This window comes from Myotis myotis, unplaced genomic scaffold, assembly GCF_014108235.1.
Source record: "Myotis myotis isolate mMyoMyo1 unplaced genomic scaffold, mMyoMyo1.p scaffold_m19_p_20, whole genome shotgun sequence".
Classification (NCBI taxonomy): Eukaryota; Metazoa; Chordata; class Mammalia; order Chiroptera; family Vespertilionidae; genus Myotis; species Myotis myotis.
The window spans coordinates 4,974,398-5,202,692 of NW_023416325.1; the positions used below are offsets into that span (position 1 = coordinate 4,974,398).

A 228,295-nucleotide genomic window follows, 5' to 3' on the forward strand; every position below is an offset into this window, starting at 1 on the left:
AACTACTGGTATGCATGGTGCCTGGTGGGTACTAGACTTACCAGGGGGAATCATGTTATAAATCATATAAATGTCTAACCACTGTGCTGTACACCTGAAACTAATATACAATAATATCGTCTGTCAAAAAACAAACAAACATTTAATATCACTAATAAAAAAAAATGGAGAGAAGACAGACATCGCTGATGAAATCTTATCATTCTCAATCCCATCCCACTATTAACTTATTTTGTTCTTCAACCTTCGCTAAGATTCTAACCAGAAAATAGGTGGGATTGGCCAGAACTACTCTAGCAACCATGTCCTATTTCCTCAAGCCTTTTTTAAAAGTTATTTTTTGCAGAGTACGGACATAATTGGACTCCTAACAATATATATTAGATAATACCCTAAGAACCATTATGCCACTTATATATCTAACTAGAGGCCCGATGCACGAAATTTGTGCAAGGGGCACTCGGCCCTCACAGCCCCACCTTCATCCAGAAGGTCGTCCGGAAGGACGTCCGATCTAATTAGCATATTATGCTTTTATTATTATAGATGTTCGTTATGGTTGGCTCTTCACGGTTGGTACGACTTTGAATGGCCCGTTTTTCCTCTCAGAGCCTCTTCTTCCTTATTTGTTCAATGAAGGGCCTTATTCCCATGCACCACATCATAGGACTGGTGAGAGAATTAATCGCTGAGAGAATATATGTATAAGAAACAAGTCACAATGCCTGACATATAAGCGATCAGAAACATGTTGTCTGCTGGTGGGGTTGGGGGTGGGGTTCTATTTTTCAAGCCAACGCAGACTTTTCTCAGTTGCCTCTGAAGGAGAGAGTTGGTCCTCTCTCCTCCGGGTACCAGCGAGCTTGTTTTCATAATAGCGATAGCAAAATGCCTTTAGTAGCAAAATACTTGTATTAACCTCGTCGGTCAGGCGCCGGTCTGAGTGGTGTATGTGGATTGACGAATTTATCCTCACAGCAGCCCCACGAGGTAAATTACACGCTAATCCCCCCTTTGGGATGAGGACACACTCAGAAGAGAAGGAAGGCTGCCTTGGTCACGGGGCTTTGGCTGAGAGCTGGACTGAATCCCGGCCCTTGGTTCCAGGATCTACCCTCTCAACTATCACTGCCGGCTTCTGATAATGACTACCACACATGTGCCAACTCCCCAGCAATGGCCTGTGTAATCCCCAGAGATGATTCAGAATGTTGGCGAGTGGCCCTAGCTGGCTTGGCTCAGTGGCTAGAGTGTCGGCCTACGGAATGAAGGGTCCCTGGTTCGATTCCAGTCAGAGGCACACACCCAGGTTGCAGGCTCAATCCCCAGTAGGGGGCATGCAGGAGGCCACTGATCAATGATTTTCTTTCATCATTGATGTTTCTCTCTCTTCCTCTCTGAGGTCAATAAAAACACATTTTTAAAAAATGAATGTTGGCAAATGCGGCCCCTTCTTCAGAGGTGTCATACTCTCAGAGGCCCTCCGTCACCCCCTTGACACCCCTCTGCGGGTCTGTCCCTGTCTTTCCTGTCACTGCATCCTCTTTGTCTGCTTCAAGCACTTGTCAGAGAGTGAGTGTTTTACTTCTTGCGTATCTGTCAGCTCCACTAGAACACAAGCTCCCTGGGGTAGGACAGGCAATTTTTGTTCACCAGGGCACCGCCAGGCCTAGCCACGTCCCCATCCAGACCATGTGTTGAATGGACGGTTGTGGTTGAATGAGCTGATAGACTAGCAGGGAAGTATGTGAATGACCCACGACCCGGGGCACCTCTCCTTGGTCCAAACACTGAGAAACACTTACCGTCCGCATCTTTAACCATGTGTTTACCTCCCCACGTGTCGAACCAGCCGACCCAGTATTCCATAATCATAATGGGCTTATCTCTCTAGAAACAAACCAAATGACACACGCAGTCAGACAAAAAGAAAAAAAAAGTCGGAAACACTGAATACAACGGATGAGAGTTGGAGGAACTTGGGCTTCTCACTTTTTTCCAAGTCAGCCCGTTACACCTCTTGCTTCTCCGTTTCCCTAGACATCACGATCACCTTCTATCATTCCAACCTTGTCATTCGCAAAGCTGGTGTGGAAAGAATCAGCTTTGGAATCACAAAGACCTGACTGCAAGTCCTCACGTGGAAACTGAAGCTCAAGGGTCACATGCTGGTAAGATCAGAGACACAACCCAAGTCCAGGGCTGAGCCAAACTAGCAGCCATGGAATTATATTGTCGATTAAGGACATCATTCGGAGGAATCCAAGATGGCGCATAAGAGGGAGTTCCACTCACCCCCTCCCTGGACCACATCAGAATCACAACTAAATTGTAGAAAAATCAACCTGGAGAACCATCTGAAGACTAGCCGAATAGAAGTCTTATAACTTAGAGATGCAGAAGAAACCATGTTGAGACTGGTAGGAGGGGCAGAGGTGCAAAACAGGGCTGGCCTTGCACCCACGTGTGGTGACTGAGACTCTGGAGGGATATCTCAGCAGCAGAGGTTCCCCCTGAGGAGCGAGGGGTCTCAACCCCACGCTGAGCTCCCCAGCCTGGAGCCCAGTACCGGGAAGAGGAGCCCATATAACATGGGCTGTGAAAATCAGCAGGGATTCCGTCTGCCCAGATGAGATGGGCGTCTGCTAGAAACCCAGGTGCTCTCCTAAAGGACCAGCACACAAAATCTCATTCACGGCCACGCACCCTGGGCTTCAGCAGAGGGACAGCAGCTCTGAGGGGACCTGAGTCATCAAGGGAGAGACTGGGTTGTGTGGCTTTCGGGAGAGGGCTGGAGGGACAGCCGCCAATGTTCCCGTGCTGAGTCCCTCTTCCAACACTGTATTCCTCTCCACAGAGCATTAGCCTGGCGAGCTACGCTAGTCCCACCCTGCCAAACTCCCATAAGGCTCTGGGATCTGCTGCCCGCAGCCAGCCTAGGCCTGCAGAGCAGTCTCCTCCATCGGCAATGCACATGGCTCATTTCTGAGCTCTGTTCTCTCGGAGAAAAGAGAGCATCCTCTCCTTCTGATTGACCTCACATAACCCCTGCCCCTTCCTCTGGTCATCTCCATTAGGTGCTCCACGAACAGAGGGGAAGAGGCAGAATTTCCTCCTTATTCCCCCTGATGAAACAGATAAACTTCCCAAAACACTTTGAAATCTAGGTGAGGCCTCAGGGGAAAAGCTGTATAGTCTTTGTCAAGCCTCCTATCCTCATTGAACACCAGCTGTACAGGTTGGGGCCAGGGGAGACGGGGTGGTCATGGCAAGTGAAGGGGCTACGACTTTTCCTCTCTAAGACATCCTTACCTGCACTCTCTGAAGGTGCTCGAAAGTATTCTTCTGAAATGAGTTTATATTGATGGTGGCCAGCACTGTAGAAACAAGAGAGAGATGCTGCATGAGGCCCTGGGGCAAGTGCTGCCAGGGGAGGGACAGAGGCCCATGCCTTGCACACGGAAGGAAGTGTGCTGAGTAGTGAGGTAATGAGATACTACTTGTATCCCGTGTTGCAACGTGCAAAGGGCTATCACTGGGCATTTGCAAGGACAATGCTACGGAAGAAGGGCAGTTAAAATTAACCATATTTTGTGCAGAGAAATGGAACAGGCCAAGTCACACAAATTGATTAGACCTAGGAATTAGACCTGGGGGTAAGTGGAGGTGGGCAAAGGGGGAAAATGGGGGCAGAAAGAGACGAGACTTTGCCTGGGGTGATGGGCGCACGATGCAGCATGCAGATGATGTTTTGTTGAGTTGTATACCTGAAACCTGTATGGTTTTGCAAACCAACGTCACCCCAATAAATTTAAGTAAAAAAATAAATAAGTAAGTAAGTAAAGGTGGAAAGGTGAGCTGTGGACAGAAGAGCTCCCTGGCAGCTGTTGTTGAAGGAAAGTAGGATCGAGGGAAATGATGGCGTTGCTATGGGAACTCTTCGCTTTGACCTTGGGTTCTCATAGCAATACCACCTTGCCAGGGTCCACCTCAATGTGCATGGCAAAGAGAGGCCTCAGAGCTATTCTTGGTTCTTTCTGACGCTTGTTCAAAACTCAAACCAGCTGGTGAAGAGCTTCCGTGCTCCCTGAAAATACGCCTCAGTGCGTACCTCCTTTTATGCTGCCTTGGAGCACTTCTTTCTCCGCGTCAGAGGTCAAGAGCAGCTCCACAATCCCTCTGTTCAGCAGGGCCTGTTGAGAAAACTGGACAGAGTGAACCCCCTCTCCTTTCACCCGTGGGAAGAAGGAAATTAGCCAATAAATACACTGGGCCAAGAGGGACAGTGTGTGAGCTGGAGAAGAAGGTCTGGGTTGAGAGTCCGACCATCCACAGCGCTCTCTCTCTCTCTCTCTCTCTCTTTCTCTCTCTCAAGCTGGTGTTTCTCCCAGGGATGCAAAAGCCGCTGAGTCTGGGCTCTGACCCCCATCACAGCCTCAAGGGGAAGTGCAGAGGGAGGACCTGAACTTGAGAGAAAGAAGACTCTGGAAACTGGGCTTGAAGGGGAGAGGCGGGTGCTATGGGGCCTGGGGAAGATCAGAGAGAAACTTCACAGACGTGGGTCCTACCTGGACACTCTGAGGAAGCAAGGAAGCCCACCATGGCTTTGGGGACGCGGGGACCTCATTAAAAACTCATATTTGCTAAGGGCCTCAGAAGCAGGCGGGTGACCAGAGGGCCAGAGGACCTTATGTTTGCCTTGCATGGGCACCGAGCCACAGCTGGGACTGGGAGCGGAGCTGAGTAGCAAATTTTTGTAATCAAGGAAAAATAATACTCGCTGAATGAGATTGATTTGAGGGGTCTGATGTGACGCCCCTGAGAAACGTTAGGGAGGGGATTTCTCACAGCCCTCGAAGCTGCAGAAGCCTGTGGAGCCCAGCCCTGCCTCCTCCCTCTCTCCTCACCTGATCGCTCTGCCCTGCACAGCTGGCAACTGCCCGCCTGCCAGGCCATGCCACCCTGAGGTTCCCATGGGGACAGAGCTCACCCTGCCTCAGGCTTAGCAACCCGGGGGAGGGATCCCATTGACAAGGGAGCCAATGAGGCTCCTGAATGTGGGACATCAGGGACAGGGAGGAGCTGACCCTCCCACAAGGACACGGGCAGGATGGCAGTTATGCCCTGGCCTGAGACATCCCCCCAGGAAGAGAGACTATTGGTGCTACAGGTCAGAGAGCTGCCAGGTGACAGTCATTATCATCCTCAAGTTCACGAAGCATTATTTCCTTACTGCTCGCCAACCCCCAGCTCTCATGAAACTTGTGGGTCGTGGAGATCTTTTAACATCATATTTTATCTCATAATAAAGTCATTCAAGTGCATCTTAGTCGCCCTGACCATCCTGTAGAGTCAGAGAAATGGAACTCGGTCCCTGCATAACCCACAGAGCCTACCAGAGCCCGCAGCAGACTCAGAGGCAGACGAGGAAGGAAGCATGAACACACGGAGACCAACCAGGGTTTCTCACCTTGTGAAGATGCTGCATGTACGCTCTATCCTTAGCGAACGCACCATACTCATTCTCCACCTGCATGGCGATGATGGGGCCTCCCTGGCGGTACTGAGGGGGCAGAGAAAGGGGAAGTGGGGTCTCGGGGGGCTGGGAACCCTGAGCCAGCTGGTGTGGGCACTTTGCTCCTAGCTGTTTCCTGACCTGGAGGCACACTCTCTCCTCTCTCGTCTGATGGGCAGCCACCTGCAGGTCCTTCGGCACAAGGAGTCACAGTGCCCTAGTCCAGTGGTCGGCAAACTCATTAGTCAACAGAGCCAAGTATCAACAGTACAACGATTGAAATTTCTTTTGAGAGCCAAATTTTTTAAACTTAAACTATATAGGTAGGTACATTGTTATTAACTTGATTAGGGTACTCCTAAGGCTTAGGAAGAGCCACACTCAAGGGGCCAAAGAGCCGCATGTGGCTCGAGAGCCGCAGTTTGCCGACCACGGCCCCAGTCTTTGTAACCACACCCACTGTTTCTGCTCCTTCTCATACTAATTGGCTACTTCAGTAGGAGAGCTCATACCCACAAACTCACCTGCTAACACACCCACCCCATCCACTCACCCTTCCTCTCTAAAATCAATTAAAAAAATATATATATATATCTATACATATATATATATATGAATGGCAGGTTTAAATACATATATTCAAGTAACAAAAGGAAAATGTCCAGTGAGAATTGTAAATTTTCGTATAAGAAAGTATACAGTGGATAGAGCGTTGACCTGCAGACTGAAGGGTCCCGGGTTTGATTCCAGCCAAGGGCACATGCCCGGGTTGTGGGCTCCATCCCCAGTAGGGGGTGTGCAGGAGGCACCCAATCAAAGATTCTCTCTCATCATTGATGTTTCTATCTCTCTCTCTCTCCCCCTCTCCTTTCCTCTCTGAAATCAATAAAAATATATATTTTTTAAAAAGAATACATACGCATGTGTAAGTGTGCGCATAGATAATATGCCTCCATGTGTGTAGGAAATCTATGGAAAGACACACAAAACTCTGGTGAAATTGGTTGTCTGTCTCCGGAAAAGGTAACAATCGCTTTGGGAAAGGTGACGAGGGGAGACTTGTATTTACCATAATCTCCTTTGTACTCTTTGAGCCTTTTCGTCATGTGTGTGTAGTGACTGTTGAAAACAGCCAAGATCACTCAGGAGTAGAAATAAGCAGTAGAAAGGGCAGTGAGCCTAGAGAACATCAAGTACATTCAAAGCCACCATCATACACCCATGCTCTCTGTTTTCTGTCAGTCCTGGCCGGGGTGATGCGCGTGCTCCCAGAAGCCCTGGGGCGAAGGCTGAACTTAAGGTGAGGGTCTAGAGTTCAAGACCAAAGGCAAGGGTGTCAGCTTCAGCTCTCAGAGCCGGGGCCCGGCCTGCTATATGGATATGTAGAACCAGCTGTTTCCCTGAAGCAAATGTAAGAAGGAAGGAAAGGACAGCGATTTTACCTGGAGAGGAACCACTCTGGCCATCAGATGGTCAAAATATCGATCCACCGCTTGGACAAAGCCCTTGTCGGTTGTCCTCAGCCTCAGCTCCGGGTCCTGCAGTAACCAGCTGGGGGCGAAAGGAGACAAGCTCAGTGCTTGAGACGGGAAGGCAGGAGGCGGGAGGGGGCAGGCCGGGCCCGGCAGGTCCGCCAGTTCCTTCCGGAGCTCTCTCCAGCCCAGCTTTATGTCTTCTGCTCTCCTGCAGCCCTCAAGGGACCTGGAAGATGCTCTCTGGACCGTCCTACTGAGCTGTCCGACCGACAAGTGTCGGGGTGACAGTTCCCAGCTTAGGAGGGGCGGCAGCTCAGTCACAGCCTGCACACCCACATCCTAGTGAGGGGCTCTTTAACCTTTCATTGACTGCTCGCCTCCATTCCTTTTCAGTTCATTCAAAACCTTTGTCTGGTCCTAGCTGGTTTGGCTCAGTGGTTAGGGTGTTGGCCCATGGACTGAAGGGTCGAGGGTTCCATTCCGGTCATGGGCACATATCTCAGTTGCAGGCTTGATCCCCGGCCCTGGTCAGGGTATGTGCAGAAGGCAACCAATCCATGTGTCTCTCTCATATCCATGTTTCTCTCACATCCATGCTTCTCTCTCTCTGTCTCTACCCCTCTTTTCCACTCTCTCTAAAAAGCAATGGAAAAAATATCCTCAGGTGAGGATTAACCAAAAAAACCCCACAGCTTTTTCTTGAGCCCTGGCCGGTGGCTCAGTTGGTTGGAGCATCACCCTGCACACCAAAAGGTTGTGGGTTCGATCCCCGGGTGGGGCACCTACAGTCAGGGCACTGGGGCACATATGAGGGCACATATCAGGGCACATATGATGTTTCTTTCACATCGATGTTTCTTTCTCTCTGTCTCTCTCTCTCTCTCCCTTCCTTTCTCTTTCTCTCTGTCTCTTTCTTCCCCTTCCTCTCTCTTTCTCTCTCTAAAAATCAATAAAAACATACTTTCAGGTGAGGATTAAAAAACAATAAAAATAAAACACCTTTTCCTGGAGCCCAGTGTATGTACCTTAGGCACAGGGTTCCATCTCTTCTGAGACCTGAGCCTCCAAGCGCCGAGGACGCCTCCCCAGTACCCAGGTCACCTGTGCGGGGCGGGGCCTGCAGCTGAGCGGCCCGGGGCATCCCTGCTCTGCTAAAATATCCCTTCCTTCACGGCCAGGCCTCTGCTGCTCCTGAGCTGGATGGGAGAACACGCTCATCCCGGAGGAGACAGAGCTTTCACTGAGCACCGGGAGGAAAGTGCCCACCGGGAGCCGAGCCGTGGGCTGCACACACCTGGCAGCTGTGGAGTCAACAGGAGCAGCGAGCGGCTGGGTGCTCACCCTGCACTCAGCTGTCTGCACTAAAGGCCGGCAGCACAGAGGAGAGAAGGCAAAGGAAAATGAGGGGGAGTAGAGGGGAGCTGAGCTCAGTGGAGAACATGGTCTTCCATTAACAAAATAAGGGAAAAGCCGGGGGGTAGGGGGTCCTCAGAGCAAGTCCAGAGGTTGTCAGAACCCCCTTCCGCTCTGGAAAGCTTCCCACCCCGGACAGAGACCGGAGACGGAACAGGAAGAAAGAGATGTGGCCTCCCGATGCTGCCTGTCCTGCCCAGGTGCCCACAGCACGAGGACCAGCTCTCAGGCCCCACATCTGTGATGGGACAAGGATTACAGTGGCGCCCATAACTCACGGGGCCACTGCAGGCCTTCCCCGAGAACACGGGCTCTGGGCTGTCAGATTCCAGCTCTACTTTTAGTAAAACAAACCATCACAGCCCTCCCCCCACAGCCCGCTCACCTGGGCAGGCCGCCGAGGTCGATCTCGCTGCAGATGTAGGGGCCTGGACGCAGGATCACCCACAGCCCGACCTCCGCGGCCATCCACACAAAGGCCCTGGGAAGGTCAATGGTGGCCACTCTGAGGACATTCAAGCCGGGGGGTGGGGACGAGCCAGCACACGCCACAGGCGGCAGAGCTGCCCGGATCCTCTGCTGGCCCGCCCTCCTCTCAACCAGAGACAGACAGAGTGAAGGGAAGGCCGAGCCCCCATCCCTGCAGCTGGCTTCTCACCAGCTCCCAGCCCAGGACCATCTGCACAGCCCACCGGGTCATGAGGGGGGAGGTGTCAGACAGGGGACGGGGTCCTCACATGAGCCTGACCCCGACCACCTTGCTGCCTCCAGGGGCAGCCCACTCCCAGCAGGGGGGAGGGACCCCACTGCAGAGCAGGGCTGACAGGGGACCAGGCTCCTCTGGGCTGCAGTGAGGAGGGTGGGCTCAGGGGAGGCCTGGGACCTGGGAGTAGCAGGTTCCCAGCTGGAGAGCACCTGGCCCTGGTGCAGAGCTGGCACAGGGCCGAGAACAGCTTCCAAGCAGAGCTGAGAGGCCACGATGGTCCCTCATCAACCCCCAGCCCCTCCCTGCCCCCAGGCCCAGGCCCAGTCACAGGAGCAGCAGCAGCACGTACTCCAGATCCAGGTTCCCGGAGAAGTCAAATATGCCTCTCTGTGGCTCGTGGAGGTTCCAGGGGACGTAGCTGTGATAGCAGAGAGGGAAGTACAATAAGTGTCTTATTTCTTTCCTATCGAGTCCTAGGTCAGCCCCAAACCCATGCCAAAACCTAGGGTACTATGTTGGAGCAAGTTGAAGTTTCCCATGGCAGTTACACCTGTATGACATAAACAATGATTATTTTCAATGGTTCCTTTCTCTGCCACCCAGTCGTGATCTAAGCTGTCAATAATCCTGATTCTAGATTCCTGGGATGGATGCACTCATTATCCCACTCACCACCCATTCTTTGTAATACCCATTCAAAATGTGAAGAGAAGGGAAAAACACAAATGTCTACATATGCCCAATAAGGCATTGCTAGGAATTAATCAAAACAAGAATAGAGAACTCAGCAGCCAACTGATGGAGCATCGACATCCTCAACAAACACATGCACCATTTATAAAATACAGCTGGAACAGGTGCCCGCCCCGAGCAGGCCGACCCTCCAGGCCTCAGCCTCTTTCCCACGGAGCGGTATCCAACTGTCCATCTCCCAGGGCACTCAGGAGGAGGAAGCGATTTTGCGAAATTGCTTAGGAAATGCCCAGCCACCAGTAAACCCCAAGTACACGTTACCGTTGGTCACCAGGCCATAATCGTGTTCAATGGCGCGCTAAATGTGCGCTGTTACATTTACAGTGCATCCTGTCGAGCTTCTACTTAAATTCTTCTGCGGGACTCAGCTGGCCTTACCTGTCTTGTTGCCACCATCACTGAAGTACACGTATGTGCCCTCGTTGGGAGGGGCATTTTTCATAGAAATAAGATAAAGGTTTTATCCCATGGAATCATCGGCACAAGCCAACGAGGGACTGCTACTCTGCCTTAGCAGAGGAGACAGCAGGGCCTGCGCTGGGATGGCCGGAGGCAGGGCTGGGACTGAGTCCAGGTCTGTCCCATCACTAAGCCGCAGGACTCACTCCCTTTACTCCCTTCACCTTCACTTCAGTGGCCCCAGTGTTTCCTTAGATGCTCATACTCTCCTTCCTCCACATGCGCATGTCCGTGTGCACACATGACAACAGTGGTAGGAAGTCTGAGAGGTAGGGGGCCCTCATCATAAAAGGCTCCTGCTGCACAGGGCTCATCGGAAGGTCGCTCGGCCAGGCTCCGACCCAGCTCAGAGCCAGAGACAGACACCCTATCCCGGTGAGCAGCGAGGACCCGGAGGGCGGGACTCACGTGGTGACAGTGTTGAAGCCGCAGGCCTGCAGCTTCAGGAGGCGGTCTCGCCAGGACCCCCTGGGCACCCGGAAGTAGTGGATGGAGCCCCCGAAGATGAGGAACTTGTGCCCCTCCAGTGTGAAGTGCGGGTTACTCTCAGGCGTGCTTTGCGTCTGGAGTCCCACCATGCGGTCCTTCAGCTCCAGAGGGGTCAGATGGGACCAATTAAACCTGGAGAGAGAGAGGGAGAGAGAGAGAGGAGATGAAGAGAGGAAGAGAGGAAGAGAGAGAGAGAGAGAGAGAGAGAGAGAGAGAGAGAGAGAGAGAGAGAGAGATGGGCAGAGAGACAGAGATGAAGAGAGAGGAGAGACGGCTGAAGCCCAGCAGAAGACACTCTTGCTAGCAGGACACACTAGCTCTGTCCACGCTTCTGATACTCTTTTCTCCAGAAAAGGAGAGTCCCCGCCCCACCTCCCCTCCTCCCAGTACCCCTCCCCCCACCTTCCCCCACAGACCTGCTCTGGTGGGGCTGCGGCCCAGCTTCCCCCAGCCCAGCTTCCCCGACAGGAAGGTTCTCTTTCCCTTTATTTTTTGCCCGAGGAGCAAAGCCTGATGAGATCAGTGGCAGGAAAAAGACACTCATGATTCTTTTCCATGAGAGACGTGGGCTGGAAAGAGGAGAAATAACAGTGAGGGGACGGCAGTGGCCTCATCCGATTCTATGGCCCAGAACGCTGCCCTCCAGGCAGGCAAGCGACCAGGGCACTGGCTGGGCACACACAGGGCTCCCGGCCAGCCCAGGTCCCTTTCCCCCCTCCCACACCCCCCCACACACACACCCCGCCCCCTGCAACCCCTCTTCCCACCCTCCGCTCAGTCAGGACGGAAAGCTGGGGAGAGACCTTCAGTCCTAGGAGCCCCCTCGGGAGCCAGACTGGGCTGGGCACTGGGCAGGGTCTGGAGAGGGCTCAGGGCTCAGTGACCGGTGGCGGCCCCTCGGGCACCAGGCTCAGGAAGGACAGGGTGTCCTGCCACTTGGCAGGGGAACCAACGCTCCTTGGCGCGGGCATCACTAAGGTGCCGGTGGAAGAAAGCTGGAGGGGAAGAGCTTGTAAGGGGGGGCTGATGCATCTCAGGCAGATCTGAGGGTCCAGGAGGGCGGCCAGACCAAAGGGGCCCTTGCCCCAGGTAGGCGCGACGAGTCACCTGAGGCGCCTCTGGGAACTCATAGCCGGAGGCCAGGGCGCTGAGGTCCCGCTCTGCTCCCGCCGCCTCCCCGCAGGGGGACCGGGTTCAGGTGCGCTGACGCTGGGAACTTCGAGCCACCGCGGCCCCGCAGGGAGTCCGGGGAGTCCGGGGGCTGCTGGGCAGGGAGGGCCGAGCAACAGGCTACACTCTGGGCAGCGAGGACAGCGCTCTGTGCCCACGGGGCGTGGGGCCGCCTGCGCGCAGGGAAGTGAGTGGGAGGGTCCCTCCTTAAACTGGGTGTCACCAACTGATTGAGACGGAAACGCAGACCCGAGTGGGAGGGAAGGAGGACAACTTGGGCCACACCATGTACCGGAGAGCAGGGGAGTTCCGTTCAGCAACTTGATAGCAAGGGCCCTGATTTTGCTTTGACATAAATCAAAAGGTGAAATGCGATGCGTGCCACCAGACGCATACTAGTATGTCAACATTGTTTTATTCGTTTCAATTACATGTTCTTTTGCCTTTTGTAATTGGAAGTAGCAAGCCTCAAGGCAACTGATTATTTTAACTAAAGCTGTTACTCGAAAAATGTGAGTAGGAGATGCTTATGAAAAAAAAAAAGTACAGAGAAGTAGACATTAGTTGCTCTGATAAGATAATGTTCAAAAAAGTAGCCCCCCCCCCCCCAAAAAAAAAGTAGCCCAAAGTGAGGGTGGACGGGAAATTCACCGAGGCGTGCACTATCCGCCAGGTGGCCCTTTATTTACAATGGGAGATGCCTGTGGCCTCCAGGGCAAAAGTCTAGCTCTGACTCCGTGAATTTTATCATATGCGCATTGATGGACAGGGAACTCAATTCTTCAGCCCCAGAGAGGAAGATCTGCCTGCTGATCAAGGACAGTCTGTCCCTCCTGCTGAATCTTGTACAGAACAAACTCTCTGACCTCAGTTCTGTGGGTAGAAAATACAATCCATTTAAGTCATTCGCAAACTTGAACAGCAACCTTCAAGGTTTCAAACTTCATACAGCAGAGGTTGGGTTGAAGTCAGAAAGTATCATTTCAGTCGTCCCAGAAACTAGCATTTTGCTGTGTCTTAAAATGGCTTTGGAGAAAGAGTGAGATTGTAATCTGGTCAAGTCAGTTGTTCAAAACAGATGGGCTTCTGTCTTCGTCCCAGCCTGTTCCATTCCTTGCTACTCACGATGTGGAAACGTTAAGTGCGACCACCAAAATGTGTCTGTCCTGTGCAACTCTGCTTCGTGAAGGAGACTCGGAGTATGTCTGGCTGTAAGGGGGGTGGTAGGGCAGAGAAAGATAAACACACCAAAATTCTTTAGTCTCCACGTTAAGTTAAATTTAGTTAAATTAACTTTCCTTGGCCGGGTATGTCAGTTTAGGAGCAGTTCCACTGTAGTGCTTGCATTGGTTTAGAATATAAGATTTAAGCTCCTCAAACATTGTACTAAAACATTTCAATAAAATCATGCCATCCACCACTTCCTTTCACAAAAAAAAAAAGTACTCAATTCCCACAAATCTAGTCTCTGTAGGACAAAGTGTCTAGTTCACTATTGGATCCTTGTACCCGAAAACCCGCATGGCATATAGCAAGCCCTCAGCAAGGGCCTGTGCACCATGTGAGTGGTTTCGGCAGCTTCAGGACAGAGTGGAGTCCTTCTTACACAAAAGAATGACAGCCTGGCCCTAACCGGTTTGGCTCAGTGGATAGAGCGTCGGCCTGCTGACTGAAAGATGCCAGGTTCAATTCCAGTCAATGGCATGTACCTTGGTTACAGGCACATCCCCAGAAGGAGATGAGCAGAAGGCAGCTGATCGATGTTTCTCTCTCATCGATGTTTCTAACTCTCTATCCCTCTCCCTTCCTCTCTGTAAAAAATCAATAAAATATATTAAAAAAAAGAAGAAGAAAAGAATGACAGCCTGAGATGGGAAGCACAGGGCTCGGGCTGGGGGAAGGCTCTGGAGTCTTGGGAAATCAGTTTGGGCGACAGGAAACAGAGGAGACAGAACTGGCTGTTCTTTGAGATAAAAAGCTTAAAAGTCATTGGTCTAGCCCTAGCGGGTTTGGCTCAGTGGATAGAGTGTTGACCTGTGGACGGAAGGGTCCCCGGTTCAATTTCAGTCAAGGGCATGTACCTCGATTGCAGGCTCCTCCCCAGCCTGGTCAGGGTTCCTGCAGGAGGCAACCAATTGATGTGTTTCTCTCACATCCATATTTCTCTCTGTCTTTCCCTCTCTCTTCCATGCTCTCAAAAATGGAAAAATATCCTCAGGTGAGGATTTAAAAAAAAGTCGTTGATCTTTGTGAGACTACTGTTATCAGATGAAGTGGGGGTTCTTTGCCCCAGTGGCTGCTGGGAGTGGAATCTTTGGGAATAAGAATTGTTTGAGACTCGCATGGGAGAATGGATGTGTGCTTTATTTGTCTCAACTTGAAATTCTCACGATTGACTGTATTTTGAGGGCAGGTCATTTTTTAATCCATCCTGTCCTCAAAGACCGCGAGGAATGATGGGTGCCTCTGGCCTTCAGTACGTGGAACACCGGCTCTGAACCGCAGCAGTTGGGCCCACAGGTGCACTGTGACGTCACGCTGGAGGCCCTGGGACGCTCTGTCACAATGGTCCTGGGTGACATCCAGCTGGTGCCTGGTCCTGACTGCCACTCTCTGTGCTGAGGGTTCAGCAGGAGAAGGTGCTAGTTGTGTGGCCACAAATCTTGGGATGGGGACCCTCGCCTCGTGTTGCGGAGGTATGTCCATGGGGCCCAGGGAATGCTGTCCCTTCCAACGGGCGAGGCGACACTTCTCTCCACGTCTTCTCAGCATGCTCATTCCGTTCGTTCCAGTTGTCATGTAGAGTTGTACATATCTAGTGTCCTGCGATGTTCGGCACCTCAGCTCTTAGAAAAATACTCATGGGGAAAATATGAAGTGTACATTTTTACTTTCTCAAAAATGTATTAAAATCATGAATTACAGAAGTCCCAAGTGAATCCAGAACTGTAGAGATGTGTAGGTAAGCACTTCACACAGTAAAGGGAAATTAGCATTGTGTTTAGCCCACCTTATCTCTGTTTTATCCTGAAATGTTTATTGTTTTCAGGATAATTGGGGCATGTTGCTTCCATGGCTGTGATCATTTTCCATTCATGTCGTTAGAATGTGTGCCTAGGTGTCATCGGTGACATGGAACGCATTTCCTTTTCTACCTTCCATGTTGTCAAAAATTCTTCTTTTACAGAGATATCTTTATCTTATCATTCCACTTATTCACTTATTGTGAAAATGTGGTGTTTGTTTTTACTTAATCACCAACCAATAGCCAGTGTTTTAAACAAGCAATGATAGGCTTATGAAATGACGGGGACAGACAGAACATCAAGTACATAGAGGGTTAGATACATATAGAGAAAAGTAGGTAAGGTTCACAGGTGAGGAGGGAAATGAAACCACATGTAAACAGAAAATTATCTACTTTTTATATACATTTATAGCTTTAAGAAATAGAGGGTCTCCCTTAAGGATACTTTAAAGTAACCCAGATGATAGCTATAGAGTGAATAGAACCTGAATTTTTCAAAATTCAGAGTCCTGCTACCTACCACCCAAGCAATGGACATTACAGGGCAAAGTAACATGTAGGTGTCGAATCTGAAATTAACCACTGAGCACTCGGGATCTGAGCAGTGTTGGGAGAGAAAGCAAGATTGCCCGGTGGCGTTTCCACTGTGTGTATGCGGAGAGCGAGAGCGCAGCTGGCTGCTCCAGTGTTGCCTGGGAGAGTGTGGAGAATCAGTCTTGCCCTCTGGCTAATGGCACAGGCACTTGAGAGCAGAGGGGAGGAGACTCTGGATTCTCTGGGAGAGAACTGGGGTGGGGTCATGGGTTTGGGCTGCTGAGGGGTCCTTCCAAGAGGAGAGAGGACTCTGATTCTTGACCCCACAGAGTTCAGAGAAGAATGAGAAGTCCATGGACTAGAAACTAAACTTTGTTGAGCCTGGGATGAGCGGAAGAAGCACACATTCAAGCCAAGTGCATCCGCTGGGCATGTGCTGCCGGCTAACTCCAGGCAGAACAGGGAATGGCTCAGACCAGCAGTGAGGGAGACATTAACCCCCCAAAGTAACAGCCCGCATGGTAACGCCCTCAGCTCTTTTCAATTAACGTCTTACTGTCAGTTGTCTGAGGGCAGATGCTATCCGTTAGAGGGGAATTGCTAACGGAATTGCTTTTTGCACAGCCATCACGGGGGCCTTTGCTTGAGTGTTCTGAGCTCTGGTCGCCCTGGGAAACAAGAAGAGCCCTGGTCCCCAGGAGCGGTCACTAGTCTTCATAAGCAGCAGGAGGCAGCGGGTAGTGTCAGGAGAGGAGAGAAAAAAGACGACGTGTGCCCTCCCCAAGGTCACTCACTCACGGGGCTTCCACGGGAGCAGAGGCGTTTATTCAGGCGGCTTTTCCAGGGCTTCCCATTCTTTCATCTAGAACCTGAGGTGAGAGAATATGGAAAACTGCTCAGTAGTTTTTCAGGGGTCTCCGTCTCCAGATAACAAAAAATCCCCTTGCGGATCAATCCCAAATTAGTATTGTACGTCTGAGAAAGTCACTCACTCAACCGCTACAAAAACCTCAAGAATAATGTTAGGGCTACGGACCCTACTTCTCCCACCACACGGGCTGCTGTGGGATCAGAGGAGATGATTCCAGATCATCTCCACAAGCTGTGACACTTCCCATCCCTGTGAAAAATGAAGAGAAATGTCCACCCCCCACCGTCCTAGAGTCAGCCACGCGTCTGTGCAAATTCAACCAACACCAAGTGTCTAACTTATTTTTTTCAGATATGACCTAATTCAACACATATAGATCACGTATGAAGTACTAGTTCTCTATGCCGAATAGTTACCTATATTTAATCATTTTAGCCTCATAACGAACTACTGTAAGTCAGCTTTATTAAAATTGTAATGAGTCCGGCAGGTGTGGCTCAGTTGTTGAGAACTGACCTAGGAACCAGGCCATCACAGTTTCATTACCAATCAGGACTGTGTTGCAGGCTCGATCCCCAGTAGGGAGCGTGCAGGAGGCAGCCAATCAATTATTCTCTCTCATCAATATTTCTCTCTCTAGCTCCCTCTCCCTTTCTCTCTGAAATCAATATAAATATAATTTTTAAAAATTGTAATGACAGTAAAGAAAACAGAGCACAACGCGCCAACACGGCTTTCCCCGGTTCTTGCGGTTTCTGTGTGGGATTTGAACCCAGGTCCTGAGACACCAGCACCCAGTCTATGTTATTATGCTCTGCTGCCTTCTAGATGGTCTCATCTAAATGAAATGTTTATCCCACACTCACTCTGATAGGCGTTCTAATTGCACACAAAACTCCGGGATATTTCTGAAGTCCAACTTTGACTCAGAGGGCACTTCTGGGAACCTCTTAAGCAACGGGTACTAAATACTGAACTGACAATGATTCCTAATTTCTCTCTGGTCTTGGACCAGCAGGGTGTCCATAGCTCTGTGTGGCGTGAGTGCCTTTCTCACCATCTCTCCTGATGGATTTTTCCAATAGGAGGATCTCCAAAAGTCCGCGAAATCCAGGCTGTTCAGCAGGACTTCTACTGGCGAACAATCCAGGTCTACCCTCTGGATAAATCCATAGAAGGTACTGTGGGAATTCCATCATTAACTGGATGCACTTTTAATCATTGCCACATATTCCATTTCCCATGTGTAAGAAAAACACCTATAAAAAGACTTTTCAGCTCAGCCAGCATGGCTCAGTGGTTGAGCATTGACCTGTGAACCAGGAGGTCAGGGTTCAATTCCCAGTCAGGGCACATGCCCTGGTGGCAGGCTCCATCCCCAGTGGGGGGCGTGCAGGAGGCAGCCAATCAATGATTCTCTCTTATCATTGATGTTTCTCTCTCTCTTCCTCTCTGAAATCAATAAAAATACATTAAAAAAATTTTTTTCCAACTCATACCATTACTTCTCTTCTTCCTTGCCATCTTTTCCACCAAGTACGATGACCCAGCTAGCCAGCCACCTCCCTACACCATGGCCCCTTGTCCACATCAGGCAGAGCTCCCTAGGAAACTCCTGGTGAGCAGCCACCAATGTACTGACCGTTGTTTTGTGTTCCCTTAGCCCCACCCGAGACCTTCTCGGAGGCGCCTACTCAAGGAAAAAGAGCTGGTGTTCTGGTAAGGCCCCCTTCTTCCTGTTCTACTGAAATGTTGCTCTCATAGTGTCTCCCTTGTAAGTCCACTTCCAATATAAGAACCTGACAAGGTGAGGGTACAAGACATGCACACTGCCCTTGGTTCTGTGAGTGAGCGATGATTGGAAGTCTTCCACGGGCTCATAACCGATAGAAGGAGACATCTTAAAGTGACAGCACCCAGGACGTAAAGCACAGCCTAGGGCAGTGATGGCGAACCTTTTGAGCTCGGCGTGTCAGCATTTTGAAAAATCCTAACTTAACTCTGGTGCCGTGTCACATATAGAAATTTTTTGATCTTTGCAACCATAGTGAAACAAAGACTTATATTTTTGGTATTTATTTTCTATATTTAAATGCCATTTAACAAAGAAAAATCAACCAAAAAAATGAGTTCGCGTGTCACCTCTGACACACGTGTCATAGGTTCGCCATCACTGGCCTAGGGAATGTAGTCAATTACGTTGTAAAACTGTGCATGCTGACCGGAGGGTACTGGTCGTATTGGAGCGATTGCTTGTATGTTACATACGTGTCTAATCACTATGCTGTAACCTGGAGCTAGTCCAATATTTTTTTAAGTATAAGTTTGATTTGGGGGCAAGGAGACTTGTCATGTACGACCTTCAGTTCTGTTAGGTTTTACACTGCTCACTCTACTTACATTAGCATCTTATAAGCAGGAGTTTTCTCTTAATCAACACTATTGTCCAATGAGAAAACAGAGGCTCATACATGCTATGATTTGGATAATGATACTAATATAGGAATGCAGAGGGTCCGTTTGGGACGGTGAAAAAGTGCTGGAGATGAAGGGTTGTGATGGTCACACAACAACGTGAATGTCCTTAAGGCCACTAAACTGTACACTTTAAAATGAGCCCGATGGTGTGGCTCAGTGGTTGAGCATCGACTTATGAACCCAGAGGTTACGTTTCGATTCCTGGCATGGGCACATGCCCGGGTTACAGGCTCAATCCCCAGGGGGCCCTGAGGACATGGAGTAGAAGGGAACAGAGACAAAGGACAGAATGCCCTGGCTGGGTGGCTCAGTGGGTTGGAGAGTCATACCCTACACCAAACGGGTGTGGGTTTGATTCTAGGTCAGGCACATACCTAGGATGCAGGTGTGATCCCCGGTGGGGAGGTGTGTATGGGAGGCAACCAATTTCAGCCCAGCCGGCGTGGCTCAGTGGTTTGTCTCCCCTCACCCCCAACCTCTCTCTCTCTCTTCTGCTTTCTCTCTGTAAACATATCCTCCAGCAGGGATTAAAAACTAAATAAATAAGAACAAAAACACCCCTCTCCTTTGGTTTTAATGTGGTTTATTTTCAGTATCAAGTTAGTAAACTGTCAGGTGCTATGAGCAGAAGATAAACCCGTCCTAGTTCTTTTTCCCTTGAGAGCTGAACGCTTTTGTGTCTGTTTAAAAACTATATGAGATATCCAACTTTTCAAATAGAACCTTCCTGAAGGTTTTCACTGACAACCTTCCTGATGAGGGGACACAAGACGCTTGGATTTATTTGTGCAAAAAGCACAGCACAGACTGGGGCTCAGCAAGGGGAATGGGCCATGATTGCCTGGACTTGGAGACCCTCTCATGTTTCACATTTCAGCAGTTTTCCCAGCTCCTTCAACCTGCCAGAACCCGCCGTAACCATATGTGCAAATCAGTATTGTCTGCGCATCCCCTCAGCATTCTAGTACAAGGCTGTTTTAATAGTAAGAATAGAAAACTGGCAAAGTACAGTAATGTAAGGCTTTCTGTATGATACAAATTAAAACAAAGAGTGTGACATTGATTTCTAATTCATATTTGATGTATATGGCATCAAATAACAGTTAAACCGCTTACACTGAAATTATCTTTAAAAAGTTGTATTTGACCACATAGATAACATGTTCTGGTAGATGATAGACAAAGAGTTGATTATGGGTATTTTCTTAACTTAATGACTGATAGTCATTAAGCATTGGCACAGGTAAGGCCAAAAAGATGGATTTAGTTTGGGGAAACCAATGAGTGGCCCCGGAAAATGAATGGAACAACTACCCTAAAATGGGGAGTCTAATTTAAAATATATATACTTACAGGGTTATGTTTTCCTCACAGGAAATTTATCCTCCTCCGAACTACCTCTCCACCGAGGAGGCCATCATCATCATAAAAGCAAGACATAAAAATGGTCTCTGGTCAACTTGCGGGTGCTTCTCCCCATCCCACCTTTTTGTGAGGAGGCATTGAGGAGGTCAGTGCGGATTAGCAAGCATTTCCCTGCCCGAGTGAGGACGATGTCAATGTGGATTTTCCTAGGAGAGCCACCGCATCCTTGTTTACTCAAAGAACAAACAGTCCGTCCCCATTCTAGTCACGGTCAGCCTCAGTCCTGCTCCTGTGTGAAGTGGGCAGAGATAAAGTGGGCACTCGTGGGATGTCTGTATTTGTGATGTTTACACATGGACGATGCTGAAGAACACAGGGTTTGGGTCAGGCTGCCGGGATCCAATCCTGGCTCTGTGACTTAATCGCATCGTGACCATAAGCTTTTTTCTTGACTGTCTATAAAATGACGATGAACTGTGCACCTGTTTTATGAGGTTATTATAAGGTCAAATCACATAAAATAAGGGGAGTCATTTTGAAGAAGTCCTAGCACCCTAAGTATTCCAGGTATGTTCATTACGATTGTGCTTAACGCACGGTACAAGGATTACTGTGGACCGTGTGCTTTTTAGGGAGAGTGGAAGAGAGAGGGGAAAGACAGAGAGAACTAGCCATGTGTGAGAAACACATCGATTGGTTGCCTCCTGCACGAGCCCTGACCAGGGTCCAGGCTGGGGAGGAGCCTGCAACCAAGGTGCGTGCCCTTGACCGGAATCGAACCCTGTAGGCCAGTGGCAGGGGAGTTCTAAATTGGATAGGAGACACTTGGTGGGTCACGTTCTGGGCACTGAGGCAACGGATCCTTGCTGGGAACACTCAGCACGGATTATTCAAGGTTGGGTCTCAAAGGCAGAGAAAACTGTTTTTGTCTTTTCTGAACCTTCACCTTGCAACTGTGCCCAACGGCTATGCGTAGTGCCTGCCTGGGCTCCGCTCACTGAGCAAGGCTGTCTGAATCCCTCCTCAGAGAACGTGGCCTTTGGCGTACACCTTATGAAGCCGGGCACCCTGTGGCAGGGAAACGGCTGCACTTACTGTGTCTGCCCAGGGCTGCTGCTGGAACGGAGGCCCGATGGTAAGAAAGCATCGATGCTGGGACGGCCTCGGAGGCCTGGCTTCCGTTGGGCCCTGAGGAAGGTCGGAAGGTCGGAAGGTCATGGGATGACCATCCTCACCAGTGCTGGCACCTCTTCTGGCTCCAGGATGCCAGTCCTGACGCTGTCACTCAGGTTGGTGGCTGTCATGAGCTCTTGGATCTCCGTCTTCAACAGCACCTGGACCTCCTGGCAATGGACCCCCACACCAAGGTGAGCCAGCAGACATCACTGAGGCGGGGAGAGAGCTCTTTACCGCTGGGTGGGGAGAGAATCCCGGTGTCTACCTGGACTTTCTCTGGACAAGGGCAAATGAAGAAGCGAATTAGAGCATCGTTTCCATGGGAGACTGAGAAGCTAGCTCTAGAGTGGGGAGAGGGACATGAGAGGGCATCAGTTCTTTATCCAGATCCCAAAACAGGGATGTGTTTAAATGTGCTTTTAATACTTTCAAATGCCTCTGATTACCTCTCGTTTTGTCTTTTCCTCACACTTCCCCTACATCAGTGGCTCCCAACCTTGTTTTGGCCACGCCCCACCTAAGCATCTCTAAAATCCTGATGCCCATCCTATGTAATCACTTCCCCAGCTCACTCTCTTCTGTAGCCCTACCATTTCCTTGTACGACAGCTAGTAAACAAGGCCTTTGGAGGCAGAAATTATTTAAAGTTTGCAGCACACCCATACCCTGTCCCCCTGCAGTGCCAAGCACAGCTCCTTACAGAGAATACGCAATCAAAAGAGAAAATATTTGTCATAGCTAAAGGTGTATATTTTGGTCTCTCTAGACCCTGACTTGTAGTTAACAAAATATCTGGGATATTTTTTCTATAGAGATGAGGGGATAGAATCGAACCTGCAACCTTTGGTATATGAAACGATATTCCAACCAACTGAGCCACACTGGCCGGGTCCAGGGAACTATTTTTTAAAAGCTAATTAGGTAGATTTTTAAAAAAAATTATTACTCCAAAATCTAGTTAAGTGTTTAAATATTTTTAAATACATTTTTAAAAATAGTTCTAAAGGCTTAGACAGACAGAATAAAAAACCCACTTCAGTGGAGCTTGAGATGGTACAGAAAGGGGTAAATTTTATTTATCAATCAAAGACCTTTAAAAAGAGCAGCTTCATAAAAGAAAACAAAAACGTAGATAGAAAAGATATACTCCAAGTGCTTCCTAGAAAGGGTTCTATAAACTGTGAACACTATTCCTAGATGCTTCTTAAAAAGAACACAAATATTCCGAGTTCCAGGTTGCCTCAGGCCTTGATATTCAGGTGTTCCAGACATCCAGGCACCCAAAGTCACCGCTCAGGGCCAAGTTCCCCTGAGGCGCGTTTATCCTGATTGACTCCGAGGTGTGCTAGGAGGAAGTGCGCCCACAGAAACCTGTGTCTCCAGCTGAGGTGCAGGGGACAGAAAAGACAGGCCACTTTTCTCCATTTCCCCTTCCCCACGCCTTTGCCTCATCAATAGAAACACCCTGCACGGAGCACCCAGCTTCCTGGAGGAGGATCCGGTGAACCAGCACACGCAGGCAGATCGAGACCATGTGGCTGCAGAGAGGACTACGGTCGCTGATGCGTCATCATCAGGCACTTGTGCTTCAGGAAACACGGCAGTGGCCTCGCGACACCCCACCAAGGCTGCTCTGCCAGGCCTCCGACGAGGCTGCGCCAGCCCCACAGCGCTCATGCCGACACTGAGGCAGGTCCTCTTCGGAGGGCTCGGGCCTATGACCTTATTCATGATTCATATGTAACAGAACCGTCCATCAGGGGCCACTCAACACTAGTTCAAGTGCACATTCCACACAGTGGCAGAGCACCGCATCCAGCGCTACTGCTGAAGCAGGCTTCGCGAGATCAGCATCCTCATCACTTCGTTGCTGCCTGGAAGAGGGAGGAGTAAGAATGAAGCAGTGAGTAGCAGCCAAGTGTGCCTGAGAACTCGGCAGCGTCTGACCAGGGTGTGCACGCCTCGCTCAGGGTAGGCATGATGCAAATGACGATGCTTGCTTTTATCCCGGCAGGGGACCAAATTGCCACAGACTTCTCTCCAAAGTACAGAGAAAGGTCAGAAAGTGAGGAATAAATTTACTTTTATAAAGACCTCTCCTGCCCTGGCCGGTGGGGCTCGGTTGGGCATCATCCCGTGAACTGAAGGGGTTGCTGGTGTGATTCCAGGTCAGGGACGTGCCCAGGCTGTGGGCTCTGTCCCCAGTAGGGGGCATGCAGGAGGCGGCTGATGAATGTTCTCTCTCCCTCTCCCTTCCTCTCTCTATAAAAATCAATAAACTATTCTTTAAATAAATAAACCTCTCCTGATGGTAAAGTGCTTATATTAGGTAAAAGAAGAAGAAATGGTGTATATGTAGTATAATTCTATTTTTTTTTAATGTACCTAAAGAAGCATAGAAAAAGACCAAAGGAGATATTTTTTGGACTTACACACGAAAGGAGTCCAAATTATTAATTCTGGATGTGGAAACATAAGTGATTTTTTTTTACTTATATTTTATAAATTTTCAACAATAAATACACAAATTTATTTGGTAATCAGAACACTCAATTTTAAAAGAACAAACATTTTCCCTGACACGGGAGGGGTGTGTGTGTGTGTGTGTGTGTGTGTGGCAATGGCTTGCTTCATTTTTACAATGGCTTCTAATGCAAAGAGAAATAGGAACCTCTATGAGGGATGAGATCATACATCTCAAATAAAATCAAGTCTAAAATTCCTGATTTATCCAATAACAAAGTCCACGATAGACAAAGGGATAAGGATCAGCGCCGGGTTTTCCCTGAGTGGATGACGTGCAGCCTGATACAGAAGTGCCTGGCTTTTCCCACTCACTCTGAGGGGTGAAGGCTGGGTGAAATCGAGGTAGTTTCCTACACTCACAACGCTGGGTGAGAAAGTGACGGCGGGAGTAGAGGAGGAGACCGACTCGTGTGAGCACTAGAATGGAGCGCACACACACTAGTATTTGGGGATGAGGTGTGCGAGTGTGGCTCTCAGAAAAGCAGCAGCAGCCCCACTTGGAAACTTGCTACAGATGCAAACTGTCTGGCCACCCAAGACCCTGAGACAGGAACTCGGTGGGGCCCAGCCACCTGTCCTCACAAGCCCTCCAGGCGACTCTCAGGCGTGCTCAGGTCTGAGAAGGCGGCTTGGCGGGGCAGGAGAGCCCGTGCTCAGAGGCCCATGAAAGCAGCCCCACATTGTTCCACTGAAAGTCGCTTAGATAAGCCGCTGCCCGTCGGCTGTCCCTGCCGTGTAACAACCCCGGACACCTGTACCAGCTGGAGCAACAGAGAAGGGATTTCAAGGCGTGTGCACTGGTGTGGAGAGTGACGGCCAACAGCTTACAGTGTAAGCCAGGGGTCCTCAAACTTCTTAAACAGGGCGCCAGTTCACTGTCCCTCAGACCGTTGGAGGGCCAGACTATAGTTAAAAAAAAAAACCTATGAACAAATTCCTATGCACACTGCACATATCTTATTTTGAAGTAAAAAAACAAAACGGGAACAAATACAATATTTGTATTTGCATGTGGCTCGCGGGCCGTAGTTTGAGGACCCCTGGTGTAAGCCTTACACAATTCCCACCCAAACGTGTGATTTCCAAGAAGCTGCCCATACACTCATGACTATTTCACTGGAAAGTGCAGTAGCAATATTGACAGAAATGTCCTTTAGACCATCTGGCTGATCACCAGTTGGAAAGGCAGTGGGTGATCACTGGCTCCCATTTGACCTTTCAATCACTGTACAGAAGTCTAGGGATTCCTGAGGACCAAGTACTTCCTTTACCACAGTCAAGAATAGTCGCTGCTAGAGTTTTCAAAATGTTTTCTCATGTATCACCTCAGGTTAAGCCTTCTCTAAAATTTACAAAGAAAAAGACGAGAAGAGAAGCGACTCCCAGGCTGGAGCCCTCTGGGGGCAGCACAGGTCCTCCTGGAGCAGGGCAGGAGGCGGCAGGCAGGAAGATGCCGCCGACGGGGCCTGGCTGGTGATCCTGTGAGTGCCCTGGAGGGAGAAAACCGCCGCTAGGGGCTTTACCTTCCAGGATCTGATGGACCCTGCAGTCCCGCATGTACTGCTGGACGGCATAGTCCTTCAGGTAGCCGTAGCCTCCGTGCATCTGCAAGGCCTGGTTGCAGATCTGCAGGGGGACACAGATTAGGCATCTTTACTTCAGGAAGCCGGAACCAGTGGCTTCTCTCTCCACCCTCACCCGCAATCTGCTGCGAACTAATGTTACAAAGAACCACCTCCGGATAACCAGCCACGCAGGAAAGGGGCTGCAGCTCTGTGGTCAGAGACAAGGGACGTCCACCTGCTGAGTGGGTCAGTCCCCACCCGACAGGCAGAGCAGAGCCCCAGCTTCCGGGCTCGCAGGGAGGAGCCATCTGCAACCACCACGGCTGGGATTCTATGAAGCTAAGGTGCCATCTAGTGGCAACAACACAGCCTCAGTGTGGGATGGCTTTGCCCCTGACATTGTACACACAGCACATTGGAGCAGGAGGCACTGGGCTGCTCTGCACCTTCTTCCGAAGACAGGTCTCATCCAGCACACAACCGAAGGGCAGTGACCGAGTAACCTGTGTGGCGGCCTGGAGCAGGTGAAAAGCCAGCTGGGGCGCCCCTGGCAGGCCGTCCAGAGTTAACTTACATCCTTAAGCCCCAAGGCCCCCTGCAGCATCCCAGGAGCGGACCTAGCAGATGCCCCTGGTTCACAGGAGAGCCAGAGTGCACCATCACTTACAGCGAAACATTCGTCTGTAGCGAAGAGCTTGGCCATGGCGCACAGGGCCACCGCATCTTCCCGCTCCTCCTGCAGGGCCACCGCCGCGCTGCGGACCATCAGCCGCGAGGCCACCAGCCTTGTGGCCATATCAGCCAGCTTGAACTGCAGGTACTAGGGCAAGAGGGGAGACGAGAACCAGTCGAGCAGGCGGCTTCCAGCAGCACCTGATCTGGGGCCTCTGTGGGATCTCCAACGAGGCACCCTCCTGAGTGACTCGCAGTCTCAAGCCTCCTGCCTCTTGCAGAGGAAATGTACTGCCTGGAGTCCAGTCCACTGCACTGGCCCTGCACGGACATTACTGCCTCTGGAAAACACTACTGATAGACAGAGAGTAGAGGCTCCAGCTAAGACCAGGCAGAATTCCACTCTCTGCCAGAGAACGTGGGCCACAGACCAGGTCTCGGGCTGGAACCGGGCAGTTACCTGGTTACTCGCCAGGAGCGCTCCGAACTGCTTCCGGACATTGAGGTGGTCTCGGGTGAGGACGACTGAAGCATGAGCAGCCCCAACAGAGCAAGAAGCTAGGAAGGAAAGTGCAGACACTTCGACTCAGCCAGGAGGACAGTGCTGCCCGCCCCAGCCCGCTGCCCTCCCTGCCCTCTCCCTTCGAGGTCTCACCAACATTGATCCTTCCTCCATTCAGGCCTTTCATGGCGATAAGGAAGCCTTGCCCCTCGTTCCCAATTCTGTTGGCCACAGGGACAGCACAGTCTTCAAAGATGACGGCACGGGTTGGCTGCGAGTTCCACCCCACCTGGCAACGCACAGTTGCTGGTATAAAGCTCTTAGCTCAGCGGTTCTCAACCTGTGGGTCGCGACCCCTTTGGCGGTCGAACGACCCTTTCACAGGGATCACCTAAGACCATCCTGCATATCAGAGATTTACATGGCGATTCATAACAGTAGCAACATTACAGTTATGAAGTAGCAACGAAAATAATTTTATGGTTGGGTGACAACATGAGGAACTGTATTTAAAGGGCCAGAAGGTTGAGAACCACTGTCTTAGCTGCACAATGTTTTAAATATGCCAAGTCCAAGCACATGCTGGCAGGACAGAGGGCCACGGAGCGGGGGGGGTTGGGGGGGGGAAGGTCAGTGGCTCGGGTCCCCAGAAGTCTATTTAGGGGCTATCTCATTACCTGACTTCTCCCCAAAGGTCCTACTAACCGTAACAGTACATATCGCAGGTACATGACTGTGCCAGTCATCTGGCCTAACAAATCTGAATGGGCCTCACCCTAATTACCAGCCACAGTTACATAATTACAGCTACACTATTCATGGCGTGGCGATGAGCTTTCTTAACCCTAGCAATGTCTTCTCAAAGCACCATGGGAATACTCTCTCTGTGAGCATGGCTGAAACATCCACAGTCATCTCTAATGAGTTAGGCTTCATTTTTACGTGAAGAAGAAAAGTGACCCATCTACATCATTCCCGAGACTTCTAGTCAACTCCAGGTCTTCCATATGTATATATTCTTGGGATAACAGAAGCCGGATAAGAAATACAGGCCACAATGGCAAGAGGAGAGATGACAGGGAAATCACTCACATTGAAGCAACAGGCAGCTGTGGACTGACGGGCAAACTGCCACTTTCACCAGTGGCCTAGAGTTTTGTTGACGGTGCCTTATTCTATTTTATATGTCCCCGTCAAAACCCTACTAGAGGCAACTGCCTCCAAGGCAAGCTGGAAAGCATGAGAAGCTACTTCGTCAAACAGGGCGGAGCGTGCTCTGGCAGGGGCGTCTCAGAGCTTGACTCGCTTCTTGTCAACAGGCACTTACTTACCTTCTTTTCCTTCTTGCCGAAGCTGAGGCCAGGGGTCCCCTTCTCAACCACTATGCACGAGATGCCTTTGGGGCCTGGTCCTCCCGTTCGGCACATGACCACATAGATGTCCGACTCCCCTCCACCACTGATGAAGGCCTGTGGGGTGGCAGGGGGTGTGCACAGGGATCAAGGACGCCTGGGTTCTCAGAGCCCGCCATCCGGGAAAACACCTGGGGGCCTCCCGACCACAGGACACTAAGACAAGCATGTCAAACTCGTGGCTAGTGGGCCGCAGGCCTCGTTTAATGCGGCCCGCCGGCCGCGAGTTTGACATACTTGCGCTAAGAGGTACAATGGCACAGATATAAGAAGGGGCAGAAAAGACACTGCACTGACTGGGAAAGCAGGGATCCAGCTGATGAGGCTGTAAGAAGCACAGACAAAAATGAACGAAATGACCTGGAACCAGACCAGAAGAGACAGAAACGGGAAGGCGAATAAAGGGAAGCGGGTCAGAGGCTCTCTTCCCAACATGTGAAAATCCTACGGGATATCAACTGGCAGACAGCAAGGATCCAGGCGCTGTCAGCAAGAAGACGGGAACAATCTCAAGTGGTTCTGGGAGGAGAGCATGCTGGTACCTTGGAGCCATTGAGGACGTAATGATCTCCTTGCCGTTTAGCTGAGGTCAAAAGGGAGGCAGCATCGCTCCCACTTCCTACGGCAGGGACCGGAGAGAAAGCAGAGGGTGGCGCGGAGAAAGTCAGTGAAGGGAAGGGAGCTCCAGCCTGTTTCCATCTCCTAGGAAACCTTCCCATATAAACAAACTTAGAGTTTGGTCCTTTAAAATCCAGAGGGCCGAAGGAACTCTCTGTGCTGGGTAAAAACTGCATATACAATCAGACTGTGTCCATCCTCATCTCACTAGCTTACAGTGAGCCTCCTAGAACAGCGGTCGCCAACCTTTCAGACCTCACGGACCACCAGTGGTCCTCGGACCACCGGTTGGCGACCGCCGTCCTAGAAGGAGCCTGGAGAAACTGTGCCCTCGAGGCTTCTTAGTCTGTAACTAAGTCATGACAGTCTGTTCCTCTTAGCAAATACCGGGTTCTGTGTAGCAATGGGCTAAGGCAGTGGTCGGCAAACTCATTAGTCAACAGAGCCAAATATCAACAGTACGACGATTGAAATTTCTTTTGAGAGCCAAATTTTTTAAACTTAAACTATATAGGTAGGTACATTTTTATTAACTTTACTCCTAAGGCTTAGGAAGAGCCACACTCAAGGGGCCAAAGAGCCGCATGTGGCTCGCGAGCCGCAGTTTGCCGACCACGGGGAGTGCTCAGTGACCGTACTTGAGTGCCATCTCACCTGTAGACCGGCAAACCCACCTGGCTCAGTGAGGCAGTAGGAAGCAAACTTCTCCATGGTGCAGAGTGGTGGGCAAAACCGGTGCCTCTGTTCCTCACTGCCAAAGGTATCGATCATCCAGACACACATGCTGACAGGCACAGCGAGAAGGGAAGACATTCACAGACATAAAGATGAAAAAGGAAATGGGAGAGGGCAGGGGAGGGGGAAAGGGAACAAAGGCAGGAAGGGAGACAGAAGCAGAAGAGAGAGTGAGAAGGGAAAAGTCACAATTGAGGCAATTCGACTTTAATGGAAAGGCCTGGATTAGGAACCTATTCCTGGAACTCGCCTCGCCCAGAGACAACCAAGGCTAAGTATTTCTCACTTGGATGTTCACGCTGCTTCTAATTAGGCTAACGGAGCTCCCTAGACTTCAGAGCTTTCTGTACTTTCCCAGAGTCCTGGAGGTTTCCTCTGGGGGCTGAAGAACAGGGGAGCAGGGCCCTGATGGGTGTGTGGCCCCTCTCCACTTAGGCTGTGGGGGAAGGCAGGAGGCCCGACTCTCTGAGAACATACAAGGTAACAGACGAGAGGCCAGCAGGCAGCAGAAGACCTCCTGCGAAAGAAGAACTTTCACAGTCTGGTTCTGAAAAGATAAACCTTTTCCCTGTTTATCGGAAACTTCCTAGTCAACCCAGGTGAGACCTCACTGTGCTTTTCAGGGGCGGCACTCACTTGTGGATGCTGATGTAGGCGGTGGTGCTGGTGCAGCCCGTCGCCAAGGCTTCAAAGATGACAGAGGCATCGAGCCGGGACAGTCCTGACCCACCGACGTCCGTGCGTACGTAGACCCCACCAAAGCCTAGCTGGGCTGCCTTCCGCATCATGTCCACGGGGAACAGTTCCTGTGTACGAGAGAGAGGGGGTCCGCAGGGAGTGAGCCACGGGTGGACTTTTCTTTAGAGGGCTCGCTGAGGGGTTAAGATGTTTGAGTCTGGGGGATTCTCTCCACTTAGTATGCCCATCTGTCATCTCCGCAGGGGAATCAGCTAAAATGCCTTCTGGGAGAACCGGTTTCCCGGCATTAACGTTTCTTTCATTATCTACAGCTGCCTTGGTTTTAGAAGTGGTCTGAATCTTTGCACAGTGTAAACTGAACAAAACAAAACCGGTATCCGCAAGAGGAGGAGGGTGCCTCGAGGAAAGGAATCAAATCGATACCAGCACTCACACGCATAGGTGGAGATTAAACACCTAACGCTTAGGACTACAAGCAGAGGAAGAAAAGGCAATTGTTGGAACATCGGGCCACAAGGAAAACTCCTACCTTCTGGTCCCACTCTGCCATATGGGGAGCCATCTCCCGGGCTGCAAAGTCAAAGGCCACTTTCTGATATCCTTTCTGTTCTTCATTTAGTCCGATGGAAGCTGTGGGCAAGATTGCACGCATGCAGTTCCAGAACAGGGGTCCAGGAAAAGGACTGCTAACAAGGGTCACCAGGAAGGTGGGACGGTGGACTTGCTACAGCATTTCCCATACACAGTTCTTCCCTTAACACCCAAAGACAGACCTCACCCACCATCAACCAGTTCTGTTGGTGTAGTGTCACCTTTCTCTTTCTTCCTTTACTCCCAAGTGGATCAGCTGACTTTATTTACCTACCAGTTTATTCTTTCAATACTCTTATCTCTTCCTCCTCATAAATTCCACATCCTATATAATAAAAAGCTAATATGCAAATTGACTGAATGGCGGAATGACCAGTTGCTATGATGCGCACTGATCACCAGGGGGCAGACGCTCAATGTAGGAGCTGCCCCCTGGTGGTCAGTGTGCTCCCACAGGGGGCGTGCTGCTCAGCCAGAAGCCAGGCTCACAGTTGGTGAGCTCGGCAGTGGTGGTGGGAGCCTCTCCCATCTCCGAGGGCTCCTGGACTGCGAGAGGGTGCAGGCCAAGCTGAGGGACCCCCGTGAGTGCACAAATTTTGTGCACCAGGCCTCAAGTTGAAATAATAATAAACACACACTGACCCTCAAATCACGGCAAACATATTTTTCCTTTAGGATGTCCTCCTACCTGTTCTGTGTTAGTGTCCTGGGAAAGCCCTGCCCTATCTATGTATGCTGGTACCTGTCCACAGCTGTCCATCTGTACCAACATTCACTTTGAAAGATCAATTGGGAAAGAAAAAGCTGTATACTTTGGCTAACGTTGCAAATTAGGACAAGGTCGCTCACTGAGAAGTGTTGATGGAAGCGTTTCAGTGCTGAAAGCATGGCTAAGGCCTTACTAAATCTGTGTTCACCCATGGACTGGGGATTCTCAGAACACTCTCTATCCTAACAGTGCTGTGACTGAGTAACTCCTTCACTTCTAGCTCTAAGATACTTAGAAGCTAAGGACAATGAATAACTGAGCAGCACCAACGGGAGAAGTTTCTGAAGAGCTTAAACACTGCGTGGAAGGCTGCACCCCGTGTAGTTCATCAGGGGTGGTGCCCTCCGGGAGGAAGATAGCTGCGTCTGCCTGCTTAAAACAGGGACTATTCCATTTACAATATCATTACAAGTTTTTCTTAGCCCGTCAGTTCCCCTCATGACATGAACATTAAGCATTTTTCACAACTTGTTAGAAAACTGCACCGAGAGAAAGAGAGAGAGAGAGAGAGAGAGAGAGAGAGAGAGAGAGAGAGAGAGGAGTGACTTGGAAAGCAGAGCTTGCAAGTCAACCAGCTAGTGAAGTAAGATCTAAAATACGTTTCCTGTTTGGCAAGGTAGTGCAGACTTTAAAATTAAACTGACTTCAGCGCCGCCCTAGCCGGTTTGACTCAGTGGACAGAGCGTCAGCCTGCGGACGGAAGGGCTCCAGGTTGGATTCCGGTCAAGGACATGTACCTAGGTTGCAGGCTCCTGGTAGGGGCCGGTGCAGGAGGCAACCAGTCGATGTGTTTCAAACACATCGATGTTTCTCTCTGTCTTTCCCACTCTCCCTAAAAACCAATGGAAAAATAACCTCAGGTGAGGATTAACAAAAACAACCAAACAAAATAAATACTTCAGTGCCTAACACCAACGCACAGCCCTTCTGGCAGGGAGCATGTGCTGGTGGCAGAGTTCCTCTGGGGCAGTGCTGGGCACCTCCCGTGTGCGGCAGGCGGAAGCCGTCTGTCTGTCCCACGACTCTCGTTAAAAGGGAAACTCAGAAATGAGTCACTGTGAGGATTAGGGATTCGGCAGCCTTGAGAAGCCGGGAGCAGAAACCTTATGGTAGGTGTTTCCCGCAGGAACAGCCTTAGGGATAAAATCATGAATTCCCAACTGGGAGTCGGGCCACTTATGTGCACAGTTCTGCAGAAATGCCCTGAAGGTATCGCTCAAAGACCATTCCCCAAAGAGGATTTGCGGACTGTCTACTGGGGACAGTGCTGGGGTCACCAAGGTGAATATGGGCCGCTCACACATAAATGGTAGCAGTGCAAGCATCTCACTAGGTAAGAGACGTGCTACGGAATTTCGGTCCCAGCAAGGGCTCCATAAACGTTTACAGTCATTATTATTTGACAGAGTAAAACAAGTAGTTCGAGGAAAAACTAGATTTAAATGACAAGCTAAGTAAAAAATAGGGAACAGGTGTATGCAAGTTGTATGTATAAGTAAATACAACATAGTCACATTTTTTAAGATGACCAAACAGTCAATGTTAGCTAAAGGAATGCTAACGAAAGGAGAGCATTACTTGAAGGGGGGAAAAAAGTGGAAGAAGTCAATTAAAAAGCCAATTACACACACGAAAGCATAGTTACTAGTGAAAAATACCTACGGTCCCAGAAAACACACCATAAAAACAAAGCAAACACCTCGTGATGTTGGCTGGAGTTACTGGCAGAGTTCAAGAAACCAGCACACACACACACACACACACACACACACACGCACACGCACACGCACACATACACACACATGCTAAAATGGTAAAGCCAACTGGAAAAAGAGTCCAATTGAGACAAGGAAAGCCTTCACTGTACAGCAACTGAAGTACAATAAGTAAGGGGTGAAAACACACAAAGAAAAGCTCCCAATAATATGAATCTTTAAATGCACCCACAGTACAGAACCAATATCCTATTCGAGAATCTTGGTGTCCAGGGAATCTTGCCGTGGGAAGGTCCAGCGCCGGACAAGGAATGGGTCATGTGCGCTCTGGTTCTGAAATGATTAACCCTGCAACGTCCGTAAGTCCGGTGCAGCTCAAAGCTCAGTTATCACAGTGCAAAACAAGGGGCTCCACTAGACACGAAATAAATTTCCTCGTGTGTAAAATGATAGTATCTGCCAAAGGAGGGCACTTTAGATAAAGGCATAATATATACTGAAACATCATAAAACCAGCTTTCTTAAAAATCATTTTTCACATTAAAATATGCAATGAAACAATGAGAAACGTTTGTTGATCGCTTCCATGAATTTGATATTTTAACATGCAGGACGACCTATGGAAGGGGCAACGTCCTCTTCTTATTTTACCATTTAAAAAAGACAATTTCCTTTAAGAATGTGGAAAAGCGCCTCATTGGCTAAAGTTATTCCACAAGATTCTAGAAATCCCCAGAACTGATATTTAAACAAATATTTACCTACTTGTTGACAGAACTACTCCCTATCCCCTCTGGCAAGGAGTTAATCCTGTTTAACAGTGGTTCTCAACCTTGGCTGCACATTAGAATCACCTGGGAATCTTTTTTAAAAAAAATATATTTTATTGATTTTTTACAGAGAGGAAGGGAGAGGAATGGTTAGAAACATTGATGAGAGAGAAACATCGATCAGCTGCCTCCTGCGCACTCCCCACTGGGGATGTGCCCGCAACCAAGGTACCTGCCCTTGACCGGAATCGAACCTGGGACCCTTGAGTCCCCACTATCCACTGAGCCAAACCAGTTAGGGCTCACCTGGGAATCTTTTTAAAATCCTGATTTCTGGGCCTCATCCTCCGGAAATTCTGTTTCTTGGTTACTAATGTTGTGGCCCCACCCCATAACAAAGAAACAGAATTTCCGGAGGATGAGGCCCAGAAATCAGGATTTTAAAAAGATTCCCAGGTGACTCTAATGTACAGCCAAGGTTGAGAACCACTGCTGTTTAACAAGTTCTAGTGCTAACCAGGGCAGCACCTTGTGAAGGTGGTTTAGGACATTGAGAGGTAAACAGTCTCCTAGTCCTTAGTGCAGCGGTTCTCAACCTGTGGGTCGCGACCCCTTTGGGGGTCGAACGACCCTTTCACAGGGGTTGCCTAAGACCATCGGAAAACACATATATAATTACATATTGTTTTTGTGATGAATCACTGTGCTTTAATTAGGTTCCATTTGTAACAATGAAATTGGGGGTCACCACAACATGAGGAACTGTATTAAGGGGTCGCGGCATTAGGAAGGTTGAGAACCACTGGTCTAAGGGATTCGCAGACTCTCCTGCTGTAAAGAAAAGCGTCATTTATTTTAAAACATGTGTTTCAGAGGGAAAAAAGTGGTGCTGGGTGCTGCTGCCAGCCTGGCTCCTCGCCCTCCTGTTATTCACACCTACGCTACCTGCCTGACCCCTAAAGACACTCAGCTCTGTAAGCTCTGGTGGTTTCCCACTTGCAAAGTATTCCCTTTTCTTTTAGGAATGTCGACAGTAAAAGTGTTTGCTAGCTACCGATGTCAAGGTATAAAGTCTGATTAGCAAATCTTGCATTACCTAGAGCTCTTGTCCCTCTACTGCCACCAGCACCAGGCTTTTTACATTCTTACTGCCTTTATGACCTGTTGTTACGATTTAAAAACAAAAACCACCACCACCACCAGTCACGGGTTGCGGCACCTGTCTAAGCACCCACTCCTTACCTAAACGCAGGGCTGGTAACAGAGCTGTGAGGGTAAATGTAAGGCCCTGAGCTATTGTACTTATTTCCTAAGTCAACTTACAAAACATATCAAGGGGCTGATGATAGACACCAAGTTTAAGGAAGGTCTGCGCAACCAAGGAACGGCGTTAGCAGCGCGGAGTGAGCTGTATTCGCTACAAAGTACAGTGGGGCCTTGACTTACGAGTGTCCCGACTAACGAGTTTTTTGGGTTGATAGAGTAATTGGAGTTAACCAATTAAACTCGTAAGTCAAGACCCCACTGTCCTTTCATAGCTCCATCTAGCGTCAGAGGACCCCGCGTGGTAGGAAGACACTGTCAGCCAAGAATCTGCAAGTGCCTCCAGAGCAGAGCAGCGATTTTCAACCTTTTTCATCTCATGGCACATAAACTAATTGCTAAAACTCTGCCGCACTCCATATATATATATGTATAATCTCAAAAAAAAAGGTATAGTTTGGATCCATTCACACCGTCGGCTATTGCTGTGTCGGCTGTTACCACTTCTTTATCTGCAATCTAAGGAGAAAGAGGTCAATGTCCGTGACTAAGCAGTCCGGGTCCTGCATGTTTTACACATTCCGGTGGGAAATCGCTGCTCCGGGCGGTGGGGAGGGCGGCGGAAAGGACGGGGCTCAGGAGCCGTGAGGCCTGGACCACATGGTTCAGAGCCGGCTCCGCCACCATGTCTGCCCGAGGGGGTGCGGGGGTGCGGGGGTGCGGGAGAGGTAGCAGGCGAGGCCGAGGGGCGCAACAGGCTGGCGGAGGTCCGAGAGCGCAAAGTCCGCTCGGGGGCCACCCAGGTGGATCGGACAGGGTGACCGCCATGGGTGACAGGCGGCAGGCGGCGCCGACCTCCCGGGGCAACAGCGCGCTCCGCGGGCGCGGAGACCACGGCCCCAGCCCGGGCCCCGGGCCACCTGTTCCCCAGGGGGAGCCTTACGGTCGATGCAGGAGACCAGGCTCCGGTGGCCGCGCTCGGCGGGAGCCCGGGCGCCGCCGCGAGGGCAGCAGAGCCGCGCTCCGAGTCTCAGGCCGCTGCTCCGCCACATCGCTCCGCTCCCAGCTCCCGCCAGGGCCCGAGAGCTCCTGACCTAGGCCGGCCCCCGCGGCCCAACCCCGCGGCGGCAGCCCCATTCCCGGCTACGGCCCTGCCCCGCACGCTGGGGGCCGTGGTGCACTCTGGGAGTTGTAGTGCACTCTGGGAGCAGCCGCTCTCCCGGCGGCCCCATGCGATCTGGGTTCAGGTGGGTCTGCGTCAGGAGCAGGAACTACAACTCCCAGAGATCCCTGCGGCCTGGGGGTCGGAAGGATGCGCGTTGAAAGGCTTGTCTGCGGAGTAGCGTGTTGGGTTCTAGAGAGTGGCGAACGAATGAGCAAGTTGTCCGAGGAAAGTCGGAGAAAGTTTAGGGGTTAGGTTAAGCGAGATGGAAAATGGGGGTGTAGATAATTGGAGAAGGATTTGAGGGGTGGGAACCCAGTCTGTGTTCTTGGATAAAGAGCCTCAGGGCTGAAACCCCCTTTCAGTCTCGTTGTCTCCATCTGGCTTGGCGCACGTCTCTGGGGGCAAGTGCTGAGCTGCCTCTTGTGTCTCGTAGATTCCAGAATCTTCCGCTCTTGAGCCCGGTGCAGGGAGACCATGCCGAGACCCAGGAAGAGGCTGCATGGGACTGCTGGGCAAGGTGAGCTTGCACCCGGGCTGCAAAAAGGCAGCCTCCCAGAGAACGTTTCTAGGGTGTTGAATACTGTTCACTTCCACTTCCTGCTTGTGGGGAGAGTCCTCTGTGGTCCTCCGCCTTCTCTACTCCCTGCCAGGCTGATACCCAGAGCCCCTCTGCTTGTTTGTTCATTCAAGCAGTAGCTGTTTGGTAAGCACACAAAATATCTGTGATACAGAGTGGCATGTACCGAGGTCAGTAATGTAGTTCCTGCCCTGGCCAGTGTGGCTCAGTTGGTTGGAGCATCACCCCGTACACTGCAAGGTCGCAGGTTTGATTGAGTCTTGGCAGTAACCAGTCTGGGGTGGGGGGTGGGGTTGGGGATGACAGGTGAGGTGGGTGGTGGGGATGGAATGCCTGTGGGAGGCAACCCATGGATGTTTCCCTCCCTCCCTTCCTCTCTCTAAAAATCAATGAAAAGATAACCTCCGTGAGAGTTTAAAGAAAAAAAAGAATATAGTTCCTGCTCTCAGAGAATGCGGACAAGTGAAAGGGTCCAGGAGACTGTATTGCTAGGTGTGAGAGCAGGGAGGAATCACCGGGAAGTCCTTGAGAAGAAAGTGGAATTTGAGACTAGCCTTAAAGCATGGGAAGGCTTTCCACAGGCGGAGAAAACAAGGTGTCCTTTTTATATTCGCAAGGATAAGTGGCATTCTGAGTAGATGACTAGCAGGAACAGAACAAGGTAGAGAAGGTACCTCTGTGGGGAATGGCAGCGTTATTTACCAACACATGGGTGTTTAGTGTGCCCCTTAAAGGGACCACTAGGAACCCGGCTAGGAATGCTCAGGGCATTAGATATCCATAAGTGGTATTTTGTGATGACTGACAGGAGGAGCTTTGACTTGAACCAGAGGCTGTGAATTGAGTGTCATAAAGTGGATTCAGAAAGCCCAGAGTGATTACTGGTTATGTAATCTGGGCTATATTTTCCAGATGCATAAATCATCCCATAGAATATATAGATTAACTGAATTACAATTAGGGTAACAGAGCTCAGAGTCTGTCATGTAGTAAGAATGTCACAACTGCTAGCTACTGAGGGCCTACTATGTTCCAGGCACATTTTCTCTAATTCTCTTAGGATGAAATCCAGTCTTTATCACGTCTACAAAGTCCTGAATGAGTTGTTTCCTCCAACTTCTATTGACACCTTCAGGGAGCAAAAAAGATCAGGCCACAAAAGCACACTGATGGAGCAGGAAAGAAGTATGAGATGATGATAATTATTGCTAATGTTTATTATAATGCCAGGCACTAAGGCCATTGTTTCTATTATTTTTCAAAACAAGTCCATGGAGTAGGGGCTTACTTTTCCTCATTGGAGAGGATAGCTTCAGCAAAGACAGAGTGAGGAAGGGAAGGAAAAACACTGATTTACAAGGGGTGGGGAACCTTTTTCTGTCAAGGGCCATTTGGATATTTAGAACATCATTCGCAGGCCATACAAAATTACCAACTTGAAAATCAGCCTCCTATGTTTGTTCAAACATTGAATTAACTCACCCCTAATGCCTTGGCAGGGCCAGACCAAATGATTTCTCAGGCCTTATGTGGCCCAAAGGCCGGATGTTCCCCACCCCTGACTTAATTAATGTATGCCCAAGTACTCTGCTAGGACCCTTCATTTTAAACCACAACCATGGAAGGTATTCTTACCCCCATTGAATGGATGTTCCAAAGATATCCTGTGAGGTAGGCATTCTTCTTCCATGTTTGTAGATAAGAAATACGTTCAGTAGCTGAGCTGCCACTGCTGCTAACTGAGAGATCCAGGATTTGAATCCGGTCTGACTCCAAAGTCTGTGCTTTCGCCACAATGGAAGCTTACCTCTCAGCAATCATAACAGCTCTCATCTTGCTTCTCCTCTGGCAGACAAGGAGGGACCAGCAGGAAAGCGTACCAAGGCTAAGAACCCTGGTGAGGCACCAGCTACGATGGAGAAATCCAGCCCTCGGGAGACTTCAGCCCTTAAAAAGTGTGGGAACAATGTGAGCAGCTACTGGCTGATGAAGTCAGAGCCAGAAAGCCGCCTGGAGAAAGGTGTGGATGTGAAGGTGAGACCATGTCCCTGGCTCCAATCCCATCAAGCTATTTATTTGGTTTTGCTTTTTTTAAAATAAGAAGTGAACATGGGACACCACAGGGTTCCACTACCAACTTCCTATTTTTGAGGGGTAGGGAACTGGTAGCAAGGAATAAAATCAGCAGGACTGACTACCATCCACTGTCTTTTTTGTGAATCCTCTGTCTAGGACAGGGATGGCAAACTTTTTCTGTCAAGGGCCAGACAGCAAATACCTTAGGCGCTCTGGTCTTATAGCTGCTGTTGCAACTCCGCTGTCGCAAGAACGTGGCATAGACAGGAAGGTAAACAGATGGTGTGGCTGTGTTCCAGTGAAACTGTACTTACAGAACCGGGCTTAGAGCTAGATCTGGCCTGAAGGCTGTAGTTTGCCAACTCAGTTGCCTTTCTCTTGCTACCTGTCAAGCATTATCTCACACTGATCCAGGGAATGAATGTAAAGCAATTTCAAAATAGCCCAGAGGAAACAGATATAGATAACATTTTAATATGTCCAATACAAATAACCAGCAGATTACTTTATGCTCTGGATTATCCATTTAACTAATCCTCTTAGTTAGCAAAGTTAGGTAACACAAAGCTCACTTAATATTTCGCCCCATACAGGTGCCTGTCTAGAGCTATTTCCCGGTAAACTGCGTATTCCCACTGTAGCTGGAGCAACCGCAATGTTTGGGAGGGAATGGTCAGCTTCCCTGTGTTCGTACCAATGGGCCCAGGATTATTTAACGAATGCCTTTCTTTTCCTGTCGCCTAGTTCAGCATTGAGGATCTCCAAGCCGAGCCCAAGCAGATGACATGCTGGGATGGTGTTCGCAACTATCAGGTAAGCTGAGACCTGGAGCGGGAGGAGCGCCTGCCTCCTTCTTAGGCCTTATGCAGAAGCAAAATCTCAGCCAAGGTTGCTTTTCCCCAGAACCCAAACCTAAGAATGTCCTCAAAAATAATCACTCAGATTGCATGCACCTTACAAATGGTGTGTGTTTTAGCCAGCGTCCCAATACAAGTCTGGGTATCTTGGCAAAGGCAAGAACTGAACTGGGGGGATGCACAGACTGGGTGGTTCAGTTGGTTGGAATGTCACCCCGCACACCAAAAGGTGGATTCGATTCCCAATCGGGGCACATACCTAGGTTGTGGGTAGGATCGCCAGTCAGGGCGTGTACAGGAGGCAACCGATTGATGTTTCTCTCTTTGTCTCTCCCTCTCTAAGCATACCCTCTGGGGAGGATTCAGAAAAAATTGAATTTAGGGAAACCACGGTAAAGGAAAACTCACCTAATAAAAGCAGACGAGTTCTGCTAACACTAGCATTTTCCAGCGGGTGGGGAACATAGTTCTTGTTTCTGCTTCCCTGGGGCAGGCCCGGAACTTCCTGAGAGCCATGAAGCTGGGGCAAGAAGCCTTCTTCTACCACAGTAACTGCAAAGAGCCAGGCATCGCAGGACTTGTGAAGGTGAATTGTACAGGCTTGGGTCTGCATCCCCCCCCTTCAGGAGCACTTATTCAGGTAGATAGAGTCAAAGGGTGAACGCTTCAGTAGGTAGCCAAAAAAGTGTCCTCCTCCCATCGCTGCCCTCACAGGAACATGGGAAATGCCCTAGCCCTGTCATGTGACCAGGACTATGACAAGACAGGCCTTCATCTCAGGTCCCAGACATCTCTCCATTGCTATACCTTCTCTTTTCACTCAAAAACAAGCCTGATGGTAGCTCTTCCGAGGCAGGTGTTATCAGGATATTTTTATTAACCAACAATAACCTTTAATATTTGGTTTTAGAATATACTTTTAATATTTCTGTTAAGATGGGGCTGACATCCCGTTTGCCTTAGATCGTGTATAATTTCCAGACTAGAGGCCCAGTGCACAAAATTCATGCACGGGTAGGGTCCCTAGGCCTGGCCGGCCATCAGGGCCTATCGGGGCCTTCCAGCTGCTGGCCGGGGCCTTCCTTCGTTCTGCGCCACACCCTGGTGGTCAGCGTATGTCATAGCGAGTGATTGAATTCCCAGTTGAACTCTCAAGGGGACACTTTGCATATTAGCCTTTTATATATATAGATATCTGAGCCCCCATTGGCTCTAAAGCAAGGCAGATGGGGTAAGAATGTGCAGGGCCAGAAGTGACAGTTGGACTTGGATGAAAGAATTGCCATGGAGCTGACTACACAGGCAAGTGATTGAAGACTTGGTTTTGGTTTCAGATTGTGAAGGAGGCTTACCCAGACCACACACAGTTTGAGAAAAGCAACCCCCATTATGATCCATCCAGCAAAAAAGACAACCCCAAATGGTCCATGGTAAAGATGATTTTTCCTACTTCACGAGGGGAAGGATGGACAGAGAGGGAAAGAGGAGGCTGGGGGAGGTGTGTGTGTGACAGGTCACAGAGCTCAGCTCTGACTCGGACGGGGCTACCCCGACTTTGGAGAACAGAACACCTACAAGCAGCTAACATAGCGGACAGAGTCCAGCGGCACGTCCTTCTGTCCCACACACTTGTCATGCAGGTGGATGTCCAGTTCGTTCGGATGATGAAGCGTTTCATTCCCCTGGCTGAGCTCAGGACCCATCACCAAGCTCACAAAGCCACCGGTGGGCCTTTACAGAACATGGCGCTCTTCACGCTCCAGAGGCTCTCGGTTCAGCCCCTGACCCGAGGTAAGACAGGCCCTGTCCTCGGTCACCCGCATGCCAGAGTGACGCTGGCAACTCACCTTTGCTAACTGCCCAGCCCTGGGCACAGTACTTACCCTGCGTCTGTCTCCTCACCTGTATTGTCCCTGCGGGAGGAGGCATGTCCTGAGTCACCCATCGCTGTGTATGCAGTGCCCAGCAGTGCATGCGTGGCACATAGTAACGCACTCCATAAGTGGGTTTTGAATAACACGAGCGATGCTTAGCTTAGCTTAGCTTCCCCGTTCAAGAGGAGACACAAGACCTAATTCTTCCTTTCTTTTCCCCCCTTTTTTGGTAGAGGAGTTCGATTTTATTTTGAGCCTGGAGGAAAAGGAACCAAGTTAGCCGAGATACTTGCTGGAATGGGCAAGACGTTACTCCAAAGACAACAGGGTGTGCGGAGGCTTGCTTGTTAGGTTCATCTGAGGTTGTGTCCATAGGTGGGTTTTCTGTACTTTTCTCAATAAAACACTAATATCAGAGCTGGCAAGTGTTTCTTCTCCAGCAGCACTGGGTGGTGTGATACTCCCCTGCAGGTCTTTAACCTGCGGGCTGGCTGTTTACCCCGTGGCAAATGCAGGGCTACCTCTGTCATCTTCCTTCACAAGCAAATACCAGGGTATGGGGCTCTGCCTGTTAATACCCACTGAAATGAACTTTTGTCTTTTTAATTTATTTATTTTTTTGTATATTTTTATTGATTTGAGAGGGAGGGAGGGAGGGAGGGAGAGGGAGAGATAGAAACATCTATCAGCTGTCTCCTACATGCCTCCCCCCGCCTCCCCCGCCCACTGGGGATCGAGTCTGCAACCCAGGCATGTACCCTGACAGGGAATCGGACCTGCAACCTCTTGGGGCATGGGAAGCCTCTGAGCCACACCAGCCGGGTGAACTCTTTGTCGTCTTACACTAGCCTTCCTCACCAGCCCTGGAGTCACCTGGGCTTCACAGGGGTTTAAACCATCAGCAGTTGCACAAGTTGCGAGATAGAAGTAAACAGGGCTTCCTTTCTCAGTCACGTGCTGGTCTGGAACAGGTGTTAGGAAAGCGCCCATCACTATTCACAGAGCCACAGAGAGGGCAGGCGTCTTGCTGGCACCGTGGAACCTGTCTTCCCTTGTGTGTGAGGTGCGACAGCGTAAGGCAGAAGAGGCCACAGAACCCAGTGGACCGTGGGCACGATGCCTCTGAGCACAGGGCTGCCTTTAATCAGAGAGACAACTGAAACAAGCGCTCTTTTTTTTAAAATACAGCCATTGAAAAGACGATACATTAAGAAACATGTAAACACCGCAGCTGCTTAATGACAAGTTGCACTGCTTGGTTTAGTACCTATGCACTCCTAGGTGTAGAGACCTGGAACGGGGACAGGAGCCTCCCCTCACTCCCACAGTTGGGCAAATTAGTGGGGAATGAGGGCAGAGTAAGAGGAAATGTAAGGTCTAGCTTGTGCACAGGTCCTGAGAGAATAAAAGCAAATTCTATCTTCTAGTTCTCCCAGAAGAAAGATTTAAGATGTTACAAAAGTCGGAGGATGGATTTGTGTTGTCTGGGGACGTAGAGGAATTGTCAGGTGCTTTCCAGCTAGAACACCATCTACCGGGAGGCCCACCAGAGCCGTCTCAGGCTCTGCGGAAGGCAAGGAGCACAGAGCCCGCCTCCCCCATGCACTTTCGTCCCAGCCTTGAAAATCCAGGGACAGCTGGACGAGTGGCCCTGTCCCCATGGGGATTGTCCGTTGTACTAAACTCGGGGCCCAGCCTGGGAAAACCAGCTCACCTTGGTGCTGCTGCCCCCAGTCAACCTCAAGTGTTAGCCCAAATGCCTTTCTAGTCGCAGTCCTGATCCCCGGGCCCTGCCCAAAGGCCCATGATTGTACTAAAATTTGAAGACGAGTCATCCCTATATCCCACACTAACTGGAAAATGACACAGGAACCAACCAACCCCTCTGCTTGCCAAATCACAGAGACCTGAGACCACCCGAATATTGCCCTTATTGGCCAGTGGGGTCTGCTTGTCTTCCAAGAAGGGGCGGGAGGCCAACAGAGTAATTCCTGGTCATTTCCAGGTGAAGCAGAAAAGGATGTCAACACTGTTACTGCAACTGGCCCAAGTGCAGCACAGCAGAGGGGACCCCCTCTAGTGGAACAAGAACACCCACGAGAGTGTCTGTAATGTGTTTTCAAAGAAAAACGGCAACGGTCCTCAACGCTGGCCAGTCACCTGGCGGAGACATGATTTGGCAAGCAGTTCTGAGGCTGTGGCAGGTCCTGCTGAGTCCTCATCGCCCTCCTGAGGGTGAAGGGGAGTGGGCAATAGTAAGAACAAAATGTCAAGTGTCTGAAACCCAGCCCCAATGCTCAAATTAAATGGAGAGCAAGGCGTGACAAGGATCCACTCTTAGGGAAGCAAGGGATCAAGGCCCCTTCCTGGGATCTGTTCTTAAAGGAAACATGTCCCTGTTTAGGCTTGTGGGCTGGGCACACAAAACAATACCCCAGAACTACACAGCCCTTAGAGCTGATGGGAGGGAATGGAAGGCAGACAGCTCCATGCAGCGTTCACTGATGCCATCCATACATGACACTGACCCCAGGGCGTCTCTTAGCCACGATTTTTCATGGGTGAAGGGACAGTCAGCCAAAGGCCCTTCCACAGGCTCTGTCCCAGGATGTTACTGACAAGAGTCCATAGAACATGGAGAAGGGAGTTGCCTGGGTCCCGGCAGGGAGGGAAAGGCCAGAAAGGAGGTGGCTTGTGGAAACTTCAAAGCACCACGTCCAAGACTCCCAAAGAGGTAGCTTCCTAATCTCGAGTCTCACCCTGGCCACTGGGGATGGGGCAGCCCAACTCCGCCCCTCCCTCAGGGACCTGAGGGGAGGACAAGAGGTGACCACCCGGGGCCCGTTGGCAGCTCAGACTCCCAGGGACATGGTCAGAGCCTGCATCAGGGGCCAGAGGCTGGGGCCGAGGATGCTGGCACTGTCTGCCCGTGCAGCGTGAGGCAGCCCCCGTGCATGAGAGGCCCTTTCCCCAGAGGGACGCTCGCTTCAGGATGCTACCTCTCTCCCCGCCAGCTGCAGAGCCCTCAGGACAGTGCCTCCTGGCCGGAGCCCCCAGGGGTCTTCAGAAAAAGAATTTAAGTCAAAAACATGATTTGTTTTCAGGGTGCAAGTAACGGGTCAGCTGAGCTCACACCATCCTCCCCGCCCCCAGCCGCTGGTGTCTGGTAGATGGGGTGCTGGGTGGGAGCCCAGCAGCTCCTTGGCCCTGGGGGCCTACTGCCTGCAGTTGTTGTCAGACAGCTGGCTGGGGGTCCGCACTTCACCCAGGGAGGTCGTGCCCTCGAAGCGCTGTGAGGCGATGGCTGCCTGGTGGGACATGCTCTTCCGTACGATGTCACCCTTCCGCCACAACACCACTTCCTGCAAAATTGGGAGAGGGGCAACATGACGGCGCGAGAGAAAGGCATGGGGTTAGGTTTCCCGGAGGCTCCAACTTCCTCTCGGGGAATCTTAGGCAAAATCCCCATCTGCTTATCTCCCAGCAAAGACAGCAGCTGTCCCACCGCCGTCCCAGGGAACTCTGGATGTTGCGGGCTGGAAGGCAGAGTGGTTGTGGAGTTGGGCCAAGGGGGCAGACTCTAGGTATCTGTGGGAACCCTCATTCTCGCTATGGGGCTCTAGGTGACCCGTTTCCGCCTCTCGCACACGAACAGTGGCATGGAGACTTGCGCCTTACTGCTTAACCTGCCAGACGGGAGCCTGCTCTTTGCAGAACGACGCCCTCCTGTTCTGTCACTAGGCCCCCAGGGGTCGGGCGGAGGTGCCAGGCTTCACCTGCTGTTTGAAGTAGCGCCGTTCCTCCTCGTCTATCAGCACCAGGTTGAGATAGTAGCGCACGGAGAACTTCTTGTTGATGTCCCGCATGGTGGGGGTGAGCTCGTAGCCCGCCAAGAAGAGCCGGATCGGGATAGACTCTCCTGTAAGGGCAAGGCAGGAATCAGAGCGAGGGACAGAGTGGCCACTCAACCTTACACGAGTCACTCTGGCCAGGGTAGGGAGAGTGGGCATCTGAGCATGGCATGGAACGCAGGACATTGCTTCTGCCTTTGGGAAGCTGCCTTCTGCTGCCCAGTGATGTGCTGAAGCAAAAAGGTGACTGCAATTCCCTTCTAGTCCAGCTGTGCTTCTGAATGACCTCCCACTATCCCCACACAGGACTATGAGTGGCAGTGGGGATGGACAGCCACTGTCAAACATCTTTTGATCACATGGAATGTGTCTACTTGTTGGGTTTCCAAGAGCCAACTGTCAAACTCTAGCAAACTCATATCACCCAGCAATTTTGATGGCACTTTCTTCCATCCTAATTAGGGCATGCCTCCCGAAATACATCACTACTTTGATGGACTGGCGGATGGTATGGTGTCTGGGACACAACATCTTCATTCTGGTCCCAGTTCTCCATTAACCAGTAACTCTGTTGCTTTCCTTGGACCTTATTTTCTCATGTGGAAAATTATGGAAACAAACTAGACTATTTTAGATCCCCGCCAGCTCTAACATCATGCCTTTCCCAGCATAAGTGGAACAAAGTTAGGGCAGTTGTTGTACTGAGAAAGGCCAAGCCTATAATGCAGTGTAAAGCTAAATATAAATCATCTTTCAATTATTCGCTGTTTTGTATGCTTCTCTGCCCCGTTTCATTTGTACAAGGACAAGGACAATTGGCTCTGCTTGCACAGCTGGTGGAAAACTGGAACGCAGAGAGTCTGGAGAGCTCAGCCCTCCCTCCCCAAGGACCTGGCACGGTGCTACTCAAGGAGAAGCTGTCATTGTCCCCAGTGTTCCCGGCTGCTAAGCTACGACACTCCTCCTGCCTGGATTAGACCTTGGCATCACCAAGCACTTCTCAGTGAAAGAATACACTCTTCATCGTCAGCTGCAGCAGAGCCAGTGAAGAACATCCGTGAGGGCGTCTCCCAATAATCACACAGATTCCCCAAACACAGCTCTCAGCCCCACCCGACCCAGCGCTCCGAGGCGGGTGGCAGGAGACTAGTTTCTGTCCAGTTCCCAGTGCTGACTGCAGCCTCTGGCAGTGCTGGCCAGAGTATTTCTACTTGGTGAATGAATGCAGAGAATGAATCGTTTTACCAGAGCCAGAACTAAGTGACAGAAATGATTATTCTGTATTAATCTCTTGCCCCTTAACAGCAACGAATGTCAGAATGTCAACAGGCAAAAGTTACAAAATGTTCAAACTGTGTCTGTTAACCAATTTGCAAGCTTTTTTTTTTTTTTTAAAAAAAAAAAACAAACAAACAGGGATAACTTGAGATTCAATCTCCAGTCCAAGCTCATGATGTAGAGGCGGCGGAAGCGGAGCTCCGCTGAGGGAAGGCGGGTAGCAGTCTGCAGCGTCACAGGCTCAGCCCTCCTTTCCTGCTGGTGGAGACCCAGGTGTACAGTTAGAGCTTAAGCAGTTGCAGGTTCACGGAAATCTCACTAACAGTACAGTCGCTCACGCCCCTCCACAGTTGTGTGCAGGGCCTGGAGACAAGGCGTGGCGGGGGGCCAGGGGCCACGAGGCCTACCTCTCACTGGTGCTCCATCCATGATCTCGTACTTGGCTATCGTGTCGTTCTCATGGTACACGTTGGGGCCTGTGCCCGTCGTTTCCCGCTTGATGATGTCGATCTCCATGTGCTTGATTTTGATTCGCACCAGCAGGAAGTATATCTTCCCCACAATGACATCTTTCAAGTGGTATCTGGGGAAGAGAAAGTAAAGAAAATAAGGTGTGTGTACAGCAACCAACCCTTTGTGTACTTCCCGGCCTTTCTGGTCTCAGGAGAGGGCGCTCTGCCCTGCATGCTGGCTAAAGGTGGGGTCAGAGTGCACACTCACCCACATCCCACCACGCTGCATGGCAGCCTGATTTCCCAACATGTACTTTACGTGAATCAAAGTAACTTCTGTCCCTCCCATTCTCCCAGTTACAGCTCAAAGGATGCTCCTCTAGCATGTTATGGCACCCATTCATGCTTGCTGATTTCATCTATCTGCTCAGTACTATAACTTCTTTTATACATTCGATATGTTTTGTTTTTTAATTTAATTTATTTTTTTTTCTTTTCAATATGTTTTTATTGATTTTTTAGAGAGAAAGGAAGGGAGAGGGGTAGAGATAGAGAAACATCACTGATAGGCTGTCTCCTGCACACCCCCTCCCCACTACTGGGGATGGAGCCCGCAACCTGGGCATGTGCCCTGACCTGGTATCAAACTGGTGACCTCTTGGTTCATGGGTCAACACTCAAGCACTGAGCCCCACCAGCTGGGCATGTTTCCTATTTGTGTATGTTTTTTAGATATCCTAGTGTGTGAGGCCAGTCCCACAAATGCAGAAGCCAGGTCTTGCTCTTCCTCTCTAAGCCCCATAAAATGTCTGTAGGGAACTGGGCCTTGATGGCCTGCAGCAAAGTTCTGTGTGCTCTGGACCCGACAGGCCAGGCAGGAGCAGCAGAGCAAGATGCCATGTCCTGTCCCATCCACCTTCTCCCTGGGCTCTGCTTACAAGGCCCGTGCTCTGAGCTGTCGAACCTGGCCACGAGGCACAGTGCTGTTCACAGTCACAGCTGTTCCGGGGGCCGGTACATGCACAGCCCTGTGTCAGGAACAGCAGGCAGAGAGCAACATCGCCAAACCTGAAGATCAGAGTCATAGGATGTGAGTGTTGGCAGGGACTTCAGAATTTAACCTCCTTATATTCTAGGTTAAGAAAAGGAAGTTTGAAGACGGTAAGTAATTTAACCAGGATTTGAGGAGGGGACAGACTCAGGATGTGAACCAAAATCCTTAATTCCTAAGCTTGTGTTCTCTCCATTCTTTCTTTCTTTCTTTTTTAATGTTTGTATTGATTTGAAAGAGAAACGGAGAGGGAGAGAGAAACATCAACTGGCTGCCTCATGCACGCCTCCTACTGGGGATCGAGCCTAGAACCCTGGCATGTGTCCTAATTGGGAATTGAACCCAGTGATCTCTCAGTGCATGGGACAATGCTCAACCGACCGAGCCACACCAGCCTGGGCCTTCCATTACTCCACATCACGTAGGCTAATGGTTAGGCTAATTGGGAAGGCTGCAGACATTCTAAGTAGAGAACCTAAGAACAGTTATGAAAGCAGAATGTAGGCCACTGAGCATTTTGGAAAGAATGCTTAGAGAACATAGATTCTAGGGGTTTTCCAACTTTCATAAGCTGAACATTCCTTTATTCTAAAAAAAATCTCATAAGAAGCATTAATATATAAGCTGCTCTGTGGAGGCTGGGCCTCGAGCCCTGGCTCCCCTCTCCTCTTTCACTCACCCTTTCTGTGTGTGCTCGAGACCACTAGCCTGATGCAAGCCCTTCATTTTTCAGGAACCAGAAGTACAAACATTTTTAGAACCTGCTAACCTTAGCCCACGTTCTTAGTGGCAGAACAGAAGCTGGCTCACAGCGCGGCCCTTTCAGTTACGTCATTAAGACCTGCACTCATAGTGTGGCTGTCTGCGAGGGCAGGGCCAGATTCTGGAAGCGTCCAGTCCTCAATGTCACGCCACTGACTCTGAGTGCCTTTCACATACCAAGTGTGGTCCTGAACTTACTGCTGACTGGCTATTCTGAGCCCCTGCTAGTGCCACTGCCTGCCAGCCACCCCCTTTGTCTGTGGCCAGGGCATTGGTGGGCATGCACTTTGGTGGCTCCTTTTCAGGAAGGCACGCAGAGCCCCAAGACTGTCAGGAGAAAGGGGAAGAAGTCTGTTCCCTTACGTGTGCCTTAGATCAACCTTCGTTTCCTGTCGCCCTGCCCACTTGGTAGCTGGAGCCCAGGCCACGCAGGCCCGCTCTGGGACATGGTGATCATTTTACTGACACCCCACTTGGTTCCAGGCCACAGGGCGGGGGAAAAAACACACCTTTCCCTCACCCTGTGCTAAGAAGCACATATATTCTGGCTTAAAAAGCCCCCGTTCCTTGCCCCTTCGCAGGTGAGCCTCTGGCTCAGCTCCCTCTCCCGAGTTGGCTGGCCGTGGGGCTGTGGTAAGGGCGGCTCTGTGACTAGAATACACTCTTCCTTCTGCACATTTGATCTTCAAACATGTTCAAGAATGCACTATGTTGAAGAGAGGCTGGGGTGCATTTCTGAACTGTACACGGGATTTACAAGCCCTTAAGTATTTTCGTGTTCTAACAGTAAACACGGTTTAACACAGAGGTGGCTTCCCAACTCGCCAGCTAACGTTATTTCAAGGCCTTCATGAAAAGGCAGCAGGTCCTCTTTGCTACAATTCCTTTCAGTTCAGAGAGGAAGCAGCGGCCTGAGGCGGTGTCTGGTTTCCTCATTTGCCTTCTAAGGGCATCCTGGTCACAGGAGACAGATGACAATGGACCAGTACTGAGATGATTCTCAGCAGTGGAAGGAAACAGCTGTCCTTTGAATCCAAAACCATGAGTCTTAAGGCTAGTTTAGCTTGACTCTGAAAGACATCACAGGCTGTTTGATTTAAAGGTGCCGTCTTAATTTAGTCAAGTTTAGTTTAAGTCAAATGAGGTTTGATTTCCTGGTCGGCCTACCTTTAGCCACATGTATTCCCTGCTTATTTCTGTGCTCGCTCCCACAGCATGAGCCAGCCCAGGCAAGGGGCTTCCATCACTTTTGTTCTGATCAGCTTCTATCTTAACCCCCGGAAATAGTTGCTCCACAACCCGGGGCGCCCGGCACTTACTTGGACTTGTTGTACTCGAACTCAATGTGCAGACAGTCCTCGATCCCAACCTCCATCTTGATGGAGGAGTTCAGCTCTGGGTATGTGCTGAGCGTGTGAACGACAATGTCCATCTCTTTGACAACATCATTGAGGCGGCGGCTGATGGTGGCGCGGAGGAAATACCTGGAGAATATGGACGTGGGGTGAAGGAACACTCCCGTTTCCAGAGCTACCTAGGTTAATGTGCCAAACTGACCCACTTGAGAGAACACCCTTCAGCGGTCTTTATTCCTTAGAGAATTTATCTCTGTGGACCCTCCTCCCAGAAAAAATGCCCAGATGCACTTACATACAACATTTTGCAGTTAGAATTCCAGGGGGTGCAGAGCCCCTTCCCCGAACCCCATTTTGAGCTCATGCTCTGGGTGGAGAATGCTCTAAGTCAGTGATTCCTCCGCTCCGTATTCCGGGTGCATGTCACTCCTCTGCCTTTCGTGGCCCTCGCCACTCTCTACCATGTATTTGTGCACAGGTTTTATGTCCTCAAGTAGCTTCTGGCTCTTTGGGCACAAGAATCTGTCTTATACTCTTCAATTTGCACACCCGTTTGTTTAACGATATTCAATCAAGAAGGATTTTTCAAGTCCCTCACAGTTAAATTGAGGAATAAGGAACGGAGAAACGAAGTCAGCTATTCATTCAGCAAACGTTCATTGCTAGGCATGGGGTGAACAAGAGACACCATCTCAAGGGAAGCTCACAGACCACTGTGGGAGGGGGCAAAGAAATAGAAAAATCAGAACCAAGTGCTAACTTGGATACAGGAATGTAGGCCTGGGGGAGAGAGAAAAGGGCATTCGGGAGAGCAAACCTAAGTAAAACAGCAGAGGAGGGAGAGAACCTGGTGTGCCCCGACAAAGAAAACCTCCGGTGAACTAGGATCCTCAGGAAGGGACAAGTCGGGGAGTATCAGAAAGTATGCCAAGCCTGACTTCTACAGCAGCCACTTAGGGTGGCCTTCCACATCACGCCTGTCCCCTTGACTTAACTCTCATACCCGGGGAGGGAAGAAACACCCCTTCAATTATATTTTCTTCTAAATGAAACTGTCTTTCAAGCCTTCCTGCTAACCAGATCAACCACACACCAGGCCACTCTGTTCTGGGTGGCACGAACTGCTGCTTGGCAGTCTTTTTATTCATCTCAGCAACTTCCGTCACACTCCCCAAGACATTTGTTCCCAACTCTTTTCTAACTGCTCAGGCTCCCAGCCTCCCCCTCCCCCTCTCAGGGGAAGACACTGCTTTTACTATGCTAAGATGCAGGCCTTCCAAGTCAAGATTTACAATTTTCTCCCTTCTCTGCTTTGAGCTGCTCCCAGGGCCTAAAGTGTGTGCATATCTGCCCATCCTTTCCTCCTTCCCGCCTCCTCCCTCTGGCGGCGTGACTCTCCATCTATCTGGGTGCACGTCAGAACCACTGGGGGAGGGGCTTTATAAATGCCGATGCCCAGGCACACCTCACATCCTTCAACTTTTCCAATTTTCTTACCAATTGGATATGTCCAATCTCTCTCCAGCTAAAGGCTTCTTCCTTTGAGTTTATAAAAAAAAAAAAGTCCCCAAATCATCAACCTCCCCCCCCCCACCACCACCACCACCAAACATGGTCCAGGCCTCACATTCCTGACCTTCCTTCAGAGACAGCTGTCACAGAGGGACCCACCCCTGTGCCTCACCCCTGGCTTCTGTTGCCACCACCCAACAGAAACTGCCCTCCTGAAGTGACCACCCAGCCTCCCACTTGCCAAATCCAGGGGCGTGTTTTTCAGCATCAGGTCTGTGCTAGTGTACAACACGTCCTCCTCTATGAAATGCTCTTCCCAGGGTTTCCCAGGAGCCCATTACCCGGCTTCAGCTCCTACTATCCCCCCGTCCACAGGTCCTGAGCTCCCCTCCTGGAAGAGCGGATCAGCTGTGGGCTGAGCAGATGTTTCCAACAGTACATCCCGAGGGCCAGGCCTGCATTTCCAATCGCCTCGTGAACTCTCACACCTCTCCCTCTGCCAGTGCTCCAAATGTGAAAGCTCGATGCATCATCTTACCTACGAGCCATCTCTTCCTCCCAGCAGCCCCCTCTGCAGCTCCACTCACTAGGAAACTCCGTGGATGTCCATTACATTCCTGGTTTTCTGCCTGTTCCCATCGTGTCTCCTAAAGAAAAACTCTTAGGCCCTCATTCCAGCCTTCTAACAGTTCTGTGTCCACATTCTACCCACCCACTAAATATCACATATTGACTTTAAATTCTTCCGAAAGAACCACTCCCCTGCTCACCAAGGAAAGAGGGCCCCAAACCATCCTGTCACGTTTCCCCTCTGCCTGTGGAATAAGGTCCAAGCCCTGATGCGGGATTTACATCTTCTACACACTGCCCTTAGCTGATGTTCCCTCCTGGGCCTCCTCTTTCTCAACATGAATCCAAAATCTTTATCTAATTTGTACAGCAACACCTTCCTTTATTTGCTTTTTTATTGTGGTAGAATGAAGAAGGGGGTTTGGAGTATGCCACCCCCAAATAAGCCACTCTGGTTCATCCAGAGCTGAAAGGAAATGAGAAGAAGCCGACACAAGGAAAACTCCTGCCCTGCCCCTCCTTCCCAGGACAGCAGGACATTTTTTCTTCTTCTTTTTTTAAATATGGAACACTTCACAATTTGCATGTCATCTTGCAATGGCAGGGGCCATGCTAATCTTCTCCAACCATTTGCAACCGCATGGATGGAACTGGAGAGCATTATGCTAAGCGAAATAAGCCAGTTGGAGACACATGATCTCACTCATATGTGGGATATAATGATCAACATCATTTGATGAACAAAAATAGATCCAGAGACAAATGGCAGGGGAGGGGGGTTAGAGAGCAACCGAAGGACTTGTATGCATGCATATTAGCATAACCAATGGACACAGACACTGGGCGGTGGGGGCTTGCCGGGAGTGGGAATGGCTGCGGGGCGGGGGGGGGGGGGGGGGGGTCCAATTGGGGAAAAAGGAGACATATGTAAAACTTTAGACCAACGGTTCTCAACCTGTGGGACGCGACCCCTTTGGGAGTTGAACAATCCTTTTACAGGGGTAGCCTAAGACCATCGGAAAACACATATATAATTACATATTGTTTTTGTGATTAATCACTATGCTTTAATTATGTTCAATTTGTAACAATGAAATTGTGGGTCACCATAACATGAGGCATTGTATTAAAGGGTCGCGGCATTAGGAAGGTTGAGAACCACTGCTTTAGACAATAATACAAAAACATAAATAAAATAAAAGCCAGTGCCCAGATTGCCTCCTTCTCTGTTATCGCTCCAGTTCTACATGTGCTGCCGAAGCGAGCAGGATGGTCTTAATCACCACAGACAACTCTAGACTCTCAGCAGCCCAGAGACTGCGCAGAGAAACCTATAACCAGCCTTGATAAAACCGCCCTTACCTTTCCCGTTTCCCCATGTTTACCTCCCACAATTTGAGTTACTCCTCACAGTCCCACGTGTATGCACAATGCACATGTGAACAAACTTGTTTTTCTCTTGCTAATCTGCCTTTTGTCAGTCTAACTTGCAGGGCCCAGTCAATGAACCTAAGATGGGTAGGGAAAAAAAGGTGTTGTTTTTTTTTTGTCCTCTACAATATACAGGGATGGGCAAAAGTAAGTTTGCAATTGTTGTACAGAAAATAATACAATAATTAATAACTAATAATATAAGAATAAACTGTTTCATGTATTCATAACTATAACCCTACTTTTGTCCACCCTGTATATAACATTAAATTTACCATTTTAGCCATTTGTCACTTTAAGTGTACATTAAGTTCATTCGCATTGTCATCATCATCCATCTCCACCACCATCATCATCCATCTCCAGAACTTTTTTAACTTCCCCAACTGAAACTGTTCCCATTAAACACCAACTCTCCATTCCCCCTCCCCTCAGCCCCTGGCAACCATCGCTCTACTTTCTGTCTCTATAATTTTGACTCCTCTAAGTTCCTCCTATAAGTGAGATCATACAGGATCTGTCTTACAACTGGCTTATTTCACTCAGCATAGTTTTCAAGACTCATCCATGTTGTAGCAAAGAACAGGATTTCTTTCCTTTTCAAGGTTAAATAACATTTCATTGTATGTTTTGTTTTATCCACATTTTCTTTATCCAGTCATCTGCCGATGGGCATTCAGGGGGCGTCCACATTTTGGCTCCTGTGAATATGCTGTTATGAGTGTGGATATACATACGTCTATCTCTTTGGGGTCCCTGCTTTCACAGACCAAACTGATGATTGTCAGATGGGAAGGGAATTGTGGGAGGGTGGAAAGGGGGCAGGGATTAAAAGTACAAACTGCAGGGATGTGAAGTCAATAATAAGGGGTACAGTCAATAGTATTCTAATAACTATGTATGGTACCGGTGGTTATTAGACTTATTAGGGTGATCACTTCGTAAGTTATATAAATGTCTAATCACTTATAATAATGTGTGTCAACAGTAACTGAAAAATAAAAGTAAAGGATGAAATAAAAGGAAAATAAAAAGTCTGCAGCATCCTAAACCCAGGCCTTCAGGTGAGGAGAACAAGCTGATCTTACAAGATAGTGCCAAGACCTGGGACCAGGTGTCCAGAGCGAAGGAGGAAGCCTGCTTCATCCCAGTGACATCACATAATCCTGGGTTCCATCCAACAGGCTAGAGCTGCTCTGGATTTTTTTTTTTTTTTAACCCCAGAGGCCCTGGGACCAGTCCCTATCCTCAGAGTTCCCAAGACTGGAACAATAAAAGCAATCCCATGTCCTCAAATTGTGTTCATTAATCTTTGAAGAACTTGGTACATGCTTACATTTTATTCTCTCATCACCCCCCAAAAGATGGAGCAGGCAGATCCAACATTAGAAACAAACCTATTACCCACTTTCTAGTGAGAAAGCTGAGTGACAGAGCTCAGGATCACACTGCTGTCCTGAGAACTGGATCAAGGGCCGGTATGTCCTGATGAACGTCGACTGTTGACTTTTCAGGAATTTTATGAAGCAGTGATTAAACACAGCAATTATTTGCAATTATATAAACTTACAATGAGTTATATTAAAAACAAAGGTAATACATACCAAAAAAAATGCCTTGCTTCCTAATTATGTTGCTACAATTCTCTGCTCTTGGGGAATTTATATTTAGTGTCTCCGTATGTCGGTAATGTTTGCTAAATGTGGTTACTGTACATCTCTCTCCAACTGTGCATTCGGGCTGTCAGACTGGTAGCTTGAAATTGGCCATGGTGGGAAGATCTACACTCCAGCAATTAACAAATGCTAAAGCAGGGGTTTTTCCTCCCAGAGAGCCTGCTCTAACCATTTACCAGCAGACCACTGCTCTCTGCATTCTTCCTTCCCGATACCTTTATAGACTCTTGAAAACGTGGACAGCTTCAGGTCCTGCTCCACAGGGGGCAGTTTCTGGGGCGAGGGGGGCACAACTTACCGGAGCTTCACATTCTGCCCCGTGTAGGACTCATACGGCTTCTCCACGTGGGTGAATTCAAAGTCGAAGGCCTGTGACTGGGTGATTTCTCCAGGCCGGGCCAAGTCCTTCACCAGCGACACAAACTCATGGTGGTTCCCGCGGTCATAGTAGAGTTCTGCGGAGAGAGCATCGGCCTCCTCTATCAGACCCCGAGCTACCCAGGGCCTGGCAGGGGGCTTCATCCCGGCTGTGGGCACCTGTGTCCTAAAAGACCCCCACCAACAGACCAGTGTTATTCCTGACCCGCTCCTTCACTGCATTCCTCATATACTGATCTCCCTCCACCTCCCCCTTTCCAAACAATTCCATTTTATATAGAGAAATCCCGTGGCACAGTAAAAACCCCATATAATCCTGCTCAGGACAGCAGGGCAGGCCATAGTAAGGGACACATCAGGGGAACCACTATCAAAAACACATTTTTAAAAGCACATTAAAAAAAATATTTATAACTTTTAAAGCATATTCATGGGCATTTATCACCAATTTAAAAGATAAGGGAACTGAGTCACAGTGCGGTTAAATAACTGGCTTAGAGTCTAGGGTTGGCTGCTATGGGACTGAGTCTATTTCTACGACCTAGTACAATGGGAGTAAGACAACTCACTTCATAAGGTTTTGTGAGAATTAAAGGAGGCAATGAAGGGACAGGATTTAGAATAGTACCTAATAGATAGCAAACACTCAAAATATTAGCTGCTAGGCCCTAGCCAGCTTGGCTCAGTGGATAGAGCATCGGCCTGCGGACCGAAGGGTCCTGGGTTAGGTTCTGGTCAAGGGCACGTACCTTGGCTGCAGTCTCCTCCACAGCCCAAGCCCTGGTTGGGACACCTGCAGGAGGCAACCAATCGATGTGTTTCTCTCACACAGATATTTCTTTCTCTTTCCTTCTCTCTTCCACTCTCTCTAAAAAAATCAATGACAAAACATCCTCTGGTGAGATTAACATATATATATTAGCTGCTAGCTGATCCATGTGGCCAATCTGACATACAAGTTTTAATGTTATTACCTCCATTTAAAACAGTGGCTCCAAGACTGCAATGGGCATCAGAATCACTTAGAGCAGTGGTCGGCAAACGCATTAGTAAACAGAGGCAAATATCAACAGTCCAACGATTGAAATTTCTTTTGAGAGCCAAATTTTTTAAACTTAACTATATAGGTAGGTACATTGTTATTAACTTAATTAGGGTACTCCTAAGGCTTAGGAAGAGCCACACTCAAGGGGCCAAAGAGCCGCATGTGACTCGCGAGCCAGTTTGCCGACCACGGACTTAGAGGGCTTATGAAAACACAGATTGCTGGGCCCCACTCCTAGTCTGATTCAAGGGGTCTAGGGGAGGGGGCTGATCCCGCTGGTCCTGGGACCCCACTTTGAGAAGCAATGCTCTTAAGTTCAACCTCCCCTGGAAATAGTTTTGGTATATTTCGCTGATATAAGCTCATGCCACCCACTTATCCTATATTATTCTTAGCCTCTTTGTACTCTGCTATTAAACTATTAACTTCTGCTAGTATTCTACACATGGTGATTAGAGGTAAGGCCTATATGCCCAGATTCCCAGCATCCTCCCCAACCCACCTGGCTGCATGGCGGACATTTAATACTGTGACTACACATGGCCAAGGTGCAGTCAAGGTCCAGCCCTGGGGCAGGTATTTCTGAGCTTCAAGCCAATGCTAGGCTGCACCCTGAAGTAGGATAGACCAAATGGGGAAATGGTGCAGGCAGAGCACACCGCCACCCACTTCTGCTGTTGGCTGCTTGGGGATAGAGAGAACCCCCACAGGCCTGGTCCTGGATCTTCAGAACACAGCAGGCGATCTCTCTCAGGGATGCCTCAGCATCAGGGGACGTGGGGCAGAGGTACATGTGCTCTGGGTCCACCCTGGACAGTGCAAGGTCTGGGTCCTCATAACGATCAAGGCCATCCTGGGTCAAAGTACCCACTCTCTTGCCTCCCCAGAGGTGGCGGTGGCGTGGTTACATACAGTGCTGCTACACCTGTGTGAATGTACATTGTATTCTGTGATTACAGTTGTTGCTGATTTCCTATGTAGTTACACTGTGATCCATCTTATATTACAAACAACCCACCTTCTCTCCCAAACACTAAATGGAACCAGCAGTGGGCGGCATTCCGGGTAGTGAGTGATCATCCACAAAGTTGCTAGATGGGAGACGACAGTTGCAAATGATGGGGGAAAAGGTGAGCAACCAATAATAGTTCTAAAATCAGGAACTGTGCTCCTCAGTAAAACGATGTGCAGTGACTGGGCAGGGGCAGAGCCACTGGCCAGCCCACGTCAAGGGCTCCTCCACTTCTGCTGGTCCAGGGACACATGAGTCCTAGTGGATGATCCTGGCTCTTATGTGGGCTCTGACCCCTTGACTGGGGAACCTGTTGCCTCAATTCCCAATCACTGGATTCTAGCCATAGTTTCAGGGGACAAAAGCAGGCAGAGCAAGGCCCCAACATCCACGATCTTTAATGGGAGATCCCAGAGCCAAGAGAAAGATGGGAAAAGGAGGATGGAAAAACACACAAACGTGACTACACAGCTCAACGGCACCATGAGAAACAAACAGAGGCGGCCTGTGAGCCCTCAGAGAGCAGTCAGGCTGCCAGCATCCGAGGATCCTAGCAACGGGCTGCCTGACCCAGCAGGGGAACCTGGCTGTGGCCAGGACCTCTGGCGGAAGAGGGCCTTCCCTGCATAGCATCATGCTCTGCTTCAGTTTTTTCCTCCGGGACACACGTTACTACAAGCTCTTATACCAAATGTCATGGAAGAGTGACCGGTGTCTGAGTGGGGCTGGACTGGACTTTCTCGTTTGTAATTTCAAAGCTGTTTGCAGTGCTTTTGCAAACACTGTTAAGGCAAAGGGGCAGAAATAGCACCATATTCTGTCGCTTGCCAGGAAGTTTGGTTTCCTCTGACAGGATTTAAATAAAACAATCCAAGGCTGTTCTAGTGAGAGGTTTGGATCCTAAAGAGGCAGTCAACTGCCTCTATTTTTCCCCAAAGATGCAGGCACAAGTCATGCCTAGCTCTTCCAGGCCCCCCAAACCCTCGGGGACTAGCCATTTCAAGTTAAAAGTCGGAATTGACCAAGTGGTTTCGTTAAGGTAACTTCTGTCTCCAGCCTCCCAGGAGGAAATGAGTTTTGCAGAAGGATGCTTTCATGGTGAAACTTGCCACCAACGGCTGAGGAGCGAACCTGCCACTTTGGGAGGAAATGGAGCCGGCTGGGCAGCACAGGGTCATCCCCTGAAAGAAGCTGAGAATTGCTGCTGGGCCCGGACCATGTGTGGTCCAGGCTCCATGGTGGGCTTGGGAGAAGCGAAGTTAGCAAAGGCAAAAAGACCTGCAGCGAGCTTCCTCTCACCCTGCTTTCCCCACGCACTACTTGCTAACTGGCAACCCAGCTACGACTAGTGCTGGCCACTCTGCTCGGATCTCTTGGACCCCAGGAAACCTGTCGGGCAGTCATACCCGAGCTGCCCGTAGCCGGCCAGGCGCAGCTCTGCTCCACGCCCTGCCACAACTTATTAACGGGCTAGAATCAATCGATTTCATCTCAATGTGCCTTTTACTTAGCATTTCCTGGGTGAGTAAATTAAAATAGAGAAATTCTCTGGAGTTTTTAAAGTACAGGCTTGATTGGTCATGATGAGCTCAGATACATCCAAAGGCAGGGGCCAGCTCAGAACAGAGTTGCACATACTTCCCCCTTTACCCACTAGGGAATCGATGAGAAGAATTTTAAGGAGAGGCCTGACAATGTTAGAATTGCCTTTTAGACAGTTTACTGTTATAGGCGGTGAATTGAAAGAAGAGGAAAACAAAGGCAGGAAAGCCAGTTAGGAGACTACTTGCTACAAACAGAAAGAATAAATGCATTAAGAATGGAGAGGAAGCCCTGGCCGGTGTGGCTCGGTTGGTAGGGTGTCATCCTGTGCACCCAAAGATTGCCCCTTCGATTCCCAGTCAGGGCACATGCCTGGGTTGCAGGCTGGATCCCCCGGTAGGGGGTGTGCAGGACGTAGCCTATCGATGTTTGCTCTCACATCGATCTTTCTCTTTCTCTCCCTCTCTCTAAAAAAGAAAAAGAAAAAGAAAAAAGAAGCCAATTAGTTGTATGGGGGGAGGAATGAAGCGTCTCAGATGACTCCCAAATTTCTGAGGCTGAATGGATGCAGGTGCCAGAAGCCAAAATGGAAAAAACACACACAAACAAACAAAACCCACAGAGCGGCAGGGCTGGCAGAGAAAGGGTTTCTGTTTTGGATGCCTCTTTGAGGGACCTGGGGTTGGGGTATCCAGGTGGAGATATTTAGCAGGCAGTGAGAAACACAGGCATGGAACTCAGAAGAGAGGACAGGTCAGAACAAAGAAGGAATTTGGGAGTCATGTGAATATAAGAAGCCACTGAAGTCATGGGTGCAGATGAGATTACGAGAGCAAGTTATGGAGTGAGAAGGGACCAGGAACAAAAACTATCTCTAAATCATCATCAAGATAGGAGCGTTGTCCGGTGGACCAAAGGGTCCCGGGTTGGATTCCAGTCAAGGGCACGTACCTTGGTTGCAGGCTCCTCCCCGGCCTGGGCCCTGGTCAGGGCTGGTGCAGGAGGCAACCAATCAATGTGTTTCTCTCATATCGATGTTTCTTTCTGTCTTTCCCTCTCCCTAAAAATCAATGGAAAAATATTCGGGCGAGGATTAACAACAGCAAAAGAGACAGGGGCTTTTCTGAGCAGGGCCTGGGCCACTAGGAGAATGGGGCACAAAGGGGTCCGAGTAGCTATTTCTGCAAGGACCCTGTGCAGAGTCCCTTCCATGAAGTTTTGTGTGGGCTACTGTACGTTCCAGGAGAAGACACTGGGAAGGCACTGGGTCCAGGCAGACGAAAGGGGAGGCTAACCTGCTTCGAACATTCCCCATGGAGAGAGAGTCTGCATAGGAATCAGGGGTAACTACAGGTGAAATGTTTTAAATGCCTAGCCCCTGGGAGCTTCTTGATGGTCCAGCTTAACACGGAAAGAGAAAAGGACAATGATCATCTTAACTCCTTTTTACTGAGCACATACTACATGTGCCAAGCCTTGCACTTCATGTATATTATCTCTAGTCCTTACAAGACTTGACCTGAGCAAAATCTGTATTATTATAAACTGAGCCTTTTCTAATTTACATAACCAGCTGAGTTGCCCCCTGCATATGCCAGGCTGTCCCTCTAATGAATACACAGGTGGGACAAATATACTTTCTTTTTTTTTTTTTTAATAATTCTTTATTGTTGAAAGTATTACCTATGCCCCCCCCCCCATTGACCCCCTCCAGCCAGTGACAAATACACTTTCATCAGGAGGAAAAATAAATTAGTCATAAGGATAAGATTAATTACATAAACCACTTCATTTTCAAGATACAGAACTAACTCTTCTGAGGGAGGAAGGCAGGAAAGAAGGAAGGAAGGGAAAGGAGAGAGAGAGAGAGAGAGAGAGAGAGAGAGAGAAGAACCAAATCAAAGAGACTACTGTTTATAAGAAAAAATTTGAGTTAAAATGGAAATCAATGAGGAAGGGGACAGAGCACAATGATATCAATCAACTTTCTTACCATACAGCCAGATCTCAGAAAGAATCTGACCAAGTTCCACCCACTTCATACATAGCCAAAGAGTGCAATGAAGGAGAAAACCACAAGACCACAACTTCAACAAAATTACTCACTGGCTTCGCTCTGGTGCCCTGAGGTCGGCCGGCACGCTGCCTTAGGTATATGGCACAGATACGCCAGGCGCTGCATGGAGCACAACCCTCTGACCTCACAGCATTCTCACGGGCTGATTTTTGTTGTCCTTGTCTTACAGGGAAGAAAGCAGCCCAGAGAAGGGCACAGCATCCCCAAAGTCACAAGGTCAAGTCAGCCCAGAGTGAGTGCTCAGGGGCCCAGGAAGAGTCATCAATGGAAGCAATAAAACAAAACATTCTGAGAAAACTCAGCAGGGATGCTATTCTGGGATCCAAGGAGTTAGACAAGAAATCAGTCAGGGCAGGTGCAGCAAGAAGCCTCTTCGTTTAGACTAGAACAGCGGCTCTCAACCTGTGGGTTGCGACCCCTTTGGGGGTCGAACGACCCTTTCACAGGAGTTGCCTAAGACCATCGGAAAACACATATATAATTACATATTGTTTTTGTGATTAATCGCTATGCTTTCATTATGTTCAGTTTGTAACAATGAAATTGGGGGTCACCACAACATGAGAAACTGTATTAAAGGGTCGCGGCATTAGGAAGGTTGAGAACCACTGGACTAGAAGGTCTTGACACCATTCTGCGCCCCTCACCCCCGTCAATCCTGCTGGAGCTGCAGACATTGTGGTTATCTTTCTGTATTGACAAGGTATGGCCACCTGGAACGGTGGTTCAGACACAGGCTAACCGTGCCTGTCTACACTGGCATGACAGAGCCAAAGAATCCATGCAACAGTGTTAAAGCTGCTACTTGAAGATCCTAATGCGAAGCAGGCAAGGACTTCACTACCTCACATGTTACACTCAGCTGAAAATATTTTGGACTCATCCTATCTACTCAGTGGCTCTTTATTAGGCAGATTTTTACCCTTTAGTGTACGTAAGGCAGTATCTCAAGACATTTTTGAGGTTACAGCTGGGGGGTACTTCTGGTATGGGGTGGGTAGAAACGGCGTGGGGGGGGGGGGCATTGCTAAACATTCTACACCAAAAAGGAATGACCAGGCCCCAAATGTCAATAGCATGCTGTTGAGAAATCCTATCTAAGCTAGAAGCCGGAGAGCAGCGGGTATGAAGCTCATTCTTTAGACCTATTTCTGATACACAAAAGGCCACACTCATTCTGGATTTGACGTAAGGACAGAGGTTCCTGCGGGATCAGCTGGTCTTCCACCTGATTTCATTCTCTGAAATGCCAGAGGTAAACAGTTCAGGCTGAGCACTGCCTGCAGAGACCTGTGCAGAACTCCCCTTCCCCAGGCCCCTCCTACCCGGGGCCAGTGCTTCTGGCCTTTGTAAAAGAGGAAAACAGATTTCTTCGCTGTACTCTGAGGACCTGAGAGAGCATCTAACAAGCTTTCCCAGGAAGTGCCTAAAAACAGAGTTAAACATGCAGCATGTGGCATAGGGCATGAATTCTCTGCCAGAGGTTTCCAACCCACACGGGGGGGTGTTCACTGTGACAAAAAACACAGTTTACTTCCAGAAGTGCATGGGAGTTTTCATAAACAAGAAAACTCCAAAGAGCCTTAGCCCTGGAGACAATTGCATCTTGACTGGCAGCTTCCAAAACCTTCTGGCAGTGGTTAACTGCCTTTTATGGTCCAAAGCCAGTTATTAATTATCATGATTAAAGACTGTGGGAGCACTGAGCGATTTTGACCACTTCACTTTTAGTCTTTGGAGCATCATTTCTTTGTCTTTAAAGAGAAAACGAGTCGCCGGGAAACGAATGCTCTAATCGAGAAGGCTTAGAAATACAGGCTTAGGTGGACAGAAACGCTGGATCAGAAGGCTGCAGGGCTTTTCCCTCAAAACGTGTACAAGACAGGAAGTTCAGAGATAAGGTGAGAGAGGAAGCCCTGGTGAGCCATGTCGCCCACATCACACCTAGAAGTGACAAGGGGGCGGGTGAGACTGCAACTGAGCCACAGACCAGCCAAATTCGGGGTCGGGAGGAAGGCAAGGCTCCCGCTAACAAGCCCACCTGCAGGCTAAAGGCTGGGCCTCTCGCTCCGAAATCCCGAAATCCCAGAGGGGTTCTGTTGAGGTTTTGGTGGGTCTGTGTCATCTGAGCGGCATGGGGATGGGACACCTGGGCATTCTGCCCCGGGGTGCCCGCCACCGAGGGGCACAGCGGGGTCGCGCCCGGGGCCCTGGGCACCGCCACGCCTCGTGGCGCGCTGTCCCTTTGGGCAGGGAAAACGGTAACGCGGCGGCGGCCACGGGCGGGCGGGTCTCAGACCGCAGGGGGACGCGTGGGGACCGCAGGCCTCGCCGGAGCGGCCCGGGGTCCCGCCCCGAGTGGGCGCCCGGCGCGGCGCGAGGACGTGGGGGTGGGGGAGGGAGGCCCCGGGCGCCGACTCACCGATCTGCCCGATGAACTCGATCTTGATGCCCTGGTGCTCCAGCCGCTTGTTGGGGTGCTTGAGCGCGAGGCTCACCTTCCCGGAGACCGTCTCGCCGTCGTAGAAAAGGAAATATTTCTCCTTCTTCCCGTCCTCCGTCTTGTGCTCGGCCCGCTTCCTACTCTCCGCATCGTTGAGCACGATCTCCACCTCCACGCTCTGCCCGAAGCCGAAGAAGCTCATCTCGCCGCCGGCCGGGCGCGCCGGGCTCTCCGGGGCCGGGCTGCCCTAAGGGAAGGCCAGCGGGCTAGACGCGCGCGGCCGGGCGGGGGGCGCGGCACGATGGCCAGCTACAGCCGGAGGGCAGGGCAGGGCCGGCTGCGCGCCCAGAGCGCAGATGCGCCGCGGCCCGCCAGTCCCCGAGCGGGCGCGGGCGACGGAGATGGCGAGGGGCGAGGGCGGCCACGCCACTCTACGGGGGACGGTGCAGAGCCCCGGGGCTACCGGCCGCTGCCGCCCACCCGGTGCCCTGCGGCTCGGGGCTCGGGGCGGCGGAGCGAACCTCCAGCTCCTGCGCTGCGATGCCCGAACAGCTCCGGAGATCGCGGCGGAGGGCGGGGAGGAGGAGGCGGCCTTCAGCGGGAGGCTCCGGAGACGCCGCGCGCAGGCGCACGCCTCTGCCTCCGTAGCCCTTGCCACCCGGCAGCCGGGCAGGGTGCTCACTGCGCCTGCGCAGTGGGCGAAGGCGCCGGCCTTTCCCTTAGTTGACATGGTGGCTACGGCCTCTTTCCAGAATTCGGGCCCGCACATCCCGTGAAATTAAGAGACCTGCAGATGTCCTCTAGCAAGGCTTCATTTCCCTGCTTTTCCTCTACTATTTTCGTTCGGTAAACGTTAGTCTGCCGTCCACATCTGGATACGTAACAACGTTCGACTGCTGTTTGACGGGGTAAAGGAAGCCCTTTGACACTCACGCGAAATGTCACTTGACAGGGGGCAAAGGTGACAATCACTGTAGGAAGTCTCTTGTCTCAAATCCCCTTTAAAGTTCCCTCCCATTGAAGGAAAACGAGGCGGGAATGGCGCTATACGAATTTAACTTATTTCTTAACCCCTAACTTTAAAGGAAAAAACGAAAAAAAATCCCTTCGCGGAACCTCGGCTTGGTCTCCTTCCTCGGTCCGCCCCTTCCGCTGCGCACGCGGCAGAATGCCCTGCTGATTGGCTAGTGTCATGAGCCCGACGGGGCGCGATGATTGGTCGGTGGGAAGTTCTACGTGTTGTGACTGGTCCGCGGCGGCGGCTCGGGGCGCGCGCGGGAGCGAGCTTTGAAAGTTGACCACGGCTCCCGCGAGCGGGTTTCCGGATGATCATGGTGGCGCTGCCGGGCCTCGGGAGCGGCCTGCAGCCCTGGTGCCCGCTGGATCTCAGCCTAGGTGAGGAGACGAAGCCTCGAGAATCGGGGAGGCAGGGCGGTGGTGTTCGGCGCCCGTGATGCTCTCCAGCCTAGGCCTGGGGTGGCCTGGGGTGGAGGTGGGGCGTTTGGCTCTGCAAGGTCTGGGCCCTGCAGATCTGCACTCTTGGCGAGCCGGGTTTAGAACAGAGCTAAAATAGGATTACGCATTTTTAAAAAAAGTAATAATAAAGAGATTGTGTTGCCGGATATCGTTTAGTTCTTTTGCATCTGTTTTCTCGGCCTTCCCCTTCTTATTCTGCAAATGTGCACGCTAGGATCCCCTTGGAAGACTCAAAGGTGACCTGGCAGGTCTTTCAACCTTTCATGTTTCCCCTGGTTTCCTTAATAAATGACCGAATCCCGGGCCTGCCATAGGAGAGCCTTCACTCTTCACCGCAGTCTTTCCCAATCATGTCATCTTTGGAGTCAGAGGTAACTGGGCTTGGTCTCTTGGCTCCACTGCTTAGCATCCGCCCAGCAGGTTGCTTAACCTTGCTGAGCCGTGGTTTCCCCATCTGTCAAATGGGGACGTCATCTCTACCTCCTAGGGGTTTGTGAAGGTTAGTACCTCGTTCTGCTCAAAAACAAAAACAAAAAACAACAACTAATAACCCTCACCCTTCACATTTCATCTCTGCGCCGGAGCTGTTTTGTTCATTTTCAATCAGGTTCTACTTTCTTCCCCTGTGTGCTGTTCTGCAGTTCTCTCTCTGCTTTTCTTTTCCTGGTAAACGTCCATGTTTAGGTCCAAATAAAGAAGAATCATCCTTCCCACCTCTTCCCCCCCGCCCCCCCCCCATTTCTCAGGAATAGTTTCTGTTGTGCTTTCTAGTATTTTACATGTCTGTTCCTGTTTTAACACTCATCCATTGTAAAACATAAACTAAAATAAAATAGTAATAACTATTGTTCCTGTCACCAGGTCTTTTCTAATGGGGACTTGGTAGCTACTCATCCAGAAATGAGGTCAGAAATACAGGTGTGCATCTATATATATAAAAGCCTGAGATACCAAACCACTGGTCGACTGGTTGCTATGACGTGCACTGACCACCAGGGGGCAGACACTCAACACAGGAGCTGCCCCCTGGTGGTCAGTGTGCTCCCACAGCCAACCTCCCTCTGTCCCTCCCCCTGGCGGGCTGGGCCCCTGACTCCCGCCTCCCCATCAGCCCAATCGCTGGCCAGGCGGAGGGACCCCACCTCTGTCAGTGTGTTTTGAAATCACTGAATATTTCTCTGAGTGTGGATCTCGCCTCCTCTCATTTACACTTCTTGGGGAAATTGTATCTTTTTTTTTTTTTAACATGCTAATTACCCTCCAAGGGCCCAATAAAGAATTTTATTTGGGCTTATTAACATAGTTATAAGGTTTTCACAAAGGGGCATCTGGAGCCCTCTTTGATTAACTTCTTTCTTCTCCAGGTTGAATGTGTGGGAAAGCTGGATCTTGAAGTGTTTTGAAGTTTCATTCCCCCTGACCGTTTTATGTAAAAAGCATTTTTCTCCTTGATATTTTTAGAAGATAACCAACCTAATAACCAGATGTCAGTTATAATTAAAAAAAAAAAAGATTTTCTTCACTTTTTCTGCTCTCCTTTAACTATGCTTATATGATTGTATAATTAAAGGTGAGTTGTGTCTAATAAACTTTTCTCTTCTTGAATCTCGCTAGAGTCCAAAATTGATAGGTTTCTTACTTGCTGTAGAGCACTAACTGGTTTAATTGCATTTTCCTACCAGAATGGGTGGAAACAGTGTGGGAACTGGACTTCACGGAGACTGAGCCTTTGGATCCCAGCATAGAAGCAGAAATCATTGAGACTGGATTGGATGCATTCACAAAACTCCACGAAAGTCTTTTACGCTTTGCTACAGAAGAACATGGATCTACAGAGGTAAAAATTTTAAAAAAAGGAAAGAAAGGAAAATCAAGCTAGCCACCTTTAGGTATTAGAAGTAGACTGTTAAAAGTCATTATTATCATCTTTTTAGTGAACAGTTCATAAGGAATATCAGAGGAGTAGCATAAAGAATGTGAATCATTTACTGAACTATCCTAATAGCTTTTTTCCAGAAGGTTCAGGTATTAATCTGTGATATTTTTTTAAGTCATGACTTTAAACAAATTTTTTCCCTTTTTATTTACTGATTTTTAGAGAGAAAGGAAGTGGTGGAGAGAGAGAGAGGAGAGAGACATTGATTTGTTGGTCCACTTATGTATACATTCATTGGTTGATTCTTGAGTGGAGATTGAACACAACCTTGGCGTACCATGACGATGCTCTAATCAGCTGAGCTATCCGGCCAGGACTTCAAGTCGTGACTTTTTCTAACAACAAATTAGAGGAAAAGAACATAGGCCAAAACAAGGGGGGGAGGGGGAGGACAGACTAAACCAAATATAAAACGAAGGCCAAGGAAAATGCAATAACAATTTCAGTATGCCTTCACTTTAAGAAAATCTGATATTATAAATGGAGTAGTTAATTTTATTCAATTGGAAAGGAGAGTTCCCTTATTTTTATTTTATTTTTTCTGAGAGTTCCTTTAAATATTGAGTTCTACCTAGTGTGTTTATTAGTATTTAGCTCATTGATTGCTTTTCAGAAGACTGAAGGGCTAGGTGCCAGAACAAAATGTACCCAATTCTATTTCCTAGCTGAGGAAATCAGAGCAATTTATTTCAATTTAAATGTACATTGATGAATTAGAATGATGAATTTGGGTACAAGGGGTAAGTTGTCTGAGTAATCACTACTATAGGTTGTCTGAAAAGTCTTAGTTTTTAACTGTAATAATTTTAGAAATTTATATGCTTCAAACCTAGCAAAAAAATTTTTTCAGTTTAATTATTTAAATCTGCCGAAACCGGTTTGGCTCAGTGGATAGAGCGTTGGCCTGCGGACTGAAAGGTCCCAGGTTCGATTCCGGTCAAGGGCATGTACCTGGGTTGTGGGCACTTCCCCAGTGGGGGATGTGCAGGAGGCAGCTGATTGATGTTTCTCTCTCACCGATGTTTCTAACTCTCCATCTCTCTCCTTTCCTCTCTGTAAAAAATCAATAAAATATATTTAAAAAAAAAAAAATTATTTAAATCTCATATACTTATTTATCTTTGTAATTTTCAATAATGCATTTTTAATTTTTTGTTTTAGTCCTTTGAAGATGGCACATGTTTGTAATTAGGAGCCAGACTGGTCTGTTCCCCTCCATTAAGGCACTAAGTAGTTATTAAAATCAAATAATAGGAGATTTTTACATTTCTGTAATTATTGGCTTTTGTGATTTACTCCTCCCCCCAGATCTTCTGGACCTTCTTCGCTGAGAACAACATTTCTCACCGTGCGCTGGTGGCTTTATTCTATCACTTTGTTCAAACAGTCCATAAGAAAAACGTCGGTGTGCAGTATCGAGAGTATGGCCTTCATGCCGCTGGTCTTTACTTTCTGCTACTGGAAGTACCAGGTAATGTAATTTGACATGATAGGACATACCTTTTGTCATTTAAAGTTTTTCTACATTGTTTTGAGCTCTTAAAAAAAAATTTTTTTAACCCACACATGAGGATATGTATTTATTTATTTGAGACAGAGAGGAAGGGAGAGGAAAATATTGATGTGAGAAAGAAACATCGATTGATTGCCTCTTGTACCTGCCCCAACCGGGGATCAAACCCACAAGCTGGGCATGTGCCCTGACTGGGAATCGAACCTGCCACTTTTGGGTGTGATGGACGATGCTCTGACCAATATTATGCTGTGTCGATAACCTGGTAGGAATAATCCGAGAAGGCCAAGGCTGGAGGGGGAATGTTTCCAGGCTACAGAGCCTCCACTCCACCCAGCCCCACCTCGTATAAAATTCTGTTATTTCCCCCGACTCCCTGTCCACACTGAGAAAAACTGCTGCGGGCATCTTTGTGTTGTATCTCACCTATGTGCTGTGGAAAAGCAGGTTTAAACCATTCTAAGAAAGCATGAGAAGACCAGCTAGTCATGCTTGAGGAGGAAAGCCCAGGAAAGGACTCTCATTATGAGCTTGTTCCGCTTCCTTTATTGTCAGAACACTGAGATGGCTGTTCCTCCTCCCTATCGTAACTCAGAGCAAAAGGGCTGAACGTAGAGGGGGTGTAGCCGGAGAACGCAACGGTGATATAATGAAGAACATCACAGCATTGGTCAGCTTTACCCCTCGTCATTGTTTACATAAGTGCATTTGCAATAAATGTTAAGGATTTATTCTCTGATTTGAAAAATTGATTAAAGGATACATAAAGCCTTGAATGTTAATTTGAATTGTGTGTTTTTTTTATTTTTTTGTTTGTGTGTTTTTTCATTTTTTTAAGTTTTATTGCTTTGTGACAGACTAGCACAAAATGAGCCATTTGGCATACATAACTTTATTATTTCAGTTTCTGAGGTCAGAAGTCCAGGCACAATGCGACTGGATTCTCTGCTGGGGTCACACCAGCTGATAGCGAGGTGTCAGCCCCAGCAGGTGCTCCTCTGGGGCTCCGTGTCTTCTTCTGAACTCAGTTGTTGGGAGAACTTGTTTCTTTGTGGTTGTAGGACCGAGGGCCCCTTTCTTGCTGCCTGTTAGCCAGGGAGCTCTCGGCTCCTGGGGGACACCCACTCTTCTTGCCACGTGGCCCCTCCAGCAATGGAGACTCTACCCGGGTTGAATCCTCCTCTCATTTTGATTTCCAGTCCTGTCTCTGACTTCCACACTCAGGTTTAAAGAGCTCAATGGATTAGATCGGGCCTATCAGGAGGGTTTTCCTCTCTTAAGGTCTGTGATTTGGGACTTAAATTACATCTGCAAAACCCCTGCAGAGTAGGACTTAAATTAGTGTGCGATTGGATAATAGTATTTAAGTATGTTTTAATATCAGTTATTGGTGGACTCACTTGATCCTTTTGCAACTTGCTTTAGTGCAGATTTTAAAGTAGCTTTTACTCTAGAGCTGATGTAGCCTTGTTTTTAGGTGTGTGGCTTTCCAAGGTCTCTATTGGGATTAACAAGGTGTCTCGATTGCGCTGGCCAGGCTCAAAGGTGTATCAGCCCTGTGTGAGCTCTGAAAATTATTGCTCTTCTGACTTCCTTGGAAATTGTTGTTTGCTCACTATTTACAGTTTACCCCTGCATGCACAGCTTGTAATCAGCCCTATGCAGATTGCTGGAGCTCTTTTTCTATGTAGCTTCCTCTTCTCCATTATTCTGTCCCATAAATTCCAGCTGCCTCTGCCTTTCTGACTTGATTTCTGTAGTCTCACTTAGTGAGACCATAATAATGTGCCCGGGTTCGCCATTTTTCTGCTGCTGTCCAGAAATTGCCTCAAAATACAAAAACGGGGGCAATTGTAGGGTCTACTTCATTTGTTTCCCTTATCTCAGGAATTTTATTTCTATGCTGTGTCTTGCTCCATGTCTTAAAATGATTATTTTAACATTTTTTGGTCTAGTTTTATAGTTCACAGTTAGGAAGACAGGAATAAAACCAGTTACTCCCTCATGGCTAAATACAGATAGAAATCTTGTTATTTATTTCTGATCAGCACTTTTGCTAACTTATGGCTAAAGGTGAATGGCACTTTTTTGCAGAAGTGTCATTGTTATTCAAAGTTAGTGCTAATCCCATTTTTGCTTTTGATATTTTTATCTGTTGTTACAGACATATTTGAAGACAATTAAATCTAACCTGCTTACTCTTTATTCTTTATGAATAGGCAGTGTGGCCAATCAAATATTCCACCCAGTGATGTTTGACAAATGTATACAGATTGTAAAGAAGAGTTGGCCTCAGGAATCTAACTTGAGTCGGAAAAGAAGGAAAGAACATCCGAAGAACTCTCAGACTAATCCAAGAGGGCATAGAAAGAGAGGAAAGCCACCCAGGAAAGAGGATATTGAGGTAAGAAGAGGAATAATAAAGCATATCTTCATCAACACACGATTTAAGAATTAACTTTATATTAACATATGGTTTCAGGCATAATGATTATAATCAAATGGTCTTAAAGTATCATTAGCTCTCCAATAGGACCAAGTTGCATTTCTATTTGGCCAGCTTTCCAACCTCCCTATCATCTTTCCTCAGCCTTGTACCCAGCTGTGCATGAGAACTTGCTAACAGGTATATTTGCCACATTATGTCATTGTCATTAGAGAGGGTGGTGAAGGATCCTGAGGACACAGATCCATAAGAATATAGAAGAATAGCATTAATTCCAGATTCTTGCATGACTAGGTAGAATGATAAAGGTTCATTGATGTGAAAATGAAAACTTTTAAGACACAGAATCCTCATTGACACAAAACTATAGAGCTAGGAAGTATTGTCACAGTCATCTAATCCAGTGATGTGCCATTGTGAGCCTGGAGACCTAGAGCATTCAGGGGACCTGGTCATTCAGCAACCCCCTGGCGTTTCACTGGATTTGATTTGAGTAAATTGAAAACCAGGGGGAAAGTGTTAGGCCATATTTTACAGTCAGCTGTATATTTCTTCATAATCTAGATGGATGAAATTGTAGAAGAACAAGAAGATGAAGAAGACATCAGTTTTTCTGCCTGGGACCTTTGTCAAATTCGAAGAGCCATCTTTCATCTTTTAAAGAATTTTTTAAGGCTTCTGTCCAAGTTTTCCCTGAAAGAAAAGCCACAGTGTGTACAGAATTGTATCGAGGTCAGTGAAAACTCCAAGAAACTTGGGGCAACCTCAGAGGGCGCCGATGAGGGTAATACTTAATGAGTAAGAAAAATCAGGCTGCCTCTTGGTATCTGTTTTCTAGGTCTTTGTGGCATTAACTAATTTTGAGCCAGTTCTTCATGAATTTCATGTTACACAAGCCAGGTGAGCCATTCAATCTCCCAGCGTTAAAGTTTAAACAGTATGATAACTTTTGCTCTAGGTGAAGTATGAATGTCGTTTTATTCTAGGTGGCACGTAGGTAAAATTTATTCATTTAAATATGGCTTATTAAATAAGGCAATCTTTTAAGTAAAATCATATCCATTAACTAATTTTTGCCCTTTTTTCTTTAGCAACCTTGACCAAGCGAAGTACATACCAGAACTGGCCTATCATGGATTGTATTTGCTATGCTCCCCCGTTCATGGAGGAGACAAGGTAAAAGAGACAAGGATCTAAGTTAGCTATTGGTTAAATTGAAGCATGCAAATCATGTAACGGAAAAACATTAGAAGCAGTTGATGTAATGGCATTTCAACTTACCGGTTATTTCCATGACCTTGCTATATTATATATCTCCTGTATAATGGGAAGTATAACCATTTCTATTGTTGTCTACTCTTCGTAACAAACCTTATATTCCAAATACTTGGTGGCCAAGCAAATTATTATCTGGTTTCATACATAAAAATGGTTCCAGTGTGAATTAGGTAAGAAGAACAGATAAGCTGCCAAAGAGAACATTACTTTTCTAGAAATATTCACCAAACTGTTCTAAAGAAAAGAATAGACAGTCAGCATTTTGTAGTTTCCCTTGGCAATTCATGTGTGCTTCGGTAATTGTATTAATATTTGTATTACTCTAGTTGGTAATTTTACGGAAATATTACTGGTTTTCATTCCTGTTAGCATTATGAATGTGGATTTTGCTTTCTCCACCCCCACCCCCAAGTCACCCTAACAGTATCACTACTCTAAACATTTGAGTTGGGGTCAATCAAGAGGATGGTGGAATCCAGGTATAGATGTCATTAATAAAATAAGGTTTTGTAAAAAATGTGATAGGCCAAGGTCATGTGGCTTTTGGTGGCTGTGATTCACTTAATAATTTCCAGGGGCAGTAACGTGATGGTTAAGGAGGTTTGGGGTAATGCGCATCTGTGTTCAGGTTCTGGCTCCACCACTTACTGTTTGTTTTTGTGTAAGCTCCTCAGCCTTGTGAAAGCCTCAGTTTCCTCATCTGGACCAAAAAGGAATAAAAGGCTTACCTGCCTCACAGATTTGTCAGGGGGGTTAAATGAAAGAATGCCTGTCAAATGCTGACCACAGTGCCTATTGTTTAAAAAGCATTCCATATTTTATAATTTGTTTTATTATTATTTCTATGTGCTTGAAATATGGCCGTATAGAATTCACAGTAATACTTTTAATTTCCATGCCCCTTTTAACATTTAAAAAATAGAATGGATGGAAAAAATCTATCCTTTTAGGTCCACGGTGTCTCTAAAGATGCAGGGATTTTTAACTGTGGCAGAACTTACATGATGTTGGACAACTTTGGTTTTAGCCAGGCCTTTGATTACTTGACTTTGGACAGCTTGCCTTTGGAGTCTGTTTTATTATTATAGACTAGAAACAATAATATTATATATAAAATGGGAATGCCTTGCTTACCTCATGGAGTTGTTGTGAGGTTTAAGATTAAATGTGGTAAAATCTAGTAATATACATGAATGTGCTGAATGCCATACCCAGTACATGTTTGGTTTTTAGTAAATGTTTTATTTACTGGAGGAATGAATGAATTATCTGAGTAAATTATATGAGATGATACATGAGAAGGTCCTTTGTAAACTTCAGGTAAAACACAAGTGTGAATTTTTCCTTTCTCCCCTTGCTATAACGGGATTAGCAGCAGCATCCTTTGCCTTCTAGAAAGAGAGCATGCAGAGAGAAAGTAGATGATATTCCTATCATTATCTGCAAGCAGTGTTCTCACACTGTTTCCATTGGTAATTATTTAAGAAATACATTCCTAATGGTCAGCCCAAAACTATGTCTCAAGTTGACTGATCTTTAGATGCTGCAAATTGTTGTCTGTGATCTTCAGGGATTCTCTGTTATGCCTTAAATTGAACTTTCTTTTCTCTTCTAGGTCATCGGTTGTGTTTTCCATCAAATGCTAAATGTGATATTAATGTTAGAAGTGGGTGAAGGGTCCCATCATGCCCCCCTTGCTATAACGTCATCAGTCATCAGCAGCAGAAACCAGGCAGTCCAGTTTATCAGGTGACGCACGCAGCTTGGGTTATTACTCTCTCCTCTTTATCACTTTCCCTTCATCTTCTGGGGCCTGTACTAACCAAGATTTCTGACACCCGTGGGAACCAATACATTTCTGGCCTGTTTGTGGTTTGGGGGGCCAAAATAAAGCACCTTGTAGCTCACCTGGTTCATGTGGTCGGGGTCACTGTGGTAACCCCTGCCTTCGGGCCTTGTTGAAGGGAGAAGGAATCCAGTTCACCAGCCAGCACCAGCCTCCAGCTGGCTTGTCCCAGCTGTGAGGTCAGCCTCTGGGTGATGACAGTGGCTTCTCCTCTGCTCTCCATCGTCTGCTTCCGTATGGACCACGCCTGCAAGTCTGCCGCCTCCTGTTCCTTTTCTGTTTCTCACTTCTCCAGGCCTCTTCCCGTTTGTTCCTTGCCACTTTCCCCGTTTCTTTTCACTTTTCTACTCCCTTCCCCTACAGAAAATACTTTCTTGATTAAACGAGTTGGATGGTTTTTCCTTCTTTAGCAATAATCGATAGACTCATTTTTCCCTCACGAGACACTTAGCTTCACCCAAAAAGTTTTTTTGTTTTAGCATTATTGGGAAAGACCTATTTGCTGTCATTGGCTTTTTAACCCCCTCCCATACTGAATATTTGGTGGTGGGAAAAAAGTGGTCAGTATGCACCTGAGAGTGTGTACATTCACGATACATAATGTACTTGACGATTTGAGGACGGTGGAATATATAGACTGTCATTAAATAAATAAGACGTTGTAAGTGGAAACCCTCACTTTGGCTTTTCCGTCAGAGCTCATGATGCAGAACTTGCCACTAAAAATGGGTCCACCCTGGGCATTATGGTCATTTCTTCTTGGGTGAAAGTTTGGACAGGTACTATTACAAAGGCATTGAAGTAGCATTTCAATGAGCTACCACGAGGTGGTACTGTGTCTTAGTCTGTTTATCCCAAAATCATGTCTTTTAGAATCTTAATAGGAAATGTACTAAGTAGTGCCATTAGTCCTAAGGAGAGTGCACGTTTGCTCCTCCCTGACTGCCGCTGTCTACTTGGCAGCCACTCTACAACCAGGCCTGAGAGTAGGCGATGGGTTTCTGCTGTGGCACTTGATGTCTTTACTCTTTATTCACCGAAACAAACAGATTGTTTTTACTATTGAGGATTTCTAACACGTAGGATTAGTGGGTTTTGGGAGAGTCAAGGAAAATGACTGTTTCGTTGTAATTATAGGTATGTTATAAACAGAGGCTGTGCTTTTTTTTCATAGCTCACTTGTGGATGAACTAAAGGAAAGTATATTCCCAGTTCTTCGTATCTTACTCCAGCACATCTGTGCCAAGGTACCAGTTGCTTTCGTAACAATAAGAATACTTTTTAAATATTTAATGTGTATGAAGTTAAACGTGTGTGTTGTGTGTTTTTGTGCTTGGTAATGAGTCTGTGTCATTACTAAACATAGTTTTATTTAATATATTCACTAGCTGTTCTCCTAGACAGTGTCCTTTTGGGAATAAAAAAACCTTTTAATTTTGGAAGTTTTCAATATATAAAGAAATGAAGAGACTAGGATGAAGAGCACCTATCTTCAACAATTTTGTGTCACTTGTACCCCAAAAAGATATTACTCCTGCACACTGGATTTTTTAAAACAAATTCCATCATATGCTTTTATATATAAATATTTCTGTGTATCTCTAAAGAATAAGCATTCTTTAAGAACATAATCATAAAATACACAGTAATACTTTAAAGCCACCAAATATCCAGTTAACGTTCACATTTCTGTGATTATCTCGTAAGTTATTATAACTGTGCGGAGAAACGATTCTTAACTCAAACTTGATGGATTCTAGGGGTTTATAAACTCCCTACAATCATGTGTTAAATTTGTATTTCTGAGGATAAGACCAACAGATTTCTTACAGGTTAGTTTTTAAAAGGGTCTGAAACCACCCTAACCGGTGTGGCTCAGTAGATGGGGCATCGGCTTGTGGACCGAAAGGTCCCAGGTTCGATTCCGGTCAGGGGCACATTCCCAGTGGGGGGTGTGCAGGAGGCAGCTGATCGATGTTACTCTCTCATCGATGTTTCTAACTCTCTATCCCTCTCCCTTCCTCTCTGTAAGAAAATCAATAAAATATATTTTTACAAAAGGGGGGGATCTGAAATCTAAAATGTGTTGGTCATTTCTATAATACTTAAAGATCACCGAACTAGTCACAGTTACATCCACTAACTTCTCACTTGTACCACAACATGTCTCAGTTGTCAGGTGAGCAGCTTGTCAACATTTGTGTTCCAGGTGGTAGATAAATCGGAGTATCGGACCTACGCGGCTCAGTCCCTGGTACAGCTGCTCAGCAAACTTCCTTGCGGGGAGTATGCTACATTTATCGCCTGGCTTTACAGATACTCGCGAAGCTCCAAGGTAAGAGAATACATCTGCAGTGAAATCTTGGTTTCTGGTTGTGCAGCCTTCTAATGCAGCCAGATCTGAATGCATACGGGATCCTTCGGTTTTCATGACTATGTGATGGGGACTCTTACGATTTTGCTCTACCAGATCCCACACCGGGTTTTCACTCTTGACGTTGCCTTGGCTCTGTTGGAACTGCCGGAAAGAGAGGCGGATCACGCACTGTCCTCGGAGCATCAGAAGTTCTTAAATCATAAGTTCTTGGTGCAGGAAATAATGTTTGACCGCTGTTTAGACAAGGCACCGACTGTCCGCAGCAAGGCATTGTCCAGTTTCGCACACTGCCTGGAGTTGTCCGCTAACAGCACATCGGAGAGCATTCTGGAATTTCTGATTAACAGTAAGTGACATGGAATTGGCCTTACGCTTGTCAAAAAATTAGACTTCAACCAAAGGACTTGTATGCATGCATATAAGCCTAACCAATGGACACAGACACGGGGGGAGGTGGGGGGTGAGGGTCTGGGGTGGGGGGGTGGGGGGGCAAAAGGGGGATAAGGACACGTGTAATACCTTAATCAATAAAGAAAAAAAAATTGGACTTCAGGGGAATCATTTTTTGTTGTGGCAAAAACTGTTGATATAGTATGATATACTTTCATTCTTATAAACATATTTCAGTATATTGTATTGTTGAATAACTTTTTAGACAGGCCTGAGGCATTTGAAAGGCGTTTTTTAGAGGTGAGACTGGTGGTTGCCTTTACTACTGCTGTGCATTTTTGGGTATGGCTGTATGGGGCCTAATATCCATTTCAAATGCGTTCCCAAGGAGAACGTTATTAATTGTTAGCAGTTTAGAATCGGCCTTCTGTTCAGGCCTAATTATTTTTATTTTGATTCCTCTGTGAATATTTACTTAGGGTTTATGATATTCTGGCTTTTTTCCTCTTGTCTCTCTGCTTATTTTTAGGTCCTACCATTTTAGGAATAGAGAGCCATCCTGGTACTTTCCTCAGAAATTCATCAGGTAATGGGTCAATATATTTCCAAATATTGAATAACTGCCTTTTTATTTAAAGGCCTAGCTGGATTTTTGAAATGTGTTTTGTGTGGGGTTTTTTTTCTAGCTCTATATTTTTCTATTTTCGTATTGCACTTTTTTCCTTCATCAAAGAAATTGAGATTCACTTCAATAATGATGTGGTAGCTTAAATGTGTAATATGCCATGCTTGCATTATTAAAAGTGTAATAAATTTTTACCTTAATGACAGCCCTTTTTCTAATTTATTCTTTTTAAGCTTTTTCCTGTCAGAAGCAGACACTGAACCCGGGAGACTCGGGGGTGATCAATACAGACAGCAGTGGTGAAACAATTGGATCTAGGGGTATGTCAGATTTTATCACAACCAAATGCGTAATAACCATAATAGAGTCTAAAAACCTTGGATTTTTTCTGATTAATTCACCTTAAGAATCGGAGCATCTCTTTTCCTTAAAAGTGGAGCAATTTCTATTTTATTATATCTTTACTTGATGTCCTTGCACTAGACTGTATTTAATTCTAAGATAAAGAATAAGCTACATTCCACCTACATGTACTGAACACCAATACCAATCTTTCTTTAACACTTAAGAGAATATTAGCAGGTATTTTCTTTTCTTATTTAAATCAACTGTTGTGAACTGTTGGAATTACTGACCAAAAAGAGGACCAGTTACTAGGGAAAGTGCAGTAGATATTAAATGTGTGTTTGGAGAAAAGTCGTCACAAAAAAGGGGAATAGATGAATAATACTGTGGGACCGAGTCTTGTTCCCATTTTTCATTCCTTGTTACTTTGTTTACCATGCCTTCTTGACTCAGCCATCCCAGAGGTTACTTTTAATACATGGTAGGGAACTGTGATCCCAGCTTCCACTGAAAAAGGCAGTTTGGAATTTAGATTATAATTTCCCTTCACCAACAGAAGGAGCCATTTTTCAGTGGGTCGTACATATCGTACGGAGTGATTATGGGTTCCTCCGCGGACTCCAGCACAAGATTCTGAACATAAGTGGTGCCTGATCACTTTCCCTGACGTATTGAATCTGGGATGGTGGAAGTCTCAGTGTGATTCAGGGAAAAAACAAACCTGTACTAGGCAGTGGGTAGACCTGGAGCCTACTCAGATTCTGTTTCTGTCTGGCTGTAAGGTCTTGGCGCCTTTTTCATCTGTAACATGACATCATAAAATAGTGGAGAAAACACTAAACACTATAAGAAATGAGACGCCGTCTGAATTCTTGTACAGTTTGTTACTAAATAGCTGCATGACCTAAGACATGGAAGTCAACACAACTCCTGTCACACACGTTCTGATCCTAACCCTTCCCTACCTTTCACAGGGGACTGTTGTCAGAGTCTATAGAAATAAGGTTTAGAGAAGTGGTTTTAAAAGATGGATAAATAGATGAGAGAGAAAAGAAAGGGAATGTGTGTAAAGGATTAATTATATAATTAGATTTATTTGTTTATTTTTAAAGCTTTTATATGGTCCCTTCTGTCTGTGCTAGGCATTGTAGATACAGACTTTAAGAAAATAAAGTTTCATTTCTTAAGGAGCAATGGGAGAGGCAGATATGTGTGCATATAAATTGGTGTTAATTTTTTTTTCACATTTGGTAGGATTCTTCAGTAATGCCTGGACTTTTATGCACATGTGGGAAGCTTTTTTATTAATTCAATATCTGTACTTGTTATGGGTGTATTCAGACTATTTCTTCTTGAGTCAGTTTCCATACTTTATATCATTGTAGAAATTTGTCCATTTCACCTGGGTCACTTAATTTGTTAACATAAAATTGTACATAGTATTCTTTTACAATTTTTGTATTATTGTAAGGTAGGTAATAATGTTATTCATTCCTGATTTTAGCTATTTGAATTTTCTCTGATATTTTCTTAGTCTATCTAAAAGTTTGTTAATCTTGTAACCTTTTTCAAGGAACTTTTTAATTTCATGTATTTCCTCTATTGTTTTCCATTCTCTAGTTCATTTTTTATTTGTTTTCTTGGGGATCAGCAGTTCTCAAAATGTGTTTGAGTCTCTCAGTCTGCTTCAACACATCCTTGAAGTTAATACTGTTTTCATAGTATCAAGACATCGCTCGCCTCTGTGCTCTGATTCTCCCACAAGTATAAGTTGAGGTTTTTCCACAGATGCCATGACATGAACGTGACAGGTCGCAGGCAGGAGCGATGAGAATCAGCTCTCTTCTTTTTTTTTTTTTTTTTTTAAATATATTTTATTGATTTTTTACAGAGAGGAAGGGAGAGAGATAGAGAGTCAGAAACATCGATGAGAGAGAAACATCGATCAGCTGCCTCCTGCACATCTCCTACTGGGGATGTGCCCGCAACCCAGGTATATGCCCTTGACCGGAATCGAACCTGGGACCTTTCAGTCTGCAGGCTGACGCTCTATCCAGTGAGCCAAACCGGTTTCGGCAGCTCTCTTCTTATTAAGCCAGACATTAAAAGAATTTGCAAAAACAGTGCCATTTTTTTCAGTATCTTTTTTTTTTTTTTTTTTTGCAGTATAGTCATTTTTTATTTTAAATATATACTCTTCAGAGTATCATGTCTAATTTAGATTGAACATGTAATTCACATTTAAAAAAGCTCTTAGGAATCTTTACTAATTTTTAATAGTGCAAAGGGGCCTGGGATTGAAAAGTTTTAAAGCTGCAGGTATTTAGTAATATTATTTTATTTAGGCTTTTAAAAACTCATGGTTTAGATCAGCCGTGGGCAAACTACGGCCCGCGGGCCGGATGAATAAATGAATAAAACTAAAAAAAAAAAAAAAGACCGTACCCTTTTATGTAATGATGTTTACTTTGAATTTATATTAGTTCACACAAACACTCCATCCATGCTTTTGTTCCGGCCCTCCTGTCCAGTTTAAGAACCCATTGTGGCCCTCGAGTCAAAAAGTTTGCCCACCCCTGGTTTAGATACTTCTACCTGTAGTTAAACCCAATAGAAGATCTAGATAATTTATTTAAAATTTTAGGCATAGGAGCCAGGATTTAAAACTGATTTTTTAATATTCCAGAATTTTTGCCCTTTTTTTTTTTTACATGAACTTTGCCTTTTTCATTATTGGGAATAGCTAATTATTTGAGATGTTTTTATTTCTACCTCATTTCATACTCTGATTTGAAACAAGCGAATTAGTCAGTTTTTTCAGATTTTGTCGGTACTGCGTGTGAGGTGTCAGACCTGTGTAGTCTTTCTCAGACTCTAATGGCGGGCGTATCCTCAGCAGAAAGGTGTGTCATGGCCATGCTGAGAAAGAGGATCCGGGACGAGAAGATCAACGTGAGGAAGTCGGCGCTCCAGGTGTGTTTCTCCCGACATTCTTTAATGCGCGCTCTTTTTAAAAAAATAAATAAATTTTTATTAATTTCAGGGCGGAAGGGAGAGGGAGAGAGAGATTGAAGCATCAACGATAAGAGAGAATCATTGATCGGCTGCCTCCTGCATGCCCCCCACTGGGGATGGAGCCCGTAACCCTGGCATGCGCCCCTGACTGGAATGGAACCTGGGACCCTTCAGTCTGCAGTCCGATGCTCTATGCACTGAGCCAAACCAGCAAGGGCATTGCGCTCTCTTTTTAAGCACTCAGAAATGCAGGAGAATATTTTAAAGGTCCCTCTGCCATATTTGTTATTTAATTTGCTTTTCATTTAACATTAGTTCATCTTGATCCTGTTATGTCTAAATTATATAGATGAACTAAGGATTATTTGATTTGAAGCTTTCCTACTGGGTTGCTGGCTTTTTAAGAATCATGAATTTATACCCTTAATGTCATTTTTTAGAGTAGGGGTTCTTAGCTTAGGGACATGGACAGATTTTGATAGGGTTTGTAAAACCACTGAAATTGTTTGAAAATACTTATGTGTATAAAATGTATGTCAGATTTTCTCTGGAGAGAGAGACCTTAGCTTTCACCAGATTCTAAAAGGTGGGATGCTACTGGAGGGATGGATCTTTGACCTTAACGATGTAAAGAACCAAGAACTTGAAGGAAGTATTTTTGTGTGTATTTGCCTGTTTGCACATATGCTATGCATGCATCATCACTTCACGTGTGTGTGTGCACTTCCTAGGTATTGGTGAGTATTTTGAAGCACTGCAGCGTCTCAGGCATGAAGGAGGAGCTTTCAATTCTTCAGGAGCAGTGCCGGGACCCTGCTGTATCTGTCCGGAAGCAGGCCTTGCAGTCTCTTACTGAACTTCTTATGGTGAGGGGCTTCTTCTTATGTGTCTAATGCATGGTGTTTACATTAAAAAACAATTCAGCCTAATAACTGCTTGTTGCTAAATATTAAGTTGACCAGTAGAAACTCTACCAAGTCTAATATACAGTGTAAGAGAAAGGAAAAGGTATCTTTTACTTACATATGATAGACTGCATTTCATATTAAATGTAATTATGAACTAATGCTAGAGAATGCTACTGGTTAGCCTTTCTTGTCTTAAGCTCATATCTCACATAGAAATATGAATTTTAAAATTAATTTGGTTAGGCCAGAGGCCTACTTTAATTTTTGTTCATTATAACCTATATAAATGATATTGCTAAAAGAGCAGAACCAGCGATCCTAGATATAATTTACTTCTGCCAAGTAATTCGCTCTTAAAGAATTTTAAGAGCATGGTTTTCTCTTGTTTCGTAATAGAAGGCATTAAGCAATATGTATTTTTACTTTATCTGGTAGCACTTACTCTAATTACTTCTTGGGATAAATATTTATTATTTGATCTTGAATTATCAAAAAATGCTGATTTATTACTAATAACAAAATAATGACTTTGTAAGTTTAAAATTTCAGTATGGACTGATTTGCAATAACTGCACATTGAACTTTGTTTTTACATATCGTTTGAATATTGTGGGTTTTGGGAGGTTTTTTGTTTGTTTTATTAAAGGGAGAGGGAGAGAGAGATAGGAACATCAATGATGAGAGAAAGTCATTGATTGGTTGTGTCCTGACAACCCACACTGCGGATCAAGCCCGCAACCCGGGCATGTGCCCTGACCAGGAATCGAACCGTGACCTTCTAGGTTGATGCTCAACCACTGAGCATTGCTGGCTGGGCTGTAGGTTTGCTTTTGTTTGTTTTTTCTCTTATGATCTATTTGTAGTTGTGTGTGCAACTACTTTTAACATGTCTCAAAATATTGATCACAACTTCACTGATTTGTAGTTACACTTCCAATAGCATCAGACTCTTTGTGACTTCCCAATTTTAACTCCTAAAGGCCCACCCTAGATGTGCCCAGATCCAGAAAGCCTGGCTGATGGGGATCACCCCCGTTGTGATGGACTCGGAGAGCACCGTGCAGGAAAAGGCCCTGGAATGCCTGGACCAGGTCCTGCTGCAGAACATTAAGCACTTCAATAAGTTTCACGGTGGAGATGACAGCCAGGTGCTGGCTTGGGCACTGCTTTCTCTCCTTAGTACCGAAAGCCAGGAGCTGAGGTATGTGAGTTATGCTTTACTTTCCTTAGAGAAGGCTCTAAGGGCTTTTCAGAAGAAAGTTCTGTATTGATCTTGGACAGCTAGCTTTCTAAATGCCTGGGTAGATTTGAAGCCTCAATTTTGGTCTCTTTTTCTTTTTCTTTTCTTTCTTTTTTTTTTTCACTGTATTCCCCCATTCAATCTTGGCTGCCACAATCAGACAGACAGAAAGCGCGAGGACCCTTTTTTCTTGCATGTGCACTGGAACTGGTCTCTTTTTCTTGACCTAATTCAAATCTCAGCATTTTTGTGGTGACTGTTTTTTGTGAAGCCTTTGATCCCTTTCTTTGCTTTTCTCTGAGTGTCCTCCACTTTTAACTTGGTATCTTAATACGTATGTAATAGAAAACACTGCGGATATGGTAGATTAATAACTAACTCAATACCAGTTATTTTGAAAGATAACCTCCCAGCCTTTACAAGTTAGACTTTTTCTGACATTTTATCGGACTGGTTGACTTAATGACACTGCAGTATTTTTTCCACTTAGCATGTGTTGAACGCCCAGTGCACAGTGAGCACTGCCGGGAGGGGGTAGCGCCTGAGTGATAAACTTTAATCTGTTCTGCAGGAGTCCTAGAGTTAGTGTGTGCGTGTGCTACCTTGACTGCTTTTCCTTTCCTTTCTTTAAAAATTGTACCAGAAACACTTCCCTATTTGTTTGCATGTAGTTATGAAGGAGTTATACAATAAGAATAATAGATTTAGTGTCATAAAACACTGTTGTGGCCCTGGCAGATCACCCTAGTATTCTGGGTCTTCATTTCCTAATTTGTAAGAACAGCCAGTTGGGTTACGTGATCTCTTAAAGTCATGCAAGCTTGGTATTAAAACTCTAACTGAAAATCGCCCTACCTGGTTTGGCTCAGTGGATAGAGCGCAGCCCGTGGAATGAAGCGTCCTGGGTTTGATTCTGGCCAAGGGCACATACCTCAGTTGCACATAATGGGGAGTTATGTTTAATGGCTACAAAGTTTCATGGGATTCAAAAAAAAGTTCTAGAAATGGATGATTGCACAACAGTGTGAATGTATTTAAGGCATGTATTTAAGTGTAATTCAGTATTGGGCATACTGAATTACACTGAAAATGGTTAAGATGATAAATTTTGTGTTATGTAATTTTGCTATCATTGAGGGGAATTTTTTTTTTTTGCCCAAATTTTGGAAAGTGTGGGTAGAATTAGGGGCTTAAGTATAAGAAGTTTTGGAATAGCCATTGTAGGAAATGAATGAGGTCATCAGTTCTCAAAGTGATGAATTCATGAGCTCAGACTGTGTTTATCCTAATATTAAGATGTTCTGTGCATTTTCCACATTTATTCTTCCAAAGTAGAGTTTTCTAGAAGCCATACAGTGGTGTTGGGACAGATTGAGTGCAGAGGCAGAAATGAGAGTCCACCTGTCTCCTGTTTCAGCCAGACTGCAAAGAGATTTACAAAAGTGTAAAACAATACCATTCTCCTGACCAAGTTATTTTGTTTAAAACAGATAGTTGTTTTTGTAAAACAATGCATTATTTATGTTAACATAAAATTAATTGGCTTATTCTTATTTTAAATGAATTGATAAATATTTTTAAATTTCTTATTCTTAATTCCTAGCATGGCAAATGTTGATATAACAAACAAAAGCATTTCAAGGCGGACAGTAATTTTTAGGAATTTAAAAGGGCCCTGAGCCCTAACCGGTTTGGCTCAGTGGATAGAGCGTCAGCCTGCGGAGTGAAAGGTCCCAGGTTCGATTCCGGCCAAGGGCATGTACCTTGGTTGCGGGCACATCCCCAGTAGGAGGTGTGCAAGAGGCAGCTGATTGATGTTTCTCTCTCATCAATGTTTCTAACTCTCTATCCCTATCCCTCTCACTTCCTGTCTGTAAAAAATCAATAAAATATATTTAAAAAGTAAAATAAATAAAAGGGCCCTGAGATGAAAAAGTGGGAGTGCCACTGACCTAGGAAATCAATGACAAAAATAGAATTATTGAGAACCAACCGTAGGGCTAGTTCAATAGAGTTCTGTTAACTTTTATAAACAAAATCTTATGAAATGTTATTATTTGCTTTAAAAATAAATACTTTATGAGGGCAGGAATAAATGTACCTTATTGTGTATAATAAAAATTAAAGAGATACCTAGTTTGGTATCAAATGTGCCAGAGGAATCCCGGAGCAGCAGCAGCTGATATCCTTTTACTGAATGAGCTGATCTCAACAGTTTTATATATTTATAGTTACCATTCTGCTCTCCCATCTTTTTTTCCAGCCGCTATTTAAATAAGGCTTTTTATATCTGGTCCACGAAAGATAAATTCTCATCTGCTTTTATAAACAACATGCTATCCCACACTGGCACGGAACATTCTGCACCAGCCTGGATGCTGCTCTCCAAGATTGCTTGCTCATCACCCAAGCTCGACTACACCAGAGTAATAGAGTCCTGGGAGGAAATCAGCAGGTGGGCATGCTTATAACTGAGCCACGGATGGGTACACGGAAGATTCTTGTAGATAAAGCTCATGCCTTAAGGAAACGGGCTATCTTATAGCTGTTCATATACACAGATCTTTTCTTTAAATTCAGGCTTAAAAACAAACATGAACGTAAGAATCACTTTTAAGCTTTCAGTTTAGTCTTTGTCCAAGTATCTAAGGGCCTTAATGCTCTTACAACTTGAATCCAAAACCATGCTACCCTGGTATTCATAATCCAGAAGGAAAGTACTTTGTTGGCAGCAGTGTTCACTTTGGCTCTGTATTGATGTTTCTTCTGTCCTTTTCTTAGTCAACAGAACCCCAATTCAAACACCTTGGGCCACATCCTGTGTGTTATTGGGCATATTGCAAAGCATCTCCCAAAGAGCACCCGAGACAAGGTGACCGGTGAGTGTCCGTCGGAGAATCTCGGAAAGGCATTGCCTCTCACTTCATATGTGTGTGCTTTAAGCAGTTAAACTTCAAGGGTCTGACTTCCCTTTTAGATGTCGTCAAGTGTAAGCTGAGTGGATTCCACTGGTCTCTAGAGCTGATCAGCTCCGCTGTCGATACGTTGCAAAGACTCTGCAGAGCATCTGCGGAGACAGCTGTGGAGGAGCGGGTAGGCTGCACTCTCCTGGATGCGTTTGTCATTTATTTGTACTCCGTAGGCAGGTCACTCCTTTTTGAAGTTTGAGAAGTGTTCTCTTTAGAGAACCTGTATGGACGGGTAGTCCCAGTAGCCGTGACCACAACAGAAGGAAACACTTGGTGTGACAGGCAGTCGACATTTCCCAAGAAGGTCTTGGCTGCTAAAGACACCCAGTTCTCTCAGGAAGTCAGCACCTTGGCGGAGACCTTGCAAGGCTATCTTTTCATAAGCTGTAGGCTGGATGCTTGGGATAGCTTTGTATATCCTCCTTCACCGCCACCCTCATTTCAGGAATGCTTCATATGATTTCCCACTGGTCGGGGGGGTTCCTTCCAGGCCAGAAGGTTTCTGATCATCGTTAAGTCATAATCCTAGAAAACTATCCAGTTCCTATAAGGCTGTATTACCCGAACATCTCATTGTATCATGTCCACAAAGCTGCCCGGAGCCTACAGCCAATGGGTTGGTTGTAGGGTGGGATCAAACTCCCTCCCCAGCTAGTGTAGTTAGCTGTGTGGGCCAGAGGTGGTGCCTCTTCGAAGTTATTTTAACTAATAAGAGACACTGGAAAAAGTCTCGGACGAATACATTTCAGGAGAATAACAACTACTTGTTTTTATTATGCCTGTTTATTACAGTGTTAATTCACCATCTACGTGTCAGAAGAATTGCAGTATTTTTATTTTTATTTTTTTATTTTTTTTTTTTAATATATTTTATTGATTTTTTACAGAGAGGAAGGGAGAGAGATAGTTAGAAACATCGATGGGAGAGAAACATCGATCAGCTGCCTCCTGCACACCTCCCACTGGGGATATGCCCGCAACCCAGGTACATGCCCTTGACTGGAATCGAACCCGGGACCTTTCAGTCCGCAGGCCGACGCTCTATCCACCGAGCCAAACCGGTTTCGATCAGTATTTTTATTATTGAAGGAACACTGCTGTTATAGATCTCTCTTAATTAGTGCCCTAGATCTTCCCAAACACATGCTCTTGGCTCTTAGAGGGCAAATGTTGAAAGAAAAATTATATATATAACAGACATATGTAACTGGCTTATACATTTGAAGCTCATAAAGTTTCCCGAGAAAACTGTGTTTCCTGAATAGTCTGATGTAGATGTATAGACCCTTCAGAAATGACCTTTGACTCGCCTTAGGAGTTACTGAATCAGGTGTGCGGGGATGTCCTCTCCACCTGCGTGCACTGCCTCTCCAACATCGTTCTGAAGGAAGGTGGAGCTGGGAATATGGATGAGGACCTGCTGGTAAGTAACTACTTTTCTCAACCATTGGATTTCTTTATATCATTTGAGGGTTTTTAAAGGTGTCTTTGTAATGTGCATTTCTGTTACTATTAGCAAGAAAAGGATATTCCTAGCATAGAACTTACTCTTTTCTTAGAAGAATTTTTATTGATGACCTATTCATTTTCTTTTCTCGTACTTGTTATCTGGGGAAAACTTGATGGTATATGCTTCCTCCAGTTAGAACCTATGAGATCCCTTCCTCTCTCTAAGCATGTCCTTGGGTGAGGATTTTTTTTTTTTAAATCATCTGAAATAGCTATGAAAAAAATAGTTCTTTTAAATGTGAGGGACAAAAATAGTACTCCACCGACATGTCCTTAATCTATAGGTAGGGTAAATTTTTTATTTTTGCTTTATTTTTATGCAAAACCAATTTTCTTCGCAGGTGAAGTATATTTTTACCTTAGGAGATATAGCCCAACTCTGTCCAGCCAGAGTGGAGAAGCGAGCCTTCCTTCTGATTCAGTCCATTGTAGCTTCTTCTGCGGATGCGGATCACCGTAAGGCACTTAAAGTTACCCTTTGCGGGTGCTGTCTGAAGCCTGGGCCAGCCCCTGGAGTGTTGTAAATAAGCTCCCTTTTCCTTCCCTTGCAGTAGCATCCTCTCAAGGTAGCAGTGACGCCCCAGCCTCCCAACCACTCGCCCCGGTCAGAGGCTCCTCCGTCATGCCTTCTGTGATCAGAGCACACGCCATCATTACCCTGGGTGAGCAGGAGTGGCCTGTGGGGCAGTACCCTTGTGCGGTCTAGTTCCCCGTGTAGCGTTTTGTCTTACGGAAGCCAGCAGTGGGTTGTCAACTGCTGGGCATATACTTACTCCGGCTCTTGGGAGCTTTGAGGCAATTCTGTAGGAGCACCCAACGCTGCCTAAGACATCAGACTCAAGACCCTCCCTGGAGGGAGCTTTTGTTTTTATGTTAATTTGTTTCAATGACCCTGTTTCTGCGATTTGCTTGTTTATACTCATAATGTAGCACCTTGAAGTCTCTTCATCAAGTACTGCATGCCAGGAATGAAAAAATAAACGTGCAGTTTAGTTTATAAAAGGAGATGGCTTATGTGATACTTTCCAGAACTGGCAGACGAGCTATTAAAAGCATGCACTCAAATTAATGGTAATCTTGAAAACATGAACCCCTGTTTATAAATTGATTCTTTTTTTCTTTAGTGTGATTGTGTATTTTATGCTGGATAAGAGTCAGGAATGTTTTCTGTAATAATGTGTTTTTTTCACATCTAAGAATTATAAATAAGAGCAAAATATTCCCCAGGCCCTACAACACACACACACACACACCACAAACAAAATCAACAATAGCCTTCTTTCTCCAATGAAAAAGAAATAAAATAAGTGACTTTATCATTCTTTTCTAATTACCCAACTCAAATTGCAAGTTCAGTATTCATTTTATTGGTCATATTCCAGGTAAGTAGATAACTCCAAAATTCAACTGTTGACTTCAAAAGGAAGATAATTTGCCCAGGCTGGTGTGGCTCAATTGGTTGGAGCATTGTCCCATGCACCCAAGGGTTGTGTGTTCGATTCCCGGCCAGGGCACATACCCAGGTTGTGGGTTTGATCCCTGGCCCCAGTCAGGCACAGAGGGTAGCAGCTAATTGATATTGCTCTCCCCCCACCTCCTTTCCCCTCTCTAAAAGATGGTGAGTGTATCCTTGGATGAGGATTTATAAATAAATAAATAAATAAACAAACAAACAAACAAACAAACGGAAGGTAATTTTACTATAGTGAAGGAATATATATCTCATGAGATCCGGAGGTGGTGGGGGCCGGTGTTTTTTCTTAAGCTATTTTGAATTTTCTCATATTTAATATGGGTCTGTCTACCTTTGATTTTTTTAAAAATACATTTTTATTGATTTCAGAGAGGAAGGGAGAGAGGGGGAGAGAGAGAAACATCAATGATGAGAGAGACTCATTGACCGGCTGCTTCCTGCACGCCCCGCACTGGGGATTGAGCCGTGACCTCCTGGTTCATAGGTCAACACTCAACCACTGAGCCACTCTGGCCAGGCTGTGTTTGATTTCCTTGTGATAGTTGACATGATGCTTTAACTCTGATTAAATAAAACTCATTGCGACATATCTGTGGGGACAGTGCAGGCGTCTGCCTGATTAGCACAGAGTAGAGGCATGACTTACTCTCTTCTGTGATAGGTAAGCTGTGCTTACAGCATGAGGATCTGGCAAAGAAGAGCATCCCGGCCCTGGTGAGAGAGCTGGAGGTGTGCGAGGACGTGGCTGTTCGCAACAACGTGGTCATTGTCATGTGTGACCTTTGTATCCGGTACACTGTCATGGTGGACAAGTACATTCCCAATATCTCCATGTGTCTGAAGGACTCAGACCCCTTCATCCGCAAGCAGACACTCATCTTGCTTACCAATCTCCTGCAGGTTCGTAGGAGAACAGACCTGTCATTCTTCTCCCCCCCGACGGTGCTCTGCTGAAGGGAGTATTGGAGTAGCATAGGAAATGTGCTGCTTTGTAGTAGACTCCAAAAATAACTAGCCTCATCTTTGGTTTAAGATACTACTCTGCTAATGTTCTGTATAGCCTTTTACTCCCTAATATTTGTTTTGGGTGTTTGTTCAGATATCCTGTCAAGCAGCATAAATTTTCAGTTTTGCCAATAAGTGCCATGTAGAGAAAAGTGCACTCAGTAGACTGGGAAGTCTACCAGTTCTGTTGTTCTTGACTTTGGAGCAGTCAGTGTTCTCAGACATACCATCTTCGCTTGTGAAAGGAGGTCACAGGTTTTCCCGCGTCTCACTGAGTCGCTCTGAGAGGCCGATAGGACGTATCAGTGTGGGAAAGAGCTTAACAGGCTCAATGTGAATCAAACTGTAATGCTCTGAGTGCTGAGACTGCAGGTGGGCACAGGCAGACCTGAGCGTGGATGGGCACAGGCAGACCTGAGTGTGGGTGGCACAGGCAGACCCGAGTGTGGGTGGCACAGGCAGACCCAAGTGTGGGTGGCACAGGCAGACCTGAGTGTGGGTGGCACAGGCAGACCTGAGTATGGGTGGCGCAGACAGACCTGAGTGCTGAGACTGCTGGTGGGCACACACAGACCTAAGGGGCTCACAGGTGTGATGTTAAACAAAAGGAAGTTAACAGTTGGGTTTGCGACTGAATACTTTTTCGGTTTGTGTATTAATAATCCTTCTTAATCGTGTCGTTTCCCTTTGTACAGGAAGAATTTGTGAAATGGAAGGGCTCTCTGTTCTTTCAGTTTGTCAGCACTCTGATAGATTCACACCCAGACGTCGCCAGGTACATCTTCCCTCGCGTGCAGGCAGCCCTGGTGGGCCTGACTTCTGGTCTTCGTTCGGTCTTTCTTTAAAGTTGGTTCACAGTTGAGTTCATTAGGATTCAATGAGCTTCTTGGCAGTTGCCAAAAAAGGAGCAGATTTTTGTAAACCCTAAACTGTATAACAGTTAAATTTGCATACAAGTTTATGAAGAAAAACAAACTTGTTCGAATTGACCATTAAATAATCTCCGCATTGACATTTGCTAACACTGTTCGCTCTTCCTGAGCAGGTATGTGCCTTTGTCCAGGACCATGGTTGGCAAACTGCGGCTCGTGAGCCACGTGCGGCTCTTTGGCCCCTTGAGTGTGGCTCTTCCACAAAATACCACGTGTGGGCGCGCGAACAGTGCGATTGAAACTTCGTGGCCCGTGCGCAGAAGTCGGTTTTCGGCCTGGGCGAGTCTATTTTGAAGAAGTACTGTTGATATTTGGCTCTGTTGACTAATGAGTTTGCCGACCACTGGTCTAGGAAACTATAGAATAGTAGCCATTAACATTGACTTAACTGGGTTGATGTCTAGGCCAATAAAATGTGAGTTTTGATAAAGAGTTCAGCTGCTTCTAAGTGCAGAAATTTTAAGAAGAAATGCTAGGATCTAAGACACAATTGCACAGTATGAAATAGAGTATACAAATTACAAGGCTCCTAGGAAATGGCTGTTTCTTAAGAATTGGAAGGGAAGGGAATTGCTTTGCCACTTAATTCCTGTCGTTCAATAATTTTCTAAAAGATTTCTTTTTAAAGGTTGAAAAATGATCTTACAGAATTTGCTAACCGAGGTTATGTTGTATGAATAACTCTTTATAAAGCAAATCTTCAGTTAGAAAATAGATTATTGAATACCAGGGCAAAAGCTACCCCCGTTGGGAAGAGGTGTTTATGGAGTTCATTAACTATAAATAGCTTATAATAATGGGTCCCTCTGGATCTAAATGTGGTTACCAGTGATTCACTCTGAGTTCCCTGGGAGAGTTTCTGCTCAGTTTCCTTTTGGTATAATTTTCCAAGAAGGAACATTTGACGTAGTAAACTAGTAGTGGTTCATGTTCTAATTAATACTGTCTAGAGCAGCGGTCGCCAACCTTTGGGACTTCACGGACCACCAGGTCTGCGGACCCCAGTTGGCGACCGCTGGTCTAGAGTTCACACAATTGGGAAAGGGACCGGGTGGCTGTGCAGTGCCCCTGACCTTAACCTGCTGCCGCAGACTGGCCCTCGGTCTCTCCTGTGATGTGTAGGCGTGCGTGGCAGGCTCTGGAGGACACGCCTGGTGGTGAATCGGTCATTTAACTGGCAGCTCTGTTTTTCCCACGTTGGTCAGCTCCTGTACATATATGTTAAGAAGAGCATTGGTTAGTATGTAAAATACACACAGAACTTGTGCAGGTGCTCAGAGCCTGACTCAGAAATTAGAAGGACAGATTGATGTTTACACTCTAGTAAGATCATCAGTGCCTCATAACATTTCCATATTTCCCCCTTAAATCTTTCCATTTTATCTGATTCTGGGTTTAAACCGTGGTTCCAATGTAGACCTGATTTTTTGGTTTCACTGTCACTTAAATGAGGCTGTTCCCTACTTTTCGGCCACCGGTCAGCCTGTCTGCTTGCGTGAGACACATTACTTTCTCCACATGTATCTGCTAACCCGCTCTTCCAAAGAGACCGTAGTGGCAGAGCCTATGGGATTTATTTGTGGTCTGACTGGATTTCCTGAAGATTCTGGCATGAGCAAATTTGCATGACATTTTTAATTGGTCATTTGGTGATAAACCTAAAATTTGGGGGCTACAGAATTGTCTGATATGTTTTCCCTGTGCCAACCACGTGGTAGCTTGTGGTACCGTAGTCACAGGGTGACAGCCAGGATTGTTCCATTTAACTGGGTAAATGCTGCAGAGGTGCAAGGAGGTGGGGCCAGAGAGATTTTGAGGCAAAAAAGTGACAGAATAATGGGCCACTGAGATAGAAAAGGAAGGGAAGAGAGATTGCTTGGTTTCAACCTCATGATTTCTGAGCTACCTTCTGACCTTTAATTGGTTGTGTGCTGTGACTGCAACGGATTTGAGTATTAGCCTCAGGAGAAACAGCGGGGGAAGGCCCGCCCCGGCAAGTCCTAATGCATTCCGCACCAGGCATGAAGGAATGAAGTGTTCGGCTGGTCCTCGCCCCTGCTGCTCGGGTGGGAGCCCCCGGGCCTCCTGTGTCGGTGGGATTGGCGTTGAACTCTGAGGAAAGGGAAGCGTTGGTGTGGGCAGTGTGAGCGGGTCAGAGCCAGCCCTGGCCCCCACTGGGTCAGTGATGGCGAACCTTTTGAGCTCGGCGTGTCAGCATTTTGAAAAACCCTAACTTAACTCTGGTGCCGTGTCACATAGAGAAAGTTTTTGATATTTGCAACCATAGTAAAACAAAGACTTATATTTTTGGTATTTATTTTATATATTTAAATGCCATTTAACAAAGAAAAATCAACCAAAAGAAAGAGTGACACGCGTGTCATAGGTTCACCATCACTGCACTAGGTTGACCCGGAGCAGAAAGCAGCGCCCTGGCTGGTCTCAGCTGCTGCCGTGACGAAACCGGGCTGTCCGGGAGCCTGGGGTTGGACAGCCTGGCTTTTGTCCGTGTTCATTGGGCTTGGGAGACTGCGCTTCAGATGGGCATGGTGCTGGAGACGTGGGCGCCCCACGGCACCGCAGGGTGCGTGTGCTAGATGCCTCTTCCAGGCCGGGCACGGGAGGAGGAGGGCCCAGGGTGGGCCGAGGGCTCAGAGCTCGATGGGAGGCAGTGGCTGTCTGTGGAGGGCACTTGTCCTGCTGACCCAGATGATGACGCTCTTGTAATTAATCCAATTCTTGAAAAAAGTTTCAGTTACTAAAACTGGTTTGTGTTCATGATTGTGGGCAACGGGCTTCAGGGCGGAGGAGGGGTGTGGAAAGGGGGGCCCAGTGCTCCCGTCCAGGTGGCTGCGCTCACTGCATCGGCCTTCGGGACCACGGGCTCTGCCTTGCAGTAGCGGCGTGGGGTAGGTTGGTTGTTCGTGTCCGTTTGAAGTGTAGCTGACACCATCTTAGAATTTCGAAAGAAAACCTGGTAGAGAAAGGCTGTGCTGGACTTGGAGTCCGAAAGGACGCTGTTGGGCAAGGATGACAAAGGAAGCGAATTCCTAACTTGTTTCTGATGTGAAAGAAGCTATTTACTGGGGGGATTTAGTCTCCATCCCTCTAATTCAGTTCCCCTGCTCTGCAGAGTTCTTGCTATCATTCTCTTGGCTATCTGCTAATGGCCGATGGGTCTCCTCGTTTTGCAGTTTTGGGGAGTTTTGCCTGGCTCACCTGTTACTGAAGAGGAATCCTGCCATGTTCTTCCAGCACTTTGTTGAGTGCATTTTCCACTTTAATAACTACGAGAAGCATGAGAAGTATAACAAGTTCTCCCAGTCGGAGAGGTCAGTGAGCTCCGGGCGGGGGAGGGGGGAAGGGGTGGGGGGGGTGGGGAGGTGGGGAAAGGGCAGCCACATCTTCCTCCGGGGTCGTGGCTTGTCTTGGCCGGGCCGTGCCTGTCACTCCACGTGTGCCAGGGGTCCTAGGGACGTGCTGGTGACGCGCATGCTCTGGTGGTAGCTGTGAGATGCTGGTGACGTCCTGGCCATCCTTGCCCACATGACGTGGTAAAATTGTCCTGTTTTGCCCTAGAGAGAAGCGGCTTTTTTCACTGAAGGGAAAGACAAACAAGGAGAAACGAATGAAAATCTACAAGTTTCTTCTAGAGCACTTCACAGATGAACAGCGATTCCATATGACATCCAAAATCTGCCTTGACATTCTGGGTAGGCATGTTGTGTTGGGGATAAAATGTCTGTAAGAGTGGGATGCGGTGCTGCGAGCGGCCCAGCAGGTCTGGAGCCAGTGGGGCCCCGGTCCTCCAGGAAGACCCCGGTCCTGCAGGAAGACCCCTTCTGTCCGGGACACATCTGTGCCCACGCTCCCCTGGCAGCCTGCGTGCTCTCCGGCTCCGCGCGCCTCCCCACCGGGGCCGCTGTCTCAGGAGCCGGTCTCTGTGCCCTCTCCCAGCGTGCTTCGCAGATGGCGTCCTGCCCCCGGACGCGGAAGCCAGCGAGCTCCTCTCAGATGCCTTTGAGGTCCTCAGCTCCAAGGAAATCAAGCTCTTGGCGATGAGGTCCAAGCCAGACAAGGACCTGCTCATGGAGGAAGACGACGTGGCCCTGGCCAATGTGGTGATGCAGGAAGCCCAGAAGAAGCTCATCTCCCAGGTGAGCGCTCTGAGGCCGCAGCGCCCCGCAGTGTGGGTGGCCTGGGGTCTCCCGCCATCCTTAGCAGGGGCCTTGATGCTCCCAGATGGTGCTCATGCGCCCATGTCTCTCGTGAGCGGGAACCCGTCCCACTTGCCTGCCTGGATGTGCCACCGGCATCTCAGACTTCCTGTCCTCTCCCACCTGCTGCCCCTCTTCCTCCTCCTCGTCACTCTTTTCCCACAGTCTCCTGTTGTGGAGAGGGCCCGGCGCTGCCCCGGCCGCAGGCTGCATGCCAGGCACGGTTTCCTGCGGCCACAGTGGGGTCCGAGTCATGGTAGGGGCGGCTGGTTGTCGTCGCTCTCACCAGGCCCCCGGCTCTGGTTCCTCGCCTGCTTCCCGTTTCCCACCCGAGCCCTGAAGACTCCTGCGCCCACAGAAATAGACTGCCCACACGCCATGTGTCGTTGTAGCTCACAGCTCCACCTCTCACGTGTTCCTGGTTCTGCGTTTACGTGAGCCTCTGCCCTTTCTGATCATTGACGGTAAACAGCATGAAGGCTGGGTCAAGTCCAAGTCACGGACTACCCAAATGCACACTTTCCTACATATCCACAAAGTCACACAGAGAGCGAGGGCGATGTGGAGCTGACTGCCTCCGTGCTCAGCCATGCTGGCCCATTGTCCGTTCACCGACAGGAATAAACCTGTGTCTTTGAGCCGATGCACGCCCTCAGGCCCTTCCGAAGGGAGGTGCTGAACGGAGCACTGAATGTGGAGCCTGGGTCTGCAGTAGCTGTGTGTGGCGGTTTGGAGCTTTTTGTCAGGTTACTCAACGTATTTCTAGTTCCTTTTTCTGGTTTCGAAAGTAAGAGTACGTTTATTTGTGCCCCCTTTGCCAGCTCTCCTGGGCTTGAGGCAATGCTTGCAGAGCCCCCTGCACAGTCCCCAGGGCCATAGTAAAGCATCGAAGGCGGGCTCACGCCATCTACCAGATCTGCCAGACAGAGACCGTGGTCAAGGAGCAGCCGTCCTGCCGAGCGTCCCGCATCCCTGAGACGCGCCGCTGTGTCCCTGCAGGTGCAGAAGCGGAACTTCATAGAGAACATCATCCCCATCATCATCTCCCTGAAGACCGTGCTGGAGAAGAACAAGGTCCCGGCCCTGCGGGAGCTCATGAACTACCTCAGGGTAAGGTGCCTGTGCTCCTGTGGGTCTCCCGCCCCAGCTCATGGCTCGGGCAGCGGTGCTGCTGGGGCTGCTGGCGGATGACTAGGACCGAACGTGCCCTAAGCCAGGGTCACGTGGTTTAGAACGAGAGCAGCCAGGCAGGCCTTTGGCGCCGGGGAGTTTGCCCATCGGTTCTCCAAGGCGGAGCAGTGGGGTGTGCAGAGCTGGCCACTGCTGAGCGTGTGTCCTTGACCAGGAGCAAAGTCATCACCGAGTTCCTTCTGGTGAGGGGCGAGCGGGAACTGGTCACCACACTTCACGGGGGCGTTTCCCTTTACCACCGTCTGCTGGACGAGTCACGTACTGCCCAGTACCTGCAGCCTGTATTCCTGTTGGGGAATACAGATCAGCGGCCAGGCTGCCCTCGCGGCCATGGAAAGCCTGTCTTCTGTCTGCGCAGCCAGCAGACGCCTCCGGCCCGTCTGTTAAAATCTTAACTCTCTGTCTACCCTATGCCGTTTTATTCCTCAAAAAACGCTGAGCGTTTTTTTTGTTTGTTTTTCAAAAAGAGCTATGACAAAAATCACATGGAATATACTTTTTCAAATAGCTCTTTATCCTAAGGAAGTTAAGGTGGGAAAGATAGGCTCATTGTCTGGAAAAAAGTGAGACCTTCCAGTTGTTTCTATATTTCCATTGCCCAGTATTTAACCTCAGAAAAGAGAAAGAGCTCAGAGCCTAAGTAGACTGAGCACGTGGGAAGAATAAGCCTCCCTCCTGTTTCTGAACCCCCCCACCCCCAGCCCCGGCTCCCGCACGGCCCTGCTGGATTCAAGCCGCGTGCTCCTTCCTAGGTCCTAGCAGCTGCCGTTCTCCTTCGACCTGGGCCCCGCTCGCAGCAGCAGCTGGAGCAATCCATTCACCTCCTGCCCGTTGGGACTAGTTGGGACCATGTTATATCTTTTCCTCCCTCTCACCCTGTTAGGTGAGATGTTTCTTTCCCTGCAAAGGGGCTCCGTCCCGTGCAGCCCCCTTTAAGACCTGAGCAAAGGGTTTCCGGTCACATCTTCAGAAGAGGACACAGGTGGGACTGCGAGCCACGCCGCTTCCTCTGCGGAAGCTGGAGTGGACAGAGAGCCCCCTTCAGACTGGGGGGCCCTTGCTCCAGAGGCCTGAGTGGGGACATGCCATGTCTCCCCTCCCCACCTAACCTCTGCGTGAATTCCCACGGGGCCTGTTTCAGTGACAATACGAGACCCTTGGAACTGGGGGTGACCCAGAGCCAAGCCAGATTGCCCACACGTCACTCTCCCCACGCCAGCCTTCAGGAGTAGGAAGGGGGAGCCCCATTAAAGCTCTGCTTTAGGCTGAGATCGTGTGGGTCCGTGTCCTTTCTGCTGTCAGCACCCTGGGACGTTACCTGGTAACTGGCAGAGGGGCACTCAGCTCCCGGGAGACTGGACTCTGATATTCACGGCAGGCTCGCTTGCTGGTGTCCAGTGCTCTTTCCTGGGAAACACGCCGTGTTCGTTAGCTTGTTGGTTGCTGTATTAGGAACAGTCCTCTCTCAGCAAACCAAGTCTTCCTGTTCCTATTCCTGTTCCTCAAGTCGTGTCGGAGAGCTTACGTATTCCTTCGTACCCCTGCGTCTGTTTCAGGAGGTGATGCAGGACTACCGAGATGAAATCAAGGATTTCTTTGCCGTCGACAAGCAGCTGGCGTCAGAACTCGAGTACGACATGAAGAAGTACCAGGAACAGCTGGCCCAGGAGCAGGAGCTGGCGAGACAAGCAGATGCGAACAGGGCGGAAGGTGCTGACGGGGCCCAGGCCGTGCAGGTGGGTGAGCAGCACGGAGGCTGACTCCCTGCCATCTGCTCTGCTGTCTGTGTAGCAAGGGCAGGTCTCCGCCTGGCTTTGGGCCTGCGTGTGGCCCGCTGCGCGTGGTTTGTGGCAGGCAGGGAGCTGTGTCACTCCACCCAGCCTGGCAAGTCCTTACAGTAATAGTTTGGGGAAATGTGTGAGTGCCCGGCAAGCAGGCTGGCAGCAGGCTGTCCGACCGGTGATCAGGGATCTCTGGAGGCTGCGTGCTTGTTTGCCGCCCTCCCAGCAGCGCCTTTGAAAACCTCTGCAACTCGGGGTGTTTCCGGGGGAGCTTCTGCTCTCCTCCCAACGCAGTGTGCTGCCTCCCTGAGAGCCCAGGGGGTCTGCTGCCTTAGAAATGAGGACAAACCATGTTCTCCTTTTCCCTGTGACACCACCGCACGGGTGTGGCGGTCTGCAATCAGTGCGGCTCCATTTACCCTGGGCTGACATGCTTTAAAATAGATGCCTTATGGTCGTGCTCAGAGCATGTAACGATTCTTTTCTTCTTCCATGACAGGTTTCTCCAAGTTTGGAAATAATGCCAGCTTCTGACGGCCAAGAAAATGCCAGTGTCCCCCGTGGTGCGAGCCAGCCCTCGAAGCCCGGGTCCAGCGCCGGCCAGGCACTGCCTGGGCCTCTGTCAGCTGACGCGGGGCAGTCCAAGAGGCCCCTGCCCAAGGCCAGGTACGAGCCAGAGTCGGTCAGCCGTCCCCACCAGGCGCGTACGGGCCGCGTGTTGCCGTTGTGTGTGCTGATACTTCCTCTGCGCCCTCCCCCTCCGATGAGAAGTGGGTGTGGAGTGAATGGGTGGTGCCTGCAGTGCCCTCAGCCTTGCTTCCCGCCCAGCATGGCGTGCTCTCCCCGCAGGTCCTTGTCTCTCAGTACCATCGCCATCCTGAATTCCGTCAAGAAGGCCGTGGAGTCCAACAGCCGGCGTGGGAGTCGGAGCATTGGAATGTTGCCGTTCACTTTAAATTCGGAAAGCCTGGACAGAGCGCACCCTCACCGAGGTGAGTCTGCGGCAGTCCCGAAGGCTGGGAGCCACGCGGGCTCCGTCTCACTCAGGGAGATCCCAGACTCCCCGCAGGACAGGCTCCTCTCGTTCCTCTGAAGATACTTTCTGTTTTACTCTCTTTAAAACGAAACACTTCGGGGGCTTAGGATTATAAGTCACAGAACAGTGCATATTTGTGATAAAAGGTTTGGAAAAGATTGGGAATAGAAAACTCACCCGTAGTTTGTTCTTGCAGCCTTTCTCCTCTTCGCACGCGGGAGCTCGGCTTTCTTTATAAAACGGCGGCCTCGGTGCGCATTCTGTGCCTCAGCCTTTCAGGACTTGTCTCCCAGCGGCCGCAGCGCCGTGTCATGGGGAAGCACATAACTTATTGATCATGGCCCTGTTTTTGGACACGGAGGTGCTTTTCAGTTGTTGGGAATAATGTCACAGTAAACCTTGCAGACAGCCTGGTAATGACAGCCCTCAGAGGCCCTGACTGCTTAAACCTCCCGACAGCGTCACACCATCCTGTCCCTCCCTCCACATCACGCTCCTGCCGTCTGCCTACTGCAAACACTGGTTTTCTGATTTTCCATTTTCCAGGCTAAAATGGCTGTGGCTCTCATTCCCGTCTCTTTGATCCCAGTGGGAATGGACATTGTCCCTCCTTGTCTTTTCCTGAATTACCTCTTTATCAGGACACTCTATATGGGGTATTAACCTCATCACGTTTCTTACAGATGCTGTTTCTCATTTAGCTGCTTTGCTCTGGGATGTGGCTTTGGGCTTTTGAACAGAGCGGACTTTCTCATTGTATCCTAGCATCTTCGTACAGCCTGGAGCAGGAGTCCAGTGGAGCCATCGACCCCGTGGCCAGACGTGCCATCAGCACCCCTGAGAGTAAGTACTATGGGAGCGAGCTGGCTCCCCGCCTGCGGCCGGCTGCGGAGGTGGCAGGAAAGCTCCTGTGCGAGGGTCTCTCCCTGGCCAGCAGCCCTGTAGTGCGTGTGTCAGACGGAATGTTCCGGGGTAATTAGCACAGGTAGTCATCATTCACAACTGCGCTGAGCCCCAGCGGCACTTGCAGGACTTGTCCAGGGGCTGACGTGTGAACGCGGTTACACTGCCCACAGCCCACAGCCCACAGCCGGGAGGCGCCCTCCGGCGCAGGTCCCTCACGCAGCTTCTCTGGGCAGCAACTTCCTGGCGTTCTAGAGCCGACACCGCCCTCCTACCTGACTCCCACGCGGCTCCATGTGCCCAGCCAGCCCTGCTTTGTCCGAGGCCCACTCCAGTCAGCGGCAGCTCGAAGGGTCCCTGCCAGCTGGGCCGGGACCCTGTGTATGCCCACTTATGCGGGTGTGTGTTTTTTTCAATCTCCTATTTTTTCCTTTTATTTCAAAGGAGAAACGAGTTAGAAGTGCAGTGTTTTATAGCTTCTTGTCTCAAAAAACCATAAAAACCGTAATTCTGTGTCAAGACATTCTCTTGACAAAATCTATAGTGTAGTTTGCAGGTGTCTCCGCACGCCCCCCACCGGGTCTCCCCGCACTGGGTCTCCCGCCACCTGCACCCAGCCCTGGGCAGGCCTCTCGGAGTCCTGGGCAAGCCCTGCTCTGCCTGACACGGGCCTCGCACATGCCATGTCCTCATCCTTCCTGGTCACCACCTCGCACCCTGTGAGGATAACAGCTGCAGTCAGTAGTTGCTAACACTTCTTTAGCACAAGTACCGTGTTGAGTGAGGACTTAACATAAATGATCGCACTTAATCCCGACCGTTGTATCCTGTTTTAGAGGTAAAAACACTTGGGGTTCCTAAAGCAGTGCCCACAGCTAGGAAGACACAGCCAGAATTCAAACCCAGGTTCTGAATCTGCCTCTGTTCCCATTCTGCTCTCCTGCCCCCCTGAGGGTGAATCAGAAGGGGAGGCCGTAATAGGTCAAGGGTGAGATGAGGGAGGAGAGCGTGTGGACTAGGAAGGTAGGAGGGGTGGGACTCAGCTACTGATTAGACGTGGAGAAGGAGCGAAGGATGCCTGGCCCTGCCAGTGTGGACAGGGCTGGTTGGATGAGCACAAGGAAGCAGGTGAGGAGTGGAGGGAGGGAGTGGGTGAAGCAACTTCGGGAGTTCTGGGAGGCGCAGGACTCGGGAGGCAGGCCCGATGCGGAGCTGGGGGTTCCTGGCATATAGGCAGTGACTGGACATGGGGTGGCGGAAGCCGGAGACAGTGAGCAGCGGGTGCTCAGGCACCAGCACAGCAGCCTGAGGAAGAGAGTGGTCGGAGGGGGGGAGTCGGACCGCGGACCTTGCTCGGTGACTTCGTTTGCTAACCCTGCTGTTGTCCCTCCTCCAGAGACCATAGGAGACGTCACGTTTGAGGCGGGAGTCAGCTACATCGGCACACCCCGGACCCCCTTTCCCGTCAGAGGCAAGTGCCCCTCCTCTCTGATGCCTTAGCCACCTGCAGTCCTGGGGAGTCTAACTGTTTGTGTCTGACTCCCTTTCAGAGAAAATTGAGGCCCAGAATCCAGGAAACACTTTGTGTTTATCATCGCCTGATAAGCCGTAAGTTGAGCACGAGTCCCTTTTATAGTCGTTTTGTCAGTTTTTTCTCTTAGTTCCAGACTGAGTGTATCTTTTCCTCCTTAGGCCTCCGGCGCCTGCACAGTGGAATGTGAAGTCTCCAGCGAGAAATAAAGACAACCCAGTCCCCAGCAAGAGGTCCCTCCGGAAGACGCCCCTGACAGCAGCCAACTAGAACAGTGCACGCAGGGCACGCGGGCAGTGGGGCTGGGAAGGCGTCATTTCCGCACGGGGACAGGCACCCCCCGTGTCACCTCCCGGAGCCCCGGGGGCACTTTGTTATGTGCCCCAGCACTTGTGCCGTGACTCCAGCTGGTTCAGTTGCTCCAGGAGTATGTGGCAAAAGTTGTAAAATAATAGAGAAATGCTTAGCTGTGTAACGTTTTATCTTTACTCCATGTGGAAGTATCAAGTCCGTTCTGGTGGTCCCTAAGGAACACAACGTGACACGCTGGCTTTCTCGTGTACAGATCCAACCTGTTAGCTGATAAGAATCCTCTAGAGTGAATGGTTCCCTGTGTGTATGACAAGATTTTGATTGTAATATTTTTCTATTCTTATTTATGAACTGCACATTTTTAAAAGTGTACAGCTTTCTAAAACAATAATAAAGCATAAATATAGCCTTATAGTTTCTACTGCAATAGAATTTTTTTATTCTTACAACAGGGCTTTTATTGGTAGTCATTTCGATTTACATAAAAACTTGAGAATTTTAAAAATCTTTCAAGTTAAAATAATGACGTTTGTCCTTAAATTTCAGTGCCTATGTCCCCAGACAGACGCTGCTGCCTCCTAACAACAGGTGTCCCTGTACGTGTATGGACCTAGTCCTGCTGGTGAGAGCCTGCTGCAGCCCCTCCCCCAGCGGCACCGACACGGAGCTGCGCTGACCGTCTGCTCCTGTGAGGTGCCTCAGTCTCTTCTGTCGGCCCCACCAGGTAGCCTTGCAACATGCACGTGTGTTTTCACCAGGAATGACCAGAAACCCCGCTGCTCACTTTTTATTCCCAGACTACAGATGCAGAGCACAGGGGCACTGTGGCAGTGTTAACACATTGTGGACGGGTCATGAGAATTCTCATGTTTTCTGTTCTAAGGCTACAGATGCAGAGCACAGGGGCACTGTGGCAGTGTTAACACATTGTGGACGGGTCATGAGAATTCTCATGTTTTCTGTTCTAAGGCTTGTGGCCAATCACGAGAATTCTTTAAAAAGATATTAGCTTGTAAGAACATATAGTAAGTAACTTCAAAATGCAATGGGCATTTAATTTTAAAGCATGCCTTTAACATTTACGTAAAACGTTTTTTGTACCCGTTCAATAGAAACTTATCTGGCCACCGAGTAAAGCTAGCAATAAAACTCCTGGTCCGCAATGTGTTAATATCAACACGGCAGCTGGATTTGAGGGTAGAACATCCCTGTGACCTGCCCACAGCTCTCGCGTGTGTGACCTGTGACACATGGAGTCACAGAGCTGCTCCTGAGTGAGCCGCTCCTGACAATCCATGGACATGTGGTGGCGGTCTGAGTGCTCACCTGGAAATGCTAGGAAGAAGGGCAACCCCGACATGAGAGGAAATAAGAAAGAAATAACGAGGCAAGGTTGATTTTTGTAAAGCTTTTATAAATGAGGTTGAACACATACCGATTTAGGGGGTGTTAGTACAAGTCTGCATACCTACGTACAGCCACGCCAAAGGCCACGGCAGCGGACAGGCCTCGTGCCTTTAGTCACATTCACATTTGGAAAACATGAGTGTTCCTTATCTATCTACATTTTCAGTCACAGGCAACTACTTCCCAGACTCCACGCTTCACTTCTCTCTCCTGTCAGACCCAGTTCACATGGCCCCAGCGTAGGTTTTAGGCATAAGAGAGGCAATAAGGCTGTCTTATCACTGTGACAACCAAGATCAAGGCCAGAGTATTGATCCCCAAGAATTAGAGAAAGGGGGCGCTATCCCTTCCTACCAAGAAGAGGTGAAGGTGAAGGGTTAGTCCTCATCCTACGCATTCAATACAAACGCAGGAGAGAGATACCAGTAAGCAGGTATGGAGAGCTGCCGTCTGCTCCTGCCAACTCCCCCATGCAAAGTATTTCACATAAAAAGTCACACAGTCTCCAATTAAAAACCCTCCGAGTATAAAAAGTTAAGACAAGTGAAGTTTAATCCCAAGATGACTGTGGCTACATGAAAACTACCCTCTAAGCACACCAGGGCCAGGGCTTCCCTCAAACCACTCCGCCAGCTAACAGCACACCCGGCAAGACCTGCTCCTGCAGAAGGCGGGCGTGTTCCTCGCATCCCCATGGCGTGGGCAGGGCCGGGGTGGAGGAAAACTAAGATCAGAACCAGAACTCGGCCTTGGATTCAGGCCGGCACTTGGCTCACCATCAGGCTCTGCCCTGGCTCCACTTCGAGGCGAGCACAGGCCGCGGCGTCGGCACTTTCTTCATGGCAAAGAGGGCAAGTGGAACTCGTCTTTAAAAATGTAGCTGGCAGGCTTGATTCAGAACTGCCTTTGGCCTGCACAGTGTTATGAACCGCACAAATAAGTTAAATACATTGAAAAACAAAAGAGCAGTAGCTTTTTCTTTGTGAGCCATCCACAACCAGAAAGGGCTGTGGCTCAGGAACCCAGCGGTGGGAGGCCGCACGGGGAGGGCCGCCTTCCTGCACGGGCACCTCACCCGTCCTGGGCTGGGCCCAGTGCTGGGCGCATGAACAACAGGCTGGAGCTGGTCGGCACACAGCCAGGCCGGCATCGGCGGTGAAGTGGACGTGCTGGCATCCTCGGGGGTTAGCAGCCCCCACCCACTCGGGGGCATATGACTCAACCCCGGGAGCTGACCCATGTGGTTTGCCCGTGACCGACAGCGTCTGGTGGTCTCTGGCCACAGGTGGTGGTAGGGATCTAAGGGAGAGGCAATTCACGGCTGACCTAAGGGCGCCTGTGTTTCTTTGGAGAGAGGACAACTTTGTTGTTACTCAACTGGAATTTTAAAGATTCCCTAAGCAACGTGGTCTGACGTGTCGGTGGCAGAAGTTCTCGAAAACGCTAAAGCACTTGTGGAAGGAATGGCCCAGTGAGCCCCGTGCGGACGCCGTCGTTAGGATGCTCTTACTGTTGGCATTTTCCATTCAACACGAGTAGCTTGGAACTCCTGCAAGCCGAACTTTTTCTTTAAAAAAATAGGTTATTCAACATTGTATGACAACATATTTACAGTTTAAATAGAAGTTTTCTTTTCAATAACCAAAATACATGTTTAGCAAAAATTTAGAATGTAAAATTCTAGAAAACAAACACCCCTAGAAAAGCAGGACGTTTTAGTACCATGTCACACTTGGGCTGAGCGGGAGGTTTCCATAGAGACCCTCCGGCGACGAGCAGGGTTCCTGCAGGTAAGGAGCCCTCCCAGCGAGCAGGTCACCTTCCTGATTTTGGTTGTTTTTGTAAGTGCTGATCCAAGAGGATTCCCCAGATGGACAGGACAACACTGAGGCGCCTTTCAGAAAAGCCAGTGCAGACTGTCGGGGCCACTGAGGCGAGGTCACGGCCAAGGAGCCTCATTTCTGGACGCACTGATTCAAACCGCAGCTGCAGGGCATCCTGCTCCCTCGTCCCCCCTCGCAGGGTGCTCCCCCGGCTGACATACAGCAAGTGGCAAATGAACTGGCTTCCCAGGCCCATGGGACCCAGTGGTCTGAGCTGGGAGCCGGCCTCGGTGAGCTCACTCAGTTCTTTTCCGTGTGATGCCTGAGCCCATCTTGAGGAAAATTCTTTTATTCATGCGGCTTGTTAAAAAGTAGGAAAAGAGTAGCGGTCAACTTTGGCCAAAACAAAAAGCTTTGCACGTGTGACTAGCTCTGTCGGGTGCGCTGCCCTCCGGCTGCTCTAGGGAAGTTCCTGGTGGAGGTATTGCGTGTGCTCTCGGCCGCATGTCAGGTTTCAGATCACAAACGACGACTTGTGTCTGAAGTCGCCCTGCAAGGCCAGCACAGGGTTAGAATACGGCCACCCTGTGCCCACCGAGGGGCCCGGGGCAGAGGGAAGGGGAACGTAGTCGTGTCAAAGCACCATGTCCCTGGAGGAGAAACTGGCAGGACGGGTCAGCCTGAGCATCCTAACAGGTAGCGCAAGCGCTCGCAGCTGTAAGGCCGTCAGCGTGCACAGGTGCTGCACAGGCTGAAGAGCCCAGCGTCTGGAATGGAACCTGGGAATCTTTTCTATGGGACCCACTTGGTTTCCAAGGAGGGATGTCCCTTTCCGTGCTGGGGACCCCGCGAGTCCTGGGTTTCCCCAGTGACCGCCCCCTCGCTCCATACCTCCTCATCTGTTCTGATGTAGTTAACGCCGTCGGGCCTCCCCGGACTCTTGAAACTGAAACAGAGGAGGGCAGTTGAGCGACTGCTGGGCATCACGTTAATGCCCGCCTGTATGTTATTCCTTCCACAAGCGCAGGCTCACCTCTCCTCGTCCTGCTTGTGGATGAAGTAGCCGCGTCGGTACGCACAGCAGATGCCCACGGTGATCAGGGCCAGCACAGCCAGGACCACCAGAACGCCTCCGATGATCCCGCCCACGTTCAGGTCATCTGGATGGGAGGGAGGTGGAGGGAGGAGAGGCTCCACACTATCTGGCCTCACCAAGCACCTGACCCGGCAGTGCCTCCTCCCTGTGCCAGACGGGGGAGGACACGCAGACTCTCCTAGCGCACTCAGGCCCGTGCCCGTCCTCACGTGGAAAGGCGCCGAGGCCTCCACGTCCAATGCTGCTGCCCCTGGCCCTGTAGGAAAGGGGCCTGGCGGGTAGAGAAGCCTGAACGCTCCTCTGGCTAAATCCTGAGTTAACCACTGGAGGAGACGGATACACTGTCTACAGAATGAGGAGCCTGGCGTCTTAGGAAGAAAACTCCTCATTCTCGGGGCTCCCTGTGCTGTGGATTATCAGGGGAAGAGAGTTAGTTCCAGGCAGTAAGAAGTCCAGGGGAGAGGATGGCCACTCCCTGCATGCCTGGCCTGGTACCCACAAGCCCCCTTTGCGGAAGCCTGGACCGCCTTTCTCGTTGCTGGACGGTGGGCAGAGTCACGATCCATGGGCGGCCACTGAGGACTTCCCACTGTGTGTGTTTGCACAAAGGAAAGTGTGCAGGGGATGCAGCAACAGAGGGAGTGGAAAATTCTCCTTCCCCCAGGCAGTGGTTCCCAACATGGTGTACTCGTAAAGTCAACTGGAGATTTCGATTTTAAAACCTCAGGTTCCAAGCCCAATCTGGAGGGTCACCGGGTCTGGAGCAAAGCCCTGGATCTCCCTCCTCCCTGAGAGCGGAGCTTCCCAAACCTGACGACGAGGAGAGCCCCCGGAACGCTCTTTCCCAGGGACCCTCCCAACCTCCCGGAGACAGTCGTGTGCGCGGTGGGGCCTGGATTCTGAATGAGAGCCCGTGGTCCCAGATGATTCTCGGCATCGGGCAAGTTTGGAAAACTGCTCTGGGGAGGGCTCAGTTCCCCACATGTGTCTGGCCACCCCACCTGCCCCATCCGGCTCAGCACCCCCCTGAGAACAGTACCACAAAGCCGGCATCGGCCCAGAACTGGGCGATTTTGGGGCTAAGACTGTGCCTCAGCTCCCTGCATCTGCCTACCACCGGATGAGTTTCTGAAGACAACATAACCTGATGTTTTTATCAACTACAAAGTAATGGAGTTATTAAACGCAGTTACAAGGGACATAATTAGCCATGTTTCCAACACCAATAGCAGTGGGAAGTCTGTCCTGAGGAGACCAGCACCTGCAAAGGACACTTGGTCACCACACAGCTGTCCTCACCGCCCTACACCGAGTGGCCGTGGTGACGCAGTCAGCTACCCACAGCTGTCTGCACGGACGCCTGACACTAAATGTAAACGTGCAGTCGCTTGCAGCCTAAAGAGAAAACCCATCTTTTCAGAAGGCACTCACAGACTTCCATCTCCTGCGCCTCGCACTTGGCCGAGCCAACGTCGTTGGAAGCCATGCAGTAGTACTGCCCGGAGTCCTCCTTGCGAACCGCGCTGAACACCTGCTCAGGACATGACAAGGAGATGGGAGGCCTGTCAGGTGAGAAGAGGCTCCGCCTCCCACGGGCAATGTCTGCTCTGCCGCCTGGTCTCCTGCGCTTCCAGGTCCTGTCCAGGTTCTTTCCTGGAACTCCTGACACCCTCGCTTGAGAGCTTCCCAACAGCAGCTTCTCTGGTGTATGGAGACTCCAGCCTGGCAGCATCCAGAGTGTGATGCTAGCGTGACTTTCACTCTGGAAGAGGGATGACGACGCCTGCCCCTGGAGCACCCCAGGCACTGCGTGCTCAGACATCCGCAGGGCTGGTGACCTGCTGGGGTGGCTGTCGCTGGGCACAGCAGACCTGCCTTCACCTCTGCCCCACCCACCCCTTCCCACTAGACATCTTTTATCCATAAATACGAATACGTTTCCTTAGCACAGTGGTCGGCAAACTGCGGCTCACGAGCCACATGCAGCTCTTTGGCCCCTTGAATATGTCTCTTCCACAAAATACCAACTTCTGCCCACGGGCCACGAAGTTTCAATCGCACGGTACGTGTGCGTCCGCATGTGGTATTTTGTGGAAGAGCCACACTCAAGGGGCCAAAGAGCCGCATGTCGCTTGTGAGCCGCAGTTTGCCAACCACTGCCCTAACAGATAGGAATCTTTTATTACCACAATACCATGATCATGCCTGAAACAATAGACAATTTTAACATGGAATACCCAGCCGTAACCAGATTTCTCTGCTTGTCTCATGAGTCTGACAGGTGATTATTCACACCAGCACCCTGTTCCCGGGGTCTGTCAGGGACTTTAGCTCCCTTCTCTCTCCCAATGGCTCCTCTTTCCACAGGTCTCCCTGCCCAGCAGACGTTTCCATCCGCACCTCTCCCAGGTCTTACCAGAGTGCCCGTTTCAGAGTTGATGACAAAAGAGGAATTCTGGAATCTGGGGTTGGCGCGGGAGTCCTTGGGCAGGGGTGCGTCGTTGCGGTACCAGCTGTAATGAGGCCGGGGAAAGCCCTCCTTCTCCTGGCAGTGCAGCGTGGCCATCTTGCCTACGGGCACAGCCTTTGGTACCGTGCACACCGGAGGCACTGGCTTCACTGTAGGAGAAGCACAGGTTGGTATTTAAAATCAGCAACAAGCCCGCCGTAAATCCGCTCCCCAAACAAGAAAGCCAGCCAGGGGATTCTGCACCACCACTGGACCATGGCCACGCCCTTGGCCCCATGACCACACACACCATCCCATGGCCATGCCCGCTGTCCCATGGCCACACCTTCCGCCTCTGGTCTGCCGCCAGAAACCTGCCCCTGTAGCTCACCTCCCCCCCCACCCCCAGTATCATCCCGCAGCATGTTCCCAAGGCCTCCTCCTTCCCAGGGGCCTCCCACAGTCGGGGGAGGGAAGTGGCAGAAGCTTCCACCCAACTCAAGCAGCCCCAGGTCTCTACACCCTCCCTAAAGCGGACGCCTTCAGGGATGGAGCTACGGAAGGAAAGAAAGTACGAGTTGATCTTTCCTTTTCCTACATACAAATTCATGAGGCCTGAAAGGGGAACACGTTGGTTGCACGTGAGTGTCTACCTTGCACAGTCAAGTCAATGACAATCTCGTCCATTTCTTTTTGGTCGTCTTGAGCAACCACCTCACAGCGATAAAGAGCAGAGTCTCTTCTGGTCACGTTCCAGATCTGCAGAGAGGTTTTCCCCAACAGCTCTGCACGCCCTGCCAAGTCCCCTGTAGAAGAGAAGGAAAGGGGCACTAAAGACTCTTTCGAGATCTCTTTGTAACTTGAAGGAGGCAGTTTCTGGGGCCAGCATTGGACGCCTTATGAGAAGACTGGCTTCTATTTCTGTTCCTTTAAAACAGGTGAGCTCTGAGGACACTGGACACCAACACAGTGCCTGGTGTGAGAGGACTCATTATATGCCCCTGTCTTTATATAGATACTAGAGGCCCGATGCACGAAATTCGTGCAAGAGTAGGCCTTCCTTCCCCCGGCTGCTGCACCAGCTTCCCTCTGGCAGCTAGCAGGCACCAGGGACCCGGGCTTCCCTCGCAGCCCTAGCTTCATCCGGAAGGACATTCGGTCTAATTAGCATATTACACTTTTATTATTATAGATATATATTGATTTCAGAGAAGAAGGGAGAGGGAGAGATAGAAACATCAATGATGAGAGAGAGTCATTCATCGGCTGCCTCCTGCACGCCCCACCTGGGGATTGAGCCTGGCATTCACTGCCTCGAGCTGGTCCAGTCCGGCCCTGACACAACTGGTCAGCTTCACCTGGAGTCCCCCGTGCCCCTCCTCCTTCTTTTGTCAGCCCCAGCAATGGGGGAGCCCTTGCAGTGTCTCTAATAAGCCAAGCTGACATTTGCTTCTATATTTTTATACACATCAGTCTTTCTGGCCAACACATTTCTTCACCCCACGCCTCACCATCCTGCCTGGCTGACTAGCCTTCACTTCTCTGTCTAGAGGTCACTTCTGGGTAGCCTTTCAGGCCACCTGTCCTGCCCCCTGTCATTTCGCCTGAGAGCACCCGATGCTTACCTCTGTGCTCACACAGGATCCCACCCGCCAGTGTCTAGCAAATGCTTTCTCAGTGCGGTGTGCTTGCACCAAACACTTGTTGTCTCCTTGCTGTGCCATGTGACCCTCTAACTCACTTAACTTGCATCACTCAGGTCATGGATCGTGATAAAAAGATGGCCTGGGAGCACGGTGATCCAATACTTCAGAAAGCTATTTTGCAGAGAGATTAAAGCCCTAATGAATCGGTATCTGCTGAAGCTGGGTGACAGGGTCAGGGAGGTTCAATATGCTACTCTCATTCCCTTGACATGTTTGACTTTTCTGTAAGTAAAGCAAAACAAAATTTTTAAACTAATCCTGGCTAAGATGCAGAACCAGTGGGAGGAGAGAAAGTCTGGCCTGGAAACAAGGAGGGGACATGGCATCATACCCTGTATTCTGTTGTTAAAAAACACGTATGTGGTCTGAGCATCTTTAATTTTCTTCCATTCGATCCTGGGCTCTCTTGTCTGTGAATCTGTAATGATACAAGACAGCTCCGCACCTAATAAGAGAAAAAGAAAGGAACTCTCAGTGCAAGTGGAACAACTCAGGTTACTTACACCCACGCAGCCCGCGCAAGCCTTCGTGATGTTAGGTCTTTCGTGCAGATTAAAACCCAGCTATCGCCAGGCTCCAGGAGACCTTAAGAAAAAGGTTAATTTTAGCCAGAAAAAGGAGAAGATGATTAGCAGGAACCTTTATTAAATAGAGGAGACATTCCCCTTCATACTCCACGTGTATATAGAAATGTCTTTGTCGTGTAAGCGCAAAGCCAGGACAGGTCAGACTTGAGCCAGTATCAAACCTGCAGCCCCTGTGGCCTGCGGAGGCCGGGCCGCCAACACTTCTGCACACCCGCCAGCACAGCTCTGGCCCCACATGCTTGGCCTGAACTGGCTGCAAGACTCTGGCATGTCCACGAGAGGGTGCCCATTCTCCCAATGCATAGTCTCTAGTACTTACTTTCAAATTCCTGTACCACTGGGTATCTGTTGCTGGATTTGAGATTGACGGCCCCTATCAAGCAGCCTGAAGGGAAGACAAAAAAAAAAAGGGTAAAATCAGAGACAATGTGGCTCTAAAACAGCAGAGCCCTCGGACAGAGGTCAGAGTTCCCTTCTACATGGGCAACAATCACTCACCAGAAAGGATGGGAACAGATTATATCCCACGACAGAGACACACACACACAGCAAGTTGACTGCTTTCTCTCTCAGTCTGACTTCACTGGAAAAAGCCAAGAGAAAGAGAAGAGCTCGGAGAATTCACTTTTCTTCTTAGTTCCAGAATGAAGCCCCCAAGAGCTTTAAAGACCTTTCCTCTATGAGTTTCCTCCTTGCTTAGAGTCACTGTTAATCCTCTCAACATCTATCATCCAGACCCGAAGGGGCCACCTTGTCACCCCTCCCTTTATGCTACTGATGATACAAACTACATCTTTACACACTGGATGCCTTATCAGTAACATAGATTTATGATTACTTTTATTCTGTAGAAATTAAAAACTGCAGTTATAAACCAAAATTATAATAAGGCTAACTTTTACACTTGCCTCTACTGAAGACTTATATCTTCACAGCTTTGAGTTACTGTCTACTGTTCTCTTATGTCAACCTAAATGAGTCCCTCAGTATCTTTCTATAGAGTTAATTGCCAGATCCAGCACATGTGATGGAACGCTGCTTCTGGTGGTTCAGTTTACTTTCTGCTGAAAAGGAGACAGGAACCCATGAAGGCACTTTTCTCTGAACAGGACTCACCACAGCCTACAGGATGATGCCTGATGCAGAGAAAGAGCAAGGCAGCCACTCACTTCCTCCCACCAACATCCGATCATTAACAAGGAGGAGAAAACTAGAGGGTGAGTACACAGTGACGCTGAGGACTTAAAGAACTACACGTTCTCCTGAACCCCGTTTGGGCTATCTCACAGCACTCCACCCGGGCAGCAGGAGTGACTCCACGCACGTCCCAGCCAGGGGACCGGGTCCTGGACAGGTTCACGTCTCTGAGCACAGAGCAAAGCCAAAGCCAGAAGCTCCCGCCCCAGCCCCACTTCCCTGCTCTATTTCATCGTCTTTCTTATGAGGAGAAACATGTCATGAAAATCTATCCAGAACTAAGAGAGGTGTTAAGAGGATCTGGAACTAAAAGGGCAACATGACTCAGAACCTGACGCCTCAGCTTCCACCGCATTGTTCTCCTGAAGCCCTTCCCTAGGAGTTTGCAAGGGAAGTAAGTGCCCTTTAAAAATAACCTCTGGAATGATAACCAGATGGTGGGGCAGCTTCAGCCGGCCATCTCTTCCTTCCAGGGAAGCGGGGGAAACAGCGACGGGTGTGGAGGGAGCAGGCAGAGAGCACGATAAGGCAGGAGAGGAAGCGTGAACCCTCACAATGTCTCACAAGCTCCTCAGACTGTTCTCTGAAGTTCTGTGTCTTTGTCTGCCTCCGCTTGTATGATCTGGAACAGTTTAGCAGCTGTGGACAACAACTGCCGTTTCCTATTCCAGCTGGGAGAGACCTTTCAGGAATTCTGCCAGTGTCTGGGCTCTGACGCCAGACAAGCCCTGTAAAATGCCATTTCCTAACCCACCTCCTCAGCCCCTGGAGCTCACATACCCCAAGCTCCGACTCAGCGGGTTGGAAAAGGCCCAGATCTCCGCTGTGTCCCCACTGCCCCTGGTTTTCACGTGCAGCCCCCTCTGGGAAGCCGGCTAAGTCACCCCGTCAGGGCCCAACCTACACTCCGGCTATGTCCACAGCACAGCCCTCCTGGGGGCACAAGGGCGCTCTCTATTTCCCTTCCCTCTTCTGAAGAACAAGAACCCGAGAACATAAAATGTCACAATACAAACACATGGAAGCCTAACAGATGATCAAGTCCGTCTCGGCCCCTGTTCTTCCAAGAGCCTCGGTCTAACTCTGTTGAAGTGTCTGAAGCTGGCGAGTCCATGAACAGCGCAATTCCAAAGCTGACCACTCAGCCACGTCCACACAGATCGAGGCCTCAACAGGCAAAGTACCTGTCTTTCCCCCTTGTGAACCCCAAAACCAATCCGAACAGCAACACGGGCTGCTGGCTGCTGAAGGGATCCTGGGAGATAAAGGGACCTCTTTCTGCCGTTCACAATGGCTGTTAGTTCACTGCAGAGAGAGCGGAGAGAAGAGGCAATGGCTGTCTCACTCTCCGTGAAAAATGGAATTTATTTGGACTTATATGCATTGCTGTAAACCAAGAGGGAAAAGACACTTGTTTAGAAAATGTTTCACTTTCGGTCAGATGTGCTGCTAAGAAATAGCTTGTGCATGTCTGGCGCTGTAAAGAGTTATCTCGGCCTCTGGCGTTCTGTCCAGTTGGTCGTCTGCTCAAAAGAAACTTTTCCTGACCAGGGCAGACCGGCGTGGCTGCACGTTAGTGTGAGTCACTGTGGGACCTCACTGCCTACTGGGGCCCAAGGCTAAATATAAAGTGGTATGCAGGCTTTCCAGTGGAGAATATTTACATTTTTATTCTGTGTGCATGCCTGGCATAATCCATCTTGGAGAAGAAAATATCCCCAAAGACAGCATCGTTTCAACAATGTCTCAGTTCTGTAACCAATTTTGTAAGGAATTTAACAGCCAGGGGAGAGAGTGCCCGTCAATAATATTTTCCAGACCCACTTACCCAGACACACAGCAAAGGATACACAGGAAATCAACTAACTGTAAGTTCTGACAAGAACAGGACCAGCTGGAGCCCTGGGTAAAGACTGCCCATTGTTACTCTGGCTAAACTAAATGGTTATACGAAGAGACCCTTAAAAATAAAGTATAAAAAGACCCAACCAAATATCATGGACTTCCAAGTAAATTGGGCTGTGATGGTTCATTTTATGTGTCAACTTAGAAGGTGTTTTTGGACGAGATTAACATTTAAATTGGTGAACTTCTGAGTAAGCACATTGCCCTCCCTATGTGGACGGGCCTTACCCAAACAGTAGAAAGGCATGAATAAATAAGAAAGACCAGCCTCCTGCCTGGCCAGTGTGGCTCAGCTGGTTAAGTGGTTAAGTGTTGTCCCGTGCCCCGGAAGGCCGTGGGTTCGATTCCTGGTCAGGGCACATCCCCAGGTTGCGAGTTCAATCTCTGACTGGGGTGTGTATAGGAGACCGAGGGCATGATATTGATGTCTCTCTCTGACATCAATGTTTCTCTCTCTCTCTCCCCTCCTTCCTCCCTCTTTAAAATAAAAATGAACACCTAAAAATAAAAAATAAAAACAGCCTCCCTGGGCAGAGGAAATTTCTCCAACAGACTGAGGCCAGACCTCCTCTGTTCCTTCAGCGATCCAGGGTCTCAGCCCGAGGCCCACCCTGCAGACTAAACTCGCCAGCCTCCATAACCACAGGAACCAGCTCTTTATCACAAATCTTTTTATACACAGTAACCATCTGTACCTAAAATAAATGAATGCTATTCTACCTTACTCATCCTATTGGTTGTTTCTCTGGAGAACCCTAACACGACGACTATGGCACTTCTTGTGTTGACTCTCAAATCTAGAAGAAAAGCATGTCATTTCACTGCACATATGCTCACTCCACGAAGAACTTCCAGGGGCACCCCTAAACTCAGAGGTAGCGCAATCTCATGTCGCATGCCAATGGTAAGCCAGCAGGAGACATCAGATGAGATGCTACTGATTTGAAACGATCTTGTTTCTATTTAATTCTATCTCCAAACCAAAGCCATCAAGGATTTCGGGACCAGGCGCCTGACTAACCAAGTCCGATAACATCAGAGTAGAATTCCATCCACGAGCCACCCTCGCTGGAAATGTGTGAAGAAGTGACTGCCCTGAGGACTGCCCAGCCCCTTGCGTCTCTAACAGAGAGGTTTTTACAGCTTCCGGGGCAAGTCCAGGAGTGTCACGGGGAAGAAGTCACTGTCGCCGTAACGGAAGCCACGGCAAAATGCCAAAAGGAGAAAAGAAGGACCAGGTCTCATGCCCTTTCAGCATCAAATCACCAGGTGAAACATGAATCAACTGTCCTAAACTAGAGGCGGGGAAAGGAAGAGGGAGAAAGAAGGGAAAGTAAAGGTGGGGGAAGAGAGCAGAGGAGTGAGGCAGGGGGGAGTAAAGAAAGGGAAGGCAGCCCTGACCGGTTTGGCTCAGTGGATGGAGCGTCGGCCTGCGGACTCAAGGGTCCTGGGTTCGATTCCGGCCAAGGGCATGTACCTTGGTTGCGGGCACATCCCCAGCAGGGGGTGGGTACAGGGGGCAGCTGATCGATGTTTCTCTCTCATCGATGTTTCTAACTCTCTATCCCTCTCCCTTCCTCTCTGTAAAAAAAATCAATAAAATATATTTAAAAAAAGAAAGGGAAGGCAGAGGGAGAGAAGGAAAGGGAAAGAAACACCCAGAATAATGGGGAAAGAATCACCCAGAATAATGGCTCCACTTCTGCTGTAATAGTGCAGTGATTCCTCCATTTTTTTCAATGGTTCAGAAAGAGTCTATGAAGTAACTAACTAGACTGAGATAAAGGCCCGGTGGAGAGGTGGTCACCATCTTCACAGGAGCCTGTACTATCACTTCTTCTAATCGCAGACCAATTAGACCCGCTGCACAGCACTCCTGGCCCTAGAGCGCAGACGAACACATAAAATTCTCCGTCTGTGGCCACGAGACCCATCTCCGAGGCGCTGAGGCATGACAAATAGGTCTGACTAAACAGAGAACATGTGTCAAGGCATTTTCTTATTCTGCAAAATACCTCATCTGGAAATAAATTACCCCTAACAATTGCCCTGAGAATAAGACCCTGGCATAAAACTGTTCTCTGAGCCCAGTCCTGCAGCCCACTTTCCCGTGTGATCACAGATTCTGGTATCAGAACATCCGGAGAGGAAGTGTGCTCTCAGCCGCTATAGAGAAACAGTTCGACATCACACCCGCATCAACTGCAGGCACCGCAGCAACCCCCCCAGCCGGTCCTGGAGCCCCTCTGGCTTGGGATCCCGCAGAGCCGCATGCAAACGGCCTCATTACTGATGCTGCAGGCGGCAGGCGGCGCCCCCTGCTCTACCATCTGAATGGGGGAGCACCCCGGGGGCTCCGGCTTGAAACCCACCGGGAACCACTATATAAAAGACAGGGACTAGTTAGTTATTTTGTTTTTGTTTTATCCCACTGACATCATCAAGAGAAAAACTATTTAAACTACCGCATAAAAAAAGGGAAAAAGAAAAGGAGGGGAAAAAAACTACCGCATATAAGCTTTAATATGTTGTTTTTAACTGCTATGAAATATTTCAATGGAGAGAGACTGAGATGTTGGAGAGCAGGGAAGGTGGAGGGGGCGGTCTTTTAAAAATGGTGAGCCCTCACACGTTCATATTAGTTTTGGTGCAGTCCACCGGAGGTAGAAGAATAGGTTATAAACTAGCTGGTATTTCTTCTCTAACATACAGGTAGGACACTTTTTTACTGATGACCCCTGATTCATATACAGACTAAACTGACTATATTGAAAGCTTCCACCATTTCTAGTCAACACTGTATCAGAGGTTTTAGCCAGGGCTACTAGGCATGAAAAAGATATTTTTACAAGTATCCAGGTTGGAAAAGAAGAAATAAATCTGTCTTTATTTGCAAACAGCAGGATCATCTATGTCAGGAGTCAGAAAACTACAATCGAAAGGCTGTATACATCCTGCTCCTATTTTTTGTGGCATTGCTGTTGCTTCGACAAGTGAAGTTTCAACAGAACAACCCACACCCATTCATCTACTTACTTATTGTGTATGGGTGCGTTCACTCTAAAATGGTCGCTGAGTGACTGCAATAGAGACCTTATGGAAGGCAAATAAACACAAGAAAAGATGCTCACCATTATTAACCAATGGTGAAATGTAAATTAAAATAATAAGATACCACTACACACCTATTAGAATGGCTACAATTAGAAAGGCTGACCAGATCAGGTGTGGATAAGTATGTCAAAAACGGGATTTCTCATCCACTGCAGGTAGGAATGTAAAATGGGACAACCACTTTGGAAAACAGTTTGGTAGTTTCTTAAAATTTAAGTATATACCTATCATTTGATTCAACCATTCTATTCCCAGATACTTCCGAGAGAGGATGAAATCATGTGTGTGTATAAATTCTTCCCAGCAACTCTACTGGTAATAATTGAAAGCTGGAAACAATCCAAATATCTATGAACAGTGAATTGATAAACTGTGGTATTTCCATACCATGCGATACTACGATTCATAATAAAAAGGAAAAGAATTAGTGATGCGTGCTGCAACATGGATGAATATCAAAAGGGTGCATGAGGCATGATTCTATTTATATAAAATTCTATACGATCCAAACCAGCATGTGATGACAGAAAACAGATTCAGGGGCTTCCAGGGGACGGGTAGGATGGAGGGGGGAAGGGGGTGTAGATGGAGGGACCGAAGGGAAGGATCACCAGGAAGCACTGAGAAGCTTCTGGCAGTCGTGGATATCAATATTTTGATTGTGGTGTTAAAGAGTTTACATATTTGCCACACTTATCAAACTACCCACTTTATTTATTGATTTGAGAGAAACACTAACCTATCACTCCGCCCAGCCATACACTCACTGGTTAACCCCTGCATGTGCCCTGACTGGGGATCGAACCCGAGACCCCTTGATTTGGATCGACCCTCAACCCCTGAGCCACACCAGCCGGGCCCTGATGGTTTATTTTAATGAGGCGGAAAGTTTTCAATTTTTTTTTTTTAATATGGGAGGAAGATATTTCATCCAAAGTACTAGTGTCCAGAATTTTTCCAAAAGAACAAACAAAAGTCAAGTCTTAAGTTTCAAGAGTAAGGAAAAATTTCTCTTTGACATTCTTGGATTTAAATAATGGTTCAGTGATAGTTGCAGATAAAGACTAGACATCTTAAGCCTGGAGGAAATTTTTGTGCCTGAACTAGCAAACTTTGAATAATAAAAAGTTTCAGTGGAAATTCCAGCATATCTTTAAGGGAAGGAGCTGCCAATATAAATTAGTGAGTTTACACTGAAAATAAACGTCTTAGTAGATAAACGGCTGTTAAGAATGGATGAGTCCAGGACAAGAAAGTGCCATATGAATGAATAAACAGGCCTCCGAGTTCCACTGGGTGTTTCCACCTGAACGTTTAGTGTTACCTTTTCCCAAACACCCAGTGAAATGACGTGACGGGCGATTCGTAGGCTGAGTCAGTGTGCCATGCAATGTTAGGAGCCCTTCAGAGCAGGGCATGGTTTTTCTTTTACATGTGAAGGGAAAGCAGGGGAGAGTAGAGAAGAAAAGGAAAGCACCCCATAGCTCAACAAACAAATGCCCCTGTGTAAGAACAAAGAGCATCTTTCAAAAAATGCGAAGTAAACCAAACGTTGGGCATTCAACTACAGCATTATGGGTATTAAATCCGGGCCTCCCAGCTCTCTCTCGCATAGATTATATTCATATTCATTTCAAAGTGTTACTTGAAATCTTGAGAGTCTGGAAATATTCACTGCTGTTGAAACGTTTGAGGCTCCCATTGGAGAACAAAAACTTGGAATCTGTCTTATTACAGACCCAGCTCAATAAGAGACTTTAAAAAAGTCTTCTTCCTGGGAAGCTGTTCATGCTGGACTTCTCTGGAAGAAGGCACTACCTTATAAGCCGAGTCTCATTTCTCAATAACTGGACTCCTTACCAGGAGACAAGGGTCTTGCCACCGATTGACGATTTAATTTTAGCAAGTCATTTAATCCTTCTGTTAAGTTTTCTACCCAAAAAGGTAATATTTACTCCTCTCAGCTCATACAGACATATCGATTTAGAGCTGACAGACCCTAGAAGGAAGGTTTCCCAGCCTGGACACTGTTGGCATGTGGGGCTACATAACGCTTGGTCTGGGGGCTACCTGATACATCGTTGGATGTTTAGCAGCATCTCCGGCCTCTAAATGCTAGGAGCAGCACCTCGAATCATGACAATCAAACATGCCCCCAACTTTCCAACTGTCCTGTGTGGCGAGATATTTCCCAGCGGAGAGCCACCGCTGTAAGAGATGACTCACAAAGCGGCAGCTGAGGTTCAATACCCGCGTTAGAGCACATCCATATTAAGGGGTAGAGATGACACTTCTACACTCCCAATCTAATCCTCCAGTCTCCCCCTTAAATTAATTCTGAGTTTCATTTCATATCAAAAGTAGTGGCAGACATTTAAAATGTTGACACCAAAACAAAAATTGACAAGTCCTCTACATTTACCAATGAGGTACTGCCCACTCGCTTCCACACTACCCCTCCAAGCTCTCACCAGAGAACCTAAAGAACCCTTGCTTTCCCTGGCCTTTAAACATGCTTGAGCCCTAGTCGGTTTGGCTGAGGGGAAAGAGCGTCGACCTGCAGACTGAAGGGTCCCGGGTTCAATTCCAGCCAAGGGCACATGCTCGGGTTGTGGGCTCAATCCCTGGTAGGGGGCGTGCAGAAGGCAGCCAATCAGCGATTCTCTCTCATCATTGATGTTTCTCTCTCTCTCTCTCTCTCTCTCTCTCTCTCTCTCTCTCTCTCTCTCTCTCTCTCTTCTTCTCCTCTCTGAAATCGATAAAAATACTTCTTTTAAAAAAATGCTTGAGCCACACTTCTTAAGTGCAACTGAAATGGATACTCTGGAAAGCCTCGATCTGCATTTTAAGTCAGTTTAAATTCGATGTGATGTGTGGGGTACAGGCAATGCCTCGGAGATACTGTGGTTTCCATTACAGACCACGGCAATACAGCGAGGACTGCAATGAAGTGAGTCAGACCACACTAAAGTGAGTCATACCTTTTGCGGGTTGAGGGTCTTGGCTTCAGTTTGTAAAAAGGCAACATCTTGGCAGGTTCCAGTCAAGTTGGTGGAGTAGGTGGAATTCACTTTCTCCCTTGACCACATCAAAATTTCAACTAGATTCTAGAACAATCGACCTGGATAACCATCTGAAGACGAGCCGAACAGAAGCCCTACAACTAAGGATACAAAGGGGGAGCCACATCCAGTGGAGGCGAATGGGCTGGCCCCACACCCACGTCTCAGCTGCAGAGGGTCCCCTGAGGAGGGAGGGGTCTCGGCCACAGGCTGGGCTCCCCAGTCCTGCACACCAGTGCCAGAGAGAGGAGCCACACCCCGGGCTGTGAAAATGAACAAGGGCTCTGTCCGTCCGTCCGTCCGCAGGAGGCAGGCAGCTCCCGGAAACCCAGGCATTCTTTTTTTAAAGGGTCAGCACAGACAAAATTAACTCAGTAAAAAACAAAACAAAAAAACTTCCACCAAACACAACCCCCAGACCAGATGGCTTCACAGCTGAATTTTACCAAGCATTCAGAGAAGAATTAGTACCTATCTGTATCAAAGTATTCCAAAAAATCCACGAGGAGGAGAGGCCCCTCAGGCTCATTTTGTGAGGCCAGCATCACCGATTCCAAAACCAGACAAAGACATTACAAAACAATAACATTATAGACAAATATCCACAACAAAATCCTGGGATGCAAGGCTGGTTTAATATCCGCCAATCAATTAACATGACACACCATATAAACAAAATGAAAAACAAAAACCATATGGTCATATCAACAGATGCAGAAAAAAAGCATTTGACAAAATTCCGCAACCATTTATAATACAAACTCTCAGCAACGCGGGCATAGTGGGAACAGACCTCAACATAAGAAGGGCCATATATACCAAACCCACGGCTAACATCCTGCTCAATGTGGGAAAACTAGAAATTTTCCTTAAGATCAGGACCCAAACCAGAATGTCCATTTTCAAAGTCCTAGCCAAGCAAATCAGACAAGAAAAAGAAGTAAAAGGCATCCAAGTTGGAAAAGAATAAAAGTGTCATTATTTGCAGATGGCATGATATATAGAAATATATAATTATAGAAAACCTTAAAAAAAAGATTAGTCCCGGATGTTATAAAAAAAAAGAAAAGAAAAGAAAACCCTAAGGATTGCACCAAAAAATTACTAGAACTGATAAATAAATTCAGTAAAGTAGCAGGATATAAAATAAACTTTCAGAAATCAGTTGCTTTTTTAAAAAAATATATATGTTTTTATTGATTTGAGAGAGAAAGGGAGAGGGAGAGACAGAAACAGCGATGAGAGAGAAACATCGATCGGCTGCCTCTTGCAGGGTCCCCACTGGGGATCGAGCCCACCACCGGGCATGTGCCCTGATTGGGAACTGAACCAATGACATCTTTGTGCATGGGTCGATGCCCAACCATTGAGCCACACCAGCTGGGCCGGTTGCTTTTTATAGACCAATAATGACCTACCAGAAAAAAAAACTAAGAAAACAATCCAATTTACAATTGCATCAAAAAATAATAAGGTATCTAGGAATTAATTTAACAATTAATTATACTCAGAAAAATATAAGACACTGGAGAAAGAAGTTGAAGAAAATACAAATAAAGGAAAGCATAGATTGTGCTCATAGAGAGGAAGAATTAACTTCATTAAAATGTCCACGCTACCCAAAAAATCAACTGATTCAGTGAAATCCCTATCCAATGGCATTTTCCATGGAAGTAGAACAAATAATCAAAAAATGTATGTGGAACCACCAAAGACCCCAAATAGCCACAGCATTCTTGAGAAAGAACAAAGTGGGAACTATCACACTACTTCCTATCTCACCCACTACAAGGCACTGGAATAAAAAAAGACACACAGATCTGTGTGACCCTGGCCAGTGTGGCTCCGTTGGTTGAGCATCGTCCCATGCACCAATGGATCACTGGTTCAATTCCCAGTTGGGGCACAAGCCTGGTTTCGGGCTCCATCCCCCGTAGGGGGCATGCAGGAGGCAGCCAACTAATGTTTCTCTCTCTCCCTCTCCCTTCCTCTGTCTCGTCTCTAAAATCAATAAAAACATATTAATTTTTAAAAAGACACATAGACCAATGGAATAGAATACAGAGCCCAGAAATAAACCCATGCCTATATGATCAATTAATCTAATGTAATGAGATAAAGACAGTCTATTCAAACATGGTACTGGGGAAATTGGGCAGATGCATGCAAAGAAAATAAAACTAGACCACCTTCGCACACCATATACAAGAATAAACTGAAAGTGGATTAAAGACCTAAATGTAAGACTTGAAACCATAAAATTCCTAGAAGAAAACAGTAAACTAGTAGTAAACTCTCTGACATTGCTCTTAGTAATATTTTCTCCAGATATATCTCCTAGGGCAAGGGAAAAACACAAATTTTAAAAATGGGTCTACATCCCACTAAACAGTTTTGTTTGTTTTTTAATCCTCACTTGTACTCTATAACTATGCCTGGTGCCGGGGATCACTTCCTCCACTATGTCTAACTACCATGCTGTACACCTGACATTAATATAAAAGAATAATGAATGTCAAGTACAATTGGAAAAGAAAACAAGGCAAAGAAAGGTATGTGACTCTTATGTTAATCAAACGGGTAAAAGGTTGCTCTGACCAGCTAACTCTATTGGTTAGAGCAGGGGTCCTCAAACTACGGCCCGCAGGCCACATGCAAATACAAATATTGTATTTGTTCCCGTTTTGTTTTTTTACTTCAAAATAAGATATGTGCAGTGTGCATAGGAATTTGTTCATAGTTTTTTTTTTTAACTATAGTCCGGCCTTCCAACGGTCTGAGGGACAGTGAACTGGCCCCCTGTTTAAAAAGTTTGAGGACCCCTGGGTTAGAGCGTTGTCCATATATGCCAAGATTGGGGGTTCGGTTCTCGGTTAGGGCACATACAAGAAACCACCAATGAATGCATAAATAAATAGAACAACAAAGATCTATTTCTCTCTAAAGAAAAAAATCAATAAATAACAAATTTGAAAAGGGAGTGGGGGTTAAGTAAAGCTGAGTTTCCTGCTTCCGGCAGTGTAGTGGATTTGACACTCTGAAAGGTCTGTATACCCCAGCAACAAGAGTCTTCATACATCAGAGTCTTTAATGTATCTCTGGGCTCACAGGAAGTAGAATCCTTAAAAGAACGAATAAAATATCTGTGGGCTGAAACCAGAAAGTAGTAAGATGAGTGGCATGTGACCCCGAGGGCAGTACTTCAGGGGGGAGACTGCACCCATGGCCCAGCAGGAAGGCAGAGAAGCTGAGCCTGAGAGTTTCAATAATGCCGCCCAGTAGAAGGATCTCTCCCACACAAAGCTTCCTGGGGCCAGGCTCAGATTTGTATAGATTGAGATCAACCAAATATCAGTTTACAAGTAAAGAAAAACAAACCACCAGCAGCAAGTCATAAGAAACAATAAACATTAGATTTAGATCCGCAAGAAGTTCGCATACTTGAAGAATCGGATGAATAATATAAAACATTTGTACATGAAAGTTTTTAAAAAGGAATAAAAAAACTGAGCAAGCAAAAGAAACCAGATTATAAAAAGAACAAAGTAAAATTTTAGAAATGAGTAATATAATTGGTTAAAAAAACCCTCTATGCATTGATTAAATGACAGATTACATACAGCTGGAAAAAAAATAACTATAAAGCAAAGGTAAATAAATAACCCAGAACAGCACAAAGAGAGAAGAATATGAAATTATGACCAAACCATTAACTGTCTTAGGAGACAGAATGACTGAAAAGATCTTAGCAGAATCCCAGAAGAAAAGAACTAAGAGAAGCTAGGCAATATGCGTACAGGTAATACTTGAGAATTCTTGGGAAAGATATAAACTCACAGATACACAAAGTACAACATATTAACAAGTAGAATCATTAAAAAGAAACCCAGCTCTAGCTGGTTTGGCTTAGTAGATAGAGCATCGGCCTGCGGACTGAAGGGTCCTGTGTTTGATTCTGGTCAAGGGCACATGCCCAGGTTACAGGCTCTATTCCCAGTGGGGGGCGTGCAGGAGGCAGCCTCTCCCACCACTGATGTTTCTATCTCCCTCTCCCTTTCTCTCTGAAAGCAATAAAAATTTAAAAAGAAATTAAAAGAAAATAAAATCCACCCTAATCACATTGTAGTAACATTTCAGATGCCAAAGACAAAATTTTTAAAGTAGCTGAGGGGAAAGATTGATGCCATGACTGCAAGATGACAAGGCTTTGCAACAGGAATGATGGAAACCAGGATACATCCGTGTAACGTTAGTTTGTAAGACAAAATAACTGTCAACCTAAAATTATGCATCCAGTAAATCTATATGTCAAGAACAAGATTGAAACAAACATATTTCCAAATATAAATAAAAGTGAATTCAACACCAAGAGAGCTCTCCTAAATGAAGTGACCTTGACTATTCTAGTAGCTTCCTAACTGACCTTCCCTCTCCAGTCTTCTTGAATATCAGATCGATACTTCTAAAATCACTTTGATCAGAACACTCCCCTGCTTCAAACTGCCAAGTAAAGTTCTACAACCTACATGAGAAGGCCCCAGTTTCTTAGCCTGGCATTGAAAGCGCTTTACAATCTAGTTAGTCTTTAATGTTCTCTCCAATGGACAATTTGGCTCCTCAATTTATTAGCTATGGCCTGGGCTAGGTAATTAACGTCGGCATCAGTTGCAAAATGAAATCGCCAAAAACTGACTGCTGAGATCAATGGAGACAGCCCAGGTAAAGCTATCAGCACAATGCCTGACACACCGTTTTCAATAAATGGTAGCGGTTAATATTTTTATCATTATAACTCATTGGTCCCAAAATACAACATATGGATTCCCAACTCCACACCTTTGCGCATACTACCCCCCCCCTTAATTGGCCCTCAACACCTCCATCCTCCCAAATCTGCACTTTGTAAATCAAAATTATTCCTGCAAGTCCACTCCGTCTTGAAATTCTCCTCCCCAAGGCCAGTCCAGAACAAGTGCTTACACATCTCAATAAAGAAACCTTTTACCCTAAATCAGTGATGGCGAACCTTTTGAGCTCAGTGTGTCAGCATTTTGAAAAACCCTAACTTAACTCTGGTGCCGTGTCACATATAGAAATTTTTTGATATTTGCAACCATAGTAAAACAAAGACTTATATATTTTTTTTTAATATATTTTATTGATTTTTTATAGAGAGGAAGGGAGAGAGATAGAGAGTTAGAAACATCGATGAGAGAGAAACATCGATCAGCCGCCTCCTGCACATCTACTGGGGATATGCCCGCAACCCAGGCACATGCCCCCGACCGGAATCGAACCTGGGACCCTTCAGTCCTCAGGCCGACGCTCTATCCACTGAGCCAAACCGGTTTCGGCACAAAGACTTATATTTTTGATATTTATTTTATATATTTAAATGCCATTTAACAAAGAAAAATCAACCAAAAAAATGAGTTCGCGTGTCATAGGTTCACCATCACTGCCCTAAATGCTACTGTTAGCTAATTATCTAAATTGCATGTTCCTTCTGGAATGGAAAAGAGTTCATCTTACATTTCCCTGTTTTGCCCGAGGAAAGCTTTATTGCCATGAAAATGGAGATTCCCAGGTAAATAGGAATTCACGGATTAAGTTCCAGCACCCGGTCGAGATACCTTAGAGGGGGAAAGAAAAAAGAAAAAAAAGGCAGCTGTTTGAGGGTTTGTGCACTCTTCGTTTTGTACTCCTCCCGACAGCTGCACTTCATTCTGAGGACATTAACCATGTTCTTAGAGAAGATATCCAGCAAGGAAGTCCGTGGTGGGCAGGAAGAATTGATAAGGGCCATCGGCTAAGGCTACTTCAGGAAACATCTTTCGGCGCCGGCTTTCCAAGGAAGTCCATTTGTCTGGCATTCCCCTCGCCCACGACTGAGAGGCAGGCCCTCCAGGAGTGGCCGGGCCAGCACAAAGCAGGCGTTCGATAAACGTGGGCTGACTCTAAACAGGCAGACCGACGCCACCACTCAGATGATTTTGTTAGTTCATAAAGGGGGGAGACAAGTGCTCTCGTCAGCTCTTTTAGTTTTCCAGTTAACCATTTGCTGGGGATGACACAGCTGGCTTCCCCACCCAAAAGCAATGACAGCAAATCTCTCCGATGAGTCACGAAGAATGCAAACTGAACTTCAAGGCGGCCCCTCCTTCATCTACTGTGACTGACACCAAGGGGCTAGCAAAAGGCACAATCCACATGCTACCATGTGAAATTAAGTTCCCGCATTTTAAAATAAAATCCTTACTAGTGTCAAATTTAAAAACCCACTATTTATCCATTCGAGGCCAAGACAAAACGCACTTCTTTCCATTATATAAAAGCATCCTCATTAAAGAAAACTTCAAAAACAGACAAAAGCCTCAGCCAGGAAAAGGGAAGAGTAGAAAACCATGGGCCATGAGATGTACCACTCAAACACAGCACCTAGCAATATTCTGATTCACTTTTTCCCGGTTCCCCCCCCCCCCCCCCCAAGCATTAGATGTTTTGTGTAATTGTAACCACTTGGTATATACTAATCATACTTACAGCTTGTGCCACTTAAATTATAACATAAGCATTTCCCATGTTCTTCTTAACCTTGTATAACTGCACAGAGTAGATGGTAGAAAGGTTTTTAAACTAAGCCAAGTCAAGCGACACTTGCCTTTCTTTTTCTTCCACAGACACTACTGTGGTAAAAACTAAGAATTTCCCAAAGTTTCTAGGCCGCTGGAACTAAGATAAGAAGCATTCAAAAGGCCTGGACACATAGGCAGTGTTTAAGAAATGTTAACTGAGTTTCAAGTGACAACGAGAATAGTTACTCTAATCATCTCTGAAAAGAGACAAGAGAAATTCAATTCAGCCTCTGTTCTCAACAAACTTTTTCTATCGCTGACAAGATAAAATGCATTTGCACCCAACAACTGAAGCCCAATATAGTTGACAATGCACTCATCCTGGCTCCCCCTGAGGGCTGAGGGTGCTGTCTTCATTCTGCACCCCCAGCATGAAGAACGGTGCAGCAGGTGGCACACTACAGATACTCAGGATGTTCTACTGCACTGAACTGGACTAGAGCTCTGAGCCAGACGGAGAGCTCTGCTCAGTGAGACAGGGGAGGATCGCTGGGAGCTGGGGCAAAGCACACAGCACGGATATGGCAGACTTGGGTTTTGGCAACGATGTGCAGGAAGAAGGCTGAGCCAAAGGAGCCTTGGGATTCTCTGAAAACGAAAGGTGATGTTGAAAAAGACCGCATGCTCCTAATTTATTAAAAAGTTTGATGTTTTGTCCCGACCAGCGTGGCTGAGTAGTTGAGCATCAGTCTATGAATCAGGAGATCATGGTTCGATTCTTGGTCGGGGCACAAGCCTGGGGTTGCAGGCTCCGTTCGAGCAGGAGGTAGCTGATCGATGATTCCCTCTCATCATTGATATTTCTATCTCTCCCTCCCTCTCCCTTCCTCTCTGAAATCAATTACACACACACACACACACACACACATCTATATCTATATCTATCTACTTTAAAGTTTGATGTTTCTACACAACCAGCACTGAAACCCCTGCTGTACATATTAACTACTCATAGGAAATATATAACCCATCATCGATACTCCTTAAAAACAAAGAAAACACACCAACACAAAATAGGGCAGCGTTCCTTATCATGGAGACCAGGACTCATTCTCCGGACGCTTTCTGTGTGAAAAGGCAAGTGGCAGAAGCAGTAAATGAAGGCTTTAGATATCACTGTCGACTTCGACACTGTCCTTGCTAAACTCAGTGGAAGAGAATGTGCTTGCCCAAGCTTCCCGATCTCTACTCCAGCGAGGCGATGTGCACACCGTTAGCTTTCAGAGGGTAGATACAGAAGACTTGCAATCTGCATGCAGCTCTAACAGCATCATATTCACACCACCTGACTGCAAACATAGCTTAAAAAAGAGAAGCTGGGGGGAAGAGATTAATCAAAGAACTTATATGCATATACGGGTGCAGACAATAGACAAGTGAAGGCCTGGGGTGAATCGGGAGCCTGGTGGAGGTATGCAAAGGTGGGGGGCGGGGGGGGGACACATCGGTAACTCTCACCAATAGAACAAACTGAAGAGAGAAAGAATGCAACTTCATGACTAGGGTATCATTCAGCAGACGCCATACATCCTAACTTCCTTCACACGTGTTTTCCTTTCTTCTACTCCACTTGTGCTCTGAAAAAATCCAGAGAATGTATAGAGAAGGAATTTGCTAATATCACATCTCTAACAGCTGCTAGTTGGATGTACTAAATCCACCGCTTCTTCAGTTACACTATCTGGTCCTTTCAGAAACTGTGCTTAATACAAATCTGGTTTCCTTCAAAAGAATTGATTTAAGCCTACCCTACGGGGCCGCCTTTAGAGCAAGCTGCAGAGAGCATAGGAGTTGGGTGTAGGATCATTCCTCCAGGATGTAACCGCCATTTCTTACGATTATGTGTTTCTAACAGCTATCCATCGGGCTCCCTAGCCTGAAGCACCAAGAACAAATGCCTAGCAAACAGTCATCAGCGTCAACAGCTGACGTGAGGCGCTGCTTGCATCAGGCAGGTGGTCCTTGTTTTTCTGAAAATACACGCACCTTCCAATCATGATCACACCTAGCAGACCATTTAAAAGAATTAAAATAGCATTAAAAAATGGGTTATTTTTTTTTAAATGTTTCAAGAGTTCAAACACATGCAAACAGAAAGTTGAGAACTTTTTTTTTTCCTTTGTTTTCTTTTTCAAAAACATCCTGGAAGTTTTGATTTTCAAATTTTATTAGGCTTCAGCACACTGTCTTGTCCCAAGAATGCAAACTGTTACTGTTTTAATGCTAAATGGAGCACTTCCCTCTAGGACAGTGGTTCTCAACCATCCTAATGCCGCGACCCTTTAATACAGTTCCTCATGTTGTGGTGACCCCCAACCATAAAATTATTTTCGTTGCTACTTCATAACTGTAATTTTGCTACTGTTATGAATCATCATGTAAATATCTGATATGCAGGATGTATTTTCATTGTTACAAATTGAACATAATTAAAGCAAAGTGATTAACCATAAAAAACAATATGTAATTATATATGTGTTTTCCGATGGTCTTAGGCGACCCCTGTGAAAGGGTTGGCGACCCACAGGTTGAGAACCGCTGCTCTAGGACATCCAAGATTTGGGAGCCTGACAGTAATAATCTTTTTTTAAAAAGACATATGGCAGAACATTTGTAAACTTGAATTGCACCTGTCACCCATTCGACAAAAGAAATATTTTATATACAAACCACAAAGCTCTGAACATTTGATAATTCGGTTAAACTGATCCATAATAAGAACGCCACTATCAAATGGAATAATACAAGAAACCAAAAACTGGATTAACACCAACTGTTGAAGATTTCCAAATTAAATCTCCCTTAGCACGTTACTGAATTTTTCTGTGCTTCTGTGTGTTTTTTTCCATTCACAAAATGGGAAAAAATAATAGCAACCATCTTAGAGTGGTTATTAGTATTAAAAGAATTAATATATGTTAAATTCTTATAATCCAGCCTGACTAAAGGAAACGAATACAGAATGTTTGTATTATACTGGGAACCCAGCGTGTTTTTTTTTTAAATGAGAATACAAAAAAGCAATAGCAATTAAAGAATAAATTTTAAAAAAAGACACAGCTTATCATGACTTGTGGAAGAATACGGTTTTCAAGCTCCTAGAAATATATTTAGAACATAAATTAATGGAAAAAGAGCCCTGACCGGTTTGGCTCAGTGGATAGAGCGTCAGCCTGCGAACTCAAGGGTCCCAGGTTCGATTCCGATCAAGGGCATGTACCTTGGTTGCAGGCACATACCCAGTGGGGAGTGTGCAGGAGGCAGCTGATCGATGTTTCTCTCTCATCGATGTTTCTAACTCTCTATCCCTCGCCCTTCCTCTCTGTAAAAAAAATCAATAAGATATATTTTTTTTAAAAAAATTAATGGAAAAAGAGCTCCCTCCTGAATAAATACGTATGTCCCTTCAAAGAGAATTAACACATCCTACCACCTTGATTCTTTGTCACTGGTCCTATTTTGCAACATGGGATCCTTTCTCCCCTGCTCTCCAGGTAAATCTCAGCCCTTTAAATCAAGAAGTCACCAACGAGCTCCTCCAGGAGGGCTAACTAGGAGGTTATGGGTCTGTGAGGTCCCTTGCATCTTCCAGTTTTATTTAAAAAACAAAACACCGCGTTGAAACTCATTCCTGAACGAAACTGCCAATTGCTCCTGCAATAGAAACTGCCAGCTTTCATGTGCGCGGACCCTCTGCAACAATAGGGAGTTGTTCCCTCTGTGAATAGGACAGTGTCCGTGTGACCGACGAAGCCGGGAGCCGGGCATTCCTGACACCCTTGTCCCCCGGCTAGCCTCCGGCCACTTAGATCACTCGGCCACGTACCTTTCTGGAAATTACTTCCAGGCAAAGTCTACGGTGGATAGTTCCCCCCTGAAACGCTATCCTTCATCACAGAGCCCCGTTTTCCCAGCTTCTGTCCCAGGGGCACCCCCCCCCCCTTCACTGCCACCGTTGTGGGCACTTGCACGTGAATGCGCACCACACACAGGAATGCTTTGTTCTCCTCCCCGCCCCCCCCCCCCCAATTCTGAGACAGTCCCTTCGCGTGTTCACTTGCATATTCCGCAAAACATCACGGGAGGACAATGGTAGAGAAAAGCCAGACAATGAAACGACCGCAGACCCGGGGAAGAAGAGTGGGGTACAGTCCGTGGTGGGAATGGGGTGGTGTCTGCTGCCCCCCTGACCTGGAATAGAGACTGGCCTTCGGTCTTCGCTTTCTTATCTAGCCAGTGGCTTAGGGAAACCCAGCTCCCCAAGTTGTTGTAAAAAGACCAAGAACACGCTAGTTCCCAAGCGCCCCGGGCCCAGGACGCGCGCCCTCGCTCCTCGGGAGCTATTTCGGTCCTTCTGTCCAGCTGTCCCGGGACACGCGACTCTGGTGGGAATTCCCGACAGTGGGAAGGGCGCGCCGGGCTCCCCGGTGCCTCGCTGCGCCCCGATCCGAGCGGCCCCCCGGGCGCCGGGTCGGGGTCTGCGCGCGCTCCTCGCTCGGGCGGGAGACGGGCGAGTCCTGGAGTGAGACCCGCGCCGTTTTCTTCGCACGAAAGTTGCGTTCGCCCCGGCGGAGTCCCTTTGTTTACAGCGCGACCCGAGGAGCCCGAGGGAGCGGGGCCAGGAGCCGGGTGGGTGCCGAGCGGGCGCCGGGGGACCCCGCAGGCCGCCCACCGGCCTCGCCGCGCGCCGCCCGCGCCGCGGTCCCCCGCAGGGTGCCCCGCAGGGTCCCGCGCCCGCGTCGGGCCCAGCTCCGCCACAGCAGCCCGGCCTCCCGCCCGGACCCCGCCTCGAGGCCCCGACCCGAATCCTCTCCCCGGGACCCGAGTCCTCTCCGCCGCGGAGCCAGGGCCGGGACCGCTATTCCCGCCTGGATGGGCTCCAGCCGCTCGGCCCGCTCGGCTCCCATCGCCCCCCGGGCCCCCCCTCCCACGGGCAGCAGCACACTCACCCCTGAAGAGCAGCAGGAGGAAGAAGTCGGGCAGCCGCGCGCGGAGCAGGAGCCCCCGACGCCGCCGCCGCAGCGCCATGTCGAGAGAAGCCGAGGGGTCGCGAGCGTGCGGCGCGGCCAGGCTTCCCCGCGCGCGCGCATGCGCCCAGCCCGCCGGACCCTGCTACCCGCCCCCAGTTACCATGGCGACCAACGGGCCGGCCGAGCCGTCACCATGGTGACAAAGAAAGCTGAAGTCTGGTTACTATGGATGCAGGGATGCCCTGGACCTGGGCCCACAGGGTCTGTTTCAATGAAGTGGGTGGGAGGAAGTAAAGAGGGATGTTCAAGAATGAGGTGGGGTGAATTTCCACAGCTATAAGCTGAAGACATCACTACAGATCAGAGCGGGAGCGCTCAATTAAAACTTGGAAAAGTTAAGAGCTTCTGATTTTACAAAAAAGGATGCAGCCCAGTTATCTTGGAAGCATTATTGCCCAACTTCAAATCTGATGAAAGGAAAAAGCTCAGAAATCTATATAAAACATAACCAACACGTATATTTTACGGTACATAAAAATGACGTCCTCAAATAAGCATAGCCCTGGCCGGGTGCTCAGTGGTTAGAGCCTCGGCCTGAGGATTGAAGGGTCACCGGTTTGATTTCTGGTTAAGGGCAAGTGCCTGGGTTGCAGGTTCCCCAGCCTTGGTAGGAGCACTCGCAGGAGGCAACCAATCTCTCTCTCTCTTTCTCTATCTCTCTCTGGCATCCATCGACGTTTTTCTCTCTCTGCTCCCTTCTCCCTCCCTTCCACTCGCTCAAGAAGTCAATGGAAAAAATATCCTCAGGTGAAGATTAAAAATAATGATAAAGCCCTGACCGGTTTGGCTCAGTGGATAGAACATCGGCCTGCGGACTGAAGGGTCCCAGGTTCGATTCCGGTCAAGGGCATGTACCTTGGTTGCAGTCATATCCCCAGTAGGAGGTGTGCAAGAAGCAGCTGATCAATGTTTCTCTCTCATCGATGTTTCTAACTCTCTATCCTTCTCCCTTCCTCTCTGTAAAAAATCAATAAAATATATTAAAAAAATAATAATGATAAAAATAAAATAAGCATAATTTGTTTCTGTGGTAGATGAAAGAATGATGGTATACCCAATTTTTTTTTTCTGCAGGAATTCAGACTAATTATTTGCTCTGGTTTCTGAATATTGGGACATGGTAAGGCTAGGGAGCAAAAATGGAGCAAAATCTTATGAGGACAAGTGATAAGATGAAGGAAGAGAAGGATAAAATATCCTGGAAAATGGACCTAAGGATGCAGGAGGTTTTGAATGTCATTTAATACTATGGAAAATTTTGAAATAGCATGTATTATATCTAATATAGAAAGTACATTTTAATGTTCCAGGAAATGATTAAAACCTAATGTTGAGTTTAGTGATTAGTAAAATATGTTAATTTCCAACAACTAATACATTTTCATGTATAACTTAAGGGCTTCAATTTTTCATAGAGCCATCCTAAATTTATTTTAGTGTTTTTAGTTTTTACAACATAGAACAGGATGTGTGTATAATTTACATATATTTTAAAATTTATAATATATGCAAATATCAAAAAAACATGACATAGATTGAGGTTGTTGCCCAGTTTATGTTTCAAATGCTTTATAATGGCTCTAACCTTTGTGAGTATGAAGTAATTACATTCCTCCAAATCTCATGAAGACAGAATAAAAATTAAAAAAAAACAACTCAATCACCTACTATGATTCCATTTGTCTTTCATTTCCCAAAGCTTCTTTTTGTTCCAGTCCCGAAGTCACAGTTAAATGAATACATAACTAAAGACTATTTCCACTGGCCTGGGGCAAAAATGTAAAAATTATTTTGTGGTGGTGGTCTCTCTCCCTTCATCAAACACATAATAGAGAAATTAAAAGAGAAAAATTAATCTTCGGCCCACGGACTATTTTCCCTTCTGCTCTCTCTTTCCTCTAGTACTTCCTGTCGCTCCTGGTTATACCACCAGCATCCTTGCCTAACTGAAGGAACCATTTTGGTTACCTGGGAAATGTGAGATGGTGTCTGACTGTGGACAGAGGACAGTTTTCAGAAATCAATGCCCCCTTTCTCCTGCCGGATTGCCTGCGCTCGCACGGTGAAATGGCTCTGTTAATTAAATGGTCTTCTCTCCTAGGAGATCTTTTGAAAGTCAGAACAAGATCACAGAGAGGCGCCATGAATTTTCTATCAGGAGCAGAGATTCCTCCGAGAGGGGATGCAGGTACTTCATTGTAAAACGTTGATAATCCTCCCCAGATGGAGTCTGCGAGCTCTGACCTGCGGCTGAGAGACAGGGTCCTGCAATGGAGCCCAATTAGCGATGCACCAGGACAGGGACGGATGCCCTTGGCTGTCAGGTGGCCTGCTCCTCCTTAGGAATGCATTGTTCAGAAGGGAAGCCGAGCTTTGGATGCATCTGGTGCAGTGATGGCGAACCTTCTGAGCTCGCCGTGTCAGCATTTTGAAAAACCCTAACTTAACTCTGGCGCCGTGTCACATATAGAAATTTTTTGATCTTTGCAACCATCGTAAAACAAAGACTTATATTTTTGATATTTATTGTATATATTTAAATGCCATTTAACAAAGAAAAATAAACCAAAAAAATGAGTTCGCGTGTCACCTCCGCCACGCGTGTCATAGGTTCGCCATCACTGCTAGTGAGCAGGGTTGTGGAGTCTGTGTTCCCATCATCACATTATCCAACTGAATGTGCTTCTTTCTCATGTGTGGCTTACTCAGGAGACCTACGTTTCTTAAAAGAGCTCAGTGAACTACATATGCTTGTGCTAAACTTGAGCAAGAGCATTTTGCAATCCGTTTCGGTGGCAGCATAAAGTGCAAATCTTATGTGGCAAACGGAGAGGGGGGTTTCCCGAGGGACTCGCCTCTGAACAGACTGGAGAAGTCCGGGAGGCAGCAGTCACGGGAAGGGGAACGTGGAAGTCCGGGAGGCAGCAGTCACGGGAAGGGGAACGTGGGCTCTGGAGTCTGACGGACCCTGATTCAAATTCTTCGTTTTCATAAATTTGGGGCAGTTACCTACCTCCTCTAAGCCTTGGATTCCTTGTCTGTAAAACAGGGAGAACAATACCCACCTCAAATGGTCCGTGTGAGAATCATCTGAGATAAAGGTCTGGAACATACTAGGCTCTCAATCTATGTTTATTGCCCATGTCCCTTTCCTTTCCTACTATTTTAGTTCAGATCGGGCAAAATGGTTATAATATTCCTGGAGAGTCCCCCCCCCCCCCCCAATTGATTTCAGAAAGGAAGGGAGAGGGAGAGAGAGTTTAGAAACATCTATGATGAGAGAGAATCATTGGTCGGCTGCCTCCTGCACGCCCCCTACTGGGGATGGAGTTCGAAACCCGGGCGTGTGCCCTTGACCAGAATCGAACCCAGGAACCTTCAGTCCGCAGGCCAATGCTCCATCCACTGAGCCAAGCCTGCTAGGGCCGAAGTTGTTTCTTTGAGGAAGTGAAGAAGCAGGGATTGGCTGGGTGCCCGTCCCAAAGCCAGGGGAAGGTGACAGGGACAGCTAGTAAACAACACTCTACAGACCTTCAGGAAGGACATGGGGTGAGATAAAACAGACCGGGTCTTTTTTTTCTCTCTCTCTCTCTCTCTACTTGACCTAAAGAATATTTCCACTGGCCTGGGGCAAAGGTGGGAAACTTTTCCTAATCAGTGCTTCCGCTGAGGCCGCAGGAAAAGGTTCCAGACGTGCACGCACGTTATCTGAATTGTCCTAAATCCAAGCTCAGGGTGAGAAGATTAGGGGTGGGGTGTGCCTCCAGGACACTTCGACGACTCTGCTTACAGATTGGGGGTATTTTCCTCCTAACCTTCCCATCAGAGGTCATTTTCTCTTCACACAGATTTTACCATCCGGTGTTCCTTCCGGGGGCACCAGCGAGAGACCGGGGCCTTGCACCCCCCTCAGAGCCCCTTGCAAGGTCAACGCCTCCCACAGGGTTTGCGCTATGGGCCCAGGGGCCTGGTGCGGTGGCTGTGCCGTTTTCTTCCCAGGAGGGAAGGCGATCTTTTCTGGCTGCCGATGCGGAGAAACTGTTTCAGGACAGGAAATAGGGGCGTCTGATTCCACTTCCAGATGTCTAGCAGGATGAGGATTATACTAGAGAAGCGCCCCCTCCCCCAGAGATTATTCAATATCATGCTTCTTTTTGTTGTGGTTGTTAATTCTCAACTAAGGATATTTTTCCATTGATTTTCTTTTTGGGGGTGTGTGGGGGGAGAGTAGAGAGAGGGAAAGACAGAAACATCGATGTGAGAAACACATTGATTGGTTGCCTCCTGCATGAGCCCCCAGGGCTCAGGGCAGGGAGGAGCCTGCAACCAGGGTATGTGTCCTTGACCGGAATGGAACCCAGGACCCTTCAGTCCGCAGGCCAACGCTCTGTCCTCGGAGCCAAACCGGCCAGGGCAATACCATGCCTCTTAAGCAATCAAATAATGCTCTAGGTAAACCTCTCAAGTTTCTCCTTCGTCCGGTGGAATTATATTCCCACAAAATGTGGGATTGGGAGGAGCGGCTAGGTTTGGTCCTCCAGGGTGATGTCTGATCCCCATAGCGCTCAAGAGCGCAGCAGACGTATCCAGTGGGGATGGCCACTCCCAGCCAACAGAGCACCAAGGCCCTGAATACCTCCAAGACTCCACACCCTGACACGCTGATGTCTCGCCTTTTCCCAGTCATTTTTCCAAGCTAGGCTTTGTTTTCTGGCCGGTCACTGTCCTCTAGAGTTGCACTGGCCAGTGCCCTCCAGGCCTAGCACTAGCTCCTGCCCAACATAGACCCCGGGAGGGACAAGGAGCTCCGCTAAGCATTAAATACTTGTTGTGCACCCCTATGGGGTGGCCACCTGACTGCTACCGGCTTAGTGCAAGCTTCATCCTTTTTCATTTGGGGTGTTCCCCTGGTCTCCAGGAACCTGCACGTAACTTCTGAATCTAACTTAGAGCTCTAGATCCAGTCATCAGAAAATAAACATCACCACGATGAAAGGTCAAGCAGAAATAAGAGAAATTAGGAAGTATTTGGAAGCGAGTGACAATGAAGACAATATGTAGCACAACTTGCAGGATGCAGCTCCTGGAGCACTTAGCGCTTTCTTTTCAAAATGGCGAGCGGGACAGGCTATGGAACAATAGCAGGTGCTCAATACATATCTGTGGAATGAACGAACGCAAGACTCCTGTGTCCTGCAGAACTAACATCAGCTCGGGCCATTCTGCTCCATTCTGCGGCGGCTCCTTCTGACCTTCAGCCTGCAGTTCAATTCCCTGAAAAAGTCGTGGCTGGAAAAAAGAAGCCATTTTGTCGCAAACATTATGCCATGACATGTCATTAGGACATCCTCAGCTAGACCCGTGAATCTAGACACCCTGAGTAATTTGAACTTCCTATACCGCGTCCGGCTCTCTCAAGTCTCTGAAGTTACCCACGTGGTCCCTGTTGCCTGCATTGCCCTCCCCCTAAGCCCCGTCAGTTTTCTAGCTCTAACGTGTCCTCATGGAAGAATTTTCTGACCCCACTGTTCCCTCCAAGATGACTCAGTGGCCCCCTTCTGTCCTGCCACAATACGCTGCATTGCATGTGCATCTATCTTACACTTTACCACATTGTATGGCGATGCCATCTTTCCTCTGTAGTCCTCCCCAGATTCTAGAGTTCAATACCGCTTTCACCCTTTTTTCTTTTCTAGTGTATGCCCTCAAGACGGTCATTCCTCTCTAAGTGCCCCGTGAGCTGCATCCTGCAAGTTGTGCTACATATTGTCTTCATTGTCACTCGCTTCCAGATACTTCCTAATTTATTTCTGCTTGACCTTTCATCATGGTGATGTTTATTTTCTGATGACTGGATATAGAGCTCTAAAAATATCCATTGTGCTTCTTTGCTTTTTTATGAACCTTAGCTATCAATTTCTGAAAAAGTTTCGTAAAAATACCACAGTGATTCTGAGTTTCTCATGATCTCATTCTAATTCTGTCCAAATGCTTTTAATTTTTAACCCCGTGGCAGGAGCGTGGTACTGCTCTGGTGACATCATGAAGCATGCATGTAGCTTTGACCCTCCCATTGCCTCCACTCCTCTTTCTCTCTCTCTCTCTCTCTCTCTCTCTCTCTCTCTCTCCCCCCCCCCCCCCCCCCCCACCCAGCTTAACCAGAAGAATGCAACCCTTGCCTCACTTCCATTCTCAAGTTCCCTGGAGACATAGCTGCTCTCCCACACTGGCCTGTTAAACATTTTCCTCCAAACACAGTCCTCTCCACGATGAAATCATGGCAAACACGAGATCCTCTGTTGCATCTCCAGGCAGCCAGGCTCTCCCTATCACATCCTCCAGCTGGAGGACCAGGAGGCGGGGCTTGTGTCCGTCTCTACATTTGTTCTTCTGAGGGCCTACTCTGTAAACCAACATTAACTTTAGACTGTCAAAAAGAGCAAAGAGCATTTATCTGAGCAGACGGAGCTGCAGCCCAGCAGAAATCATTTTGGGTAGCCACCTTCATTGTGCTCTACCAAGATACAGCAGAGGCCATCTTCTACAGAGAAAGTTTCTGCCTAAATTCCCAACTTTATGCCGACGAGGTTTCCAAATTATACAGTTCTGATTGGGCCAAATCCTGACATTCTGGTTGGTTGGTGTAGATGCAAATAAGGATACAATTTCTGTGGTTCTGATTGGCCATGGTAGGTCTCAGTCCATTGGTAGGCAGGTGAAACCAGGGCTCACCTGCACTGGGTGACTCAGAAAGGATTAAAAAAACGCAGAAGGCAGAAGAAAAGCAGGACGTGTGCAGGAAGCCAAGAGCTCAGTCTGCGGTTCTCCCCGGTGCACAGAGCATGTGTGGAGCCCCTGTCAGCAATGGCCATGAGGCTCTTACTATTCATACAATTGGGATCCTCCGTTGACCATGGGGAGTTCCTCTCAGCAGCTAAATTCCTTCTCAGGGTCACATCACCTGAATCTTTCTTGTTGGGGGCCCAAATCTACATAGTAGTTACTTAATAAACATGTTAGAATGTTGAGAAAAACATGCCGTAGCCAGTTTGGTTCAGTGGATAGAGCATCGGCCTGTGGACCAATGAGTCCCGGGTTCAATTCTGGTCAAGGTCATGGACTTCGGCTGCAGGCTCCTCCCCGGCCCAGGCCCTCGTCTAGGCACATGCAGGAGGCAACCAATCGATGTGCTTCTCTCACATCAATGTTTCTCTCTGTCTTTCCCTCTCTCTTCCACTCTCCCTAAAAATATATATAAATAAATAAGAAGAATGTTAGGAAAAACACAGTCACATAGGTGTTGTAATGACCTATGTTACTGAGCCCCTTAGAACAATGACTCCTTCTAAGCACACTATCTCTGTGCTTAGAATGATGGAGGAAGCCTTTTCCCTACAGATGCAGAAATAACTGTATAAACGTTGCCACCCTCCATCCATTAAGCATCCATGTAGCACACAGTATACTGTTTTGTGTCTAGTACTGAGCTAGGGACCAGAGACAATGTGGGCACAATTTCCGTCTTCAAAGATTCCACAGTCCAGTGGGAGAAATGGGGGTAGGGTGGGGAACAATTACACCTCAGGGTTCAGTCACTCACAGAAGGAGCCACTGTAGACAGCAGCGCACAGGGACGTCCTGAATAAAACATAACAGAACAATTAAATGCGTATTGGGCTTGAAACGGAGAAGACATTCCCAGGTGACAGACCCAAGGAAGAAGTTTAAAGCCAAATAGCAGGCTTGCAAACTCAAGCCACGTTAAGGTGAAGAGAAAGAGGGGGGGCGTCCCAGGACTAGGAGCAGTGTAACACCCAGGTGGGTGAGGGGACTGGTTCTAGTGTAACTGCACAACCTATGGGTCTGGGCTGCCTGTCACTACTTGAGCCAATGAAGCAGAGACAGGGTTGAATCACATATTAGCATTTACTCCAATAATGCCAGCAGCGTGGGAGAGCAACAGGTCATCCACAAGAATCTGCTCTGCCCCTACCCATGAGCCAGCTGCTTATACTGGGCAGGAGGCAACGATGACATGAGAGAGTAAGAATTGCAGGCATGGGAAAGTAGGCAAGGTATAATTGTGACAGGTTACAGGCAACGCGGGACTAGACTGTTCCAGCCACGAGGTTGTAAATCTTTCCATCATGGTAGGCAGTTCTCGGGGCAGGAGGATGGACTGCATTCCAATGTTGGCGCCCATGTCCCCAGGCGTACAGCTCTCAGCCAGGTCAGAATGTGTTTTCTCTAATCAGGACAGAACAATCGCCCTGGCTGGTTTTGCTCAGTGGATAGAGCGTCGGCCTCCGGACTGAAGGGTCCCGGGTTTGATTCTGGTCAAGGGCACATACCCGGGTTGTGGGCTCGATCCCCAGTAGGGGCCGTGCAGGAGGCAGCCAATCAATGATTCTCTCCTGTCATTGATGTATCTCCCTCTCCCTTCCTGTCTCTCTAAAACAAACAAACAAACAAAACAAACAAACAAACAAAAATCAATAAAAATATATTAAATTTAAAAAAAAGAACAGAACAATCATGGTTAACAGACCATGATTAATATTTCCTATAATTGTAGCTAGTCCCCAATATTCTATTTCTGCCCCTAATATTAGGGCCCATTCCCAGCGGGACTCTGGGATGGAAATCTCTGCCCTTCTCAGGAAGCCATGGGTAGGAAAACATCTCCATCCATCCGCTTGTGTCCTAGCCTCTGAGGGGAAATGTTTCCTCTAAGAAACTCAAACTCTCTGGCGTTGTCGCCTTCTCCTGTGGGGTATGAGCTCACACTATTTCCCCAAGGTCCCCAAATTAATGTGAACCCTGTTCTCATACCGGGGACACCTAGCAAGGGGTAGAAGCAAGCACCTAACTCTCCCTAGCGTGTCCTGAGAGCATGAAGGCCTCACGGAATAAGACAGTCCCTGAGGAAGGCTAACCATCATCACACAGGCCACAGAGGAAACACCCAGCCAAGAGGTAGAGGTGGCATATCCAACAAGAGAGAGAATCAGGCCCCTCCGATGTGAAAAAAGATGGTGGGAGATGTGCCATATAGAACAAGTGTTCTGGAGGCATAAAATAAGACCAAGGAAAAGGCAGTGACTGGAGAGGCAACGGCTCAGAATTTTCCCGACTTGATGAAAGACATGTGTTTAAAAAAAAAAAAAATTTGCAGGATTCAACCTCTTCCAAGAATGTGACCTTTAAACACTGAATCTGAAATTTCCTGATTAGCATTCGTGAGGCGGTCTCCGTGAAAAAACCCCTGTGGCTCTCTAACCCCCAAAGAAGACATCCTGGACTAAGCCATCCTTTCTTTTCCTTTGCTAAATAACCACCTTGTCCCCCTCCCTCCCCCCGCACACCCCCCCCCTCCCACGCGCGCACACACACACACCCTTTCTTTCTATAAAAACTTTCCACTTTTCTTTTTTAATCCTCACCTGAGGACATGTTTCCCCCTTGATTTTTAGAGAGAGAGGAAGTGGGGGGGGGAGAGAGAAATATCAATGATGAGAGAGAATCATGGATGGGCTGCCTCCTGCACTCCCCACACTGGGAATTGAGCCCACAACCCGGGCATGTGCCCCAACCGGGAATCGAACCGCGACCTCTTGGTTCATAGGTCCACGCTCAACCACTGGGCCACACTGGCCGGGAAAGCCTTCCACTTTTGTACAACCCCTCAGAGCACCCTTCTAGTTGCTGATAACAATTGCCAGATGCTGCCCAATTCATAAACCACTTCATGAGACCGATTAGGTTTTTAAATTCAATTGGTTAAATTTGTGTTTTTTTAACACACGAGTTGTTAGTGTGAAGAAGCTATCCCAAACACAGTATCCCGGGTACAGGACTGTTTCATTTTGTTGAGTTCATCCCCTAGTCATGTGGGTTATTCCTAGAGTGAAATATTAGAGCCCCAAACTAAAAGTAAATTCTCTAAGTTAGTTGGGTTGGAAAGATAGACTATTTACAAGGGAACAACAGTAATGGTAGAGGCTGGAACAAAATGGAATAATTACTTCAAAGTGTCACAGTGGGAATTGGAATCCACCCCACCATTCATTTCACATTGTTTCTGTAAGTGCTGACTCTGACTAATATGTAGCTTGTAGATAAACAGCATGTTTGTATAAGAGGTTTTAAAGAAATACTAGACAAAAATAATATATAAAAAAAACTAGAGTTGGAAGAGATTTGAAGCATGGGGAGGAAGGTAAAGGTTTAAATTAAATTTAAACTTTTAAAGCCTTTAGTTGAAACATGTTTTTTCTTTAGCTCACTTTATTGTAAAAAAAAAAGCAGTATATAATACATACAAAATATGTGATTGTGTTATTGATAGGGGCTTTGGTCAAGAGTAGGTTATTAGTAATTAAGTTTTGGAGAAGTCAAAAGTCATATGTAATATTTTTCATCACCATTTATCCTCCCTATTTCCTCTTCCACCTCCATTAGTTTAAACATTTAAGCAAAACTCTTAAGAGGATAGAAATAAAACACACAACTTGCAAATTAGTAGAGTAGGTGAATAAGGAAAGGGCTTTCCATTTTAGGCTAAATTATTTGTCATTTATTCCATAGGCGATAGAACTATCGTAGGCATTCTAACAGCTAACTCCACCTTGTGCTCCCCTGACCCACCCACGCATAATAAATCCATATATTTTGGAGTTGTTGACAGAAGGAATGTCCAAATCTATAGAGAATTTTTATGAGTTTATTTGAGCCAAGCTGATAACAATGGCCAGGAAGCACAAATCTCAACAAATTCTCTTAGAATGCTGCAGAGAATGTCAGTTTTACAGCTTATTTTATACACTAGAATCAAAGGTGGAGGCAGGGGGGGCGGGGGGGTTGACTCGAAATTTACTGGTGGTAGGTTAGGGAGGCAGGAGGAAACAAAGGGAGGAAATCTTTGTTTGAGATGGAATAAAAAGTAAAATGGTGAGACATCCTGCGTGGACACTGGTGGGTGCAGGAAGAGTTCATAGGTACCATTTACAGCTCATAGAGATGGTCTTTGGGGAACAAATAAGGAGGCGTTTCGTGGCCTCGAGCTCGAGCTCTCGGGAGATGGGTGTGCCCTGAGGGACCTGGAAAAGGAAATGTCTCTGACATTTCAAGGTCTGTTATCTTAGATGCAAAAAGACAATAAGCCAGCTCTTATTAGGGGAAGACTGACCTTTGTAAAGGAAGCTACAGGCCTGGGATGGGACTACCCACATGACTGGCTTTTACTAGGTGGACCGGGTAGTAATGTGGATTTCTTTCAATCGATGGAGTTGCACATGTGTTGATATAGATGCGATGTGATGTGTATGCGATTTTGTTGTCTTGCTCCTTCAGAGGACCACTTGTTCCGATCGATGGCACCCGCGCTTTCTGAGCAGCACTTCAGAGCTTACAAAGAAGTGGAAAATCGGGTTTCTGAATGGTCTGCCTCAAAACAAGAAAAGTTCTATTGGGACGGTATCCACAAAAGACCTGAAAGATGGGGGAAATGTGTAGCTAGCGATGGATATGACTTTGAATGAAGCACTTTTGATGTTTCTCTTGAAATTATCCTGTTTTCTTTGATTACAAAATCCGAATTATTACGGTTAATAATGCGGATTAACTATTGACCGGTTAAAAATTTAGGTTAATTATTAACTAGTTAATAGTGCGGATTAAGGCGGGGGCGGGGGTGGGGTGGGGGGGAGACATATACTTACAACTAGAGATTTAGAAAAACTATAGAAAAAATAAAGGAGCCCTAGCCAGTTTGGCTCAGTGGATAGCATGTCAGCCTGCAGACCAAAGGGTCCCAGGTTTGATACCGGTCAAGGGCACTACCTTGGTTGCAGGCTCGCTCCCCTCCCCCAGCCCCCTCCAGGCCCCGGTCAAGGTGTGTGCAGCAGGCAGCCAATCAGTGTGTTTCTCTCACATCCATGTTTCGCCCAGTCTTTCCCTCTCTCTTCCACTCTCCCTAAAAATCAATGGAAAAATATCCTTGGGTGAGGATTAAAAAAAGAAGAAGTAGAAGGAAACAGCAGACACAAACACATTTTGGAAGAAGAAAAAGCAAGTGGCTCACTCGAGGAGGAGGATGGGTATTCTCTGGAGTAGAGAGAGCTTTCCAGCCATGGCTCCTCCCCTTCTCCTCTGGGCTGGAGCCCCGCCCACCTGCAGCCAGAGTCCCCGTGGCCCAGCTTTGCGGCTGGGGAGGCCTCCCGACCGAATGAGGAAGGCAGTCTGGTTTCCCCTGCAGGGGCTGAAAAGCATGAATAGCTGTGGTGGGAGGATTAGCCATATGGCATTTAGCTCCAGTTAATCAGGGTTGAGGGGAGCTTGTGCGCGTGAGTGACAGGTGAGCCAGGCCTCCTAGGAGCTGCTGGCCGAGCCCACTCCTCCCTCCCTTCTCTCTCTCCCCCCTCCCTCCCTCTGCTTCAGGTTCCCGACTCCCATCCCTTTCTCCCTGCTCACTTCCCAGATTCAGTTTCCTTTCTGCTCTTCCACTTCTGGGTGAACATTCCTTTGTTTCTGTTTCCTGATTTACTCCTTCTCAATTGCTTGCTTTCACGGCTGTTTTTTTGTTTGTTTGTTTTTTAATATATTTTTATTGATTTCAGAGAGGAAAGAAGAGCAGGAGAGAGAGATAGAAACATCAATGATGAGAGAGAATCCCCCTCCTGCAGGCCCCCCACCCGGGATCGAGCCAGAAACCTGGGCATGTGCCCCTGACTGGAATTGAACCAGGACCCTTCAGTTTGCAGGCTGGTGCTCTATCCACTGAGCCAAACCGGCCAGGGCTCACCGCTATGGTTTTGTCCTTTCCTCACCCTGCTTTGTTCTTCCCTCCTCTCCCCCCACCCCCACCCCCACCAATGACCGATGTGCACATAGCTTCTCTTTCTTGCATCAACAAACACCCTGACCCTTGGTTGACCTGCGAAGGTCAAGTTCCAAGATCTGAGGTGACCCTTTCTGGCTCCCACTGAGCCTGGGTGTGTCTACCTCATACTTTGCAGACCTGACAGAAGATCCCACACCACAGGCTCCCTCTCCGCACGTCCTGTTCGCCTTCGTGGCTGAGGAAAGCTTGCAGTCAGACTCCGACACACTCTCCTTCTTCCTTCTCCTCCGTCCGCACCTGCGCAGCTGAGCTCAGGCCCCATGCGTGTGTTGTAGACCGTTAGACAGACACGAGCAGAGCAAGGACGATGGGCCAGGGCCAGGAGGTCACCAGGATGGAAAGCCCCAGGTGTCCAGCCAGGGACAATCAATTGTAGGGTGGGACCTTGGCCCCAGGGTGACCGTTCCTCCCCTAGCATCTCCTGGTAATCAGGTTTGGACCCCCGAGTTTTCCCCCCTAGAGATAACATCTAGGCCTTGGTTGCATTTCAGCTCCAGGCCCAGAGAAGCAACAAAAACCAGCCAAGGCTGACGTCAGGGCCAGCTGCAGGGAATACTGACCCTCTGCCCCGGTGCCGGCCAATCCATCAGGTGAGACCACAACCCTGGAAAGCTGCTCAATATTCTATTGAGGTCTTTCCCTGGGACCCCCCTAAAATCTCCGCCCTTAAAACCCTTAGGATGGAGGACCCAGTGTGCTCTCCCTCCAGGGAGCACCCCTGTGCCTTTCCATTCCCCCTCGCTCCTCCCCCCCCACCCCCCCCATCCCCCGCCAGGCACATGACCTTTAGCTTCCTCACCCCCACGCTCCCGGGGCCCTTCCTTTACCTGTAGAACGTGTTTGCTAAGCCCATTTCTTCTAGGAGTTACTTTTTCTACTTCTGTAACTTACCCAATCCATGTTCCCTTACAGTTTTGGGTCTGGGGCCTCTGAATTCTTTCCTAGCCAGAACCCATGTGCCAAGGTTGCTGAGCCCAGGTTTGGTCTGACCCACGGGCCAGACACCTGCTGCCCTTGCTGCTGCCTACAGCACGGGCAAGAAGGGAACACTTCCCACCGCAAGGCCCCATGGCGTGTGGCCCTCACCATGCGTGGGAACTGTGGCTCCTGGCTCTGTATTGCCCTGTGTGCGCTGTCTAGGGGTGTGTGTGTGTGTGTGTGTATGCGTGTGTATGCGTGTGTGCATGGACACGCACCTATTTTTCTGTGTGGAGAATTGCACCAGAGATACCTATGCACATAACTCCTTGTGCAGCACCTCACGTGAGGAAAGATGCAGAGGGTAGAAGTGTGGGAGGCAGGTAGATAGGCGAACGCAGAGCAGTGATGATGGGCCAGCTACAGAGGACACGGGGCCCTACAGAGGACACAGGGCGGAAAGCCCTGGGCGCCTAGCACAGGACAATGGCAGGGTGGGACCGTGTTCTCAGGGTGACGTTTCCTCCCCTAGCATATCCTCCTTAGGCATTTAGACCCTCTGACCTTTCTTCCCTGGAGATAACATCTAGGCTTCAGTTGTACTTCAGCTCCAGGCCCAGAGAAGCTGCAAATTCAGACCAGTGGCGGCTGCCTCAGGACCAGCTGCATTGAACAATGACCCCCTGCCCTGGCCCCTGCCAATCAATCAGTGGAGACCTAGACCCTGAAAGGCCGCACCTGGAAAGCTGATGGATATTCTATTGAGATCTTCCCTGGGGCCTCCCCTAAAATCTCCACCTTAAAATCCTTAGGATGGAGGACCCGGTGCCTCTCCCTCCAGGGAGCACGCCTGAGCCTTTCCCTTCCCCCTCCCCATCAGGCGCATCACCTTGACCTTCCTCACTTCCAAGCTCCAACGGCCGCCCTTCCTTTGCCTCTACCTCTTGTTTCCTAAGCCCATTTCTTCTATGAATTACTTCTTTAAAATGTTTGTTTTTCTTTTTATTAATTTTTAGAGAGAGAAGAAGGGAGAGGGAGAGAGATAGAAACATGGATGAGGGAGACACATCCACATCCGGCAGCCCCCCTACTGGGGGTTGAACTGGTGACCTCTAATGCCTGGGTCAGTGCCCAACCACTGAGCAACACTGGCTGGGCGTACCCATGACTTCTTCTTCCCCTGTGATGTTAAATAAAAGTTCTCTTACCGCTTGAGTCTCGGTTCTGAATTCTTTCCTAGCCAGAACTCCAGTGTGAGGGTGCTGAACCCAGGTCCGGTCCGATGCCTGGTGTCATTCCTGCACCCCCAACAGAAGTGGGTGTGTGTCGAGTGCGTGGCAGGATGAAGATGGCACACGTGCCCCTGTGAGTGCATAGATGTGTTTCTGAGAAGTATCTTGCGGAAAGCTATTGAGGGCTGTCTGCAAAGGGACATTTGTAGAAGTGCATATTGAACAACCGAGGAACCGAGGTGGGAGGCGTTTTTTCATTTGCGGGGACTTGTGTGGGATGAATTCTGGATGAAAACAGACAGGACGCTCTCCTGAACTTTTCAGAAGCATCCCAACCCTCTCCCTTGAGACGTCCAATTCCAGGGTAGCAGCAAATATTCAGGATATGGCTTCCTTCCAGGAATTCACTTTGTTTCCAAGAAGCTCATTAGACTCAGAGAAAAGCATCTTTGCCCCTGCCCACCAGTCTTCCAAACCTCAAGGACACACACACACGTACACACACGTACACACACACACACACGCACACATGCACACATTTCCTCCAGTTATTAGCAGAGCCTCCCAACTCTTCACCTTGCCCTTCGGGACTGCTCTGCCTCCCACCTGAGAAGTGGTCTTTCTCTCTCTCTCTCTCTCTTCCTTCCTTTCTTTTTAATGTATTTTTATTAATTTCAGAGAGGAAGGGAGAGGGGAAAAGAGAAAAATCAATGATGAGAGAGAATCATTGACTGGCTGCCTCCTGCACGCCCCCTCCTGGGGTTCGAGCCCACAACCCGGGTATGTGCCCCGACTGGAATCGAACCTGGGACCCTTCAGTCTGCAGACCAAGGCTCTTTATCCACTGAGCCAAACCAGCGAGGGCAAGGTGGTGTCTTAGAGCAGGATCCTGCTCTTGCTGCCAGAGAGCTTATTAAATGAGAAGAGGTGCACCAAGAGCAAGCACTGCTCTGACTCTTCCTCCCTCTTCCTGGACCCCGCTGCCACGCTGTGGTGTGTGGCATCTCTCAGGAGACAGTGGCCCATTTGGGCCTCGCCCCCCTCCTTGGGGAGTTTCTGCTCCCGACCTGGGCAAACCTTTCCGCCGGCCTCACAGCACCACCTTGTGGCCGACTCCTACTATTACAACTCCTGATCCCCCAACAAGCAGCCTTTTTCATGCCAAATGATGGCTTTAAATGCTTAGGTTTTTTTTAGAGTTCTGAGCTTGACTGTTCAAAGGGAGTTATGTGTACAGTATCCAAGTATTTTAAGAGTTTTCAGTCATAAACAGAGACATCCACATGTATGTGAGCACTCGTTCCTTTAGAACAGTGGTTCTCAACCTTCTGGCCCCTTAAATACAGTTCCTCATGTTGTGACCCCAAACCATAAAATTATTTTCGTTGCTCCTTCATCACTGTCATGTTGCTACTGTGATGAATCGTCATGTAAATATCTGATATGCAGGATGGTCTTAGGCGACCCCTGTGAAAGGGTCGTTCGGCCACCCAAGGGGTCGCGACCCACAGGTTGAGAACCGCTGCTTTAGACAGACCTGGTTGGTTCTTAAACTTGGCTGACATCGTCATTTTTTGCCGGAAATGCCCTCCCGCTTCGCCTGTGCCTCTAATTTCTATCCATGCCCAAGACACACTCAAATTCCGGTTCTCCCAGGGAGCTCTTCCTGCTCTTCCCACCTGTGTATTTCCCTTTCCTCCTCTGAAACCCACCCTAGGGCCTCCCGGGTCCTTCTCCTGGGTGGTGCTTGGTACTATATTCTGGTCATTTGCGCCTTTACCTCATGTTCCGCACCAGGTGGCAAACTCCATTTGCGGACATGCTATTAGCCCATCTTTACGTGGCACGCCCAGCACTGCGGCTTCGGCCGCTTTAAGTGCTGATAAGACCCATTATTGAACGAGATGGAATTTTCTTTTATTTCATGTCTCAACTTAGATATGATTTCTCCCAGTGAGTCTCCATGAACCGCCCCCCCCACCCCCCACCCTGCCCCCACCCCACCCCAAGTGGGATGACATGCCTCTTGGGCTTTTAGATCACGCAGTTTTCCCATCCCAGGGTGCCCGGCACTATATTACCTCTGCTTTTCTCTGCCTTATCACGGGGTGATCAGCTCCTGGAGTCAGGACCGAGTTGCCTAAACGGTACATGGCAAATAGCAGGAACTCAAGAACTATTTGATGAGTGAATAGAAGGATAAAGGCATGGGCGGGTGGACTCGGGACAATGGGGAAGGAGAGAACAGGTTAAGGATGACTTTTCAGATTCCTTTAAGCTCAGATATTGAGCTTTTTTTCCTTTTTTTCAGGGAAAGTAGTCCAAGCTATTTGAGAAATAATACAGCGATCATGGCAGAGCCATGTGGGGATTTTCCTTTGAATGGACATGATTGGCTTCTGTGGGGGATCTGCCCCCATTCTATGGGAACATCATGTTCCCTGGTCTCAGCCTGGCTCAGAACTTGGCAAACACCCCCCCCCCCCGCCCCCCCTGCACTGGGGCATTCATTTTTGTCACCCAGCCTGGGTAGGAGGGGTGGCCGGGTGGGAGGGAGCCGTTTTGGGAGAGTGTTGGGGAGTGTTTATGTGTGTGATGAGTCAGGCCAGGGAGCTCAGAGGCTTAATCTCTGTTCAGCTCTCTGCACGGGGGCAGTTCTCACCGTCGGGGGGTGGGGCGGGGTGGGGGGACCACCAACTGTCTGTGGAAAGTTTTCTTAGTCACAGCTTGTACCAGCGCAGCTGGAGCTTTATGTAACCGGGCCTTTGTTCTCCCACAAAAAGGGTACGAGGGGGTCAGAGCGGCGGCGGCTGCTCTATCTGCAGCACCTCTTCCCTCTTCCAGCCCCTCCCAATGCCAGGGCCAGGTGACGTGCCCTCCCCTCCCTCCGCACCACGTGGCACGTTGAGGGCAAAAGGCCACATTCTCACTGGGAAAGGGGTTAGGCTGTCTTCATGAGCCCCACGGGATGCCTCGCTGCCTTCAGGGGTGTCCACTCCTCCCTGTGGTGGTGAGGACGAGGCCAGGCCCCAAAGCACGCTGAGACTCCTGCCTCTGCATGAACTTGAGCAGCAGGGGTCACCAGGGCCCGGGCTTCCGTTTCCCCAGCTGCTGGCAGCCCAGTCTCCGCTCCCTCCCTTATCAGCATTGGGTTTCCTGCTCTGATACCCGAGCCAATTTGCCTATCACAACAAGAGTGCTGTCAGAGACAGCTCCAGATAAGGCCGCACGCCCGTGGGCACGCGCCCCTGTAACAGAGAGATGCACACAGAGACCACGAAGAAAGAAGCAGGAGTGGCTTGGGTGCTGATGACTAGCTTGGCCGAGGAGGCTGGCCATTGGGTCCACTGGGAAGAAGGAGCAAAGCTCAGAGGTCGTGGGGACTTGCAGGGCCCACAGCAGGGGAAGGCTTGTCCCTCGGGGCCAAGGAGCTGGGGCCTGAGCTTTGGAAAAGGTAAGACAGGGACCTGCTTTCCTGGGGGTGGGCCTACGGATAGCGTGATCGCAGGGGCAGGCCTGCCCCCCAAACAAAAAGGAACGGACGCGGTTGAGACATAAGCTGGGAACGAAGGATGGATTTCTTGACAGGGAGGATGGCCACTCTGGCTCAGGGGCCTGGGTCGGAAAAAAGGTTCTGGAAAGAGAGTTACAAAGTCAGACGGTTAGTCCCTGAGTGTGACTTGGACAGCAAGAGTGAGAGCTGCTCAGAGAGGCTGGGGAGGTAGGAGGAGCAGGTGGCTTGTGGGAGCCCCCAGCCTGTTGCTACAGCTCTAAGCAGCGCTCTGCAGTCCCCTGGCTGAAGCCAGAGGGAGAAAGCAGAGGGGAGGACTTCATGGGGGTCCGGAGACTGAGGGAGACCAGTGGAGAGAGAAGAGAGCCAGGACCAGGGGGCTGACAGGGAGGAGTGAGAAAGGCGGGGAGGCCCCCCAATTTCTGAGCCCTGGCTGCAAGGCGCAGGAGCTGCTGCTGGGTGAATGGGAGGAGCGATAATGGGAAAACAAGAAGGCAGGACCCCCACCCCCACCCCCAACCTCGGGTGCCTGTAGGCGGCGCACAACTAGAATTCCCTCTGTCTGGCCAACTGTAGTCCAAGCTGAGCAGAGGCTGGGCGATTCCTGAAGCCGGAAGAGCAGGAAGGAAGCCCAGAGGGCTAGGAGCAGAGGGGGAAGAAGGAATGGAGGGGAAGAAGGAGAGGGAGTTCCGCGGCGCACCAGCAGGGGCCAGGCTGGGACAGCGCGGAGCCGGCCGAGCTGCAGCCCTGGGCAGAGCGCACATCTCTGAAATGAGGTCTCCATTCAGGCTGCTGCCTTCTGTTTCCGGGCCTGAGCTAAGAGCAGCGTAGGATCTATTTCTACCCTCGCACGCTGAGCCCCAAATCCCGGGGATGTCATGCTCCCCCGCCCCGCCTGGTCCGCCGTGCAGGGACCTAATCCGGGGGATGATCGAGGGCTTGGGGAGAGTCCCTAGCAGCTTGGACCCTGGCAGGTGGGGATCACCGTGATCTGTGTCCAGGCTGCCTTGTTGAATTTGCTCCTGGGTCTGCCTACCTCGGGATGCAGCTCTTCTGGCCCTCTTTCTGGACCTTGGAGGATCCGCCATGACTTCTCAACAGCATATATATATATATTATTGATTTCAGAGAGGAAGGGAGGAGAGAGAGATTGAAACATCACCGATGAGAGAGAATCATGGACCGGCTGCCTCCTGCACACCCCCTACTGGGGATCGAGCCTGCAACCCGGGCATGTGCCCTTGCCCTGAATCGAACCCAGGACCCTTCAGTCCATAGGCCGACACTCTACCCATTGAGCCAAACCAGCTAGGGCTCTCACTACCTGCTGTTATAGTAAGAGGAGGGGAGGCAACAGAGGTTCCGCCTGCAAACATCACAACTGCACTGCTTGGGCTGAAACCCACTCTACCACCGCTCACAGCGCCACCCCAAGCAAGTCACTCGCATCTTGGGTGGTGTCCCCACTCTCCGAGAGAAGGCTAGCGATGGGACTACCTGGAGGACGAGATAATGTGGGGAAAACCATCTTTCTCCTGTGGCTCAGCCCAGAGTAAGCTCTCAATAATAACGGCTTTTGTTTTTACACATGGCCGGCCACACGTGCATAATCTTATTTGCCCCAAACAAAGACAGTGCGTTCCAGCAGGCGGGCCTCCTCCTTTCTGTTCCAAGAACAGCCCGTGCTCGGCCCCATTTTCGTGCACAGAACTGTCTTCCCACCTCCAGCTACTCACCCCCCACCCCCACTCCCTCGAGACCTACCTAAAATGCCACCTCCTTCCCAAAACTTCCCCTGATGATTCAAAGCCGCACACAAGTCTCTCCCTCCTCTGCCTTGCTGTGCTACCAGCCAGGGCCTTGCCGTTGAACATGGAAACCACGGAGTCAGGCTTTGAGAGCTGGAAGAGCCCTTACAAAGGGCCCCGGCCACCTGCTGTGAGTCAGGCATGGCTAAGAAGCAGCGCTCATTGCCACCGTCTCCTTTAGCGTTCACCTTGGGCAGCACTAATGAACCCCAGCACGTCTCCAAGTCCAAACGCTGCCTCAGAATCCTTCTCAACACACAGCACCGGGCAGTGAGCACCGACCCATCAGCAGTGCCTCTGCCGCCCATCATCCAGGCAAGGAAGTAATCCACACGGATGGGGTGGATGGAGTTCCTGAGGGTGCAGGCACCTGCCTTGGGCCTCAGGCCTTGGGGCACGAGGGTGGAACTCCGGTCTAAGGTCTAATCGCTGCCCAGGCTCCTTCCACCTCACGGAGGCCTCTGGAATGGTGTGTGGTTGCTCTCTGTCCATCTATCTCACCCTCCCAGTCGGTGCGCAATATTTGTGAGGGTAGGGATGACACCTCAGAGCAGCGGTTCTCAACCTGTGGGTCGCGACTTCTTTGGGGGTCGAACGACCCTTTCACAGGGGTCGCCTAAGACCATCGGAAAACACATCTATAATTACATATTGTTTTTGTGATTAATCACTGTGCTTCAATTATGTTCAATTTGTAACAATGAAATTGGGGGACTGTATTAAAGGGTCGCGGCATTAGGAAGGTTGAGAACCACTGCCTTAGAGGGCTCTAGACGTTCCTCCGCACCAGGCACAAACCAGGCTGCATTACGCGGGGTCCCCTCCCCCTCCCCGTGGCTGCGGTCCTTGTCTTCGGAGCTCACTCCCAGGCAGAGGGAGCTGGGCTGTGAGGAGGCTCGTCCCAGGGCCAGTCCAGCCGCCCGCGCACCGAGGCCCTTCCTCTGCCCACCGCAGAGGAACTCTGATCACTGGAATGGTGAAGGCAGGGGCTGGACCTCAGGGGCCAGAGTGGCCGTCTTAGCTCTTGGATTGGTCTGCTAAGGGGCCTCGAGATGCTCAGGCAGCAGTGGGGGTGGGGGAGCCATAAGGGAAAAGGAGAGAGACTGCACAGCCAGAGGCCCACCTCCTCTGGGCCCCAAAGAGCATGGTAAGGTGGTCTCTCTCTCTCTCTCTCTCTCTCAATATATTTGTATTGATTTCAGAGAGGAAGGGAGAGGCAGAGAGAGATAGAAACATCAATGATGAGAGAGAATCATGGATCAGCTGCCTCCTGCACCCCCCTACTGGGGATCGAGCCCCCAACCCGGGCATGTGCCCTGACCGGGAATCGAACTGTGACCTCCTGGTTCATAGGTCAACGCTCAACCACTGAGCCATGCAGGCCGGGTGATAAGGGGGTCTCTGAAAGGGTGGAAGCGGGTGGCATGGAGGGTGCACAGCTGACATCCAGATCATTGGAGACACCTTCACCCCCAGCTAGGACTCCTGGGGGCCAAGCGGAGTCTCCCCTTCAAGCCAGTGAAAGATGGCGCCACCACCCACCTAGTCCCACAAGCTGCCAGCTCCAGAGTCACCCCGACCCCCCACGCCTGCTCATCCCTCCCGCCGTGCAGCAGCCGCAGCGGGTCCTCTCCATCCTCTCCTTCCCAAGCCCCTGGCGGTGCCTCCTCCCGGCCTCCCGCCACTCGGAGCCCCTCTCCTGGAATCTTGATGATCCTGGCGCTGCGGTGGCCTCATCGCGCTCTCCAGTCATGTCACATCTTGGCTGGGCTTTTCTTTCTAAAACTTAGATTTCATTATGTCATTCTCCGCTGAAAAATCATTACCACCTCATTGTGCTCCGGAGAGAGGCGAACTGCTTAGCCCAGGGTTTCTCTCTCTGCACTGCGGACATTTCGGATTGCAGAACCCGTGGGGAGGCCGCCCTGGGCACCTCGGATGTCTGGCAGCTTCCCTGGCCGCGGTCAGCTGCACGCCAGGGGCATCGCCCCCTCGCCCAGGTCTTCACCACCCAAAATGCCTCCGGACATCGGGGAATGTCCTCCGGAGGCCACCACGAAGCAGGCTTGGGGAATTAGCACATTCTTAGCTCCCTGCCCACAGCTTTCCAAGGACTGGATGGGAAGGAGGGTCTCCAGGCCAAAGGCGGTGGCTGGGCTGGGCTGGCATGAGTCACAAGAGATGCCTGGGTGGAGCCGCCGGCATTTCTGATTCCCTATTGGCAGTCAGAGCAGAGAAAGACCTCCTGGTAAGACGTCGATATTTTGGGGTGGGGATGGCTAAGCAGAGAAGAGAGAAGATGCAGGGCCAGACGCACACCCCAAGACAGGGCCCCAGGACTGTGCCTGCGGCCCCGTGTGCATGTGGATGTGTCCACCAGAGTGGTGCGAGGCGGTGCGGCCTGGGCTGCGTGGTGGTGATATGAGCACATACGCCAGCCCCATCCAAGAGTTCAGGCAGCTGGCGTGGGACCGTCTGACTTGTGCGCCTGCGCATGGACACACCAGAGAAGGACATTCCGTGTGTCAGTGTCCCCGCCGTGTCCCCAGATCCCGGTGTGCACTGGCCTCTGCACTTCCAGGGGCTCCCACCTCTCTGCCCCACTTAGATCCACACGCGCACACACACACACACAACACTCACGTAACACTCACAGCCCCAAACTCCTCTGCATTTGAAAGATAAGGGGGGAAAGGGGCCAAGAGATGAGAGGAAATAAAAATAGCCGAAGACAAGCTCTTCAGATAAGAAAGCTCCCCTTTCCAGTGAGTCACCAGTTTTCCACACTGAGAGTATGCGTGTATGCACACGCGCGCACGCACACATACACACACAACACACACACACACACCAGCACAACACACACACCCCCTGCCGAAAACACACACACCCAGGCACGCCGCCAAGCCCTGCACATGCCCTCACTCTGATGCCCTTGACTCAGACCCTCTCACATGCTGTCCCCCTGAAATAAAATGACCCCCCAAAGGGTTACCTGTGGGCCTCTGGGGTGCTCCTATTTGAAGCTCAGAAGGTACCAGCCACCTCCCCAGTTCCCTGCAAACACACATCCTCTCCCCCCTCCCCTTCCCTGCTTCTTCTGACTTCTCTGTATTTCCTGCCCCTCCCCTCGGAATGGGGCTCACGCAGGGAGGGGCGGCCTTGTGTCCCATGAAGGGGTTACTCTGCTTCCTTCAGGAGGCCCCGGCACCGGCACCGGGCTGGCCAGCTAGGTCTCCGCACAGGATCGATCCTCGGAGCCGGCCCTGTGCTGGGGAGAGAGCAGATAGCCCCGGAGGCCGTGCAAGATTTATGAATGTGCTTTGTTAATTGCATTAGTGGCTCTGTGGGAGGATCGTGTGTGCTTTGGCCTTAAACACGGCAAGTCCAACCGTGGCATCCGGAGAGGAGACAGGACTGGAGCAGCGTGTAGGAGCCCCCTGAGGTCCCGTGGCCACCCTATCCCCCTCCCGCCCGTTCAGGGAGTAGGTTCCGCTGCCTGTGGCTTTGTTCCTCTGAGACTGTGGGGCCCTTGCTCCTTGGGAGCTGGCTGAGCATCTTGTCGCTGCACCTTTTAAAAACAAACACGGGCCCCACGCTCAAGTGGCGGCCTTCGGGGATGGATGGGGCAGCTAGAGAGGGTGGATCTAAAGCTTTGAAGCGACTCTGAGATGTGGCTGCTGGGTGTGGGCCTAGGAGCTCGTTCCAAGTCTAGGATTCGAATGAGCCCTTCAGAGGGTGGGTGCTTAGGCCGCCACGCCCATCTCGCGTGGAGGGCTCTCTTCCTCCACCCTCAGGGCCCTGCTGTGGTTGGGGGTGTGGGCTCTGCACCTGCGATGCCTGAAGGGGACCACCCACCCCCCAGTTCTGGCTCTGACAGTTTGGCGAGTTTGTCTCTGGACCTTTGCTCCTTCAGCTGCTAAAGGGAATAATAATAACGACACCTCCATCACTGAAGGTTCTTTTTACGTCTATGGTGCCGAAGGCAGTGACACCGGCACCTAAGTTTGTCATCAACATTAGGTACTGGTGCCTGACCCTGGGCAGCTTTTAGGGCCTCTCTGTGCCGCATGTGCCCCCAGAACCCTGGCTTCTCCCTAAGGGACTTTCCAGGGAACAGGGGAGACCAGAGCCAAGATGCAGGACTCAAGACGGTGCCCTCCCTGCTCCTCTCTCCCTGGTCTGTGAGTATCTGAAGTATGTGTGTCTTGCCCCACCCTCTGCCCGCTGTGCCCCCACCTGGGAGCTCTCTGCACAGCCCTGCCTGGCCCTGAGCTGGACATGGACACGGAGCGGCTATTTTTAGGCTCAGACAGAAGCAGCAGCTGTACAACCCCCTCTCGGAGCTCCCCTCTCCACAGGAGGGCCCAGCCTCCTGGGCGAGGCTGAGGAAGGGAGAGCTGAGATCCCAGCTCCGGCTCCTCCATCCTCACAGCCCCAGGGTGAGCTTCTCTCCGGCTGGTCCCCCTCCCCCAGCTTCTTCATCGCCAGAGGTTTAGCTGCCAAGCTGTAGAGGCTGCAAAGTGGGAGGAAGGAGGAGGAACAGAAGAGGCGGAGGAGGGAAGCCCGTGTCCTCAGGTGAGGTCCCCCCTGATCCTGGTCTCATTTAGAATTCTTCTGAGAGCTCAGATTGCAGACGCCCCGGGTCTGAGGCCAGCTGCCCAGTGGCCGCTGCTCCCAGCAGCCCTTCCTTGGTGTGTAAAGGAACAAGTTTCCTCAGAGGCTCTTGGCTGTTGTGGGACACACCACGACATGTGCCAGGAGATCGGGACGGCCTTGATTTCCCCAAGACAATTCGTCTTCTAACAGGACACAAAAAAGGTCCTTCAGCCTGGCCAGCGTGGCTCAGTGGTTGAGCATCGACCTATGAACCTGGAGGTCGTGGTTTGATTCCTGCTCAGGGCATATGCCCGGGTTTCGGGCTTGATCCCTATGCCGGGGCGTACGGGCGGCAGTTAATCAATGATTGTCTCTCATCATTGAAGTTTTTTTTTTTAATATATTTTATTGATTTTTTTTTTACAGAGAGGAAGGGAGAGGGATAGAGAGTTAGAAACATCGATGAGAGAGAAACATCTATCAGCTGCCTCCTGCACACCCCTTACTGGGGATGTGCCCGCAACCAAGGTACATGCCCTTGACTGGAATCGAACCCGGGACCCTTGAGCCCGCAGGCTGACGCTCTATCCACTGAGCCAAACCGGCTAGGGCATCATTGAAGTTTTTATCTCTCTCCCTTCCTCTCTGAAATCAATAAAAAATATTTTTTAAAAAGGTCCTTGCCCTGCCTGGTTTGGCTCACTGGATGGAGCGTCGGGCTGGAGACTGAAGGGTACCGGGTTCGATTCCGGTCGGGGGCATGTACCTTGGTTGTGGGCACATCCCCAGTAGGGGGTGTGCAGAAGGCAGCTGATCAATGTTTCTCTCTCATCGATGTTTCTGGCTCTCTATCCCTCTCCCTTCCTCTCTGTAAAAAAATCAATAAAATATATTTTAAAAATAAATAAATAAAAAGGTCCTTAAATTCAACGTTAAATTTTAAAACAATCTGTGCAGGTTTTGCATCAGGGTTCCCCTATTTTGTAATTCTCGTGATTTTTGGAGGCCACCTAGGAGAAGGCCTGGGAAGAGAAGTCCTGTACAGATCAGTAAACGAGTTAGACTTTTATTTCGATAAGGAAACCTTCACAGGTGTCCAAATGGACAAGAACCGTGCCCTCGAGGAACTTACATTCCTATTACAAAATACAGACTCACCGATCCGGGGAACAATAGTCCAACCCTTTCATGTCTGTGGCTGCTGCCGAGGCGCCTAGCAACCGATGGCGTGGATGCCTGGATTCCTGATGCTTTCGGCCGGGGATTCTCAACCTTTCCCAGGCGATGCACCTGTTCAGAAACTGATTAACACTGTGAGCTTCTCTCTAGGAAAAACACACGTCCAGGGCACAGACACTCAAATATCTGCCTGCAATTGGAGGGGCTTCCCCGCCCAGGACGCTGGCACATGGACGTTGGTGGTGGAGAGCGGGAGGTGGCTGCTTGGCCTGCACTGACGCTATGTCACTGCCTTTCCCAGCAGGAGGTCTGCGGCTGCATTTTAATCACAGTCTCTATCAGGGTGGAGTAGGAGGACGCTGGCCACTTGGCCCGGACTGTCTGGCCTTCTGAAAAAACAAACAAACAAAAATATCCGAGTCCTACCAAACCATGGAAAAAACCCATTTGCAAAAGCCCTAATATGCTATCATCTTGGTGCAGTCGCCAGGAACTCCGTGACCTCGGTCAAGTCTTTTCCTTCCTTTGCAGGGAACTCAGCATTCTTATTTGTGAAATGAAGGGGGGGCTGGGACACTGAAGTAGAGCTGAGGTTCCTTCCAGCCCTGATGTGCCTTGAGTCTGTCATGGTGTCATACGGGTGAGTCCTCTTTCGGGGAAAGTGAGGGAGAGAGAGCCTCCAGGCGCTGCAGCCCTCAGAGCGGCCAGGCCCAGAGGCCCGGAGAGGAAACCTTTCCACTGCTGGCCCCAGCGGAGCTCCTGGCCATCCCCAGACCTCAGGCCTCCCCCTGGGGCATCATGCCACTGGCTCCCCCTGCAGCTGACTGCTCCTGGGATTTGGGATTAAGCATCTGTTCCCTGATTGAAGTGGAGGCTGCCTCCTCGGGCACAGGTTACAGTCTTAAAAATCACTGCTCTCTGGAGGGTGGCTCAGAGCAGCCCAAACACCCAGAGATGCAGGGACAGCGGGCTCCTCTGTGCTGACAGGGGGCCTCCCGGGCAGCTGGGCCTGGGAGTGGGCGTGGGAGGGCTCTCTGCTCACGGGACCCACTGCACACCTTTGGGAAGGGCTGTCCTTCCTGCCTGTCCTTCTCTGCTTGGGGGCACCTGCTTGGAAGGGTAGCGAAAAGTAGTCTGTCTGTCTTTGCCAGGTCCCGGTGAGCTGCAGCTTGGGGTGGTGGTTCCTTCCGAATGTCACCCTCCGCCTTGCAGCTTATGGCCCGGCCATGGCTTCCACACAAACCAGGGGGCCCTGGGTCTGACTGGAGGACTGGACACTTCAGCCACCAAGTGACAAGATCTGCTAACTCCAAGTCCTGCTTTAGCGTCCACACCGCCTTTTCCTTCTTCCCTCCCAGGGCTGCCCCTGCCCCTCCAGGACAGAATTTAAATGTTATTTGCTGCAAATGATCTGCTAAGGAGAGGAGTGGAGTGGAGGCCAGAGGTGGTGTGGCCAGGTGGTGTGTTCACAGAGCCCTGGGCTCAGGTACTCCACTAAGGAGAACAGAGAAGCATCAGAGGCGAGTGTGAGCACGCAGCCCCCGGAAGCGCCTCCTGCCGCTGGCGCTAGCTTTCTTTCCATGTGTCCTCACCATGTTGACACGCAGCCACACACTTGCACGCCCATACACCAGCTGATGCTCACAGACCCAGTCGTAAACCCGTCTCGATCATGTTTTTCTTACCATCGCCTGGGAAAATGTATGCAGACCATGCTCATGTCTCCACACACACACATCCTTCCCATCCTGCACGTGCATGTGCCATCAGGATACACGCCACTGTAATAGCTCTATGAGTTACCTTGTGCTCATGCGTGTACCCTTTCCTAAGTCACCCTTTACAACACTTGATGGGTGCACGGACCGGAGACAGGCCTGCACATCCCATATGGACACACTGTACCTCTCCTTGCCCCGTGTTCGGTACACTATGCCTTCCTCAAACAGTGAGCCGGTGGGTGGTGGGTGGGGATTGCCTCCCCTAGTCCCTCTGGGCATCTCTTCTTTGGGGGTGACTACCCCAGGCAGTGTCTTGTAGGGGAAGGATTAGGACAGTAGGAGCCCAGGAGCCCAGGAGCCCAGGCTCTCGGCTCAGCCGGGTTCATAGTCAGTTATTTTGCTTATCATCTCACATGGCTTGTGCGGCTTCCAATAAACAGATGCTCATATCCAGCCTTAGTTTCCTCATCTGTATGAGGGATTCAAATACCATCTGCTTTGTCTCAAGTCATGGCAACATGATGGGAACCAAACCCGATCGACAAGGAAGCGGCCTGAAGCCAGCAGTGTGCGTGATGGCGTGGGCTCTCAGGGCAACTCGTTTCCCCTGTGAAGTCTGGGAGCCGGCGGAGGAGGGGGCAGCGTTTTCCTGGTGGGAGGTGGTCCGAGCGCTGGTCTTGCCCAGGGCCCCTGGTCCAGGGCCCAGTGAGTCAGAGTGGGACTTTCTCTCCCAGTCCCTTCTTTCTTCCTGCCTGTTCCACCCTCACCCTCACGTCTGTCTGTTCTGACACATCATGGCTGCAGAGCCATGGGCTTAGCAAGGGCTAAGGGGGCGTGGCACCGAGCCAAGCATCTGCCCTGTGCACGCACGCACTCACGCACGCACACACGCGGGCACACGTGGGTCTGGTTCCCGGCTCCTGAGGGCTTGCACCTGGAAGGCTCCTTGCGCCTGGGCCCCGAGGCCGTGCCAAGCAGCTCGAACAAGAGGCCCTGTGGTGTGGTGAGTTTCCCAGAACAGGCGGGGCTGGCTCTGGCATCTGTTCCACCCCGGCTCTGTACACGGCTGCCTGTGGTGTCCCCCCATAGCACCCTGACATCTAAGGTGGGAATGGGAAGGCCCGAAGATACCAGCCCCCGGGATCTCAGTACTCCCAGCCACAGTGGCTAGGCTGGGGGAGCCTGCAGGAGAGGGGGCGGGGCGGGATGCTGGGGCCAATGCCAGCTTTGGAAGCAGGCCAGCAGCTGGCATCGAGCCGGCTTCTGTCCAGCAGCGAATGCGAGAGGTGAAGGGGCCGTTCTGTGGGGCCGAGAACAGTGGCAAGATTCAACTCACAGCTTTCTTGCTTTAGCTCAGCAGTAACAAACCCAGGGGAGTGCTGGTCTCCCCAGTTACTCCTCCCTGGGCTGGTATTCGGAGAAGAAAGTTCAGTGGGACACCCCAGACACATCCTTTGCAGATCATTAGAGCATTCTGGATGCGCTGTGGGTTGAGGGGGGCTGAGGCTGGGGTACCAGGAAACGGGGGTCCTGCCAGCTGGCTCAGGGGCCTTGGAAGCTCAGGGCTCCACTCAGTGAAACTGGGAAAGAACATGGATGTCGTAGACCAGTGGTTCTCAACCTCCTGGCCCTTGAAATACAGTTCCTCATGTTGTGACTCAACCATAAAATTATTTTCGTGCCGAAACCGGTTTGGCTCAGTGGATAGAGCGTCGGCCTGCAGACTGAAAGGTCCCAGGTTCGATTCCGGTCAAGGGCATGTACCTGGGCTGCGAGCACATCCCCAGTGGGAGATGTGCAGGAGGCAGCTGATCGATGTTTCTCTCTCATCGATGTTTCTAACTCTCTATCTCTCTCCCTTCCTCTCTGTAAAAAATCAATAAAATATATTTAAAAAAAAATTATTTTCGTTGCTCCTTCATCACTGTCATGTTGCTACTGTGATGAATCGTCATGTAAATATCTGATATGCAGGATGGTCTTAGGCGACCCTTGTGAAAGGGTCGTTTGACCGCCAAAGGGGTCGCGACCCACAGGTTGAGAACCGCTGTGGTAGGCGAAGGCCCCGGGGAAGGTAAGCCCACCCCCTGCCCAGGCCCGGCTACCGCAGGGGGTGATGCTGCAGGACCCCTCCCCGCTCCAGCTCAGCGGGCACCGGGGTTGCCAGCGGGCGGGTCTGGAAGCGGTAGGCGGGGGATGGGGGGGGGGGGCCGGGGGGGGGGGGGGGGGACGGGCGAGATGGGCGGACGGGCCCAGAGGCAGAGCTGGTCTGGGGGCGGAGCCTGTCTCCTCCGCCAAGCTCCACCCCCTCCCGCCTGGAGCTCAAAGCGATGACGTCACCCAGAACGAGGCTGCAGCCGGTAGGGGCGCCTGCAGTGTTCAAGGTCTTCCCTCGGCTCCTCCCCCCCGAATCCCGTGTAGCTCTAGGAGAGCCCGGCTTTTGGGGTCTGGGGAATGGCCGCTGGCGACTTAGCCTTCTAGGTCTGGGACTCAGAGACCAGTCCCTTGGGCAACCCGTGCAAGCACTGCCTCCCCCTCCCCCTTGCCCTCCCCGCCCCCCACGCAGCCCTGCATTGCTCTGAGGTTCCCCGGAGAAGGACAGCATCCCTGGTTCTGACTTGTCAGCACACCGCAAACCCAATGCCCCCTCCCCGTGGGTCCGCGGCCCTCCCCACCCAAACCCCTACTGGGTGCTTGTGTTGCCGGCTTGCGGAGCATATGCTTGGCGGGTTGCGTGGTGTCTGCTGTTTATCCGTCTCTTCCTACTTAACTTCTGTTTCTGCTTGGCCCATCTGGCTCTGGTACCTGCCTTTCTCTCCCTGCGCCTCCTCTCCGCCTCTGTGCTCCCCCCCCCCCCGGGCCCCTCCCTCTGCCACTTCCCACCCAGGGCAGGGCTCTGGTCCACTCTGGGGCCACTGGCAGGAGCCCTTGACCTTGGGTGCAGGAGCAGTGAGGCACTCCTCCAGCCAGTGGAACTAACTGCCCAGGCACATTGGGGAGCCTGACACCGGGTCCCTTAGGGGTCCAGGGGTTGAAGTGGGTGGTGGAGGGCAGCATGGCGGTGGCCTTGAACCAGGGAGAGGCAAGCAGGCACTTCTGAGCTTCCTTCCTTCCAGAGGGCATGCTTGGGGTGGGGTCACCGGCACCAGAGTCGTGGTATCTGCTTCTCTCTGTCCGCAGCAGGGAAAGGAAACACCTGGGAGTGGCAGCAGGAGAGAGTGAGGCCAGGAGGGTCTCCAGGTTCTTTGGACTCAGAACCCCAGGGTGTACCCAGCTCCTTCCTGCCTAGAGGGGTCTGTGGCCCGGCTGGCTGGCGGCTTGGACACAAAGACAAGGGCACCCAGGGGAGAAGGAATGCCCGCCCCTTCCCCTGGGGCCACTCCCCCCCCCACCCCGTGCAGCCCAGATGCTGGACTAGGCCCTGCACCCCGAGTCATGGCTCCGCCTCTCTGCCCCTCTCCCCAGCTGGCACATCCATGAACACACATGCACACCCAAGGCACGGCTCACACTCACCCTCCATGCAGCCACCTCCTTCCAGGGGGAGGTGGCAGCTGACCGGCTTCCTTGGGCTTGCCAGGAGGAGGGTGGAGGAGAGCTGGAGCCCTACAGGGCCCGGCTGTCCTTCACCGGCCTCTCTGGGCCTAGCGGCCCCTGCGGGCTCAGGCTCGCTGCCGAGGAGGTGGCCCTGGGCCCGGAGTCAACAAGGCTCCACGTGCTCCCTGTCAGCATCTGCTTCCCACGGAAACCTGCGGGGCTTGGCTGCCCGGCCCGCACGGGCCTGTCCTCCTCCGGGGCTCTGCTCTCTGTCTGTTGCTCCATCTGCTGCTCCCCCAGATCCTGGCTCAGCGCTCTCGGCCTCTTTGTTTTCCTCCCAGAGCCTTCTTCCTGCTCTCCCTTCCTCCCTATCCTCCCTCCCTGCGTCCACCTGACCACCTTCACGCCATCGCCCCTGAGGTCTTCCTTCCCCCTTTGTCTCTGTCCATCTTTCTTCTTCTTGCTGCTCTCCCCCATATTCACATTCATATTCATTCTCTCTCTCTCTTTCTCTCTCTCTCTCTCTCTCTCTCTCTCTCTCTCTCTCTCTCTCTCCCTCATACATATTCAGTGGCTCCTTGGAAATCCACCCAGATCACTCCACGTGCTAAAAGCCTAGACCTGCTTCAGGAGCACTTCTTAGACTCCAGCTCCAGGTCCCTGTCTCTGACCTCAGTCTGGAGTAATTGCCTAGAAAATGTGAGGAGTCCGCTGACGCCTCCACTCCAGTGTGGCTTGCTCCCCACAATGCCCCCTCTCCTGATGTGGAACCAGGTGGCTGCGAGGTGTGCAGGGGCAGCCACACAGGCCACCATGCTCGGTCAGGCGATCCGGCAGAGGACTTGAGCATCTGGGGCGAGGGGCTGTCCCCCCGCAGGGATCTGAGGGGTTCCATCCTAGAAATAGCTTAAGCTTTATAATGTCTGACCCCAGCTGGTTTGGCTCAGTGGATAGAGTGTCAGCCTTTGGACTGAAGAGTCCCGGGTATGATTATTGTCAAGGGCACATGCCTGGGTTGCGGGCTCGATCCCCAGTAGGGGGCGTGCAGGAGGCTGCCGATCAATGATTCTCATCATTGATGTTTCTCTCTCTCTCCCTCTCCCTTCCTCTCTGAAATCAATACAAATATATTTTAAAAAATCTATACTGTCTGATCCTTCGGCGCTTTTACAGTTATTTTACAGCTGCTCTGTTATCCCCTTACCACGCTTGTGGAAGGCTCCTTAACGAAGACACTGGTGTTCAGACTGGGAGTCGCTCTGCCAGCACCACCTGGCATTCCAGGAGCAGAGCCTGGATCAGGGTCCTGGCTGCAGGGCTCTCATCCCTGGTCTGTGGCAGGTGCATGAACAGAGAGGACTGAAAGGTGCCGTGTGTGGCGGTTAAAGGACAAGGAGGTGGGAGACAGATGACAGAGGGAGAATGGGGAAGAAGGAGCGTGTGGCGGGGCCGGGCGCGGTGCCTGTTACCTCCTCGGTGCCCGCTGGTTTTACCACAACCATCAGTGTCAGGCGGTGGGGACAGGCATTGCGTCCTCCTGTCCTACATGTTACCGTGTTAGTCCCCCAGCCCCTGTGTTTCTGTCTCCTTTCTCTGCATGTTTATCATCTGGCCTCACTGTCCCTTCTCTGCTTTCTTCTTCCTCCGTCCCAGCTTAGGTCACCTGCCTGTGTCCCCCCTGCATCCTCCAGGCCTGGCTCAGTTCTCTTCCATCTTTCTCAGTCCTTGACCTCTCTTTGCTCCCTGACCACCTCCTCTGAAGCCTGCCTCCGGGCATGGAGTAGCTGGTGGCGCCTCCAGGTGGCGGGGAAGGGCACAGGCACGGGTCCCTGTAGGCGTGAACTGGAGCTGGTCTGTCCCATTCCTCCCATTGACACTGGTCTAAACTCACCTCTTTCTTTTCAGAACACCATTGGGTGCGGGGGGGCGGTGGTCAGCTTGGCACCCCCAACATATACCTGCATCAGATTTGCTTGCCAGCCAGATAGACTTACCTTGAGGCCGCACTGTGGGCCCTTCAGCAGTTGGGGCGTAGACAGACCTCCTCTTCCCCAGTGAAAGCCCCTGGCACCCCCTCTCCTGACCTTCTGTCGGCCAGAGAGGCGGCTTCAGCCCAGAGACCGCCCCCTCCCTTTGTTTCCCTGGGTGGTTCGGCTTTTCTTCCACACCCAGGCTCTTCCTCGTCTTTACGTGGGACTCCTGGGCCAATGTTAAAGTTATTGTTGTTGTTCTTGTGTGTGTGTGTGTGTGTTTTAAATAAAGCCAAGCATTTGAAAGATTGCTGTCTTTCTTTTCTTTTTTATTTTATATATTTTGATTTAAAAGAGGAAGGGAGAGGGTGAGAGAGATAGAAACATCAATGATGAGAGAGAATCATTGATCGGCCTGCTCCTGCACGCCCCACACTGGGGATCAAGCCTGCAACCTGGGCATGTGGTCCTCACCGGGAATTAAACTGTGACCTCATAGGATGATGCTCAACCACTGAGCTATGCCGGCCGGGCCAATGTTAATTAAAAAAAAAAAATTCTGTCCAGAACAAAACCAAAACTAGACCAACAAACCCTTCAAAACCCACTCTGTGTTTTTTAAACATCCTCTCCCACCAATGAGCTGTCAGTCTGGTCCCCAGTCGGGGTGTCTGCCAGCACACCCCTTGGCCCTCCTCTGTTCCCACGCTTCGCCCTCTTTCTGGACCTGCCTCTCGTGTCTGAGCTCTTGGCTCTCGTACAATATAAAGGGATGGAGTGAAGCTTGAGGCTGGAGCCTCACAGGCATCATCCCTGGTGGTGCAGGAGGATGGTGAACCCAGGAGAGAAGCAGCCCTCCCTCTGACTTCATACAGAAGGTCACGAGGGAGCATGAGTGCCCAAGAACTCGGGGCAGCGGGGGTGGGGGGGTGGGGTAAGGGAGGGGGGCAGGCAGCTCAGCCGAGTGTAGCTGTGAGGGCTTGGGCAACTCCTTCTCTCTGAGCCTCAGGTTCTTTTATTTTTTTAAAAAATATATTTTATTGATTTATTATAGAGAGGAAGGGACAGGGACAGAGAGTCAGAAACATCGATGAGAGAGAAACATCGATTAGCTGCCTCCTGCACACTCCCTACTGGGGATGTGCCCGCAACCAAGGTACATGCCCTTGACCGGAATCGAACCCGGGACCCTTCAGTACCCAGGCTGACGCTCTATCCACTGAGCCAAACCGATCAGGGCTGAGCCTCAGGTTCTTGTCTATCAAGGAGGAGCAATAATAATCCCATCTCACAACATTGTTGAGAAGATTAAATGAGAAAATACAAGCGTAAGCTCTTTGTAAATGATAAAGGGCTGGAGAGAAGCTATTATTGGTGAAGCCGACGCTGAGTGTTGGGACGGCAGGACTGGGGAAGAGGAAGGCAGCAGGCACACTTGCCCTAAGAGGCTTAGGGGATTGCGAGCAAGCACCCAGGGACCTTAGGAGAGGAAAGCAGCTCTCCACCGCCTCCCCCACCTCCATCTGCAGTCTTGTCATTGGCTTGGACAGATGTGACCCGTGAGTCACAGCCCTCAAGCCCTTGCCTTTGGGTGGCAGAGATGTGGGGACGAGGTCAACACATCCAGCAGTGAAGGAGAGGCCCCCGCAGGAGAAGGGATGGAGTCTTAGAGCAGCTTGCCTTTCTCCATAAATACGAAGACAGAAGACAGGCATCAAGTATATGATATTATTTTAACAACCAACGTGGGGAGAGAAATAGGAAAAGGCATTGGGAACCCCGGTGTCCTTGCCCACTGCCTGGACCAGGACCTTGTCCTTCTGGATTACAATTCTGCACTGTGCCTTGCAGACACATCCACTTAATACCCATTCCTTGACCGAATGATTGGAAAAGCGCAGGAACAAAGGGAGAGGGGAACAAGACGCGAGCTGTTTTCACACAATCCATTGTGGTGGAAGACCTGAGCATCCTAGCTTTTGTGCTGATTTGGGGCACAATTTAAATCCGACGTCCTGCCTGAGAAGGAACCATAACACCAACACCACGTTGCCTTGTTCGTTTATATTTTGGCAGGATCTGGATCGGACAGGAACATCTGACTGTTGGGGGTGGAAGGCGTGGCTGGGTCTGGGAGGGAGACAGGGAGGAGATGGAAGGAACGGCAGAGCTCGGGGAAGCGATGCAGAATATGAGAATGGACCAGTGGATCCAGTGATTACAGACGAAGAAACCGAGGCCCCAGAAGGCTCAGGGACTTGCTTAAGACCCCAGCTGCTGGGTGGCGGAACTGGGAACAAAACCAATGTCTTCTGACTCCCAATCTTGAGCTCCTCCCAGGACTACAAACAACCTCCTAAGAAATGATTCCCAAAGGGGACACAGAGGAAAATTTGGAGCGAGCACAACCTGCATCCAGCCGGCTTCAGACTGGAGACTTCCTCGCCACCCTGACGACCCTTCCTTGGCACGCAGGCTTGGCGAGGGCTCCCGTTGTTGGAGGAAGAGATGGGCTGAGAGCCTTGCTCTGGCTTCTGGCTTGTTGGCTGACTCCCGGACTCCTCCTTGGACAGAGCCAGGAGGGTAAGAAGAACAGAACAAAGAAATAAAAATAGCTGGAGGGTGAACGGTGCCCATCTGTTGTGTGGGCGAGGGAGGCCCAAGGAAGAAAAAGACTGTCAGTTAAGAGGCTGGATGGGGGATTCCTTGCTTCAACAGGCCATGCGGAGGTCAGAGAAGAGAACAGAGAGCAGACATCTTTCGGGGCCAGTTGTGTCTGGGCTGAAGTCCTTTTCCCTGGGACAAATGACCTAACCTCCATCAGCTTGGTCTCTAACTCCATAACGTGGAGTGATAAAAACATCCACCGTTAGGCGTTACTGTGACGATGAAACAAATACATGTACTAGAATTTCTAGGCCTTAGGAGCTGCTTCTCTATGGTAGCTCCCTGATCGCAGCCATGCCCAGCACCTTCCTTTGCTCTCCAGGCTTGTGAGAGCAGAGAAGGCTAGGCAGGGTCCTCGAGCTGCAGCCCCCTGTGGTCTTGGCAGTGGAGTGTCCAGGGATTCCTATCCAGGTCCTCTTCCTATGGGAGCCTCCTGGGGGTCACCACCAGGCAACTAGAGCCCTGGGTCACAGGTGAGATCCCTCTACCTCTGTACATGTTTTAAAAACAACGATGTGCCCTAACCGGTTTGGCTCAGTGGATACAGTGTCGGCCTGTGGACTGAAAGGTCCCAGGTTCGATGCCGGTCAAGGGCATGTACCTTGGTTGTGGGCACATCCCCAGTAGGGAGTGTGCAGGAGGCAGCTGATCAATGTTTCTCTCTCATCGATGTTTCTAACTCTCTATCCTTCTCCCTTCCTCTCTGTAAAAAAAATCAATAAAATATATTAAAAAAACAAAAACAAAAACAAAACAACGATGCCCACCCTAGTCGGGTTCGATTCTGGTCAAGGGTCCTTACCGTGGTTGGGTTGCAGGCTCCTCCCCAGCCCAGGTCCTGGTCATGGCGCGTGCAGGAGGCAACCGATTGATGTTTCTCTCCCATCGATGTTTCTCTGTTTTTCGCTCTCTCTCCCACTCTCTCTAGAAATCAATGGGAAGATATCCTCAGGTGAGGATTAACAGTAAGTAAATAATAAAACAGTAAAAACAACGATGCACAGTGATCACCAGAGTAGGCTCTGGGGTTCAGAAGAAATCACGCGGCTGCTCTAAAACGACCTGTGGCAGGATGCACAGTGGCAGGGGGAGCCTTCGGCCATGGGGTCCCCGAACCCCAAAGTCCCCCACTGAGGTGCTTGCTCTGGTCTTGAGAGGTGAACAGGTCTCACCCGTGTGGCCGTGGGTCTCTCTGCTGTCTGCTGGCACATCACTAAGGGATAGGCTTTGTAGGCAGACAGACACCGGTTCAAATCTCAGCTTCCCCACGTTCTGGCTGCATGGCGTGGGCAAGTAATTGGACCTCTCTGAGCCTCAGTTGCCTCCTCTGTAAAAAGAGGACAGTTCCTCACTCAGCATGTTGCTCCAAAGATCAAGTTGACATAGGAACACACTTATTGTTAAAGCTAGCTATTATTACCATTATTATTTTTACAAATCTGGTTTTACTGATTTGAGAGAGGAAGAGCGATGTGAGAAATATTGATCAGCTGCCTCCTGCATGTGTCCTACTGGGGATGGTGCCCACAACTGGGCATGCGCCCTTGACTGGAATCGAACCTGGGACCCTTCAGTCCACAGGCCGACACTCTATGGACTGAGCCAAACCAGCTAGAGCTAACCTCATTTAAATGAGACCCATTGACCATCAATTCCCAATCTCTCAACCCCTCCTCATCCACCTGACTCTCCCGGGACACTGCATCTTCTGGATGGCTCTGCTGGAAGCAACCACATCCCACCTGGACGCTGGCTCACCTGGCACAGAGCAGGCCTCTCCCTAGGACGACTCTCTGGGCACGGAGTGGGAGCTCCTGAGCGGGAGGGGCAGAGCTCCCTGGAAAACACATCTTTGTGTTTGGGGGCTGTCTCCTCAGCAGTTGGGCCCTGTGCTGGGGGGCTGGCTCAGACCCTCCCTGGCCTCAGCCCCCAGGGAGCCTGCTCCCTGCAGAACACGCATGTGACGAGCCCCTTGCCCTCTGCGCCCCTCGTCCACTCATGGCAGACCCTTTCACACCTCAATTAGCCACTTAGGGAGAAGAAAGAGCAAGTGCAAGCTGGGGAAATCTGTTCAGACCATGATGAATAGTTTCCCAAGCCTGCTGTTGCCATGGCAGCCAGCTGGGAACACCGTTTCCAGGGCCTGAGGCGCTCAGACATGCACGGGGTGGGGGTGGGGGGGGGCTGCCCTGCTGGGCTGCTGCCCACTCGCCTTCCCCCACCCTGGCCTCCTGGCTCCCTTAGCAACAGCCATCACCATTGCCATCGCAACCACCCTGCGGCGTCTGCTGTCCAGGATCAGTGTCCAAGGAAACTTTGGGAGGGGGGAAGGTAGGGAGCATGTGTGTGTGTGTGTGTGTGTGTGTGTGTGTGTGTATGTGTGTGTGTGTCAGAGTCAGGGTATGAAGTTGGGAAGGAAAAGGCTTGGCAAGCTTAGCCATGATGATATAGAAAAGCAGCTCAGCAACCAGAGGTCCAATGACCCCTTGGTGATCCGATGGTCACCTTTGAACCCACAAGAACAAGCTTGTGTATCTGGGCGCATGTGAGTTTTTCTGGAGGAAGGGTTTATAGTTTGATCAATTTCTCAAAGATGAGGAAGTCCCTATTAGGTAAGAATCTTAAATGACAAAAGCTTTTGCTTTTTAGAATCAGAATTACCTTAGGGACCAGTTGATCAGACTGGCTGCAGAGATATGCTTAGAAGAAAGGACAAGCCCCCGGCCGGTGTGGCTCAGTGGTGGAGCGTCGACCTATGAACCAGGAGGTCACTGTTTGAGTCCCGGGCAGGGCACATGCCCAGGTTGGGGGCTCGATCCCCAGGGTGGGGTGTGCAGGAGGCAGCCGATCAATGATTCTCTCTCATCATGGATGTTTCTCTTTCTCTCTCCCTCTTCTTCTCTGAAATCAATAAAAATATACTTAAAAAATAAAGAAGGAACGAGTACAGGGCAGGGTGGGAGCATATGCATGCCCTCTTGGTCCCTCTCGGGAGTCCCCCAAGGCCACCTGCCCTACTGGGGACCCCTGGGAGCAGTGACTGGGAGTATTCCTGCGACTGCCATCCTAAATACTCTTTCCTTCTTGCCTGCCTCGTTGCTGCAGCTTTACCCGGAGTTAACTGTGCGAATCGCTAGTGTGTGCTGTGTGCCAGGCCCGAGCTCAGGGCTGTACAGACACTGTGCGCATCGTCTCATTTAGGTGCCACTCAGCGTCGGGGGGAAGGGCTTCTTACCCCGGCTGTTCAAAGATGAGAAACCCCAAAAGATTGCAAGCGATTCGCGCAGGTTTATGGAGTTAGAAGTCGGAGAAGCGAGGGGCAGCTTAGCGGAGGTTCTGGACCAGGGTGCCTGAGTCTGACCTCAGCCGCATCCCTCTTCCCCATGTGGCCCGAGCTCCTGTGAATCGAGGACACGGATCATCCCTACCCCAAAGGACAGTGACGGGAGCTCAAAGAGTTGACGCTGCATTTGAAAAGGGCTTAGAACAGTATCCATCACCAGATCAAATGGACTTAAATGGGGAGTAGGATGCGGTCCCAGGTCTGCCCGGTTCTAAGGCTCGTGTGTCCCCCAGAGAGGTTTTCAGGGGCGTTTGTCATCCGAATGCTGGGCTGGGTCGTGACCTCAGGAACACCACGAGCTCTAGACAGAGCTGCCGCCCCTGAGTGAGCCTCAGTGTCCCCACCCCCGAAGCAAAGGGGCGACAATACTCTGCACATTCTCAGGGGCTGGTGTGTGAGCCAGAGTCCCCACCGATGACATGAGGATCCAGTGAAACACGATCCGGGAAGTTTTTGCGAGCAGAGCCGTGCCACAGCCTGTCCTCAGTCCCGCGGCCCAGTTCTCCTCGTGCCGGCTCAGCTGGCAGTGCGGGGCAGGGTGCCCAGTGTGACACCCCGAGGCGGGTGGATGGCACGGTGCCTTCCGTGCCCATGTGCCTGGGTCAGCAGCCAAAGCCAGGATGCTTAGGAATTCCGCAGAGGGAGCAGCGAGGCGCCGAGCCCAGCTGCCTCGGGCTGTGTTGGCAGCGGGGAAGGGAGGCAGGTGCTCCTGCGAGGCCACGGATGGCAATGAGGGGCGGGTAGGGCGGGGTGGAGCCACGGAGTGTGGTCCAGGCCACGCCAGGCGGGGTGGCCTCCTTGTCTGTGAGGAGGGGGTCATTCGTGGAAATGAGAAAAAGCTTTCCTAGTCCCTGCAGAGAATAAACGCAGCGAGGCATTATTCAATCAGCGAATAGCGGGCTCAGTCATCTCCAGGCTGCTGGGGCGGGGAGGGACTTGGGGTCCCTGTACTTTTGCCCCCCGAAGGCTCCTCGTGCTGAGAGCAGACGGTGAGGGGGAAGAGGTGGGTCCTTGTTCTTGAGTCACTGGCTGCTGGGGTACCTTTCTGGGGCGCTGGGAGGTGTAGCACGCAGCTGCATCTGGGACAAATCAGCAGCCGACGCAGGGGGGCGAGGGCCCCACAAAGCGGGCGGTGCTGTGAGTGACGTGCGCCCGTCAGAAGCCATAATCAGAAGCCATAATCGGAGGTGGTTCGTCTGTGGAGGAGAAAGCCAGGGAGCCATCGCTGACTCAGGGCTGAGGTGGCTCATGCCAGCTGCTGTCCTGGCCTCCCGGTGCCCCACGCGCAGCCCAGCCCGAGGGGGCGCTGGTTGCAAAGGGAGTGATTCAGAGGCTGTTACAAAAGCAGCGTTTGAGACGGAGGAGCTTCTGAGAGTCTGAATCAAAGCTTTGTGCTTGAACCTTTTAGCTTCTCATGGTCATGACGAGCCGGGGGTGGGGGTGGTCTTCTCTGAGAAGTAGGGCAGGAGCCGGTGCCAGGGCCCCGGACAGGCAAGGCGGTGCCACGCCCACGGCAGGAGTGGGCCCCGGGGACGTCTCCGCTGTGAGATGCTAAGCTAAGGATGTCTAGAGGCCACAGTGTCATTTCTTTAACCCAGTGATGGCGAACCTATGACACGCGTGTCAGAGGTGACACGCGAACTCATTTTTCTGGTTGATTTTTCTTTGTTAAATGGCATTTAAATATATCCAATAAATATCAAAAATACAAGCCTTGTTTTACTATGGTTGCAAATATCAAAAACTTTCTATATGTGACACGGCACCAAAATTAAGTTAGGGTTTTTCAAAATGCTGACACGCCGAGCTCGAAAGGTTCGCTATCACTGATTTAACCTCTAGAGCAGCGGTTGCCGACCTTTCGGACCTCATGGGCCACCAGAGGTCCACGGACCACCGGTTGGCGACAGCTGCTCTAGAGCACAGCTCCCCAGGTGCCCAGAGCTCCGGTGAGGATCCAGAGCTGAGGGTCGCCCACTCAGGGAGTTAGGCCTCTTCCAGGGCTGACCCGAGATGCACGCTCTCCATTCGGCTTGCCTGGCACCGACCCGGACTGCCTGACTGTTCAGCAGGTGCAAACACGTTATGCAGAGCTCTCCCCCCCCTCCCCAGTGTTTACCGTGAAACCGGGAAGGGCAAAGGCCATTGTTGTCAGGAGTGTCCCTTGGCAGGTCTGGGCTTCAGGCCTGTCTGAATTGGATGCAAACTGTTAGCCATAGAGCTCTGAGAGCCAGGATGATTCAACCGTCAGAGTGAGCAGCCAAATGACCAAGATACTTACCCCTGGAGATCATTAGAAATAAACCCCGATTCTTACACCAACCTGGAGGTCCGCCCCTCTTAGTGGGAGCGGCCTGATGGTGTGAGTCAGCTTCCTCTGCTCCCAGGAACCTGTGGGTCTCCCAAAGCCCTGCTGCTGCAACCTCTGTCAGCTGGAGAGCAACACGGCTCTCGGCGAAGCTCCCTCCCTCCCTCTCACCCTTCATGGGCGGCAGCCCTCGCCATTTAATGCCTGGATAACAACAATCAGCATAGAGATCGAGCTGCTAATGGAAGAAGAGCGAAGCCAAAAGGGAGACACTGTTCCAGAGCCGAGTGGGCCTCTCTTCGGGAGAAGGTAGCTGCTCAGGGGAGGGGTTCATCAGCTGCCTCTGAGTTTTTATTTTTCATTTATTTTTATTTTTTTTAAATACATTTTTTATTGATTTCACAGAAGAAGGGAGAGGGAGAGAGGGATAGAAACATCAATGATGAGAGAGAATCATTGATCAGCTGCCTCCTGCACACCCCCTACTGGGGATCAAGCCCGCAACCCAAGCATGTGCCCTTGACCGGAATTGAACCCAGGACCCTTCAGTCCGCAGGCCGACACTCTATCCACTGAGCCAAACCGGCTCGGGCCACTTTGAGTTTTAATAGGAGGCTGATCACAATCCAACTCCCCCTCCTCCCCCAACACACACAGGAGCAGCAAGTAACGGGGAGGGAAGACCTAAACTGGGCCCTGGCTGCTGGCCTTGTTCTCTGTTTTCTCCTCCATCTGTTAGTCGGCAAGCAACCATTCCAAAGCTGTCCTCTTTCTGCCGTTCATCCTCTATTTGTGGTTTTGGATCTTGGTCCTCCTCAAAGCCACCTACGTTGAGTTTCTGCCCCAACCAGATCTCCGCTGAGTCTTGCCGCCATAAGGCATTTCAGATGCACTATTAGTCCCCAGGTGCAGAGACCAGGACAGAGGAGTGGGGCGTTGGATAGCTCTCAGGACAGGGAGCTTGAAGGCAGACAACCCTGGAAGCATGCATTTAGAATTTATGTTTGGGATTCCAGACTAGGGAGCTGACACCTGGTGAGATGAAATGGTTTGCCAAAGATCTGGCTCCTTTGTAGAAGAGAAGACTATAAAATTCAGGTCATCGAACTCTGGCCCTCTGGTTGTTCTCTTAGCAGGGAGCTCTGCTGATGGGATGACTGCACAGCTCTGCTGGTTGCCCTGCAGCCCTGCCAAGCACTGTCACCTCAAACTCTCTGCAGACATCCTGTGCTGGAACCAAAGGTCAGTGGGGGTGATGCTTGGGTGGAGCAATGGAGGATGACTGGGCTAAGAAGGCCCTAGCAGGTTTGGCTCAGTGGATAGAGCATCAGCCTGCGGACTGAAGGGTCCTGGGTTCGATTCCGGTCAAGGGCACATGTCCAGGTAGCGGGCTTGATCCCCAGTAGGGGGTGTGCAGCAGGCAGCCGATCAGTGATTCTCTCTCATCATTGATGTTTCTATCTCTCTCTCCCTCTCCCTTCCTCTCTGAAATCAATAAAAAAAATATTTTAAAAAACATTCATGAAAACCAAACAAAACAATGAAGGTTCATGCACACGAAGACCTCCTCCTGGGAAGTCAGGTTAAGAGTTTGTTGAAGATGGTGGTGAGGAAGCTGCCCTTCCCTGCTGGATAGAGTGGGCTGGAGGGGCAAAGGGCGGCCCAGTCCCCTTTGTGTGGTCAAAATTCCCTCCGCCTGTGAACAAGAGGACATTGGGCTGCCCATGCATCACAACTGACTGAGATGTCAGTGGGAGCTCTTCCTGTCACGATGTTTCACTCTAGCGCCTTCATTTCTATTATTATACCAAGTGATTTGTTCCCGAAACATCAGCCAAATAGCAAAAGAGTCACTGGCTCCATAGGTCTCTTCCTCTTCCCCCTCCCCTCCCCGTCCCCTGCAAGCTGGCTCCCCACTCAGGGTGCCGGCCTCGTGGATCTTGCTGAGGCCCAGGCTCTGTGGGAAGAGTGGCAGGAGGGTTAGGGAGAGGGGAACTCCAGGTCGCATCTTGAGTCTGCCCAGAATCCTTGGCCTTTATGGTTCTGACCAAGCAGAAGTTTGGTTTAATTTCTGCTTTAATTTATTTAAAACCTGGGTCAATGTCCTTCTCTACTTAGTGCCATAGTTCCTTCACTTCTGAAACGGGGAGAAACGTCTTTTTTTTTTTTTTAATGTAAATCAAATTTTATTTATTTTTTCCCTTGCAATAAACATTAATATTTCAAGAAAAACAGTTTTAAATATAATAATATTACATGCAATGAACATTAATATTTCAAGAAAAAATATATTTTTAAAAAAATATATTTTATTGATTTTTTTTACAGAGAGGAAGGGAGAGAGACAGAGAGTCAGAAACATCAATGAGAGAGAAACATCGATCAGCTGCCTTCTGCACATCTCCCACTGGGGATGTGCCCGCAACCCAGGCACATGCCCTTGACCGGAATCGAACCCGGGACCTTTCAGTCTGCAGGCCGACACTCTATCCACTGAGCCAAACCGGTTTCGGCGATTTTATTGATTTTTTTACAGAGAGGAAGGGAGAGGGATAGAGAGTTAGAAACATCGATGATGAGAGAGAAACCGATCAGCTGCCTCCTGCGCATCTCCTACTGGGGATGTGCCCACAACCAAGGTACATGCCCTTGACCAGAATCCAACCTGGGACCTTTCAGTCCGCAGGCCGATGTCTATCCACTGAACCAAACCGGTTAGGGCAAGAAAAAATATTTTAAATAGAATAATATTATCAAAATGGTACTAACATAGTATAATGAGAAAAGTCTTGACGGTTTCCCTTTACTTGGGATGCTGAGACTTGGGTTCTGGCCAGATGATTGGTGAGATTGAAACCACGCCCTCTCTTCTCTGTTTGCTAGAGTTCCCACCTGAAGAAGATGAGCACAGCTATGAGCGGTCCCCTTCTCCCACAAGGCCATCATTGCTCCCCAAAACAGGGGGCCAGCCAAAATCATGCTTTCATGGAAGGCCTGAGGACTACCTGCTAAAGCTTCGAAAACTAAAAACAGTGAGTTTTTTTTTAATCCTCCCAATAATTCACTTTGCTTGGCTTCTCTGACTGAAACCGGTACTGGTTAAGCAAAGTCAAGTGGAGCCTGAGTCAGGTGGGGGATGGGATGGGCAGAGACTGTGACCAAGGCATCTTAGGTGATCACTTCCTCCTGGGAATCCAGGCAGACAGTTGCTTGTACAGTTCCATTCATTTGTCACTTGGCATACGCTATCTTATATTTTAGGGATCAAAGGATGCCCTAGCCGGTTTGGCTCAGTGGATAGAGCGTTGGCCTGCGGACCAAAGGGTCCCGGGTTTGATTCCAACCTTGGTTGCAGGCTCCTCCCTGGCCCAGGCCCTGGTCGGGGCTCTTGCAGGAAGCAATCAATCAATGTGTTTCTCTCACATCGATATTTCCCTCTGTCTTTCCCTCTCTCTTCCACTCTCTCTGAAAAGCAATGGAAAAATATCCTCGGGTGAGGATTAAAAAAAAAAAAAGGATAGATAGCTCATCTATATTTCAAGAGAAAGAGCAGAGTGACACACAGTAGGCTTTCAATAAATAGTTGCCGATGATTAGAACCCTCGTTTCAGGTTTGTGAGTCTGTGAAAGAAACAGAATGGAGAACTGTTAGAACGTGAGGGGACTTAACTTCCCAGGCCCACCTCCCCACAGCCTCGGATGGCATAGGTGATAAGCTTTTGTCTTTAAAATGCATAAAGACGTGTGGGCCGATGGAAGGCCTGCATCTTCCCCTGCCCGATTCTCTCTTGGCAACCTGCCCCGGGCCACACAGTGAGGGGGGCGGAGCTCGGGTTAGAACACCATTGGGTTCAAGGCTTCTCGCCTTTCTCCACATCGTGATTCCTCCGGCTGCACGAACAAAGACAGCGATTGCCCGGCAGCCCTGTGAACCCTGAGACTGAGCTTCGGAGGAGAAGGTGATGGCTCCTGGTGCCCGGGAAGTAAGAGGCCGAGGCTGCATGCCTCTCGGGCCTCGTGATGCTGGGCAGGCATCAGCATTCACTTCGGGCGGCCTCCATACCCTCTGCCTCCCTGAGTGCAGCGGTGCTGAGAATGTGCACACATATGCCAACCCTGTGCAGACGTCCTAAGACGAGGAAGTCAGACTCTCGGGCTCTAGAGCAGGACGGGCACAGCCAGGCTCCCCCTGCTGCCATGTTCCTTCCCACAGGGTAGCAACACAGGCTCACTGTGGGCCTGTGTTGGCAATGAGGCCTCCAGAATGACCTCAGGGGAGGCTGGTGCGTATGTTGAGGGTGGGAAATGTAGTGGGATTAAAGGGTGCTTTCTTTTCTCTCGCCACAGGGAACTCCCTGCAAAGCGATGAGATGGCAGTAAGCACCGTTTCGTTCCCTTTCCACCAACTGTCTATTGTGACACTATGGAGCTAACTAGCAGAGCTGCTGAAATCACAGTTAAGGGAAAGGAACATTAAGACACATAAGCGAGGGAAGAGATGTGTGTGAAGTAAGGAAGGGAACAGAACAGCAAGCAATAAGACAGATGGAAGCAAGACGTCTGTTCCGGGTGGCAAGAGGCAGGGCAGTCATTTGCGTGGCAACTAAGACTCAGAGGTCAGGGCCGCACTTCACAGAGAAGACAGCGGGCACAGCCTGTGATGACATGGAGCTTCTCTCACCTCCATGGGCCCCATCTCATTGCCACCCTAGCAGGAGAGGCTGACATTGGACTTGAGGGGCTAAACATGTGGCTGACAAGCTTGGAAGTTCTGATTCTTTTAAATATATTTTTATTATTGATTTCAGAGAAGAAGGGAGAGGGAGAGAGAGGGAAAGATAGAAACATTGATGATGAGGAGAGAATCATGAATTGGCTGCCTCCTGCACACCTCCTTCTGGGGATCGAGCCCGCAACCCAGACATGTGCCCTGACCAGGAATCGAACTGGTGACTTCCTGGTTCCTAGGTCAACGCTCAACCACTGAGCCATACCAGCCTGGCTGGTCTACTAGGTCGTCTTCTCTTGTTGAAGTTAATGAATCCAAACTTCTAAGCTCTCAAGCCACATGCTTAGCTCCTAAAGTCAAATGAAGGTTAGTCCCTTGAAAAAACGGACTCTTTGCCTAATGACAAGAAAGTAATAACTTTAAAAGCTTTCTCTTTTATGTTATGCCAAAGTTTAGGTTAATTGATTAGGCTAGATCCAGCCTGGGCTCCTGGCCCCCAAACACGTCAGAGCAAAACTGGGACAGAGAGCAAGACAGGAGCCTTCATCTTATGGGGGATGTGGAATAAAGAAGCAGTGGGCAGGTTTTGGGAGAGCGCCCCAATTTTGTACTATGGAGCTCCCAATATGTGCCCATCAGCATCCTGAAAAGCATTGGAGAAACTGCCAAGAAGCCAAGCTAAAAATACCCAGGGAACAGCACAACCCCGGAGACGTGCAGAGATGGGTGTGAGCACTCCGTGGAAGGTGTGAGACTCTGAGCACGAGAGCCAGGCTGCTGTGCTCATCCCAGGCTCTCGTTCTAGGGGCCTGAACCATGAGTCAGTCGGATATGGGTGGGAGGAGTGCGTGCATCTGCTTTTACACTCAATGCTTTGTCTTTGAACCAGTCCCGTCTAATAGGGCAGCAAGTGTGTAATGAGCACCTGTCATGTGCCCTAGGATTAAAACTATAAAACCACACCCACTACTTGGGAAAGTGTGCATGAATTTTTGAGACCTGATGACTCCCCATCTCCCATAGTAACAATTATCACTTGTGTTTTTTTTTTTTTTTTTAAATATTTTTATTGACTTCAGAGAGGAAGGGAGAGGGAGAGAAACATCAATGATGAGAGAGAATCATCGATCGGCTGCCTCTTGCACGTCCCACACTGGGGATCAAGCTTGCAATCCAGACCTGTGCCCTGACCGGGAATTGAACCTTGACCTCCTGGTTCCCAGGTCAACGCTCAACCACTGAGCCATGCCAGCTGGGCTATAATTTGGATTTTAATGGCTTCCCACTTCTCTGTCTACCCCACTTTCAGGATCTTACATCTTGTAACACCTAAGCATGTGTCCCTGACAAATATTTTCTCTGGTCTCCTCTTTCAGTTATCAACTGTCTGTTTCTATTATTGGAAATATGTTACCATTGGCTCATTCCCTCCTTTTCCTCTAGGGCTTCCATCCGCAGTTTCGGCAGGGGGGTCCTACTTCCTTAAACCTTGTTTCTAAATGTCATAAGCCTTCCCTCAAGTCCCTCTCAGGAGAAAGCAAAGAATGAGGTAGAAGAGAAATGGCGAGTCATGCTTTCTTCCTGAGGGCACACCCAAGATCAGGGTCTCAATGTTGATGAAAAACATTCAAAATCACACACTGTTCATACTTTTTAATCTTTATTGTTGAAAGTATATGTCCCCTCTTCCCCCCCCCTCCCTCATTGACTCCCTCCACCCCTGCCCCCTGCCCCCTGACCCAGGCCTTCACCACACTGGTCTGTGTGCATGGGTTGTACATATATGCATACAAGCCCTTTGGGTGATCTCTTCCCACCCACCCACTCCTTTTAATTTTAACTACTCTGATACGTGTCTAGTGGTGCCTCTTTGTGGTTTTAATTTCCATTTCCTTGATCACTACGAAAGCTCAGGTATACATATATATAATGGGCAAAGGTAAGTTTATAGCCGCAAGTATGCAAAACAGTTTATTCTTGTATTATTTTCCATATGAACAACTGTAAACCTACTTTTGCCCCACCTTGTGTGTGTGTTTTGTTTTAAATCCTCACTGAAGGATATGCTCATTGACTTAGAGAGAAGGAAAGCGGGGGGGCGGGGGGGGGCGGGATGTGAAAGAGAACATTGATTGGTTGCCTTCCGTACGTGCTCGGGGATCAAACCCACAACCTGGGTATGTGCCCTGACTGGGGATCAAACTCTCCAACCAACTGCGCCACACCAGCCAGGGTGCCCCACCCTGTGTTTAATGGCATTTAGATAATCTCTTCTGTGAATTGCCTGTTTAGGTTTATTGTTCATTTTTTTGGGGGGTGGGTGGGTGTCTGACTTTTAAAATATTGCTTAAATACATACTTTCTAATATATAATTTTCTTAGACTGTGTGTGCATATGTATATGTATCTCTATCTCTGTCTCTCTATCGATCTATACATATGCAAGCCCTCTGTCAGGGCAGGGGTGCCATTGCTAGACCATTAGGTAAGGGATTAGGGACTCAGATATCTTTCTTCTCTCCACAAAGGGGAAAATACGCATCTTCCTCTCTTTGGGACTTGATGCTGGAAGAAACACAGAGCAAAGAGTGGAGCACAGACGGCTCTAAAGCAGGTAACATTTGACCCAGGTGTGATCCAATGTGTGCCAGGCAACAGAGCAGAGCCTGGCACCCCAGCGCGCTCCGGAAGTGGGAGGCCGTGTCCGTCTGAGCTGTAGAGGTTGCACAGAAGGGCAGGGACCCAGAGGTGCGACCCTCAGGCGAGTGTACCAGGACGGCAGGCACCGGGGCAGGAGCAGAGGAGCTGGGGATGGCCTTGGCGTCTCCAGGCAACTAGAAAGCTCTGTCCCTGGATGACCACTGCTGCGCTAGGTGAACAGTCTTCCTGCTGGGCCAGGGTTTAGGGAGATGCTGGCCCCTCTGCCCCCTGCATTTGCATTTCAACTCACCCTTTGGGAGGTCAGCTATTTGCATAATATGTTTGGGGCCAGGCCTACTGTGCTGCATCCTGGCAGAGGTGTGGACGCCGCCCTTGGCCCTGAAGGGTGTGGAAGCCTGTTGAGCAGCTCTCCCCCAGGAGGGCTGAACTCAGGGACTTCAGCAGGTTTCTTTTGTCAAATGCCACTATTTTCACGGGTGACAGGGTCCCAGCTGCCCTGGCATCTCACGGTCAGCTGTCCTGCGCATGTTCCCCTGAGGACAGACGCCAGGTGGTTCTGAGCAGATCGGCCCGATTTCATTCCTCACCAGGGTACCCAGCGTCAGCACAGCCCGCCCATCTCTGAGATCATGTCTCTGTTCCACAGAGCCGGGGGTCCCCGGGGGCCACCCCAGCTCTCTGCTGTCAGCCCGGAAGGGGCCACGCACTGACGGGCAGTTTTCCCTCGCCTTCCTTTCATGTGGGATCTTGCGGGCTGGACGGGGAAGGGAGAGAAGAGAAATGAGATAGAAATGCTTACTTGCTTGTCAGCTTCTCCAGGGGCAGCCAAGACATAATCATCTGTGCTCACAGGGTAGAGTAAACCCCAAATATGGCCTCACTACGGGGTGGAGACCATAGGGTACCACCCAGCCCTGGCTGCGTGGGCAGGGCCTTGTGACAGACTCCCAGGCCCGGGCGTCTAGGCCAGGAGGCGCTCCCTCCAGGACATGCCCCAGGCAAGGCCACCGAGGACACCACACTGATCTGCTCAGCGGGGAAAATGGGAGCCTTGGAGGAAAACAACTTTCAACGTAACTTATTGTAATTTCTTCTTGTTGTTTTTTTAATTGATTTGAGAGCGAGGAAGGGAGAGAGAAACATCAATGTGAGAGAGAAACATCGACCGGCTGCCTTCCGCATGAATCCTGACCGGGGATCGAACCCACAGCCCCGGTATGTGTCCTGATTGGGAATGGAACCGCCTCCTTTTGGTGTGCAGGATGATGCTCCAGCCAACCGAGCCACACCAGCCAGGGCAATTTATGATCATTTCTTAATTTCAATCTCCATTGCCTATATAGTGGGGCCTTGACTTACGAGTTTAATTCGTTCTGTGATGGAGCTCGTAACTCAAATTACTCATATGTCAAATCAAAAAGTGAATGAGTGAGACACATGATACTGGGCTGATGTTGTGGCGTTCACTGTGACGTTCGCTGCGCCAACTAGCGGTGGGGTATCTGAAGCTGGCTCGTAACCCGAATTTTAGCTCACAACTCAAAGCAAAAAATCAGCTGAGAGACGGCTCGTATCTCGAAAAACTCGTTAGTCAGGACACTCGTAAGTCAAGGCCCGACTGTAATCCTAAAAGGGGAAAGGGGGCAATTCCAGCCAGACCCAGTTTCAGGGTCTGAGTCGAAGGCCCCATGGAGGCTGATGGCCAGGTAAAGCTTCCTGACCAGAGGTCTTTAGAAATGCCTCTTTTGGGGGAATGTCCTAGAATCACGGAGGCGAGAGAACAGTGTGGGGCCTGGAATGGGGCACAAAGGAAGGAAGACCAGCATCCCAGCCTAGGGCCCGGCTAGAGGCAACCGTTGAACTGTTTCCTTCGACGATAAGAAAACCACCGCTGCGCGTCCAGGAGGATGGCACACGTCCATCCACAGACCCTCCCGCCTCCCCTCTATGTCCCAGTGTCGCCAGAGAATCAGACCTCCCCATGGCTCGTGGGAGCGAGTTTCTCGGGCTGCTGCTGAAATGAGCACGTTCCGAAGCCCCCACGGGAGAACGAGATGGGGTAAAGGGCTTTATTGGCGTGGAGTTACCTCCCTTGGGGTCCCAAGTCCCCGGCCCCGTAAGCCAGTCCTGAAGGAGGTGCAGCTGGGGTCCCAGCAGAGCCAAAAGCAAGGCCCGTGTCCAGAGCTTCGTTCCATGTTGCGGCTGGGCCCGGGTCCACATGCAGGTGAATGAAAGCCCATTAGTCCATTGTGTGGGTCCCACATGCTGTGAGTCACATGGGCAAATGCAGGGAGCACATGCCCCTGCAACAGGAGTCATAGGGGCTCAGGCAAACTGGAGAGGCGAGAGCCAAGAGAACGTGCTCCTCTGTTCAGAGTTTAAATATTCAGGTCTTCTCCCTCCATTGCTAGATTAGTATTAAAAAGTACTGCTGTTGCCCTACCTGACTTGGCTCAGTAGATAGAGTGTCGATCCTTGGTCTGAAGGATCCTGGGTTCGATTCTGGTCAAGGGCATGTACCTTGGTTGCAGGCTCGATCCCCCAGGCCCTGGTCAGGGCATGTCGGGGAGGCAACCAATCGATGTGTCTCTCTCACGTAGATGTTTCTCTCTCTCTGTCTCTCCCCCTCCCTTCCACACTCTCTAAAGTCTCTGTGAAGTCTAGACCTTCACAGGCGATCTCAGTCGGCTAGAATAGCGGTCCCAACCGGTGGTCTGTGGACCAGTGGTGGTCCGTGAGGTCCGAGAGGTTGGTGACTGCTGGGCTAGAGCACAGGATTGATGAGCTTAGTGTTGCAGGCACCCCAGTCTCACACAGCCTCTCATCGCATCTAGTTGTATTCTCTGGCTTCCCTCACAATGGAGAAGAAATGAGAAGAAAGAGGGAATAACACCATCATTTATTCTTTGTCAAAGGCTTTCCCGACATAATTAAATTTAAACTTGACAGCAACCTTGTGGGATAAGAGCTATGATTATCGCGGTTTGATGGGCCCCATGCTATTAAGCAGCTTGCCCAAGTTAAACACACACACACACACACACACACACACACACACACACACACAAGTAAATAATGAAACCATCATTGAGCCCCGGGTCTGTCTGTCTGATTCAAATCTTGCCACGAGTCTTTCGCAGAATCCAGGATCTGGAAGGGACTCGCATCATCATTCTAGACTAACTCTACTGCTATGCTTGAGAGGCAGAGCCTGGAAGAGGTTAAGGGGCTGATCAAAATAGCTCAGCTATTAATGGTGTGACCCAGATTGGCTTGGGACTTCTGGTTTGATTTCCTTTTCTCTTCACCACTTGAGACAGTGAAGACTGACTTTGCGCATCCCCTCACCGTCCTGGAAAACCAACTCAAAAGTTCGTGAGGATTCTGCTGATCGACAGAATTGTAATCTTCCTGGTTAAAGACATTCCATTAAAAAAAATACAAATGTTGCATTGCCGAAAATGGGGTAAAGACAGTGTTCTGACTTCCCTGCCAGCTTTTGTGCCAATGGATGCTTTCAGTGGGCTGAGAAGGAGGAGCACATGGTGGGGACATGGGGGTGGGGCGCCAAATACAGCTACGTCATCATGGGGTGGGAGGTGTGGGAAAGGGAGGGGAAGGGAGGGGGTGGTGATGCTGTAGACTGGGTACGCCTGATGGCTTCAGCAGTTACAGGAGACCCTTGCAGCCGATGGTGGCACATTCTGTGCTCTGCGCGGGTAATAGCACCAGTTTAATTATAATCGAGAAGTGTTAATTTCAGTTTGCTTACATCTCTAGTATGTTTCATTTCCAATGTGACTTTCCAGCTTCTCTCCCTCGCTCTCTTCTCTTCATGCCATACAATATTTGCATATCTGAATGTCAGATTTTTCAAGTGCTGGAAGGAACAGGCTCTGGTATGTTCTTGAGTTATTTTGTATAGCAGCATCTGTCTTGTTTCAACAGCTACCAGAGCTGAGAAGTGACCCAGGACCAGCCTGGCAGGAAGAAGAATGTGGGATCCAAGGGGGTTCCTCATAGTGCAGAGCCCCCCAAGGCCTGGGGACCCTCCCGTCCCAGGCAGCTTCGGAACAGATGTTTTCCCCAGTTTATTTTGACTTTAATTTTTTTTTTTTTTTTTAATAGAAAGGCAGATCACCAAAGGAAACAAATTCTGAATGATGACTACAGAATGTATCTTTGGAACTTGCTAGACTAATTACCAAGGCTCCAAAATCACTTTAAAAGCAACACATTTTGTTTTGCAATATACATTCTTGTTGCCAAAAAAATTTTTTTTTTTTATCATTTTAATCGGAAGCCACCTCGAAATGGATAGTTGATTGTGGGAGATGCGGAATTTGGAGGGAATACTCTCATTAGGACAGCACATTGCAAGGAATTCTGTGCCTTTTTTCTGTATCTAGAATGATGTCAGGAAGATTTTTCTACAAGAAATTCTCAGAGCTTTAAATAGCTTCCTTCTAAAATGATGCCTCTGTTTAAGCAATTATAATAAAACTGCTTACTATGTGCCAAGCAATATCTAGTTTAATCTTCTCAACTTCCCTAGGTGGTAGGCATATATATATATACATATATATATGTATATATATATCTGAATATATATATATTTCAGAGACAGGAAGGGAGAGGGAGAGATAGAAACATCAATGATGAGAGAGAATCATTGATTGGCTGCCTCCTATACACCCCTCAGTGGGGATCAAGCCCGCAACCCGGGCATCAAACCATGACCTCCTGTTTCATAGGTCAACACATAACCACTGAGCACACTGGCCCTGACCGGGAATCAAACCATGACCTCCTGTTTCATAGGTCAACACATAACCACTGAGCACACTGGCTGGGCTCATCAGAGGTAGTTTTTGCCTTAATCAGGGATGTTCTCAAGGCTATAGTCATCAAAACAGCATGGTACTGGCATAAAAACAGTCACATATATCACTGGAACAGCATAGATTGCCCAGAAATAAACCCATGCCCATATAGTCAATTGATGTTTGACAAAGGAGGCAAGAATAGACAATAGGGTAAAGACAGCCCACTCAATACATTGTGTTGGGAAAATTGGACAAATACATGCAAAATAGTGAAACCAGACCACCTTTTGACCCCATATACACGAATACACTCAAAATGGATTAAAGACTTAAAGGTAAGGCTTGAACCCATAACACTCCTAGAAGAAAACATAGGCAGGAAGCTGACATTTCTCTTAGCAATTTCCTTTCCTGATACATCTCCTCAGGCAAGGGGAACAAAAGAGAAAATAAACAAGTGGGACTACCTCACATTAAAATGTTTTTCCACAGCAAAGGAAACCGTTAACAAAATGAAAAGACAACCCACTGAAGAGGAGATGATATTTGCCCATGAAACATATGATAAGGGGTTAATATCCAAACTTTATAAAGAACTCATACAACTACACACACACACACACACACACACACAACAGGTCAATTTAAAAAAGTGGGCAGAGGACCTGAATAGATACTTCTCCTAAGAGGACATGCAGATGACCAATAGGCATATGAAAAGATGCTCATTGTTACAAATCATCAGAGAAAAGCAAATTCAGACCAAAAAGAGGTATCACTGTATACCTGTCAGAGTGGCTACCATCAATTAATCAACAAACAAGTGCTGGTGAGAATGTGGAGAAAAGGGAACTCCCATGCACTGCTGGTGGGAATGCAGATTGGTGCAGCCACGGTGGAAAACAGTATGGAGGTTCCTAAAAAAAAATAAATTAAAAATGGACCTGCCTTATGACCCAGCATTTCCACTTCTGGGTATATATCTGAAGGTTCTCCAAACAGTAATTTAAATATCTACCTATATCTATATCTATATCTATATCTATATCTATATCTATATCTATATCTATATCTATATCTATATCTATATCTATCTCCACATGTTTATTGCAGTGCAATTTGCAATAGCCAAGCTATGGAAGTAACTCAAGTTCCCATCAATATACAAGTGGATAAAAAGCAGTGGTACATCTACACAGTGGAATATTACTTGGCATAAAAAGAATGAATTCCTATCATTTGCACCAGCATGGATGGACCTAGAGGATATAATGGTAAGCGAAATCAGTCAGTCAGAATAAGACAAATACCATGTGATTTCACTTATATGTGGACTCTACAGAACAATTATGAATGAACAAACAAAACAGAAACAGACTCATAGATACAGAGAACAAACTGATGGTTGCCAGAGGGCAGGGGTGTTGGGGAACTGGGTGAAAACAGCGAAGGTATTAAGAAGTGCAGCTTGGTAGTTACGAAATAGTTGTGGGGATGTACAGTCCAGCATAGGGAATATAGTCAACAATGCTGTAATAACTTTGTATGGGGCCGGTGAGTACTGGATATTTCCGGGGGAACACATCGTAAACTATAAGATTGTCTGACCACGGTGCTGCACAACGGAAACTGCTACGAAATAATATTGAATGTCAAGTGTAATAGAAAAGAAAAAGAACTGTCTGGCACGATGATTCAGAGAAGGTCACGGGAACAGACCGGGGAGCCCCGATTCTTTGCCTTTGCCTCTGTAACATCTGTCTCCCCTTGCGTGCTACTGACTTGGAGGAAGTCCTACATGGGAAACACGCTATTTCCTGCCATCCTCAACACTGGCATGTATGTATGGTCTTTTCACGCCTCTCATTTAGCAGGAAATAACCCAGAAAATGTAGTGTTTTGCTGAAAGCGTCTTTAACTTGGAAAAACGGTAGAAAACGCATCTTTGAAAAAGAGCTGACATCTCTGTTATATTTCGGTACACGCTGGAAGGCGGGCGGAGACTCAGAGGCCTGCTGCGCTCGCACCGACAGCTCTGCAGGTGCGGTCTGTCCTGTGATGTGTTTCCTCTGGCTGCAGGCCGGGCTGAGAAGGCTAAGGTGGGGCCGGTGGGGCTCGCACATCTGGACCAGGTCTCAGGTCCTGGATGCCTGTGGCTCGGAGCTCATCGGAATGTGGCTGTGACACTTGCCTCGTCGGCCTGGGCTGACTCAGGGCCTGGAGGGCCTGGCTTGGTGATGGTGTTGGTAAGCAAAGCAGCACAGTCCAGAAGGAAGAGCAGCAGAGCCTGGGTCTCCCTGTGGCTCCCCCGTGCGACCTTGGTGGGGGTGACCCAGGCGCTGGGAGCTGCGGTCTGTGAGGGTCAGGAGGTGACGTGTGTTGAAGGTGTACAGCGTGATGATCTGACATCCACATTGTTATGTGTCTATTCCAATGGTCGGCAAACTCATTAGTCAACAGAGCCAAACATCAACAGTACAACGATTGAAATTTCTTTTGAGAGCCACATTTTTTAAACTTAAACTATATAGGTAGGTACATTGTTATTCACTTAATTAGGGTACTCCTAAGGCTTAGGAAGAGCCACACTCAAGGGGCCAAAGAGCTGCATGTGGCTCGCGAGCCGCAGTTTGCCGACCACGGGTCTATTCTATCTCAATAAAGTTGACAAAAAATAAAACTCCTCTGAAAACAAAAAAGAAAAGAGAGAGATGGTTTGTGGATGATGGCACTTAGAAAGAACTAAAATGCCCAGCCCTGCGACTCCCAGCCGTGGGCCCAGCATGGACAACAGCTTTCACTTCCTCTCACGTGGCCATCCCCTGCCTACCCCACCCCACTCCTGGAGGATGGCAATATTTCATTACTTTGTCTTTTAAAACATACAGGGTGGGGGCGAACGTAGGTTTACATTTATTCGTATGGAAAATAATACAATAATTAATAAATAACAACACAAGAATAAACTCTGTGTTCCACCTACTCACAACTGTAAACCTAATTTTGCCCCACTCTGTATGTAATAAGCTCCTACTATGTGCCGTGCACTTTTTACTTGGAAATATTACTTACAAAGCCACTGTCTTTAAAAAAAAAAAATTTCCCCCTACTTTCCTTGGGATGAGGGAAAAGGAAGCGAAATTTCCCTGCTTGCCCTTCTCACCACAGCCTCTCACTTCGATGGGCTAATGAGGAAGGCCTATGGGGCAATGGTGCTGTGGGGGGCCGGGGGCAGTCATTTCCCCGGAAAAAGTCCCAGAAGGAACCAGGGACTGGGATGAGGCGGACATCACTCTCCAGATGAGGGGAAGCGATGGCTTCTAGCCAACTCTCACTGCCTCTGTGCAAGGACCCGGCGGCGGGAGGCTGAGGGCGGCGAGAGGGTTTCCTGCTTTTGTTCCGGAGATAAAACCTTCCCTTGACATTCAGCATCTGTTCGCTCAGGAGGGCTCTGGAACAGTCAGCAGACCCAAGCTCCACAAGGAGGCACTTGAGTCAACATTTGCAAGATTGCAGCCGCAGCCTGTGGCAGGAGGAGCGGGAGGAACACAGCTGGGCGAGCAGGAAGGAGCTGGAGAAGAGAGACTAGATCTAGAACAACCGCCTGGCATCCCAGGCACCCTCCCCTGCTCCGCATCCTCTTCACAAGCTCATCGATTCATTCATTCGTTCATTCATTCATTCATTCATTCATTCATTCATCAACAATTTTTTGTGGCCCCAATAGGTGCCAGGTGCTGCTCTAGGCATTGGGGGTACAGTGTAGAACAGTGAGGGCGAACCTTTTGAGCTCGGCGTGTCAGCATTTCGAAAAACCCTAACTTAACTCTGGTGCCGTGTCACATATAGAAATTTTTTGATATTTACAACCATAGTAAAACAAAGACATATTTTTGATATTTATTTTATATATTTAAATGCCATTTAACAAAGAAAAATCAACCAAAAAAATGAGTGTCATAGGTTCGCCATCACTGGTGTAGAAGGAGAAGGCCTACCTTCATGGAGTTTATTTGCTAGCGGGGAAGACAGACAATAAACAGATAAATAAATGATCAAGTAGTGATAAGGGACATGGGAGGGAGCAAGGCAAGGTGAGGGTTAGAGATGGCACGTGTGTGTATGGGCTGTGTGTGGTATAGGGTATGTGTGTATGTGTGTATGTGTGTGTGGTGTGTGTAGTGTAGAGAGTGTGTGTGATGTATGTGGTGTAGGGTTTGTGTATGAGATTACATTTAGAGCGATTAAGGGAGGCTTCACTGGGGAAGATTAAAAAAAAATGTGTATTGATTTCAGAGAGAGGAAGGGTGAGGGAGACAAGGATATAAACATCCATGATGAGAGAGAATCATTGATTGGCTGCCTCCTGCATGGACCCCACTGGAGATCGAGCCCACAACCCAGGTATGTGCTCTTGACTGGAATTGAACCCAGGACCCTTCAGTCTGCAGGCTGACACTCTAGCCACTGAGTCAAACCAGCCAGGGCCCAGGGCTTTAAAATAGATTCTCTGTCCCTCTGTAGACACATCCTATTGGTTCTGTTTCTCTGGAGAACTCTGCTAAATATAGATGGGTATTATACCCGTTTTACAGACAAAGACATTGAGGCTCAGACATTAAGTCACTTATTCATAGATAGTTAAGAGGACTCAGTTAGGTCTGCTAAGTTCTTACTCTCCCAGGCTTTCTTTAAATGCCTACAATTTTGTCACTTTCTGGCTCTGGAAATTTCAATTATTTTTTTTTACTTCTTAAGGCATCACATCTAAATTCCTTCTCCTAATATTAAGGCTCTCACAATACACCTTTATTTTCTCCGTTCCATTCAGGTAGTTTTCCTCAGCCTCTCAGGCACCCAGGAGGGGGAGATACCTGGGGAAGTGGCAGAGTTTATAACCTAAACTGCAAAGAAACTGATCATTCAGCAGGTCAAAGGTATGCATTAAAAGTTAAGGTGTTAACACAAACCTTGGCAGCCACACGTTTTTCGAACAGGAAGGATTTGTGGAGTCAGATGCTAAGCCAGAAAAAGGACCGGGTCCTGGGACCACAGGCTAAACTGTCGGTGGCACCAGGTGTTGGACAGATGGCGTCAGGCTGGGCCTGCATTCAGCAACCTTGGAACTGGAGTTCTGGCTAAGAAAGAATTCAGAGGCAAGACTCAAAGGATAAGAAAAAAAAAGTTCCTTAGAAAGTCACGGAGATAGGAGAAGTGAGCTGTGGGAGAAATGGGCTCAGGAAACAAGTTGCAGAGGCAAAGGAAGGGCCCTTGGGACTTAGGAAGGAGGAAGGGGAGGGGGCGGGGAAAGGCATGGTCTTGCTACCAAGACAGTGTCCTGGGTCGGCCTCGTGAGGGTATTTGTCTGGGGAGGATCTCAACAGATGATGCATCAGCTTCCCAGGTGTGTCCTATCTGGACCGTGGTCTCTCCTGATTGGTCAGCACCGGGGCCTGTTGAGCCCTTAATTGGATAGTACAGAGAGAAGGCTGAGGTGAGAGGACGCTTCCAGGCCCTTCCAGCAGAAAAGGACAAAGGAAGCGTCCTCAGGGTTAAATTTCCAGGACGAAAACGCCTGTGGGCCAGCCAGAGGCAGTGTTCCCTCCCTCGGCTTGTGGTGAAGACCAGGGCATGGGCCCCGACCAGACTAGATGCCCAGGGCCAGGCCACTACTCAACCGGAAGCTACTTCAGGTCTGAAGCCCAGGTAAGATCCCTGTCTCTGTGCTCAGCTGCCAGATGGTTTCAACGAAGATATTAGATGTGCTTGATAAATATTTATAGATCAAATAAAAACTCATGTTATGCCTGGCTGGTGTGGCTCAGTGGTTGAGCCTGGAGGCCAGGTCACCCTAAGAACCAGGAGGTCACGGTTAGATTCCTGGTCAAGGCACATGCCCAACAGGGGGTATGCAGGAAGCAGCTGATCCATGATTCTCTCATCATGGATGTTGCTCTCTCTCTCCTTTTCCCTTCTTCTCTCTGAAATCAATAAAAGCCTATTTTTTAAAAAAGCACATGTTATTAAAAAGTTTGGCGATAAACTATATTGCAATTTATGTTATTTATTAAAGCAGAAGCTGTGGTGCAAAAAAGTTATAGCACAGCATAATAAAACTTACTCGGTTTGGAGAAAAATAAGATATAAGTTTGATATTATTTTACTGAACAGAAATCTCAAATTCTGAGGACACTTGACGATTCTATTAGTAAGCAAGGTTTTCCCACTTTAGAAAGAGATGTGGTGTATGGGGAGAAAAACAATTGGCTGCATTTTTTTAAACTTTATTTTTATTGTGGACAGTATGACGGATGTCTCTGTTTTACCCCCTCTTTGCCCACCTCCTGGCTGCATTTTCCGATGTCTCATTTTGCTTTTCTCCCCTTACACTTTGAGAATTCTCTTTGAATAATTTCAATCTGTGTGAACTAATCTAAAGCAAAGCTAATTGTCCACACTGCAGGGCAAGTTCCACCAGTAGATCAGCATCTGTAAAGGAGGGGGGCGGAGGGGGGGGGCTGGCAGTGTGGTGGTTCCCTGGGGAGAGCAGGACACAGCTGAGGCGCCTGTGCAGGGAGCTGGGTGACACCTGGGGGTCCCTTCCTGCCTGGGGTGCTCTCTGACAGAGAGAACATCTCCAAGGTGTGACCCGAGGGGAAATTCTGAAACAAGTGTCTGCAATGCTTCCTCCCCCCCTCCTTTCCTCTCTACCCTTTTCTGGCTTCTTTCTCGGCCGGTATTTATCTGTTAGTCTGATAAAATGATAGTGTGGTAACTCGATGCGTTCCTCCCCCAGTTTGCATGCTAATAATGACGTTTGCATTGTTCATAAAGAGCTTCTTGGAGACAGCGCTGGGGTGACAGGCTCCATGGAGCGAGCACCTCAAGTCCCAGCTCGAGGCTGCGGGGCTGCGGAGCTGGCTGGGCCAGGCCCCGGCATGGCTGCGGCTTCCTCTTACATTTGCTGTCTTGTGTCAGCTCCTTGTTCTCTGCAGACAGCCCTGGAACTTGGTTTCCAGATGTGCTATCACCTAAGAGATTTGCCCGTGAGTCCCTGAGACTTTGCTGGCCTGAAGTGCACAGGGTCAGGGAGGAGATTTTTGGGATCAAGTTAAAGGTCAGTCGGGATTCTAACTCTCTCCTGAGGACCAAATACTGGTCGGGCGGTGTCTTTAGGCCTGAGCCTAAGTGGGTGTGTGCACCAGGCAGGCTAGGATTTTGGAAACTTGAATTGGAGGAGAAAAGAGGGCTAGACTGAGAAGGGGCCGTGGGAATGTGTCCACGTTCCAGGCTCTTCCTGCATTGACAGCTGGCACTGATGACGTATTCAGAGAGGCAGGGCAGGCTCAGGCCAGCTCTAGGGTGACAGAGGGGAGGAGGGCCACTCAGGAGGTAGGGCCCAGCAGGGACTGAACGCAGTGCCCCGGTGGGTCATTGGCCCACTGAGTCAGATGCAGGAGACAGACTGGTTTGGAGCCCTGGGGGAGGAGCTGGAGACAGCAAGGCTAGGAAGAGGGGGCCTGTGGGTAAGCGGGCTAGAGGTAAAGGGGAACCAGCACTCCTGTGGACTGAAGCCCAAACGCAGTCATGCAAACCTTGGTGAATGTTTCAGTGCCTGGGACTTGCATTCAGAAATGCCAGGGGCCAGGATTGCTTATGTCAAATGACCTCTGGGGCCTGCCCCTACTCTGGGGTGGGAGAGAGCTTATCTGTGCCCAGCACCAGGTCTGGCTCATGGTAAGTTCCCAATCCAGGTTTAATCAAGATTTCCTGCGCTCCTACTAAGTCACGGCAATGCAGGGGCGAAGGGCGGGACGTTCTTGTCCTCATGGGAGTCCATAGATAACAGGTAAGTGAAGCAAGGATGCAAATGGACACAGTTATTTTACAGGGAATGGAGGTTGGCAGGGCCTCCATAGACCTTCTTAGAGGAGTGCTGTTGGCTTTGGGGCAAGGCAAGCATGGATATCAGGGGGCATTTAGCATCTCTAGCCTTTGCCCACTACATGTTAGTGTTGCCTCCTCTCCCAACTCATTCTGGCAGCCAGAATAGTCTCCAATATGTTTTCATTCCCACACACTGCCTAGCAGGGACCACTGGAAGATCAGTGTGTTAGTCAGGGTTCTTAAGAGAAATAGAGCCAGCAGGATGTGTGTGTATATGTATATATGAAGAGATTTATTATACGGGATTGACTCAGGCAGTTCTGGAGGCTGACAAGATCTGCAGTCAGCAAGCTGAAGACTCGAGAGAGCCGATGGTATAATCTCAGTCTGAGGGCCAGCAGGCTCAAGACTCTGGAAGAGCTGATGTTTTACTTCAAGTTCAAAGGCAGGAAAAAGCTGATCTCTCAGCTCAAGGCCATCGGCAGGAGGAGTTCCCTTGTACTCACAGGAGGGTCAACCCTTTTGTTCTATTTAGACCTTCAACTGATTGAGTGAGGCCCACCCTCATGAGGGAGGGCAATCTGCTTTACTCAGTTTACAGATTCAATGTTAATTGCTTCCAAAACCAGCTCGCAGACACCCCCCCAGAATAACGTGTCACCAAATATCTGGGCACCCTGTGCCCAGTTGATACATAAAATGACCATCACAATCACGGAGGGCCCGGATATTCTTCCTGCGGTTCAAGACCGGAGTGGAGCTGAGGTTGCTGGGGGAAGCCGTGAGGGACTCCTGCAGAATCTGACTGGGGAAGGTAGGAGGTGGCAGTCCCTCAGCATTAAAACTGCCCGCAGTGGGTTGTGATACAGGAATAAGGATAATGATAGAGTCTTTACTTGGCATATCCACACATGTGACCTCATTTTACCTCCCAGCCGTCTTATGAGGCAGCCGAGGATGCATTACAATGGCTTCTTTACAGATGAGAAAGGGTTAGAGGTTAGCCAAGGTTGCACATTGCCAGGGAAAGCCAGGGCAGGGGGTGGGGGGGGGAGGGACGACTCGGGTTCCCCCCAGATATTGGGGGACTTGGGGTGGGAAGAGCAGGATGCCTGCAGAGTGTGGCGGAAGCTGCAGAGGGCAAGAGGACAGCCACGTGTGTGCGCTGCAGGCAGGAGAAAGTCCTCAAGGACACAGTGAGCTGCCCGAGCTGGGGCGACGTGACAGAGCTGTCACTTACAAGGAGAGGCTGTGGCCAGCAGAGCCTGCTGGTGGTGGCAGCTGGGGTCAGGGTGGCTCAGAGGGAGCAGAAACCCAGGGCTGGCAGGGAGGCAGCCAGACAGGGGGATGAGGGGCAGCCAAATCTGCCACCTACAGCCTCGGAGGATGAGGCCTGAGAGGTGGTGACAGAGCGAGGACAGCTCTGGCCCCACAGTCCGTCACTGGAGAACAGTGTTGGGGAGCCTGGGCTCAGAGTGTCCGCGGGAGTCTGGTGAAGGGCAAGCTAAGGTCTCCGTGGCCTCCCCGCATCTTTGGCTGGAGCCGTCAAATGACCTGGGGCTGTACCGCCCTGGGGGACCCGAAGGTGTGCTTCTCCCCTCTGTAGCTAGGTGTGTGCTCAGCCCCGTGAGGCCGCTGGAGTCCAGAGCAACCACCCTGTCCTCAGGAGTTCCCAGTGTAGGTGGAATGAGGCCACCTGACCAAGAGCGCCCTGCCCGAGGGGACGGACAGACAGCCTTCCGTAGGCACTCACAGGCCGGCTGGGCCCAGCCTGGGGGCTTGGTGGGGACAACGTGGGTGAAGCTGGCCCGGGGAGAGACGGGGATGCAGGCCTGGGCTGAGGCTGTCTCTCTCTCAATGAAACAAGGTCACAGGGAGTGTAGGAAGAAGAAAACCTGGAAAACAATGCCCAGTGGCCTCCGAGGTGGCCTGATGTGATGGGGGCAGTGGTCTGGGTGTGAGGCCAGGCCCACGTGGAGCCGCGTGTCCCAGGACAGGTGCGGTGGGCTGGCTCCTGGGCAGGGCTCCAGGCCGCTGTGGCCCGTGAGCTCCTTGGCTGACCCCGCTGTTTGGACCCACCTCCCCAGGGTTCTTAGCGTCTAAGACAGGCCTCATTCCCCCCTCACACAGCAAAACAGAGCCCAGAATTGCGCTGAGACTAACCCTAGGGCCTCTGGAGAGATTTCTGACCAAGCGACGATGCACGAAGATGTCCAGGGTTTCTCTTCCCTGGACCCCGGTCACGACTTACTCCTCCCACCTCTGAAGTGGGAACCACAGCCCAGAGCAGAGGCCTGGACCGCCCCCTGCGCCGAGCTGGGTCAGGTCCTGGAGCCCTCGTCCCGGCTTATTCTTGGTTTCCTGGCGCTAAGGGCAGACAAGGGCAAACGTCATCGAGCGAGGGCAGGGCGTCCTGCGATCCGGTCTGTCCTGCTAGGAAACCGCCGGGGACGCTGCAGGCAGGGACACAGTGATGGATACAATTACTGGGAAGCTGTCACTTGGTCCTTTTTCTCTCTTACACTCGTGTCTGGGAAGCAGGGTCCCTCGCAGGCCACAGAAGCGCAGTCTGGGTCTAGGAAGGCATGCCTTCCTCAGGGCTCCTCGGGGAGGGCCCTGGGCCTCCCCTTCCTTACAGATTCTGCCCTGAAGTGGGACAGGCAGGGGTTGGCGGTGGCCTCCCCCAGGGGCCTCTGGGAAGCCTGAGTGGGGGTTGGGTGGGGGGCCTCTGCTGTGGAGGGACATCTGACACCCTCACCCATGGATAGTCACGCCGTGGGGTCCCCAAAGGGCTGAGGCATATCCCCAGCAGGCCACCAGGTGTGCAGACGGTGAGGGGCTCCTCTGACCCTTGAGAGAATGACAGGCAGGAGCTCTGGAAGCTCAGCTGAACTTGACCTCAGAGGCTCCTCCTGTCTCTAACACGCAGCCCTGGGCAGCGGCCCGCTAGGATGCCACTCTGGGTGGAGTCGGTTCTATTTCCCGTGCTGTCCCCGGCCCTCAACGGGACGTGGAAATGCTAGTGACTAACTGCTCCCTTGAAGCAAGAGAGGAGCAGTCCTGCAGGAGAGAAAGAACTGGACAGTGCCCCCGGCAAACACATCTCTCTCTGCCCTTCCGTGCCTCAGCTGTGGAAATGTGGTCTGGGCTCGATCCCCACTGCGGGACATGCGGGAGGCAGCAGATCAATGACTCTCTCTTATCAATGATGTTTCTCTCTTTCTCTCTCCCTCTCCAGTCCTCTCTGAAATATATAAAAATATATTTTTAAAATATCTTTGCCACCAGTTTTCTTTTCTTTAGAAAAGGCAAACCAGTGGATATTTTCAGAGTTTAGGCCTCTGGTGTACCTTTTCCCATGAAAATGTCCCCCCAAATAGTGAATCCTCCCTCGAAATGCTCTTGTCCTGCCTGGTTCTCTCTCCTCTCTGCTGAGGGAGCCAGGGTCCCCTCCCTGGCCATACCTAACCCGGGGTTCCACCTCCTCCTCACCTGGTGCCCGGTGCCCCGGGGAGACCTCCCAGCCCTGAGAGGGTCTGCAGGGCGGTGCAGGGAGGGAGCCACCTGGCACTTGGATGGGGCTCAGGAGCAGCTCACCGCCTGCTCCTCATTCAGGCTCTTGTTGTGTCTTAGGTGCCAGAGACCGGCTCTGTGGCTGGTGGTGATGGCTGTTCTGCAAATCAGGTGGATTAATCAAACACAGCACCATGCGAGGGTATTTATGGCTACTTCCCCTGACTTCTTTGTTCTTAATTTATTATGAGAGAGGAAGAGAGAGAGAAACATCAATGTGAGAGAAACACATCGATGGGTTGCCTCCTGCACGTGCCCCGACCAGGGCCCGGGCCAGAGAGGAGCCTGTCACCAAGGTACATGCCCTTGATCGGAATCGAACCCAGGACCCTTTGGTCCACAGGCCGATGCTCTATCCACTGAGCCAAACCGGCTAGGGCCACTTCCCCTGATTTTAATGTTCAGCTTTTATTTGCCAACGAGACACGTATTACTCCTCCGTCTCCGTCATTTCCATGGTAAAGAGGGACTGTGACCTCATAGCCTGTGTGAGCTCCAAGATCCTCATAAATAACATTCACAGGAAGGGGCTTCCGGGAGAGCCTTTCTTTCTTCTCGTTCATCCCCTGCCCCGTTTGAACACATCTCCAAGCAGAGAAGCTGTGATTGCATTTCCTCCTCTAATGGAACATCAATGTCATTTTAGACGTTTTTCAAAGGAGCCAGGGCCTCTTTACTCTTTATACTGTGTCTTTGTAAGGCGGTCTTTCTCGCTGCAGGGCAGGGAACTTAAACTAGTGATGGACGTCCTCCCCAACTTCTGAGTCGTTTTTAGTGCTTCCGGCCGACATAGACCTTGAGAAGTGTCCTCCCAGGATCAGGGAAAGAAATAGCGTGATCGGTTCCCAGGTTCGCGGGAGAGAAAGCTATGAGGTGCAGACCTCTCTTCAGCGGCTCCCTCCCAAAGCTTGTTTGGTTAACACAGTTCCTCATGTTGTGGTGACCCCCAACCATAAAATTATTTTCATTGCTACTTCATAACTGTAATTTTGCTACTGTTATGAATCGTAATGTAAATATCTGATATGCAGGATGTATTTAGGCGACCCCTGTGAAAGGGTCGTTCGACCCCCAAAGGGGTCTCGACCCACAGGTTGAGAACCGCTGATCTAACCTTTCCTATCTGCTGAGTGCAAGGACTCAGGTGAGGCGAGACTTCCCCACCGTTGGGGTGGCCAATATCCTCGCCAACCTCAGGGATCCTGGGGTGCAGAAAAGTCAAAACACCTGTCCAGCCTCCCTTTCGGCAGCTCCTCTCGTGACTACGGGGAGTCTCAGCAGGTCATCCGGCCCAGTGCTCTGCTCTGGGCTGCACCAACCAGGCGATAACGCCAGCTTCCTTTGGCCCCATCCACTCCCTGGCTTGCTCTCCTGCACATTTAATAGCCAGGGAGGGAGGGAGGAAAGAAACGCTGGAAGGAACCCAAAGTGCCCATTAGATGATTGTGATTATGGCGGTGCCTGTTTCAACAATATATAAGTCTGAGGTCTTAATCAAATTCAACATTTTCCAATTAGCTGTTGCTTAATTAGCATCACGAATATTCAGAGCCCTGACACCCTTTGCATCCTCCCTCCTCAAGTCTCTCCTAATTTAGCCTACTCCATCAGACTGGGTCCCTGACATGGGGGGTGGGGAGGGAGGACAGGCGGTGGAGGCCCACAGAGCTGAGGCCGGCGTTTGCAGGTCTGAACTCCTCGCCCTCACGACCTCCCCTCTTCCAGGGGCCAGAGGCTCAGGACATCGACCTCCCCATTTGAAAAGATGCAAAATGCAAAGTTTTCCTTATTTGCCATAGAGCCTGAGGCTAATTCCTTCCGGAAAAGGCCCACCTGAGTATTAAAATATACAGTATGATCCTTCGGCCCTGGTGGGTGTGGCCCAGTTGGTCGGCGTTGTCCTGTGCACCGAAAGGTTGCCTGTTCCATTCCCGGTCAGGGAACATGGCCAAGGTTGGGGGCTCGATCCCCTGTGGGGGGTGGGGGTGTGTGTGCAGGAGGCAGCCCATCGATGTTGCACTCTCACATCGTCGATGTTTCTCTCTCCTTCTCCCTCTCCTTCTCTCTCAAAACCAATAAAAAAATATATACACATGATCTTTCAGGTGCATTATTAGAGCAACTAGACGTCTGGTGGCTCCTGGTTGCCAGTGGTTTCCTCCCTCCACCCTTTCTCTCTCCTTCCCTCCCTCCCTCCCTCCCTCCCTCCTTCCTTTTCTTCCTTTTGCTTTTTTTAAAAATTAGCAACAGAACCTTTTCTGCAAAGGTATCCTCCCCAGAACCTCAGAACACAGAACATAAAAACAGTGCTGATCTAGTTAACATGCAGTTGAGGGTGTAAAGCCTTCTGCCTTCTCTCCCTACGCTCCCATTCGGTCACCTCGGGATCCCTTCTGGAAATCTGAGGAGCACAGTGTGTGGAAAACATTGATTTTAGTCTCCCCGCCCCCCCCTCCCCCCCAAGAAAGAACATGGAGGGCCAGGGAGAGGGGGTAAGTGGCCCAAGATCAAACAGCTCATTAGCAAAGAGGGCGGGGCTTAGACTTGGGCTACTGCCCTCCATGCAGCCTTTCCCTTTCCAGCCACTGAAGCAGGAGGAGCAGACAGAGATCCAAGCCGGGGCCGCCCCTAACTGCACCGAGAGCCAGTGCGCTTCCCCGCCAGGCGGTGCTGCCTCGCCCCACTCGCGACTGTGGGCCGAGAGAAGAAGAAAATGTCTGTCCTCTGCTCTCACGGCCCTTCCCTGGCAGCCTCTCGCCCGCGCTGGCTTGAATCTGCTGCACTGGCTATAATTTGGGTTTAGCTTGGAGGTAATTTCCCGGTGGTGCCTGCAGCTTCTTAATGCAGGCTGTCAAAATGATGTAGAATTGGGCTCCGCAAGCCGCCCGGCTGACTTTCGTCAGCTACATCTACTGTGACAATTTTGTCAAAGCCGGTTTTAAAGAGCTGTTTTGACTGGGTATTAACGCAGCCTTCCTCATCAGCCAATTCTGCATCTGATCCCCAATACCAGGGATGACTGCTCATGGCCAAGTGTCTCCCCGGTCCCCTGGCCACCCCTGAGGCAGATGCAGGTGTCCAGGGGGTGGCTGAGACCCCTTACCCCACTCCCACCCCTACCCCCACCCCTCCTGATGGTGGTGGTGGTGGTGCTGGGAGACTGTCAGACCCTTAGGCTCAGGAGCTGAGCAGAGCAGAGCCCACTGCGAGCTGAGGGAGCGAGTGAGGGAAGGGGCTCGGGAGTTGGTGCTAATGAGGGCAGGTTGCCGACCTCAGATGTGCTCTGAGAGGCTGCCGCTGGGAGCTGCATCAGCAGAGGGCCCGGGCCGCTGGGCTGAAGGGGTGTGTTGTTATCAGAGCCCCTGTGCTGGGCTGAAGGTCTCCCCACTGCATGTGTGGGCAGCAGGGAGAGCAGCAGCCAGCTCTGGGCCGACAGAATTCCAGACCATTCCCCAGTCCTGGGCAAGTCACCAAGCTCCTCTGAGTTCCAGGCTCCTCATTTGCAAACCTGCGAGGGTTGAATGCAATACCGCAGGTGGGTGTGCTTGGTAGGTACCAGAAGACCGAGCCTGGCAGCTGCCATGGCGTCTGGGCAGGCAGATCTGAGCAGCCGGCGAAATCTACATGAACGTGTCAGTATCCACTGACTCTATCAGCCCCCCATCCCCCAGATCAGCGGACTGTTTACAACACCCCCGGGTGATTGCTAAGCTCTGTGTAGGTAAGAGTTGGAATTTATTATTGAATGCATAGTACAAGGTCCTTGTGCGTACCTGTAGAATCCCTGGCCCTTGATTTAGCGCGAGATGTTTAATCAAGATTTTTATCTTCTGTAATTAAACCAATTTCTCTAAACAGTGGGTCTTGTCTTCTGAGGGAATGGAAAATGAATGAATGGGTAAGTGCTTGCTGAGCACTGATTGTGCACCGGGCCCTTGCTGGGTTGTCCCTGGGTCACATCACGGAACGAGGCGCAGTGGGCCTATGGCTCATCCCAGCTCACCCAGCTGGTAAGTTGGCGGAGCCTGGATTGGCACCCGTGTCTTTCCCAGGCAGATAGATCCAGGTTTGTCCGGAGTGCCACTGCGGGCACTGGGTACCACCAGCCACTGAGGAATGGGCAGCTGCCCTTCTGTGCTGGTTCCTGAAAGGTGTGGGGCGGGTGGGTGGTCTCCGAATGGTCCTCAGGCCAGGTGTGCTGAGGGGTCAGAGGTTAGCCACGTCTCCTTGCCTGGTGTTCCCGCTGCATTTGCATCTCCAAATGTCCCCTCCTTTCTCCATGCTGCTGGTTATTGCTGCTCATTTCTGGGTTCTCTGTTTGGTTCCATTGGTCTATATGTCTGTTTTTGTGCCAGTCCCAGGCAGTTTTGAGAACAGTGGCTTTGTAATAAAGCTTGATATGTGGTATTGTGATCCCTCCAACTTTATGGAGATAAATGGAGCGGTCTCTCCCAGCTGCAGATGGTCCTACTGGGGGCTTCAGGAGTTCGGGTCTGATGTGCTCTTTGGGCATTCCCTCTGTTCCCGATCACTTGAATTGTCCCTTCAGATCTGATGTCCTCTCCTCTCCGGACCCACTGAGTGGAACACGGGAGATTCTTTGACCCGTGCTCCCGCCGCACCCCTGGGAACATCAGTTGGCAAAGTGTGACCGGATTAGTCCTCTCCTGGGAGCAGAATGTGGTTTCTTGGTTTGGGGCCTGGGAGTCCTTTGGTGTGAGTGTGTTTTGCGGGTTGGGTATAGTTATGATGGGGCTCAGGGAAGGCCGCCAAAGGCTCCCCACCATGGGCACGTGCTGCGGTCTGCTCCGGGAGCCTCTCTGAGCTTGGCGATCAGGAGGGTGAGAGATGCTGTCCTGGACCTTCTGCGGGGCTGCGGCCACAGGGCTGGGGCAGGGGCGCAGTGCGGTGGAGCTCCCCGTGTTGAAGAAGCTCATCCTTCCCCCAAGCCCTACTGCCTGTTGCGTTCGCTCCAGCAGAGCGCCGCAGGCCCTTCTTCCCGACAGAGGTGTCCCCTCTGCCAGCCTGCTCGTCAGGACTCCGAGGAGCTCTCATCTCCTCAGGTCTTCACTTGAAGGTCCTTCGTTTCTAAAATGCAACCCCTGCCCGACCAGTGGGGCTCAGTGTTTGAGCATCGACCTGTCAACCAGGAGGTCACGGTTCAAATCCCGCTCAGGGCACGTGCCTGGGTTGCGGGCTTGATCCCCAGTAGGGGGCGTGCAGGAGGCAGCCGATCCATGATTCTCTCTCATCATTGATGTTTCTCTCTCTCTCTCTTTCTTCCTCTCTGAAATCAAGAATTATATATTTAAAAAAATAGACTAAAATGCAACCCCTCCCCCATGCTTCTGACTCCTCCTGCCTGTTCTGAGAGAATTTGCCCCAGAGCACGTTACCACGTTACCACCTCGTAAGCTCCTGCACCAGTGGGAGGAGCCCAGCAGGTGGTAGACCCAGGCAGCACCTACTCAGTGAGAGAGGATGGCCTTCCTTCTTTCTTCCCCGGCCCACTCTGTGGGAAAGGTGCTAGGGTTTTTGAAGTGGTCCACAGAGCAGGGGAGCAAACTGTGGGCCACCCATCCCATGGACCACTAACTCAGCAGAAGAGAGAGCATGAGCTGCTGCTACGGGGAACATTTTGGCGACTCTCCAAGACACTGTGCTGGGTGAGAAAGCCAGTCTCCAAAGGCTACATACATACGATTCCATTGATTTGATAGGCTGGTAGCAGACGAAATTATAGTGATGGGCAGCAAATCGGTGGTCGCTAGGGATTACGGGTTGGGTGAGGGCCTGGGTATAACAAGGAAGCCTGCAGGAATTTATTGGGTTTAGATTTCATACTTAGCCCGATCGTGGTGGTGGTGATTACATAAATAAGTAAAAATTCATAGAATTATACACCAAAGGAAATAGGAGTCAATTTGGCTGCACAGTAATTTTAAAATAAAGAAAACTATCTCTAAAAGAAGAAAGGCGTGGAGTTGATCCAGAAGCTCAAGCGCCCAGGCTGATCCATCATTACCATGTTAGTCCTGCTTAAGGGAGGGCGTCTGCCCCACCCGACTCGGTACGCCCGGGGCCTGCATTTGCACGTGGGAGCTGTGCCTGCTCTCTCTGGATGTGCACACAGCAGACACAATGCATGGGTGTCTGTGTGAGACTTTGAAAGGCCTCTGGCAGACCAGTTACAGCGATAAGAAGGAAATATACCGCGGGTAGAATTTCCTTTGCAAATCCCCTTACTGGCCTCAGTCCCAGCTATGGATTTCCTGCTGTTAATAGATTTCAGTTCTTTCATGTGCCTCCTCCTGCCTGTCCTGCTGTGGTTGCTGCACCCTCTGCCTCCCACAGCCCTCCCACCACGATCCTCTGCCGTCCTCACTCACCGCTGGGCCCAGCCACGACCTCCACCAAGTGGCAGACCCGCCCCTGGGAAATAGTTTCTACAATGATGCTGAAAGTTGTTCTTCTTTTTTTTTTTTAAAAAAAAAATCTTTATTGATTTCAGAGAGGAAGGGAGAGGGAGAGAGAGAGAGAGAGAGAAACATCCATGATGAGAGAGAATCATTGATCAGCTGCCTCCTGCATGCCCCCTACTGGGGATCGAGCCCACAACCCAGGCATGTGCCCTTGACTGGAATCAAACCCAGGACCCTTTAGTCCACAGGCTGATGCTCTATCCACAGAGCAAAAACGGCTAGGGCAATGCTGAAAGTCCCTTCTGCAATGAGTCCTTTGGTGTGTTGTGTCCTTTTGTGACCCACCCCTGGGTGAGCCTAAATGACTTTTCCTCCACCACTCAGCGTCCATTCTTTTGCTCTTTGGTCCACAAGGTTATGTGTATCTTGTATTGGATCACTGTGCTGGACCTGGGCATGGCCGTCAGTGAGCCCCTCATGAGGCTTACATTCTGGCCTTGTCTCCTCTAAATCGGCTTCTTCGCCCGGCTGGCATGGCTCAATGGTTGAGCATCAACCTATGAATCAGGAGGTCATGGTTCAATTCCCCATAGCGTATGGGTTCTTGACTTCGTGCAGGAAAGATTTAGCAAAGAGTCCAGGTGATTTTGAGAGTACGTTTATTTCAGCTGGGGACAGTGAAGCAAGGAGGGGCCTAGGGTAGAGGAAGCAACAGGAGAGCCTGGATGGGGTTGCTCGGGCTCACTGGGAAGTCAGAGCAAAGGGGGCCTTGGAAGCAAGTTCCTGGGGTCATGAACTTGAGGGCGTGCAGGAGGCAACCGGTCATGAATTTGGGGTCATGCCACTGCCTATTGCTGCCCTGGTTGCAAGTGTCATGAGGTCCCTTAGAGTTTAGGAGATGCATGCCTGAGAGAGGCGAAGAGGGGGCTAGAAAAGGCATGGGTGTGCTCCTCTGGGGGAGAGTGCAGACGGGGACCTTAAGGGGTGGGATGGGGTGGAGTTGAAGGTTTTTAAGGGCTGGATGTTTAGGAGAAGTCTTAGGGGAGGCTCTCAATAGAATATGCATCTGTTTTATGCTGATGTACCAGAATGAGATTTATTCCTTTAACTTCATTTGTCCTTGGGGTGTGGTTGGCAAATAGCACTCATTGGCTTTCTGCTCTGCCTCCCCGAGTAGGGTGACTTAAGTTATTTCCCCTCTGGTTGGGGAGGAGAAGTGCAAACCATCTACTCTTCCGTGTCCCTGGTGTAGGGAAGATAGGACATACTCGATGGCTGTAAACGGCTTGGCCATTTAACTATCTGCTTCTGTTTCCCTGTGCCCCTTGCTAAGTTTTCCTGGCTTCTTGCTGTCCTGCCTAAAGACCAGGGCCACCCTGGCCGCTTTCCCTTGGCAAAGCTGCCCTCTTTGCAGCACCCCCAGCTCCCTCCCCAAGGGTCACCAATGCCTTTCCTGAGAAATCAGCCCCTCCCTTTCACAACCCCCCTAGGCAGAAGGAGTCCTTTCCTTCTCTGTGCCCTTATCGCACTTTATTCCTAACAGCAGCATTTCAGGTTTCATGCCATAACCTTGGATGAGTTTTCAGAGGGCAGGAGGTGACTATATGTCTCTTGGCATTCACAGCACCTGGCAGGGTACCCTGCATAGAGCTGATAATGTAATGCACGCAGGTTTGTTGAATCAAATTGATTTCAATTTCACAGATACCATCTTTTCCGGGGGCTGTGTGTGTGTGTGTGTGTGTGTGTGTGTTAGAGCCGGAGTGTAAGAGGGTGAGGGAGGGAAAAGGTTCAGGGGAGAAATAAGGTCTTTTCATTACCATTTGGCCTTCAGCTATCCTGACTCTCCCACCCCCAGGTCACGTAGACCCCTCCACAGGGCTGCTTAAGCGTGCTCATGGCAGGGCAATGACTTCCGCCAAGTGAATAATTCAGGAGACCCAGGTGGAAGCCACAATGCCTCTGTGATCCAGCACACCATCGTTTCCATTGGGTTCTACTGGTAGCACTGGTCAGGGGACTATATAAAAGCATGAGTTACCTGGAGGGCAGGTCATATTCTGTATCCTCATCATATTGTGGGTAATCATGTACAAATGACCTTCCTAGGATAGAAAAAAAAAAAGGACAGGCCTATGAGGGCAAAGAACACGTCACAGGCATGTGGCATGACCCCTGAAACAAGGCAGATGTACTCAGTGACATCTTCCCTGATAACTCCATCAGGCCCGTCTCCGGAGCACATTCTCTTGGTTCTTTGGTGCCTCATCAGTTGTAGGTATTTGTTTATACTTTTTTTTTTGTACTTAGCTCGATATTCCTTGAGGTTAGGGAGTGAGTCTCCTCTCTCTGTGGCATCTTCCTCTTCCTCTAAGTCAGTGTACTAGTTCGGGACCTGGACCAACCCTTTACATGCCTGGTTTGGCTGTCCTCACCAGGTGGTCAAGGACCAAGACCTTTCACTGTTGTATCCCCAGGGCCTGATGTGGAACCCCTTTTAGGATTGAAGTTCCATGAAGGGAAGAACTTTGTCTGTCTTGCCCATTTTGCCTGAAACAGTCCTTACCGAGGAAAGGCTTAACAGATATGTAGGGAAATAAACAAAGGAATGCTGGCACAAAGTACTGCTAAGGCAGCACTTGGTTGGATTAACAAGCTTCATCCTCTTTACCTTCCAGATCCCAGGAAACCATCAAACTATCTTTAATATTTTCTAGACCTTATTTTGCTTCCTAGACCTTTTCCCACCTGGGGTGGGGGCGGTGTAGAAAAGAGGGGCAAATGGGTAACAAAGATTTGTGGGCTCCAAACTCAGGTTTTGGACACTGTTAACTTTGAACATGGACACCAGAAAAATTTTCCTCTTCTGACCCTACCTAAGAAAGGGTGCTGAGCCCAAGGCTGGCCCCTTAGGGTATGATGTGTGTGTGTGGGGGGAGGGGGTGCAGACTCAGGGGAGAGCTGTTGTGGTGCCTCGGGATCCAGGTGGGATCTCCTAACAGACGGAGGAGAGAAGCAGGGCGAGTGTGCATCATTATCGGATGATTAATATATAGTAATACAGTAATCACCAAGCAGCGCTATGTTAATACAACATTAGTCTTGAAATAATACCCACAGGAAGCACCATTTGAAGCCTCCCACGGCATCGGTAATTTGGCTCCTCATCCTGTTAGCTCAGGTGAAAGAAAGAGGACCCTGAAGACATTGGAAATACAGTTGGATTCCTAACGCGTTCAGGCAGGGAAGTGCTGAATGGCTTAGCCACTTGGGCTGCCTGGGATGTTGGCTACCAGGCAGGCTTCGGGTTTCTCTGCTCCCTGTTCCCTCCCTCATATTATGCACAAGTGGAAAGACAATGGGTTTCTGTGGGCCAAGAGCAATAAAGGTTTGGGGCCACGCTGCTACAGGTGTGGTCTCTCTCTCTCAGGATCCCAGGACCTAGAACTTTCCTTCTCTCCCACCGGTGAACTGTCCCGGTCTGTGGACTCCTGTCAGGGAATTACAAAGAAATGCTGTTGCCCAGCTGGTGTGGCTCAATGGTTGAGCGTTGACCCAGGAACCAAGAGGTCACTGATTCAATTCCCGGTTGGGACACATGCCCGGGTTGCGGGCTCGATCCCCAGTAGGGGGTGTGTAGGAGGCAGCCAATCACTGATTCTCACTCACCATTGATGTTTCTATCCCTCTCTCCCTCTCCCTTCCTCTCTCAAAATCAATAAAAATGTATTTTTTGAAGAAGAAATGCTATGCTTTCATTTTGTGCTTTGCTTTCATTTCTTCTTCAAAAAATACGTTTTTGTGATTAATCACTATGCTTTAATTATGTTCAATTTGTAACATTGTCCTCTCTGGTCAAGTGGGTATGGACCTAGACAGAACAAGGAAGAACATTTGCCTCTGGTCTTGGCCTCAGGAGCTGACGATGTGTCTAGCCTCCTCCCCTGGAACTGTTTTGAGGTTTGCAGCACAGACTTCAGGAGCAGAGCTCGGTCTGGCTTTGCTGTTCATGCGTGCATCTGTGTCTGTATGAACACTGCAGGGTCCGGATGGGGTTGAGGATGGCTGTCGCAGGGCAGGATTTAGGCACGCTGGGCTCTGGGGCCCTGACTAAGCTTTATCTCCTATCTTAACATGACTTACTCATACTAACAGAAAGCACAATTCTCTAGAGCAGCGGTTCTCAACCTATGGGTCGTGACCCCTTTGGGGGTTGAACGACCCTTTCACAGGGGTCGCCTAAGACCATCGGAAAACACATATATAATTGCATATTGTTTTTGTGATTAATCACTATGCTTCAATTATGTTCGATTTGTAACAATGAAAATACATCCTGCATATCAGATATTTACATGACGATTCATAACAGTAGCAACATTACAGTTATGAAGTAGCAACGAAAATAATTTTATGGTTGGGGGTCACCACCACATGAGGAACTGTATTAAAGGGTCGCAGCATTAGGAAGGTTGAGAACCACTGCTCTAGAGGGTGGGGGCTGAGTGGCTTGACCTCTGCATGGTCTCACAATTCACGTCTTTTGCATTTCCAGTTGTCCGTCATTGCTTAAGGACCCACGTGAGAGGAGGCAGTCGCCGGAGTGAAGCCAGTGGCGTGTTTGCCACAGTGGAAGCGGACCCAGGAGGTGAAGAGCTGAGTGGGAGATGCTTGCTAGACACACGAGGGCTCTAAAATGTAGTAAGTGCATAATTTATTTATTTACTTGTTTGTTTTTTAAATATATTTTTATTGATTTCAAAGAGGAAAGGAGAGGGAGAGGGAGAGGGAGAGATAGAAACATCAATGATGAGAGAGAATCATTGATCGGCTGCCTCCTGCATGCCCCCTACTGGAGATTGAGCCCGCAACCCAGGCGTGTGCCCTTGACCGGAATTGAACCTGGGACCCTTCAGTCTGCAGGCTGATGCAGTATCAATTGAGCCAAACCAGCTAGGGCGTAAGAGACTGACCAGGGCTGGCAGTGGATCTAGGCAGATTCTATGCTGGTGCCTGCTCTGCCCCATCTGCCCCTTCATGCATTTACCTCTCCCTTAGTCCCCTGGAGCCTGAGTCCTGGCTTCTTGGCTAGGTCTCCATTTCCAGCAGTTTCTCCCCATCTAGGGACTGTCCTCCGGCACAACGTGAGCCCTTCTTCAATGCTCTGGCTCAGGCTCTCCCTGGAAACAGGAGCCCATCTAATGGTCACTCGTGCGCTGCTTGCCTAGTGAGCCGGGAGCCACCATTCAATGTGTCTCCTTGGGGACAGGAGTGAGGGCACCCCGCCAGGGACCTGGGGCTGGCAGGGCCAGGTGCGGTTCCAGACGGATTTCCGGGGTCTGTGGCTGTCGCTTTCGCTTCTTCACCGGGGAGATCTGCTCTCGAGCCGGTCCCACCCTGAGAAGAACCGCCGCCCAGCTTGTTGGCAGGAAAAGGCAGAGGTGAGGGAGCAGGCACGGCGGAGGCTGAGGGCGGAGAAGCAGACCAGGTGTGAAGATGCTCTGGGGAGCTCCCTCCCCAGCACAGCTTGTCCTGTGTGTGGGGGACTGGCCTCCCAGGAGTCCGTGGAAGGGGGTATAGGACCCAAGACTCCTGGCTTAGAGGTGAGAAGATCAAATCCAGTGGTTCTCAACCTTCTGGCCCTTTAATACAGTTCCTCATGTTGTGACCCAACCATAAAATTATTTTTGTTGCTACTTCATAACAGTAATGTTGCTACTGTTAGGAATCGTCATGTAAATATCTGATATGCAGGATGGTCTTAGGCGATCCTTGTGAAAGGGTCGTTCGACCGCCAAAGGGGCCGCGACCCACAGGTTGAGAACCGCTGAAATAAACCAAGATGGGAGCTCCACTCACGGCAGGAAGCATGAGGCCCTGGTGTCAGTCCCCTCGGCAGAGGCTCTTCCGCATCGGGTCGCTGTGGCATTGTCCTTCGGCCAAAGTGCAGGAGCCAGGGCACCCTCCGGGCCCCTGGACGGGTCTTTCCTCTCTGGGCATGGCCGGCTGTGGCCAGCTAAGGGAGCACTAAGGACTGGCTCGGGCGATCCATTCCTTGTGGGCCGTGTTTTACGCTAACAGGGCTGCCACTGCCTTCCCGAGACAAAGCTTTGCTTGTCCGTCCCAGGCTTCCAGCTGCAGCGAAAGCAGACCTCCTTGCAGGCTGGTCAGTCGCCCACTGGGAGGATGCTGAGATGGCGGGGCTGGGGACAGCATTTCAGGCGGAGTGGCGTGCCCGCTGCCAGGCCACGGCCCTGGGCGTCGCCCACCTTTGGTGGCTCACAGGTCCCACCACACTGCTCAGAATTCACCGCGACCTAAACACCAGCTCTGCTTGTGGCATAGAGTAAAAAACACACCCTGCCGCTTTATGTCCTTAATTAATAAGCTCGTTGTTAACCCCCAACTGCCTGCAAGCATGACCCATTCTGCGTGGTGACCATTGGCTGTGCTGGTGGGAGTCTGCTTCACCCATCCGGGGCTCACCTGATGGGGGAGAAAGGATTAGGACCCTCCTGTCTTCCAATTCTTATTCCCTTGGAAACCCCACGTGCACTGACCATTTTATGCTTCTGCCAGTTAATGCTTCTCCCAGGTCCCTCTACGGGGCTCAGAGCTGCACTCTTCCTGCAGGGAAATGCTTGGGAGGTTATTCCCCAACCCGGGGTGACCTGCAGCCATGACTGACCGAGGCAGCTGACAAAAGGCCAGCCCCCCTTTCCTCTGTAGCACAATCAGGACAGCAGGAGAGAGAGGCTGGAGTTAGACTTCTCATGGAACCCACACCCACTTGGCTTCTTCCCCTGCCCATCCTGCTTCCCTCGACTTCTCTGAGGTCCCTCTTGAGACCCTCCTTCAGGAAGTCCCTGTGCCAGAATCCCCGTCTCAGGTTCTACATCCAGGGAATCAGGACTAAGACAGTTTATTCCAGAAGCGTGTGTGTGTGTGTGTGTGTGTGTGTGTGTGTGAAAGAGGAAATGTTACAATGGAAATCATGCTCATTCAATCTACTGAACATTTCCTAGGAACCACGTGGAAAGGGTTCTGAGAGAGGTTGGCACAGGACAGAGGCCTGGAGGGAGGTGGTCCAGGAAACCCAGGGAGACCTGGGGAGAGGATGTTTGCCCTGCGTCTTGAAGGATGAGGGATAAAGAGCACAAAGGAGAGGAGGGGCAGCAGGATAAAACAAGGAGCTGTCCCTAACTTAGAGGGCAGGCCACGTGCCCAAGTTCACGTGGAAAGCACTGAAGCCCAGACTCTGATTCTAAAGGCTACCCTCCTCCCACAAGGCCTCCCCCCGCCCCCCGTTCCTGCGGCTCGGCTGCTGGGTGGGTGCTGAGAATCCCGCGCTCCTCTGCCCTTCCTGCCCCTGCCATGTCAGGGCCCTGTTTACACGTCTCTGCGTTGAGGGGCCTTAAGTATCTGTCAGACTGGCCTGAACCCAGACTCACCTCATTTGTCAAGGTTCCGGGAGGGAACGCGTGTCTCCCTGTGAGAGACTGTAAGCAGAACAGAATTCAGCGCAGACACGTGGGGGCTCACGGATTGCTGGGAGGGCAGAAGCAGACTCAGCGTCCAAACTACTCGAGTGGCTCCTATGATGATGCAGGATGAGGGGCTGGGGTGCTGAGGCTGTCCCTGGCGCGAAGCCCCTCGAGGCTGAGGCAGCATCTGGCCCCAGAGCTGCCTCTGGAGGCCCCGAGGTGGGAGACTACACAGTAGAATCCAGGGATTAGATTGTCAGACGAAGAGGCTTCTGTAATTATTATTGAAACGTAGAAAATGACTAATGAACGTTGGAAACTATTATGACCTTGAAAACTGCCCGGTTGGTATAACTCCATGGTTGGGCTTCAACCCATGAACCAAGAGGTCACTGGTTGATTCCTGGTCAGAGCCCATGCCTAGGCTGCAGGCTCGATCCCCAGTAGGGGGTGTGCTGGAGGCAAGCCGATTGATGTATCTCTCCCTCTCCTTTCCTCTCGCTCTAAAAATCTATAAAAAACATGTCCAAAAAATCTGAGCAGCATTGTTCCTCAGGATCATTTAAAAACACACAGCCACCGTCGGCAGCCAAATCTGCAGGAACATCACCTCCACCTCCCGCTTGTCTTCCAAGGATTGCACAGGCGCCTGTCATGAGTAGACAGAAATGTAGCTATCAGGTGGTTTGGCAAATGGTTTCTAACCTTTCCATGTACCTGGGGAGGTGGCGGAAAATGACATGGTGGGTGACAGAGCCAGCCTTGGGGATCGCCCACAGGCCTTTCCCTATCAGAGGGAGCTTCTGTTGTCCCTGCAGATGACTGACAAATGGCAAGAACTGTCCCTCAGTCTAAGCAGTTATAGCTAGTGTGTTCTGGGGGGGGGGTTACTGGGGGGCAAAGTGGATGGTCCTCGAGCTCTGTGTGGGGAAGGCGTGACAGTGGGTTACACAGAGCAGCTTCCACGCATGTCCCCTGTGGAGAACAAGTTCAGAGACTCCACTTGAAGGCACTGAGGTTCGGACTGTGATGCTGGAGCCAGGCCTGGGGTGTGTGTGCACGGGCATGCCCAGAGCTGAAAATGTTCTCCTCAGACCGAAGACAGATCATCAGTGGTGAGAATCCCATGACCTCACTTTATTTTTTTATTTTTTTAAATATATTTTCATTGATTTCAGAGAGGAAGGAAGAGGGAGAGAGAAACATCAATGATGAGAGAGAATCATTGATTGGCTGCCTCCTGCACGTCCCCTACTGGGGATCGTGCCCGTAACCCGGGCATGTGTCCTCGACAGGAGTCGAACCTGGGACCCTTCAGTCTGCAAGCCGATGCTCTATCCACTGAGCCAAACCGGGTAGGGCATGACCTCACTTTATTTTGAGGGAAGCTGATCCCAGAGAGAACCAAGAAAGAACATGCCCACAGTCACATAGGAAAATTAGCAGACACAATGGAGACCAAGCTCGAACTGGGCTTCCTCCCCAGGTTGAAAGCCATGTTGGGCATTTTCAAGATCTCCTCGTGCCTGTGATCTTGCACAAGATCTCCACCTGCACATCCTTCTGGGAGTGAGATGACCCCTAAGGTCTCAGTCATGCTTCTCTGGACAGAGTCATGCATTGAGCACTGGGAGTAGATCTGTAGAACAGTGTTCTTTCCTATGAGGAGCTTCAGTAGGACCACCAGTCATTTATGATTCAGTGACTCTCCTTCTTCATGTCAATGGGTGGACATTAAAGAAAGAAAGACTTTGACAGGATTTGAAAGCTGTTTAGCCAGAGACTGGCTGCTTGATGAGAGTTCTCCGTTCCCGAAGGCATCCCAGTGACCATGTTTGATGGACAGTCCCTTGTTGAGAAGATCATTTGGAAATTTGCACATTTGGGAGAATGGGCAGGGGGTGACCTAATCATCTCTAAGGGCTCTATTATTCCTGATGTTTTGTGTATCTGTCACTTGACCCAGAGATGGACTTGGCATGAGACCAGTGGTCTGGGCGTGTGTGGTGGAGAGTAGAAGAACTTGAACACAGGGAAGGGGGCAGTGCAGTCTGAGGCCTTGGGCACCTGCTTGGGCTGTATCGAGTGGGTGGTCCCATTCTGCTTCTCTCTCTCTTCTGACATTCTCTCTGTGCCCCCATGCCTGTGCTGTATGGAAGTGGGCTGGTGGCTGTCATGCTGCATCAGCTTCTGTAAGTCTTGGCACCTCATTTCCTGTTGTTTGGGGCCTCAGGTGCAGATGTGCTCCCGGCTCCTCTGAGGATGGAGGTGGAGGGAGAGCCCAGCTGAGTGATAATGGGCTCTGTCTGGTAGAGAAGGCGCTGGGCACTTCTCCAACACCCCTGAAGGGATCAGCAGGCAGGGCACGTCCCAGGGGGTGGGAGCCAGAGTCCTACACAGCTGGCAGAAGAGCTTGTGCTCAAGGTGGGTGTCACAGGAAGGTCGGGCTCGTTACACTGTGACTCATAGGCAGTGCGTGCCTCTGAGTGTGCTGTTTGGGGGAGGGTGGGGCTCGAGGGAAGGGATGGTAAGGAGCTGGAATTCTGCTCATCACTTGGCCAGAACACGCTTTCTGTGGTTCTAAGGGCCCTCCTCTTCTAGTCACCAGCATGTGTACATGCCCCATGTAGGATTGTGTGTGTTTGCGTAACACGTGTAGACCTACAGGAGAGTAGCCAAGCATGTAAATCAGACTATGTGTCTACATGCACTTCTCTATGTGTGGCCCAGTGCATTTCATGCACATACTCAGCCACATGCCTTCTTAAGCATGGGTGGGCGTGGGCATGCACACGCAAAATTTGGGCAGGCAGGTCTCTCTTGCCCTGGGCCATTCGTTTCCTAGAGGGTCAATTTGGATTCATCCTCCCTGTTTTGGGTCGATGGCATTGATCCAGGAGGAGCGAAGAATCGATTGTAATTTGGTTGGAGGGCCTGGCGCCAGAGTGTGTGAAGAGTAATTAGAGGGAGAGGAGCTGAGGCGGAGGGCTGGGTCCATTGCCCTTGACTTTGACGGGCGGTGGCCTGGGGGCAGACTGGGACAGGGAGTGGAGAGGAGACTCATTCAAGGGGATCAGGGCATTCTCCCTTGAGCACATGGAGCCAATTCAGCCTCCTTTCCCCCATCCCCTGGCTCAGGATGGGCTCTGAGGAGAGAGCCCGTGGTGGTGGCACTGGAGGCCCGCTTTCATGGTGTCTGCCCTCGCAGATCTGCGACCTGGGAATGGGGTCTCCTGACAGAGACCCGTTTACTCCCACGCGATCTTACATCATCAAAACACGTCATTTGTTCAAGACTCCTAGCTTTTCAACCAGCGTTCACTTTTATCATTTGGACCTTGCAACATAATTATGAGGCGAAAGAACAAGCATCGGGCCCCATCGGATAAGCCAGGAAATGGAGGCACACGTGCCAGGTGACTTGCCAAAGGTCCCATGTGCGTTCGCGGTAGGGCTGGGCTCACGGTCTAGACTAGCCGTGGGCAAACTATGGCCCGCGGGCCGGATGCGGCCCATTTGAAATAAATAAAACTAAAAAAAAAAAAAAGACCGTACCCTTTTATGTAATGATGTTTACTTTGAATTTATATTAGTTCACACAAACACTCCATCCATGCTTTTGTTCCGGCCCTCTGGTCCAGTTTAAGAACCCATTGTGGCCCTTGAGTCAAAGTTTGCCCGCCCCTGGTCTAGACACAGCTCTAGGCTGTAATGGGTTCATCTCTGCCGGTGATTCTCCAGGGAGGCCGAGCATCTGACGCCCCTCGGTGAGGGTCAATGGGAAAGGATGTGACCCAAATGGCGTGGGAGGCTTGTTCCTGTCACCCTGGAATTGTATCTCCTCAAACGGCAGGAAATCTGAGCCGCGAGAGGCTTAGTGGAGTGCAGATTCTCGGGCCCTACCCCGAAGCATCTGCCTTTGTCTGGGGTGGATCTGGGGTGAGGCCCAGAATCTGAGCTTTATCAAATGGTCCAGGGGATGCTAAGGCAGGTGGTCCAGAAGCCATATTGTGAGAGGCACAGCGTTAGGGGGTGAAAGAAGGAGAAGGGAGGATGTCAGGAAGCAGCTAGTTGTACAGGGGAAGAGGCAGCTAAGAGGGAGCACCCGTGATGGGGCCCTGTCTGCCTGGGGTAGGTGGGGCGAGAAGGAAAGCTGCTGGGCAGAGCGAGGAGTCTCCAAGCCACGAATAAAGAGGGGAGGGTAGAATGATGATTTTTAAAAACCTATGCTATTCTGGGGTTCGCTGGGACTCCCTCAGGGTGTTTTCAGCCTCCTCACATTTAGTAGGAACTCCTTAAGAATCTCATTCCTTGAAATGTAGAGAAGAAGCAATTGCAACATTTTGAGGCGGGAAGGGGTCCAGATGGAGTTGTGAGGGAGCATGATAGGAGATGGGAGAGGAGCAAGAGCAAAGGAGAGAGCTGGCAGCTTGGGGGCCTCCGCAGCACTGCTGAGGGGTCAGGTTCACAGTCATGCCTGTTAAATGCCAGCTTGAGGGGCACACAAAGAGAACTCTGTCCTAATGGGTTTCTCACCCGGGAGGGGGAAGGAGGAAGGAGTAGGCTGGGGGAGAGTCTGGAAAGAGTAGGAAGATTTGAGGAAAGCAGGCAGTGGGGGTAGTGAGGAACTTGAAGGACCCTCTCGCCTGGCCAGTGACTCTTCTTTCTTATATGGTGGCCAGCCAAGGAGGCGGGACATGGGGCTCCCCGCCCCCAAATGGGGCTTTTCCTCATCTATGTGGAATGATTTCTTTAGAGAATCAGTGACCCTTCTCCAGGAAGCAGTAGGTGATGTCAGGATGAGTCCGGTTGGGCACCAAGGAGTGTGTCCTGAGGTCTCCTTTTCCTCCAAATGGAGCTCCTGCTCTTCGAGGCAGCAAAGGCACCCGCTCTGATCCACAGGGGCCTCTCGACTCGAACGCACTTCTGAGACCTGCCCTAGGAGACTCTGGACTTAAATGGTGGTTTTCCCATAACAGCGATTCTCAAGTATGTCATGAAGCAGGACATAGGAGAGGGCACACTAGAGACTGGCTGACGAGTAGTGATGGGGGGTGCAAAGGGGATAACACAATGGTTAGAATAGAGAGAAACATTTCAGGGTGACCTGAGAATGATCGTCTTCATGTTCTACAAAGTAGTTTGACCTTCAAGCTAGTAGTGGATTGACGAGGAGGGAACCAGAAGCCACGCAGGGATGCCCGTGGCTGCCTGCCCCTTTCGGCCCACCCTTTACCATTTCTCTCTTCTTGGTGTGATGTGCCAGTCCCAGATGGCACCCATCCCCATCCTGTTGAATGTGTTCAGCTCAGTTCTCACTTCTTGTGCAATTACTCATCGCACGCGCCAGGCTGGGATGCATAGCAATATACCCCTCATGTTTGTGTAATGCTTTGCAGTCTTTAAACTACTTTTACTCCCATGATGTCATTTGTGAAGGAGGCAGTGTCGTGTGATGGATAAGAACACGCGTGCTGGGGGCAGGCTGCCCGGGTTTCAACCCTGTCTGTGCCCCTACAATTGGTGTGATCTTTAGCAAGTGCTTTCACATCTTCTCCTATGACGTGGGGAAGAAAACAGATCATCCCACTTAATGCCATGAGGATTCAATGATTTAATCTTCATCAAGTGCTTATATCAGGGCCTAGTATGTGTTAGCTAATATGGCCAGGCAATGAAGGGGGAACTAAAATTTGACAAGGTTGGGCTTGATCGCAGATCACCCAGCTCATAGCCCCACAACACGGAAATGCCACATCACCAAGCCAATTGGATTCTTTGCACGAGCTATTCACCTCCTTGTCCAGAAGTTCATGGGGATGGAAACCAGAGTAGCTGTCACTTGTACAGGAGTTTCCTCTAGAATGTGCCAGGCACTGTGCTCAAAGCTTATGGTAGTCAAGTCATTTGAGCCCCACCACAGCTCCGGGAGGCGCGCATAAGTTACCTCCTAGTTATGAGACTCCAAAGCTGGAGGAGCTGGGACTTGAGCGTGCCTGGCCCCAGCTGCTCTTCTGCAGAAAGGGAGCTCCAACCAGCGTCAGGAGAGCTGCTTTGGGCAGGCCTTCAGGTCCTTGCCTATTGAGGCGCTGTCCAGAGTGCTGGGGGACCTAGGCAGGACCATCGGGACGGGCAGCTACCTCCACTCCCCACACCCAAGCAAAAGGCATGTGGAGTGGTTGTTCTCTGCACACCCTTCCCCAGTCCCCAGACAAGGGGCTTTCGGATTTCATACTTCTCTCCTGGACCTCTAGAGGCTCAGAAACTAGGGTGTTGGACAGGATAGGGGAGTCATCTCCTCTCTGTTACCCCTGCCCCCCTTTTCTGGGAGTGGGGGGTGGCACTGAGAAGTCACGTGTAGAGTACAGAATGTGCAAGCGTGCGCACACGTGCATGGGCGTGCAGGCCCATGTGTGCTGGGCGGCAGTGTGCGTCTCGCCTGCATCTATATGTATTCCCATGGTTCTGCACACGGCCCGTATATATGTGTGAAAGCGTGTGGGTGGGCAGGTCTGTAAGTGGCAGCACAGCACCTGTCTGTGTGGGTGGTATGAGAGTGTGGTGTGTGTCCCTGGAGTGTACATGGTGTGGTGCGTGTGTGGGAGGGGGCGAACGACTAGTGTATGTGATGAAGGTGGTATTGTAGTCATGAGGATCTGCTTGCTTGGCTTCATCTTTATCCCTCCCTGAGTCACACTACACACAACACCCCCCCTCCCCCCACACACCCCTACACACCTACCTACAGTCTCAAGTATATCCACACCTACTCCTTCATATCCACTGACACCAAGTAGCCCACCAGCATACGGCACGGCCCTCAAATGTGTGTGCAAACACTAATGCATGAGCACCCACATGTGCAAACCTCTGCCAGCCCACACAGGAGCTGGCTCTCCACTCCCCCTTCCTCTTTTCTATCCCTAGTCTTCAGCTTTCCCCCTCCCCTAGAGCTCCCAATCTTTTGTCCTCTCCCTCCTCTTCCTTGGGATTGGTTTCTTGTGGCCTGGTGTTCTTGGTAGATCCATTTATTGGGCTGGGCCTTGGACACAGGTAGGAGGGAAGGCTAAGGACCAGCATAGAAATGTAGATTTGTTCTCAATACCAATCTTGGTTACAAGAGTTCCTGCTGGCGCCACCTGCTGGTGGCTGTTACTAGTGTATTTAACAGGTGGGGGTGGTAGCTGGTTACTCTGGGGACAAGAATTATGGTGACGACTAGAACATCCTGGACACTGGGGTCAGGTGAGTTTGAGAAGGTGGCTTTCATGTGAACAGGTCTCCTTGGGATCAGACTTAGACAAGAAGGGAGGAACGTCCTGGGGACATCCCAGCTTGCAGTCCTCCTGTGGGAATGCAGGAGGTCCCATGTATATATGAACTATGGGCCGGTATATGTTAACCTTATGACATATGGTGAAGGTATGGTGAACATTGGCTCACATTAGCAGGTTAAGAGGATGTGAACTCTGCAGATACACAGATGCAGATATGGCACATCTGAAGAGATGGGCCTGGGAGTCCGTGCACAGACGTGTCCTGCAGTTGTGTGTGTGATTTTGCATGTGTGTGTGAGCTCCTGTAATGGGTGTGTGTGTGTTTGTGAAAAGATGTGGGTCTCAGTTGTACTGACACACCATAGGACGAAAGCCTTGACACTCTCATTGTGTCAAACCCTCCCACCTAGACACAGGCCCACAGCTTGGGAAGTATCAGGATTCTCTCCTACATGGTCAGCTTCTGGTTCCCCTCCTCTAAAGGTAATGCTTAATTTTTAGAGAATACTCAGCATTCTCCCCTTTTCTCTAAGTACCCGTAATTCATGGAGATACCAGTAGCCAGACTCTGGAATTCCATGAATAGAGACCCCCTCCCCGCCATTTACCATCACCAGCGGGTTCAGGGGCCCAAAGGCAGCGGAACCAGTCCCTGACCCCGTTCTTGTCCGCCGAGTGTAGGCCACTTGCCTGGATGACGAATGGCAAACCACACACCCCAGGCTGTTTCAGGGAGCTCAGGCCTCACAGAACCTCCACAGAGGAGCAGCAGCCCGGGCCAGAGAGAAAGGCCCCTTCTCCTGGCAGCAAATGCTCTTTTCAAACCAGCCTCCCTCTTGTTGGGATGTCTCGGCGGCTTCTTGGTGCCCCTCCATTAACCTTGGGAAGCTGCCAGGAGAGCAGCCGTCCCCCGCCGCCTGCCCCTCCAGCCCCCTTCTCTCCACGTCCCTCCTCTATCCGCTCATTGTCCTGGACTCCCTATGAGGCTCTCTTCAGTGCCTCAACTGGCCTCCATGCACTCACCCCTCCTGCTCCACCTCCCCTGGGAGCTGTGGCCACCCTCAGTCCACAGGCTTTTCCAAGTTGGTTTCCTAGAAAGGGAAGGGGAGGGAACATCGCTTCTAGGCCCTCAGAAGTCAGGGCTCTGGGTGAATTCTTCTCCCTCCCAAATCAGTTCCCATCACGATGTATATATTTCTCCCATCCTACCCCCGGAACACATACATCTCAAGCACACACATCAGGATCTCCCCTACATCTGGGTCTCCCCAGGTGGGGCGATCCTATTTCCTAATGATTCCTCACTAGCTCATGTTGTTCCTTCGTTTCCAACCACCTAGAAACTGACCTTGGGCTGCACGTGAGGCTAGAGGTGCAGTACGATCTAATTTGAACCAGCGCTGTAGCAGCAATGTCTCGGGGGAAATACAGAGGCCAGACGGCCTCCTCACTGGGCGTCTGATACACCTTCTGTGTCCTCTTGGACACCTACTATGGACTGCCCACTGTGCTACCCCCTTAGCTGCCTGAATGACCCTATTGGCTATTCACTGTACGTTCTATGAAGCAAGAACCATGTCTGCGTTGCTCACCCTGCACCTAGGAGAGTGTGTGGCTCACTGGAGGTGCGCATGACATATCTGTGAATGCCAGCTACTGACTAGACAGCTGGACAATTATGGGCCTTCCAGTGAGGCTTAGGGAAGTTACGGCTTATTGGTGAGGTCAGGTAGGGATGGGACTCAGGCTTCTGACTTTGAGCCCAGGACTCTCCCCTTTATACCATATGTACCTCGCGTCCCAGAGCCATGAAAACTTGTGGCTGTGGTCCCTCCGTCATGAATGTTTTCTACAGAATAAAGCTGGTTTTTTCTCTAGGTTCTTCCTACCACCCTGAAGCCAACCAGGAGCAGAACGGAGAGGAAGAGAAGGGGAGACAAATTAGAAGTGAGGTGTGTGATAGAGGAGGCAGTGAAAGGAGGATAGGGACAGGGCAAAGGGCAGGGGTAAGAGTAGGGGGCTGGCTAAGGGGCTGAGACTGAGAGGAGGCAGCAGGGGGCAGGGGAGACTGAGGCGGGGAGGGCTGACATTTCCATCTGACCTCTGGCTTCTTTCTGGTCCTTAGCCCCTCTTTTCCCGTTTCCTGCACCTGGTGCAACGATGTTCATGCCAAGGCTTTGGGGAAGGGGAGGGGAGGGCAGTGGAATAAAGATGCATTTGGCATCTCCTCGCACTTATACACAAGGCCCTTTTGTGTGGGGGTTGAGAACTGAGTGTGGAGGGTCCAAGAATGAGAGGTCTGGGGGTGGACTGCGTGCCAGAAATCGACCCCCTATGGCCCTCCAGCTGTGTCTGCAGAGCTTCTCTCCCCCCTACCCACAGCCTGTCCATCTGTGGGTCCAAAGCAGAAGCACAGCCCCTTCTCATACCATTGCTTGGGCTGCTTGTCATCCCCCATCCCCCACCTCTTTACCCCCTGGTTTTATTTGAGCCATGAGAGATGCTTTCTCCTTAGCCTTTTCTCCCTCCCTCCCTCCCTCCCTCCCTCCCTCCCTCCCTCCCTCCCTTCCTTTCTTTTTTAAAAAAATATATTTTTATTGATTTCAGAGAGGAAAAGAGAGGGAGAGAAACATCAATGGTGAGAGAGAATCATCGATTGGCTGCCTCCTGCAGCCCCCTACTGGGGACCGAGCCCACAACCTGGCATGTGCCCTGACTGGGAATGGAATCATGACCTCCTAGCTCATAGGTCCACGCTCAACCACCGAGCCATGCCGGCTGGGTCTCCTTAGCTTTTTCTTAGGCCCAGACCCGTTTCTCCCCTTCTCCTCCTTACTTCTCTAATGAACCCAGCACTTCCTTGTGTTACTCCTCTTTGCCTACTCCTCCTTCTCACCTTTCCCAGTTGACCTATTTCCTTATTTTTCCCCTAACATCATCTCTGCTCTAAACATGGACGCCTTTTCCTGGTGCATGGATCTGCCAGCCATGTCACCTATTACCACTTGGGTACCTTCATTCCCCATGAATGCCTACTGAGCATCCACTCCCTGGTTAAGTACCAGGGGTGCTAGAGAGCAGGAAACTGGGTAGACCAGCCCTTTGCCCTCAGACCAGCAGCGTCTCTGGACCCAGTGCCTTGTTTTATCCATCTAGTCTTTCCCCTCCTCTATTTGAGATTTAGCTCATGCCTCACTTCCTTCACGCAGCTTTCACCTCCCTCTACTATCTCTACCTTCTTGAGGTTCTATGACACTGTCCTTTCCTAGATTCCATGTGACCAGTGTCTTAAGTGGTGTTTAAGGGCTCAGCCTCACCTTTTTGGCTAGATGCTAAGCTTCTGCATGACAGAGGTTGTCGCTTGTCACCTTTTGTCCTCCTCAATGCCTAGCACAGTGCCGACCACCAATTGGTATTTAGTAGCTACTTGTTAATTGGAGAATTCTTCTTTCTGATGCTTCTTGGGCCCAGGCCCCTGACCTTTCTGCTTCTTGAGTTCTAGCATGACTTCCTCTTTGGCTGATTCCCTCTATTTTCCTGATCCTGTGCTCACATCAATCTTTTGCCAACTTCAATGATGACAGCGACTCTAATCCATGGCTTCACATGCCCCTGCAGAAGCTTCTAGACCACACGAGAATCCCTGACCATTCAAGGGGCTTTGAGCTCTGGAATAAGGCCAGGTTCAATTTTTCTTCTATGTAATGGAACAGGGACACAGAACTGAACTATGACTTGAGACTGTTGGACGGTCTGTGACAGAGAAACAGCACATAAGAACCTGCAGATTCCTGTCCCTATGCTGACCTTCATTCCTGTTACCTTCCACTGTCCCTTCCATAGATAGAGAAAGTTTAATTTAGACAAAAGAATGGCCCAGGCCCCCAACTTGCTAGGACCAGAGCTCAGATGACTCAGCAGAGCCCTGGCTCCTACTGTCTTTTAGACTCTGGAACACCAGAGTGTGTGAGTGGGGCCACTGCTGCCCATCTGTCCCAGCAATTTACTGCTGCGGCTGTTAGCCCTGGACAGGTGAGGGGGTGCACAGGTGCTCCCCAATTGCCCAGGAAGTCAGCAAACCGCATTTTCTATGCGGCAGCCCTAGGCGGAGAGATGGCTTGCTAAAGACTAATGGCAACATATTCCTGTGGGCACTTCACAAGGAGGGCTGTCATCAGGCTGTTTTTCCAAAGTTCTGTGGGAAAAATGTGATGTGAAGCGGAGAACATCTTTTCTGCATCCCTTAGATCAGTGGTTCTCAACCTGTGGGTCGCAACCCCTTTGGGGGTCGAACGACCCTTTCACAGGGGTCGCCTAAGACCATCGGAAAACACATACGTAATTACATATTGTTTTTGTGATTAATCACTATGTTTTCATTATGTTCAATTTGTAACAACGAAATTGGGGGTCACCACAACCTGAGGAACTGTATTAAAGGGTCGTGGCATTAGGAAGGTTGAGAACCACTGCCTTAGATAAAGCCACAAAAACACAAAACCTGTCCTCTTTTATTTATTTATTTTTTAAAATATACCATTATTGATTTCAGAGAGGAAGGGAGAGGGAGAGAGAGCGATAGAAACATCAATGATGAGAGATTGATCAGCTGCTCCCCTTGCACGCCCCCTATTGGGGATCCAGCCTGCAATCCGGGCATGTGCCCTTGATCAGAATCGAACCCAAGACCCCTCAGTCCACAGTATGACACTCTGTCTACTGAGCCAAACTGGCTATGGCAGGGGTGGGCAAACTTTTTGACTCAAGGGCCACAATGGGTTCTTAAACTGGACCGGAGGGCCGGAACAAAAGCATGGATGGAGTGTTTGTGTGAACTAACATAAATTCAAAGTAAACATCATTACATAAAAGGGTACGGTCTTTTTTTTTTTTTTTTTTTTTTTTTTTTAGTTTTATTCATTTCAAACGGGCCGCATCCGGCCCGCGGGCCGTAGTTTGCCCATGGCTGGGCTATGGCCATGTGTTCTTTTAGATTGTTCAGAGCTGGCCTGGGAAGCCAAGAAGGAAGAGTAAAGGCTGATCCTACGGTGGTCAGAACAGGTGTCTGACACCTGGAAGGACTGGATCTGTCTCAGGTCCAGTCACTACCACCGAACTGAAGAGGTAGCCTTTAGGGGAACTGCAATGCCGTAGGGGAACACTGGGTGTTCTGGGGAATTTGAATCATAATGACGTTTGAGTTTTAATAAGAAAGAGTCTTAAGGAATTTATTTTTGGCGACAGCAAGGTGGACTGTTAAAATAGCTACTCAAGTCCAGAAAGACCACCTGTGACCAGAGCCACCTGGGAAGAGCAGGGACCTGGGAGAGAAGGAAACAGGCAAGGGGCCTGCAAAGATTTGTGCCTGTTATGAACCCAGATGGGAGATTCTTAGGATCAGGAGGTTCGAGAATCTTGCAAAGCTTTCCTCCACTTCTCCTGCATCAGATCTGAAGATTAGATATTTATATGTCGGAAATCCAATTTCCTTTGTTTATTTTCTTCTCTGCTTGCGAGTTCTTTTAAAAACCTGCTGACTGGTCTTGGCATATCAAGAGAAAGCAGGTGAAATGACCGACTTCACAAATGGGCTTTACTTACACAAAGGATTGTCTAAGGGCCAAGCCCCCCTGTTGTGTGTCTGGGACTGGTGGCAGCAGCTGGAATTAAAGTGAGAAATTTCTAAGATCTAGATACTGTTCTCGAGCCCTTTATGTCTAGGAGTTTCTTCTAGAGTTCATTTTTTGTTTAAATGTTGAAGCCTGTTTTCATGGCAGGCTGTGTCACTCCCAAATGGCGACAGCCCAACATCTCATCCCACAAGCTCTTCATGCAATGGGCTGGGGAGACTGCTCCTCCTGGGAGGTGGGGATCTATGTTCTCTGCCTTGGAAATGGGGCAGGGCTTTCCCTTTGGCAGAAGTGATGAATTGCCTCTTCCAAGGCTAGGACAGGAAGGGATTCCGGCTCTTGGAACCCAGCCACCATGTTGTGAGGAAGCCCAAGCTGCCTGCGGAGAAGCCTACATGGAGAAGGACTGTGGTTCTTTGTCTACAGCCTGGGCTGGCAGCCAGCCCCACCTTGCTAGCCATGTGAGTGAGCCATCTTGAAAGTCCGACTTCCACCCTGTTGGTGCGATGTCATATGAAGTAGAAAAAAGCTGTCCACGCCAAGCTCTGCCCAAATCGCAGATCTGTGAGCAAATGAACGACTGTTGTAGTGTGAAGTCTCTACATTTTGTGATTTTTTAAAAAAAAATATTGCAAGATAACTGATGTAGTTTCATAATTATATGAAAACCCAGCATGCTCTTTGGTGTTTATTTGGGTAAATTGTTTTGACTCAGAGCTGCCTCTTTTCCTCACACGCAGCTGTGCCAACAACTGTCCTAACCTCGATTCTACAAGGAGGTCTGGAACCACTGAGGAGGGTAACAGGCGACACAGGAGAGAGCCATTGTTTCTGAGTCCTACTTGCTCAGTGAATATGAGGGAGGAGTGAGGACAGTGTCCTTTTCTCTTGGACTTGAGGCTCTGTCAGCCACCTTACTCACTTATTCTCCGAGGGCCTATGTGGATCTGTGGGTAGGTGGCCAGCTGTGGTTTTTCATAGAGCAACTGGTAAGACTAACATTTTGAATTTCCAAAAAGGAGAAGAAATGACCTATACTCCCATACTTGATGTACATACTAGTACACTGAGGTTATCAGGGACCTCAATGACGAATCAGGTCCACCTACGAACTACTCATGGGCATGGTTCACCGTCTTCCCTCATGTCCCTCTCGGACAGTTGGGATCCATTCTAACTTTTAGTCCTCCCCTGGATGTATCCTGGGTCCAGAGATTAGCCACATGCCAAGGGGGAAATACTTAATTAGTCCCATTCCTCACTGTGACCTGATACAGCATGTGTCTTTTGAGCTGATATGAAACCAAACAGACATTATCTGGCAATGATGCTCACTTTCCCCTTTGTATCCTAACTTCCTTCTCTTTCCTCACTGCCCTTACTCCTTTGTTCCACTCCATTTTCAATAGATTTATCCAGAAGAAATTCAGTCTTCTTTTTATTTAAAAATATTTTTATTGATTTCAGCGAGGGAAGGAGAGGGAGGGAGAGGTAGAAACATCAGTGATGAGAGAGAATCATTGATCAGCTGCCTCCTGTGCACCCCTCACTGGGGATCGAGCATTTGCTCTGACTGGGAAATGAACCGCGACCTCCTGGTTCATGGGTTGACGTTCAACCATGGAGCCACGCTGGCCAGGCTAGTCTTTTTAGATAGCTCCTTTGGACCCTTTCCCAATCCAACTCATGCACTTAAGCTCTTTATGAGGCTTTTCTCCCTCCAATTTGACAGTCTTAATTCCCTAGCAGAGACCAACACACTGAGTAGGACAGATGGCCAGCAAGGACAATCAAGATGATGGTGAGAGTGGCTCTCTTCTTTTCCTTATTCTGCGGGTCACTAGGAGAATGCTTCTCTGAGCACAGGTGCTTCTCACTCCTCTGCTTTGTCTGTATCTGAAAGGGGCCAGGAACGGGGGCTGGCCCTTAGGAATCCAGCATTTCTCTGTAGGCCAGTCAGCTGCTTAGAGGTTTGGAAGCAGAAGAATCCTGCCATCACCAGCTCTGCAAATGGATCTCAGCAGGCTTTATAATGCTAGGTCCCTGGGAAAACATGTGAACGTGTGTGTGCACATACATTTTGAGGGTAGACTTGTTGTTCTTGGGCATGCTAGCTGGTAATTAGCCAATCAGGGGGGACCTAGAGCTTCCAATTCACTTTATATGCTGAAAGAAAGGCATCCTTGCAGAGAAAGAGAACCTAAAGTAATTGCTCAGTGAGAGATGTCCCCAAAGTTATGCATCTTGAGTGTGTTTGCATGACCGGAGGGGGTGGGTAGAGTAGGAGGTTATTCAAGGGTTCTGATTCTTTAGATTACATCCAGCTAAAACTTGACCAATGCATTTCCTGCTCTGCTGGGGACCCCAGCTTTCCATCTCCTGGCTGGCAGTGAGCTAAGCAGCTTCAGGTTTAGGGAAAGTTGTTTGAGGCCACTTTTGATGTGCGGTGTGTGAGTGAGTGTGTGTGTGAGTGTGATTGTGTGTGTGTGCGCGAGTGTGTGTGTGTGTGTGTGTGTTCACAAAAGCAAATCTCCTTCTTGTTCTATTGGGAGCGTCATGTCCTAGAGCCAGTGCTTTGTGACCAAGAAGTATTTTGAGAAGGTGAAATTCCTAAGCTCTCCTTTGCTGCCCCTCTATCTTCCTTCCTTGGCCAAGAGCCCATCCTAGGGAGCCCTGCCACTCTCCCCACTGCTTTCACTCCTGGAAGAACAGACATCTTCACTGCAGTCTCAGAATGCTGGCGATTGTTTGTAGTAGATGTTTCCATGACACTCATTTAGGTCTTCTGCAAATGCAACTGTACTGGGGGAGGGGACAAGGCGCGGTTACAGTAGAGAGACTGGGAAGTATGAAGACCTTCCCTGCTCATCTGTCTTCTTCTGTGGGAATCAGAAGCCCACCTCCCCCTTTTTCTGTATCTCTCTGTTCCAGAACCCTACACTGCTCCCCAAATCCATCTTGGCTCCATGCTGCTCACATGGGGCTAGGCCCCAGCTAGGTAGGGAGGGGAGGAAACTTGTGCATGAGGAAGCAGCCTTTTATAGAAGAAAGGGAAAAAAGAAAAACTTTGATTGTTCAAAGTTGAGATTTAGTAATGATGAGCAACGCTGACCCGCACTGGGGGTGGCAGTGTGTGTGTACAGTGTGTTCCAGAGGCTGTTCTATGACACTCCTCCTGCAGCTGAACCAGTGACTCATTTGAAATCTTAGCGACTTCCAGAGGTCATTTTAGTCATTGCCCTGCCTTCAGGCTGGGTGGATGAACTTAGCATCACGTCTGGGTAGGAGGGGTGCGTGGCAGAGGGAAGCGTGTCCGCGTGTGGAAGGCGGTGGGGGTGGGGGAGGTTGCGCGTGACCTCTTCGACAAGATCTCCAGCGAAGGACATTCCCGAGCTTTCCCAGGCTCCCCGTTCCTGGGTTTCCCCATCACTGAATCAGCATCCTCCTCCCGGGAATTGCTTTTCGCTGGATGGAAACCGGATGTTGGGTTCCCTGGGTGGGCGGGGACGACGTCCCCTCCGAACTGTCATGGGTAATGTGAGACTCCCAGGGTCCCACGATCGAACCAGAAAAGCTACCATTTCCTTCAGCAG

The 228,295-nt window shown here is 49.6% G+C and overlaps 6 protein-coding genes and 1 pseudogene across 15 annotated transcripts in view; 2 read left to right on the plus strand and 5 right to left on the minus strand.

The window, feature by feature from the left end:
* Positions 1-11,842, minus strand: part of GLB1L3 (galactosidase beta 1 like 3) — a 19,975-nt gene extending 8,133 nt beyond the window's left edge. Inside the window, exons 1-10 of the mRNA XM_036354392.1 lie at positions 11,764-11,842; positions 11,227-11,419; positions 10,730-10,942; positions 9,459-9,527; positions 8,789-8,884; positions 6,958-7,066; positions 5,471-5,563; positions 4,112-4,193; positions 3,313-3,377; positions 1,806-1,890 (exon numbers count right to left, since the gene is read on the minus strand). Coding sequence (XP_036210285.1) covers positions 1,806-1,890; positions 3,313-3,377; positions 4,112-4,193; positions 5,471-5,563; positions 6,958-7,066; positions 8,789-8,884; positions 9,459-9,527; positions 10,730-10,942; positions 11,227-11,419; positions 11,764-11,842 — 1,084 coding nt within the window. The remainder of the gene's footprint in view (positions 1-1,805; positions 1,891-3,312; positions 3,378-4,111; positions 4,194-5,470; positions 5,564-6,957; positions 7,067-8,788; positions 8,885-9,458; positions 9,528-10,729; positions 10,943-11,226; positions 11,420-11,763) is intronic.
* Positions 11,843-22,481: 10,639 nt separating this feature from the next.
* On the minus strand, positions 22,482-36,434 carry ACAD8 (acyl-CoA dehydrogenase family member 8). Its single transcript, XM_036354212.1, has 11 exons — positions 36,213-36,434; positions 30,691-30,791; positions 30,099-30,268; positions 29,402-29,511; positions 28,652-28,728; positions 28,029-28,166; positions 26,851-26,986; positions 26,656-26,753; positions 26,191-26,343; positions 25,482-25,584; positions 22,482-23,306 (listed from the first exon to the last, which is right to left on the minus strand). Exons 1-11 carry the CDS (start codon positions 36,319-36,321, stop codon positions 23,254-23,256), a joined length of 1,248 nt encoding a protein of 415 aa, XP_036210105.1. The 5' UTR covers positions 36,322-36,434; the 3' UTR covers positions 22,482-23,253.
* Positions 36,409-42,235, plus strand: THYN1 (thymocyte nuclear protein 1). 7 transcript variants are annotated; one of them, XM_036354222.1, is made up of 7 exons: positions 36,567-36,951; positions 38,864-39,045; positions 39,832-39,900; positions 40,438-40,530; positions 41,279-41,374; positions 41,585-41,735; positions 42,052-42,235. In XM_036354222.1, the coding sequence occupies exons 1-7, from the start codon at positions 36,909-36,911 to the stop codon at positions 42,096-42,098; spliced, it is 681 nt and encodes a 226-aa protein (XP_036210115.1). In that variant the 5' UTR covers positions 36,567-36,908; the 3' UTR covers positions 42,099-42,235. The 7 variants fall into 7 exon arrangements, with proteins under 7 accessions (XP_036210112.1, XP_036210110.1, XP_036210115.1 ...); XM_036354219.1 differs by adding an exon at positions 36,409-36,516 and having other exon boundaries at positions 36,868-36,951; positions 41,279-42,235; XM_036354217.1 differs by having other exon boundaries at positions 36,562-36,659; positions 36,868-36,951; positions 41,279-42,235.
* Positions 42,236-42,918: 683 nt separating this feature from the next.
* On the minus strand, positions 42,919-64,494 carry VPS26B (VPS26, retromer complex component B). 2 transcript variants are annotated; one of them, XM_036354213.1, is made up of 6 exons: positions 64,233-64,494; positions 56,055-56,211; positions 50,532-50,696; positions 47,355-47,530; positions 45,595-45,737; positions 42,919-45,180 (listed from the first exon to the last, which is right to left on the minus strand). In XM_036354213.1, the coding sequence occupies exons 1-6, from the start codon at positions 64,453-64,455 to the stop codon at positions 45,034-45,036; spliced, it is 1,011 nt and encodes a 336-aa protein (XP_036210106.1). In that variant the 5' UTR covers positions 64,456-64,494; the 3' UTR covers positions 42,919-45,033. The 2 variants fall into 2 exon arrangements, with proteins under 2 accessions (XP_036210106.1, XP_036210108.1); XM_036354215.1 differs by lacking the exons at positions 42,919-45,180; positions 45,595-45,737 and adding an exon at positions 46,927-47,202.
* An 862-nt stretch (positions 64,495-65,356) lies between these two features.
* NCAPD3 (non-SMC condensin II complex subunit D3) lies at positions 65,357-102,922 on the plus strand. Of its 3 annotated transcripts, none has more exons than XM_036354209.1 (35): positions 65,361-65,648; positions 67,412-67,566; positions 68,974-69,136; positions 71,398-71,582; positions 72,189-72,356; positions 72,463-72,524; positions 72,716-72,800; positions 74,518-74,651; positions 75,923-75,995; positions 76,958-77,083; positions 77,219-77,471; positions 78,045-78,101; positions 78,374-78,460; positions 81,382-81,458; positions 82,232-82,366; positions 83,389-83,609; positions 85,912-86,103; positions 86,430-86,527; positions 86,626-86,741; positions 87,933-88,040; positions 88,468-88,582; positions 88,678-88,788; positions 90,262-90,500; positions 91,301-91,380; positions 94,732-94,869; positions 95,117-95,250; positions 95,495-95,694; positions 96,754-96,864; positions 98,502-98,681; positions 99,226-99,392; positions 99,576-99,718; positions 100,528-100,605; positions 102,062-102,136; positions 102,216-102,273; positions 102,358-102,922. In XM_036354209.1, exons 1-35 carry the CDS (start codon positions 65,579-65,581, stop codon positions 102,464-102,466), a joined length of 4,503 nt encoding a protein of 1,500 aa, XP_036210102.1. In that variant the 5' UTR covers positions 65,361-65,578; the 3' UTR covers positions 102,467-102,922. The 3 variants fall into 3 exon arrangements, with proteins under 3 accessions (XP_036210104.1, XP_036210102.1, XP_036210103.1); XM_036354210.1 differs by having other exon boundaries at positions 65,362-65,648; positions 81,385-81,458; XM_036354211.1 differs by lacking the exons at positions 98,502-98,681; positions 99,226-99,392; positions 99,576-99,718; ... (2 more) ...; positions 102,216-102,273; positions 102,358-102,922 and having other exon boundaries at positions 65,357-65,648; positions 95,920-96,854.
* On the minus strand, positions 83,770-83,850 carry LOC118678686 (annotated as a pseudogene).
* A 3,330-nt stretch (positions 102,923-106,252) lies between the features above and the next one.
* Positions 106,253-132,589, minus strand: JAM3 (junctional adhesion molecule 3). The gene is made up of 9 exons (XM_036354393.1): positions 132,439-132,589; positions 111,896-111,961; positions 111,321-111,434; positions 109,937-110,089; positions 109,251-109,453; positions 108,266-108,365; positions 106,772-107,240; positions 106,630-106,684; positions 106,253-106,288 (listed from the first exon to the last, which is right to left on the minus strand). Exons 1-9 carry the CDS (start codon positions 132,515-132,517, stop codon positions 106,253-106,255), a joined length of 1,275 nt encoding a protein of 424 aa, XP_036210286.1. The 5' UTR covers positions 132,518-132,589.
* Positions 132,590-228,295: the final 95,706 nt, after the last annotated feature.

Coding starts and splice junctions, on each gene's coding strand:
- NCAPD3 (XM_036354209.1), top strand. CDS start 65,579: ATGATCATGGTGGCGCTGCCGGGCCTCGGGAGCGGCCTGCAGCCCTGG. Junction 99,719..100,527: donor CAGAGCGCACCCTCACCGAG/GTGAGTCTGCGG, acceptor ATTGTATCCTAG/CATCTTCGTACAGCCTGGAG. Junction 102,137..102,215: donor GACCCCCTTTCCCGTCAGAG/GCAAGTGCCCCT, acceptor ACTCCCTTTCAG/AGAAAATTGAGGCCCAGAAT.
- VPS26B (XM_036354213.1), bottom strand. CDS start 64,455: ATGAGCTTCTTCGGCTTCGGGCAGAGCGTGGAGGTGGAGATCGTGCTC. Junction 50,697..56,054: donor GGGCAGAATGTGAAGCTCCG/GTAAGTTGTGCC, acceptor CATATTCTCCAG/GTATTTCCTCCGCGCCACCA. Junction 47,531..50,531: donor TTCGAGTACAACAAGTCCAA/GTAAGTGCCGGG, acceptor TCTCTTCCCCAG/ATACCACTTGAAAGATGTCA.
- JAM3 (XM_036354393.1), bottom strand. CDS start 132,517: ATGGCGCTGCGGCGGCGGCGTCGGGGGCTCCTGCTCCGCGCGCGGCTG. Junction 111,435..111,895: donor AGTGGTACAGGAATTTGAAA/GTAAGTACTAGA, acceptor TTCTCTTATTAG/GTGCGGAGCTGTCTTGTATC. Junction 108,366..109,250: donor ACTCTGAAACGGGCACTCTG/GTAAGACCTGGG, acceptor TGTCCTGAGCAG/GTGTTCAGCGCGGTTCGCAA.
- ACAD8 (XM_036354212.1), bottom strand. CDS start 36,321: ATGTGGCGGAGCAGCGGCCTGAGACTCGGAGCGCGGCTCTGCTGCCCT. Junction 28,167..28,651: donor ACGTCCTCAATGGCTCCAAG/GTACCAGCATGC, acceptor GCCACCCCACAG/GCCTTCATCAGTGGTGGAGG. Junction 23,307..25,481: donor GGTCCATCAGATCCTGGAAG/GTAAAGCCCCTA, acceptor TCCCTCTTCCAG/GCAGCAACGAAGTGATGAGG.
- THYN1 (XM_036354219.1), top strand. CDS start 36,909: ATGCCGAGACCCAGGAAGAGGCTGCATGGGACTGCTGGGCAAG. Junction 39,046..39,831: donor AGAAAGGTGTGGATGTGAAG/GTGAGACCATGT, acceptor CCTGTCGCCTAG/TTCAGCATTGAGGATCTCCA. Junction 39,901..40,437: donor ATGGTGTTCGCAACTATCAG/GTAAGCTGAGAC, acceptor TCCCTGGGGCAG/GCCCGGAACTTCCTGAGAGC.